Source organism: Melospiza georgiana, chromosome 1 (genome assembly GCF_028018845.1).
Source record: "Melospiza georgiana isolate bMelGeo1 chromosome 1, bMelGeo1.pri, whole genome shotgun sequence".
NCBI lineage: Eukaryota > Metazoa > Chordata > Aves > Passeriformes > Passerellidae > Melospiza > Melospiza georgiana.
Genome location: NC_080430.1, coordinates 69,323,206 through 69,611,563, shown reverse-complemented (window position 1 = coordinate 69,611,563; position 288,358 = coordinate 69,323,206). Strand labels below are relative to the sequence as shown.

At 44.2% G+C, this 288,358-nt stretch overlaps 3 protein-coding genes across 4 annotated transcripts; 2 read left to right on the top strand and 1 right to left on the bottom strand.

Moving 5' to 3' along the window:
- The first annotated feature begins 95,060 nt into the window (after positions 1-95,060).
- RREB1 (ras responsive element binding protein 1) lies at positions 95,061-214,639 on the top strand. Its single transcript, XM_058029857.1, has 11 exons — positions 95,061-95,133; positions 151,397-151,516; positions 152,826-153,028; positions 157,449-157,538; positions 158,889-159,052; positions 177,594-177,738; positions 178,891-179,030; positions 192,664-192,853; positions 194,470-197,209; positions 210,534-211,277; positions 213,398-214,639. Exons 1-11 carry the CDS (start codon positions 95,094-95,096, stop codon positions 213,901-213,903), a joined length of 5,082 nt encoding a protein of 1,693 aa, XP_057885840.1. The 5' UTR covers positions 95,061-95,093; the 3' UTR covers positions 213,904-214,639.
- Positions 214,640-227,482: 12,843 nt separating this feature from the next.
- Positions 227,483-239,844, bottom strand: SSR1 (signal sequence receptor subunit 1). Of its 2 annotated transcripts, XM_058044556.1 has the most exons (9): positions 239,606-239,844; positions 237,523-237,635; positions 235,866-235,953; positions 235,436-235,698; positions 234,972-235,048; positions 233,208-233,286; positions 232,349-232,442; positions 231,788-231,802; positions 227,483-230,050 (listed from the first exon to the last, which is right to left on the bottom strand). In XM_058044556.1, the coding sequence occupies exons 1-9, from the start codon at positions 239,688-239,690 to the stop codon at positions 229,983-229,985; spliced, it is 882 nt and encodes a 293-aa protein (XP_057900539.1). In that variant the 5' UTR covers positions 239,691-239,844; the 3' UTR covers positions 227,483-229,982. The 2 variants fall into 2 exon arrangements, with proteins under 2 accessions (XP_057900539.1, XP_057900608.1); XM_058044625.1 differs by lacking the exon at positions 231,788-231,802.
- Positions 239,845-251,475: 11,631 nt separating this feature from the next.
- On the top strand, positions 251,476-267,520 carry RIOK1 (RIO kinase 1). Its single transcript, XM_058037990.1, has 17 exons — positions 251,476-251,622; positions 252,469-252,673; positions 253,836-253,926; positions 254,895-254,964; positions 255,655-255,697; positions 256,379-256,471; positions 257,192-257,304; positions 257,433-257,513; positions 258,044-258,130; positions 258,805-258,942; positions 259,589-259,692; positions 261,357-261,463; positions 262,470-262,535; positions 264,143-264,262; positions 264,548-264,601; positions 265,693-265,836; positions 267,320-267,520. The coding sequence occupies exons 1-17, from the start codon at positions 251,552-251,554 to the stop codon at positions 267,428-267,430; spliced, it is 1,698 nt and encodes a 565-aa protein (XP_057893973.1). The 5' UTR covers positions 251,476-251,551; the 3' UTR covers positions 267,431-267,520.
- Positions 267,521-288,358: the final 20,838 nt, after the last annotated feature.

Here is a 288,358-nt window from a genome sequence, read left to right as displayed (position 1 = left end):
CTCAGGACTCGGCACTGATGCATCCCCAGAGAAATCTGAAAAAATGACTGATTCCATAAAAGTAGCCTATCAGTGTTAACTTCTCAAAGGCTTTTTCCTCCAGTTTCCTCCATTTGCTGACAAATATGAAGATTTTTTCCCCCTCAGCTGTTGCGACGGTCTTGTGCAGTCAGGACCCTCGGCTGCTGAGGCAGAGGTGTGGATTTATAGCACTGGCTTTTGCATAGTATAACACTGAGCCTCAGGGATCAAGGGTTATGACATTTTTATGGCTTCTCTTCTCCTCCCTCATATGAATATGAAGCAACTGTAAGGAAAAACATCTGGTTTCACTTTTCTTTTCTCCACCACTGTTCCCATCTGACAAAATCTTAAAAACTTGCCAGTGTTCTAGCAAGCTGTGTGTGCCAGCAGCCTGCAAGGAGCCAAGGATTTTTTGGTGTCATCACAAGCGAGAGTACACTGGTCTGGAAGTACTGGCTCCATGGTTGCTAGAGGCAAGACTGCCCAGATCTTGTCCCACTGACAGATGCACTGGCAGCCCTCCTCCTTTGCTAGAGCAGGCTGAAGGGTTGCTAAAAGACTGTCCTTCCATCTTGATCTCATTACAGGCAGCATCTCCAGGGGGAAATGTGGGCCACTGTGGAGAACACTGTGAGACGAGCCAACCCCTGCTGAGGGGAGGGAAAACGAGATGCAAGAAGAAGTTCTGCCTCACCTCAGAGTCTTCAGAGGGATTCTTCCAGGGCAGAAAAACAGTCCTGCTCTATTTCTGAACAGTGGTGAGCTGAGAAAGGCTTGTGTCTGACTCTATGCTCAGGGCCAGTGTGCACCAGAAAAGAAAGATGAGCCCAAATATCCTAGAAGCTCCTTGGTCCAGGTGGGACCCACACTGTCGGTCAGGAGGAGAAGAACAAAATACTACAAACTCCAAGGCAGTCTGGCAAAGGTGGCCAATAGCTGGCCAATAGCCTGTTTCCACAGCTGGACGCTAAGAAATATAATCAGTTCTCTCATGTTATCTTATTTACCCAAGGAAAGATAAAATTAAACTATTTCCAGGAATCTGCAAGCATTTCTCCTTTATCTATAGGAAAGGAAGGCATCTCTGCAACATTCAGTGTTGCGGCTCTGGAGAACCTCCAGAAATAATCTCTTCTCAGGATTCCCCATCTTCAAATCCCCAAAGAAAACCAAGTGGACTGTTTGGATACATCTTACAAAAGAGGGACAACTGCTGAGTGCTGGCCCCAGGGACATGCTGCTGAGTACTACTGCCATGGGGACCGTGAGGTGTGAAGGTGCTTCACAGGGATGAAGTCGCAGGACTCCGTGGCAAACAGGGTCATATGTTAGGCATCCTAAGGGCAAAGCACCCAAATAAACAACACTGGCCTCCAAGAAAGGTCTCTGAGGGACAGGAACCAAAAGTGGTCGTGGCAAAGGATATTGAACATGAAGGCACACAAATAAAATGTTCTCTGCTCTGGGCTGCAAGAGAAGACCCATGGTATTGTTTTCCAGTTTTTCTCTCTTTTTGACTGTCCTTCTTGACTATGCCAATAAAAAAAAAAAAAAACACCACTCCCTCGTCTTATTCTTTTTCTTTGTTTACTTAACTTCTTTTCCTCGTAGCAACTGCATAAAGCTGAAGCCATCTGATATTTCCAAGTAACCAAGACCATTATTCACTGAAGGCACTGGCCTGGATCCTAATTGCTGCTGGTTTCATACTCAACACAAGCCTTGCAAACAGCTGTAAATATCCCTATACAGTACTCCTCTCATGTCAAGCTGACCCTAATTCTTACAAGTCCCCTGGGATGCAAATAAAAGTGCTGCCAGAGAAAATAGGTGTGCTAGGTACACTTTGGAAGGACAAACAGGAGCAAAAGAGAGACAGTGTAGGAACGCCGTTTTACACCCTTTTCCAAGGCATGCAAAGGGGAAGCAGGTGAAAGGAGCTGGTGGTGACCGGCATTTGCAGGCCATGTGACGGGATGAAGAGGCCTTTGCATCTGTGTGAAACTAGGACAATGAGGACTTTCTGGATCACGTCCCAGCACCCAGAGGATGTTTGAGAAGGAAGCTGGAGCATCCTCTTCCCAGTTACTCTTCCAAGCCTTTGTTCCAGGCATGCTATTATTCTGGCATTACTCAATTTCTTCATTTTCTTTCCCTCTGTTCACACAAAAGGCCTGTGTTTCACATGAACCTTTGTTTAAGGTTAAAGAGCATCATAACTTCCAGGTAGCAACATTGCATTACAAGGGTGACAAGGTCAGGGTAAAACCCCTGCTAAGGAGGAGGAGGAGCAGCAGTCTGTGCTTTGCACCTCTCCTTGCCATAGTCACAGAAAGGAGAAAAGGACAGGAAAGCAAAGCATGTGCCAAAGTGTAAAATATGGTACTTTTGGTTTGGTTTTAGTCTGCTTCACTCCTATAACCAGAAGAATGCCAGAAGAAGAAAAAAAAGTTTTAGTGCAACAACCTATTTCACTACCAAAAAAAGAAAAAGTCACTTAGATATCTTTTGGGTTTCTTTTCATTTCAAAATACAGTTCAACTCAGAGATGAGGGTGGGAGGGACATCCAGTCTTTTACAAACTCCCCAAGAGTCAGGCACTCATAACAGTCCCTCACCTTTTATTGCCCCTATTCCTCAAATCCTGCCCATCCCCTGTGTGATTTTATGCTGCCCTTCTGCTCTCCTTCCCATCTATCACACGGTATCTCCCTTCTCCACTCATTTCCTCCTCTTCTCTGAGCCACTCATGCATTCCAGCTTCCCTCACTCGTCCCAAAGTTCATTGGACACCGACAGTCCTCCGATGCCTTCAGCCCCTCATCCCACATGGCTGGCTGCACCCTGCCGAGGGGCTGCCCCCCTGACAGCAGGGCTGCAGGGGGCTAAATCCTCTGCTTCTCAAGGAAGTTCCACCACAAAGAGCAGAAGCTGTGGGGAGAAAACTGGGGGAGGCAAAGAAGGCACAGTGTGAAAGTCCACAGCTACATACCAGGAGATGGAAATCAGTACAGCTGGTACTGTGTGTTCAGCTCGCAGCCAAAGTCCTTTCTCTCAAGGTTGTGCTGACAGACTACAAAAACAACGGCTGAAAGCACAGCATGAAAGCAAGCGATGGGGAACTTGCCCCAGTAGAAAGAATCTGTGAAGAGGAAGGTTTAACATGTTTGTTTAGATGTCAAGGCCTTGACAGGCGCTTGTCGGGAGAGGCAAGGAAAGGTGTCCATCCAATGCACACCAATGCTTCTTGATGCACGTGTATTTCTCCCACCCTTTCCACCTAAGTGCTCTCCTTAAGACTCAGCCCTTTCAGAGTGACATTTAAGAAGGACATGCAGACCACCCCCTATCTGCTCCAAGACATGAGATATGCTGCAAATGAAGACGTGGCAAGCAATTTTTTACCAGGAACAAATATTTGCCATCATTCTGTGTGGCTGCTATGCCACACTACATTCTTCCTGGCATACTAGAGTGGACAAATATTCTCGGAAAATTAAGTAGATTTCTGCCATCAGAAAGGGCTGACAAACACTTCAGGCCACTGCACCTTGGGTCTTCATTTCTTGCCAAGTTGGGGGCCTATGCACACAGCTGGTTTCTCTTGTGTGCTGGCAAGATGAAAGAGCCAGAGGGTCAGGTAAATACTAATTGTTAGAAAGATGTGCACACCCAGCACAGTGAAAACTGCACTAAGGGTAGCAGATACATGCTCCATGTGAACCAGCCACCTCTTAAGATCTCTCAAGATTTCTACTGCCATTTCATTTATTCTCTTGCTCAAGTGCCACGTCTACCTGGCAAACGAATTCCCTCTATTCCCTTATGCCAAGTTTCACTCCAGCATGTCAAAACCACTGCCCTACACTGCAGCATTCCTTTCCAAGTGAACTATTTCCCCCCTCCCTCCCACAGGTCCTGCTGATGGCAACTCGAGGTTGTATAACTGCACGCTCCCTCCTTGATAATAGCAAGAACCAGGATTTCCTGGTATGCCAGAAATGATTTTGCCACTCCTGCCTGTGTGAAAGGGGTGGGACAGGAGGCAAAGCAGCCATCGTGTGTTACAGCTCTGGGTCGTGTCTGTGCACCTTGACATCCCGCCAGGCAATAATAAGAGAGACCTGCAGGGAGCAACATATGTCAAAGTTGGTAATTTTCCTTCCTGCCTTCACTCCTCGAAACCGCCTCAACTGGATCAACGCCCGCCCAGTTCCTTCTTTGGACAGCCAACGAAGCATGCACACTGCAGGAGCAGCTGCCAGCTCTGCTGGAAAATGTACAGACCAAAAGATCACCTGTGAGCACGCAGTCTTGGCGTGAGCTGTTCTGCACGTCTGCAGCTCGACAATGCTGCTGCGGCTTTGGGAGGCAACAGCAGCCGACCGCAGCGCCCGGCCGGCCACTCGCAATCCACAGCCAGAGGCGCCTCTGAAAACATGCTCCCTGCAGCAGGGAGACCTTGCAGAAGCCTCACAAACGTCCCCTCATTTTTAAGCTGAACCACGTTAATAATCCTCTCCCTCCCCCAGCAATTTTTCGCTTCCCTGGACAGCCATGGTGTCAGTCCACATCTGGAAAGGGCATCGCTGGGCCATTTGCAGCTGGATTGGAGCCAGATGCAGGAAAGATTTGAAAGGTTCCTTCCTTCAGATTTGCTTAGTGCTGCAGTAACACCAAGACTGCTGGTGACTTCAAGTGATGCCTACTTGTGCTCCCTGCCATGCCAGGCACATTTGGCTGAGATGGAGCCCTGGCGCTGGGCAGCCATTCTTGGAGAACCAAGTAGTCTTTGGGGCCCAAAAAGCTGGCCTCCCTCCCAAAAAGAATCATCAAAATTTGCACCAAAAAACCTCAGTTTGCAGAGGTTTTGATAACTTGTATAGCAGCCAGGTTTTTAACTGCTTCTGTGGACATAATTCAGATGCTGCATTGTTTGAGGCTCTCCCATCCCTCATCAGGGCCAATCTGGCTTAAGATTCTTTCTGGAGAAATATATAAATTCAGCTGACCAGCCACCTTTGAGCTCCCAGAATTGCCAAAGTAGTTCTGTTTTGCCTTTCTTCCTTCCTCCTGCCTCCCTTCCCCTCAGCTACTTCATAGATGCATGTGGCCCACTTCACAATTTCTAAACCCCTATCTGAATATGGGATTTGCAGGCTGTTTATTTTTTGTGACATTCATTTCAGGGAAAATGGGAGTATCAGTGTCATCACATTACCAAGCTCACTGCATTTTCTGCATTGAATTCAGGCAGGCTGGCAGCACCACTCGACACTGGGGCACTCCTTTGACAGGAGCAGGAAAGACCATGTACTAACACCAACTAATTCAGCTGATTTATTTTTAAATGCTGTAATAAAGCAGTCATGGAGTGAATGAAAAAGTGCAAACCACCGAGATCTAGAAGGCTCTCAGAGCTGTGTGTTGCTTTATGCCTCTGCCTGCTTCTCAGTTGTCTCTGTGAGTGATTCAGAAAACCCTGTTTAATCAGATTCAGCTCCTGCCATCTGTTAAGTGAGACACTATAGGGACTGAGTATTGTAACAAAATGCATATCAGAATTGCCCTTGATTTAGCAACTCTGTGCAACATGTCCCATTGCCCTCATTCACAACAGTCAGAGAGAGGCTTTAAGGCTTCTCTTCTCTTTGGGGTCTGATGACTCACTGCAGTGGGTGAGCAGACCACACCGACCCTCTGCATCCCCCCAGCTCTGAGTCACAGGCTGGGATTAGAGGGGCACTTTAGGATTACAGACAAGCACTCTCCCAGAAATCTCCTTCTCTTCCGCCTTTGCCTTGCTTAACAGAGGCTGTGTATGCTCTCTGATGTGGCAGAAAGGATGGAAATTCAGGGAATTCCCGGACAGCTTGTGATTGTATAGCCAGGTGTCTGATCAAAGGTAAATATCGATCAGCTTGGTCAGTGACATCCAGCACTCATAAAGATGGGATCAGTAAATCCATCCATCCTTGTGCCAGGAAGTCTCGGAACAGTGAAACAAAAGAGTTTATTGGCAGTTGGCAGAGATGGGTGTTTTGCAGGACGCCTGCCACTACTGAATGGCTCCTCCAGACAACATTGGAGCAGGGGCTTTATTTTACACAGCTTTGAGATGATGTGCTTTGTGCTTTTTCAAGCAGTCACAGGTCTGCTATGGTGGAACAACAACCTTATTTCTTGAAGGCAATCCAGCAAGATGCATCACAATGCCATGGGAGCAGAGCTGATTATCTCCTCCTAGTAGGGTAGTTTAGCTTGCCTCTCACAAAATCCCTGGCCAGGCAGTACCTGCCATTTTGGAAGAACATCTGCAGTGGCTGGAGGGGACACATATCCTGCTGTGCTTGAGAAACACCTTCCCACATGCTTCAGTGTGTCACTCAGGCTACTGCTGCTGAAATACCTGACCTGGTTTTACAGGGATGGATACAGACGTGAGCATCAGTGTTTGGAGAGTGACTCAGGGAGTCAGGAACTTTAATGAAATGCATTTTAAAAACGAAGAAGAAGAAGAAGAAGAAGAAGAAGAAGAAGAAGAAGAAGAAGAAGAAGAAGAAGAAGAAGAAGAAGAAGAAGAAGAAGAAGGAAGAAAATGAAAGAGGGAGAGCTGACATCAAAGTGAGCAACCGAGGACACAGAAATTGATGGATTTCACACTCGGTCGATTGTTGCAATTAATTACATAAAAGGACCTGTGACAGTGTGTACCAAACTGCTCCCCCCACACAGCTGGAAACTCCACAGTTAGTGAGGCCAAGGGAATCAGATGTTGCAGAGGATCCAGTTGCACCATATATTTCCACATCTTGCTTAAGCTCCCCAGGTAAGTGTCTGGATTTGGTTTCTGCGCTACCACACCGTGTGCCCAAATTTGTCAGGACGGGCGTGTTTATGCCTGCTACCAGCCTGCTGGGTTTGCCTCCCCGCGGGGGAAGCAGGGAGGAAGCACAGAAATTGTCGGGTTTGCATTTCACAACCGCCTGCATAATCCAGGTTGCTGTGCACATCCCGTGGCTCAGCCTTTCAGGCCCAGTGTGATGGGAAGCGGGAGGGAGTGTTTACACAGCCTGCTGGCCGCTCTGCAGTCGCTATAGCAACCCCAAGGGTCAGTTTATAGTAGGAGAGGAAGTTCACTTTTGGGGAGCTCAGCTTTCCAACACCAGCATCAAGCATGGCTGAAAAACAAAAGGCCAGGCAGTGGGAGGAAACACATTTAAAGGAGCTTCCTATGTGCAAAACCACCCGAGCTTTCTCAGTCACAGGGAGATGCTGCATTCCTTTCCTCTTGGTCAAAGGCACGCTGCCATCCGGCTGATGCCTGGGCCAGAGGGGTACCTCCCCTCTCCCACAGATGCCTGTGTGTTTGAGAGCAGGGCAGCAGAGGAGGGGTGCAGCGTGGTGCCCCACTTTCAGAAACAGCCCTGTGCTGGCAGCCCAAGCTGACAGCCACAGGACTGATAGTCCAAGTGTACTTGTTGCCAGCTCTGGCTCTGCAGAGGCTGCTCATAGACCTTCACAATGTCTCCCATGGCAGGAAGAAATAACAGGCACTGTCCTTTCTGGCCTGGATGTAAACCAGCAAATGTCTGTGCCTGCAGACTTGGGGATCTTTGACCTTATCATGCTGAGACTTAGTCTGTGTCAATGTGGTACTGTGATTAAATCTGAAAAAAAATGGCAGTTATCTCTGAGGTGATGCCTAGGGAAACACCTTCTTTCCAAACAGTGCCATCTACCCCAGAAAGTTTTCTTGACCTGTACAGCTCCTTTCTCTGTTCTATTTCATTACCAAAATGGCCTGAGTACTGACCAAGAGCTAAAAGAGCGTCTGTCAGCCATTGTTAAAACAGTGGGACAATGTCAAAGCACAGTCACCCTGGGGAATTGTGTTTTCTCAAGGAAAGAGGTAATAAACACAGCATCCTCTCAGCCACAAGAGAAAACATCCTGCAGCCTGAGTCCTTGTCTCTACCAGCAGTTCCCATTGCTGGATCTGAAGCAGCAGAAGAGAAAGAGTCCATTGCAGCATGGAGGGCAGGGGGCTACTTCAAAGAAAGGTCCACCCCTAGCTGAACACTAGATGGGAGAACAGGCCACAGACTTTCTGAGCTCCCAGCTGATCTCTCCACTGTGCATCACATTCCAAGGTTTCAGAGCTGGGTTTTAGTTTACCTGAATGCTACCCCTCTGTGGTGGATAAAAGGTCATAAAAGGACCCCTGCACTCAGCAGCTGCTGGAGAAAGAGCCCTGAGTAGTCTTGTGCTCAGTCCTCAACAACTGAGGACGTGCAATGGTTCCCCAACAATTGAGGATGTGCAACGGGTACTCCTGTGCCTTGTCTAGGCTGCAGTGTGGAACTCAGAGAGAAGAAAACCTGGTGAATCCCAGGGAGGTGAACTGACTGCAGAGTGTCAGAGCGAGCATTTCAAGGCCTGTTTTCCCTTCTAACATGACAATTTACATCAGTGAAGTATCATTCCAATAAAGCTCCTTCTGTCCATGAAGATCTGTCCACTAGTACTTGGCTGCTGAGATAAGCAAGGTAATGGCAAGGGAGGTAAACAAGGTAATGGCAATGTTAATGGCTGTGCGAGAGCCTGCTGTGCAGGCAACGTTTGGGGCAGCTCACACAGGTGTTTCCCAAAGAACAGAGCTCAGCAAAGAGGCAGCAAGCCATTGCCCAGGGGAAGAGAGGGGCAAAGAGAGCATATGGGAAGGGGAGACTGCACAAGTCTATGTGTAGGAAGATTGGGAATTGTGATACATCATGCCAGAGAAAATATGCAGAAAGATACAGCATCATGGAGAAACACAGGTTCCAAGGAGATGAGAGTTATACCATGAGGCACTGTACAGGAGAAGGAAGGACCACATGGATGGGAAGGAATGACCCATAGCTGAGGCCTTCAAAACCTAAGTGATAAAAAGAGAGGAAAGATGATGAAAATGAATGTGGATGCTTCAGGGGTGGAATGGCAGTGAAGGCTACATAGATAAGAAAGTTGGCTGAGTGGGGGAAAGAATTCATCCAAGATGTCAGATCCACTTGAGAAACAGATGTATTGAAGATGAAACTCAAAGCAGATGTCAAATACATCATACATCTACTTCTCTCTGGAATGGGGGAGCTACAGTAATGATTCCAGAAGAAGACACCTACCCCAAGCAGGTCATATTTTAATGAAAGAAACCTTCATGCCTAATAATCATCTGCTCTTGGGTGGCAAGCAGAAGGGCAGAGCTTAGGGATGAGGGCTGAATGTCTGTGTGTGTGTGTGTTTGAGGGTGATCTCCTGGGAGATTTCCCCAGGGCTGGGTGTTACCCAAGGAAAGATGAGTAGGTTTCAGTGCTGCCTCACTCCTGAATTCCTCAGCAGAAAGGACTTTCCCAAGGAACTCCAGAGGTGGGTTTCACTTTTACTGGCAACACCCACCTTGCATGTGTTTAACCCCCAAGCTTTGAGTGGGGGATGCACATAGGGCCAGCAAGCAACAATATGTCCAGGAGCAATAAGCCAGCCTGCAGGACAAACTGCAAGAGATGGTGGAACAGCTTGTGCACTGGCATGGCCCCTCGCCCTGCCAGTGGCTATGGCACAGCAAGGACACCCACAGGATCAGGCTTCTGTGTGCCCACAGCAAGCAGACTTTGGCATCTTTCAGACAGGCTGCAGTTCAGGCCCTAGCCTGGGAAGCCCTTTCTCCACTGCCCTCTCCTTCCTGCCCAGCATGTGGATGAGTCAAAGCCACTCCTGGTGTCTCAGGGTCACCCAAGTCCCACACAGCCTGCCGCTAGCCCTGGTTACAGGACAGACCTGCCTGATCTCCTTACAGTAATTAACAACAGCCCTTCAGATGGTTTAATGTCACAAGGAGTCTTCCTACAAGCTCAGCTCACATCCTTGAACAGTGCTTCCCACTCTTTTTTCCATGTCAGTGAGCAAAGAGTGCTCACTCTGCCCTGGGTTCCATCCTGCAGCACTCCCAGCTCCCTGCATCTGCCTCACTGTACCGCCCACGCACAGTGCCCAGGGATGCTGCAATATCAGCTGAGCTGGGACACAGAGCATGGAAAAAGCAGGAGGGCACCCAGGTGACTGAGGCACCAGCAGCATGCACAATAGTGGCTCAAAACCTTGGCATGGCTCTTTGGAAATATTACTTGTGGGCAGGGGGGCCAGGGAGGTGGAGGAAGTGTTGTCAGCATTCTTTTATTCATACTGTATGAAGAAAAATACCCTGAAACAATGCAGTTGGGATTGGCAGCAGCTGTGAGTCACTTGCCATAGAGGCAGAGGTCTGTGAAGCCCCAAGCAGGGTAGGAATTTAATCCAGCTCCCCAGATGCTGCACAAAGGTGTAAAAATGTGAGTTTTGGTATTGGCTCACCATCTGCTTCAAGGTACATGTAACAACACAGTAAATACCATTTGCATGTATTTGCAGATTTACTGGTTAGATAAGTGGTAAGGATGGTATGAAAAGGCCTGCTTAGAAACAAGTAAGGTTAAAAAGAGGCGTCTTCATCTTTGTTGCTACCACTACTTTGTATGGAAATAATGCTTACAATCATTAAACTGTAAGTGGTCATCACAGAGGGTAAAAATAATTAGGGAGGAAATAACAGGAAGGATGTTATTTAACATAGCAAATATTTCTATATCCTCACCTGTGCCTGGATACTGCCACTGCACACACCTCAAAGGGAGTTTGTTCAAAGAGAAAGAAAAAATGAGTGAGAGAGAAAACAAAAATTGTATTGAAAGATTGAAAGTCAAGTGGAAAAATTCTGTACCCCATAAAATCCTCTGGCTTGTTAGAAAATGTTTATCCCTCTTAAGTCTAAAGGAAATTAAAACTTCCAGCTCCACAAAAAAAACTGGAAAAATATTTCTATTTGCTGACTCATCACTTCTGCCCCAGGGACAACCTCACCATTTTAAACTGATTTTCTAACCCTGCAATGGTAACCTCCCCCAAAGCACACACATCTTGCAATCCGCTTTGAATCACAGCGGGACAAAAACCCCAGTTCACTTCTCCCACATCGCTGTCCCCCTCACTCTCCACTGAAGACAAAAGCCTGGGGGGGTTATTTCTGTTTTCTCTGAGATGCTGATCCTGGGGGGACAATGAAGCCAACTTTCCTCAAATATCTCAAGGCTAAGACAGCTTTTAGAAAGGGGATCAGGCATCCACAACACACCTGAAAGAGGGACCTGACCTTCTGAAAGGCTGGCAGGCAGGTCACCAGCATCCCAGTGGGACATGACATAGGTGAATCTTTGTGAAAGTGTGGCATCCTCAGCTCCTTCAGTTTACTCTAAAAGGCAGAGCTTTGAAATGAGTCATGCTCGAGACTCCAAGTGGGAGATGGGACAGTCACGTTTTAATGTCTTTGATGCAGGAGCCCAGACAGCACTTACTTGTGATGATGAGGACTGGTACTTGACTTTTTTCTTAACACACAGTCAAGAGAAATGGTGTCATATACCAGGAGAGAGAGGTTTATCTGCACTAATTCCTGCTCATTTTGTCTTCTTTTGGAAAAATGCCCTGCATACAGAAAGGCTTCCTTGCACTATATGTCTGATAGATCCTACAATTTCAAAAATGCACTTTTCTGCATCTAGCCAAATCCTCAGAGAAGACATTTTGTTTTCATCTTTTATATCACACTGGGGGCTCTAACTGCTGACTGGCTCCTCCTGCCCCTTGAAGCAGTCACATTTCCACCAAGAAGAATAGCAGAGTGGTCCATCCCATGCATATCTCTTATGGCTGAAGTGCTCTAGAGCGGAGGAGATGCTTTAACTTTTGCTTCTTTTTGCAGCTTTCTTATGACAGTTCTCTTTATGCTTGGCTTAGCCTGTTTCCCAGATAGGCAGGACTACTTCCATTCCTGTTTGGGAACAGTGCCCCTTTCTCATCTGCTGGCATGCTGTAGGTGTACTGATGTGTCCAACTTTCCCCAGGAAAGACGTTCAACAATCATAAGATGCCCCTGTGGAAAATGCACCACTTTTCAGGCATGTCAATATTCACACAAGGCAGGAAAACCCTTACTAAAAGAGAAAAAATCACTACATTTTTGTTCATTCTTCTTGAGGGTGTCCCTTCAACAGCACTCAACAGCTGTTAAATGGGATAATCGCCTGCTAGCCTCATGTCACTAATTCAAATGCTAATGGCTCTCAGTGCATGAGAGGTTATTCAGCCATGCGGCACCCCAGGTACACTTTGCATGAGGAGGATGATGAAGGGATTAAGATCCCTTCTAGGATTCTAAAGACATTGGAAAGCAATGCTTTCAGATTAATTTGGAGAGGAGATGATGTCCAAGACAGTATATTTGGTTTGTATGGCAAGGTTTTTCAGTGGGGTGCTCTAAGGGTGGCCTCTGTGAGAAGCTGCCAGAAGTTTCCCCCATGTCCAATGGAGCCATTGCTCGCCAGACCTAAATGGACCCGAATCTGGCCAATGCTGAGCCCATCACTGATGGTGGTAGCACCTTTGAGATAATGTATTTAAGGAGAAAAAGTTGTCACATGAGAGCAACTGCAGCTGGAGAGAAGAGTGAGAACATGTCAGAGAAACAGCCCAGCAGACACCAAGGTCAGTGAAGGAGGAGGGGGAGGAGATGCTCCAGGTGCCAGAGCAGAGATTCCCCTGCAGCCCATGGCACAGCCCATATGAGGGCAGGCTGTGCCTCTGGAGCCCATGGAGTGGAGCAGACACTCACTGTGGAGGATCCCACGCTAGAGCAGGTGGATGCCCAAAGGAGGCTGTGACCCCATGGAAGCACATGCTTCAGCAGGCTCCTGGCAGGAACTGCGGCCCCGTGGAGAGAGGAGCCCACCCTGGAGCAGGTTTGCTGGCAGGGCTTGTGACCTCGTGGAGACCCACACTGGTGCAGGCTGTTCCTGAAGGACTGCACCCTGTGGAAGGGACCCACAGTGGGGAAGTTCATAAAGAACTGCAGGCTGTGGGAAGGACTCACCTTGCAGAAATTCATGGAGGACTGTCTTCAATGGGAGGGGCTCCTGGCTAGAGCAGGAAAAGAATGTGAGGAGTCCCCTCCCTGAGGAGGAAGGAGCAGCAGAGACAATGTGTGATGAACTGACCACAGGCCCAGTTCCCGGTTCCCTCTGCACTGTAGCCCCAGTTCTCCATCCCCCTGCCCCGTGGGGAGCAGGTAGAGAATCTGGGAGTGAAGTTGAGTCCAGGAAGAATGGAGAAGTGGGGGATAAGTGTTTTCAAGATTTAGTTTTATTTCTCATTATCATACTCTGATTTGATTGGTAATAAATTAAACTAATTCCCCTGAGTCTGTTTTGCCCATGACTGTAATTGTTGAGTGATCTCTACCTGACCTTATCTCAACTGAGGAGCCTTTTCTCTCACCTGTCCAGCTGAGGAGGGTGAGTGATAGAGCAGGGGAGGTTTGGTTTGGTGGGGACCTCACATTCAGACAGGGTCAAAGACAGGGAAACCAGGCAAGGAGGAGACCAGCAGGAAGGATTTTCATGTTTTGATGCGTCAGAGGGACTCCAACCCAATGCTGAAAGATCCTGCACCCAGCCCAGCCTTGGTGCCAGCAGACTGAGCCAGGGCTCTGATCTCAGAAATGTACTGCTTGTGCTCAGCAAGCACAGCTCATCATTCTGTTGTCATGGCTAAACCACTGTCCCAGCAGTGCAATACTGGCTACCTGCACAGAAACAGAGGTACCTCTTCCTAGGGCTCGGGGTCACTGCCACAACTCCGCTCCTGGCCAGGTAATGCCGGGCTCTGTGACCCTCCAGACATGCAGTGCAAAGTGCCAAGCTGTCAGTGCCCCATGGGGCAAACCCTCTGGTGCTCCTTGCCTCTGTGACAGGAAAAAGGCTGCAAAAGGCAGCAGCAAAACCTTCAAAATCAACACCACTTTTATGGAGCAAACCTTGCAATTTGATCCATGCTTTTGTGTGTGTGCACGTGTGTGTGTACAAAAGGCTCTTCAATGCATTAATTTATATTTCACACATGCAATTCCCCAAAACTGTCCTGGTCTCCACAAAAGTATGTATTTTCATTTACATGGAAATAATCAGAGATTGTATAGTCACACTGTTCAACAGGTCACACCATTACCTGTCAGTGGTAGCTACGCAGAAGCAGAGCTGGATTTAAGCCTAAAACTACTCTGTTATGAAACTGCTGATAATACACGACCCACGGGAGGTGGGCCATCACTGTCTGTCCTTCTACACAGCATTATGGTGATGACAAAGGAAAGGACCCATGGTGACTTTGGCTTCCACTGCAGGACTTTTTGATGTGCCTTACCTGTCCCTTCTGTTCTTCAAGAAGGGTACCCTGATCCCTGGTGTCTTCTGTCTCAAAAGTGGCAAGTAGGAAGAGAAAAGGAGAATTAACAGATCAATATGGTACCCTCGAGCAGGATATACAGAAGGTGATGAGGGTAAATGGCTGGAAAAAAGAATAGATCTTCCACAATTCTCAGCAATGTTCCCCTGAAACACTTGTGACCACATTCTCCAAAGGCATCAATAATCAATGAACATGTGCTTCTATCTGTTGGAAAAACTATTTTGACGTGAAACCAATGATGTGTTTCATAAGTGGTCTTAAGTCCGTGGAGGACACTATTATTTAAGGAATTTTACTGGCCAAAGCACTTTCTCAGCCTCAACATTCATCCTTGACTTCCTTCTTAATTTTGAAATTATCCTATATTCAGTTCTACTGGCTTGATATCTCCAGTCTCCTCAGTAGGTTATTCCTAATTCTAGTTCCTCAGCATCTCCTCCTCTGAAGAGTTACTTATGCACCAGAAAAGTTGCTCTCATTTCACGTTCCAAAAAAAATATGCATGTATCTGTTGCCATGGCAGTGGTGTGGGTTCCAACCAACCATTTTAGCCATAGCAACTTTAAAATGGTAACCAAGTTTGAAACTCTTTGGTTTCCTCCCAGAAAACACAGAACCAGTGCAGTCAGCCCAACAATGAGTGCTGGAACACATCTGCCCTTGCGGGCTTGCAGGTGACCACCAGGCAGCCATGACTGGTCCCCTCCACGGGCTGACCCAGTTTCTCCTTGGAGCTGTCATGGCAACTTCCACAGTCGTGTTTGTTGCTTTGCATGGAGAAACCTTCATTTTCTGGCTACGGCAAAGCAAGAACTCAATGCCAGTGGCATTGCAAAGTGGGAGAGCAGCTCAGCCCTCCAGCCCAGGTCCTGATCCTGAACAAAACCCGTGTCATGTGGTAGCAAAGAAGCTGGAAACAGAAGGAAAGGCAACCTGTCTCTTACTCCTTTCCATTCTGGTGCTGCTCTGCTCCTCATCAGGCAGCACATTCAGGCTGGCTTGATAAAGAAATGAGGCACATGGAGCCATTTCATGCGTGCACACCATGAGGCACAGCCTGCCCCGCTTAATTTCCAGTCCTCCCTGAACTCAAGGTCATTGCCCACACAAACCTAACTCAGCAGAGGTTTAATATCCTCAGATGCACAAAATCCACAAAGGGAAGAGTCCAAAAAGGGGAGAGTTATCATGACTCCACACAGAGGAGGGCAACAGCAGGAGCTCAGTCTGCACTGGAGAGATTGCATGAGCACAGCACAGGTTGAGGGGCACCTGCCTGGGCTGCTCCCAGGACCTCTGGTTGTGCATTTACCCATTCCCAGCCATTCATTACTCTGAGAGGGAGCTGCCCATGGCAACAAAGAAATGTCAGCACTTTATACTAAAATCCTTGCCAGTAAAAGTGGAGAGAAAAATGTTCTGAACCGTGGGGCAGACACCCAAAAATCCCTCCTGTGTGGTGCAAAAAAGGGAAAAGGAGAAATATAAAAAAAATTTTTAAAGAAAAAAGAACTAGAAAAAAAGAGAGGAAAATGCCTGGGAGGTTTGATTTATAAAGGGAAATGAGCTGTAAGATAATGTGCTTGGACTGGCCAAGCTGAGGCGGGTGCGAGAAAAGTGGGTGACAGCCAGCATGCACCGGAAAGAGCCCAGGCAGTGGAGAGGGAAAAGCACAGCCTGCTCAGAGGGAGTGAGACACACAGAAAGTGCATGCTTAGTAGGAGTGCCAGGATGACATTTGAAAAGGGGGAAATTTCGGCTGAGTGTCAGGAAAAGCTTCCTGACAGTGAGATGCATGCACTGGAGCCATCCCGCGGGAGAAGCCCTGGAAGCCTCATCATTTGGCTTGCAAGGGCTGAGCTGGAGGAAAGCTGCAAGTCCTGGAAAGGCCTTGCAGAAATCCAGAGCTTGCAGAAAGTCAAAAGCAAGGCTTGCTTTAATTATGGGAGGCCTGGCTCAGAGGTGAACTCCACAAGCAGAAAGATTGTCCAGGAAGAGGGGAACTCCCAGTAGGTGACTGGGAGGCAGCAGGTCCCAGGCACAAGCATCACTCTCCTCATGGAAGCCTAGAAACAAATGAGTGAGCAAGATAGCAAATCAGATAGGGAAATTAAAAGAATCCCTTCTCCTTTAAGGCAACATTATATCTCAGCAAAGAGTTGCTCTGCTCTGGCCAAGGCACAGTCAGTCAGGGCTCAGGCTTCTGTTAGTCTGGGCCCCTGGGAAGGCCAGCTGCCAAAAAAAGAGGGAAATTTTGCTTTAGTCAGGGGGTAGGGCATGGGTGTATTGGGAGGGAAATGAGGGAGAAAGTGAGGGAACTTGCACAGGAGAGAGAGGGGGTGTATGTATTCACTGTGTCTCTGGATGTGTAGCAAGGCAGGAAGCCCAGCAGGATGGTTTGGGAGCGGGGAAAGGAGGTAATGGCTGCAGGCAGGCAGAGAAACTCCAGGAATGATGCTGTTTCTCTCCTATCAAGAGCAAGCCTTGTCTGAAGAAATCTGTGTTAAAAACAGCCAGGGCATGGACTCTGTCCCCAGAGTTCCCTGAGCCACCAACCTTCCCCATCACAGGAGGAAGAGGAGGAGGTGATTTCCCCTGTGAGGAGGCAAACAAAGTAACTTTTCCTGCAGGGCATTGTCCCTGTGCCCCATCCCCCAGCCGTGCCCAGCCTGGCCGGGGGCAGCCTCTCCATCGTGGCACATGAAGACCTACAGCAGCAGCTCCAGAGGTGTCAGCCAAGCTCACAAGCTTGGCTGTGAGCTGAACATCATCCCACCAATTCCAGCGGCCTTAATGGGAGCTGAGATCATAATGTCACTTCCTCAGCATGAAACCAAATTTGAAACTTTGACCCCTTATGAGCTCCTCCTACCCCCAAGGACAGCATCTCTGTGCCAAAGGTAGCCACACACTCATGCAGGAGATTGTCAGGCATGGGCAGTTAAAGCAATAACTGAGCTGTGGCACAGCTGCCCTGGGAGTGCCATCCCTCTCCCATCCCAGCTTTTACTGCTGTGTTCCTTTATTCGGATACACCGCCCTCTCCATTTAAACAGCAAACCCAGCAGGGCAGGAAATGACAGCCCATGCTCTTGCCGAGCCAACAGAAATGGAGCTAAAGTGGAAAGCCTATTTTAAGAGTAAAGTACAATAAAAAGAGATTGCATTTATTTCCAGACCAGACATCACAAACCCAGGGAATTCAGAGTTAAAGTTATGCTTAAAATAAATTCAAACTTGTTGAAGTGTGGCAGTGTGCTACCAAGGAATACAAATAGCCTTAATTCTGCCCTGAAGTGACACACAGCCGTATGACTGTGATTAAAATGTTTTAGTACTTGTGCTCCTAAACTAGATTACCCTGATAAATACAATTTTTTTCCATATTCCCTTGCTTTTCTCCTCCCCCAACAGCCCTGTGCCCCAGATATAGCCACTAGCACAGATTTCACTGCCTACCAGGGAAAAAAATAAGATATATATCACAGGTCCTTCACATCTGTAATGAGAGCCCCGGGCTAAGGGTTGTCTTGGAAATACCCTCCCTCCCTCCCTCCCTCCCTCCCACCTCAGTCAGATCCGCAGCCACCCCTGCCCAAGGCTCTGGAGAGCACAACTGAAGTGAGCACCAAGTGATGATTTAGCCCTGCTGAGGAGAAGGGAAGGGCTTCCCTCACACCTTTGATACCACTGGAATCTACACTCATGTATTTATTTCACAAGCCCATTAAAACCTTGGGCTTAAAGTGTAGAGAAAATAAAAGAAAAAGAAAGAAATATCATCTGGATAAACAATTATGGCTTTTTGTCAAGGATTCAGGAGCTAATCGAGTCCAGATCTGTTCCACATTTACATTTACATGTGAAATTGTACTTACTGAGCTAGAAAAAGTCAGATTAGCATCAAGAGTCAGCCCTGCCCCTCAGCTACATAGCGCAAACCCTGGAGTGAATGAGGGCTCCTGGGGTGTAAGAGAAGGCAAAGTTTGGCCCCAAATACCTAAGGGCCATTTGGCTGAGGTGCACGTGAAAGTGGCTGTTCTGCACTTGAAATGATTCTCCAGGAGTTGTATTTACTTATGAGAGTGGGTGGCCTGAATTGTCACGATGTGTTCAAATATTTGGCACTAAATCACAGCTGTCCACTTATTTGCACTTTTGCTGCTGGGCAGCAGGAACACCCCTGGAATTAGTCAGTATCAGACACATTAATGAGCTAACAGATATATTATGGTTTACAGTTTGGGCTGCTTTTGTCCACATAAATACACACCTCCTCTCCGCTTGTTTCCCAGAACAGCATAACTTCTTGAACATGTTGACTTTCCAAGCTTTATGTTATCTGGCCTTTATCAATGAGCTTGCAGAATTTTCTGTTAGGCACAGAAAAGCACCTTGCCCCTAGCAGCCTTTCTGAGCGGTACAGGCAATCTTGGAGAGACTCAGGAGTGTGAGGGGAAACATTCCAGCCTCGGAGAAGTTCCTCCCCACAAGCCAAAAGCCATCCTCTGCATGCAAAGATCCCAAGTAAATATGGAACCAATAACAACCATGAGCAAAGACCTTTACCTAAGGAAAATATTTACAAAGTCGTGTTACAAGTCATATGGTCTGGAGGAAAATGCTTGCACCTTTGCTCTGCAGAAAGCAAGGAATTTGTTGCACCAAAGGAAAGAAAATCTTGTTATCTGGGTTAACACTCCCATGATTGATTCATCCCACTTCTCCACTGCCAGAAACCATTTATAAATCACTGATATAGCATAGGTCATGATTTAATCACTTGCCAAGAAAATTTATCCTGTGCAAGAGGACTTCAGGACCGGTGTCAATTCTTTGCAACTTGTGTGCCTAATGGGTGCTAATTGTAAACTGTAGTCATTTTTATTAAACAAATCAACAGATTTTTTACCAGGGTAATGCTCCAGCATGGAATCAGTGGGAGCCAGGTTTTTTTGTGTGTGAATAAAACAGTTTTCCAGAAAAAAAAATGCTTATTTGCTGACACTGAAGTTTCTTGTGGGAATACATCACTTTTATAATTAAATTTTCATCTGGAAGGTTTTTCAGGTCAAAAATGGAATTTTTGGTCAGAATCATAGCAGGGAGGAACACACAGGAAGCCAGGCTCTCAACTGAGCACAGCCAAGCCTCTTACATCCAGAGCACTTGGCTTAATTACGGAGCCAGCAGCTCATCTGCCACATGGCTGCTCCTTACCTGGTCTTGACCATTTTTGGCCATACTTTTCCAGCACCATTTCCTGGTTCTCCTTCCAGCCCCTCCCAGGAGCAGGAGGTGCAAAGCCTCCTGGACAGAAAGCAGTTGCTCACTGTACCATTGTATTTTCCAGGAAGCATCCCCAAATGGGTGCCTGCCTCCAGCCGGAGGAGCACTAAGGAGCAGCCCCACTGCCAGCAGCCGCTCTCACCCACGCAACAGGATCTGGGAGAGGATGTCTGGCCATATCTGCCTTCCCCTCCATGTGCAGGAACACACCATATCAACAGAAAACACCTCTGGTAAGGGCACAAATGCACCTCCCTCGCTGGGAGGGCGTTATCTGCAGCACTGGAAGGAAGCAGGAGAGCCCAGCTGCTGGCAAGCCTTCCTGCCCTCACAGCCTGATTCACCAGAACAGCCCGGCTGCTCTCTGCCACCACAGTGACCACACACCAGAGCTGCAAGTCTGGTTTCACTGGCCAGTTTGGGACACTCCTGTGCCCCCACAGAGTGCTAGTGAATAGCTGGAAGGGGCTGGTGAGCCCTCCACAAGCTCCTCTGCATTGCATACCTCAGCCAGGCTGCTGCAGCAGAGGATGTCACCGAGTTGTCACCCGCCCCACCACACAGCCTTGTCCTCTGTTCACCTTCAGGAGGGCAAGTCAGAAGTGGCTCAGCTCAGCCAGCACAGTCAAATGAGCCCGAAACACTGTTAGGAGGGATTAAAATCACATGTGAGTGTGTGTGTTTGTGTGGTTTCACAACACCTCCCTCTCCCCACCGCCAGCCACACCAGCTTCCTCAAAGAAGGGCAGAACAGTAGAGCACAGACCCAAAGTTATGCCGTGATGCATTAAAGCCTTGTTTTCCCACTGCCTAAAGAACTGACCCAGCCCCCTCAAATGTTCCCAGCATACTTGAATTGTGAGTCAGAGACCACAATGGAGATACTTGCCTGGCTTGACAAAGTTTAAGTATCTCCTGCCAAACAGCAATCACTGATTTTTTGCTCTGTCACTCATGAGTCCTGTTCCTGCTGTTCTAACCTCACAAAACACACTGCCTCATTGTGGAAGCCAGGATTACTGTTTGGATGCTTACCTGTAGCATCTCCAACTTTTCATAATCCCCTTAATGAGGAGTGCTGCTAACAAACCAGATGGAAATTTGCAGGTATTGAAAGCTCATGTCTCTGTACCAACTGTGGAAGCAATAGAGGATGGAAATAATAGCAATACTGAAAAGCAAGGCCAGGAAACACTTCATCTTTGCAGGCACAGTCTAACATTTGAAAGGAATAATAATTCAAGAACAAGATTTCCACAGACTGGTCTGGCACCTCACTTAGCAAAACACCCTAAGGCTTAGGAGTTAATATCTGATGGACCCTTCCTTGGGCTTCATTTGCCATAGCTAAAGCGATTGCCTGCCATGAGTTAGCATCCAGAGTGGCAAAATAAGTTTTTACTCCTTCAGTTACAGTGGCAAAAGCCCTGAGCAGCACTGAGCAGGGCTCCATTTTCTTCCACACCCCTGCTCCACCACGTGTCATCCAAACAGCTCATGCAGCCCTGCTCAGGGCAAAAAGATTATTACTTTACTCACTGTAGGTCATACTCATTTCCTATCTGTTAATTTTCCTACACAACCCTGAGTGCAGTGCTAGAAACACATTTTCTTAATTAGCTTCCCCCCCACCCCTTTTTCTTCCGTCAAAAGGCACAATTCTCACACAATCCAAGCACTTCTGGCAGAGAGGCACAAGGGCTGCAAGGAAAACCCCCAGTAACAGAGTGCAAGGCTTGATCTGCAGGGGGGAGAGCTGGCAGCCCTGAACTGCACCTCAGCACACCAGCTGTTGCTCCAGTGGTGGAGCCACACTGGGAGGAGTTCAAGGACCAGCAGCTGAGAAAAAAAAAGTGAGACAGAACCAAACCCTCCAACGTTACATGAGGTCGAGGCTGTGTGTGTGCAAAGGTGTGCATTTGCTTTATTTTTCTTTTTTTCCCCACCACTACTAGACTTAGTATTTCTTCAGAGGATTCATGCTTGTACTTGTACCAAGAAATCATTCCCATTATCTCCTGCATCGCCTGGGCTGCAGCGCAGAGAGCAGCCTGCTGTTATCCATCCCTGCTGCCTGGGCTTTGGGACAGCTGGGCTGCAAGGCTGCAGAGATGGGGGAGTTTCCGGGCTCTGGGGTGGGTGCACAAGGACGGGAGAGATCACTGTGTGTGCTGCTAATCTCTCTCTGCAGGAGCGCTGGTTTTCGCCTCTGCAGCACCTGCCATGGGACGCCTGGGGGCGGGACACAGGAGCAGGAAGAAAAATAACTTCAAGCAAGATTTACTCCCTTCCTTATTAGTTAATGCTTGCCAAAAAAATGTTATGCAGAGGCAGGGGGTTGAATAGGTCTGAGTGGACTTCACATAACTGATGCCAACATTACACTTTGACATCTCTCTCCTTTCAGGAAGGGGGAATCTTTGACTGAAGCTGTGTCCAAAGCCCTAGACAGAAACCCAGGAGCTCTAGGATGTTCTTTTCCCAGTTTCCCCTCAGGCTTGACATTTCAGGACCATGGTGTTTTGCTGACAAACCTGAGCCATGCTAAACTGAAGATAAAATACCAGTGAGGGTTTCAAACCTCCCATTCCCCACCCTCTTCCCCGAGCACAGCACGCATTGCTCCGAGCTGTGCACATGTACTGGCCTCTCCCAGCTTGGTCCTGGCGACAGGGTGATGCACAGCACAGACCTGCACTCCCTGAACTCCCCACAGGCTCTCATCTAGCACAGAGACAGGCACTGGAGGTGTGTAACAGGGAACAAGGAAGAAAAAGAAGCTGTTTCACTGCGCAAGTAACACCGATCTTAATATGAATCTCTTCTGAGCTGGAAGAAAAACCCTGTTGTACGGCCACAGTAGGTCGGACCAGCTAGAGCAGGGGGAAGCAGAGCATATTTAGAGCACACTATTCTGGACAATAAGCTTGGAAACTGTTTCTGGAGGTTAGGCCAACCTCACAGGACTGGCCCAAAAACATTTAATGCATGCTTGTCTCAAAAAAAGCATCTGGATTGCAATCTGAATGCAAGCAGCTTCTTCAGCTCTCCATCCTCAGAGACAGTGCAGGCACATCAGGCAATTCAAGAGGCTCAAGCTGGCCCTGGTAAAGTCTCAGCACTTAGCTTGCTCCTTAAGGCAAAAATAAAGAATACATTGGCAAAACCATTGCATAGTCACCTGGTAAGTTTCTAATGCTGTTTGTCCGAGCAGTGGCAGCCACCAGTGCACACCACAGCCCTCTCCCTGGTTTCGTGCCACCACCAAGCCATCAGCTGGGCTGTGAGTGTCAGCTGCTGCTTGCATTACAAAATCTGGAAGGGATGGACCCTGAAACCAGAGAGGCAGCAAACAAGGACTGCAGCAGAGAAGGACAGGCTGCTTACCAGAAGTACCTCCAGCACTTAGGAGATGACAGATTTTCTGGGCACTCAGAAAACCTACATAAGCACATGCATTTGCACAATGTGCAATGAACCACTGATTCTGTTCTTTTGACAAGGGCATGTCGTGATGGGACAAGAGGTAGTGCCTTTAAACTGAAAGTAGATTTAGATTAGATACTAGGAAGAAGTTCTTTACTGTGAGCGTGGTGAGACACTGGAACAGGTTGTTCAGACAAGTTGTAGGTGTTCCACTCCCGTAAGTGTCCAAGGCCAGGCTGGACAGGGCTTTGAGTAACCTGGTCTAGTGGAAGGCGTGCCTGCCCATGGCAGAGGGGCTTGGAACTGGGTGATCTTTAAGGTCCCTTCCAACCCAAGCCACTCTGTAACTCTATTACTGCACATGAGACTATAAGAGCACCATCTCCTCATATCTGACATTCAGACCTGAGGACTGCAGAGACCTAAAACAGGGGGTGCCCCTCTCCCTTGCCCCTGCTAACTCACAGCAGTTGCAAGGGAGGCAGCAGCACATGTCCTCACTCCAACCCACTGCTGGAATCACCAGCAATCCACCAGGCTGTTACACCCTTACAAAAGGGCTTGGCAGAGCAGCTTCCCCAGCCAAGGCAAGGTTTGTATCAGGGGCTAAAGATCAAACTGTATCTATCTCTGAACACACCTTTGTTAGTTTTGGCTGCACCCTTTCAGGTATCACCTGCCTCCCCGGGCAAACACGTTCCAATCCCGGGCGCCACAGGCCTGCTGCACTCCTCCGAGGGCTGCGTCCCTGCCAGGAACCTGTGTATCTACTGCATCCACAGCAGCAGCCAGGGAGGGAGAGCCCCAGCACTCCCCACTAACGTGGCTGCAGCAAGGATGTTGCAGGGAGCAGAGGAAGGAGCTGGAAGCAGATTCACGGTCAGGCTGCTGCTTGGTTTTGCTGGAAACTGGAGTGGAAAACTGGCACCAGCATCCATCCACCCCAACAAACATTGCATTCATATGCAGAGCTACAGAGCAAACGATCTGTCAGTTGTTCATCTGGAGAACAGGTTTCACCAGCCTGGATTAAATGATTATGTTGCCACAGCATGTGCTTCTGGCTGCTCTTGGAGATAAAGGAAGTGAAGCACAAGAAGCCTTACAGGAGAGAGGCCTGACCCTGCAACCCAGCTCCCGACACCTAAATGCTTGAAGAAGGGTCAGTGCAGCACAGAGCATGGGAGATGGGGAGCAAGTGTGTTCAAAAGGATGAATTTTGGTGCTGATGCGCTGAAATTACTAATGCAAGAAAACACCTCATTCAGTCGAGAACAGAAGGTGCACACTTTACCTCCAATTACTGCCTCCAGATGTGCACCAGACTGGCTGTATTTCTGAGCCTGCTGTTCCTTGTTCCCACAAAGCTGAAGGCAGAGGGAGTGCAGTTGGAGGTCTAACAGCACATGTGCAGCTCCACCAGAGCCTGCGTCCTGCCTCCACAAAACCCCCGTTGAGTGACTCCCTCAGGATGTAATTGCAGTCGACTTCATTCTAGGCCATGAGCATATGTCTGGCTACGGACATTACTGCAAGCACACAAGTTAAAAAAAAAAGAAACATAAAGCAGAAAGTGCAAAAAACCACTGGTAATCCAAGCCCAGTTAGGATAATGGGTGTTTTCCTCCGTAGAAAAAGGTTACTTTGCTACCTTTGGCAGTCTGGCCAGCTTCCCTGCATTAGTCTCTTGCAAGGCACATGAGAAAGGCTGGCACCAGTTTTGCAGACTCAAAACAAAAATATTGCACCAAACCCATGGGCCCCATAAACAACCCCTGAATCCCTCTGGAGCCTACAAGGGTAAAAAGCAGAAGCTCAGAGAGCTAAAACAGCAATTTTAGGACTCACAGACTTCAGAGAGCATTGAATCCTTGTACCAGGGAGCATCTTTTTCCACTCTGTGGCCTTTGATAGGTTCACTCCCACCAAAGTTCACCCCATGCCTCATCTCTCAGGGGATGATGTGTCTGTGGTGGGTGCAGTAGGAGGTGCAGGGGTGCAGTCACAGCACAGTGTGGACAGCAGGAGCTGGAGCCACCACCCTCTGCCCCCATCATGTTTCACAAGATGAGCAGTAGCAGCACCACTGTTGCTTTGATATTTGCCTTTTTTTCACCCTCAGAGAGTGGAAACCCATGCTCTGAGCATTGGGAGCAGTTACAAACACTGCTCTGGGGAGAAGTCCCTACAAACAGCCTGCAGCAAGCACCCAGCACCCAACGCTCCCAGCTCAAGCACCTGCAGGCTGGCAAACCCCTGAGCCATCCAAAGTAAGGTCTTATCAATGGGAAGTGCCAGCCAGGCCTAAGCAACACTGAGCTGCTCTCTCCACCTCGAGTGGCCATGAAAACACGCAGGATTTGTCCAGCTGGGATGGCTCCCGCTCAGGCATTTATGTTTATGGCTCATGGACAGGTTTTTAAAAATACATCCCAGTGCATGCACGGATGTGCTCCAAGATACACTTATATCCACAAGCACATGACCTAGGAGGTGGGTTAGAGCTGAAGTGACTCAGCCTCCCGGTTACAGGAACAAAATTAGCAACCACTCATAGACGTCTTATGTCTCAGATGGGGCTAGATGGCACTGTAAGTTAGTTAATGTCCCTTTGCCTCAGGAGATTTCACTTTGGCATTAAGATCAGTGGAAAACCAGGAAAGCTGGTGCTCACTAGGGTATATTTTCCAGAGCTGGGCTAGGAATTCACACCAACAGCTGATTCAACACATTTTCAAGGTACCTAGTTAGGAGCTGTGTCCAATAATTTAGTCATTCTCTGGAATTTACTTCTTTCTTTTTTTTTTTTTTTTTCAGAAATAATTCTTGGCTTGACAGCATTTAAACATATGTTTTCTCCAAATACTTGGCCTACATCTTCCCTTCTTTAATTTATCCCATTTCTCCTCATTAACCCCTGCCCCCTCACCCCCGTTGTTCCCATGCTGGATCCCTCTACCTCTCCCGGGAGAACAGTGATGAAATGACATTCGCCTCCCAGGCCTCCTGGCACATCACCGTTTCTCCTCGGGATCAGCCCAGCGGGGCAAAGAGCCCTTTGGCCCGGAGCCCCTGAATCACTTAAGGATGCACAGCTGAAACGGAGCAGAGCAAAGAGGTGCAGGGGGGCGAGGACCAGCCTTGGAGGGACAGTGCCTGGCTGTATTCAGGTCACAGCATTCCGGTCCCACGGCCTCCTCGGGTGTCTGCCTGAGCTGGTTGGGAGACGAACGAGTAAGGATCTGCCCTATCTCACACCCAGACCTTCCAGAGGCTCTGCACTCTGGGAGCTGTGGCTGATGGCACCATGCCACCGCCATCCACGTGGCTGGGGAGGAAGGGGGACGTGCAGGCCTGGCACAGCACATCTGCCCCTGGGGCTGGGAAGAGGGTGGCCACCTCTTTAACAGAGACCCTATCCGTCCATCTAGCACTCTGATGGGTATCTCTCTCCCATCAGTTAACAGAGGGAGCAACCCTTTAGGGAAAAGGAAAAAAAAAAAGCACACCAAACCCCCAAAATCCCCAAAACACACTCCCAGCACAGGATCCCATCAGCTCCCTGACCGCCTAGGTCATTCATGCCTGTGAATCGTTTCCTCAAGTAACAGATTAGTCACGTACATTTGCAAGGGCAGGGATTCTGCCAAATAGCTGAGGAGCAGGGCAGGAGAACAGCAGCCTGACAAAAACAGGCCGAGGAGGGGAGAGCAGAAACCAAACCTTTCTTCCTTTTCTCCCATGGCCCTTTGGTTTTCAACAGCGTTTGCATACACAAGCTGTGGAACAGCTGCATCACGTGGCGGTGAAATCCAGGCATTATCTGGCCAGAGACTTGGACAACCCTGTCTTTCCTTTTTCACCCCCGGGCTGGCAGAAGCATTGCCCACCAGCCAGAGCACTGACAGCTTCTATAAGGTTGGGACCAAAAGCCTCCCATAGTAGAACAACGTTTGGCAGCTGGGAAAAGCTCTCAGTTGAGCTCCCATCTTGGGAGTGACTGACAAATGCCAGACCCCAGCAGGGCTGACATAGGCTCGGGCTGCAAAGTGTCCTGCTCAGAGGCAAGTCACTGGGAGAGGAAAACAAACAGGAAAAGGTCCCCAAAAGCTCCTGATTAGAGTTACTCAGGCTTACTGCAAACAGTTCCTTTCTTCTTCCAACAGCAGGCATGAAAAATCACCGCTGTCACTGGAGCAGCAGCGCGTGGAGCTGTGAGCAGGTCAGACTGCTCCTCTGTGCTCCTCTGTCAAACTGCCCCTGTCCCAACAGCCTGCCGGCCACGAATGGCCTGGGAGGAAACAAAGAGGGAGATTCAAAGCAAGAACACCTGAGTGATCCAGTAACAGGGGGGGAAATAATGCAGGCTGTTTCGGGTCATATGAATTGTGTGTACATTCCCAGACACTCAGTCTGTCCCTTGTAGTTCAGGGAAATGCTAAATGGGCAGCATGGCCTGGAGAAACTGTAAGGAGGGGAAAAGCAGACAAGTGCCTGGAGGAAAGCTGATGAGCTGGTTTTCAAGACAAGCGTTACTACTGCAATAAGAGATAGGGACACATGTAGGCGTTCCCTGTCCTGGTAATAAATAACAGCTACAAAACTCTTATTAACCTCTGTAAAACATGTTGATTCTGCCAGCCCATCCATCATGAACCTATCTGTTACTGTGGTACTCACTTCAGCTGTCCCAGAGAAAGACAGAAAACACAGCAGGCTGGCCACAGCATCCCACATTCCAAAGGGAGTCACAATTGCAAAGGATGCATCCTTGTTGTCATAAAAATGATACTCCCCTCTTGTATCCTCTACCTTAGGGGGCAGCACTGAAAAAGGAGATTAAATACAAGCATCACTTTTGAGACAGGAACTTCACCATAACACAAAATAAAGGAACAAAAAAAAGACTACCTCAGGAATCTTCTACCTTTCCTTCCTAGGAACAAGCAGCCCTGGGGCCTGGCCTGAGCATCTGGCCCAGTGAATTCACTTGCAGTCCAAAGAAAGCCTGGCCCCATTCATCAGCAGGGATGGGAAGTGCCAAGTCTCCTCTCACCATCCCACTTCCTGGAGGGGAATTCAAGGAAAAAGTGGCCTGCTAGTGCTGAGAGGAGTTCTGTCCCATGTGCTGCCAGGCTTCCCACACTGCCCCATCTCAGAAGTAGCATGGGGAGGAGGGGGAAATGCATAAATCAGAGCTCTGATACTTGGCACTACACCAGGACATAGATTAGACTACTCAATCATTTTAATTGCTATCCAACAATAATAATCTATTTAGGTGATTTACTCTAAAACATGCATAGCACTTTGGTACGTTTATAATGCTAATTGGGAAGGTCCTGAACCAAATAGCCACCCCGGGTAGCAAAGATGTGTATTTGGGGAGATTTATTTGTTTAGCTGTTTTCAGAACTTCACTAGAATACTGTTTTTCTTAGCTTTTTTTGCTTCAACATATATATTTTTGTCTACTTACTTGTCAATCTCATGTATTTGGCAGACATAAAAAAATGCAGAGCAGTAACCAAAATTACACACACTTCCCATGCAACACAGGGTTATTCTTCCATGACTTGTTTCTGCCCTGCATATTTAATTTTGTACTCCTGTGAGGACTTGGGTGCTCAGGAAGAATGCCACTTTTAGAATTACCAGACCTAAGTAGCTGCAGCTACATAAATGAGGAATATGTCAAGACGTGAGGAGAGCCAATGGTTTTACTAGGTCATCAGTTAACCCACATGGCCAGGAGTGCAGGTGTGAAAGTGATAATCCACCTCCAAGACAGATCCCAGCATGCTTCCATGGGAGTTTTGTGCTTCACAGAGGCATCTTGCCCTGTGAAAGATGGTACATCAGAAAAAGTTCCTCCTGCTTTACCTGCACTGTTAGCACCTGTGTTATTGCAGGCAGGCACTGGGAAGGATGTGTTGGGTATGCAGAAGCTGTTACCTACCATATACTGAGCAAAATCATGGGGGAAAAGATGGTGCAGCCTCTATCTGGCTGTGTTTATCCTACATGTCAATAAACAATAAAAGCAGGGCACTGAAAAATAAACCTCACTGCTTCAAAAAGCCCCCAGGAGAGTTTCTTCATTGGTATCATATTTTTTGTTTCTTTCTGATTTTTTTTTTTTTGACTGTTGAAGTTGACATCTCTTTTCCTTTTGCTGAACCAGCATTTCCTGACAGCAAACCACGGTCAGAAATTTTCCATCAAGCCCTGAAGTGTGTTTCAACATTTGGTGCTTGTGCATGCTTATGAAAAGAGGTTAATGTCGATCTCAGAAAATGATGTTCAGAAGGGTACCAACAGTGAGGAGTAGCACCTGCATTTGGGGAAGTCCAGACACTCTCTCGCTTCTTTGCCTCAGAGATGGGGTCAGCTCTTATCTGCTCTCTTACATTTGTAATGGTGATCCTCCTTTGCGTGTTTACTGCCCAACCGACCTGTCACTTGGAAAAAATCCTTCCATGGGGAGCACTCTTTCGTGACACAGCACATCCCCTTCCAAACACCCTGGGGACATTCTGATGGTTTTAAAACCAAACATCTTGGAAAAGAGCAGTGCTCTCCTAATAAACAGCAGTGCAGTCAGGCCTCAGAAGGCAAACAAGCAAGGCAGGAGCTTGTGGGAGGAGATGGTAATAAATACAATACTCAGCTTCTTAATCACTATCCCCAGTGTCTGATAACCATTACCTTGTTTCAGCTGCCCTCTGCATAACAGTGACAGGACAGCCTTCCACATTTGGAGGACTTTACCCAGCAAAATCTTCTCAGGGATGAACAAGCACTGATGTGTAAACACACCCAAGAACTTTTAAAGGTTGGAAAAGGAAAATCTCTCGTGGTGTGTGAGCCATCAGACTTGAGGCAGCCTGGGTACAGCAGTCTCCAGTCTGCAGCAGTTGCACTCAGCAGCTCCATCAGTCAGGAGGCTTTTTTGGGAGCAGGGGTGGACACAGCGAAAACCAGCCAGTCCTTACTCAGAACTCCTGCCTGCAGGGCACTCAAGCCAAAGCTGTCTTGATGTGCTTTTACAAAAAGGCAAATGACAAGCAAGGCATCATTTCCTTCAAAGCCCAGCACTTCTCCTCCACTGAGACATCCAGAACTGCTATCATCAGCTGAAGGGGCAATAACTTCACCAGGAGGCGAAGCTGGATTGAGGGGGAGGAGGAAGAGTTAAACCAAACTCATCAACCCACCCAGTGCCATCAGGCAGCAGCTTTGAGCTCTGAGACACGACATTGCAGCAGCACGCCCAAGAGAGGATGTGTCCTAAAGGACACAGCTGATTCATCATCCCGCTCAGGAATCTCGGGCAGTTTCAGCTGCAGAGGCCTGACCTGCTTGGCAGCCAGCCGGCCGGCATCAGCTGCCTCCTGGAAAAGGGAAAGAAAAAATAAAAAGCTTTGAAACGACAGAGTGGGCAGAGGAATGGGGAGGAGGGGAAAGGAGGGAGTGTGGGGGGAGAGGTGGCCTTGCAGGCTCTGGTTGAGTAAGAAGCTAATTCCCCCCCCACTCCCTGACCGCGACTCCATCTAATTACCCTGTTTCCTCTGAGCTGATTGGAAAGTGGCCTTGTGTCTGGAAAAGGCAGTAAGCATCTTACATGCATCTGTTCCACCTAATCCCTAATAACTAGTGCCTGTGTGTTCCGGGAGAGGAGGAGGAGGAGGAGGTGGGGGAGCACAGGCAGGGAAGGGCCAGGAAGGGTTTCCCATGTAGGCTGCCATGTGGCAGAGGGCAGGGTGGCCTTGTGGCCTGGGCTGGGGGCTTTCAGGGAACTAACATTGTTCCTCTTCCGCCTGTTTCACAATCTGGAGGCCCTTTCCTCCTTCCCTTTGCAATAATAACAAATTTTATTAAAAAAAAAAAAAAAAAAAAAGAGAGAGGCCTGTGGCTGGGAATAAGGACACATTTTGCTGAGCCTTGCTGCAGTTGGGATCTGTTTAAGCCACTCGTTTTCCCCTTGCCCTAATCCTGCATTATCCTTTAGGCATGACGTTCAATTCCTGAAGGGGGGTGGGAAGTGATCTCCAGGGCCCTGCCTGGTTTGCCCAGGAATTTGGATTGCACTTTTTATGTGCAGCTCCGGGAAGGGGCAGAGGGACAATTACGCAGCCCTTTAGTAGCCAGGCAGGCACATTTTCAGTGAGCTCTTCCTAGTGGGAGCTAATTCAACTCGAGGAGAGCACAAGGATAAACATCTCCATTTGCCAGTAAAAGGATTGTCACATCTGGAATTTACACAAGTTACGAGGAGCCAGGAGCCACTATTTCGTTTCACTTGCGTGGCGTCATAAAGCATGTTAGCACTTTAAAAGTGTTGCGGGGCAGATGGATGCAGGACAAGGATAACAACTCCCACAGCCCTGCCATGCCCCCGCCCTCCCCTGCTGCCATCAGGGGACACCAGGCTCAGCCCTGCATCTTGCTCAACGCCCTCAACTTTGCTCCAGCCCCTGGGAAGGGAGGCTTTTGTCCTCCAACACTGCCAGCTGGCTTCTCTTCTCCATGTTATAGTCCCAGGAGGCTGGGAGAGGGACCCGCTGTGCCCCCTGCACACCTCATAGGGAGTGCCAGCCTTGCCCTCAGGCTCAGCCCACATGGAGGAGGACTCATCGAATGATCGCTTTAAACCAGTTTCAAAAAGGTTGGCTGTGCCTCTGTGGGCTGTTTGTTTCCAAGAGCTTTCCACATTTATCCAGCCAGTTTTCCACTGTTTTGCTTTTGGATTTTTGCAGTTGCAAACTTTGAGCGCTCCTCCTTGCAAGAGCCTCCTCGCTCATCTCTCAGCACACTAATGGTGCCAGAGGTGGGAACAGGCCCTGTGGGCTGAATTCCCATAAGAAGCCCCTGTCCTGATCCCAACAAAAACACTGGGAAGCATCCTGAAAAGAGAAATAGGTACAGGCATCCACAGACTGGACCCATCCCATCCAGTAACAGTGGACATAAAAATTAAGGGGAAGAAGATTAAGTCAATGGCCTTTTGACCTTTGGTACTTCTCATCTGCACACAGGCCTTAAGGATGAGCAAGGCAAAACCCAACAGCCCATATTTCCCAGTTTGTTTTTTCTGTCACTTTGTCGCGCGGAGCAGTGGTTACCCAAGAAATATGCTCCCTGCTGATTTTCATTAGGGACCAAGCTACACTGGGAGGGAAAACCAGAACAAGCACAAATCTCTTGGCCTGCCATGCTGTTTGTGAAATACCATGCAGAGGTAAAGGCCTTCAGGTTACCGTGTGGAAACCCAGCTGTGATTTACACCTCCTCCTCATCCTCACTCCAAGGAATGAAGATCTGCCTTGGGGAGGCTCACTTTACCCTGCAGAGGACTGGCAGCATCACTGCTCACTTTGCTGCTTGCTGGCAGGGCACAGTCCCAGCTTTTGTGAGTCATCCACCCAGCCCATGCAGTATGGGATCCACAGCCTGGAGTCCCACCAGCGCTCACAGGACCCTGTTGGAGAGCAAACCTCATTCCAGGGACGGCTGCCCTGCAGTGGAATACACAGCAGTAGCTGTGCAAGGGTGATGGGAGATGGGGAGAGTTGGCTGCCTCCTACTTGAGCTCTCGTGACTGACCAGAAAAGTGAAGTGAAAGAGCACAGTGGGAAGCTGCAAGGTCACACTTTGCTTCTAGTGTTATCCAGATCCTTCTGCAGAGCCTTCCTACCCTCCACATGCATAATTCATCCCATGTCGCTCTAACTAAACTTAAAGCCCCTTGAGGTAAGTTGGTGCAACTTTCCCATGAGTGCAGGCTCCTGACACTGTAAGATTAGCAGCTGAAAGAAAAAAAACCCAACACTTTAAAGTGTCTTCAAAACCTCCATCTTTAGGTAACAGATAAGTGGCATAAACACTCAAAGTAATGTGCCCACAACCACAGGCAGTTTTCTGTTAATTCGGGCTGAAGTACTTCGAAAAGGGAGGTCACCTTCCTCCCAAGCTGCAAAGATGACTTCAGGGAGGAGCTGTGACCACAGGTGTCCCTGTAGCACACACTTGCCTGAATGTGTGAGGGTTGGCATGGAATATAAACAGTAGCAAGCAGATGGTGTTTTAGGAGGAGAAAATATCAAATTTATGGCCAGAGGTTGTGCTTACAGTTACAACTGCAGCCTCATTACCTCCTCCTCAATATTCCTAGCTGCTATGCCACAATGGCTCCAGGCCTCTGAACAGCACCTTTTCCACAGCCTGGTCATTGCACCCTCATGAAAAAAATATCCAAACATGCCAACCTGCTCTTCAGAAGACACAATGGCATGAACTCTGTTCCCCAGCTACATCTCCAAATGACAGGGGCTGCAGAGGGGGAAGAAGTAAGAAAATGTGGCTCAAACAGATTTCCTCTATTAAAGAGTCAGCACGGGAGGAGATTTACTTGCACCAGAGTGCAAAAGACTGCCAAAACTTACCTAGCATTTATTTGCAGAGCTGGGAGGAGAGCAGGGAGGTATGACCACCTAGGCTGCCCTCAGTTAGTGCAGAGCAAGTTGAGGAGCTGTGTCTCACAGTCCTGTGCTGTACATAGAGAATGTCAATCAGTCCCTCAATATCTTGTATTATTTGAGATCCCTTTCAAAGCCTATTTAAGGGTATCTGAAACAACATAGGTGTTTGCATGACAAATTCCACAAGCTGCATACACACACATGGTGTTTTTCAATAGTGCTAAAGAAATAAATTCGCTGTATCCTGCTTCACGCTCTGCATATGGCACCATGCTCCCAGCCTAGAAGGAAATAAAACAATCACTATATTGTATGATATGGGTTAGAATGAAGTGGCTATTAGTGGCTATTTTCTACTGTGCTTTCACCAAGGTCCTGTCTTTCCAGGATGAAACCTTCATATTTGGGAATACTGAGCAGATTTATTCTGACACCTGTTCTCTGGGAAAAGTCTGCAGCTTCTCAAAAATAGGCTGTGAATACAGCATCTTCATGGTCACAGCCCACTGAAGTGCACTCATTATCACCCATCCCAGCTGAGCTAATTAATCCTCAATAGTAATGGCTTATTTTAATTGTCTGAACTCTGTTAAGGCAGGACCAAGTGTCCTTAACTCCTCTAATTCTAGGAGCTGGATTTTCAGCTCACTTCATGGCTTGGTTTTTCTTTCACTCTTGCACTGTCTTTGCACTTTATCACATACCACAGAGCACACCTTGTGAAAACCCATATCTTCAGGCCCCTGTCCTGGCCCAGGAAAAAGCTGATTTTATATGGAAGATGACCCTACTTCGAAGGTGTCCCTTTCACCCAAAATGTCTCTGAGATAAAGATATTATACTACTTGAGTGGGGATAAGCAGAGTCGAAGCTGCGTGAAGCTGGGCTGACCCAGAGCATGGCCAGGGCACTCGGCTCCCCTGGGAGGAGATGTCTGGCTGGGGACCAATGCCTGTCCAGAGGTGGTCCCCTTGGGGGCTGCTGATACTCAGCAATGAGTATAAAATAATGTCACATGAATGCATGAATGGGCCTGGGGGCTGAGTGACCACTCCTGAAAATCTGAGCCAGAAGCACTCACCCAGGGCTAAGAAGTGAGGGAACTGGCAGAAGCACAAGCCTTCATTCTCCTTCTTGCTGTATCTCTCCTTTAGCCACAGCCTCCATGGTAAAAACTTAGCTGCTGCAACTTTATTTAACAATTATGTCGCCATTAGAGTTCAGAAAGCACCTGCAGAATCCAGTTAACTTACCACACCAAAAAAATAAGAAAAAACAAGGTACTTCAGATGAAAAGATAAAATGATGACATTGTTTTCAAGAGTGAAGCCTTTACAGTTTATAATTAAATATAACCCTCTATTTGTGCTACTAATCAAACTTTATTGGAAATCCTTGAGAACTTTACTTCATACACTTTAATGATAAAATGTAAATAAGGAATTTTCAGAGCAGGTAACAAACTTCTTTTGCAAACAACAGAAGGTATTTTGCCCACACCACCAATGTTACAGGTGATCCAACTGAGGGGCTGAGTGAACACAAACTGTACAGTTTTCCCTTTTTATATGAACTTGTGTAAATCAGGAACAATTCAACTGGTCATTGAGCATAAGAGAAACACAGGGGTATGCTGTGGCTATAGCCTATTCAGCTATGGGTTTGTATTTAAATATTTTTACAGTATCTTTTACATTGGTGCTTGGGGAGTCCCAGTAGTCAGAGATGCAATTAGATAAAAGAGCCTATTTGACTTTTCATCCTTATTCCTTCCTGCCTTGCTTTTGTGGGTTTACAGCACAATCTTTCGACTAATTAAACACATTTGAATATTCTGTGGCGTGTGCAATGAATGTATAATTAGACTCAAGAGAAGGATTATGTGCTTTCGAGCTGACACTAACACTTCAGCATAAAGGTACCCCAGGCACCACTAAATGTAACCCATGAGCTCCTGTTAATAGCACGCTGCCTCTGATCTCCAGAGGATTATCTTACTCTGGAGCTCTTCTAGGAGCTGTACACTGAAAGGGGCCTGAAACAGATACCCTGTAATTTACATCCCTGCTTAGTCTCTCGGTGAGGAAAGGCAGCCTTTGCTCCAAATTGTAAGTGTTTCTTTCCTTCTCTGCTTTTCAGGTCTGAAGTTAAGGCACATGATCTTCAGGGTGCAGAATGCTGTAAGAAATCCCTGGGTGGTTTCAGGGAAGAAAGTGTATTTTTTTTGCCTTTTTTTTAATTCATATTCAGTACTACTTTTTTCCCTATAAACACAGAGTAACCTCTTAAATAAATTATACTTGACAAAACCCCATCTCTCTGCTCCAAAATTAAAGATATCTGCTGCTTCATCCTCACCAAGCACTACATCCTAGTGCTATTATTTACTATACCTCATAAATATCAGTCCTTTTCCTTTCCTCTACTTGGCACTTTTCCCATAAATTTTACACTGCTGTGCTTTGTTTTTGTTGTTGTTTTTTAACAGAGGTTAACCCTCCCAGCCACCACATGATAGTGATTTTTTTTTCCCCATTTTGTGGTTGGACCAGCTCAGACAACTAGATAAATATTGTGGGGAGCTGACCCTTAAATATCAGGTTTGCCTGTATTTTTTCAGAGAGATCTTTATTTCCTTAAGTTGTAGGTGGTCTCCTTAAGACAGCAGGGAGACAAACCTGGTGTAGTGAAAGGAGGGGAAAAAGAAGAAGCAGGAAAATCCCCTTAGGATGTTTCCTGTGGTAAAACAGGGTAAAGAATATTTTCAGAAACAGTAAGAAATATTTTAGGGCAGCTCCAGAAAAATTCAAATCCAAATCTTCTGTGGGGTTCAGTGAACTCTGCACATTGTGCCTTTCCTCCAAAACCTGAAGCCAGGCAACTTGAACCTGATTTTGGAGTGAGTAATGGGGACCCTGGCATTTCTGTACCCCTTGGCAGTTATGAAGAGGGTTGTGTGGGTTTTTAAAAGATTTTTCTTCAGAGTAAAGGTTAGTTAAACAAACAGTGGGCTAGCTACTGAAAATCAGCCCCTATCAACTATTGTCAGCCACAGATGCAGATGAGGGGCAAAGCTCCTTTACCAGCAGTATGGCTTTAGAGTAAGCAGTCTGCAAATTTCCTCTTATCTGAAAAAGAAAATGATACCTGGACAGGCCAGGAGATAACAGCAGGCGTGCAGCCTCGATGTCAGCAATACCTGTGGCATTGCTGGCATTACCCTCGGGTTAACATGGCAAATCACACCGTGCCACTGCAGTTCTGTCACTTTTCCGTAGGGCCAGCCCCCTTAAAAATCTTCCTTCAGCAGGAGGCTGGCTTACATTTGTTGTTGTTGTTTACACTGCCAACAGGACGTGTCCTCTGCCGGCACTGAGGAGAACTGTACCGGAGAAGATGTAGGACCTGTGTCAGGGTACTTGATCCCTGGATTTCATCACATATAACTTCACTGCAACTGCTTTGCTTTGCCCCTTGCTCAACAGCAAAGAGGCACCCCGACTTCAGAGCTTTGTATCTGTGCCCAGACATCAAGGCTGACATACCTCAACATTGAGAATAAAGTGAAAATCTCCTTTACTGTTCCAAGAGCATGCAGTTTGGAAAGATCAGGGATGAAGCAGGTGCTCAGCTAGGGAGCATTGTGTGCTGGTCCCAGCTTATGGTGGCCAACTCCAAACAAAGCTGCTCCTCTCCCTGGGTAGTCAGGTTGGCCCCACTGATACCCTTCTGCAGCCCACCACCAGCCATGGTGGAGCTGCTCCGTGCCACCCACTGTGAGGGTGAGGCTTTCAGGGTTGCAGGTTTCCTGACACAGGGCATCTCCTGGGACCCTTCTTCACTTCTCCCAAAGCCCTTTTCTGTTGGGAAGGAAACCCCAAAGTGTCTGCCTATTCACATGGAAACATACCATGTATCTCAGCTGGAGCTGCTGAGGCAGATTGCTAAATTTAATTACCAGTTCCAAGGGCTGAGACAGTGAATGACAGGTCAATTCATGCAGTGAGCTAGCAAAGATTGCTGATAAGTGCTTTCTAATTGAAAGGATGATAAAACAACTATTAGTCACTGAGGAGCTTGAAGAATGAGTTGGTCCTGGGGTTTTTACACTATGAAGAGCAAGAAGTGCTAATCTCATCAGCACTCTGTTGTCATTTCCTACCAGCCTAGTCACTCAAAAGATTCAGGAGGGATCATGAGTGACATTGCAGAGGGGTGACCAGTCACTGCTCCCTCAGTCCTATTAAGGAGATTGAATAGAAATAATCATTAGCAACGTGGATAAAGTCTGTGGGACTCTGGAGAGCACCAGACATTTCTGTGAAGGGAAAAACCAAAGAACAAAAATAACCTCTTGCCCACAGCTCCCTAGGGAAACCAGTTGCATGAACAGCACAATGTAGCCTTCACAGAGCGCCTTTCTGCTGCATTAAGTGACACAACACTGGGTGCTGAGAAGGCAGGAAAACAGCAACCACCCATTAGCAGGAACCTCTGCTGCCTTGTTTCCATGCTGTGCAACCCTGGATAATTTTTTTCTGCTACTTCTCTTTCCTTTCCTCCTCTTTTGCCAGTCTTTCTAGACCAGGAGATGTTCAGAGTGAGACTGTCAGTGTACTTGCTCTGTGCCTAACATGAAGGGCTACAGCCCTGGCTTAAGGCTCTGGGTACTGCTGTCACATGGATAATCACCCAGGACACTTGCACACACCACATTGCTGAAATGGTAACCATGTTAGAGGTGAGCTTGGGACATGGCCAGGCGACACAGGCCACAGGACACGTATAAAGTGAGGTTTTGCCAAAGGCAAATGGTCAAGGCATTTTTGCACCCTTAAGAAGCAGACCTCATTTTCTGCATTAGGATGTGCCTTACTTTTTCCTTTTTGACCCACCAACATCCACACAGAGTTCTCACTACATGGTACTTGGTATTTGCAGTGGGAAGCAAAACATTTACCAGGAGGTTGCAGCACTCCCAAAATGATGTTTTCCATGTTTAACTAGTGACAGATTTTCTGTCTCTCCATCAAAAATTGTGTAAATTCTTTCTACAAGGAAGACCATTACGCATGGAAAAGAGTGTGCCTGGCTGGTGCATCTGACTAGATATTGACATGAGGGGAGAGAGACCATATTTACACTAACCAGTGTGTGAAAGTAATCCAGTGATGGCATGATAAATGTGCGTGTATTTATGGATTCAATGAGTTTCTAAATAATTCCAGATCCCTAAACTCTTGGAAGTGCAGATGAGTCTTGATCAGCTCATTCTTGTACTCAGTATGCTTTGCCTCAAGTCAAAAGCCCCTGGCTATGGACAGACACCTTCTTCACAGTCAGATATGCAGGAAGGTATTTTGACAGAACTGCATGAGACAAGTCAGATCAGCTCTGCCAGTAAAATCTTAGAGATGTAACTTGCAAAGGAGGGACAGGGCAAAACATTCTTCCAGCAACTGTGTCCAAAAGGTATATCAGCCAGGAGTATAGTGACTACAATATTATATTAACATTTAAACCAATGAAGGTCACCTTGGGCCACTCACACCACATCTCAGACTTGACCTCCATACACTCTCCATGTTATAATTATGTATCAAATATAGTTTTGCATATATAAGTATGCATCAAATATATATTGGTTTAGTTTATGTAGTCTCTAAGAGTGCTATCCCTGTTGCACAGGCACCTATGTTGATACAAAACTTTACTGACTAAGTAAAATATATTCCTATAATACATTTATTTATGGATTTTTAAAAAAATTTATTTGTTTGTACTTACATAAATATTTCTAACTTAGGGATAAGCTGTGCCACTCTAAATCCATACAAACTACTATGTGTCCACTCTCACTGCAAGCTTTCATACTGGTGTTTGGAAAAATGCACCTGCTGAGTATAACCACCACAGTCCATGGCTGTGGTGGTTATAAAGCTTCAATATTCCTCCCAATAAAGGCTCCCCCGCCATTTTCACACATACTGTGGAATAAAAGAAACATATCTCAATGCCACAGAAGCTTTTCTCCATCACTCCATGTTTTCATCATCAGTGAATATCCTTTGGATCAAAGATTGTTGTTTGATCCCAAGGAAAAGGTTAACAATGTCAGCAGTGCTTAGGCAGTTGTACCACAAATCAGATCAGGCAACTGATCCCCCTTGTTTTTCTAAATAAAAACATATTTAATTTTTCAGGGTCTCTTGGTTTTTTTTTCTTGAAACATTTTTTAAAGCCAGCTGCAGCTGCATCCTCCATCTCCTCAAGCTACTGCCTGAATTAGCATCCATTTAAATTAATAAGACAGATATCCCAAGTTTTATGTTTCATGCTTACAGCCAAGCTGAGCAGATGTGATGCATGTTTACAAATGCAGAGACATTTTGGGAGTTGCCCTGTTTGATGTCTGGACTTGTTTAGCACACACTCCTCATATTGCTGAGTTCTTGGAGGAGGATCCTTCCATGGTGACTTTACTAAATGAAATAAAATGAAGCCTCCTTCTGTTTAAGTCAAAGACAACTTGGCTTAAAGCTTTTTTTCTTCCTTTTTTTTTTTCCAGTTGCAAGATATCTCTTTAGCCTATATCTAACTGTGTCATCAGTAATTAGGCATGTAAAGGAAATCAATCTCAACAGGGATGTAAGATTCAAAACCTGCCAGTAAGCAGTAGATAACAACTCTTTTTAAGCACAAGCTCTTCAAAATTATGCTTATTAGTGGAACACAGTCTCTGAGTCAAACTCCTAGATAACCTAACAATAATTAATTTTGTTGGAAAGAATAAGCCTGAACTGTTGTGCTGACCATAGGAATACAAACCACTAAGATAAAGCCTGGACAGAGTTCCTCTAGGCTGGGAAGTATGAGCAGCAGTGTGACAATTGTGAGGAGGGACAGCAAGGTAAAAAACAAAAATACCAACAAAACCCAAAAAACCCTCCTAACAGAAATTTAGGCCTTACTGTCAGCCAGTAAGGAACTCTGTTCCCATTAGCCTGGAGATTCACAGTGTCCTGACCAGGTGCAAATCACAAGGACCACTTTGGGGGAATTTGTTTTCTCAAGCGATTGTTTGCATCAAAAAGTTTTCTCTGATAGTTACTGGAGCTAAGATTTCTCACCCAAGCAGACAGGAAAACAAGGCAAAGCATGGATATTTTGTGATCATGCATGTACTTCCATATCTCTGTACACACACAATCACATGCAAATGCTGAGAAGGTCAAATGTGGAGCTGAAAAGAGGCAGTGTCCCTTCTCCGGTTAAATGTCTGCACACATAAGATCAGGTTCAAACACTGAGGTGATGTAAATTGGAAATGCTTTGTATAAGTCAGTAGGGTTAGGCCATTTGATGTTCATCCAAAATATCTTCTCTAAGTATATAGGCAGGCCATGCCCTAAATCTGAGCAGATCCCCTGGGTCAGAGGTAATTTACAAATAATCAATTTTACTCTTTTTTTCCTTCCACCTGGAGCTTATTAATCCATAAAATCTGGGAAACAATGAAAACCCACTGCAGTGTATTATTAGATTTTGAAAAGTCCTGCATTCAACAGTTGGAGTTGGAGTTGCTTCCAGGAGTTAGATTAACTAAGTTGCTCTAGCAACACAGTTCTTGAGATGCAGTCAGCAAACCAAGACTACAAAAACAAAGAACCCACAAATCAAGCCCACAAGGACAGGCAGCCAGTTCCATTGCTTCTGACAGCAAGGTAGTTTAAGCCCTGCTTTCATTTGGCCATGTGTGTCCTTAGTGATTTTGAAACTGGGAAGGACCTATTAGATATGTTGAATTGGGGTACTGCCAGTAGCTATTGCTTTCAAGACCTTTACACAGTGAGATGGGAAGAATGTGTCCATGAAATAGATACTGGAGCCTGTGTGTTTGTGCATGTGTGCGTCAACTTCAGAAGGAAAAAGGCCTGAATGAGTTAGATCTGTAAACTTATCTCCCTTTGGGAAAACTTCTCCTCCAGAAACCTTCTACTTTTTCAGAAAACACACATTCTTATTATTCCAGCTCTCACATATATTTTATAATTCTGACATGCAGTAAGATCAGTGTCTACATTGGCATGAAGGACTCCTACAATTATGGCACAGATGAGGAATAAAATATCAAGACTGCTGCACAGATACACAAACTGATGTATAGGAAGGTTTAACATTCTGTTTAACATTCACAAATAAGAGTGCAGGTATACCCAGATACATCTCTATTTACTTTTATAGTTTTCACTTAATGACTTTATTTAGTCAAAATTCTTCTATGTCACAGAAAGAGGCACTTGGAAGACACTTGGAAGTTGAAAGGACATGACAACACTTTGCCCATCTGTTTCCATCTTGCATCCATACCCTGTGATTTCAATTCCACCTCCACATTGGGCTGAAGTGGAAGATAAACCAGCTGCCACTCCAGAGCATCACTCTGATAGGGAGGCAAAGACATTTGTGGATGGAGAGCAGCTCAGAGGACACAAAGCTGACCACTGGTCACACTGCATTGCTTGCTGCACCCCTTGACTCCGTGCCACTTCCAGATGTGCCTTGTAGCAGGTTCCATGAGCCCTTTTATCAGCCCTGACCCCCAGGAATTGCCTGTCTTCAGATTTTAGAGCTCCCTGCTCACTCCACAGCTGGTAATGGAAGCAGCCAGGCATCTGGAACAATTGACAAGTCCCTATTGCCCTCCCACTGAGTGGGGTGTGCCTTCCCATCCATTTGCTCTCTGGACCAGGAGTGTGGGAGGGGACAGGGGTCCTTCCCCACACTGCAGCCGTGGCAGCCGAGCTCAGCTGGGAGGCGCCTGCAGCTCCCAGGTTCAACCCCTCCACGTCCAGCAACTGGAATTTCTCAGATGAATGCTCCTGCCCTGGAACTCACTCCCCTTGGCAGCTGCTCAGACCTTGAGTCTAATAACCTTCAGGGCACCATACAAACTTCATTCATTTTGTTTAACCTTTGATTAACTGAGTTTCTTTTACAATTTTCCCTGGGATTGAGGCCTCCATGGCAAACAGGAGTGAGAAACAAACTTCTTAAGTTTTTCTGCCAAAGCCAGCAGGGCAACAAAGTACCCCCAGCTATCTAAACCAAAAAACAGTACTGAAATGTGTACAAGAAAACAACCTTAACATTGATAAACCTAAAAACATTGTCTGTAAAGACCTGACTACTTCTGCTTGTCTCTTTGGCGAAGAAAACATTTCAGACACAGACCAGGGATATTGCAAGGGGCCAATATAAAATGCAGAATTAATCTCGTTTTCCTTTAATTTCTAAAAACACCTGCTATGCTAAGAATGCAAGAGAAGTGATTCTTTCTTCTCTGAGCAATTGCTAGAGATGCTGCAGAGCCATTTTGCAATTGTGAATACAAAAACAGGTGGTTTATCTGGCAGTCAAGCTGTGGGTATGATCAAAGTCTGAAGACTCTGCTGCTGGCACATGCATGATCCCCTGTGCTGCAGCTCACCCAGTCTCTCTTTCTGTTCCATGTCATGATTTTGTCATGAAGATTCTGAACCCCTTGCCCATGGTTTCAGATCATCTCCTATCCCAAGTGAAGGGACAGCCTCAGGGAAAGACAGCCTAGCTAAAGGCTCATGGCCTAGTTGCCATGATGAAGCAGGGCAGGGGAGAGGTTTAAGACATTTTAAAGTGTTCCCTGTAATTTGACAGTTATTAATCATGTTCCAGCTCTCTTAGTGCCTCCAGCTCCTTCATAAGTTGGTATGTACCTGCAGAACTCCAAGGGTGTCTAGGGAGCTGCATAAGGTGAAAAGAAAAAACCCTGAGCTGTTCCCAAAGCACTTCAAAAATAATTGGTGTGATTGTGGTGTTGAGGTTTCTTGAGCTTTTTCAAAAATCCTGACAATTTCTGTGGCCCAAAGCAGGGTAGAGCTGACTTTCAGAGTCAGCATGGTTGGAGCATGTTGCATTTCCTCAAAGATAAGAGAGAGAATCATTTCACACTTTGCCCGGATTTGCAGTAACACTGGAGGTACGTGAATCACGGCGATAAATGTTGCAATGCACAGCGGACTCCTGATTCAAAGTCTTCCCTTTATGAAGCTTTCCTATCTCTAAGAGAGGATGATGTAGCTCTTGGGTAGATCCCAGATGTGGGATCCCACTTCAGCACAAACCACACTGAGACCTTTGTGGCAGACATGAGTCCTCTCTTCCTGGCCAGACATGCAAACACAGCTCAAACCCGCTCCTCTCCTTTGGGTCGGACTCGGTGAGACCTGGAAAAAGGAAAAAATGAGCACTACAACTTTTCCTGCTTCAGTCACAGAAAAGGACAATCTGTGCATGGCTAACACCTGTTAACCCAACCATTAATGGTCCATGCACTGGGCTTTCAGCTCTGCATATTTTCAGTTTGATCCCCAGTAAAGCAAGGTAGCGTCCACCACAGATATGGCCTCAGTGTTTTGGGGGAACCAGGCGAAACCCTGCGATTTCAGAATCTAGATCTGCATCCATATTTTGTAGCTACTGCCCAGGCCTGCTTTGCATTAATAATTTTGGAAAACACCATCACAAGAAGAAGGGAAAAACAAAAGTTTCCTACTCTGTGTGATGAAGATCCCACTTGGGAAATCACCTACCTCACTACTCCTGCAAACAAGATGCCAGGCATAAATATTTCACCCAGCTGAAAGTAAATACAGATCCTTCTGCTAAACCTGCAGCTCCAGACAAACAGAAAAAGGCTTAAATGAAGGTGTGAGACCAAAAATGAACTTCAGCAGCATGAGTAGGCGCAGTGCTGGGGAGCACAGGGAAGCCGAGGTGAAATCATTTAGCAAGAGTACATGGTGGGAATTTGAGTGACTCACAGGAGCAGCAGCTTTCATTATTTCAAACCACTGAAAAACACCCTTGGTCCCCACACCAGGGTGTGGCTGCACATTTTGAAGTTGTCTCAGGTTTCAAGTGGTGGAGGCATCAGTGGGGCATTTGGGTGCCCCTGGGACTCCTCCCTGGCCCTTGATTCCCAGGCAGGGTGGCAGGATCTGCACATGCTCTGGAGGGCTGCCCGCATTCCCGATGTTTCAGGCTAGCCATGTGGCAGGGGAAGGCAGCCCCCTGCCCGGGGTGCACCCCTGCAGGGATGTACTGGCAAGGGGATCAGCCTGTGTGCTGCTGTGAGGACAAAACTTTGATCTTTCATCTTCTGAAAAAAGTAAAGTGCTGGGAAGGATAGAGAGGGGAGAGGAGGTCACAGAGCATGTAACCACCCAGAGATATTGCCCACCACCTGGGAATCCCCCGAGCATGGGAGAGGGCTTCCTTTGCCAGAAAGCTCAGCCAGCTGTTTTCCTAAAGGGCTTGTTGGGGTTACAAGTATCTACACATAACAAGGAGCATCTTTTAGCCTGCTCTGCTTTATATTAAGGACTTAGTAAGCACTTTCTGAATTCATTTAGTGACATCTTTCCTTCATTTCCCAAAGCTAGTCACCCACTGAAATTACTGACCTTAGTAAACACCAAAAAAAGAGTACCATTCTTTTCACAGAAAAGCTTGGCATTAGTTCCCACTAACAACTGCAGAATCCTTATGGAAGAAGCCAGTTAAGCAATAAAGCACAATAAAGTACGGCCTATTACACTAACATAATAATTCACACCTACAGTATTGCTACTAGAATCACACCTGCAGTGTTGCATAAAGCCAAAAGCCAGGAACTGTTAAAACAAGCTAGCCAGTTTATTATTACAATATAATTTCTGCCTGGGGATACACTGGAGAAAAGATAAAATATTGGTATGTGCTCTTATTAGAGTGTGAACAAAAATCTGGGGTTTAAAAGGGAAATGAACAGTGGTTTAATAGTAAAGTCCGATGGAGCTTGATTAATTTAAAACTATACAAAGCCAAATGCTGAAAATGAGCTAGTGGGGTGGGAATCTGCAGCAGAACAGGAAAGGAGTGGATGAGGTGACACCATGGCATCTTGCATCTGGTCTGTGGCCTGCTATCATGGGGCAGGTATTTAGCTGACCTTAACTGAAGGACCTCATTGAAGCCAACACAGCTATTATGTACATAGAGCTAGCTGCTGGGCTGGAAGTAATTTGATAGAAAAAAAATTAAGTGCTTAGTCTAAGTATCTAGCATGCTTTCCCTTTGAAACATCCCCCAGTGATAACTATCATAATTATACTTCCTTGCTTAGGTTGGTTGCAGAGGAATTAGGCAGCCATCACCCATTCTTGCTCTGTGAAGGGTTTCAGCTGTGTTAGAGGGATGGGACATGGCACTACTCAACTGTAGTCATTTCATTTCTAAAGCATTTCATCCTAAAGCATTCCTAAACAGGGAAGAACTAAAAACTCAAAAGATCCAGATAGTAGAGACCCCTGTCTTATGGCACTCCCCAGATAGTTCAGAAAACAAAAGAAAGGTGTTTTCTTACAGCATGAATGGGGCTGGATGTTCCTATTTCCCCTGGTTATGACCCTAATTGGACCTGTTCCAGGATATAAATGAGGGAGTGGTACTCTGGTACTTGGGAAGTACCTTTTCTATTTAGAATTGTGACGGCCAGAGAGCAGATGTAGCCTGCTCCTGCTCCAACACCTGGCAGGTTCTGGGGGCTCCTGGGGAGCTGAATGCTGGCACTCAGCGCACCTGTAACAGTGCCTGAAGCTGCCCCTGGCATTACAGGCAAAATAAAGGCACTGCCCATTCTCACACACTGGCTAAGAAACCTGCTCCTTACTGTGGGCTCCCTTGGTAGGCTGGGGCCCTGTGGGCTCCTTTGGCAAGATGGGGCCCTGTGGGGTCCCTTGGCAGGCTGGAGCCCTGTGTGCTCCTTTGGCAGGCTGGAGCCCTGTGTCCTTTGGCAAAATGGGGCCCTGTGGGCTCCTTTGGCAGGCTGGGGCCCTGACTAACAAGCCCTGCAGCTTTTGCATCTCTTCATGGCCCTGACAGCCCAAGGCCTGTCACCTCAGCCCTGCTGTCACATCCTTCTCCTGCCTGGCCTCCCTGGCCCTGCTTTCCTGGCTGCCTGACGAGCTGCCACAGAAACAACCTTCCCTTCCCTTCCCAGTGCTCGGACCTTGTCCCCAGGTGGCCCTGGGCGGCGATGGTCACACCAGATCTGCTGTGTGGAGGCTGCAGCCGCCATCCCTGGTAACACTTTAACTCCAAGCAGCCAGGCAGGCAGGTGAAAGGTCGGGGTGGTCCCTGCATTGCCCCTGCTGACAGAGTCCATTTCCCTGGTGGGGCACACCAAGGTCCCAGGTGCAGCCAGCCTCCTCAGGCCGGGTGTCCATCCTGCCCACGTCCTGGCCTGCATTCTGGATCCCAAGAGTACCTTTGGGACAACAGCCAGGCATGACGCTTGCCCACCACCAGATGCAGAGCTCTGGAGGGCACTTGACCTCAAGCCATGTCCCTGCGCCCTAGCTGGCCCCTCAGATCTCCAAACCATGCCAGTCTCCAGGAGTCCATGTGTGACAAAACCCAGGGATCCAGGCACTCCCTGAGGAGCTGAACATAGAATCTGGTGGAAACCCCATAAATTACACTCCACAGAGTTATGCAGGATTACCACTAATTAGTTAAACAAACCTTACCCTCTGTGATTTCCATGGAGACTCGGTGGCCCCAGCCTCCACTGTTTCTCTTTGGAGCTGAGAAGTTATCAAGGGCACTTCCCTCAAAACTGGGTTGAATTGCAACATTTTTCTGTGGCAGTGTTTGCTTTGGTCTGAGGAGGATTTCTGTGTGCAAAACAAACAACAACAACAAAAAAAACCAAACCTAAAACACAACAAACAAGTAGATAATTTCTAGGAACAAATTAATGTGTTTAGGGACCAAGTTGGAAGAAGAGGGTGAGGGGAAAAAAAAAATAAAACAGTGAGGGACTTTAGAAATGCCTGGAACATGCCCAGAGCTTGTCCTAAAGTGAAACAGGGTGAAAAAGGGTCGGATCTTTTTCTTTCAAATTTGTATTCTACCTGTTTAAGTGGCTCCTTGAAAACTTGTAACAGTCAAAAGTGTGTTTCACTGCTCTGAAGTAAAAGTAATCTGGTCTTCCTATGCTTTTTTTATGAAACATCCCTTTACAAAGGCATATGCTGTGCTCTGTTCAGCTCCCAAGCTCCACTACTGAGCTACCACACATACATACAATTATTTCTAAAACCTAGGAATACAGAGGAAGGGGAGTGACACTCTGTACACGCTTTTTTTTTTTTTCTTTAAAAAAGCCATTTCTAAAGATGTGGCAAGGGGTGGGGGGAAGCGCAGAAAGACACATTTTTTATTAAAACCAGATGTAGAAAGGGGGGAAAAAAATTAAGTTTGTGCCAACCGGCATCAAGGAGAATTTTTGTGTTTCAGCTACGGAGTTGAATCTGCAGCACGCCGCGCCACATGCTGATATCCATCAGTGTAATGACTACAGCATCTCAGCAGCAAAGCACTCCTGCCAGCAGAGAGAAGGGAGTTGGTAAACTAAAATCAGCGTCCTCTCTCTGTCTATTACAGTATAACCTTTTGGACAGTTAGTGAGAACTGGTTCAAACTGTGCTGCCGTCCAAACTTCAGACCCATTGAAAAGCCTGCCTTGGCCCCAGGCCAAAGTCCAGTGTTTTATTACCAGTCTCATGTCTTTCTCTCCGTTGCCTTCCATTACCCACTTATTTTCTTTAGCTTTTTATTTAAACTAAAAAAAAAAGAAAATAAGTATCCTTATAGTACAAGTATCTTAACAAATTCTGGTACATGTCACAGACCTCGTTAATTGATTCCACATCCAAAAGAGAAGACTTGGGCTATTTTTGTTGTTCAAAGCTGTACATTGGCCAACATCCTCTGCATATAATTAACCCCCTATTTCCATGGAATCTCTGCATTAACTTATTACAGACTCGGCTGGTAATGAACTCCCGGGAGAAGTCCACACACAAACATTGGCCATTGGCTTCGCTGCCCACGTGGATTAAACAAAAATTAATCTCATCTATTTGGTTATTCATTTGGTGTCTTTAAATTGGAGGCATTTTTCTGCTTCGTTTGATACACACAAAGAAAGAGGGATCTGGCTACTGAACTTTATCCAGAAACATCCATGTGTGGAGCAGATTAATGGGAACTTTTCATACCCATAATAGCTTTACAGCAGCGAAGTAGAACACGCAGTTCTCCCTGGGTGACTATAATGCTCTGGGAGACAGGGAAAACAAATGTGGCTAGAAGATAGTAATGTTTTGCTCATCAAGTGCTGGATAGTTTAGACATCATTAAAGTGACGTGTTTAGAACTGAACCTGGGAGGAAACTCACATTTTGTTAATGTGGGGTTTTTTGTTTTGGTTTGGTTTGGCTTTTTGTGGTGCACTCAAACTTTTGCACACTGAAATAAAAAGAAGGATGTGACAGATAGAGATGTCCCGAAACAGCTGCTGGTATCAAGTGACCACATGTAAAATAGTAAAACAGAATTGACAGGCAGACTGGTAAGGAAAAGAAGTGGAAGCAGCAGGGATTACTGACTCTACCCGCTTCTCGCTGGAAATGGTGTTTTCTAAATAAAGAGAACAGAACAGATATTTTTATATGATTTATAACTTAACTGGTAGCAACCACCTAGCTGAAATCCCAGAGAGCGCAATCCCTCCTTCTCCAGGCTTTGCACTGACCACAGCTCAGCCACCTTACTGCTGTGCTTTTCCCCACGGGATAAGGCAGGGTAAGAATAGCAGTGTCCTCTGGAAAATGCTCTGAGAGCAACTAGAGAGGAAGACCTTAAGTGGATAATTATAAATAAACTAACTCTACCTCTCAAACTCTATCTCAACAAGAGGGTGGTTCCTGGGTTTTGGTTGCAGTCTTCAACAGCAATCATCACTATACCATGTGGGGATCTCTCTGCTCCCTTGGGCTCACATGGAGGTGTCCTGAAGAGGTGTCATTGGGACCAATGGTCTCTTTTCCTTGCCATGGACACAAAAACTGCTTCTTGGCATTAACTGGCTTTGTCAGCTCAAAAGCATCAAGGTCATTCCATCTGTGCTAAGGAACTTCCTCAACCAGACCCTTAAAATTCATGCTCTAACTTTTGTGGACAGTACTAATCCCATTTCTTGCATGAGATCCAAATGTAGCAAACCTGCCTTTCCCGTAAATGCCCCTCCCTGCCTCTCATGTGATTTTGATTCTATTTAGAAAATACTCATTACTTGGAAAGGTATTTATGCAAATTTTCAGTTGAGGGTGTGCCACGTGCTGTGAAAACTCTCAGTACTGCCTAAGTCACCTCCTTGTACAACATGTCTGCTGTTGTAGGACATTGTGGAAGACGAGCAGACCTGGCCACATGCTTCAGAGCCCTCAGGATTTCCCCTAACAAGGACCCAGACAAATGCTCCTCTTCCTGCAAGCCAGGGATGGACTCCCTCCAAGACCAGCCCCTCAGAAGTGGCCTGAGCAGACTGAAGGAGCACATGCAGCGCAGCCCATTCCTCACAAGGGAGCTGCTAGCCAGGATCAATCCTGGACAGAACCTCTGCCTTTCTCTGCAATGCCATCATTTTCAGACTGAGCTTTTCAGGCTCACCTTGCACTTGCTCAGGTGATTAAAGCTTGAGGTGGCAATTCCCTGCCTAACAGCACCCTAGCCAGCTGGATTAAACTTCACTGGCACTTGTCTACGTGCATCAAAGCCTTGCAGATGAGCAAGGGCAGATGGGTTTGGAGGAGGGTGAGCATGGTGGCCCAGCTCCTTCTTGGAAGCATCTCTTCCCTCTTCCCCCCTGACCTTTCCAGCCAGCATCCCCCCAGGCAGCAGGGCTGAGGCAGCAGCCAGCTGTTTCCCCCCACATCCCCAGCAGCTGCTGTCCCTCCCCCTGCCACCTCGACATCCCACAGGCACGGTGAGCTACATCAGTGGGAGAGCAGCCAGGGATTGCTGGTGTACAGCAAGAAGCAAAAATGGTCAATGCGCCATCAAAAATGGTCAATGTGCCATCTCTGCAAACAGGCTGGAGCCCCACAGTGCAGGAAGCACACATGGGTGAAGCCCCTCAGGGAGGGGGGAATACCTGCCCTGCACCTCAGCCTTGCAGAGGGAGCGGCAGGAGTTGTGTACCTTGTAATACCTGTTTCAGATGCACCTGAACAGAAAGCATTCTAAATTGCTGAAGGGCCTGGGAAAAGAGAGAGCATTCACAGCCATGGCCTTAAGTGCTCTTCACCTGAAAACCACCTGCTGAGATGTTGCCATGACTCTCCTGGCAGTGCCTCCAGGGTGGTGTGTCCTGGGGTGACATTGCTATTCATCTCCTGCAGTTTGAAAGATGAGCAACAGGACTGTGACTGGGTGCCCCATGCCTTCTGTGTTGTTGTCAGGCTGGACAGGGAGTGGATAGGCTTTGTTCATCCAACAAAGGTCTCCAGTCACTTCTGACAGGCTGCCACAACCTACTGGCTGACATCTCCTGCCGAAAAAGAAGGAGAGCAGAAAGCAAAGGGTGTACAGAAAATGGAAATCAGGCTTGAGGACAAATACCAAAGCCAGTGAGGATGTGGCTGAGACCCACCCACTTCTGCAAAGCAGCTTTGCAAGTTCTTTTGCCACCAGTATTTAACCAGTCAACCAGTTCATCTAGTCAGCTACGTCAGCAAGCACCTCTGCTCCAACCACAGCACTCTGGTCCTCCAAGCAATTGCTGCTCAGCCCTGCTCAGGCACACCACTGCCAGCTGGAAACATACTGGCTCAGGTACTGAAGCTGTGCAAAAGAGCAGCAAGGCACAGGGGATCAGCAAGCTGCTGGAGGATGACACAAGTTCTCCAACACAGCTGCCCAGCTCGCCTTTTTCCGGGCACAGGGTGTCTTTTCCCAGGAACAGGGTGTCTCTGGCTAGATTACAGAAGGCACAGCACAGCTAAGAAGAGGAAGCAAAGCAGAAGTGTCACGTATGCTCACTGCATCAAACCCAGCATCTGAAGGACACTGCTGTCATTGACTGTACATAGATAATTTCTGCAGGCAAACACATCAGTTGGACGTGTCCAGGCCCATGTTCATTACCAGCTTGGAGATGAAGTTGGTGGGACTCCTGCAGTGCAGAATTACTTGGCTCATTGCTAGCACACATTCTCACATACGAGTTTTTGCACCGGAGTGCAAAAAACATTGTGTTAGAGTTGTGACTTTAAGATCAGGATTGCGCCTAATCTAGCAGTCTTTATTTCACAGTTCCCATGAAAACAACAGTGCGATTGCCCTTTATTCAACATTTACTAATGCTTCTAAAATACTGGGAAGAATTTTGCTAATCATCCATTTCCTTACACTTCACAAAGGAGCTGAAATAAACCCTTAAAAATTAAAAGACGTGCAACAGCCAGTGGAGGCCTGTAAGCTGCACCAGTTAAGTAACCAGCCAACAGATTACAGCACAAAAACCTTTTCAAAGGGAATTCGATAGCAGAGCATCAACTCCATGAATTGAAGATTGCTGAGCTGCCTCTGAGGGGTGGTTTTGCTGAAAGTCAGTGAGACCCTAGGGGAGAGATTTAGGGAATTCACTTCTCATTCAGCCTAAAGTATTCTCAAAGCAACTTGGACATCCACACCAATATCCAAAGCCTCCTGCTCAAGCACCCAAAATTCAGACCACCCACAGCTTTCACACACATTCAGGCCCCCAAGGAGAAGCGAGACTTGTCTAGTGGATCCAGAGTTTCCCACTTCTCTGCTTCTCATATTTCCTGACTCCATGGAAACTACCCTCAGCACAGGAGGGAGCTGCCTGTATTAGCAGGGAATGTAGCCTGGAGAGGAAGACAAGGAGAAAAGCAACTCCTACTGCTCTTCAGCCAGCCCCAGCCATCCTGCAAGCTTTGCAAGGCTCTGCAAGGAAGACCATGAACCTCAGGGAACCTGTGGTGCATGTGATTGCCAGGTGCCATCTTCCCAGGAATCTGGTGAAGGGCCAGCTGATGGAAACAGTGACCAGGCAGCACACTGGAAACTCTGGGATTTCAAAGGCTTCCTTGAAGTTTGAAACTTGATGGCCTCCATCACACGCTCCCCAGTCAGACTTCTCAAGATCACCATTTTATTTTTTTTCTTTACTCTTTATGATGCTCTGGATGAAAGATACCAATCCATCTGTAATCACAGAAAAATACTATTATAAAAAGTCCCAATAAGCTGTTGGGACCCAGTAATTCCTATGAATTACATTAGGTACAGGAAAGAAAAAACAGGAAATTGATCTACAGTAAAAGCAGACAATGCTGTGTCAGAAAAGAGTAGAACTTCCCTATTTATCAAGCTGGGAAATGTCAGCTGCGGTTTTAAAACCCAACCTTTATGTGTCAAAAAAATGTAAAACTCACAGAAGAGCCAGGCTTCCAAAAGTTTATCTACATAGTTGCAAACCTTGTATAGACATGAGGAAGTTCTAGCAGCTCAACAAATACCACGATTTTTACAGTGAGTTATTCACACCAGCTCTGTGAATGTGTATTTAATTTTCAGTTTATTTTGGTTTAGATTAAAATTGACTTCAAAATCAATTATTCTGGTTTCAAACCAAGTTGTCCACTTTGTAACAATTTTAAACTTTGCTCTCAGTTGTGGAAAATGACTTCCCCACAGAGCAGAGGACAGGACAAGTTTTATTTCACACCTTTGTTTGTTTGTGAATGCCTGTGTGGAGCTAGTCTTATTTTAGAATAAAAGCACTCATGCAGGGACTCAAGTAACAGGAGAGTTAGAGCTCATACAATTATTTCTGAACATTTTGTGTGCACACCAGCTTTGTATCACAACACCCACGCTGTATGCCAGCTCTGACGTCATGACATAACTCGTTGTAATAGATTATTTGGGGATTAAACCCAAAACAAACAGGTATTATAAGGAAAAAATATTGCCACATGAGCCACATGAGGGCATGCTTCATCTCTCTCAAAAGCTTGCCTTTTCAACTCAAATCTAAGTCAAGTTATATTTTAAGACCTAGTTTTAGAAAAAGGAAAATTCAGGTTTTATTTATGATTTGCTAGGTTTGTAACATACCAATTAAGGGCAAAATTAGCACAAACTCTGAAAAGAAGCATTCTTTGCTTCCATCCGTGGTCACACTATTTTCCTGTGGTGACAGCAGCATGCACTTTGGGCTTAGGGCAGAGGAGATGAACTATCTGAATGCATAATACTCGTGTTCTGTACCACGTTGTACAAAATGAGCACAGCACAAAATCCAAACACAAAGTTATGAAAGACATAAATTTCACCTTTCGCCCAATGGGAACAGCTTCCCAGCCGACCAGGCACGTCAAGGCAGAGGGAGGCACCTCGTACTGTTCTCTTGCAAAAGAAGGGCAGGGTTGCAGGGTTCCCCAGGGTTTCCCAGCTCCAACACACCACTGGATCAAACTCCTCCCAGAAAAGTCTGAGTCTGCAGCCCCTTGGCCGTGAGATTGCTGCCAAACCTGCAGTAGACCTTCCTGGGGATTCCTCAAGTCACATGGTCACCCCAACAAAGTGTTCCCTGCTAAGTCCCTCTTTTAGGCAAAACTACCATCATCAAGCTTTCAGAGCCTACCAGGTCATTTCTGCTACCAGCCCGGGAATTAATTAGGTCTGCAGACCATACTGCAGACAGGCAGCAAGAGGTTAATATGTCCACCTAGACAGCTGCAGCAGAGCAGGAATCCTCAAGGCCACAAACATTCTCTGGTCCTGAAAGGAGGATTTTGGACCCATGGTGGAGCACAGTGATTAATTAGGAATCCACAGCATCCAAGTGTTTGAGTCACTACAAGTAATTTTTCTTCTAGTGAGTCAGAGTATCTGCATATTCGTGCTTCCTGGAGACTTGAGTACTTAAACATGCAGCATCCCACTCTGGTATCACATCTGTGTCACGGAAATGATTTCACAAAACATTAGGATTCTCCCAGCTAATTCTGTTCTCTAGTCTATATCTACTGATGCTCAACATGCTACAGGATCTGGCTTGAGGTGATTTGTTGAAATCAAATGGGAGGGTGTTTTCCCACATTCCAGAGGAGCAGGGTCACACACAGAGTTTCAGAGCCTGCCACTCACCTGGCCTGGGCTCAGCCATTCCTGCCAGAGGAGCACCAGCTCCTGGAGCCTTTATCCTTGGCTGATGCAGGGAAGCAGGAAGCTGCAGAGATTCTCACAGCACAGGGCTGCACAATTTTAGAAGTCTGAGCTTGTGCTGACTAAGATGTTCGCACTGACGATAAAAGCCAGCTCAGAGGGGAAATCTTTCTTCGGTTTCTCCTTTTATCCAAGAGATGTAAATTCATTGTGTGTGTCTTTCACCACCGCACCCATGCTCCAAGATTACTTCATCTGGCCACAAAAAGACAGACGAAACACGAATGCTCCCATGTTTGTGAAGACAGGTGCAGTAAAAGCCTTAGGTGGAACAGTGAGTGAGTTGAGAGATGGGCTTTTAATCCGATGATGTGGAAAATACTGAATTCCCACTTATTTTTGTTGTTGTAAACATCTTTCAATCATAAAACTGAAAGATGCCAGCTTTATGTTCTCACTGTAAAATATCACAGGAAAATGCACTCTGGTATTAGATGGGAGCTTCACAGGTATTCTGTGCTAATGGTGACTACAGTTTTACTCTTTCTTCTGTGATTGTACCAAAAGTAGTTTTGAATTTATACCAGAGCACATAAATACCTGGACATTTACATTTGCACTATGCCCCTGGAGGGGCAGACCTGAAGGAACAAGAACCTTGATTGTTTAGGCAGGGATCAAGTTTCTCCTTATCTCCTTTGCCAGGCCATGAACTGCTTTTTCATGCACCTCCTGGCTTCTCCACCAGCTTTTGCACCGCAGCCTGAACCCACCCATCCTCCCAGGCTACCCCGGCTCCAGAGTCCTGCAGCTCCTGGTGGAGCTGTAGCCAGACCCCCTGCCAGCTGGCTTTGGCTGCTGCCCCTTCCTCAAGGACTTTGCGCAGCCAGGAGGTCACCAGGACCCAGCAGGGCTGCACTGCCATTTGCTAACTGTTGGAAAGAGAAACTGGATCCCCCAGAAATAAAAGCAAGGGCAGGGATATGATCAGGGTGTCCTGCTGAGTGCTAAGGGAGAAGAGAGGCTTCCTGCTCCCTTGCCCAGCCCCTGGTACACACAGCAGCAATGTTATCTGCACCTCTGAGCATCCCAGGCTTGCCTGGCATTGGGAGATAAAGGAATTCTATCATCTCTTTCAAGAGGGGCAGGCTGTGTGAGAGGTGGCCTCTCAGAACTGGCAGGAAAAGGCCAGCGAGCGTGTGGGAGCAGGAGTGAGGGACACCTGAGTCACACATGGTAAGAGCAGCCTGGCACAGGCACTCACCCAGCTGGGGCAGCAGGATGGCCCTCCCACAGCTTCCTCTGCTGAGCAGGGCTCTGCACACAGGAATGAACTCTGGCACCCCAGGAACCACCTTCCCACCAGGCAGAGAGGGAGGTGCAGAGAGCAGGGTGAAAGGGACTGTCAGCCTGAAGAGCACACCGGGGAGACAAGTAAAAATGATGGAGCTGAACCTAGTAAATAACAAAAAAAAAAAAAAGAACAAAGTGAAAATAAATACAGCGAAGTAAAAAAATAAATCCAGAAAAAATAAAGGGGAAGGAGAAGTAGCCACTTTTCTTACTGACTCCTGCCTCAGCAGCACAGTCCTCTCCTAGCTCATGAAAGGACAAGATGGGTCTCATAGGGCTTTTTCCCTGGAGGAACATCACCCAGTGGACAGATCCCACAGCAGCAGGAGCCTTTTGTGGGCAACAGAGGAGCTGACCTCCACCCATAGTGGCCAAGGAGGCTGCCCCACAACCAGGTGGGTGACAAAGGGGCCTCCACTCTCCCTGGATTCCTTGGACCCATCCCAGCCTGACCCATACCACCATTTCAGAGGTGGCTCTGGCTGGGAGTCAACAGGAAATCAGCATCCCTGTCAAAGGCTGGAGCAGCTCAGAGGCCACAGCAAGATCCCTGGCAGAGCTAGTGCCACTACTACTCCCAGGAAAACACTTCTATTTTCAGTTCATGCCCTCCTGAATTAGGCAGGACAAGGACATTTGACATCACCTGACCATCCAGGTGGCCTGTGCACATCCCTGTGCGGGGACTACCACCCAGTATAAAATCTTCAGGGAACATAAGAGGGCACTGGAGATGTCCTTTTTCCTATGTCCATGGCATTGGCTGGCTCACCAGCTTCCCCAAAACACACTAGTAGGACACATGTAGCAGGGGAAGGATGCAAAATCTCCAAGTCCTTGATTTCTTCTGAGCCTTGCTGTTATTTCTGACCAGCCACCACTTCAGCAGCTGGCATTCTAGCCTGTGTGCCAGCATGTGCACTTGGAGGTGTCTCTGCCAAAACCTGCCCTTTCTTCACATCACTGCAAGCATGGCCTGCCTGGGGGGGGGGGGGGGGGGGGGGGGCGTTCCCTGAGGCCTGAAAAGGAAGGGAAACAGCAACATTATGCTTAAAAAGCAAAACACAGCAGGATTCAGGCACTGAACTTCCTTTTGTGCCACTGAAAATCCCATCCAAAGTCCCAGCAAAGGCAGGTTATACAAGTCAAACCTGCCCACACACAGGCACTGCTGTCCCAGGGACTTTTGCCCCACTCACAACAATAAATCTGTTTGCAAAGCACCAGCTTCCTGCTCCAGCTTCACCACTTGTTGCAGCATCAACAAGCCCCCACCAGCTGCAATGCTGCCCCTTGCCACTCATCCCCTCTCCTGACTGGATCCAGCAGGACAACATCCTGTCCATCCAAAGCATCCCCACTGCTTGACCGACCATTCTCCCGCAGCAGTGGTGGCACCGGTGGCCCTTGGGAAGCTGCCAGGTTCCACGTGGCCACGGCCGAGGTGTGTGAGCACATTTTGCTTGCAAAAACCTGCAGCAGAGAGGCAGCCAACAGCTGGGCTGAGAAAGCTGCTGCTGCTCGCCAAGTCTACATGGTCGCCATAAAAAAAAATATTGCCAGGCTTTTCATGGAGTAAGAGCTAAGCACGAGCTCCCACTTCAGCCCAGAGACAGCCGCGCCTGCTTCTCTCGCTGGGGAGGAGAGCTCCTCTTGGACTGCACTACAGGCATAAGGGAAGGAGCACACGGCAGCAATCATGGGAGAGTGGCAAGCAGCCATCCCAACTGCTGGTCACAAAGCTGTCCAGCAGCTGCAGTGAGAGAGGAGGGGGGAAATGAGCCAGAGGGGGATGGAGTGGAGGAGGAGGGGAAGAAGCTTTAAAGATAGGCAGATTAAGGGCAGCCCCTCAAATGAGTCAAAACTCACTGAGACGTGGTTACAACTCCCTGTTGAGCAGGAGGCATCCACAAATTGATAAAAAGGAATAAAACCTGGACAGCTAGGAAGTCGTAGTCAATCAGATTCATACATATTTAACAGGGACATTCATGTGAATAGAGGCCTGCCTGTATCATGCTAGAAACAAGTCACACTGCCTGGGAGGCTCACACAGAAAGCTTTGCTCCAGGCCAGCATGGGACAGAAAGGCAGGGGATTGTTTGCTGTGCTCAGGGAAAAAGCAGCCCTGATGTGAACAGAGAAGATGCACACGCTGGTGAGGTGCAGGGGAAAGCTTATCTCCCGTGCTGGTGAGGTGCAGGGAAAGGGTATGCTCTCTGGACCCTGACCCAGGAAGGGCAGGACAGACCATGCTCTGTTTCACAGCTGAAACCCGCCTCCTGGCACACACTGCGGGGACAAGCAGGGCTGCTGCCTGTGGAGCCAGGGCAGCTGAGCTGCAGGGCAGGAGACAGCACAGCTGCTCAGAGGCAGCCCCAGGAAAAAGCTTTAGCTCTTGTTTTCTGGTCCAGAGCTCTCGCTGTCAGTGCAGGAGCACGGATTTGACAAGAAGCCCCAGAAAACTTCTTGAAACGTGCTGGGATCATCACCGACGTTAGGAGGGTGAGGGATGGAGGGATCACATCTCCTTTAGTCTCTCTAGCAATGGTCTGGATCTAGGCATGGACTTGGGCTATTAAATCTATTGACACACATCCTGGTGGGTCCTTTGTGAATTCAAGCCTAAGAGAACCACGCTGCATCAAACCACATAACTTCTGCTGCACCTCTGCCTGGGCACTGGCTGAACCAATGCACTTGCACAGGGGTCTACAATGGCATGTCCTGTATCAGAGTTGTTCCATGGGCAGCTCTCAGCAACCTTGGCATTTGATGAGAATCCATTAGTATAAAAATGGTAAATCCAAACTGGGTACCACTGGCTTGGGAAGTGTCATCAAACAGTTCCTCCTGCCTGCTGTCCTCCATTTTGCAACCATTTGGAACACAAAACTAATTGTTACTAAGGTGAGGTCCCTCTCTGTCTGGCACAGCCTGTCGCAGGAGTTCTGCAACCCAGGCTGTGTCCTTGCTGACACCTGCTCAACCTCAGAAACCCTCCAGGGGTTTGCACAAGCACAACTGGCTGAACTTTCCAGTGAGACATGGGAACACAGACACTCTCATCCCACAGGAATTGCTGCAGCCCTGCTGACATGGAGGCTTGTAGGTGGTGTTTCCAGAGCAGATTTCCCTCCCTCCTCCTCAATGTGGAGGCTCTCCCTTGGGGCAGGGGCAATGGCTTCGGTCCACCCTGTCATCTGTGGCAAAAAGGCATCAGCCAGACAAGGAGAGGCTCTTATCGAACAGATGGGAGGCAGGACATAGCTGAAGGAAAAGCGGGGTGCACACCTACAGCACATGACAGTAGTACGTGATATGTTCCAGAGATACAGGGAAATGACGGTTATGAAAGAGACAGGAGGGGAAGGGAATGAAAAAAAAGCCTTTTGGCCCAAGTCCAGGGGGGAAGGCTCATTTCTGTCATCAGACTTAATGGTTCAGCCTGGGGAGAAATGCAAAAGGCACCAGGTCCTCCCTTCCCAGAGAGGGAGAGCAGGGTCAAACGCAGCAGCACCTTTCCTCTCCCTGTGCACACCACCTGCCTCAGCCTGACCTGAGGCAGGAGCTGTCCTGAGCTGCCAGCGGAGCTGGGTTTACAGAGAACAGCAGTGGCCTGGTGAGCCCTGCATCATGTAGGGAATCAGAAGTACTTTTGCCTCAGGCCATACAGTAAGCACAGTAGGAACCAGTCTTCATGCATCAGATATATTACATGGATGCCACATATCCCATTTGGCAACTCCCTCACAGATTGCAAGCTTCTGGACAAAGGGACTCCAAACTCTCTGGATCTGGCACAGCACTCACTGGGCTTGAATCTAGACATACATTCTTGGCCAGCAGCCCCGAGCTCTAGGAAGAAGCATCCTTTTTCCCCCTCTCCTCCCTCCTTCCCACTCCTGCCCCCGGACGGAAGGCACATTGGATCACTCCTCTTTGTGAGTAAGGGAGTGCTCTTCTTCTGAAATAACACCCTCTGCATGGGCAGCTCTGCTGGTCCTGCTCGTCTCAACCCACCAGGAAAAGAAATCTCTGCTGCAATACTGTTGTGCTGGAATCAAAACGCATCACAAAATCCAGCTGATTTGGTCAGGATTTTCCTTAAGGAGCAAATCAGGAAAACAAGGAGTTCCTGGTAGAGTGCATTGAAACATTACACAGCATGTTTAAATGCAGCATACCTGCTTTATTGTTCCTATTTCAAAGCTACTCTAATTGTAATTTTTTCTCCTTGTATTGCATTAGGTAAGCTGCAAAACTCAAACTAAAGCTTCCGGTTATTGAAAAAAAAAAGTTGGAAGTGAGAAAACTGAAGATTTTCAAATTTGCCCAATCAAATTCTGAACAGTAAAAATCTTTAATAAAACCAAACCCAAATATCAGTCTTCACCCTTGTATAAATATTAACCATTATTTGAATGCAGTTCTCAGCCTGTGAAATCCCCTAGTGTAGATAAGCCCTTAGTACTAGGTAGGATGATGAAACTGCTGTACAGTGTAAGAAGCTGCTATTAAATTATTGTAACTCCAGTAGGGGATTCTACAGCAAGTACAACATTTAAATTTTTGAAAACATAAACATATTCTACCACCAATAAAAGTAGGCAGCTAGGAGAGAAGCTGCTATCTATACATCATTATTTAAGGTTTAGGAGTTATATAATCTTAAGTGACATTTCTCAGCATTCATCCTCCACACAATGTTTCAAAACAGGCAAACAACTTCAGCATCCTGTTAAGTATATTCTCATGTGCATGTCTTCAGTCCCATTGGTCTCACAGGTGTGAATTAGGGCAGGATTTGGCCCATGATATCCATATCCCAAAAGAGTGACTGCAAATCCTTAAAGGAACAAGGGGGAAAAAAAGAGACAACAGCCCTAAAACAATTAGTGAGATTAGAGACAAAAGAAAAAAAAATATGTTGACTAAAGCCATGCTATATATTAGCTTGACCCTAAATAAAACCTTAAATACTGGCTGGTAAGTTCTCTGTTGAAATCACTGAACTGAACACTAAAATAAAAGCCAGTTTGGAGGGGGCAGCAGCTTCAAACCTACGGAAAGCAGCTTTACATACCAACCACAGGCAGCAAGTAAAGATCACTGTGTTTAAGCAGAAATTGCAGGAAGTGTGTGGGTGGCAATAGCCATCCTCCACACTAGAGTTTAGTGGAGGACACTGTGACCATTCCTGTGGCTGGTCCAGGAAAATATCCATGCCGTGGTGAGATACACTGCCAAGATGCATCCCTGCTTTCCAAGGGCTCAGCAGCTGGACTTGGGATGAGCCTCTCAGATTTGCCAGGGCCTGAAACAAAATTAGACAAGCCAGAAATGAAAGGTGAGATCTTGGACCAAGTACAATAGATCTTGGATCCTGTACAAAAGTCACAGAGATCAGATGTCACCCAGTGATTAGGGGAAGTTGGGATAATATCAAAGATAAGGTAGGCCAGCTATGTCAAGAGGAAGAAAACTCCTTCAATTATAGCCCAGATTTACAAGTCAGAAGATGCAGTTTATGCTCTTGACAAAGCTGAAAATTTCCTGTGACATCTTAAGCAAACTAGTTTGCTCCTCAGTCCAACAGGATAATAATTTACACAGTCCAGAGCTTTCCAGTAACTGAAGTGCACAGACTGCTTGCAACTCCCAAGGAGAAAAGTGCTCTTACCTTATAAAACACAGCAACACAACCCTCCCAACATCCATCTGCTGAGCACAGTGGGAATGCCCTTGGTGGGGTACCACACACAGCCAGCTCACACGGATGTAAACCATATTTTAGTCCTTGCTCCTTAGTCCCAGCTTCCTATCCCTTATAACCATCTCTATCCCACCACATCCCTCGTGAATGGAAACTATTCCTATCACTATACTAGAAATAGCCAAGTAAACAGGAAAAATCCCAGAAGATTTGCCAGCAGGTGCTGTGGGAGGGGAGAAGGTGCTGGTGACCAGCAGCTTTGGCAGCCATGTAAATGGTACCAAGCACATCAATTTAGCCACCTCTCTGTCAAGAAAGTCAGAACCACAGGGATTCCTATTTAGAGAAGGCTTTCCAACACACTGTTGTCTCTTATCTCAACCCAGCATTGTTCATGCTATTCATCACAGGCCACGACAGAAATTATATCAGCATCAGCAGCAACCAGGGTAGCAGAATATTCTGCAAGGAAAAAAACAACCAAGAAAACCACCAGTGTTTACCATGAATTATGTCAGTTGTTCTACAGTTCCAACTTCCAGTTAGGGTTATTTGGCTCTGAGCTAATGAAAGAACTTCAGGAATATTGGCTGGAAGGAGGGCAGCATCCAGATGTATTTGACAGGAGTAAAAACCTATGTAAGCCCTACATTTCTTGTCTAAAAGTCACCACCCCAGAATAGCTTGTGATCTAGTTATTTTTATTCATAGAAGAGCCTGTGCCTTGAGTTTGGATCAGAGTCCAAATTCCGCTAGAGTTTCAGGCTGTTGTTAAGGTAGGATGCTCCAATCTGGCCCAGTTGGAAACAGGATGACCAGTAAATTAGGGATCTCATTTGGAGTCAGGCTCAGATATTAAAGGTGGTCCATTTTTAGAGGTTTGTGTCATACAATAAATGAACGATTGTACATTAAAAGTAGGGTTTTTTCCTCAAGAAAGGAGGAATTTAGGAACTGTGTTCCTGTCTTCACATTTCAGAAAGGTTGTAGGTTGTTTCATGGCTGCTGGGATGACTCCTGAGTCTCACCAGTCCTCAGAGGTTACCATTTGATAAAGGAGAGTGCATTTCCCTAACTGAAAATCATAGTGGTGAGTACTGGCAGGTGTCTCTGTGTTAAAGCACTGTCAGCACACAGACACACTTACCATTAGGCCACACACAACATTATAGCTTGCTCTGTTTAGTCTGTGTATGCACCAAGGATTCTTTGAAAGTTTTCTGTATTTTGGGATGTGGAAAGCCTGTAGGAACTACAGGATCTCTTAAAAACTATCTGCCCATTTTCTCCCTCCTTCCCCCCATTTATCAATGATCCCTTGAGTACAGGAGCTTTCTTCATTGCCCCAACTGGATATTCTTGAAGATTTTATTATAACTCACTGGTTCAGCTTTAACCACAGCAGTAGTAATGTAAAAATTAATATCGTTTTCTTGTAAATGCTTTGTTAGTAAATCTGAAAAGTAATTATCTCTTAGTTACCTGGGTTTCTACCCCACTGTGTACCATCCTAGAGCCTTTGCTTACACAGGAGGCCGAGACAGGTCCAAATACACAATTTTAGTTGCTCATGTAAGAAATAAATACATCACACATATTTTACACACATGCTTGGCACAAAATGTAGAAGTGCACATGCACATGAAACAGGAGTAATAATACACTCTATTCCAGCAGATGCATCCAGTCCCATACACGTCTCCAGACCTGTAGGAGGCAATGCAGGAACTGTTTGTGTTCTGTGGGAAAGAATTGAGCCACCTTCTCTCCTCTTCCTCTTTTCTAAAACTCAGGGTAAAGCAGTGTTAGTAAAAGTGTTCTCTCTTAAACATAAGGAATGTCAGCTGGCTTAACAAGCACCACATTGCCTGCACTTAGAACTATCTGAAAGGCTTCACCTGAGAGATAGGAAGACCTTGGACAACCTTTTCTAAGAACAGAGCAAGGGATAAAGATGCCATCAGCAGAGGATTGGTAGCAAGCACCTGGAATGGCTGTAAAATTTCCAACCAGCTCAGCTGTTTGAAAATAAATGCCATCCACAGCCTTATGGAACTGAGCTGGTACGTCTTCAGACATCCCTTACATAAATCTCTTGTACACTCAGAGATTTATGATAAACACTTGCTCTTTCCTTAACCTCCAAAACCTTTTCCACCTGCTGAATAACTCAAGAGTCTTTCCTCTCACCCAGCCTGTTCAATATCTATATAAAGCCTCTGGAGAAGATTCGGTGGCACCATAGACTGACTTGTCAGCAGTACACATATGACACCCATCTCCACATTATCTTCTTTACCTCCCATGCAAATAACACCATTACTCAACTCTTCAAGGGCTTGACTAAGATCAGCAAGTGAATGAAGCTGGCAGAAGCTGAATTGTTGCAAGAGCCTGGGCTGACGATGATATAGGAAAGTATTTTACACTTTGATAATGTCCATTGCTGGCATTAGGACTAACTGAAGATTTAATCTGGATTCCATCATCCTGAAAACCCCATAAGTGTTGCTGCAAAAGCTCCAATCCTTCAGCACAATTTCCAATCAGATAACTGAAAAGATTGGACTTTGTCCTTATGCTTGATTTCTACAACGTAATGGACTTGAACAACCCATGCAAGAGTGCTTCTGGCCATTAGTCAGCAGCACAAGACTACCGAACAAGCTTAAGCTCTGCTCTTTGCTCTGCTGACTGCTCAGTCCCAGCTTAAACTCAAGGCTCTCATTTTCAAAGCCTTCATGACTTTAGCAAAAATTGCTTTAAGGGCATCCACACCCCTGGAACATGACACCGTTGAAACCTGACAGTAACAATGCTCTGTCACAAAATAAATGCCCACTTTGGAGGGTGTGTGCACCAGGGACAGAGGTTCCCTGCTGCCTAGGACACAACCTGCAAGAGACATCCATAAATCTCAGAAGTGCAAGAACAAGAGAGAAACTCCAGGTCATTTTTTTCCTTTCTCTGTTCCAACTGTACCAAAACCATCAGCATGAGCAAGGAGCCCATGACTGAGAGACTGGAGGAAGCCTGACTTCCAGGGGCCTCCACTGGGAGTTCCCTGGTGTCTGATGAGAAGGTGAGCTGGGCTGGCAGCATGTTGATGCTTCAGCACAAACAGGCTCTTTCTTGTACACATCTGCCCCTCTCTTTCAAACTCACAGGAACTTCACTTTCAGATCTGTATTCTTCTGTCAACAGGCTCAAAGTTTTGTGGAGGTGAGAAGGGAAGGCACATGGAATCACATATACAGACAGACACACATAGCATGAATTCAGATGCTTTGTTTTACCAGGAAAGGGTTATTGGCATAAGCACCATATGTAAAAAATAGGAGAGGAAATGAGAAAGAGGGATGTCAAAGATGTCTTGTGTTCATTCTCATGACCTCATAAAATGATTGCAGGCAGATAGATAAAGGTATACAGGAACATCTGAGGAGTCATTGCTTTCCAACACACCAGTAACAGCCAGCAACTCAGAACCTGGAGAGAATCCTGCAAACATTTCCAAATGACAAATGAGTCATGATAATGATAATTAGATCTGACACAAATTTATTTCCTCCTAGAACAAATCCAAAGATTGCTTTTCAATTATATGAGATGCAAAACAAGACAAAAAGTTGAGATACCACCAAAATACACCTGAATTTATGTCCATAACTCACTGCTGCACAGGGAGAGGATGTTGTTTTAAAGTTGCATTTCCATGTTACTTTTTCATTTCCTGACCACTGCTCAGTTGCAATGCATCTAGCTATGTTTAAATTCCCTGCCAAGGAAAGTAAAGCAGTGGTGCCCCAGTAGGGGAACCAATCCCACACATATCTATACACTGTGCAGAATAAATGCCCTGACAGTGCAGAATTATCATGATGCATCTAGCATTCCATGAATCCTCCAGCTGGTCTTGCCTGGGAGGAAAAATGTGCATGTATGAGCAGGGATACTGTTCAGAGACACCAAAACAGGTTCATAATAAGTCATCCTGTTTTCTTCAGCACAAAAATAAACCCATATCAGGCTTTCTTTTTTTTTTTTTTTTTCTGACAACAGCTGGCAGTAACTTTGTGCATTTCAAATGCAAAGTAGACAACTTTTCAAATGGTTAAAAGGTGTGTGAAGGTTGAAAAGCTTGGAAGTCTTGCCAAAGTTGCTAAAACTTTGCTGAAATGTTGAACAAAAGTTTCCATTAAATTTTCACTGCAACAACCATTCAACTTGAAATCTGCCTAAATTTGTTCAGACCTTTGGGCTCATCTGATAAGAAGTAAGTGGCCAAACAAACCATCACAACTGAAACTTGGAATCACCAAAGAGGCCCATGCCAAGTCTCTGCCTTGGTGGGGTTATATCTTGTCAGGCTCTTCCAGTGCTTGATTCCAGCAGCAACATTTGGGCTGGCACATCATGCCAGAGAGACAGTATTTTTGTGTTACAACTGAGAAAAACAAGCCAAAAAATAAAAACAAAAATTATGTCAGTTTCGTCATTTGGTAAGGCAGCTAGCATCGTCATGGAAGTGTCCAAATTTTAGTGCAAACCATCCTCCTCCCCATTCTCTCCCAGGACTCTTATTTTCTTTTCTTAAACCAACAATTCAGAAACCAGCCAGAGGGCTGCTTCTTTTTCCCTTGTATCCTCTGCCACGCTTGCACATGTGCTTATCCAGTAACAGGCATCACTAGTGAAATGGGATTACGCTGCCCTGGTTAAGCGCATGAGCACAGCCCTGGGTGGGGCTGCTGGAGGATCAGCTCTTAATAAGGTGTCCAATTTATAATCTAGCAGGGTGAAGAGTAACTGGCTCTCAGAATGAATAGCTCTTCTGTCTCACCATCTCCTGAAGCTGGCTGCTGGGCCGGCCCGCCTCATCTTTTTTTTTTTTTTTTTCCTCTCTGTGTTTCTCTGATGCTGTTATTCTTTTCACTAAGTTTTTGCTGGAAATATAAAGAGGAAGGAAGACAACGAGTACCCACCCGTATCTGGTCACACACTGCAAACTGCAGCAGGATGAGCAAACGCTCTGCTAGCATAACAGGCTACAAACCTTTGCTATTTACTTATTCCAAGAAAGTTTCGTTTCAGCCTAGGATCCTGCTCTGGGAGACCGCCTTTGTGCCCAGCGATGTCTTTAAAAGGGATGCTGCGCGCAGGACGGGACAGCGGGCACGCCCAGGGCGCGCAGCCGAGGGCCGGGCGGGATGCGGAGCCGGGGCTATGCTGTCCCCGCCGCTGTCCCCGCCGCCGCCGTCCCCTTTCCCCGCCGCTCGCTGTCCCCTGTCCCCGCCGCCGCCGTCCCCTTTCCCCGCCGCTCGCTGTCCCCTGTCCCCGCCGCCGCTCGCTGCCCGCGGCCCGGGCGCGGCCCCGCCGGCACGGAGGCGCGCACGGCGCAGCGCCCTCTGGCGGCGCGCGGGGGCGGCGCGGGCAGCACCTGCCGAGAGCGCCCGGCCCGGCCCGGCCCGGCCGCCGATCCCTGCCCCGCTGCCGGGACAATCCCGCACTCACCGGGCGGCCGGCGGGACACCGCCCCCGCTGCAGAAACACCCCGCGGGAAGGCCTGGCGCAACGCGTCTGCAAAGGCTGGCGGTGGCACACCCGAGCATCTCTGTTCTCCAAAGCGGTTCTCTGGCCAAAGATTCCCCCTGTCCCGGAAGGCTTGTCGCAGAGCCTCCCATACCTCCAGGAGCCACGTTTAATAGATTTCCTTTCCATGGCGATGAACTTTTCCAGCCTCTGACAAAGCAAGCATCTGCAGCGTGCTGCAGTAAGGAAGGGCTGCTCCGCAGGAGTGACTGCTCCTTGCTACCCACCGTCCTCCTCCCTTTCTGTCTCTGTGCTTGCACTGTGTGGTGTAGAATGACCTGATTTCCTGTTTGCAGCACTTAAACAAAGCACAACAACAACAACAACAACCCTTAAATACTTTCTGAAAGTACCACCTGAAAACTTTCCATCATCCTGTGCCAAAGCAAAGTGAAAGGTGATACCACCAGCCGCTTGATCAATCTCTGTCAGGGTAGGGGGCATCTGGCTCCCGTAAGATATTTTTATAGTAGAAGCCTGTTTCTAGGACCACTGGCTCTTCTGCAGCAGGATGCTGTTTTCCAGATCTGATTTAAGCTGAGCTCCAGAAGACCACAGAGAAAGAAGAAGCGGGGAGTGTGCACCCAACTTCCTGGAAAAGACACCCGAGCTGTTCCTGTAGCCTCCTGCAAGCACACCCCATCCTCCCCAGCCCGGCAGCTGGTCCCAGCAAATGCCGGCCCTGCGCTCTGCAGGCACGGGAAGTGGCCCGCAGCTGGCCTGGGGAGCCTGCCTGGTTTCAGCAGTGTTTTCAATTACTAGCCTGCTCGGCAGCCACATCGTGTTCTGTGACAAATGCTGAGTGTCACTAGCAGTCTCTCAGTCCAAAATGTTTGGGAGAGCCACTGTTCTGTCCCCAACCTCACAGGGACTTTGCATCTGGGAGGAATGCCTGGGATGGAGAACACAAAAGGACAAGCTGGACTGGAGCACCCATTATGCCATTGAAAAAAATGAAAATAAGATGTCAACAACTTCTATGGGCCTAATTGTTTCTTCTCAAACATTGTTAGCTTATGTGAATCAGGGTAGCTCTACTGAGTAAACCAAAGAATGGAAGGGGGGAGGGGGATAGCCTTGGGATCAGAAAGGCACAATATGGGTCTTTATCCCATTGCTTGCTGGCTACTGAGTAACATTAACTTCTTGCCACCCCACCCACACACCCCCAAGAGATAGTGGCAAGAGAGATGCAGACACAGAGGGCAGTAAGACTGCCTCAGTTCCTGCAAACACCGCCACACAAGGACACCTGAAGGACTGGGGCTTGACTCCCTCTCTCTCTCTGCACCTGCCTTTGCTGCTCAGCTCTACCATCAAACCGAACCACACAAAACTAAACTGACTGAAAAACAGAAACTGTCATTTTCTGGGCCAGATTTCTCCCCTGAACAGGTCTGCTTACAGCCACATGCACTTTGGACCAGGTGTAAAGATAATACAACTACTTTTTTCAGTATTTGAAGAGTACATCAGACTGCAGCCTGGTGAAACACTGGGAAATCCCACAGTGAGCCACAGACTAGGAAGCTGTACTTTAATTTCAGCAAAACAAAGATCAGGCGGAGAGTGAGTGATGCAAAAGCACCTAGTCAGATTTCTCCACTGGACCTTCAAGAGAAAAGAGGTAAAACATCAAGCACAAAGGGCAGCCTGACTTCTCCAAACACAAAATCAGGACAAGCCAAATCCTGCCCAATTGCACAACATTAAAGAGTGATTCTGTGTTCTCTTACCTTATGCTAAGGGAACAGCAGTGTTCTGACCTGCAGTGATTTATGTGTAGCAAATTCGTGCCATAAACAAGTGAGAGAAACCAAAATCTCATGCCCTAATCCCTGAAAGCAAAACAAAATTCTTTATGGTCAGTAAGCCTGCTGATGAAGGAGGTTATGCTTATTCTTATTTGAATCCAATAGAAATATCCAAACAAGAGATACAATGCTCCAAGAGCTTTTCTCTGTTACATTTGCAAATAATGTTTAAAAAATAATTAATCATTCCACATGCTTTATAAAAATTAATTTATCTTGATGTCTCCCCAGCTGGACAGGTGTTACTTACAACCTCCAGTGAACGTAGGAGCAAGCTGAGTAAGACAGACCTGGCCCTGTTTTTTGAAGTAACATCTAATTTTCAGTGCACTTCTATATACAGGCAGCTTCTGTTCATTTTGGCTAGAGCTGTAAGTGATTAATACACATGTAAGACAGATTCTGGATATCTCAAGCTACAGGGCTAAAATTAAAGCCCATGCTCAAAAATGTGATCCTCAATGACTTGCCCTTGGCTGGGCAAGGCAGGGAATCTGTTGCAGGATCAGGAAAATAAGCCAAGTCTTTGGATTCCTTGGGGCTCGTCTCCACAAGAAAAGTAGGGAAGCATCACAAAGTTGCAGCACGCCAGGAACATTCCCCCCAGGTGGACCCTTCGGTGTTCACTGCTTTCAAAAAGCAAATTTTAACCCCTCCAAAAATTCATCCCTTCCCCCATGAGCACAGGGAGACCCACTTCTCAGTGCTTGGCAGCATCACTTGCTGTCACTTCCTAAACGATGAGGTGCTCGTGGCAAGAGAAGGATGTGGTGGCTCCAGAGGCGGCAATAAGAAAGCTAAGGGTAAGTTTCACTTTGGTTTCAGCAGAAAGCTTCCCCATGAAGAAGATGTTTTGCTTGGCAACCAGCACTGAAGCAGCTTACCTGTGTTTCAAAGATGGGTGAGCTACCTCCCACTCAGCACACTCAAGGTCCTGTGTACCCATTTTAAACAGACATATGGAGGATCTGAATAGCTGCCCACACTAGCTGGAGGACAATGCCAGCCCAAAGGAGGAGCTGAGTGGTTTCATGCTAGTACCAAACATTTGTCTCTGCAATACACCCTCTAAAGATAATTTAACAATGTCTGCACAGGGGACTGGGCTACAGATGCACATCCTCCCAAGCTGAGGTGCTGCTGGAGAAGTCCATCAACCCAGCCTGTGACTACCATCCCTTCAGGCCTGCTCTGCTCAACTGGGCTTGAATGCTTTTCACAATTTTTCAGGCTGAATGAGGTAGGTTAGAGGGGGCCCAGTATTTCAACATCACAAGCTGCCACCAAATGACAGGAAGTGGTCAACCCACAGCTTACTCCCTGGATCTGAAGCAGCAGGAACCTCTGGCACCAGGGGAGAGCCGGAGACAGAAACTTCTGTCACAGTCTATGTGAATGTCTGTGGCCTAAGTGCAGAGTAACAGTGTCCAGAAGTTCATCCTCTGGCTTGTCACATGCCAGCTTTCACATGGAGATGAGCCTGGTGCTAATGCATTAAGTCCTGGCTAACATTTAAAATGGTGTGGGCATAGCACTGCCATTATTTAAATTTTGGAATCGGTGTGATGTAGCTTAACTGGCAAAGATCAGAGCAGACTAGGTCTGCCAAAAGTGGTGGGTGCAAAGGAAGTGCCGCAGTACCCCGTGGTGAGCATGGCAGCCAGCCAGAGTGGCCACCCAGTGGGTGCATGCACCACACAGGCAAGCCTGGGGTCACTTCATGGTCTTGGTGGACTTGAGAAGAAGAGGAACACTTCAGGTTACAGACACACAACTGTTTGGACTGTAGCAGAGCCCTTTGGTGTAGCTCCCCCTCATTCCTCACAAACCCACAGAGAGACTTACACCTGCTGTCCCATGCCATCAAGTCAACTGTTTGTGCAGCTGAGCTCCAAAGACTTTTTTTAAGGACTTTTGGGTTAAAAAAAAAACCCCACCAGGCATTCTCCCTGAAATGCATGTCTTTTCTTTGCAATGGATCATTTCACAGGACTGGCTTAAAGGACAGCTAGACAAACAGCTGCATCAGCACGGCCGCTGAAGCACTAACCTGGGGCAGCGGAGAAGGAGCCGGCCAGAGCAGCCACCTCCCTCAGCTGTGAGCTAAAGCCAGACACCTGTCTGTGACCCAGCTCCACCTATACCTTCCAAAGTGCCTGTTTTGGTTTGGATTGCTTTTCTGGTGGATATTTTTCCCCTTGCATTTCCTAGATAAATTAGACTTATGTAATTGTTCTTTCTGTCAGTTTTCCTGTAATCTGTTTCAAGTCTGTTGTCCCATTCTCAGTCAAATCTGTGAGAGTTTCAAACATAGCATGACCCTCTAAATCTGTCAGTGTTTGGGTAGAGGCCCAAACTTGTGTCCTCTGCAAGGGGAAAAGCAGGCAAAACTCACCTGTTACCCAGTGCTGCTCTTTAGCTGACACACTGCCCTGGCCTGTGGCTTCAGAGGGACAGGGAGGGAGCAGAAGTGGTGAATTTGATGCCCATCATACAAGGCTAGGCTTTGTCACTGTAATTGCTCATGCACAGCCTGCCTTTATCCAGAGTTTGTACCTTATGGCATGTAGACTTCACTGTATACTTGCTTCAAAAGAAAGCATCCTGTCAGAAGTTCCTTGTCTGAGTCATTAAAATGTAGTTAGTAGTTTTAAATCCATTCAGTGACTTCTGCATTGGGCTCTTGTAAGATAACAACAAAAGTACTACAAATATCCTTAGTGAAAAAGGGTGATATTTACTTCTGTGCAGTGGCTTATGTGTACCATTTGTAAGTTTGATGACTGATGCTGTATTTATACTGCTAAAATGCATTTTCTGGAGGGGGCTCAACACAGAGATGAATTTCATCTAACATGAGAGGAAAAAGGTAACTTGTCAGCCAGATTGGTTATTCTCTGATCTATAAATCAGAGAGAATAACAATGCATACTGTATTCCCGCTTGTTCCCACACACTCCTGCTTGTCATCACAAGAGCTCTTTAGTGCCCTGAAATACAGCTTGACAATAAAAATTAATTGAAAGTGCACTACAATCATTAACTTTTGGAGCTTCACAGTTTGCCCATCCTTAAATAATGCTGGTTATAAAATCCTGTTTGCACTACAATTCCTTGGCTGTGTGCCATATAGCATGTAGAGAAATCAGCAATATGTGCAGCAGGGACTTCGCTGGCTATAATATGAATGCACAGAATAGACTTTCTTCTTTAGCTCAGCAGCAGAACACTGACTCAGATCTAGAGACCAGTTATAGTCCCAGTGGTGTTTACTCCGTGTAATTAGCAGTATCAAGTGTGTTGTCTTTTGGGTAGCCTGATTGTTTCCATATGCATGAGCACCTTCTGTGAACGAAGACAGGGCAGGAGGCAGACAGCACTCCACAGCGTTCCGGGAAGCACATATGTTTTAAATACCTTATCTCTACAATTAAGAAGAGTTTAGAAATTGGTCATATAAATCTTGGGAAATGGGGCCAGCAGAGAGAGGAAAAGACCTTCTTTGCAAGCAAGAGCTTTGCCTGGGTAGCTACTCAAACCCAGGTGCTGGAGACGGTGCAGACATCTCCCTGCTTGCTGATGGGAGAGCAGCATGAATCAGAGGCTCATGCATTGCTCCAGGAGGGAGAAGGCTGTTGATGCTGTGCTGGGGCCCGGAGGAAGACAGGGCTGGCATTCGAGGTGGGGCGTGCCTGGGAATGCTGCACAACATTCATCTTAGGGGCAAGTACTTGCTGAAATTCCAATTACTGAGAGAGATGGCTGAGGCAGAGGGAGGCCTTGCTTTGCCTTGCAAGGCGATGCATTTTTTTTTTACCTCGAGCTAGTGTTTCTGGCCTGTCCCAAGGTAAAAAACTTCAGCCTCACTGCAAGGCAAACCAGGCAAGGTCAAGTGGGGGCTGCTGCTGGACTCGCCTACATCAGCAGCAGTTACAGCAGGGTTTAAAAAAAAAAAATCCTTGAGCACAGGAAAGACTGGCCCTAAGGTCTGTTTTGAAAAAAAGAGTATGAAAAAGAGGTTGTTTGGGCTTATTTATCCCTTATTCTCCCTCTCCCTTCCACGCCCCCAACATTGCCACATGTGTCAGGCTCTCTCACCCCGACCCTCAGGCCTTTGCCCCGTGGCTGGCAGCATGGCTGGAAGCTGCAGGGAGGCGGAGAGGGACAAGGAGAGCTGTTTCCATTGCAGCCTGGCTCCTCCTGCTCCGTGCTGTCCTCAGGATCCTCCACACGCCTCTCGTTACAGCCGGGCCCCTCTGCACCCCACCCTTAATGACGCTGTGCCTCGAGGCATGCCTTGCTGATTGGGAAAGGCTCTCCCAAGATATTCCCTCGCACACCTCTTTTTATGGCTGCAGTAGATGCCTGAATAAAAGCCACCTTAAGTAACTGTCTTGGGCTGTGTGCTCCCATGTGCCATGCCAGCATCCCAGGACAGCCTCCCCTGCATGCTCTTCTGTGCCTCCCAAAGCCTCCTACGTGTGTGCGCCCTTAAGCCCTTTGCCAGCAGGATTTCAGTATCCAGTCTGTAGCAAACCACTCAAACCAACCTGGACTCGCCACAAGAGAATGTGTGGCCTGGACATTATGACTAGTTGGGTGTCATTTGTGTTGCAGCAGATTTAAACCTCAAAACTTTTAAAGATTTAACCTCAAAACTCGCCTGGCAGCACAGAAAATACATCCTTGCAGAGCACCTTTAAATTTGAGCAAGTGCAGCTAGGCTTACTGGCTGTACCAACTTGCATCACCTGATTTCACCTGCCCTTCTCTGCTACCTCCAGGAACTATCAAAAAAGCTCCCCAAGCAAGCTCTTTAATTATTAAATCTTCACTATAAAATACTACAAAGCAATATTATATGCAACAAATCCAGAAAAAAACATTCTTCTCTACATGTCTTCTTGAAAATATCTTGTAGTTTGTGATTTGGATAGAATTCTGGAAGCCTAGTAAGAGTAAAAATCTTTTATTGAAAAAGGTGTGTGCTGTTCATGGTCGATCATTCATTAAACAGCCTAGTAGTTTGTTCCAATCATGTCTTCTGACATTAGGAATGAGGATGCTACTATTTTAATAATAACCTATCAAACTGTTTTGCAAATAGTCACTGCATTTTAATTTCTTGAAAAGCTCTGAAAAGGTGAAAAATGCATTTGCAGCACAGCTGCTGCTGCTTATTCAGAAGGGTATATTATTTCAACCTCAAGATTTGTTCATCTCAGTGAAAAATACTGCACTAAAAATTAGTTTAGTAGTTTTTTTATCTATCACTGTTGACATTCTGCATTTATTATTTTCTCAGTGGTTCCTGCCAGGTTTTTTTTCTATTTTTTCTTTTCTCATTTCCAGTTAAACATCTGCCACTGACAAAAGCACTTCACAGCACATAGTCACTGCCATTCGTGGTCACAACAGATGCAGGGAAGCCCAGTGTAATCACTCAAACTAAAAAACATTTTCAAGCAGAGAAATAATCTGTGTGCAATCTTGTGCCCTTACAAACCTCCCTGCAGGTGTGTGTAACTCTTTCTTAGTGCAGAGGAAAGTTGCTTGAGCTACTGCTACCAGCTTCGTACTCACAGCACACAGGACAGTGCACACTATTTTAAAGCTTATGTAAATAATAAATATGTGTTGTGGCCCTTTTGTGTGTAAAATGTTAGTTGAGAAGTTCGTTCAAATTTAGTAAGTAAAAACACAAATGTACTTCATACTGAGTACCTAGACCTCTGCTACAAGCACATTTACATAGAGAGAAAGAGAGAATATCTGGAAAACCACTGTTTCTGCTGTGATGGAAATAATATACTGTTTATGTGTCATGTTATTTTGAGTCATTATTAATCTATTACTGAGCCAGGTTTGTAAATGTGGTACAGCACTAAACATTTAGGGTGACATTGAAGATTCCGGCCCTGGACTCTGCAGATGTAAGCATATGTGTAACATGTGCTGAAGTGCTTACAGGAATGGAGCAGAAATATGTATCAAGCCCAAACTTGAAAACAGGTGGGTTTAAGTTATACAAGGACAAAGAACAGTGAACCAATTTTTAAGCAGACACTTCTAGCATTCAGAAATTAAATGGCTCTTTTTATTCCGATCTCCACCACCCAAAAAAAGAGCCCCAAAAAAGGGTTGAGAAAGAAACACATGAAATCTAAGCCATAATTTTAAAACTGAGGCTCCTTTTCACCATGAAAGAGGTGGGATTTTTTTTTTTTTTTTCACCAAGGGCTGGCTGTCCGGCATGAGCCCAGGTCCCCAGACCGGCAGGTGTCTAAAACTATGGGACAGGAGCAATTCCTTGTCACAAACTAGGGCACTCCTGCAGGCTGGGCTCTGCAGCAGGGAGCTGGTCATAGCTGGTATTTTGCAACAACAGAACTGAAAAAGAGAGGAGAGGAGAGGAGAGGAGAGGAGAGGAGAGGAGAGGAGAGGAGAGGAGAGGAGAGGAGAGGAGAGGAGAGGAGAGGAGAGGAGAGGAGAGGAGAGGAGAGGAGAGGAGAGGAGAGGAGAGGAGAGGAGAGGAGAGGAGAGGAGAGGAGAGGAGAGGAGAGGAGAGGAGTTCCATTAGCACGTCTCATGGCCACCGCGGTGGGCTGGTGCGTGTCCACGCAGCTGGGCTCCCCTGATCCCTGGCACTGTTCCCGCCGCCGTGCCCTCAGGCCCGGCACATCTGCATCCTCGGGGAGCTGCCCCTTCCAGGTCCCGCTGTGTAGGGAGCTCGCACACCCAGCACCTGCTCAGGGACCCGGCCGTACCGGGGCCCACCCTCCTCTTTCCTTGCCTCGGGCCCGGCTCTGTTCCCCGAAGGGAGCGAGGAAAGGCGGAGCCGGGCTGGCAGCCCCCATCCCGGCCCTCGTGAGCCCCAGCCCCATTCCAAACACCGGCACCCTGAGGGTGGCACCTGCCCCCGGCTTGTCCACACCCCCTTCCCAAACATCAGGGCCCTCCCACGGCCTGGAGAGGCCTCGGCTACCCAGAGCACAAGGCCGCGGATAAGCGGGCTGGGGGAGGCGGGTGCGATGTGAGGCGAAATCCCTCTCAGCTGCCCTCAGGGAAAGGGAGTGTCCGTCCCAGGGAGCTGACGGAGCGCCCTCCTCTTACTCACCTGCCCGCCCGCCACTCGGGGAGGCGGGGGGAGGTGTTGCAATTATCTGGGGAAAGGGACCGGCGCCAGGAGCCCGAGAGAGGGACAGGAATGGCGGGGTTACATAAAGGAGGTGGTGGGCGAGAAGGGGAGCGGGGCAGTCAGGTGTGCGCATCCAGACTGATCCGGGGGCCAGGGGATGGCGGAAGGGGCGCTGGCAGAGAAAGCTCAACACCCGTCCAGGAGTGGGTGGGAAAGCAGAGGGAAGGGGCACAGCCTCACGCTGCAGCTGGTGAGGATGCAGGCATGGATGCGCGTGGAAAGGGCCGGACAAAGGGCAGGAGCAGCACCGCTGCACAGACAGGCTGGGAGAGGGAATTCCCTCCTCTCCCGGAGGTCCGCAGTCCCCCCTCCCGCTCCCCGCCTGCTGCTGCTGGGGAAACCTGCGCTGCCGCTGCCTGCCAGGAGACAGCTCGGGGGCTGCGGGTGTGCGAGGCGTGCTAAATGGAGCCTCGGCTGCCCTGCTGGTTGCTGCTGTGCTCGGGGAGGGAGGAGGAGAGGGAGAGGGAGGAGGAGGAGGAGGGAGGGATGTGAAAGTGGGTCAGGAATGTAACTAGACTCTGCCCCCCTCGTTGCAGGCGCAGGCGGCGCTGCCTTAGCGATGGAAAGCAGGCATTTCAGTGTTGATGTTCCCCAGCCCTGGCGGCTGACGGTTACTAGGGGATCCTGAAGGATGTGTTTCCCTGTGACCCTTCGAGAAGAAAAACTTAGTTGCCGCAGTAACCAAGTTTGGCTTGGATGCAATGATGCAGTAAATAGCATAGGTGAGCCTTGCTAAATGGAGGAGGAGGAGGAAGCTGGAACAGTACAGGCTGGACAGCTCTTGCTGTCGGGTCAGGAAATGTTTAAAAAAATATCCCAACGAACTGTATTAGTTAGGTACACGACTTTTATATTTTCTCATGCAGTAAAACTCTCAGAATTTATCACCTATTTGTTGTAAACTACTAAGAAAACAGAGATAAAAGTAAACTGCCTTAGTGATGTAGCATCAGGTACAGACCTCATCCACAACTTCAGTAGCCCTGACAGCCCTTTACAATGCAAAAAATTTTTGTTTGATGGTCTGAATTTTTGAAAGTAAAGTGGTGTGAAAGAAGGTGAAGGCTGGCTCAACACCTTAAGTTTTCATCCATCTTCTTTTAAACATTCTTACTTTAGACTAACAATTTCCAATTTTGTTACTTAGATTAAAAGAGAACCCATCAACCCTGCTTCTAAAGGAAATCCACAAACTACTTTCAAAGCGGAAAGCACACTAAAATAACAAGCAAATAACTTGAGGGCCTATTATGCCTAATTTCTCCCTATTCCCTCCAGTTGTTATCATCTGATTTCTGTCTTCCTCTAATAAGAAACACTTTCATTCTCAAGAGTGGGAAATCATTTCTCAGAGCTGGAATGAAGAACTGAAAGGAATCACAGAACACATATACTGTGATATATCAATTTCTTCTTTAGTTTTCTTCCAGAGTTGTGTCTTTTCTAAAAAACTGGTATTCTAAAGTAAGAATGGATTGCTGTGCCATGACTCATTCTGCTCCCAGCCTGAGGACCCACAGAGAACTGAGCTGTCAAGCTTACAGATGCATCAGGAGCGAGGGGACACACGGACTGTCAGTGCAGGCCACACAGCAGATAGGGGTGCATCCAGTCGATGGATGAGGGTATTTGTGTACATTTCATTAAGGGAACAAAAGTCACTGGAGCAAACTGTGCAGCTATTCCTTTTACTCCCTTGAATATTTGTCAAGGCAGTATTGCTGTGGATAAACATCCCTCTAGCTTATTCCACCTCTGAAAGCTACCCAGTGTTTAAAAGCAGACATGCCCTTTAATTCAAGGACATTCAGGGATGCATAATGAATGTTACTCTTTCTACTTTTTCCATGAGATAATTTTTCCAGTTGATTTCTCCTATAATTTTCTACTAAAAGATGAGTTTAATAAAAAAAATACATTAATATAAGCAAATTGTGCTGAAATATAACTAATATTTTGTACCATCACTCCTGTTATATTAAAAAGAAGTAGAAACTAATAATGGTTTAAGTGCTATGGGCCACAAAGCTTTTCTTAAACAGAACTCAGTGGAGGCCTGGGTGATACCTTATAGATGAATGTAGCCTATTGACTCCATAAAGGAAAATATTTAGACAGTCTCCATCCACAGTTTTAAGATCTATAACAGCTTAGGTATGTCATGCTTATTTCTTTGGTGGAACAATGTTACTTGGTTTTGTCATTTTTCCTGGCAATGCTGAGCGGTCAGAGGACACTCTTTCTTGCACCTGACTGCCAGGGCCTCTGTCCTTGAGCTGCCTTGCAGACTGGGGCAGGGGGATCCCACAGGTCTCTGTCATTGTCAGTGAAAATGCCAGGTGAGAAACCTTCTCTTTGTGGACTCCCACAGAAAGTTTTGATAGTCCCACCTGTTGCCAGCATATTTTCCTTGTGTTTTGAGGCAATCCAGTGAGCTGGGAAAATTAAACATTATAGAGTAAGCACTTGTGCTACCAACCGTTCGTTCCCTCACTGGCAGGGAGGATCTGGTTTTGTTGTTAGTCTGGGGCCCAGTTTATGCCCCTCTGGCCAAGCAAAGGGCAAGCTAAGCCTTATGGAAATGCAAACTCCTCCTGTGCTCTGTGCAGGATCATGGTGTTTCCTATCTATTCCCCCCGCCCCTTTCTGTAGGGATGATGTGAGGAAGGAGGTGGGGCCAGAAAGTTGTTGCTTTCTAGTTTTTCTTGGCTCTGGCAAAGGCCTTTTTATTCAAGGGTAAATGACAGGGACCTTGACACCACTCTAAATCTGCAGGGATGTCTTAGAGGTCCCCAGAAGGACCAGATAATGTGGCAAAGCATGAAGCACAGCTTAGGTGTAACAGAGAATTTGACCTTAACCTGTGGCTGCTTTAAACAGCATCTCAGCCTCGACCTCTATTGCCAAGATTTGGGCATGGGCCTGGTCTGCAGTGAGAGGCTGGTGGTTAATGCACAAGTGTGGAAAAAGAAGCATGGGAAAGTTCCAGGTTTGATAGCTACATCCATCTGCCAAAGTATTTTTCCTTTGTTTTTGCTTTAACTTGCTTTGTACACTGGAAAATCAGGAGGGGGGCAAACCCCACTATTTAAATAGGGCTTTTTCTAGCTGTTTTCAGCTGAGTCCCAAGGTTATTAGAGAGAAAAAAAAAAGTATTAATTTTTACCAAATCATGTCATAGAAAGCTAGTCTGCATACTTTCGTAAAATACTTATTTTTTGAGTAATTTTAGCATGTCCTGGCTTTTAAAAGCATCATTTCCAAAGTAGATAATAATAATATTAAATAATATATTAGCTCATTTTGCTTCTACCTAGCAGAGGAACCATTTTACATCCTACTGAAGTGCCTGTGTGGCTTCAAGGGGAGGATAGACAGGGCCTTATTAAGACAGACTCAAAGATTTGGCCACATGCTATTTTTGAGCTTTAGTTCCTTGGTTAGCATCTTGCTTTTACCAGACTGAATTGCAGAAACTTCTGTGTGAACAGGATGAAACAATAGCAGCAAAGGTAGGATGCCATACCAAGCTGAATAAGGACCTCAAAGCCCATTACCATTTTAATGATGGCATTGTTAAGCAAAGTAGCTTCAAGATTAAATCGTTTACTTAATTAAGAAAAACTAGCTACTTATGGAGTGTTTTACCTCTAGCAACCAAAATACAGCAGTGTTTTCTTTTGGAACTCAGCTCGTGTAGTTTCAAAGATGTTTGCAGCTGAAGACAGTCAGTCACTGGCTGCACTTACGAAACAGGTTTAAAAGCAGACACGGGTAACAGGATGTGACACAGGCACTCCTCAGCACAGCATCTGACACATCCCTGTGCTTTTCTAATAACTTTGAAAAAGGCTGCTTAAGTCTGGAATGCAACAGGTCTCCCTAAAGTTTGAATCCAATAAGAGAGCCTTAAGAAAGGTGTATCCCCACATGTATCTTATTGGGAATTATTTCAGTGAACTTTTGCTTATCAGTATTGAAAAGATGTGTTAAAACCAGTCTGACAACTTTTTTTTCGTAACACCATGTGCTGGAGGGCCTTGAGAAAACAGTTTTGAAACAATATCAGAGCTGAGCCACCGAAATGCTTTGAACAAGAAGAATGTTCATTAAACATATTTCCCTGGTTTTTGTACTGTCCCAAACAACAAAAGTAAAATATTTTACAATTTATAGCCCCTTTTCCAGTGAGATGCTACTGCAAGAGCTCAGAAGATTTGCATCTTGCAAGTAAGAACACGATGGACTTAAAATGCTTAACCTACTCTGCTTTTTTTCAAAATTTTAGCTGTGAATTTACTGGATCCTGTTTCAAAACATGCATGTAAAAGCCTTAAATACCCACCCAGCTCCCCTTATCTTAATTCACTGTAAGTCAGCCAACACCCACGGGAGAGGCTCTGCAGTGACTGGACCATGAGAGATGCAGACATTTCGTACTTCACTGGAAACAGTCACTGTGTATAATCCTGCTTTCTCCGAGTTCCTATTAACCAGCGCTCCTTGAAGTGAAATGAGGTTTCATTGCCCAAGGCTGTACTCTTTTCTCTCCCGCAGAAGGGCTGTGCTTCAGGTCACAGGTCTGAGCATGGGTCCTCCCACCCAAGCCCAGGGCACAGTGAGAGCTCCTGCCTGCCTGACAGAGAGATCAGCTCCTCTGCAGCCGCCTGGCAGTGCCTGTTCTGCACCGAGGCTCTGAGGAGGGAAGACATGGATTCAGAATTTGCAAAGCACACCAACTTCCTGACTCCCCATTCTCCAGCCACAGAGTTCTCGGTACTTCTCAGCACCCCGTTTTCGGATGTGTAACAAAGTGTTTCAGGTTAGAATGGGTTATTCAGCACCTCTGATCGGAAAAATCGGAGCTGAGTGCCACAAAACAAACAAACAAACAAAAAAAAGATTTAGAGGAAATTGTAGATGTCATTTTGCAGGAGACATTTCTGACACAAAAGCTGATGCAAACAAATAGTAGCATCCTGCTAGAGTGAGAGGGACTGGGTTTGAAGCGTACCAGCTAAGACTAAACATGAAACTCACCTAAAGGGTAAGAGCCTTCCTGTACAGCTGGTCAGCAGCCGAACAACTTAAGAAAAATCAGGATTTTGAGAGAAATGTATTACAAAAATGTAGGGCCCAATTCTAGAAATGTTCACTAGAGATGCTGCCCAGCAGGGAATGATAAAGGAAGAGTCACCTTTACATCTAGGGCTGTTTTGAAGAGCTGCTGTTGATGGAGGTTCCTTGTAGGCATTCCTGAGAGCTTTGTCTGTGTCTGCTTTAGTAACTAGGAAATAGATGGTGGATCCTGCTATTGGCAGGACGTTTTACACATCCATCTTGGTATTTTCTTTGAAGTCTTGGGTAATGGCAAACAAGAGTCTCTGTAGAGATGATTTCTGCAACACAGGAAACACCTGTACACTCTCCTCAAATTATTCCTCTGTGTGACAAACGCACACCAGCTCTGCTGTGTCACAAGGTCTTTTCACCCTAAAAGTTAAGGTCAGGAGTGAACCACACAAAAAAAGCACTGGATAAGGCAAAATCCTTCCCCTAAACCTTTCTTCCTTTTGCCTCTTACTCTGTCTTCCCTGGTTTTTCCCCCTGTATTATTCAACCCACAGCTTGCCTTCCCAGAAGCATCAATCCATCATTCCCTATATTTATTTTTGTGTCTGTTCCTGAGTTATCAAGGACCAGCAGATTCTTTTTTTTCTACCAATGTGTGTAGAGCAGAGATCCAGCCACAGGCTGGTTTGCATTCAGAAGCTGTAAAAGTAGGAGTGTACCAGTCAGTGATGTGATTTCTGCAATTTCTAAACATTTTTCTTTAAACATGGTTATACAGCTCACACCTCTCCTCCTTGATTAATTGGAGCCTACTCTGTTTCATGCACTGAAATGCACATTTTGGATACAAGCAGGCCCAGAGCTAGGAGAGGGGGCTCCTGTTCCTGGCCTTTCTACATCTTGCTGATTAGCTGCCCTCTCACTGCCTCAGTTCCTTCAGCTGTGCAATGTTGCTCCCAGAACTGTCTGTTATATTATAAAGTGAGTTAGGATTCTTGATGAAGACTATGGGATTAAATTAGACAGCCAAAGCTGTTGCAGAAGTGTTACATATGAGTATCACTGCATGGAGAGTTCTCCAACACCTTATTAGTACACACAAAGCAGCAGGAGTTTATTCAAGGTTAACATCTTCTACTCTTAAGCTTGGCTATGGTAGAATAGCATCTTAGATAAGAAAATACCTGTGCAGCGTGATATCATTAGTGTGGTCTGCTTCAGATCTTGTCAAGATCCTGGCAGAAATATTTGCAATGAGGAAAAAAAAAAGCTATTTCTCTTTTAACCAGTTATTAACCTCAAGACAGTCTGTACTTACAAGGAGGTAATAAATGTTGTACAAACAGCATCTCTTCCTTTGTTCTCTGAAATCAGGATGGTTTCTAGTCATTTAAGTGTTCCTATTTTATTACTAAGTGCTACTCTATATCTCTTAATATTGTACAGAAAACTGATAGTAGGTGAATTACACAGTTTTGGAATTCCTTACAGTTATTTCTGTAACTTTATCTTTTCTTGGAGCAGGCCTCAGAAATTAGTCTTGTAGGATGTAGCAAATGTTGGATAATTCAGGAACAGTTTTATAAGCACTTAGACCTGTTAGTTACACTGCCTTATTTTCTTGCTGTTGAATATGCCCAGCAAGACATTGAAGGGTTTTTTATGAGAAACATAAAGTAACTTGGAATTAAAATCCCCCCAATTAAAAAAAATAGTAATTCATTGCACTGAATCATGTAAACAACTTTGACACCCGAGACACTCCTCCTTAATCTGATATCTGAATTTATTAATGGATATTTTCAGTTTCGTTTTTAAAAGCAACTGAAACGCAGATGCAGATTTAGGGTTCTGGATAGGGGAGGAAAGTAATTACATTGCATCTGCACTCTTCTCCAACTCATGCCCTAAAATATAATTTTCTACCAAAGCAGCAGTGTAAGATGCGCCATAGTTGTATGTGTTGTACATTTTACTAATCCAAAGCTGAGCCTTTTCATCCTTACACCATTTTACCCCTAGGTTCTGTCTGGGTCACACACATGTTTTCCAAAGAATGTCCCAGAAAGCACAGTGCAGGTGATATTATAATTCTGTATATTCCTACAATGGACCAGTGTGCCTGCATCATGGGATAGAGAATTTTGCTTTGGAGAGTTAATGGTAATGCCAAATGATAAATAAAATGCTGAACTGAAAAGGAGGCCCTGAAGCCCGGAAAACACTGTAATAAATCAATATATTTCTAACTGCAGGTGCTGTGAGGTCTGCAGGAAGGGTGTATGGAGCCTTCAGTCCATACTGCACACAGCCAGCAGGCAGCATGCAGCATCACCACTTGGAGCAGATTCACCAGAGCCCTGCAAAGTCACCAAGCACACGGTATTCAATGCTTATGTTAGTAACTCATGGAGCCTTCTGATACTCAGAAGCATTTGGCAAACAACTAGTATTACTGAACTGTTTAAAGGTGTTTGCAGGTCACATTTACAAGGGGATGTCTGTTACACAATATTATTAACAGCTCTCTTTGCTGTTATCTGCACATTAACCCCTTCCCACTGTACCAGGAAAATATTTTGTTGTTAGATATCTGACTCCATCCTCTAATTTTTCATGCAGACAGGCTATAGCAGAATATCTCTTTAGGAGATAATTTTGTCATTGTGTGTACAAATAATTATTGCTGTTTGATAATCAAAGAAAACCTTACTGAACATATAATTTTTCAAATTATCTATATAAACACCTCTTTACTTATGTCACTCTTATTTAAAGTTCAATGTATTTCTTCATTATATTATTTGTATTCCTGAAAGCCATTTCTTTTGTGTTCACAGCAGTCTTCCTATCTCCCCTTAATCACAGTGGTCTCCACCACTTTTCCCAACTATTTAGAATTCATTGAGAAGACCCTAACTTGTTTCCTTAGTAATGGTTTTCCAAGTGCTTCAACGTGCTGCAGCATATTTTACAAACTGTAGAGGCTTCTAAATGAATATTTCTCATCAAGTTTCACTTTTAAGCTAATCCCAAGATGCAGGAAAATATTTCCATTCATTTTCATCCTATTTTCATCAGAGATCACACAACTGGTTGTATTAATCATGCTATTAATTTTTAAAATGGGATGACTGTAGTTTGGCATCTAATTTGTACTCACATGCATGAAGTTTCAGAGTTGCTCAGCAGCCATAGAAGCGATGAATGTGCTCAACACCTCTGAAAATCAGGCTATGTAGATGACTAGAAAATACAGCATCAAATATTTGACTAGGGCATCCTAATTAGAAGAAAAAAAATAACCTTTAAAAAATTTATTTGATATGGGTGAAGTATTGGTTCCTAGCAGAAACAGAGCATATGACTTAATGGATCTCATGCTCATTCAGAAGTGGCAGTCTGATAAGCATATTTATAATGTTTGGCAAATATATTGATTTTTCTATTAAAAAACTAAGATGTAATTACTAATCCGACAGTCTGATTTTACGTGTTTGTTTCACTTTTTAAATTCTAAAAATTGTAGTATTATGTTCTGTAAAGTATGGGGAGAAACAGCTGGCATTGGGAAATGTGACATGATGTATTCTACTGATCCTGAAAGCTTAGTTTAGGCCCTCCTAATTACATGAAGTTCCCTCTTCTCACATAGCCCTGGGATAATTGGATGGCATGGCATTCCAAAGCCTTTGGGATGCTAAAATAATCATGCATTAACCCTACAAACATACTTGTGCTTTGATGTTCTCACCACTGAGCTGCTAGCTGAATAATTACAATTCACTTGTGATCAACTTTCATATGATAAGAGTGATAGCAATGATAAAGAGGGTGAAAAAGTTGCAAGACACTTGACACGTTTTTAGTTCATGTGAAGAGAGGACATCAATTTATAGGAATTGATATGGAGCACACCATGCAATGAAAGCTTTTGGTCCCCATTTCATGGCTGGAGGGAAGTGGAGTTTGTGCTCGGTGGTGGGGAGCAGCCACAGGAACTGGTTGTGGCTCTCTGGCTGAGATAAGTTTATGCTGTTCCCTTTGGCAAATCATTGTCTTATAAATTCCTCAATGCTTTGTTCAAAGTACAGCTGTGTTTCAATAATAACTTATTTCTGTATAATTCCAGTTTAGTGGTTTTTATTACATATGCTGCTAACATTTTCACACGAGTATCCCAGCTGTACAGCAGCCCTCTTGCAGTCAGCACTAGCCCAAAATCATGCCAGGAACTGTCTGTATTAATTTCCATGCTACCAAACTTTTGTATACTGAACTATGATACACCACTCCCATCTTACTTTCTCTTCATTCCATTGCTGTCCTAGCTGTCCAAACCTCACCACTTTTATGCCAATTTAACCTCAATTTACTACCACAAGATTTTGCCGTTGTTCCTATTTACATGCAACATACATGTTGTTTCTATTTTATCCATGTACCAAGTTTTGCAACTGCTCTCAGTTTCCAGATAGGAAATCTGAGCCTGTTCATTCTTTTCCAGTGTGGTTGGGCAATGTGGTGTTCATCATAGGACAGGACGAATGATACCAGCTCTACTGAATCACCACACTCAAGCTAGTGCAGGGAATATTTCCTCTCTTTTGCAGTGTTAGTAAACTGGAGTCTAGACCAGGAACATCATCAGTGGATCTGTCTTTGACATTATCCCAAAAAAACTGTATGGACTGTGGTGAATTCTGTCCATTGGCTAGTGGACCAGGGAGCAATGGAAAAACATCAGGCTGGAGTTTTCTGATTAAGTCTGCACCTAGAGAACAACAGACCAGCTACCAGATCTTCTGAGGTGAATCACTCCCATTTACAGCAGAAACCACAGCTCTGAATCTCAAGTCACATAGGAGAATATCAACGACACAGTTCTTTATTGCATATAACTATAGCAGAACTCTCTAAATACCAGATAAAAATAAACAGGAAACAAAAGCAATTGTACTTTTCAGTCAGAAGACCCATGCAGCTTCCTATCCTTATTTAGTATGTGTGTGTAGGGGGACAAGCAACTGTGGAGAGAATTAGTGTCCTTCCACAGAAGGTCCTCATTTTTACATGAAGACCACTGCTCTGAAGGCTCTAAGATGAATTCATCACAGTCATTTTAATGTGTTTTTAAATCAGACTTTTCACCCAAATCTCAAGAGGTAAGAATACAGTGCTCCATCCACTGTGCCACTGGTCACCTTATCAGTGTTCTCCTCAGCCTCCTCTTGGATTATCTGCTGTATAACTCTTATTCTAGTGACATTAGGCTCTACCCCAGGACTTTTCTTGGGGGTTTTGTGTTTTTTTAATTAGTTTCTTTGCATTTAATAGTTTTAAAAATCATTTTGCTGAATTATTCAGGCTGCTCATTTGTACTCTAAGAATTACCTTCAACCACTTCTGAAAGGGAAAGGACATGGAGGAAAACAGCATAATGAAACACGTTCAGAAGGTGTGTATGAAATGAGTACATAAGATTGTTCAGGAAATTATTAGAGAAAATCTTATTTGCAGTTGCCATTTCATCCAAATTTATAGCTCAGAAGATTATTTCTCTGCTGAGTTTAGAGAGCCACAGCAGTCTATTACCAGTTCACAAAAGGCTGCAGGAAAAATTTTGCATGAGTGTTAGGATTTCAGGATATTTTCATAGACATTAATCCCAAGAGTTTTAATCCTTTGCTGTAAAAATTGATTGCAAGCTGAAAAGTGGGAGTTTAAATGTCCTCTGCCCTTTCTAGTTACTTGGAGTTCTTTTGAGGAAGAGGCTGAAGTCTATGACCTGTTCTTAGAAATCATTTATTTCAAGAGTTGAGATTTCCATACAGTGAATCATTTCAGGTAACAGCTCTCTTGCACTCATTCTGATAATAGGGGTTTTTTCCTTTTCAAGTTTCAGTTCAGTTAGAGCAAAGTAATTTTTTTTTTAAAAACAAAAACAAAAATAAAAACCAAAACAAAGCAAAAGTTTGTCTATCTACCAAACCTTTCCTGCCTGTATGCTCATTAAGAGAAGTTTCACCTTCTTTGTATTGCACAGAAGGAAAGAAGATTATGGAGCATATTATCTGTTATTCAAGTTGAAGACAGGAATGCAGAAAAATATATTGAGAATTCTTTCTTGTCAAGAATCCTATATTTAAAAACAAGTGAATGTTGAATGATAAATAAAGGTAAAAGGATTTGAATGCTCTTATCCACATTGCCTTAAATTCATACACTTGGCAATTACTGAGTTTTGTAGAAGCAAATACTTTCCTGTATGAAAGCTTCAGAAGTTATCTAAAATATGTCTGTATCTTACACCCCTCTGGTCTAAACAGCTATCTTCCTCTGCCAGGAAAAACCTTGTGCTGACAGTTTTTGCTGTGGTTGTGGAAGTCATGTCAGTAGAAGAATTCCTTTTACCTCTCAATCATGTGTCCATTATGGACAATCTGTTAGCAGAGCATGGCTGTTTTGACAAGCAGAGAGCTCTCCTGGTGTAGTTACAGCCCTGTACACTGCAGCAGAGGTATAACTACCCCCAGTAACATTTACAACAGCAAGACTCTGCTTTTGCCAGCATGGCTCATCTTGTCATTGTCTGAATGACAATGACAATGACAAGCTGTGCTGGTGAAGGTATGGTTCTGACTGCCTAACTCTGCACATTTGCTGCCTTTGGTAGCACAGCTGGGTTCTAAGCTCAGTTGCAAACCATATCCCTTTGCACATCTGCCTGCAGAACTTTATGGCATAGACCTGACCCAGTGCAATTTTGCTTCTGATTTAAGGAGATGCAGAGCACAATTTAATAGGTACAAAACCATAATGACTCTTTTCATATTCATTTACCTGAGCCTCACCATTTTCTTCTGCTTCCTCCTTGATTCTTTGCCTACTGCATCCATTGGCCATTTTTTCCTGGTAATTTGGTTCCTCTCTTCCCCAAATCCTGTCATTGCAGCTTCCCCCAAGTTATACTAATCTCTGCCCTTTAAAGTTGTCCTGCTTTTTCCTACCCTGCAGGGTAACTGCTTCCTTGCCTACTTTCTTCATGACTGCTGCCTCACTTCCTATTTCTTCACGTCTCTGCTGCTTGCTGGCCCTCTCTGCTGCTTTGTGGGTGCATCTCAAAGCACTGCCTACCATCTTCTCCCTGCAACGGGGGTTTCCTTCTTCCCCATCCCCTTTTCTATTTGCACTCTGTAAGCTATAATTAGCTGTGGCCCAAAGTTAAGAAAATAAAAATGCAGGCTAGAAAAATCAATAGAAACATCCAAATAGAAAAATCAGCAAGGGTACAGCCCAAGATCCCAACAGAAACTGTTGAATCCTCCGTAACTGAGAATACTTAAAGCCAAACCAAGACAGTACTGAAAAGTGTACTGTGCAGAGAATTACTGTGGCAGCCTCACAGAATGGAGAGTAGGTGCTTCCCACCTCTAGTCTATGATAACAAAAGATAATAAGTGATGCTTCAATTGGATATTGCCACCTTCCTTTAGCTGCCACTGTCTCCTCCATTTGAACAACTGAACATGATGTGGCTGTTAACAGAAGCATTTATTTTGTTTAAGCATAAATGCTTAAACCTGCATTTATTTTGATTGTGAGAGGCTTCAGAATCCACTCTCCCTAGCAAATGAGACACAAGGAAACACACAGCTGACTTACTACTTGCCTTTGGGAGGGAAAACAATCACATTTAAGCTAACAATCAATTAGGTGTGAGAGGCTGGGTGGTCAGTAAGAATGAAACATGTTAGTACCAAATCACAGGCTGGGCATTGAACACTGACTTCTTTTTGCACACCTGTGTTTTTTTTGCATTGCCAGGCAACAAAAGTTTCTGGGCAACAATACAGAGTTTTAAAACAAGTGAAAGTATTGCAGTGGATGGTTTTGCTTATTGTTCTTTTACCTCCCCCGTCTCTACACTGACACACTTGCACATGGATTATACAACCTGTTTCTGAGGCTCTACATTAGTGATCACAGAATTGCTTGAGAATGTAAATGTCAAACATCTACCCACTAGTTTTTTCATGCTATGTTTTCAAACAGTCTGTTGAGGAAGAAGTAGGCTGTGCTGCTTCAAAATTTGCTAAATAATTCAATATGCAGGAGGGAATCTTACTTAGTTTCATTCATTTAAAACGTGCTATTTTTAAAACTCTTCTTTAAAGAATTTTTGTTACTAAAACTGTAATAACACTCTTGTGCCTCTGTTGTTTGTTTTGGTTATAAGGCTGAAAGATATGTCAGCTGATTACCCTTTTAGCCATTCTCTGTAGTTATGACTGTATATCCTGAAAAATAGGTTTAGGCTGGTGAATTTCCCCTGAAAGGGTTTAGAAACACTGGTTATTGTTACAATAGTTTAGGTCAATAGTTTATGCTACTTTTTACCTCCTGAAAATTAGAGCTGGGGAAAGGGACTAGTTCATCAAGCTGGTCCAGTCCCAGCAGTAGGGCTGCTCTGCATTGCATCCATCTGCAGGAGACTCCCACAGTGAAAAGAGAGAAGGAGATGGGACCAGCAATTATTGCAGCCAGAAACTCCAAGCAGTCCTGCACTATGTCCTACAGGCTGTGATCTATGGGGGGGAAAGAAGTGGTGTGAGTTTCAGAAACACTATCTTCATATTTCCATATGAATCCTTAGCCAAGAGGTAGTCTTGGCTGGCTAGGTGAGCCAGCACAAGGACTGCTTTGCGCTGTTGAAATGTCTCAGAGCAAACAGGGAGCAAACACTTACACATGATCTTTTGCTGTTTGTTATCACTAACACACTGCCTGCTGAGAAGAGACACCCAGCAGAGTGGATGGCTTCGTGCCTGGAGAACTACACTGGGATTTTGGGGGAAATACTGGTTTTAATTCCAGGCCTGCCACTGCCAGCCTGTTGGGATGTGAAGGAAAGTGCTTAAGCATGCTGGGATACATCAGCTTTTCTTTCTCTCTGTAAAGGCTAATGTTAAAATAAGTTTGGACTAAAGCTTTGGCCTAGCTGCCCTTGAATATAGTGAGTAGGGTTGTTACAGGAGCAAGTTCCACCACTCCCTTGTTCCCCAGTTGCCCAGTTTCCAGAGGCCAGGGTAGCTGAGCATGGTGGTGCATCACATTTCCCTGCATGGGGAAAATGGCAATGCTGTAAGATAGTCTGTATCTTCGGACAAATGCTTTGAGAGGGTTTGCAGCTCATGGATTATGCTCTTCTGTGTGGTTTTCTAGTGCACAAATTCATTAACTTTTCCAAGCAATTTATAGGATATATATTTGATTGAACTTTTCCCATTTTATTTGTATAATTACCCTGCCTCTATGGTGGTCATATTTGTCAGTTCTGCATTAGTTCTTAAGGGGTTTTTCACTCAAGAAACCTGTGTCTTGGAGAAAAAAAACCCTCTAAGCAAAAAAAAAAAACCCTCAACCCATGAGAAGACTCAGCAATGGCATGTTTGTTCATTTAAAGAAATAACTGGTTGAAACATAAAGGAAATTCAAACATTTCTTTTGGTCTCAGGTTTTATAAAGACTTATTTCTCAAAGCCCTCAGGGCTGTGTTCTCTGATCCTCCAAGTAGGCCTTTCCCTGTGTTAGTATGTCAGCTGAGTTCTCCCTCTTGGCATGAGCGAGGACATCAGGAAAAGGATGGCAGCAAGAGGACTTTGGATGCTGAGCAGCACAAGCTCAGGCAGGGCACGGGGCTTCAAATGCCTCTGACATCCTCTGAGGCTGGACAGCCACATCAGGGCGAGGGAGCTGGGGCTTGGCAGCTGCCCTCACCCAGCAGTCGTGAGGTGTTGTAAAGTCAGGGCCCAGTCCTGCCTCTCAGCATATAAAATGTGTCTGGTTAGCCAGAGAAATGCCTTACTCTGAACTGCTTTGGCTGAAAGTGATGTGTAAATTTGCAAGAAATTACAGTAACTTCTAAAGATCAAGATCTAAACCACAGAATGTTGATAATGTCTCATAAGATGGGGGAAAATTTTTTTCCAACTAAACTTTAACTTCTCTCTTAACGCTAACGTTAGCTTTAGTCTCTGTGCTTTAAGACATCCTCAGGTTGTGGCCTTCATATAAGCTATACATCCTGTTTTTCTTCTCTCCTTGAATACCTTTAATCAGCATCTCTGATATTTAAATTGAGGGCGGAGGTGGAGTTGTCCTTTTCTTGGGACCACAGCAGGTGGCTATTGTCACCAATATTGCTGTGTCACCCAGTGGTGTCAATGAATATGGTAACACACTAAACATCTTCACAAAACTATTGGTTTTATTTCTACTATTGTTCATTGTATTTATCCTTATTGTGAAGAATTGGAAAGGTGTGTGAGGGTTACTCAGAAGCTAAGAAAGTCTTCTTGCCCCTGAGTGTGTTTACAGTCAGTATCCAGAAAGTCTAGAAAATATGAATCGTCCTAGGAAAAAAAACCCCCAACTTTTTACTTATCTTGTCATAGAGTGGTCAAAGGAGATGGGATAAACCACAGTAATGTAAATAGTGAAATGTGCAGAATGAAGAGGATAGCTGTATCAGTAGTACCATTTTGGGAGAGTCATTCATAAAAGTGGGGTTTATTAGACAGAAATTACCTCTACCTTCTCTTTCTCTAAAATAAGTAATAGAAAAAAGGAACCATTTGCTCAAAACTTCACATTCAGTACTAGACCACAGTGGTGTTTTACCTCTCTGATGCATTATAAAATTTCAAATGACAGAAGGCTGAAAGAAATATTTAATTTCTCTTGCCCACCAATAACCCAGAATTATCATTAATTCCTTAACTGCTAAAAGACATATAACTTTTTATTATTTTATAAACCCTAGTAGTTAATGGGGGTTTAAAGTTATTACATAACTTTGTTTCATCACTGGGTTGTTTGTTGGTTTTTAATTTTCAGTATTAATGTAACACAGTATGTACTGGTTCATGCTTCATTCCATCTTACAAAAAGAATAGGGGTGCTATAAAAAACTACCTGCATGTTTTCTCCAAAGACTAAAATCATGATTTTTTTTCCAATGTGAGTTTTACATGTCCACCTTTTCAGAGCAGATTTCAGATGCTGAATTGAGAAACACTTCTTTTTCTATTCCATCTATTCCATATACCTGCTTGCTAAACTTCCCACATCGAAGGGCTCTTAAGCACCTCCAAGGTTAAAAGATACATAGAGGATGGGAATCTTCATGTTGAGGTAGTCCAAAATGCCTCCAAGACTATTCTAGAAATATTAGGCAGAGGTCAATGAGACATGCATTGCTAACCTCCAAATAGGATTACCCATACAGGAATTTTCACCAGTTTCAGCTGCAGCCATTTGTGCAAATAAATGGCTGTGCAAACCAGGCCCAGTCTCTGTGAGTTTGTATGTGTGTGCCATGAAGGCTTAAATCACAGCAGTCTTCCAATGTAAACAGAATGTTTCAAGGGCTGAGCCTGAGATGGATAAACTGCTCAGGTTTTTGATTAATTGGATGCCTGACAGCACATGATACTGAAGATGCAAGCTGGCTGTAAAGCTGCTGAACTTACCAGCAGTTCTGCCAGTGCAGGTTGACAGGTTCAATGGGGACAGAGATGAAAAGGTTAAAGACACTTTGCTATCAGTTTATTTTTAACGGCTTTCCTCTCTTTTTTTTTGGTAAAATAAGAACCTTAGAACAATGAGAATGTGCTTTCTCTCATGTTTGTTGCTAATATTGTGGGATAAACAATGATATTGCTCCTCTGTCAGTCAGCAACTCCACTTGGGAAGTACTGCAGAGAACTCAGTATAGAGCACAAGTGGCAAAAATTGAGCCCGCAGAAACCACCACATCACACACATGTCAAAGCTGCAGTTTCACGTTCTGAATATACGTGTGCTACCTTTCGGTTTTGCACTTGTGGCATCTCTAACTCCCAGTTCACCAGACCTGCACGTGTTTTACTTGTGAGTCCAGAAGGGATGAGGTTTATTACTGATATGAATCACAGCTCATGGCTTTGAGACAGGACCTGTGCATTCCTGACTTGTATGCCTTTATCCAGTATTTGAAAAAATGGTGCAAATGAAGTTAATCATGACATCTTACATGCAATAGTCTGTGAAAATAGTCAGTTGAGGGCTCACTGCCACATACCTGGAATTTCGCCTTGTTTTCCAGGTGAATCCCTTTTCAATCAGGAGATAGGATACCACGTAAGCTGGCACAAGCCTTTTGCCTAGAGGCCATTACTTGATTTCTTTAAAAAACAGGCAGAGACTGCAGGTTCCACCTCACCAGTAACAGCTTTAAAAGGCCTAGTTTTAGTAGCTCTAGATGTAGTGTAAATAACCATTTCCTTAAAGGTAAGCTGGTTCCTCCTATACTCATTAGGCACTCCTTGGAAGCAGTGTTGGTTTTCTTTTCTTTTTTTCCCATCGAGCTTTCAGGATGGAGTATTGCCAGGTATTTTGTTTTTATGTAGTGTTATTATTTGCCACACAACTCTAAACCGGTACCGGCTTTACAGTGAAATCCTCACCACTCTGAACACTTCTCCATCACTTGTTAAGTCTCCTGCACCTTTGAACTTCCACTGCAGGGAAAGTGACGGGAAGGATGGTGCGTGCGGAGCCGCGCAGTGTAACTACCTGTACGTGCGAGCGGCCGCATCTTGCCTTCGATTAGGCACAGCATTTGCACCTCTGTTCCTGCGCTGATGTTCGCGGTGCTGTTACATTTAACGTGTCCTTTAGGTCTGGATGCATGACTGACCCCTGCGGGGACCCAAATCGCGCAAGGACGAAAAGTTTCCGAGGAACCAAACACACCCAGAAGGTGACTCCTGCCCGGGGAGCACGGGCTGTGCTGCCTGCGGCCGCTGTACCTGGTGAGGCACCGGGCTGGGAGGCGCAGGAGGATGCACAGACATTTCCACGGCAGCGGAGAGCCCTGGTGAATTCCTCGGAGCCGGCGGCGCGGCACCGCCACCGGCGGCTCCGGATGCGCTCCGGCCCCGATCCGGGCGAGCGGCCGGGCGCCGGGGGACACGCGCGGCGGGCCGGGAGCGCGGCGGGCCGGGCCCGCCCGGGAGAGCCCCGCGGGCGCGGCCGGCGGAGCAGCGGGAGGGCGCGGGGCGCCGCGTGGCACCTGGCCGCCCCCCCGCTCCCCCGCGCCTGCCCCGGGCATCCCGCTGCCGCTGCGCTGCCGGGCGGAGAAGGGAGGGACGGAGGAAGGGTGGGGGGGGAAAGTTGTGCTCACTCCTCTCCTTGGAGGCGCCCCTCCCTCCCCGCGACGAGGGCGAGTTAGAGATGCTATTTGCAACAGGCTGCTGCTGCCGCGGTAGCGCGTCCCCGGGAGAGGAGCCGGAGCGACACGTGATGTGTCTCCTTATCAGGGTGCGCGGGGCAGCGCGGGGGCGGGCAGGGGGCGGGGGCGCCCGCGGAGCGCGGCGCGGCGGGGTCCCTAACCGTGCCCATCTCTCCCCTCCAGGGAGGCACGGAGGACGGGAAGTTAGCGCGGAGTTGATGAACTTTGCACATCCACAGAAACGCCATTTTGATTCCTTTTTCCGGAACAAGTTTGCGGCTCCCTCCCGTGCGCGCTCCCCCCGGCGCGCCCCCGCGCCCCCCCGGCGGCCCATCCTCCCGGCATGTCGCGGCGCAAGCAGCCCAGCCCCAGCAAAGTCCGGCGTAAGTACCGCGGGGCTGCCCGGCCGCGGAGCTCCCTCACAAAGGGCAGGAGCGTGCCTTAACTCTGGAGGGATATCTATTTCTTTTTTTTTTTCTTTTCCTTCTTCTTTTCTTTTTCTTAAGGGAGGGCAGGGAGAAAGATGAGGAAAAATAAACTTCTGGGAGGGGGCAGGCGCGGCCGTGAGGACGTTGCAGTGTGTCGGCTGGTCGTGCGACTTATTTAAAAAAATGAAATTCTTCTTAGAGGGGGGAAAAAAGTTTCCTTTAAAAAAAAAAAAGGAGGAAAAAAGTTTGGCTGGCAGCGGTGGAGATGATGATGAGTTCGTGCAGCCTCCCTCTTCCCTTCCCCCGCTCCTCCCTCTCCTCTCCTCCCTCCGCGGCTCCTGTTTTTTTTTTTTTTTTTTTTTTTTTTTTTTTTTTTTTTTTTTTTTTTTTTCCCTTCCCTGTTGCAGACTTTCTACCAACCAGCGGCACCAGCCGCGGCGTTTTGCCTTCAGGACCTGATGCTCATCCATATTAAACCGTCTGAGCTCAGGAATCCGGCCAGATCATCCCCCCCCTCCTGCTGCAAAGTTTATTTTTAACCAGCCACCGCCACAATTTGGATGGGGCTGCGAGGAAGCAACATCTTCTAGCCCGGCTCGCCCCCGTCTCCCGAGCTTGCCTTTTAACTTTTCCTTCAGGGTTATTTTCCTGCCGGCGGTGGCGGCGGGTCCCGCGGCGGCCCCTGCCCGCAGTTCCCGGCTGGGAGGGCCGCGCCGGAGCTGGGAAGTTGGGATGAAGGCGCCCCTTCTCCGCAGGTAGAGCCGGCTTGCGCCGCGCATCTCTCCGCTCACTTTCCGCTCCCCCGGCAGGGCCGGACGGCCGCGCCTGCCTTTCCTCGGCACCCGGGTACCTCTCTCCTCTCTCTTGTGCCCCTCTTCCTTACTTTATTTGATTTTTTTCGCCTTTCCTCCACTTTCTCCACCCGCCGCCCCCCCCCCCCCCCCGTCTTCCTCCCCCCCGTCCCGGTAGGGACGTGCGTGTCCTTTCCCCTCCCGGCCTGCGCGGCGGGGGCGCGGGGGAGCCGTGCCCGGGGAGGGCGGGGGGCGCTGCCCCCCGTGGGTCCCCCCCGTCCCGCTGCCTTTGTGCGGTGCCAGGAACACATCCCCGCGCGGCGGGGCCAGGGACGCCTGGGCGGCGTCGCCACTACAGGAAGGAGCCGGGCAGCATCCGAAGCTGAGCAGGGGTGTCCGGGCCCTCGCCCCCTTCAGCCCCATCTGGCGGGGGGGGGAGCGGCGAGGCAGAGGTGACCCCCCTGCCGCCGTGGCGGTGTTTGAGGTGAAAACAAAAGTTTGGGGCGGCGCGGCTGGCGCCCCCCCGGCGCGGTGCCCGGTGCGGATGGGAGCCGGCCGAGCCCCGTCTCTGGGCGACTGCGCTCCCTCCCCATCGCCGTTGCTACGGGCCGGACACCCCCGGCGGCGCCGCGGGGGCCGCGCTGAGGATGCGAGGCAGCTCCTCCTGCCCAGCTCGTAGCACACGGGCTCGGCATCCCCCCCGCCCCATCCGCCCGGGGTGAGCGGGCGCGGGGGTCGCGGGCCGGGCCGGGAGCGGGGCGCGCCGAGATGCTGCAACTTTTTTTTTTCTTCAGCAGAGGAGGGAGGGCGGTGGATTGAACTTTGTCATGTCGCAGATAAGTTTCCTTTGGCTTCTTCTCCCTGCACTTCTCCCCCGCCTCCCTCCGCACGCACGCTTGAGTTTTTTATTTTTTTATTCTTTCGTTTTTTAATAATTTTCCCCGTTTCACTTCTCGGCTGTGATATCTTCCCCTCCTCGGCATCCTCGCGGGGTTGCGCAGAAGGAGGAGAGCGCTTCTCCTGGCTCAGCACATTTCCCTGCCCGGGCCGCTGTGCTCGGCTGCGCACCCCGCGGAGGCCCGGGCGCCTCCGTGCCCGCCGCCCTCCCACGGCCGCGCCGCGGGCTCCGGCCCGCAGCTGATGCTCTGGTCCTGCTCGCCGAGGAGCCAGCATCCTGCCCGGGAGCCACCGGGCTCATAGCTGCAGGGAAGGCGGGGGGCACACCAACCATTCAGTTTTCATCCCAGCTCCCTCTTTCGCCTGTTTTCTCTTGGAGATAAGATCAAGTGTATTTACTTATTTGAGAAAGTAAACACCTAGTTCAGTGTGATTTGGGGGCAGTGGTCTAAGAGAGACAGCCAATGCAGTGGATGTTTCCTACCATTCCAACATCCAGCCCCATGGCTTGGAAAAGAAATCGCTCATTAACAACAGGAGCAGTTGCTAAATAACGCCGTGTTGTCACCCCTACAGCGCACAGTAGACAGCTGTTATGATGGCTGAAGTTTTTCGTTGAGGTCGGTCGTTTTGACACCAGCACTGAGTTTTGTTACCGCAGTTCCTGTTTTCCACAGGGTCAGCGTGTGTGAAAGGGATGCAGTGACTCAGGGTCAGGCCAGCCATATTTGTTTTAGGTTTTAATTTTCTCTTTGAAGACTTAAGGGTATATAGTCTTTTCTTGGTGGGCCTGCATAATGCCGATTAGCCTTAACCGGAGTTGGGTACATCCAGGAAAGAATAGGCCCTTTTGTTTGTTAGAATCCCAGGAACAGCATGAATCCATCATCCAATCAATCAGAGTACCCAGGCTCTGCCTCACCTGCCGGCAGGGACGCATCCCAGCCTCTCATGCTGCAGGGCAGCTGTTCCCGAACCGAGGGTGGCCTCCTTTGCTCCCTCACCTTCCTCCTCCTGGCATCCGTATTTGGAACTGAATTCGTATCGTGTACTTGGGAAAATATCATCCTTTAAGTGCAGTCAAGTAAACTTTTATTCTCCTTTCATTTCACAGACAGCTTCTAGTTGTCAAATTTTTATTTGCTCATCAGAATTGACTATTTATGTAGCCACTCTTACACATTTCTTTTGAGAACTAACAATGGTAAAGAAGATATATATATATATATATATTTGGCTTGTATGGCAGAGTTTTTCTGGGGTTTGGGGGTTTTTTTCTTGGTTTTTTTTTTTTTTTCCCATCTGGACCTGGGTGTTTGAAGCTTCACTTGAAGATTTCAGTGTAATGAAGCATCTTATTCTGACTTAGCTCACCCAGGTTGTGATGCCACTCTTAACTCTTTACAGTATTCAGTGACCCTCTGACAAAATGGCTTTTTATTTTGATTGAGGATTGGGAAGTAACTTCAGCTTTCAAAACTGGGAAAGCTGAATCTCTTCATTACCTGCCAGTAGCATGTGTGATCTCTTTTGGTACCAAAGATAAGTGCAGTGTTTCCCAAAGTATACAAACACTGACCTGTGTAGTGCTTTTCTCACTCCTTAAGGATATTATCACTTTGCCTGTGTTGAAGTAACACTACAGTCATAACAGTAGCTTGACTTTAGTCTGTGAAACTTTCTTCTTAAACAGAAATAGTTTGAATTGCTCTCAGTTGGGTTGGATTTCTCATTTAAATAAAAACTGGTGATGCACTTACACTGTATAGATTAAAAACATATAGATAAATCCCTTTGGTTATATTCATTATCCCTTGTAAAAGTAGGTGGTGCTTAGAAGGTCATAGGATAAGTGTTGCTAAGCAGCTAAACAGAAGGATGCTAAAATTAACCTGAGTGTTTTTGAAAAGGATTCACTTTTTAAGTTGCAATAATTTTTTAATTTACTTAAAATACACCTTTTCCTAGTAAGACATTAAAAAAAAAATATATATATATGTAGATGCAGAAGTAAAGCTTTCCAGGGGACTGTGTCAAATGTTCAAATTACCTACGTACAGGAGTAATTCTACCCTCCCCCAGTACACTGAAATTTTACTAACATCAGGCCCTTGATCTGTGCCCTTTGCAAATGTCCCTCCAGAGTTATCTGTTGCTGCAGGAGCATCTGATGTATGTTGGATAGCAGCCTGCAGGGACAGTCTTGGGAAAAAAGAAACTGCAGAAGTTCCCCAGGAACAGGCAGAAAACAAGTAAATCCTGTTAGTCTGAAATCTATGCATGTGTGGAAAAAAGCCCCTTTTAACTTTTTGATGAATGATGCCTAAGTTTGGAAATCTCTGTTTTAGGTGTACACTCTTAAAACATGTGAAATCATGTCTTCTTCTTTCAGCACGATAAAGGCTGTTTTGAAATTAGTGTATTATTGGACTGTGTTACTAGACCAGTTTGCCACTGCTGCCTTGTTGATGTGGTAGCTTCTTGCTTGGGAGATAATTGTCTGTAGAGGAGGATGGTAGTGCTGCTTTCCCTTCTCCTGAAGGTAGTGAGAATACTTCTTGCTCTCTGTCTTCTGCCTCCTTTCTGAGTTCAAGCAAGATGGACAGTGATAGGGTTACAGCTTTAAAATATGCCTTTTCAACAGCATTCTACAACTTGGAAAGGGGCCAGAAACTGCTTCGTGTTCTTTTGAGAGCAGCTTTATCATGGATGGAGTGCTCAGGTACCCTGCAGCTTTGCTGGAAAGTCTTTTATGGAGCAGATGTAAACTTTGAGGGTGAGAAGGAGTTGCCTTCTGAGACAATGCAACAGCTTTTTTTTCTTGCTTTGGGGTGGGAGATTTGACTTGACTAGATGTTGCTCAGCAGTTAAAGCAGGTTTTCTTTGGGGAGGCATATGAGGAATCCTTTCTCTGTGTGCATTGTTTTATTTTGTTTGCTTGTTTGTTGCTTTTCTTTTTAATGTCCTACATAAACCAGCACCTGTGGGAGCTGTGGTTTCCCCCTCTCCCCCACGCACATTTAGAAGAATCTTTACAGGCAGTGATTTCAAAGGCAGGACTTGGGTACTTCTGGGAATGTCACTCTCTGGTGATACACTGAAAAGTCAAGGTATTTGTGTGGAGCCAGAATGGGCTTGAAACTGGCAGAGCTTTGCCAGGCCGGGTTTGGTTATCAGCGTTTGGTTACAAATGAGCAGAGGTGAGGTTGGCTGAGGTGGGAAGTGCTGGCTGTGTTCTGGGGTACTTCTGAACAGGAATTTCAGGAGCATTGACTTTGTTCTTCTTTGGTGCAAGAAATCTGATGATGGCTTATCTTTGATGTCTGCCAGTGATGTTTTTCCCACCCGAAGGTGTTCCCTCCACCTCACCCTGTACCACTCTGTTTTGAATAGCCAGTGACTTAAAAGAGTACAAACTTCTGAGCCAGCAGTACCGCAGCATCTCACACTCCTTCCTGCAGCATTTTACTTGGAGCAGGGTGACAGGACTTATTTGGAGCTTGTGCTAATGCTTTATTATGAAATGTTGAAAGTAGAAATAATTGCCAGCTGGGGCATATGCTCTGGGCTCCTGTTGCGCGGCTCGTTCATGTTGTGGTGGAAAAGGGTCAGAACAAGGAAAAGGGCCTGGACCAAAGGGAGAAGAGTCAGTGGGATACTTGGCTTGTGGCTGTGCTGGTATGAAACCTGTTAGAGCAGCCTCCTGCAGGCAGAGAGGAATCGTCCTGATGTCGCTGAGCAACGCCTGGACCTGTGCTTCCTTTAGAAACAACACAGGCCTTCAAGTGTATCCTGCTCTTTTTTTTTTTTTTTTCCTTAATAATAACATTTCAGCCTTCAGGTTGGCCAGCATAGCAATCAATAAAGGTGGTTGCCTTTGACTAGGTGCTTTACAAAAATACATAGTTGATGGGTGGTGACTGTTTATTCAGAATGATTCAACTAAGTAAGGCTAAGGGAATCTGAATACCTCTTTAAAGATGTAGAGAGAGGCAGCTGTTTCAACAGCAGGATTCATCTGTGGAGTCCCAGCCATCCACAGAGGTGTTACAGCAAGGGAAAAGAAAAACTGTCAAAATCCCCCAGGGCATTGTTAGGCTTCTGAGCTAAAACAGGTATTCCAAGGACCATTAGAGAGCCAGGCCTTTCAGGCCTTGATGACCTCTCCTGTCTCCTTTGCAGTTTTCCTGTAGAAGCATGTGGAATGCAACTTTCAAATTCATTTTCCTGCATCTAACCTTCCTGAGTAAAAATGTTTTTTGTTTTATCTTATGTACTTATATAATCTCAGGATTTTCAGAGATCCTTTTCCTTTTGGAGAAGGCATCCCTACATCCTGCTGTCTGAAATTTCTTTGAAGATCCATTTGCACAAGGGATGTTATTTGTGTAATGCTCTGAAAAAGTGTGGGAAAGGTGCTTGCATGCAATGGCCAAGCGACTTCCCAGTGTCAGCTTTGAAAAATGAAATTTATACTTTCAAGTCACTCTGGATAAAAAATGTATTAATCTTCTTGGAAATTTTCTGTGCTGATGTGCCTAAGTGACTTGTTAATTTGGTTCTAAAAGAGAAAGATATTTTGTGATTAATAGTGGAATTTCCAGCCTCTCATACATGTAGAACTTCTCCACTTAGCATCTCCTGGTAGATACTTTAACAGGTGTTAGCATGTGCTTTCCTGAAACAGCACAAATGTACCCGTAGGTGTTTTAGGAACGGGGGCTTGCATCATCTGTCTTTGAAAATGGAGGATGGTCAGCAGTTGACAAACTTTTTTTAGTTAAGTTAGGTATGTGCTTCCTATCTGAGGATGAGAGAAACAAAACGTTCATGCTGAAGTGTAGCTTTCCTTTTATTGTGTGTGATTAGCTGGCTTTAACTGGAGCCCTTGTTAGTCCTGTTTCATACAGCAGGTGATGTCAGTGTTCAGGTGTATCAGTAGCTGGGAGTGCTTTGTTCAGAGCTCTTGCATCACAGCAATAAATTCCACTGCTGTGTTCAGGCTGGACTCCTTCACACTGGTAACATCAGGGCTTGAACAAGAGAGAGCTGCTTTGGATTTTGCACCAATATGCAGCACTACTTCCTTGTTAATTTGGACCCCTCAGTTTTGGGTAGGGGAAGGACCCTAGTTTAAGTTCCTCTTTTTGTTGCACAAACTGTATTTTCTTTATTAAATTAAGTTCATCACATCTTGTTGCTCTTTGTGTTTTGAGAACATGAGAAGCAACCAGGTCATGAATACCTGTGTGCTGTTCCTCACCCAAGTGTGCATTTTTTTTCTGATGTTGATGCAGTTGCCATTGTATTGCGGAAACACGCAAGGTGTCTGTGGTGTCTTGTGCATGTGCTTACCTGCTTCATCCCCTCCTTCCCAAAAGCATTAAGGTGTCCTGAAATGGTCTCCAGCTGGATAACTTGCAGCACAGCTGACATACTTAGCTGTGTGTACATCCTTATGCTTTTGGGTGGGAGGGAGGAGGGCTGCAGAAGGAGGTTTGCTTTCTAAGCAAGACACTGAGGGTTCAGGAAGTGGAAGCACGCACCAGAGAAGCCACCTGTAGAAGAGCTGTAGCTGGATTACTGAGGGATTCCATTTGTGAGGTTTGACTGTATTTTCCAGGGGAAGAACTGTGAGTGCAGTGACAAGTGCTTCTCTACAGAGATGTAACTTCCATCTTGTATTTAGCTGTTGTATATTTCTTTTGGTTTGCACTTCCAACCACTGCATCATTTGTTTTTCTACCTTATCAGATGCCCCAGCCAGGTGTTGCTAAGTACATCCTACTGTATTTCCAAGTAAGTTTCAAGACTGTAGGCATTGGCAACTTCTGGAAGAAGTCTTGGAGCAACGTCTCAGCCTTTACAGTAGATAGGTGTCTTTTCTGCCTGGTAAGATCTCCTGTCATTCTCTGGACTGTCAGGAGCCTGACTGTCCATGCTGTAAAGAGAGCTGTATCACAGTGCCCTTGTTTCCCTGGTGCAAACTTGCTTTATTGTTGGAAACTGGTTTTGTTCAAAAAGTGAGGATTTTTTTCATATCAGTGTTGCCTGCAGTTTGTGGGAGAAGTATTCTCCATCCTCTGTCTCCATTCCTCCTTTTTGCAAAATGGCAGTGTTTTTTTGCTGAGTGCAGTGAATCCTGTGTGCAGCCAAAGCAGGGGGTGAATTTCTAGGGGTGAGGGAAACGATCTGCACCTCAGAGTGGATGCTGGTTACCTTGAGAGGAAGCCATGCAGATTATAAACTCTGCAGGAAGGATCTGATGGATTCTGTAAACTCTGTGGCCTCAGTAACTGCAGTTTCAAGCAGTTCCCAATCTCTACTTGCAAAGCTTTTGGAACTTGTAAGCTCTTTAAATCTAGTGACTGAGGATTTTCCATGCTTCCCTTTTCCCTTGAGGGGAAAAAAAAGTTAGAAATAAATAGTAAGGTTAGTAATTTTAAATGCTCAAAGGACAGCAAATGAAAGTTGAGGTGTTCACAAAAAGTAAGTAGATAAGGTGAACACTGATCATGGCCCGTTACAGTTGCTGTTCCATGTTTAAAAAAATCAATAGATACGTAAATAGCAGATAGAAGTGGAAAACGTGTCTTCAGTTGAATCAACAGAAAAATTCTTTCAGGCTTCTCTGGACTAAGATTTTATGTGGGGTATGAACAGCTGAAAGCTCTTGAGAATTCATAGCATGAAAGATGCCAGGAAACTTTAAAAAACTGAAATACTAATAGTGTCTTTGTATTTTTTTGGTGTTTGAAATTCCTACAGGTGTAGTTACAAAGTCAATGCATCTGTTTTAGGAGCTTGCTTGATAAACAGCAAATGGAATTTGCAGTATAATAGTCTATTTTGACTAAATTCTTCCATCCAGGTTTTGGGCATCATTGCAGCTCTGGCCACTGCTGTGTCCTTTTTTTAAATCCTAGAGGTTGTGCTTTTACTTTCTTGAGCGTATTCAGTCTGGTGAGTAGGACTTGTCCTTCCCAGGCCTGTGCTTCCCTGCAGGAAAAGGGGAATGCAGAGAATTCTCCCTGAGGATGGATTTGGGACAGAGATGGCCCCTGTGTGTTTGGGGCCAGAGTTTTTATTTGCACCATTGCGTAACTGAGTCTCCATAGAAAGAGATGTGGGTTAGTGGCATTGCAACGCCGCATAGGCCACAGGCTTGCACGTGGCCGTGGTCTGCCCCAGCCGACGTGTGCTAGCACTGCCTTGTGGATGTGCTGATGCCTCCCTGGGCTTGTCCTGGACATTCAGGACAGAAGGATCTGCTGTTGCCTGACTTTGGACCTCGTGCATTGGCAGCCTCTCCTGCGCTTGCACGGCCTGAATCGACTGACTTGCAGTAAATGTTTCCGTTTGTGTGCTCGCTGTCTTTTCAAAATGATTGCTAAAAAGCATTTGGGCCAAAAATAATCTACACTGGACAAGAAGATGCCAGCAGCATGTGCAAATTGCATGCTGGAGTTACTGTCCCAGCTACTAATTCAAACAGAGCTGCACAGATGTGGATTAGGAAGGTCCAGACTGCTGATTTTAAAATTTCCAGTATTTCTGGTAATGGATGTTTATGTGAGCTGCCTAGTCCAAAGACCCAGGAAATGAACTGGTGGTGGTCTTTGTTTAATTCCTGGTATACAGATGCCAAGTGTTATGCTTTGATTTCCTGCTCTGTAAACTCTTCGGGGCAGGGATCAGCATTCAATTACTGAGTTTTGAAAAGCCACCTAACACACTGTGGAACCGACCTGCACAGCACTACCTCAGTATAAATGTTTAATTATAACTATCTTCTTACTCCATAGTGGAGCCTTTCCAGATACCAAGGTAGAGGCATGCTGGGAACCTGCACTGCTCCTGCTGAGGTGTCTCCTTATAAATAGACAGCTTTGGTTGCAAAGCAGCATTTGGGCAGCTCTCATAAATGCCTGCTTTGCACGTGAGGGACAGATTATTTATTGATTTCTTTTCTAGGCGGTATAGGTGCAAGTATATACACATGTTCAGGAGTCTGCCTCTGGTTGTTTGGTTCAGAAGCAAATGCATTCCTAGCTTTAATACGTGTTCTAAACCACCAGTCAAATCACATCCTTCTCTCTCCTTTTTGCTTTAGGTCTGTACATAAAAGGGACAAATATCAGGGTTCTGAAATTAGGAAATTAGAAGGAGAAACTGGGAATAGAAAGATGTCACCCCCTCTCCAAGACTGAAATGAAGAGCAGTTGCTGGCTCTTACCATTCACAAAGTAACTTAATTTTGTTGCCTTGAATGACTTCTGTTGTAGTTTTAAACTGAATTCTTAAATCATCCCAAAAGTGATGTATGTATCATTCATTATGTTTATACAGCATAAGAGCATATGGAGTAATGGAAACATCTATAAATTAGACCTCCAGAGAAGACTCCCATTTTAATCAGGTTACTTACTTGGATTAATCCAACCCAAATTTAAAACACATGGGCTCATGCACTAAACTAGTTGCACTTTCAGCACTCCAGGGGTCTGTCTGGGAGTTTATCGGTGCGTTGCTGTAGTCTGTTCCAGCCAGCTTTGCAGAAGCAGTTTGGTGTTACTAAGGTTGGAATAAGCTGATGTCAGATTTTTGTCCGCAGTGCATAGCAAGTAGAGGTCAAACACTTGTACAGCCGGTGATACTATGACTTGTTAAGAATGTACGCAGCAGGTCGCTTTTCAAAACATCTTTTGAGAAGCAGCCTGTGAGAGCAGTGCCATGTAGGAGAGACATGCATCTTCCTCTGGCATCAGCAAATGGATGCATCCTATCACATTGGACTGCTGAGCGTGTTTAGTCATGTTACTGTAATAAGCTCTGGGAACAGGAATGGGTTCTGCCCTGTTGTGCTTCGGGAAGATTTGAATGAATTTGACTGGTTTGTTCCAGGGAAACTTGTGTTTCTATGTGCTGCTTTTGTGCTCAGTACAGAGAAGTAAGGAATTGAGTTTGTTTTTGTGGCTGAAGGAGTGTTTCTTTGCATTATAGGATTGCTAACATTACAGTACTTAAATTCTTATTCTTTAGAAGTGATAAAACTAAAAGCATGACTCCCAGAATTATCAGTGTTTCTGGTGCTGGTAGTGTACAAACCTGTTTGCTTTTGGGACTCCCCTTTGCCCAGATAAACTTGAGTATTAGGGACCTTTCTTGTGCTTCCAGCCATAGCCCTCAGACATCTCTATTTTTCCTGCCCTGGTGAATCATCCTCCAACATACACACATGTAAATTTTAAACATGCCTTGGTGGGGGTTACCATCTTCATCCTTTTTTTTTTTTTTGTCTTATCCTGATAGCTCTCAAGGTATTTTCTGAATTTGCTGTGGGGGTTGTGTTTGTGTGTGTGTATGTGCATATGTCAGCAGCAAGTCTAGATTGAGCCAAGCAGTGATCCTGCAGACACTTTAACACAGATACAATTCCAATTAAGCAGGTTGTTCCTTTAAGGTCAAAATACTGGCATGGGCAAAAGTTAGGGGAAGTGTTTTGGGATTGGAGCCTGCCTTAAACTTTAAGAAAAAGTATTGGTGACACAAGCCAGAATCTTTAACCCGTGTGAGCCACATGTCCAAACTCACCTCACCAATTTCTTCAGGAAGCATTGCTCAGCCCAAGGAATTTCCACAGCTCTTGCAGCCTGAAAAGAGCCAATTTTGAAGAGAAGTGGCCAAAAACGTGGCCGTGAACCCAAACTTCTTCAATACACGGTGTGTGCAAGAGTTAAATGAAAGTACTCCAGCAGCTCATGTGCTCTCTGTGTGCGCATACTTTCCTAATCTTGACATGGGGTCTGAGCTGCAGGCTCTGAGGGTGTATGAGAAGTTGGCTTGGCTGTCACCTTTTCACTCCCCGGATCTGGCTGTGGCTCAGCACAGGGACGCTCCCTGCCGCTGGGATTACTGGCTGCAGAGAGCCTGCTACCCAGAATTCCCTGCATGGGACAGGCTGGGCTGAGAGGGGCCCTGGCACACCTCTCCTGCCCTCACACTGGGAGCAGTAGAGGGAAGAAAAAGCGCTCCTCTGGCCCCCCTTTTCTGCACCTGGAAGATTTCTTGCGCCCGTCTTGTGCACTTGGGTCGACCTGGATGAGCTTTCTGCTCCTCAGCTATCATCATTTGGCTGGAGAATTGCTGCCTCCATGGATGGGTCTGCTTTAAAAGGGGAACAGCTGTAAAGAGTGGTTTCCATGATGTTGGGCTGCCCCTGCACGTGGGGAGAGGAAAGGCAGAGCACGTGTTTTTCTCCTCTAGATGACAAAGTCCTAAGGGCAGCTTGGTCTTTGGCTGTCCGGGAAGAGAAGCTGCAATTCTTTGAATCCACAGCACGCTGTCAAAAATCACTGAGCATTTCTGACCATAGGCTGGAAGGGAAAGCTGCCAGTCTTTTTTTCCACTTGAGTTTCTTCGCAGAGGCTGCCAGTGGCCACCTTGCCCCACCCTGCAGACGTGTGGGCGGGAGTGGGGGTAGCCCTTCACCAAAAAGGCAGAGTGATTTGGCTCCTGGCCACACACAGGAGCAGGAACAGCTGCCTAGATGGCCCCCGGAGCCTCACTGATGTCAGCATAACCAGCGCTCCTTAAAACGCAGCACCGTGTGTGGGGGGTGACGGGGAGCAGGGCTGGGAGCAGCTTGAGGGGGTTAAGCAGTATTAAGCAGTACATAAAACCACTTCCACAGTTCTTTTTTTCACTCCCCCTCTTCTAAACAGACCTCTACTTTCTATAGGAATGGGACGTGTTTGGGTGAGTGAGAGTTACGAGAAATTCATAAAACCAAAACAAGTTACCTAAAGCAAAGAGCAGAAGGAATATCCATTGTAAAACTTGCATGTGGCTGCAGTGTGTCTGTTTGCTTGGGTTTTTTCCTTTTAAGAGAAGTGTGGCTAGGAACAGTTTGTCGCTGTTGGATAAATCTGTCAGTGCTGTTCCCTCCTTTGTCCCCTATGTTGTCTCTGGGAACCTCTCACACTGTGACAGATCATACTGTCAAAGATCATACTGTGTTTGAAAAGTATCTGGCTTGCCTTGGCATGCTGTATGAAATACGGCAGGATGTGGCATCCTGCAGGGAGCATGTCATGTGCGCTTGCTTGGCCTCCTGCGTGTGCTTGAGCAGAGGAAGGGAATGCACATCAGAAGAGCACAGTTGTTCACAGCTTCCTTCCACTCCCCTTGCTTGTTCCAGAGAGGCAGCACTCCATGAGTGGAGTCAGAGAGGTGTCACCCATGAGGTTTACCAAAGCTGCCTTTCCTGGTGTGCTGATAACCAGGTTCCCTGATGGAGATGCCTCTGCATTGTTAAGGGTGGGAGGGGACTCTCTCATGACTTCCATGATGTGGGATGCACAGTGCAAAATTACCCCTGTCATAGGTACTGAACTGGATGAATGTGAGTTCCTTGCAGGCCAAAGATGCTTTTTCCAGTTTAGTAGCTAGCATAGCAGTTTCCAGAAGTCACAAGAGAATCTGACGTGTAGCTGGAAGTGCTGAGGGAAGAGGATACCAGCTTTTCCAGAACTGTGCAGCTCAGTCACAGAACGAGGTTGGACTGGACACGAAACTGGATTCCAGGGTGACGTGGTGATTGCAGCCTCTGCCGGCTTTGCTTCTTCCCACACCTGGGGAGTTGATTCTCCCAGTCGGCCTGTGCCAGCATAGTCCTGTGCTGGCCTTGTGGTGTTATCCCAACACAGAAGTCGTGCTTTGAATGGCTTGCAGAGTGGTAAGCAGCACATAAATCTAGGCGACAGAGGTGAGCCAGCCTACCCAGGCTTCTTGCAAAGCTGAATTTGCAAAATGCTGTCTCCATCAAGGGCGATGTAATAATAAGTTGCAGAGATTCCGTCTCGAAAAACAAACAGTGAAACACAGGCAATGAGGGAGGAGGGTGTTGTGTTCTTTTATAAGGCTCTTGCTTTTTGTTAAATCAGGTTAACTTTATCAGCTGGATTAACTTTTCAGTATCGTTCCAGAATTATTGTAGTAATTATGAAAAATGACATGGGGTCATGGCCTCATACATGGCCAAGTAAGCATCTAGTCACATTCTTTTCAACTGGGACAGTGGCATGAAGAATTTCTTTACTGAAGGTCACACAGGGAGACAGTAAGAGATGCAGAAAAAGAGCCCAAATGCTGTTAATCCTGTCCTGTGTCTCCACCATTAGATCATGCTTCCTGTCTAGGCAGATGAACCCACATAAAAACCTCGGTTCACAAACAGATGACATTCAAGTACTACCAGCATTGTAAAATATGGGTAGGACTAATATATTTGCTCTGACTTTCATCTTGAGTGCCTAGTGGAACACCTGTAAGTATTTACATTTTAACATGAGCTTTTGTGCTTGTGAAAGCAGACAGTTTGACAGCAATGACCTCTCACACAAAAGACTGAATAAGTGATGAACTTCCAACAAATCCATGACCTGAACTCTGCTGGATGCATATTGAAGGCGACAAGTTAATATGGCCTGTGGCAGTACCAACAAGAGGCCTGGCTCTGTGCTGGGCTCTTCTGGTGGAGGTGGTCCACAAATGAGCTGCTAACGACTGTCCCTATCCAAAGGCCTGGAACTAAGCATGCCCGTGTTCACTGCCTGGGTGAGAACCTCAGGCAGATGTTTGATGCAGAAAAAATTTAATTTTTTTCCAAAGGTTCCTTGTCCTGTTGGTCTGACCCTGGATGAAGGACTTGCGTTTATGTTGCAGAGGAGGCACAAGGGTGGATGTGTCTCCTCCCAAGCGGAGTACTTCAGAGTTTGCTGTGTTTGAATTGAATTGAGCAGTAGGTAGTTTCAATTATGGGCATCTCTGGAGTTGTACGTGTCTCTGCTGCAAGCACAGTAACCACTGGCCGTCAGACAGGGATGACAGCCCTGGTACAGTAACCTCTGAAATCACCCTGACCTGAATCACGTTGAGGCTGTGGCTCTGGTGACATTTCCTCAGGACTGCCCTGTCCTGGAATGAGCAGTTCCTGGTACCTCCTTCTCCAGTGAAGCTTGGATTCAAACAGAGCAGAGAATGCTTCCTCAAGCTGACAGAAATGCCTCTGGATCTGTTGCAGGAGGTGCTTTAGTTCTGTGCTAAATTCTGTGGAGTAGGTCATGCTGTGTTTTTTGGTTTTTTGCCTGCAAAACTGAAAACCAGTGGGAATCCTGATTGTGTCTTAGTACCAAGTCAGACCCAAAGCTTACCATGCCCAAGATGCTGGTCAATGTGCATTTATCAAAAGAGAGTATGGCAAGAGGGCAGCTATTAGTGATGCTTTCCTAATGTAGCCTACCAGCAACATGTTTCTGGAACCCTTGAGCCAAGGGGTATTTGTGTAGTTAGAGTATTTAGTTTCAAGGATCCTTTTTTTGTGAGCTTGTCCAGTGGCTTTTTGACCCTGTACTGACTCTTGGTATGTTGTGATGGTGAGTTTTGCAGTTTAACTGCATGCTCTGTTGGTGAGGAGCTGAAAATTTGATTTTCTGAATCTCTCATTTTATGCTTTCACTTAATACCATTTAAGACTTGTACTAAGGGAAGTAGCAGGTATTCATTTGCTACCAACTGTCTCCATACCTTTCAGGATTTTCTGGACTTCTGCTGTATCACCTCTGTGGCTTTCCTCCCAGATTGGAGTCCTAATCTGAGTATCCATTATTATGCAGAAATTGTTTCATACTTCTGATTACAACATTCATCGATGCTTTTAAAATCTTTGGTTTGCCTTGTTAACATCTATCACAGGCACATGCCAAAAATACTTTATTTGCCTAGATATTTATTGCTGTAAGACATATTTGGACAGACTTTAAAGATTTCCAGGTGCTGCCACGATTCTGCAGCAGCTTTTTTGTGAAACTCTCCATGTTGGCAAATCACAGTCAGAAGATGATGATTGGTGAGGTTGTTTGTAGGTCTGGCTCAGTTACTTCCATCCTGATTGCTTGAGAACTGCCTGTTTAAATGGTGCTTTTCTTGCTGTTTTCCTTCCCAGATATACTGCTGGTTTCCATGAGCAATGTCCCTGTATCCCCCCACTTAATATGCCCCCCTGCTTCCTCCCTACAAATGGCAGCCTGAAGCATGCCCTGTGTATTTAAAACCTTGGTGAATACAACTTACCGGAGACAAGGGACATTTGTCCTTGCTCGCTCTGGGTGTTTCTTTAGGTTCCACTTAAATGGAGAGATATTACCCACATTAAAGTTTGTCCATTTCCTATGCTTGCCTGCTGATTTGGGATGATGACTAGGACTCATCCATCAGTTTATTCTTGGCCAGTATCAGAGGAATTGTTTTGAGCTGACTGAAGTAAAATTAGCAATTCTGAAGTAATATTCCGCAATTCTACTGTTTCTGCATCCCCTTTTTTATATTTGCTAGTTGTGAACCCACTTGTCCACCTGTAGGACTGACTGGTCCATGTTGGTGGACTTGGAGATTTTATTTTTTGCAAAGGAAACAATTTTGCTTCAGTGCTAGGCATAGTGCTAGTATTTACTTAGTTAGATTGCTTTACAAATCAGTGCTTACAAGGCTGCCGAAATGCAGCCGTTTGTGGAGAGTGAGGAAGGAGAGGTTTGGATCAGGTCATGCTAACCCCTTTCTTCCTCTGTGTGCTGCACATTCTTCACTGCTGACATGGCCTAAAAAGGAACCTTGCCTTTTAAAGCTCTACCTTAACCTGCCCACCAAATGATGTGTACTGCTTGATTTGTGTTTGGATGTTGAAAACTTTATTCCAAGGTGCTTGAATTGGGAATTTAGTTGCAAGGGTGATGCTAGTGATTTGAAACCTTCTGGAAGGGAAAGCCTTCCACAGTGGGAACTCAGTTTTATCTGGGTTACTTACTCCATGTACAAAGCCTGATGAAATGTAGTGGTCTTAGGAGAAACAAGCCCTGTTCATCAAGTAGTTCTGATTTATGATGAAAATCTTTGAAGGTTGCTGTGTGTAAAACCATTCTAAATAAGATGTTCAACACTTAATACTGAGCTCTGTAGGCTTTGTGAATTATATAGTATTTGAAAGTAGCAAGCTTATGTGTTTGGAGAAAGGGGGCAGGGGCTATTCTTTTAAACTATTCAAGTTGTGGTTGTAGGTCTGATTGTTGAATTCAAAGCTCCTCTTGTATTGTTCTGCTGCTGCTCTATGCATTTAGTGGCTTAAATTTAAATTTCATATCATAAAGGTCACTTGAGGAGCAAGGAATGAAGCCCTAGCATGGTACATGCTTTGCAGGTGTCTCTCTGCTCTTGGGTGTTAGATCAGGAAAACCTAAAAATAAACATAAAATAAAGTCATTGTGTATGTGTAAGCAGGAGGGCATGTTTATGTTCCTTTAATTAGAAGTGTTTTCTTGACTGCTTGTTTTCTTGGGGTATGTATTCAAAATAATGAATATTTTAAATACCTTAAAGGTATGCCCTAAAGTGCTAGGCCAGAAAGCTGATAGGAACTTTTTGTATTTGTCCCTCTGTCTTTTCAAAGTTCAATTTTGGCTCAGTCAGTTCTCTTAGCAGACTTACTGTGCAGGTGATGTAGTTGTGCTGGAAGAAGGAGGTGGGAGAAGAACAGAGGATGACAGGACTTCTGATTGCAGTGCAGGTAGAACAGATTTTAAAAACCCAGCAACCATTATTAAAAAGACCATTGCTCAAACCATCAGAACCATCATGTCTTCCTTGTGAAGCAAGGGCCAGGATGAAGAGCGGAAGAATCAAGCAGAATGCCTTTTTGCCAGTTTATCTTTGCAAGGTCCTTGAATCAAACGTGGATGCAACAAGATGCATTGCCTGGTAGGATGGATGCTTGATCCTGGAATCAGTGCTGCTAGGTTAATGAATTCCTGCAGACAGAGCCTAATTCAAGTTTGCTCCATGGGTGGGGGGTGATGAGCAATGTCTGTTGTATCTGTCCTTGTCTATAGGAACTGCATCTGCTGTGTATGTTTGGCTTAGCATCTTTGCTGTCTCGGAGTTGTGGTGTTGAAAAACCAGCACAACCATTTTGCACTTTTTAAAAGATGCTTCATTTTTAACATGTAGGTTAACATGTTCTTAGCTGCCCTCAGCCTACTTGAAGGTGAGAATGAGCATCCCCTCCATGGCTGCTGTCAGTTCATGGGTGTCTCTGCTGTGATTCCAGTGACTGTAAGAGTGGCAGGCTTATGTTAATAGAACCACTTTCCCCCTCCCCTTTTCCTTTTCCCACTTGCCTCTGTCTTTCAGGTACATTGTGGTGTTTGCCTTTAAAGGTTGTGTTTAACACCACTTGTATTCAAGCATCTTCCCTCCACCACTTCAAGGCAAGTATTCTTCCAGGTATGTGACTGCAAACAATGCAAAGGGAAACATCTCAATGGAGATCTGTTCTTGATGTTTTTTATCTCTTTGAAGATGCATTTTTTAAGAGTCTTTTGATATTTAGGTATTTCCTCACAGCTTTCCCTTTTCTGGTGTCTTTGCCTTGGTAATTAAAAAAATTCATAATGACATTGAATTAGTGACTTCAGAATGGATTCCCTGGCAACTTAAATGGGCATTTGGCATCATAGGATGAAGAAGTGGTAAAACCAGCTTGAAGAGGTTTGGTTGTTTGGGTTTTTTTTGTAATTTGTTTACCCCCTCACCTCTAGCAGTTCACTCCTGCTGTTGTAATCTTCTGAGATGCTGATACAAGTGTTTGTGGGGTTTCACTGAAAGCCTTATCTCTAAAACGTTCTGAGTAGCCAATTCTCTTTAATTTTTTGTGTCTTTGAACAATCCTGCCTCGCCAACTTTTGTTTTGATCAATAGAGGGGAGGCAATCATAGGCTTTCCCTGGTATGGAAATGAGCAGCTGAAGGAAGGGAAGAGCTTCTGGAGAGATGTTGACCCTCAGTGCAAGCAGCACAAAACTATGTGTTGTTTTTATCAAGAGGCTTGAGAGTTTTGGCTGCAGAGATAGCCTCATCTTCCCACCTTATCACACATTCCTTGTTTTTTCTCTTGATGCAAATCTTGTTGCTGCGTAAAAAATTCTGTAAATCAGGTCTCTTTTAGCTGTTCTTTCTGTTTCCAAATTAATTTCTATCTTGAGAGAGTATCTTTCTTAATCATGCTTGATATTGTGTAAGGAAATCATGTTTCATCATGTAAGATTGTGGTCCAGGTTTTGTTCTGACTGGACTGGTACAAATCTGGTGCAGCTTTGCCAGTGTTGGTGTCTCTTTTGTGAAAGAAGTCAGTTTGAGTAGCCGGGGGCAGAGTATCAATCACAGCCCAGAAATACGAAATACCAGCTTAAGGAAAATAAGAGTGAAGACCGATGTAGGTTTTGTTGGAATGCCCAGGCTTCTATTATAAGATGTGAAACTAAACATATGCTAAAAGCCAAGTAAGTACAAAGACTGTGACACCACATTTCCAAGAAAATTGTCTTGTTGCAGAGGAACATGGACTGTGAAAGGGCGTTATGGCATCTGCACATTTAATACAGGCTCTATCAGTAGCTATCTTCAGTTACAATAGTCCCACTTGCTGTTAGATTTCTGCAGGTTTTATTTTTTTTTTTGGTAACTGTTTGGGGGAGTAGCATATAAAACAGGGCAGCATGTAGAAATCTAAAACTCCAGCCAAAAGACACCTCCTTTTTGTGTCTATGTGTTGCAGCTGCCTATCTCTTGGCAGCAGGCAGCCTGTGTAGAATGTGAGGTTTTAGCACTGAAACGTGGAAGAGAGAATTAAGGGGTTCTGAACTTCAGTCATTCTGTTCTAGTGAATTTCAGCCCTCACCATTGCTTAGTTATTTGGAGACTGTAGGGTTGGTTTTTTTTTCTTTTCGGTAACTCCTTATGTTCACAGTAACGGGAGTGTCTCATATAAACTGAGACAGGTTGCTAACTCTTCACTTTCCTCAGTTCTGCAGTTTAGTAATCAAATTAATTGGAGCCAGTTGCATGGATACCCAGCTGGGAGGAAAGGCAAAAAAGAATGCATGCATGTATTTTGTTATGGGTAGGAGAGGAGTAAAGGAGAGACTTTGCTTTTTCTGCCATGAAACACTTTTGTATAAGCCAAATAAATGCTTTGTTACAGGGATGTCAGTATGGGACATTTTGTTTCTGCATAAATTATGGATTACATCATAACACCTAGGGCATAGTTACACCTTTTAATCTCCCCTTGTTCCACCTGGAAAAGCAGAGGATTTTGTGAGATGAGCCAGTGTAGGAGCTTCCCTCAACACTGAGTTTTTGCATTTTGGAGGAAGCAGATGCATGCACACCATGCAAGCAAACTGAAAAGGGAAAAGTATAATAAAACACTGTGAGACTTTCAATTTAAACCTATTTTTTTAAAATTACTTTGTGCCTTCAGTTTTGCAGATGTTGTCAGAATAGGGAATGGAAACTGTGTATTCAGTGCTCTGAGAAACAGGGTTTGGGTGCTGATCTCCATCTTCCTTGTAGACTAAATCCATGCCTTTTGCCCAGGGTTTTCATTATTCCAGCCTGGCCTGAGATGCGGTTTTCCTTTTAGCCGAGACATTTGTATTGCTGTGGTTGTTACATGTGCCCTGGGCGAGCAGAGAAGGCCGGCACAGGCAGTTCCATGCACTGGTGGCACTGCTGCCTCGCTGGCACGGGCTGGGCTGCTGCTCTGACTGAGAAAAGTACGGGCAAAGTTGTTCAGCTTTTTAGTGCACGGATGAAAACGGACTTTTCTCTTCATCAACAGCGTTCGACCTTTCTGAATCGTGTAAGTTCTGGTGTGCAAAGGCCGTGTGGTGGTGCTTGAGCAAGTTTCAGCTTTGTTTTTTGTTGTTGTTGTTGCTGCTGTTGTTCATAACTTTAACACGCAGCTTTAAAGGCCTTGCTCTTGGGGAGGCTGGTATTGAAAGGAGTGGAAATCATCCCGGGGAGAGGAAAAGGACAGGCTAACCTTGGCACCTGGGGCCTGGCTATTATGTTGCACTTCCTCTGCGGGGCGGCGCGGGGCGCGGGGCCGCCGGAGTGATGTTCTCACAGCAAATGGAGGAAGTTCCTCCAGCAGCAGCAGCAGCACGGAGCTTCTGGATCTGCTCTCGCCTGGGGGATGGGGCAGGGTGGTGAAAGAGGGCTATACAAAGCACCGAGGGGAGGGGTGGGAAAAAAAAAAGAAGCCAAACAACAACCCGGATCCTTCAGCTTACGTGCAAAGCTCGACAAACTTTTCGGAAATGTGAATACTTCGCGTATTCACCGTTTTGGGGAGGGCTTGGGGAGCACGAGAATGTTTCTTTCCCCGGCGCTGCTGGCGGCGGGGAAGGTACCACGGGAAGGAGCCGGGAAGGATGGAGGGGGGCGGCCGCTCCTCTCTGCCTGGTTGCTGACTAAACAGTTCTGTCAGCTGGCAGTCGGCGCGGCCTGGGGATTTGCGATAGAGCTCCTGGAGGGTGGGGGCGGCTGCGCGGGGGAAGGGAGGGAAGGGCCGGCCCTGCTGCAGCCGCGGCTGCTCCCTCGCCCTCGTGGCGGGGAGGCCTGGCTCCCCTGGGCATGGCCACGGGGAGTTTTGGCGGTGATGCCAAGGGGATGTGCCTGCATCTCTGTTTGTCTGGAAGGCTGTCCTGTGCAGGAGCGTGTTCCTGCCCCGCTGGTACCCGCACCTCCCTCGCCAGCTGCGCCAGAGCCCTCTGGAGCTTGTGCCTCTGCCAAAATTGCCAGAGCCGGCTGCTGGGGTGCGGAGAACATGCTCCCATCCCAGCTCGGAGCAGGTTGTGGATGCGGGGGCAGAGGGCAGCCCTGCGGGGCAGAGCTGTGTTTGCCCCTTGGCCGGGTCTGGCTGGCACTTGCAGGGACAGTGCCAAGTGCAGAGCAGGAGCAAGGCTCGGGCAGTGCCCTCCCTGTGCTCTGCCAACAGGTAGAGACTGCCCCATCTAAGCGTGTTAGGAAGCACACAGTGAATTCTGGCTGCTGTTCAAGTTTAATGTTTCCTTTCTCGGCCTTGAAGGCAGATGGAGCCCAGGGTAGCCCTTGCACAGAGCAGGAGGTATTTACAATGATTCTTTTAGGTCAGTAATGTTCAAATCCTATTTTTCTGCTCCTCTTGTTTTGTTTTCCATAAATCCTGTGCTGTAAAGTTGGAACAGCCTTGGAACAGCTGCGGCTTTTCACCCATATGCTTCCCTCCCCTCCACCCCCTATTAGGAGTAAGTGAAGGATGGGTTGTATGTGAATCACCTCCATACATATTTCACTTCTCCTGTCCCAGCAGTGCAAGACAGAGAAGGACCCTGTCCTGACAGGCAAAAAGGGTGTGTGTCTCAATTGTTTGAGGTCAACTGAGTTAGCCGAACACAATTAAAAAAAGAAAAAAAAAAGGCAGCTCTCTTGATGCTCCTTAAGGTACAGCCTACCATGTCCAAAGCTGTGTTTGTGGCTGTGCAAGACCAGTTAATGTGCTAACCTGCATCTTAATGAACATTAAGGTAGGTTTTTAGTAATGTTAGTCTGACTCAACGGAGCTACCATGGTTGTAGTCGTGAGTGAACCTGTCCAGCCCAGATGGACAAGCTTGCTGGAGGCTTTAGTTTGCAGGACAGCACCAGTCACTGTTTCTGAAGGTCTAAAGGTGATCTGCCTTTTTTTTTTTTTTTTTTTTTTTCTTTTTATTTTGCCAAAGCTGAGCATGCTGTGAAAGACGAGTGGAAGGCTACAGAAAAGTGTTTATATTGTGATGTGGAAATCTACAGATCTCGCCCAAGAGCTGCTTTGTTGTACCTTTGTACAGCTCTCATCACCTCAGTGCAGTTCTCAGCAGGGTGTGTTGTGCCTGGCACTCCTTCACAGCACACCTGGATGCCCTTTTATGCACGAGTCAAGCAGCAGCGTGGTTTTGTAGGGCCTTGCAGTCCTTTGCCAAGTGGCCATACGGACGAGCTGGGCAGCTGGACTGCTGTCAGTTTGCTCTCAGCACTGTAGGTGTCTGCAAGCCGGTGTGGGAAGGTTGTAAAGCACTAAAGTATCTGAGTGACACCTCAGTCTCCATTCTGCTTTAAACACTCAGCTTGCAACAGGCCACAAGAGCAGAGCCCTTTGTGAGAGTGTGCTGAAATTGATTAAACTTGAATCCTTAAATATTTAGCTTTCCACTGTGGTTATTGTAGGTAAAAAACGCTTCTTTGGTGCTGAGGATTTTTTTTTTGAGCAGAGAAAAAAGTCTCCAGGAGACAGGAAGACACTGAGAGGTTAGTGTAGAGCCAGATGTACATCATCTGTATTCTAAAGCAGGCAGACTGTCTTCTGAAAATGGAATTATTTTGAGAAGAGAGGGGCATATAACAGTTGGAGTGCTTAGGCATACGGTCTGAAATGCTGAATAACCGCAATCCTCGCTAACTTCACAAGGAACGCTTCTGGAAACGGCTCTTGATGCATTGGGTACAAAGCACTACAAGTGCGGGTAAACAGTTCTTTAAAATATTTTGGCACACTGAGAAAACTTCAGAGAGTGCTACTTGGAAGCCGAACACTTGACTTTTCGTGGATAAGATCAGTTTAAATAGGTGTGTTTTTCTTCCTTCTGTGTATATGAGAGAGGGGAACAGGAGGGCAAGTAAAAAAATCAGAGGAAAAGACCTCATTGCTGACTGGGGAGACTTGTTTGACCTTCTGAGCCCTGTGCACTTGTCTGTGGTTTGCAGCCAAAGGCTCTCACTGTGAGAGCGCCTTGCTCCTCGTGCTGAACTATTTTTTGACGCAGTGAATGAATGCAATGTGTTAACACTCCTGTAAGTCCCAGAATTGCTTGGCTGCCCCTTGCCCTGCCTGCCTTGTGCTGCCTGAAAAGGTACCATTGTTTGTTCTGCAAACAGTGGGTGATGGTTGTTTCCAAGGTGACTGCAGCACTGTTGCTGCCCTCTAGTACAAAAAAAAAAAAAATTGTCATCAAACACCTGAGAGCATCCCACTGTCACCAGACAATGGGAGGGAAGCAGGAGCTGTCTGTAAGAGCTCTCTGGGCTGGGTGTTACAATACAGACGGATAAAATACCAGTAAGCTAAGAAGGGGCGATGCACACATTTAGTCTATGCTACAAAATATTGTTCCTAAATAGTGCACAGATACAGCTGTTGAAACGGCTGATTGTTTCTAAGTCTGTCTCTGCTGGGAAGAAATGATGATAAATTTAAAGTCTCTGAATAATACTGATCAACTGGTAGTTGTAGTTTGAGTTTACAGTAGTAATATTCTGCTTTTTCACTTAATTGATAGGATGTTTTGAAGACTGCTCAAGCCAAGGGTGTGTGGAGTTCTAGAGGGAAAGCTAAAAGAAAACACTCAACAGTTCTGCTAGACTTGTAGGTTTTCAGACTGTTTTGAAAAGCAATTATTTGGGGGTAAAGTATCCATCCCCCAGAAAGAGAACCCCAGTAGTTATTTCATTCCTTTTGTATATCTTTGAAAGGCCTGTGGTCCTCAGAGCAGGGACTTATTTTGAAGTGTCTAGGTGGATGGATTTGAAGAATTTTTTCAGTCTTCTCCCTGAGCTGCATGCCCATCTACTCATGCAGCTGTTTAGTGGGAGGGGGATGAGTTTAAAAAGAAAAACAAGCTAAGGCTTCTTTTTAATTGGTCATGGATGCTGCTAGCAGAACTTTGCCTCCCCCTGCATCAGGTTTAGTACAGTTCATACGCAGGTTTCAGTAAACATTAACCACTTTTATCAGGGCTCGCAGCATGCTGAATGGTTAGCAAAGAGCATGTACTGAGAGAAACAGAGAAAATGAACAAGTCCAAGGTCAAAAGGATGGTAGATTTTCTTTTATTAAAATTAGGGGTGGAGAAGGTTGACAACACTTTGTGGAAAAAATAGGTGTATGAGAAAACATGATTCTTGTCCTCAAGCTTTCATCTGGGTGAGAGTATGTGGGGGTACTGCAAGGGCGATGTGCATCTTGAATTTTTCTTCTGCTCCAGTGAGATGACCAGAACAATCAGCCCTCCTTGCACTCTTGCTGACTGACAGCTTAGCTCCTCGTGACTCAGATCAATCCAGAGCAGAGTATAAGCTTTGCTATTGCTTGTTGCATATTTGTAGGCGCCTGTTCCTACCCAGCATCCACAAAGATCCCACTGACTTCTGCAGTGCACAGCCAAACAGAGATCGCAGTTCCCCCCCTTCTGTGCCTGCAACAATACAAAGCCATCCTGGTTAGGAAGGGTGGTTAAGGAACTGTGGTTTAGCATTTTGCCTCACCTTTCTTTCTCTTGGGCAACTTGGATGTTTCTTTATTGCATTTGAGGGCTACAGTGCTACTAACTTTCCTGCAGAATGAATCGCTGTAGTGATTAAAAAATAGTTGATCAGCTTAGCAATGAAAATGAGGTAATTGTGGCTAAATTAATGAAATGATTTTACGTTGCGGTCTGGAAAAAAGGCATTTTGAAAAGAGCATGTAATCTGCCCTAATGAAATTTGTTGAAGCATCTGATGCCACAGTTCAAATTCTAAGTTATTTTTAATTGTGCAAATCAGCATATCCTGTCCCTCCCAGCTCCATTCAAATAATACTTTGCAACAGAAGCAGCAGCATTCACCTACTTATTTCCTAGAAAACAGCATCACTGAGAGGTTGTACCTCATTGGAAAAACACAGATTAAATGATACCTCAAACACAGAAGAAATCCAAACCGTGTGTGGCTAGTCTGACAGTAGTTTGAGAAACACCCTCCACTGCATGCCCCTCAAATCAGAAACGTGTGCGCACAGTTAAAAATCTCATCTTTGTGGTGACACAGATGATTCAGTGCAGGAAACGAGAGGAATTTCTTTCAGCAGTTAAGCATTTGTGGGGCGGGGGTGTGAGGAGGTCATGGTGTTCAACACACCCAGATAGAAACCTTCAGGCTCCTTTCCCTGCTGCGTTTTATTGATTCAAATCAGGGCTGATACTGGAAGCATCAGCACGAGAGGCAAATTCCATCCTGTTTGTCCCACCTGGGTCAGATGGGAAGTAAAAGAAAGAAAGGAAGAGACTTTTTTGTTTGTTTTAAATGTTGCCTATAGACACTGGCCATTCTCCTATCATGGGAGGTGCAAGGACTCACTCTCGCATCCTGCTGGAGCTGAGCTGTGGGGTGGCTGGGCCAGCACATGGAGGAGGGTCACCAGCAGGGCTGCAGTGGTGGCCCATGTCCTTCCTTCTGCAATGGCTGCATGGTCCCAGGGCAGGCCCAGAGAGAGCTTTACATGCAGGCTTGCCATTACAGCTTCTTGAAAGATGCCATAGTTCATCTAAATATAAAATACGGACTGTGGTTTCGGTCTGAAATATTTGTGGGATTTTACAAAACCACTACAAACAAACAAAGTAAACAGTAGCAAAAAAGTGACACATTTCAGGCAGGATTTTTTTTCCTTTTTCTTTTGCAAGGTGATGCGGAGACTTGTATTCTGTGATTCAAGTGTTCAAAGGAAGGACATTTCCCAAATGGAGTACATCTTTGTTCATCCCTTATTCAGAGACTTCCTAAAGAGCTTTATATTAAAGTTTTTCAGGAGGCTGGGATGTAATTTTCTTTTCAGCTCTGTTGATGTTCTCCCACAGTTTCCCAGGTGTTTGTGTTGCTTTCTCCAAATTTAAAACTAACAAACAACTTCCCAGTAAGTTGATCATGTGTTGTATTAGAAGCTTTTGTAAAGCCTATGGAGGAAAATCAAATCATGTGTGCCACTTGAATTCTAGAATGCCGAGGGCAGCTTTCATGGGAGCATGTACAAAACATTACATGTATGTGTAGACTTCTGTCTTGCCTGGAAACTGACCAACGAGTAAAGTCAGACAGTTTTTAGATTGCTTTGCTGCATCTGTAAAAACTTTTGCAGTTTTGTATTTGCTGTAGGTCTCCAGCTGATAACTGGCATTAATGAAGTGGCTTTTTATACAGTTTTATTGAAATTATTTATGCAACTACAGTGCAAACTTTCTTGCAAAAGCAGTCATTTGCAGTGCACAGCTGGTAAGCAGAAACATTACTGTTCATTCTCCAGAACCTCAATAGCTATGGCTCAGTTCTCACCACTGTAGCTTGCTGTGCATGCTCCCAGTGTTTATTCCTCAACTCCAGTGGACCTGCAGGTTTTGGCTGCTTTGGCACAGAGGTGCAGGAATGGCTGTCTCTGTCTTGAAGAACCACTCATCCTGTTTTGCATTTTTTTGGTTGGTTGCTTGCTTTCTTGCTTGGGTTTTTTTAAACCTCAGTGGAAAAATACTTTTACTGTCAGTCTGTGGGACCACAGTCCTGTTCATTTCTGAAATGGTTTCATAATAGGCTCTCAGAAGACCATTAGGTGCACTGGGGATAGGAAGAGTTACGTGCATCCCCTTTTTAGATACCCTTGCAAAGGCTTCAGTGCCAGAGGACTCTATTAATAATGTCTTAACACACACTCTCTTGATGATACAATGGAGGGAGTCATTCTGTCAGCCACAAAATTTCTGTCATCTCTCCTTCAGCTGGGCTTGCCTTGGCTGTGGAAGTGTCAGTTCTCCCAAACTGTTGAGATAATTTTTTAGGAGATAACTTCTATTGGGCGAGATGTAAGACCTCTATGCTGCATGGGTGCCATGAGGAAGTAAGGTGCCCAGCCTCAGGGCAGCTAGGAGTGGTTGGGGAGAGTTGTTTCTTATTTCCTGTCAGTGTGCAGGTGGGACTTAATTCTTTCGGTGTCTTAAAGGAATTGCCACTGACTCTCCCACTGAACTTCAGTTATGGTGTATGATGTGGGGTTTTTTGCTTTATTGCTTAGCTCAGTAGAACGGAGCAGGTGACAGGTATTCATTAATAAGCCATGCTGCTTAGCTGCTTATCTCCAAAGGGAGCACTTTTGCATAGACTTGCATGGGTCTCTCGTGCATCTTAGGGACAGGTCAGGTTTGCTTTCAGAGATGTCAGGTGTGTTTGGGGCTGATTGCAGTGTCTGGCATTTCAGCTTCAGGAGCCAGAGCTCCCTCAGCCAAGGGCAGACTGGACAGTATGTTCTCATTCTGCAGCAAGACCTGGACATCCATAGATCTGTTTGGGCTTCCCAGCACAGGGTGCTGACTGGCTGAACTGTCCAGATGGGCTACACATGGGTCAGAAGCTGTGAATTGAACATCCCCAAAGTGAGGTGGCATGGGGCCTGGAGAAGGGGCTTAGTGCACACCAAAGTCACTGCTCTGGGCAGCTTAAAAGCCAGGATTTTTTCCAGTCTTGAAGCACTTGCATAGGGTCTTACATTCAAAGCACTAATGATTTCCTTGTTGGGATTCAGACTCTTTAAATTTTTATTAAAGGGATTGTCTGTGGTGACATTTAGCTAGCACCAGATGTTGGCTTTTAGTTACCAGTGTGGAGGTGGCATAGCTAATAAAGGCAAGGGTAAGAAACTTGTGAGAAACTGCCTGTCACATGCAGCTTTGTGTAATGCAGCCTGTAATGGCTGTCGCTTCTTCATGGGCCAGCGTTCTACAAGAAAGCTTTCTCTTTTCTTCTTTTTCTTCTATACTCTTGACTGGCCAAGTGTTTTCTAACCACATGTCTTTTCAGGTGGCCTTGCTCTTTTGTTAGAGACTAGCTAATGGAGGGAGACTGCAAAGGGAGCTCAGTGGTAGATTTGGGTTTTCTTCCCTTGCATTTTGGTATTTCATCTGAACATAACTTTCCTGTAGATCATACTTCTCCCCCTCAACCTCTTTTGGCCATATCCTCCCTCAGAAATGTCAGCAAGCGATTGTTTCCTTTGCAGAGCTGCGATCCCCTAGACAGAGGCTTTTCCAGTTTTATGAATGCACCATTTGTTGCTGAGGGCACAACTGTTCGATATAACTGGCTGCATCCCACTCTGCTTGGGCCCAGCGTGCACTACAGCCAGGCTATGCATAAACCAGATTTTTGTATTAAATGGCACCATTTTGTCCACAGCAGCAGTCTGTCTGTCTTTTGTGTGTGCGAGTGTGAGACTTGCAGTTTTCAGATGCAAAATACATAAAGAACAGGAGTTTTGCAGAAATACATGTTACTCAGCGAGCGTATCATGCTATTTTAAGTCTTATTTTTCTTAGGGAGCTCTTGATGAGTGATATTTCTTCATTATTTTGTGTAGACAGGCCAAGGCAAAAGCATATTTTTAAATATTTTATGAAATGGATGCATGATAAAATATAAAAAATGTAGTTGTTTTGTTGGGGACATACTCAATTATAACTAAGCAGAAATTACATGTAGCACTTTGAAAGAGGATGTGCTCATTTATGTTGTATTGTTTGTCATCAACCCGCTGTTCATCTCCCCCACCACCACCTTTTCTTGTTCAGTGTCACAGGGCTGGTGACTGTATAGCTGGAACCACTTAAAGATGCGCCGTGCTTTATATTTTTAATTATGTCTAGGAAATGTCATCTTATGCCAAACCTGATGCACTTTCTCACCACCTGCCCTGCTTACCCCCCTTCTGAGGTCAGCAGGATTTACTGTTTTCAGCTGAAATGCTGTGCAGGAGGGGCTGCTGTGCAGGGCCAGGATGTGTCGGGGGAGGCCGGAGGGGCTGCACATCTGCCAGGCACTGCTTCCATCCCATCCGGGGTTTCTGAGCTCAGTTTCTACAGCGTGCACACACCTGTGATGTTTGGTTCACAGCTAAAATAGTGCCACAGCAGCCCTCTGGCAGTCTGAGACGTGCATGAGTTGGGGGTTTGTTGGGTACTGTGCTGATTGAATGCTCTTTCTCTGTCGTTTCCCTCTTGGTCCTGGAAAGCAGCTTTTGGAAAGTGCCATCTCCATTCTGAGTTATGTGAGTGCAAGCTGTAAGGCAGGGAGGTTCCATGAGACTCTGGTCCCAACAGCTGAATCACAGCTTAGGGTTTTAGTCAACACTGCCTGCCTCATTTGTCTCAATGCCAAGAGTTTCTCCTTAGAAGCACAGTGCTCTCTTTTTCCCATCTCTCTTCTCTCATACCTGTTGAATCCCCTCCAACAAATAAGAACACCTCAAAAACAAGCCCACCAGTTTAGAAATTACTCATTTGTGCTTTAGTAAAAATATTTTCCATGCTCCATCATCATGGTGTTTAAGAAAGGGGAAAATTGGAAACACCTATGATTTTCCCTCTTGAATGAAGGCAGCACAGAGTAGAGATTAGGATTCCCCACTTCACTCTCCTTTGGGTACCCAAATGTGTCTGGGCATCAGTCAGGCTTGCCTGTAATGTCCATAATACGTCCACCAAAAATGTACAGCTACGAAGCCTCCTTTCTGTGGAGGCTTCTACACATACCCCCCAGCCTCACCATGTTCCTTCATATATTTGCTGCCCACATAATGTTACCCGTGGGATGAGGGTGGGAGGGGGAAGCTTGTTCTCTTTCATGTGACTGCAGCACAGTTAATAATTGTACCAGACTTCAGGCGCTCGCGTGACCAAAGGGGTTGATCGGGCTCATAGTCGAACAGTTTTTTCAGGCCCATCTTCATGCCTCAGCATCCCAGTAGACTCAGAGAAGGAGCCAGATCTGCTTACTCTGTGATTGTTCATTTGTTATGAGCTGGCTGGCATATAGCACAGAGACAAAAGCCACCCTGGCCTGAAAAGCCCCCAAAGAAAAGCAGGATAGTAAATACATCTGTAAAACGGTGTTCCGGTTACAGACTGCATGTGTCTCACACGCTCTTGCTCGCTTGCTCTATCTCCCTGCCCCCCACCTTGCTGTCTTAAAAAAGGGATGGCAAAATGTTTTGATAAATGCATCAACTGCTAAATGGTTGGTGTGTTTTTTTTTAAAAAAAGAGGAATCTTTGCTCGAGCATATGTTTCCAACACTTTAATCTTTTATGGACTGCATACTTGCTGTGGGAGTGGAAGGGGATGTTTCAGGCTTGCTTTCAGTGTACTTGGGAATCTTTCCCACAGCATGCAAACTCCCCAGAAAACATGTGAAACAAGGGCCTGGAAACCAGGAAGTTTCTGATGCCTAGCACTCATTGCTCTGAGGGATTTGCTGTGCTCTGGAGGTCATGGAATAATCTTTCTTCTTTGCTGGCTTCTCTAAGTTTATTTTGCACGTGACAGAGGGGTATGTGTGTGCTGCTGAGCTTTTAGGGGTCCTTCTTTTTGAAGCATGCTTTTGCTCCTGGTTCTTTTGTTACTGCATTCCCATGATTAATATATCTGCTGCTTAAAATGGCTACTGAACCACCACCAAGTTCTTGTCACTGGTTACTGACCCTGTCAGAAACCACCCAGCACTGCTTGGACTTGATGCTTTTGTTGATTAGCAGTTTTATTTCTGATCTTTGGGCTGCTCATTAACCCTGTGAATACTGCACACAGTGAAGGCATCAATCTGCTGTGGTGGTGATGGTATGTCCTGGTGCTGTGATCACTGCTGCTGCTCCTGCGCTGTGCTCTGGTTAGATTTGTGTGGCATGCAATCTTCCAGGTGTGTGTTTTGAGGTTTGGGACTTTTTTTCCCTTTGTTTTTCCACCCCCTTACCACTTTGTGTAGTTTAAAGTTTTTTGATGAGTTGCTAATGTCAAAAAGCAGTGATGAAGGTGAGAAGTCTGGCACCTGAGGGCTGATGGTCCTGGTGAGTTTACAAGGAAGATCCCGTTCCCTCCAGTAAAGAAACTCTGCATCCAGTTTCAGTCTGTGATGAACTCAGCATTTTGTTTTCTGGCGTCTCCGTTCCGTGTGCCCATGTTTGTACTGGAGTGTGATGGAGCGTGAAAGGAGTCAGAGGAGAGAGGGGGCTGCAGCTTGGCTTTGATGCCAGAAGAAAAACAATGAACAACCTCGACCAAAAGGAGAGTTAACCGGAACATGCCACAAAACAGGTTAGGCAGGACGCAGAAGCCAGATACGAACCTTCTCCTGCGCTTTAAGGCATCTTCAGTACGCTCTCCTCCCTCTACCCTTTCAGGATTTTCCCCCCTCCTCCCCGTTATGAAATAGTCCTGGGCCAGCTGGGTTTGGACATGGGGCAGGCAGATGGATGGATGGTTGCAGTGCTCACTCGCCTGCTGCCAGCTGTTTCTTAAGAAAGAGAGGGTGCACTTGTCCGTGCCCGTCATCCTGTGGCAGAGGCAGCGCTCCGTGCGGCATGTGCCTGTGAGTGCCTTCATCCCCTCCACCGGCTCGCCCTGCAAACAGTCCCAGCCAAAAAGTAGCGGGGGAGGAAGAGCAGCAAGGAGACAGGGAATGCTGGCGGGTGGAGCTTAGAGGGCTGATCCTCCACATAGTTAATCATTACTTGCCACATAACCTGTTCCTGTTTTCTAGAGGTTTCACCGGCATCCTCAGCCAGGAGCAGATGAGGAATATGTGAGACTGCTTTTTGAGCAGGATGGTTTCCCTTGCAGCAGGAAGCCCAGCATCTAATACAAGACGTCATTTCTTCTGTAACATGTTTATGCCTAATCATTCAGTAAACATACCATATATAGTCTGTTTTGTGCTTGCTCTAACACCCTGCTGCAAGGCGAATTTGCTGGTACCACACAGATTCCTTAGCTCCTGGTAACAGCCTGACAAATAGGATGTTGCCATATGTAACATAAATATTCCACACAACTCGTTTTTTTTACTTTCCTGCTCATGGCATGCTTTTCTGACTGGCAGTCTTAAGTCTGGCACTTAAAAACGGAGAGGATTACACAAAACAAGGTAATTTATCAAAGGATGGACCACATCCCACATGCACATTTTTTTGCAGAATAAAGGTTCCACACTTCCCCTAAACACCAGATGTTTACAAATCTGTGTTTTGGGGACATGTTTTTTTTTTTCCTTTTTTTTCCTCTCTCAACTTTAAATGCCTGTTTCATCCTAGGTTATGGATCCCAAGTTAAAGCTTTGGTTGACTGAGAACTCGCTCTTTTCATTCTAGCATCTTTTGTAGAATTTCTCCTCTTAACTCTTTCTCTTGGCCTTCTTTCTCTTTACCCTGTGCTAGCAGGGTGCTAAGCATGGCAGAGGGCACAAAGAGCAGCACTGTAGCTGGATTCACAGCTAATCAGGTCTTACATACAGTTTGCCTTCATGTTTTTTTGTTTGTTTGTTTTTAACGTTGTGAAATTACTTAAATAACATCTGGTTATTTCTGTGCTAGGCAGAAGTAGCTCAGGAAAATGGTATGAAGCCTTCCTACCTACACCAGGGTGGGGTTTTTCCTTTTTGTGCCTTCTACATCTTGTCCTGTTTGTCGATGTGTGAGAAGACAGCGCAGTGGTGTGGACCCCAGATAACCTTGCACAGAGCATTCTGGCTGTCTGCTTGGTGATGCCTGTTAGTGCCTGAGTTCAGCAGTGTGGTGGCTAGCAAAGCCTCCTGTACCACTGAGATGATTGCTTAATCAGGTGGGTATGGATGCTCATACAGGTGGATTTTCTTATAGAGGCTTGCTCCTTATTTAGGCAGTGCTTCCAGAAGGGAAGCCTTTGCAGGGGGGAATGTTTGGGTGTTACATAAATGAACAGGACATGCATTTCTGGGACTCGTCTCTCATTGGCCTGGTCAGAGTGAATTATGTCTGACTGCTTGGCAGTTAATTGGACCATCCTTCCCATTTCCTAAGCTGATAAGCCCCTCACTGTCTGCCTCAATCAGGCTTCTTTGTTTGAGAAGTTACTAATGCTGCAGAAGAACAGAATAACTACTTTCCTGTAACCAAGTGAGGGGCTGTGATAGATAAATCGATGAAGATTCACCCTATTTCTTCAGCAAAATCCTTTCACGAAGCTTACTTGTACACCAGTAGCAGTTGGCAGGTACTGAAAAGTAGGTATAGCCGATGTATTTCATACGTACCTTGTCCCTTTTTGAAAGATTGGTATTTGTGATGAAGTGCTCCTTTCAGCACCTTTATTCTGGCAGATCCAGTAGCTGTGCTGAGTACCACGGGGGTCTGTAGAAATCTCTGCATCAGCATCGGGTCTCAGAAATGGCTTTCTTTTACCACAAAGCCTTCAGACTGGGACTGTCTGTCTTAATGTGTCTGGATGGTGCCTGGCTTAGAGTGGGTGTTGCCAGAAGGTGAGTAATAAATGGTGATTAATCGTCTCTGAGCTGTGGATGTTTGTATGAAAAAGCACTTGGCTAAAGGCTGTGCTTCAACAAGCTCATCAAAATTAGCCACACTGAAGGCAGTAGTATAGCATCCCAAAGGCCTGATTCTTCTGTCTCTTGACTTGTTTTGTTTTTACTTTTGTGGATTTATTAAATCTGATTGAGGGAGAAACATGGGTCGCTTTGTCTTCAAATATCAGTAAATATCAGTTGAGCGATATCACTGTTACAGATTGCAAATGAGTGATACAGAATCAGGGTGCACTAAAAGTAAACACCCTTTTGTTAGACTGCTCAGTAATCTTTTTAATGCAGAGGTGTGGTTATGAACCTTACAGGTAGGCATCCTTGTGTTTGTGCCATTGAGTCTATGATACAAATGCATAGGAAAGATGTAAAGGTACCAGTTCCTGTGTTAATTATATATTGAAGTTGAAAAGTAATTTTCTATTACAGGAGACCATTTGTCTTTTGCGGTCAAAACAGTAAATAAATATAAAACCTGAAGCCATAGTGATTTTTAAAATAGTTCCCGTTCTGAGTTTACATCCTTATTTGAGGAATGCATTGCATCTATGTGATTGTACAGTTATTTCTAAAACTTCCTCTAAAGAGGATTCATCACAAAAATCTTCCTTCTTCTTCCATCATTCAGCTGTTTCTGGCAGCTTTCAGGGCCTGAAACACACAAGGCAGGTATTGCAGGGTTTGTTCCTTGGACAAAAATTAGGACTGTGACTTTTTGTTCTTAAAAACCTTTCCAAAATGGCATTTGTTTTGACGTAGTCAGAGAGGATATACTTCCAAGTTGGTGGTGTTGAGCCCTGGGATGTCTATGGCATCGTGGCAGGGGGGTAAGAGGACATGGTCGCTGTTGAGTTGGGGTGGCTCTTACTGGTGTTCTGCCATTACTGTTTGTTATGCCTGAGAAATGTAGGAGCCCAGGAGAGCTGACCACAGGGCCTGCCTGTAGGGCAGGATCTGCTGGAGGATCTGAAGGATGCAACCACCAGTGGTGGCTGGATCTCATCCTTTCCTCTCAAGGACTTAGCGGCAGTCATCAGACCCCAGCCAGAGACTTCTCCTACTGTGACTTCTTTTATTGGCATTTTTACTGCCTGACAGCATTCAAGGTGATGAGTGGAGCATTTGCATTTTGGATTTTAAAGTTTCTGGAAGAGAGTTTGTGATGTGTGCCCTGTTTGAACATTACCTAGGCTGGTTCCAGCAGGCACCGATTCAAAGGCCTTGCCATCTACCGTGGGATCAGTGAGCCTCTGGCTTTCTGAGCAGAGGTGATGAGGAAATGAGGGTGAGGAGTTATCTTTGTCCTAAAAAAAAAAAGAGTTGAAAAGGAAAAACTGGAAAGCAGGCAGTTTGTGACTGAATTTCTCGGGAAGAAGGGATCTGTGTACACAGCGGTCACCGTGATGGCCCCTGTGCGCGGGGACACAGCAGCGTGGTCAGGGCACAGCAGCACGGGTAGGCCGCAGTCCTGCCCTGCCAGCTGGGAATGCAGAGGAAGCAGGAGGCAGCCTGCCTTCCCTCAGACAGCCATCAGGGATGCACAAGGGTTAGGAAGTATTCAGCCTCAAAATTAGGGTGACTTGAAGGTGATTTAACTGCTGGGCCTGTAAATGAGCTGTGTGTTCATGTGTGTATAGGACCTTAAGCACAGAAAGGTTTGGGGTGAGTCTGGAAAGGGTCCATGTTTGAGGAATGTAGTTATTCTGGCTTCTGAGGTACTTTTTTTGTGTAGACAGCATGGAAAATGATTACAAAAACAAGTATTGCAAGACACTTACTGAGATGGGAAACTGGTGGTGTTTAGGTTGTGGCTCTTGGGCTTATGTGACTGTGAGAGAATTTCAGCTTTTTTCTGCTTCCTTTCTCCAAACATTTTCTGAGTTGTGAACAATCTCAAGTGGAGTTTATCCTGTGGGCTTAAAGTCAGCAAGCCCAAAAATACATTGAAAATCTCTCTTGACTTTTAGAATGAGGGTCCATGACAGCAACTGAACTCAAGGAAAGAAGGTACCTTTAGTGTTTGCTGCTGATTCCACCAGTTTAGTCTCAGGCCTCATCTGCTGAGATATCACACTGTCTGCTTTCACCGTTTTGGAGCAGGGGTGACTGTGGCTAACCAGACCAGTTTTCAGGGAGCTTAGTCAGCTTTCAAATTTCCAGGTGTAGTGAGAGAGTCATCAGGGAGAGGAATGGAGAGAGAATGTCAGTAAGTTGCTCTGCATGGAAGAATCTGGGCTGCCAGAAGGATTTCTAATTGGAGATCACCAGGCAGCTTTATTACTGCCCCTGTTTTCTCTTGCATGTGGCTCTACAGAGCTTTAACCATTTGTGCTTAAACACTGCATGTCAGGTGTTTAGCTTCAGGCCACATTTGCTTTTGAAAGAAAAGTAAGTAGTAAAAAAAAATTCTTCAGCCATTTCTGAGAACGAAGATGAGCGAAAAGTGACTTCAGGCTTTGAATTACTTTCATGTTCCCCTTTTTAATAGAAAATAGAAAAAAAAAACAATGACAAACTTTGAATCCCTAACAAAGGGGAAAAACATTGACTTGTTCTTCAAGTTCTCAAAGGTATAATGCTGGGGCATTGAGATTTGAGAAAGACAAAGTGAGTAGGAGATTGGAATTGTAGCCATCAATTGAATAAGTTTTTTGTTATCATTGCTGATAACAGCAATGGTGATTTCTCCAGTGTGGTCTGGTCCTGATGTCTTTTGTAATTCGGAAGTAAAAGGGGCTGTGCATGATCCAGCGGAAACCAAGCATCCCCATGTCTGTCTTGCTTGCAGAGTAGGTAATTTCAGCTCTGTAAAGACTGAACTTGGTAACCTAGTCCCACATCTTGAGTAAGCACTTTAGTGATGTTGTGCATATATCTCTGTATTTGTCCACTCTTTCAGGTGCAAAACATACGTGGGGAATGCATGATTGTTTCTCTTGCACTGTGATGTACAGGTACAGGTATAGAATTCCTGGTAGAGGGATTAGTGTAAGATGAAAACACTGTTCTTGTGAAAGTGCTTTACTCAGTAGGCACTTCTGCTCCATGTGGAGTAAGGGTAGCTTGAAAGTTGTTGGACAAGATTTGAACTCCTTGCCAAACACCACTGGTCTCCTAAATAAAAACAAGGACCCAGAAGATTGTAAATACTTGTGCATGTGATGTAAACAAATTTCCTGATTCAGGGACCACTACTGAAGCTAGTAGTTCTCCTCCATAGAATGAGCCTATTAGTATCAGTTCATTAGCAGGACTGAGGCCTTGATTTGTAATGAGCCCTTAAGTGTAATTTGCAGTAGCCTGTTGACTGTATCTTACTAAGCTGCTGTGGGTGCAAGAGGGAAACAGATTGAGGCTGGAGTAATACTTACCTTTGCTTCCAGTCAGAAGTATTTAGAGCAAAAAATAAGTGTGCCACACCTCTAGGATCTCCAGTCAGCTTTCCTGCAAACCTTGGCCACAGAGAATTAAGTACCCCTGGTGCCTAATACATAGGGCAAAGGCTGCTGCTATATTTAAAAATACGTGTATGAAAATGGAACTGGAAGTTACTGCAAAGCTGCATTTGCAGGTATCATAGCAAGGAAATTTTTAGAAACCAGACCTTAAAGAATTTGCAACAGAGAGTTTCTCAGGATACTCCCTGTCATTTCTCATTTGCTTTGCTAAAGTGTTAAAAGAACCCCCAGTTTCTGTAGTTATGGGTAGCAATAAATTACTTTATGGGTTTGTTTTGATTATATACCAGGTATATGTAAAACATATATTTTTTTGCTTGATTATGGAAGGGGGGACTGTGGAAAGAGAATTTTAACTTCTTTAGCGAGACACTTGATTGAAATTATTTATTCATGTTAAGCACCCCAGAGCAATATTGAATAGTTCTGTCCTCTTCTGTTTTAAAGAACTCCTTAAAATGAAAGAAAATCTCTTTTTTGTTTGTTTTCAAAGAGGGAAAAACTGAATTGAAAAATGGTTTAAACAGTTTAGTGATTCTTATTCCATTTGTTGCAAACTTCTCCCTTGCCCCTGAGCCTGACCTCTCTGCCCCTCTCCACTAGCCCACAGAATTATCATGCAACTAATTTTAGAGGTGGGTTTACACGTTTGTTTAAAAAATGCTGCCATCTCCCATCTCTGGTAATCCACCAGGTGGAAGCAGATGTGTAGAATATCTGTGCATGTATTTGTAAATCTGGGTTTGAGCAGATTTGGCGTTTGTGAGAGGGCAGTGTGTGTGCAAAGACAAGGGAACCCTTGGCAGTGTAATACCATCAGTAAAGCAAAAATTTGCAGTAAACCACTAGCAGGGTTCATTGATGGTTTTTGTTCATGCTGGGTGACAATGTGTTAGCCAGTTCTTCTGGTGCATGGTTAGACATCACTTGCCTTGCTGTTCTGAGTTACAGTAGTGAGAAGGGTATCAGGGAGGGAATGGGGAGAGTAAGAGAAAGTGGTTTCTTAGAGATTGGTGCTCTTCTTGTGCTAACAGAGCTTTTGGTCTCTTAACCTCGAGTGGCCTTTTCTGACCTACAGACTTGTTCATCATTTACTGATGTCTTCCTTGTGTACATCTCCCCATTAACCAGCTGGCATCCCAATACCTCTCTGCTCTTGCAAAAAATAGTGCCTTAGAAGTTTGGGCAATATCCCTGTAGTATTTGGCCCTCACAGTGATTTTGCTTTGAGTGCATCTTGGTTGGGAAATACACTAATAATGCTAAGATTTTTATTTTATTTGGTTGAGGGATAGGTGGGAGGGCAGGGTGAGTCCACATGGTGTCAAACAGGAAGTTTGATGTAGCTGAAAGTGGCCTCCTTGAAAGCATCCCTCCAGTCGGCAAATCATCTAAAGGCAGTCGCTTGGAAAGGGCTGTGCTACCCAGATTTGCAGTGTCTGCTGTGTTTTGTGTAACAGAAATGCTGCATTGTGTACTGCTGTAGGCTTTTGTTGTCCTCCTACAGGTTTGTTGATGGCTTCTCCATTGACCTGTTGCACTAAACTTCATGTCACTGCCTGACAAAACTGAGCTCTTAATGATTTAAAGTTTACTTACAGAGCAAAGTCTGGACAGTACAATGTACCGAATGCATGTTGGATAAAATAATTTCCTTACTGACCTGTACTCTTTGAGCTTTGCTTAATTGTGAGCATGTTATAGAAACAATCAGATTTCCTAAAAGCGAAGATATTTGCATTTAAAGTCTAGAGTTGCAAAACTGAGTCCTGTGCATGTTGGGACAAAAATAAAATGGAGGAGAATCTGAAAGAAGCTTTTTGCATCACTTGAGGCCCAGTGGGAGCTGAGGGTCAGGATCACTCTGAGAATTAATCAGTTCACTAGAGAATATGATAATACAAGGAAATGATGGTATTGCAATAATTTTTTTATTAGTAACAGAAACTTTAAAAATAAAAAGAGAGTGAGAGAAAGCCTGGGAGCAGGAGTAGCCTGAAGGGGAAATGACCAAGACCAGCTGAGAAATGCAGAGAACCGTGATTCAGGAGTTGCTGCTTCACTGCATCTGTGAGAAACTCCTGGCTGTCTCATGAAGGGGGGTGAGGGAGATCACAGTTCTGTACAATCTCACGTCTTAATGCAGTTTTGAATAACATGAAACAGTTCTGGGCCTTCTACTTCTCTTGCAGACCGAGGATTTTAAACAGGGAATGCCAGTCCTGTAGAAAAGTGACTGTAATCACAAATCTGAAAGCAGCATGTGACCTTTCTTGTCATTTCTAACAAGCCAGAACTTTGCAGAAATCTGCCCAGGCAAACTTTTGGTCCTACTGTGCCCCAGTGCAATAATTATAATGCAGAAACAGCTGATGGGTCACGTCTCCAGGCCTGCACAGCGTTATGACTTGCTACCTACATTCCATGTTTAGCTTTGAGAGATCAGATGGTGCCAGCAATGTGAGCTAGCAGTGCCTGAGGACATGCTCAGGGCAACACGTCCTGTCCCTCTGCAGCTTTGGTTTCTTTTCTCCACTTCTGTCCCATCCTATCCCCTTAAGGTGATGCATTTTGCAATAAACACCAATCTCTCTAGGAGGTGAGCTGCCCCTGTGGAAGCATGTGTACCATTCCCACTGTGTTGTATGTTAAATCCAAAGGCCCAAGGTTTGTAAATATTGTTTCAAAAATATCTGGGGACTCCAGGTGAGTTGCTTGCCCTACTTGCTGGTGGCTCTGGAGCTGTGGTTGGTACATGTGGCACACGGTGGCAGGCTGTTTCAGCATTGTTATTGATGTGATTTAATGAAGCATGAGTGGTATTAGAGGGGGTAATTTTTGTCTTTGTACATGGGGAAAGGGTCATTGACAAAAGTTTACAAACAAACAAACGTGTTTAAAATTAGGCTTAGTTCAGCCATGTGCGGGAAGGGAGGTGGATATTTTCGAGTTGTGTTTGTTTTGTGCTTAGCACTGTGCAAAAGTTACACCCAATTCTTGATGTAGGAAAAATTGGATAGGTAAGCAGAAAAGTACTAGCTCATTGCCTAAGACTGCTCTTGCTTTCTTACTCTTCTCATCCAGGGATGCCATGGGAGAAGTGTGGTGGAGACATTTTAATTGTGGTAGTTTATTTTATTGTGAACTTATTTTCACTGGCATTAATCAGAAAACTGGACTTAGGTATATTTTTAGATGTTTTATGGCAGAGATGCTGCAAGTGAGCTCTGAGTTGGAGACCAGGGAGCGAGGGGGCAGCGGGAGGAGGGAGTCTGGAGATAGAGCTGGTTGTGGGTTCATTCCACTACATCTTTTCATCTTCCCCTGGTACTGCAGCACCGCAGGAGTAGAGTTACCGACAACATTCTTGCTCAGGTCTCTCATCTCTCACTCAAATAGAGGGTGTAATTTGACTATGTCTCAGCTCCCATGTGTGAAGGCTGTTGATGAAACTGTATGTATGTGCATTTTTAAGTACAAACAAAAACCAAACACAAACAAACACAAATCTCAATTCAGATCTGTTCCGTGATCCTGGATGTGGTTGTTCAAACTCTAGAACTGGCATGAGGCCGGAGGGAGAACACGTGGCCAGAGCTGTGGGGTAAAGTGAGGACTGGCAGTCTGTCCTTCTGAATGACAGCTGTGGCTTACATCAGGTTAAATCAGGCTGTACACTGCAGGCTGAGGCAAAGCAGAACGGACTAAAAGCAGGTTTTCACTTCTAGCTTTGAGTTTCCTGCAATCCTGCATCAGCTTGTGGGAGTACATGTATTTCTGCATCCCAGCTGCCATGGAAAGTGAAAGACATCTTCTTACAGAACAGTTCTCACAGTCAGTATTTACTGAAGTTTTCCTGATTTGAATGGCTGTGTCCACAGCTCTCATGGATAGATTGTGAATCTAGATTTTTACCTCCTGCTTCACCATTCCAATCAGCTGTTTCTGGCTGCTCACAGGTTAACAGTGAGGCCTGCTGGGCTGCTTAATGGGTGGCCTGGTGCTGCCTTTGGGCTGATGCAAATAATTTCTATTGGCCAAGGTTATCTCCTCCTGACCTTGTAGCCAGACTTCAGCCTCCCGTTGGCACGGTAACTGTGCAAAGGAGGGCTTCTGAAAGAATTCCTGTAGGCTGGAATATCCTTTCTGGTTTTGTGAAAACCGTGGGGTTTTTTCATCACTGCTCTGGATGGAAAAGGAAAGTGCCTTAATGTTAAGTTTGCAAATTCAGAGAAGGTTGTGTTTAAAGATTCTTTTTTTCTAAAATCCACAGTGGAGACTATAAATTTAGTATGGCAGGAGGCTGCTGTACTCAATCCACTTTTGCTGCTGTACTTTCTTGGTTGCTTGCTCGCTGCACACTGGTAGCTTGCTGTACAGGATACATGGCATCTGATTTCTTCCTAGCTGCAGCCTTTTGTACCAAAATGTCTTTTACCTTGGTTGCTGTTGGTTCAGTTTACAGGACTGAATGTGTTTGCATGCTTTCGGGATGTGCATGGACTTCTGTTACCTGCGTAATGGAATGAGGCAGAGGGATTAGTGGGGAAAATGGGGAGAGAGGGAGGAGTTGAATGGGGCTTCTTTTCTTTTCTGGAGTCAGGAGACTCCTCCCGTAGCAGAGAGGGAGCATAGTACATGGAACCTGAAGACCTTTAAAGTACATGCTGAAATGGATGCTGGGAAGATACAGTACAGTGCTTGGGCACAACTCCAAGGCTCCCAAGGCAAGTAATATTTAAACAAGCTGAACAGCCCCTTTCGGCAAGCAGCAGGAAATCCAGCACTGAGCTTTGTGTTGTTGCATGGTCAGCAGAAGATAAAAGCTCAGGCTATGCAGCTGGGGTTCCCTCCTATCACTGGATGGCAAACTGTTAAAAAAAGATAAAAGAACAGAAAAGGACAGGGGGTCGCCTAATTGAAAAGCATTCCTTCATATTTTAAGCCATCGAAGTACTTTGAAATACATTGAGCCTGATGTAAGTCAGGAACAGCCCTATTGGGATGTGTTGGAGCTTTTACATCAGTTGGCAAAAGATGAATTTGTCCCTCTGCTTCATCAGAGATAAAGATTTAACATGGGTAGGACTGTGATATGCGTAGGTGCCTCACCACAAGCCCCACAGCAGGCAGGAGCTTCCCAGACATTTTTTTAGGAGCAAGGCATGTAATGGTGGGTCTGCTGCTGACTTGGGGTCTCATTCTAAATTTCAATCAGCATTCAGCCATGTATAGCCTTTCCAGGACCCACTTTCTGCAGCTCATCCTTGGTTAGGAACTATTTTAACAATGAGGAAGAGAATTTAATTGAATGAGATTGCTAGTTCAAATCTTCTAATCAGTATTTACTGTATTCCTCCCCTCCATCCCTCCTCCTTTTTTCCTGCATCACAGCACTAGTGTCTTGGGAAAGAAAATGCTTCAGAGCATTTGTTACCAATTTAGCATCAAGTACGTGCTCAAATTTGGGATTTCTGAGATCTGTGTGTGCCATATGTAGGCAAAATGTAGTACTTGCAAGTTCCAGTAGAAGGGAATAAACACAAATTTGCTGTTCTGCAGATAGTGTTTCTTTAATCTAATGAGACTTACATTTGTGCAGCCTTTTTGTTTTGGTAAGACGGTTAACCGTCCTCCCTGGGGTGCCTAATTGCTTATCATGAACTAATCAGTCCCCTGGGTATATGAAGGGATGAAACACTGCCAAGATAGAGCCTGTGACTTCCCCAGAGGTGTGATAACCCTCCCAATTACCCCACCCTTCAGGGAGCTTGCTTACTGCTGTTTTAAAGACCTTGTTACATCAGAAATTGTCCATGTTTGGAGATTTTAGGAAGTTTAAAGGGTGTATTTACTGAGACTCCTTTGAACCTGTAAGCTCTCATATTTTTTTATGTCAAATTTATATTGAATATTGTTTCAAGTTTGGTGTGAGAACGCTGTACATGTTTCTGCTTATGAAAGTGCCTACCTTTATAGCCCCCATGGCATGCCAGACCCTAAGAGATAAGGAAAGGGCCGGTTTCTGCCTTCAGCTCTTACTAGATAGGGATGGCAAAATCTTCTAGCTTCAGAAACCCCATTTGAAGTTCACATGAAGAAATGAATGAAACAAATCTGGTGGTAACTCTCTTCTAATTTTTGGTAGAATGATAGTTGCATATTACTGTGTGTGAAATGAGTGGGTAGATTAGGAAAAGTTTTTACCTTACTGTAAAAAATAATTCATTTAACTAGTGGTTTTGCTTGCATTCTCCTTTCAGTTTCCTGTTTTAACTCATTCATAATACATGCTTGTCTGCTGTACAGGTTGAGGTAGCTACTGATTGCCTGAATTCTTCTCTTGTATCTTTTTGTATTGAATGGTTGAGTTCCATGAGACATGGAAAACTTACTACAAAACAATAGTGTTTGAACTGGAAGTGGAAAACAGCTCCTGCTATTTAGCATCTGAATGAAAATATGAGTTCTCATGTTGAGGTTTCTTTGTCATTTACTTTTGCCCTGAATGAACACAATTTTTGTGTGAAATTTGGAGGATTGAATCTGTCAGTTGGGTAGAAATAACAGTTTGTTCCTTGAAAGAGTTATAACGTAATCAATTAATAATATCAGGATTTCTTAAAATTTTGTGGTTCTTTTAAAATACTTCAAGGTTTTCTTCACTTCTGGTTGTATATTCTAAGTGGCCTTAGCAAGATCGATGTAAATAAAAATATTGTTGTAGTGTATACTGACTTAAAACTTTAAAGGAAGGCAATTTCATGCTGAGAATTAAAAGAAGGTGGCTGTGTGGGGGTGTATGTTTATATGCCTGAGAAAATGTAAATGTGGAAGCATCACTCCTCAAAAGAAGTGTGACTTTCAGTATCATAGGTCTGATGATGATACTTCAGTGTTGCTTTGCTATATGTGCATATTTGAAAGTGATTAGTCAAGTTTCCACTGGCAGACTCTTGCTGTCCTCCTGCAGAAATTGGGGTGGGTGCAGAGGCCACTTGATCACTTTTATTGCTGTTTGTTCATTTTTCTCTGTGTGCAACTACCACTTTATCCAGAATTGAATTGAACCTATATGTAGTTCATACGAGCTTGTTTCAGGCTAATGCTTTTGTTAAATATTTATCAATGGAGTCAGAAAAAGGAAATTAATTTCCCTTTTCATATGTGAATTGTTTCAAGAATTGTCTGTATCATCTGTTTCATGGAAGAGTGTGAAGCACTAGCAGTAGAATTGGATTTTTGGAAGGAGAGGGTGGTTTTGGACTAGCAGCAGACGTTTTTGGCTGGAGGAATAGCAACTTGAAACTTCACTTACTGAAGAAACCTGTTCACAATTTTGTCTGTTCTTTTTTTTTTCCCCAGCGTTCCTGAAATAAACTTCCTGCAATTCTTTGCAGTGTGCAGGTGTCCAGACTCCCCTTTACTCATGGTCGCCTGTGAAACCCGTCAGGCAACTGAAGGCTGTACCTAAAATTCTGCTGGCAGTGCAGCACACTGCAGGGGCCTTGATATAGTTACGGTGGACACCTTGCGCCGCAGCCACAGCTGTAGCATCCCCTCGTAGTCCGAACAACTGAGTATTGCTGTCCAGGAGTCTGCACGTGTGGAGGACTGCCTGGAGTAGAAAGAGGAAAGCTGCAGAGATTGTGAGCTGCTGCTTGATCCGTGTGGCTCTTGTGCCGAGGAACATCAAAACTTTGCTGGATGGATCCGACAGCTCGTTGCAAAGTAGAGGGTCAGTCCTGCTGCTTATTTGCAGTTATTAACCTTAGTGGATTTTAATTTTTTTTTTATTTCCTTTGGTTTTATGTTTTTCTCTGTATGCCTAAGAGGATTGCGGCCTTGCAACCAGAATGCTCATGTTCAGGAAACTTAAAGCTGTTCCTACTGAAGGGCTTTGAAGATCAGCAGGCATTTCCTCCAGAGTTTACAGCATTGTTGGAGGAAACATTCCTTGCAGAAGTCTTCAGGCCTATCCGCCTGACTTTGGTCATTTCTTACCTCACCAGCACGTGGATTATGCTGTTTGCAGACTGTCTAAGCTGCACGATGACCTTCATGGATTCCTCATGAGCTTTTACAAGGCCAGGCCAGTGTACTTTGTGAAATCCTTTAGAAATGCCTGCTAGGCTTTTAAAGTCCCAGAGCATTGACCATAGTACAAGGAACTCGGAAGGTCAGCAGCTGGATGTGGTTGTGGATGAAGGGGGATTTGCATGTGTGTGTGTGTGTGTGCAGTTCTTGTTTTGAAAAGACATATTTTTTCAGATCAGATAGGGATATATTGTTCCTGAGAAGGCTTCTTGTACTCTCTGATAAAGCTGAGTGACTTCTGAATTCCATAAGAAATTGATGAACAAGATCCCTATGCCCTTTTTTTCATGTGTGTTGCACATTGATTTTGATGAACAGATGCTGTTTCATTTTGTCAGTGTGCTGGAAGCACCTCCCACAGGTTATTTGCACTGCATCTACTTCAAAATAGAAAGAAAACTCATACTGAAGAGTACCACTGGCAAGTAGCTCTGCTGTTTAAAATTTGTTAAGTGGCTTTCCTGTGGGAATCTCAACTTGGAGAGTCTTGCCAGCACTATCTATTGCTGTAATTAATTTACCTAACTAAACCAAGAAAGAAACCTTGTGTTTCAGAATTTAGAGCTCTGTAAACAAGCCCAGAGGCTACTGGCCAGCGGGTGTAAACCCGTGGGTGTGCTCACAAAACTTGTGGCACCTTGTTCATAGGTGGTGGGAGAGAGCTATTTTTCTGAAGGCTGGATTTCTCTCTCACCTGGACAGAGCAATAAACCTCAGTCTGAGTTATCTTTGGTGCTTTAGCATCTGTGGCAAATACATATCTAGAGTAACCCCCTGTAAAATTAAAACCTCTAGTTTGTATCTTTTAATTCTGGCTCTTGGTATCAGGACAATGTCAACTGATGGTTGTCTGTGCTTAATATCACATGGAGATTATGTAGCTGGTTTCTATCTGTTCCTGGTCCTTAGCACACTGTAGGAGTTGGTTGGCTTGAGATCTGCTTGTGCCTCTTATGGTGGGGGGCAGATGTTGGCTTTGGCTTGTGGTCTTGCAGAGTCTGCTTGGTGTGGAGATACAATCTCAGAAGGAGTGCTACCAGTTATCTTGCTCATGAAAAGCTGGGTAGGCCCTTGGGATATTTCAGCTGGAGGCTGACATTACAAGTGCCTCCTAGCATGGGTGGGAGAGGGAGGGCTGTGCAGAATGCTTCTCTTTGCTCCAGCATCTCTCTCTCTCTCTCCTCCCTGTGGGCTGTGCTTTCCCCTCTGAAAAGCTCAAGCTAAAACTCCCTAATTTAAAAATGTATTTCAGGGGAAGGGGGTAGGGATAGGATTTGTGTTTCTGAACTTTTAAAATTACCTTGGTTATAGGTTGTTGTTGTTGCTGTTGTTACTTGGAGGATGTGATAGGAGGAATAGTTTCTGTGCTGACCAGAAACAGAATACAGGAAGATATGATGTTAACAAGGTGGGGGAGAAAAGGAGGTGTTTGTTTAGAAAAAGCCTAGTCACTAAAGCCTGTGGGGCAGAGGAACCCTGCTGATAACACAGATGAAACGGTCTGCCTCTTTCCTAACTTAAGAGGAGTGGAGCTTTGTAATAAATGCTGCCATGTGGCAGCTGTCTCCCAGCTTCGTGAGCCTGGCAGTAGTTAATCCTGTCAGCAAGTCATGCTCCCTGGAAAAGAGCAGTGAGAAGAGCTTCAAACTCTTGAATCATTCTATCTTCAAAATATTTGCATGTTGAGTCTGCTTAAAACAAGTTTGGTAATTTGATGTAGGTTTCCATCTTTAAGTAACATTAAAGTGCAGCTGTGTTGGCTTTTAAATAAAATGTTAGAAACATGCTGAGATATTGCAATTTTTTCTCTCTTTTAAAGGGTCATTTTAGTTTTAGAAGGTATATTTTCCAGAGTACAAAATGTACTGGGTAGAGAGGGGACACTGTGTTGCTATCCCTGTATGTTAAAAAATTACAGGTTGAGCATTTGAGATCATGGTTTTCTGAAAAGCTTGAGGCTTTAAAATTAATCTGTTCACTTCAGTTTGCTTTTTGTATTTTGCTGAGCATGTAATGTGTTTATCCTTTTTCCAAAAATCAAAAAACTAGAATTTTTACTTTAAAAATTTGAGATTTTGTGCAGTAATGTAGCACCATCAGATTTACAGGCTCATGATAAAATCTTGGTGGTTCACAACACTACCACCAGGAAATGGGTTTAAATCTCTGTAATTTCTACTTTTTCTTTTCTCATTTTGCTGTGTTATCTTGTGAAGCACAAAATGTTTTGGCAAGCTACCTGGTACAGTGCTCCAAGCAGAGAGTGTGCTGGCATCTCCTGCAAAGACAGTGTGGCTGAGCTGCAAAGGATGAGTTGGGAGCTCTGCAATAAGCAAACTGATGCTTTTCCCCTTGGGCTTGCCTGTGTTTGCTAGCATATGGATGCAGTTAGAGTGGTGAAACACCATGTGGGACATAGCTACTCCAAGAGGAGTTTTTTCCTGGTCTCTAGCTTATCCTATTTTCAGAATGATTTTTGTAAAATTGCCTCTGCATTCAGTTCCTCTGTGAAACTCTTCAAATACTTATCTTGGAGGAAGAGAATTGCAACCAGAGCAGCGCACAAGAAGCAGGCCACTAGCACAGGAGATTTGCTATGTCTTCCTCAGTGTGATTCATTCTGCCTCTGTAATCCCTGCTGAACCCGTCCTGCACACACACGTGGCTCTGGCTATATGTGAAGAGCAAGTGTGAGGGGGTGAAATGTTTGCTTGTTTCTCCCTCCCGAGATTTGCTTTAAACCTTCACTTGGAGTGCTGGCTCTGAAGCTGCCCTTGGCTGAGCTGCTGGCCATCAGGGTGAGGGACAGAGATGAGGACAGGGACAGGCTCTCCCTCCCTCTCTCCCTCCCTCCCTCTCTCCCGGCCTCCCTCCCCAACAGCTGCAGGCACCAATTGCCAGGGAGCAGCCCGGCCGCATGGTTTTGTGGCTTTCTTCCTCTCCTTACTAATGTGCCTGCTTGTTTCTGTGATGCTGAGCAGAGGAACAACCAGACGGATTGTCTCCTCTCGGGGTGGGTGCCCAGGCATCTGCACAGCCAGTTGGTGTGGCACAGGAGCCCCTGTTTTTTCAGTGACACCAGGGGCTATTGATGGCAGGCTGGGGCTGTGCTGCTGCTGCTGCACAGATGCTTGCTCTTGGCCCACCTTAAAAGGACAAGATATCCTGTGGTTTAGGCTGGCCATATATTGTCGGGGATGTCAGCATCTCCGTCACAGCTACCCAGCTGAGCTCAGTCCTGCTTCGCCCGCCCTGCGTGCCTGCAGCCTCTCCTCAGGCAGAGAGAGGGGTGCTGTAACTCGGAGTATTTGAAGGGGGGGGGAGGGTCTCTTCTCTGTTACTCAGAAGTGCTTTCCGTCTGACTCTCCCTAGTGCAGTGCATCTAGCTCACCCATTGGGCTCTCGGACAAGTATCTCATTTCCTCAGCACAGTACTTGCTTAGGCACACAGGTGATGGGACATTAACCTATAGCTCCCTCCATGTGCCTTCCAGGATTTTAGATCAAGTGGGTTTGTCAGGGTAGCATGAAAAGGAAGAAATCCCCCAAGCAACAAACTCACAAAGCTACATTTTGATTGTTTCCTCATTTTGCCATCCCCTCTTGCTTGTCTGAGATGGCAGCAGCAGCAGGCAATGAGGTTTTGTCTCCCAGGGCTGTGCTTCCCTAGGATTGCTCCCCTCAGACAGGTGCATCTCCCTTTCCTCGACCTTTTGGGCATGGGCACAGGCCACGGTGGGGTTGCCCACTTGTCCTTGCTTCAACTTCCCCCTGCCCTTCTGCTCTCTTGCCTCGCCCTGGGCTCCTTCAGGGTGTGTGGGCAGTGGTTTTGGCAGGCAGTGTGATGCCACTTGCCTGACCTGTCCTGCCTTTGCAAGACACTTCCATCCCGCCTTCAGGGCCCACTCCCTCCAGTCCCTGGCTCTGCTTTGGAGTCCCACCCTCTCCCACACCATCTTCCAAGGCTGTCCCCTTGCCTAGTGGGATGTAAGCCAGCCCTGGCCCAAGTGAAAGATGCAGCAGCCGGACTAGGGAAGATTGGTAGTGTGGGGAGGGACCCCAGGCCATGTCCCAAGGAGTGTTGCCCTGCTACAGCCAGTGCCAGCTCAGGGGAGACTCGAAGGGACTTTCTCGTGTCGCCACTTCAGCTAAGGCAAATAAACTGGAGTTAAAGCCAAGACACACATTGACTTCCTGGAACTCTGCGAGCCGTCCGCACAGCTGTCCCCACTCCCTGAACACATGCAAAGCAGAGCTTATAAGGACAGACAGTATTGCTTTTGTGTCCTTCCTCAGCCAGTGGGGAGGGCGCAGGGGAGGGGATGTGCTGGGTGAAGCCCAAGGCCTGTCTTGTTCCATGTTCCCCCTACATTGCCATGATTCCCAGTGCCTGGGGGAAGCCAGACTCCCTTCCCACTGGCCTCCTCACAGCTGTGCAGGCAGGCAAGGATGAGGATGGAGGAGTGTTTGCAGTTGTCAACATGGGAAGGGAAGGGAAGGAATGGATGGATGTCTGCTTAGAGCCACTTCTTTTGCTCTCCTGTGGCCCTGACTTTTTTTTGTTGCCTAAATGTGGGGTTCATGGTCCCAGGCTTATTAAGCTGTCTTTAAATCTCAGTATCCTTTTTGCTTGAGCAAACTCTTGAAGCTAGATGCAGTTTTGTGACAAAGGCTTCCTGGAGGGCCAGGTACTCACCAATACACTGATACAAACAGCAGAAATGAGGAGCAGCTCACAGATCTGTCTTTGGTCAGGGGAAAGAGTGCTAAGATATTAGAAAAGTCTCAAAATTCATCAGCTGCTGATCCTAAGTGCAGCCATAGGCTATTGCAGTTCTTGCAGTGCTGTGTGTTCTGTGTGGCACTGTTGTCCCCAAAGAGAGCAGTGCTGGTCAGGAACTCGGTGCAGGTTCAGATCAAACTGTGAGGTGATTACCAAGTGTGCTGGGCTTTCCTGTTGGGAGCCAGGGGGCCGTCAGGTTTCGCTTTCGCTTCGCTCTTGGTGCAGGAGCAGCGCTTGCCTGAGTTCTCTTTTCTGGCCTAGCACGACCACAGGCTCCTGTGTGAGGGCTGTTCTCACAGCACGCAGCACTTGCAAAAGGTGCAGACATGGCTTCAAGTTAGCAAATGGAGCACAGGGCCAAAAGAATGGGCATTAATTCATTTTGTATTAAGGCTGCCTGGTAGCTGTATGCATTGCTGCAAACCAGTTGGACCATAAAGGTGAATTTTACCCAGGAAACCCCTGCTTTGCCAGTATGGTGTCTCATTGTTATATTAGTACAAGTTCCTTGTTTCCAGTGTATTGCACCAATGTAATGCCAGAGTATCGTGGTGATTCAGTGTTGTTCACTAGAGGCATTAGCTAAGTTCAAAATCTGCTATACTTTTTGGAGAGAAGCTTCTGGTCATCTGAGCCAAAGTCCTGAGGAGCATTACTAGTCCATAAGTCACCAAAAAGGGATTTTCAAAAGCTACATAAGAACTACATATATCCCATCATGCTTGCAAGGAAATAAAGCAGGAGGAGTAAATATGTTTGAATATTTAAAATTTAGCCTAACTGTTAGGTGTTATAGCAACAGCATGCAAAATAGTCTGGAAATAGTCTGGGATCATCTTGTTCTTGTTTAGCACTTCTTCCCCTGTCCCGCTCCCACCAGAAGATCATCCAGAACTCAGTTTTAAGGCATGTCCATGAGCATGTGGTTCACTTGTTTATTCCATGTCTGGGTGTATCTGTCTGTGTACAAGTTAGACGTATGGATGTTGTAGACTCACATGGTTATTTCAAGAGGCAAAGTATTGTACCTGCACTAACACAGGTAAAATGATTGTTTCACTAACAGCTCAGAGTTTATAGAAAGACTCTGTCTTCTTTGATGCTCAGAGAGTACACTTCAATAGATGTTACTCCTTTTGGTTGTTGGTTTTGGGTTTTTTTGTAGAGGAAAATGTTACTTACAGGAGCAAGTTCAAAAGCTTTGGGGTAACACTCTTAGTTTTTACTGTTAAGTGAAAGAGCAGCCCCCAGATATTCTGGTGCCACTCTCTTCCTTTCTATGCTTGTCTTCCTTTTCCCATGGGCTGCCCTGTAGTGGTGCTCCAGCAGTGGTGACGGTGAGGTGATGCTCCCAGTGTAATTTTCTACTGCTGGGGGTGCAGAGTCAGCACCAGCACTTTAGTAGCAAGGGCAGAGTTGGTATTAAAAAAGGTCAGTTGGGAAAACTTTGTTCATTTGGTTTTCCTTTGCCTTGAGGCAGTGCTTTGAATAGTGTTAGCTCTTTTTTCTTCCCACACGATGCCTTTTCACCCTTTTTCCTTCCTGCCAGCTTTGACAGAAAGTTATGTTCAAAAGGTAGAGCGGGTGATAGCGCGCATCACTTTTGGGGTGGGAGTGACCATTTGTGCTTGGCAGCGTTTGTGCTCTGGGAGTGAAATCCTCTCCTCTGGTGGAAGCTTAGTAGGAGACCAGTGCATCAGAAGCAGTTTGGAGTGCAGTGTTGCGATTCTTAGGTATTATAATCTCAAGGGTAAACAGTAAACTTTGTTTATTCAAATGCGATATATCTCTCTTTGAAGTTCTGTTCTTGTCTAAATTTGTATACTAGCAGGTCTGGCCTTCATTTAAATGATCCTTGGGGTTTTTTCATGCCACTTAGAACAAAAAACAGTGGGAAAGCCTTGACTAAGCTAATAGTGTTGCTAAGATGGAAATGATGAAGAAGGCTCAGGATTCCTGTTTGGACCTCATGGGAAAAAGTGGTTTGAAATGCATGGCGGGGGGGGGCTGCACATTGCTAAACCTGTCATTTCTTTTCCCTGTTTCTTCTCCCCCACTGTGTTCTTTACTAAATACTACATTAATGAAACCAATAAAGCTATTTGGCCAAGAGTGTTAATTTTTCCCTGGCCCAATTAGTGCATGGCTTCTACTTTTAACATTAATGTGGATTTTTTTCGGAAGGCAGAACAATAAGCAGCTTTGTGCTGTGTGTACCAGGTTTTCCCCCTTCTTGCCTGCATTGTGCGTTTCTTCCTATCTATTCCAAAGGGAGAGCTCATGTGCACAGACAGTGGAGCAATCTGGAACAGAGACTTGTACCAGCTCCCAGGGGCCAGGACGTGCTGCTCTGTGCTTGTGTAGCTGCCTCTCAGTTGCAAGTCAAGTGACTGTGACTCTGAAGACTCATCATTTTTTCTCCTTTCTTCTTCCTTCTCCTGTGGCCTGTGTTCTCCTTTTTGCTTCATGCGTGATGCTCTTCGCCAGAAGGCGAGACAGCTGTAGCTGTTTAGAGTTGTCTTAAAACAAACAAACAAAAAACCCCAAATAAATACACATAAGCAAAGCGGGGGGAGTAACTGTTGATCGGTTCAGCTTTAACCTACAGTGGAGTCACACTTTATCCCAGAGGAGGAAATAGGTCTAGCAAGTGTCTTCCTGTACAGACTGAATGGGAAGCAACAAGGTGGTGGATTTTTTTTTTTTTTGTAAGCTCTGCTTTTGCAGTTTCTCTGCCATTAGCTGGCTGTGTGGGGCATCAGGGGCCAACCACTGTCAGAAGCAGGAGCTGTAGGCCCTTCAGGGCTCTCTGTGGGATGGAAGTTGCCCCAGTTTCAAGTTGTCAGCAACCTCATCAAGTGGAAGGAACACGTTCCAGCAGAAAAGACAGGTCTCTTGGTGTGGCTGTGCAGAGAGGGCTGCATTGTCTTGTTTGGTCCTGTCCCCCCTACCATTTGTCAGTACTCTTGCTTAGTCACTTGCTCTCTGCTTTTCCTCCTTTTCACACAGGATGAATGTGACACTGGGGGGTTTCTTCAAAGTAGAAGATGACTTGAATGCTTGTGACCACTTCCCTGTTTCCTAGAGGCTTTGGTCCGATGTTGAATGTAACCTGAGGCTGCACTGTTTCTCAGCTTATTTCCTGTTTATCCTTTTTCCTGGAGGTCTTTGTTTTCTTTTGGGGAGAGGGAGGAAGGAGGCTCTGTCAGCACAACCTCCACGCCGGGGCATTTGGTGTGAGCTGGGAGAGTTTACAGTCCTGAAGGCAGTATGGCATAGGGCATGTGTGCTGGTTGCTGCCTGTCCCATTCCCTGAGTTTCATAGGTGCTGTAGAAGAAAATTCCAACACTTCCCCATCCTCAGTGATGCGTTTTTTTAAAGGGGAAAAAAAACCCAAAAAAACAAAAAACCAACCAGCCCAAAGCAAAAAAAAAAAAAAAAAAAACAAAACAACACAACCAAAAAACAACCAAAAACAAGGCTGCAAGAGAAATCTCTCAGTGTGTTCCTGCCTGAAGGCACTCTGCCACGGGTTTTCCCACAGGAAGGAGTGATTTGGCCCAGCATTCTTATTGTTTCTATATCCTATTGCAAATAGAAAGTTATGCTTCTGAAATTGGTGTGTGCTGCTCATGCAGTTGTCTTTGTTTCTGTGGTGCATTTTTGTTTCATGCAGGAGAGTGGAAAATACATAGGTAGATTAAAGCATGCAGAGCAGTTCAGTTGCAATCTCTAGACTCCTTTAGAAATTGGAAATTTTTAATATGCAGAAAATGGTTTTAAGGGCAAGATCTCTGACTACATATATTTGCTTGCCTTTGGAGGAAAATATTTGGGTTCAGAAAAGAAAAATAACTGTTGGCTCAGAAACCATGAAAGGCTGTAATAGTATAATACGTAGTTTTCCTTGTGAAAAAAACAGAGAGCAAGGTAGCAGGTTTGTATGAAACAGTAGGTAGGGTTTTTTAATGTACATATATGCCTGCCTGTTCTGCAGGTTCTTTCTGGAAAGTGCATTTCCCATTTTTGATGTTGCTAAAAGCAACACTAGAAATTCTGACTGTAGTTCTCTGGGAAGCAACTAAGCTGTCTTTAAGTTACCTTGGCAAACACAGGAGTCTTCACAGTTACACAGTAGATTTTCTTCCAGGATGTATCAGTGGTGACATTAATGTGCTAGGTATTGACTGAAGGAGGAATGAATATGTGTATTTTGGAAGGAATTGTGTATTTTGTTTGTTTAGGGTTTTTTTAAGGACTAAAACACTTTTTTAACAGAAATACTTCAAAATAGTTCAAACTGGTCCTTATTTTTGGTAGTGCTAAGCTGGTGGAGCAAGCAGTTTTAGATTTAGGCCAGTCCTGAAAATAATTCTGTTGCTTATTCTATTCAAAAGTAACTCAGCTACCATCTAAGTGATTGAAATAAGATGGGGGCAGGGGGGAAAGAAATAATTATGTTGCTCTTGAATGAGATGGACCTTTTTTAAAAACAAACAAAATAACAGTAAAGCTACAGCAGTTACAACAGTTAAAACAAAGCCAGACAAATAAGTGGCTCCCATAATTACTGAGGAAACACAGAAGGATGGGAGCTTGGCCTCACCTTGGAGCAAGAAATCCCTATGTCACAGGGATCACTACTATTTTCTTAACAGAAAAGTACAAAAATAATTAGGGAGAAGTTATTTTGAGTTGTTCAGGTTAGTCTGTTTTTCTGGTTTTGAAGGTGCAGATGGAGGGCAGTGTTTGTTATGAGGTTGATGTTTTCTTGAGCCTTACACTACCTGGGCTTAGTCAGGTCCCAGGTTTTGTCTCTAGACTGCATCTGTCTGCACTCCTTAGAAGGTTGGCAGCTAAAGATAGGAGGGTTGAATCCACTGCTGTGTCTGGCATGGTGTGAAATGAGGAACCACTTGGCACAAGGTGGGCCCTTTCTTTTTGCCTGCCTGTACTTGGGCACTCCAAATTGTTGGCAGTTGGGGTAACACAGTCATTGATTGTTTTCAATGACTGATGATGTTCAAACAGCATTTGAAAATGTGTTGCATGACTAATTTGCATGTTATCCTTGAGAATATAATTTTTTTAAAGGAAGAAACCCTCTTAACTGTGGTTTGAAGGCAATTGTCTCTGTTCTCTTGATAAAAGGAAAACCTGTATTGGGCTTACTGGTTGTGATTTGTAAATCTGAGATTATGAAATGTCCATGGTGTGTTTGTTTTCATAATGAAATAACATTTTGCTTTTAAGGTTATAAAGGTTTATTTCTCTGTTAAAAACCTATCAGCAGTTTTCTATTTTACAAATAACTTTTTCCAGAGGCTATAGCCATGAGTGCTGTGGGCAGACAACTGTTTCTCATGTGTTGATCATTCTCCATCACTTCTAAAAATGATGTTTAACTGCCCTGTCATTCTCCAGAGAGAACAGGCACCCTTCCTTAAACCCCAATGATAGCATTATAAGTTTGTGGTTTCAGAAAGGGGTGTGGAAGAATTCTCTTGGTACATACAGTGGTTACTTACGTCTTCAGCTTGTGTGGGAACCTTGGGCAGTGGATGGGAGGAGTGTGCCAAATGGTCCCAGAAACCTCTGTAGTAATTTTACCACTGCTAGAAGGAAGAAGGTGGCCACCATGAATTCATGTATTGGAGTAAATGTTAGTCTTCCAAGGAGAGAGAAGGGAGCAGTGTATGTATGAAATCGAATCACCTAAATTCTCTAGGTGCAGAATATTCTTCCAACTTCTCAATCAAATGTCACTACTGTCAGTGATAGGCTAGCTTGCTCTCTCTTCCTCCATTTTTTGCTGCCTTAATGCTGCAGACCAGGCTGGTGGGGGTTTCTTTATTTGCTCAGGTTTTGCCACTGGTGGAAGCAGCAGCATCTCCCAGCTCAGTGCCTGGGCACTCATGAGAGTGGCTGCTTGGCTGCACTGGCACTGCTGGAGTGCTTCTGTCATCAGACCTATCTGGTAGTCAGGGGAGCCCTCAAAATAAAGGGCAGTAGTCTTACTTTCCTAAAATGGCTTCCATAAAAGCTCACTCCCTTTCTCTTTTTGCCTTCTCGCTCATGTAGTGCTAGAGGGTGCTGCTGAAGAAGAGGCTGAAGAGCCAGACGCAACTGTGCATGCTACACTAAGTGAGGAGACCAGCAACCCTGAAGAGAGCCACAGTCAATCAGGGGAGAAAGATGAAGGTAATTGGTTCAACTAGCTCTGTGACTCTATAAATTAGGGCATTGATTATGAATGTAGAAACATTTCTCACCCATCCATACACCTTGTTGTGTGAAGAGTGTAAAATACATCGAGCAGAAGCACTGGTGCATACATTTCTTTTCCCATCCCTAACTTTTATCTGTCTGAAAAGTATAAAATAGGTTGAACAGAAGCACGGGCACACAAATTCTCAGCTACCACTGCAGGCTTCCAAACAAAGATTTTCTTGGCTCACAGTAACTTGGCACCACATAACTTAGCCTCAAAAAACCACCTGTTTATAATCCTCAAACTTATGTTCCAAAGACAGTATTATGCAGAGATCAAATGTTCACAGACAAACGTGTTCCTCCTTGTTCACCCTCACATACTCTTCTATTGCAGTGACTTTCTCACAACACATTAAGATTCTGTGCTTTTCCACCAGAGGTGACAGAGCAGTAGACTTGCAGGGTCTTCCTGTTTCTTAGGGAAACTTCTTGTGAGGGAATGGAGTGTTTAATTTGAAAGCCTCTTCCTTTTCAAACCTGTAAAGAAGAAAATAGAAGGCCTTTCCTGTGTGTTTGACATGTCTGTATGTTAAGAAACCAGAGATGAGATTTTAGGTGTATTAGGCTGCTTACAGCATGTGATGGAGAAGTTTGAACCTCGACAGCTTTAGGTGTGACATTAGTCATGTATGTAACACATATTCTCCATGGACTAGTACGGCTTGGCATACCAAAATCACATATGTGCCATCTGTGGCAGTAAAGAGGCAATATGGGGGATGCAGGGTTTTGTTTTCATTGGATTCTTGCTACTTTAGCTTATTCTGTGTACAAAGCTGGCTTAAACCATGCTTAAAAGGGAACCCAGTACCCTACACTGTGTAACTAATGCCTTAATTGTGCAGTCCTGTTTAAAACACATACCTGCTTGAATGTTCTTGCCAGAGTGCAGTTCATCAGTACTGCTCTGCTAGTTCATGGTGATCACAAGATACCACAAATTTCACAGCAAGAGAGTATAAAGTAAATCACTCTATAAGCTCCATATTGAAGTAAGGTTGAAAGGAAGAAAATGGGAATGTCCTATGAGAAAAATGTTCACTTTGTCTTATGCATTCCATTATGAGAATATTGTCCTGTTACAAGAACTCCACTTATTATGGCCTGTTGCCTGTGCTCCATGATGATCCAGCAGAGTGTGATGTGAGCTACAGGGAGCTGAAAATACTGTGGGTTGTTTGGGTTTTTTTTAAGATAGCCTAGGAACTCCTATGTGTGTTTTTGTTTTTAATTCCAGAGAAGCAGCTGGAAAGCTTAAACAGCTATAAGGTATCATCAAGTTCCCCAAACAGTTTGGACGGAGCGGACTTGTCCTCCATTGACGCCATGATGTCAGCAGTGATGAATGTGGGGAAGATTGCTGAAAACGGCGGGAATTCTCAAAATGTCAAATCCCCCTCAAAGTCTCCTGCACCAAATCGGATTGGCAGGAGGAACCAGGTACATAAACCCAAATGCAGGGAGGGCAAAGGGCAGACAAGCAGCTGCCTGGAAAGTGATAAGTTATAATTTATGTTTCTTTGACTGTTTGCCTTTTTTCCCCTCAGTGTTTTTTTCTTGCCCCTGCCATTGTTTCTCTCTGTATGTTTTCTGGCATCTCTCCAGACCATGACTTAGAAAACTGGGAATGGGAAGGGTCCACATGCTTGGACTGACAAATAAAAAATATTTGAGCATGAGCTCCAGTGCCATGCAATGTTGAGCTGGTCTAGCAGATGCCCCTGGCAGCAACAAAGTCACCTAAGAATTGCCATTTTGTCCTGCTGCATCTTTTCTCCAGGCTCTTGCATTCACATAATCTCATGAGGCGTGCAGCTGCCCCGTGGAAGGTTCAAGTAATTTATGGTTAAAGATGGTTCTGGAACAAAATATTCATCAGGATGCTCAGTTCATATGTGTAGTGTAAGGTCGCCTTAACTTCCTTGTTAATAAAAGCCTGAAGAGCTAGTGCAGAATGCCTTGTATGAATTTTACAGAGTAAATATATGTAGCTTTTATCAGTTTTTTTCCATTTACCCGTTGATGGCACCAGGTGGTAGCAATATTGATCTAAACAAGTGAAAGGAGGGAGTCGTATCAGTTAAGCTGTAGTTATTTATATCCATGTTTTTCTCCTGCTGAGCCAAGCTCCACCAAAGAAGGTGCTGTAGAATATCAAAAAAAACCCCAAATCCCTGTGGTCATTTGACTTTAGAGCTTGAGGTGAAGCACACAGACTTTGTAAATGAATCAAGATGTAACAGGGACCAGAAAGGTTGAGAGGCGTGACTCATGTGATGTTCCTATAGTAGTTTATTAATAGCTTGCTGAGTTGCTGCCCAGTTGACAGACTTATGACTTGTCTTGGATTTTTTAGCATGAAAGGAGTTAAAAGCCATTAGCTGTAAATGCACATCCGTAAATGAGGAATGGGCAGTATACAGACAGCTGTGTTTGTGGGATTCTATTGATTAGCACCTGGCTCTGAGGTGTATTTACAATGTTCTCACTTAGGGACTGCTCTGGTTCCTTGATTTCATCATGTGAAGTGAGGCACCGGAGTCCAGACCAGTCTCAGGGCAGTGCTGATACACAGCTGTCCACCGGTACGCCATGTGGTCTGGCTTCAGGGAAGTTTATTAGTGTTGGTGACCTTTATTCCACCTGGTATTTCGGTGGGCATCGAATCAAAGGAAGCTCTAGAGTAAATGTGACAGGATTAAGAGGGATTCTTACAGCGTAAAAATAAACAAATACATTGAAAACATAGTAAATTGCCTATTTGTCTTTAGGCTGAAAGATTGTTAAAGCCAGAGGGGCAAATGGCTACATTACTGAGAAAATAGAAGTGAGATGTGAAATACTAAGTGGGTATCAATCTTGTTAGCAGGCTCTAATACAGCAAATTTCCACTTTCAGCTAGCAGAATGAAAGCACTGAATTGTTTTAGTGTGTAGCAATGCAGGGACCTCAGATTCTGGTCAGAATATGCCCCTTATTATAATTTCAAGGATAATAACAGCTGGTTTTCTGGATCTGACCGCTGTTTCCCACGAGTTGGCAGTGAAACATTTTGCCCTGAACCTTTGTCCCAAAGTCTATGGTTCTCTTTATAATGCTGACTTTATCTTGGCTGCCGTCTACCCATAGTCTAAAAAGCATGTTCTCACATCAACCTGCATATATTTTAACTTCTCATTTGCTTTGCTCTTGACGAAAATAAAAAATGTGACAGAGGTGTTTTTTGGGCTGGAGAAAAACAGACAGACTTAAAGCACAGCTCCAAAAGCATTTGCCATCAGTCGAATGCAGAGCAGTTGTGCCAGATTGACTTACTAAAGGGAGAGTAGCTGATAAATGAGCTGCTAATTTTATCTTTCAGTTCAAGAACTGTGTTTTCACCAACTTGGCTCTGGTGGGGTAGCTGAATGCTGTGTTTTAAATTGGTGAATGGGGGTACTCTTACAGTAGGGATGCTAATGTTTTTTGGTCTGGATTGGGTTAGTCAACGGATTTGCTTGAGCTGTGTTACGGTATGCAGCTTGTAGCCTGTCTGACCACCGGAGAAAGTTTGGGTTCTAGTTAATAATAAACCCCAGATTCAATACTAATCAGCTCTGGCTGAGCTATAGTGTGTTTCTGATCTTTGCTTCAAGGTGAACTAGTAATTACTCTATCTTCTGTTAATTTGCTGCTTTGAAGAGAAGGCAGCCTGGAAAGCGGGCTTTGAAATCATCAAGTGCATCATGTAGAACTACAGCACTCGTTTAAAGAGGAGGGGGACAAAAAAACAGTAGTGGGTTGATAATTTTTCAGAAATAGCCTGGGGATTAAACATCATCTAAACTGTCAGCACGTATGCAGGGATTTTCCTCACGGCACAGTGTGTTTGTGCCCTGTCTTGAGCCAGCTTTTAACAGGGTGCAGTATAATTGGAGCTGAACATTACTCCACAGTCGGGTTGCATGTAGTAAAATTAAAGTTGTATTAGTAGGATGGAATGAATGTTTGTGAATGACACGTTTGTATATAAAAAATTGGGGGAGGGGCACTGAGATAATGCATTTTAATTTTGAGTGTTCAGACTTCATAATGGCAGCCTTTCTTGCTTTCTTTCTAATGTTTTGCAAGCGCTAGTACATTAGACCTTGGCCTGTATGTGTGGCCTACAGTGATTACCTTTGGGATGTAGAGGCTGAAATGTAGCTGGAAAAACATGTACAAGCAAAAGAATGGGGAGGAGTGGGAGAACCTAATCCTTTCATTTTAGAAACAAAGTCTCAAGACTTGTTTTCTTCAGAACAAATGGTCACAGCTCTTCATCCATGTCCACAGGTCACAGAAGTTATTGCAAAATTATTATGGCCCTGTTTTTGAAAACAAAACATAATACGGGTACTCTCTAGAATGGTTCCCCAAATCGTGCAGAAGGGAATATTGCTTTTAATGAGACATCAAAAAGAACTTTCTCTAACTCTGTGTCAGCATCTCACCATCCTAATGTGCCAGTGCATTTGTCACAGAGACTTGGGTTAGTCATTCACAATGTTCTTTGTGAGTGCTTGTGTCTGACAGCCTGGAAATAGTTGCTTCTGAGTTGATGACTTTGGAATATCACTGGGGAAAGAGAATTGTGTGGAGAGAGGAAATGCATAGACACACTCATATCCATCAGCTTGCAGCTAAAGAAGGGCTGAGAATGGGTTCTGCTTTTTGCTTGTTTTCAAGCTTTTACTAATGATACTTAAGACAACCGCAAAGAACTTGAGTAGAAAATGTCACTTGGCATAAAAATTATGCTTTCCCACTGGTCATGCAGAGATGGTTTTTGTACTGTCTTGTCACTAGAGGTGTGCATCATTCTAATTGAAAACTGAGGTTTAATTTTGAGTGCCAAATCATCTTCCTTTTAATATACAGGCGTTGGTGCATAAGCCATGCTTGGCTTCTGGTGAGGTTGTGGAAATGCTCTTTACATCATCCAGCAGCCATCCTTGAGGACAAATTGAGGCAAACAGCTTTGGTTCCTGCAAGAGTGTCATTTCATCCTTGGCTGGAAGAGTGGTGGCTTTGCTCTGTGTCTCAAGGGCTTACTTAAATCAGGTTTAGCTCTCCGGGTCAGCTTCATTGTTTGTACTGTGGTTTGACCATCAACTCCTGATTCTCACCTGGGCAGAGAATGATGGGGTTCATAATGGGTTTTTTTGGAGTCACGTACACTCCTGCATTGTCACCTCTTTCTTGCTATGATCTCATCAGATCTTGCGAGCTTCAGAAGGGTGGGGCCTGGCTGGTGTGCCTGGATGGGATGCTTCCAGCAGAAACACAGGATGCTGAAGGAAATGGTGCTGATGATTCAGTAAATGCCACTCTTCCTTCTGAGTCAGCCATGGAGAGAGCATGCAGCCCCTACAAAAGGGCACCAAGATAGTGCTTTGCCATCAAGATGAGGTGGAAAATCTGAAGTTCTGACAACTTGTGCTATTAAAAATCTTCGGGAAAAATAATGATGTTTGCCCATGTATTCTGATGATGTTCCAGGAATTATTTTCTGGTCAGCTAAATTCCTCCTGGCAGTTCGAGCTCATTGCAATTGCCTTCACTTCCTGTCCTAAATTACTACTGCTGAGTATCTGTGTGCTGTTAAAACAGCTGCTGTACTTCTGTGATAGTTGAAATGGCCCCTGTTTATAAATTCAGAAGTTTCTGAAACTTGCTTGAGGGATCTGTCACTTGATAAGTGTATAAATGCCAGTTATTCTTTTAGCAGTGGCCTTTTGTACTTGGGATGGATTATGTTTTTCCATCCTCATCACTGACAGGTTTCTAGTCCTTTTACATTTATATTCCTTCTGATTGTTTTGTTCTCTTTTGTCCACAGGAAACAAAAGAAGAGAAGTCTTCCTATACCTGTCCCCTGTGTGAAAAGATTTGCACTACACAGCACCAGCTAACTATGCACATTCGTCAGGTATGCAGAGTACCAGCTCTTGGTTTCTTACTTTTATTAAGAGTGTTTCCTTTGCCAGGTTGCATTTTGCAGTGATGTAAAACAGTTCCATGTGCAAGTCAATGAAATGCTTCCATTGTTTCACTTTTATTTTAGCCTTCTCTTGCATTTTCTTCAAAAAGCACACCTCACAAACCTAACCGTGAGATGGATAATATTCCTCCCTTCCTTGCCTGGCATTCCACCCCCCCTTCCCCCAGTGGCTCAAACAAGGATGTGTGTCCTGTTGTGCATTGCTTAAGGTATCCTAAGGATCCGGAAAACCACTTTCATCATGAGGCCTAAGTCCTGTTTTATTATCCTGTTTGAGTACAGATCTTTTTACTGGTCATGCAAATTAAGAAGCAGGAAGACATAATTTTTAAATCAACTCAGTGTAGAAGAGACTCTCAGTCTTTCACAGGATACAGCAGTTTTGAGAGGCTTTTTTTTTTCTTTTTTTTTTTTTTTTTTTTTTTTGCTGGATAGTGCACTTTTTTGTCATCTACAGGCCTGTTCTTGCTCCTCCTGAAATATATGCATACTTAATAAGGAGGTTTGCCCTTTTCTCTAGCAGAAGGTTCTGCTTTGGATGCTAAGGTGTGGTTGATGACTGGCTTCACTAGATACTTATTACTTCAGTTTTTCCTCCTGTACTGCAGCTGTTACTTAATTATTTTTTTCTTACTCTCCTGGTGTTTTTTGGGGATTTTTTTTGTATGTGAAGAAATCTTCAAGTCTCTGAATGCAAGTGAGAAAGAGTGGTACATACAGCACTGTAGCTATGGCCATTACTTGACCTTGTAATGCATTCTCATGGCCATAGAAGTCTGCATGTACACTCAGAAGCAGTTTAGTTTTGTTGTCTTGCTATGCAGTAAGTTAAAAATTAATATCTTTAAAGACAATTTGTTTTTAAGTGTCTATCTTCTGCTGTGAAGTCCATAATTCCATCCTCTTTCCTTACCACTCATACAGCCCCAAACCACTGCACAGCTTAAAGTATCCCAAGGTTCCATTTGTCTGATGGGTTGTTGCTGAGTCCCTCTGTATCTTCTTTTGCTGCAGACCCAGCAGAAATGCTGCATTGCAGGCTGTATGAAAGAGCTACTTGTGCTGGTGCATTGAGGGGTTAAAGATGAGGGGGGAGGAGGGGGGGCTGTAGTTGAGGGAGGAGGGCTGGGGAGGAGAGGTATCTACAGGGCACACCCTCGTTTAAGGTGCTGTGCCAAGTAGCTCTTTAGAGCTGCTTAATTTAAGATGTTCTTGCTGATATTTTACTGGCACTTCAGAAGGGGCATTCAATGAAAAAAAAATCATTGCTTTCTCCAGCATAACACTGACACTGGAGGGACAGACCATTCCTGCAGCATCTGTGGAAAGTCTCTGAGCTCAGCGAGCTCCCTTGATCGCCACATGCTGGTGCACTCAGGTGAAAGGCCTTATAAATGTTCAGTATGTGGACAGTCCTTCACCACCAATGGAAACATGCACAGGTGAGTGCTGACCGCGTCCCAGGAGTTTGGAAAGGATTACAGCATAGGGGGCTCTTTTGTTTCCTTGCAAAGCAAAGCAAAGACACTTGGGCAAAGTGTCCTTAGCAAAGACCAAAGACACTTGGGCAGGAAATGTGGAGTATCTGTGACCTGCAAATGTGGTATAACACACACTACAGCTACTAGGATGCTTAAGTAGTGGGAGGAAATCAGAATTGAGTAGTGGGAGGAAATCAGACTTGATAAAGATGTTCTAGCTTTCTTTAAGTATTATCAAGAGTTGTTATAGCTTTTTTTTTTTTTTTTTTAGTAATAGTAGTAATATGACAAATGGATAGTATGACAAATGGATTTTTCTCAGGGGATAAAAATATATAGCCAAGCTATATAGTAATTTCTAATTCCATAGCCTCAGAGTCATGGATTCAAGTGGTTGCATTGGAACATCTGGGATTTTGTTGGTGTTATGTACCTAAGTATCCAAGTGCCACCAGGAAGATGCCTCTTTGGTGTTTTTATCTTGTTTCTAAATACATACATCAATATTTGTTTGCACTACATACAACTTATTGCACTATAGATCTGGCAAATTCTCTGCAGTCCAAATTTCCAAATGTAGTTTCCTTTGTAGGGATGTAGCAATATGTACAGTTGTCAACTGGGGAAACAAAATATTAAAGCACAGGGATTTTCCTTCCCCTCCCTCATCCCATGATTCAGTATTCATTTATTTGCATGGGTGGAACATCTCAGAACTGATTAGGACTTCATGGATTCCCACATGGCTTTAGTCCCCATTTCAAAGAGTTTACAACCTACAAAGAAACAGTAAGGCAAGCAGGGGAAAAGAATATTGCTTACAAGCAAAAGGGCAGGAGTGATGGTTACAGACTGTTTCTGTGTGGAAAGGAAGTCTTGTTTTCCTGGTTATTACTAATTATTTTCCAAGCAGTGTGTTATAGGTAGAATGAAAAGGTGATTTTGATGACAATAGGAAAGATAACATAGTCCTGCACAATGGGAGCAATACCTACTTGCAGCATTACCTTTTCTGTATAGTTTTACTCCTGTTAACACTTGGGTGAAAAGAGAGGGAATGAAGTTTTGTGATTCCATATTTATTTAACTTAGAGTTGATTGGAACTGGGAGAGTTAGCAAGATAGATAAAAAATGAGAAGGGGAGAACACAAAGAGATACTGGCCTTGGGCACTGAATAAATCACACATCTGACTCATCTGACCAGAGGTGTTGTGAGCCATGTTTGCCAGGTCGGGTCATTACTCTGCATGACGTGGGGAAGGCAGGGCCATGCGGAGTTGCAAATGATGCCACTGTCAGTATCCAAGGGTGACTTCCAGTGGTGGAACTCTGGGATGGTCAGTCATTTGTGTCTGGGTGGCTTGCTGAAGGACTACTTGTGTGGTTTATTTGAGTTTTTGCTCACTAGGCATCTCTTATGCTCTTCTAGAAGCAGGAAAGGGAGGCTTCACCTGAAAATTGACTCCAGGCCTATAACAGATTGATGTAGTCACTTTTCCTTGTACAGATTTCCCCATATAGAAATTCTTAGCATGCTTTTGTAGCAAATTTATAGCCAGAATTACCAGACTCAGTGACTTGCCCAAAAGTAGTAAAAATCAGTACCTCCTGATGAGAAAATAGTTTGGTTTTAATTTTTTCTCTTAACAAGATGATGCCTGAAGTTACCAGCATGGCATGTTGTATTTACTGACCCCACTTAGAAGGGCCTAAGTTCATGAAAGGAAAATCTTGATATGAAAAGTCTTTTTGTCTGATGGGTGCCTGTTGGTTCTGTTAGGCTCCTTCTTGTGCAGGGCTGCCCTGCAGCAGCAGAAGGCTGTTCCCGAGCTTGGTATCTCTGCAATGAGTGACCCTAGACTCATGACAAGCAAAATCCTGAGCAACTGAAACATGCTGGTTCTGCTACAGGAGAGTTGTGGTTGGCAGACTGTGCCTTCTGGTCTTTTTCAGTGAATAACCTTTTCTTGTTGCTATAACTGACTAATACTGGATCTTGTTGCTGAAGGAAGGCATGAATGTGCAAGTAGGCTGATGAGGATAAATGCAAAGTGAAATCAAATTTTTTATCTGATGCTATGATATACTGACAAGGAAGACGTTCATTTTGCCCACCAGTACCTCCTTCTGAAACGGGTATTTCTGGTCCAAGATGGTGTGAAGTAAATTTCTTTTTCAGACATCTCAAACTTAGCTGTAGCATCATGTCCAGTGGACTGTCAGTGCTGTGGCTGAATCTGTCTCACATCTCATTCAAAACTGCTTCTGCCTCAGGATTCCAGAGCAAGGACTTGTTTGCCAGGTCCTGCCTCATGTGTAACTCCTGCAGGCCACCTCTGTGGTGATGCCATGTCTGTTCTTCTGTACCAGCTAGATGATACTACAAGTCCATCTTTCTCCTCTTTTATTGTTCTCTATTTTTGTGCTACAGCATCTAAGTAATGACAGATGTATATGTCCAAACCAGCAAAAAAAAACAAGAAAAAAATTTCTCATGTGCCCCTGGTAGCCAGCAGGGTGGTATCCCTGGATCGTTGCACTGCATGGGGTGAGAGAGGAGTTACAGGTCCAGCAGAAACTTGTGATGTGCTGGTAAAGAATTAGTGTAACTTGTGAAGATCTTGCAGGAGTTTCCCAGGATTTACTGCACTTACACCACATATGCTTGGTTCATAGGAGATGAGCAAGGGAGAAGTTGGTCCGTTGGTATCTGAATGGTGGGAAAAATGTGTAGGCTTATGCCATGTCCGTCCTCTTTTCTTTTTCCCCCTGCCATGTGCTGGCTCTTATTTAGTTGCCCATACTATTTTAAAATCCAGAGTTTTAAAGGGCCTTTTAGGGGAAAAAGTTCAATTGAATGGTTTTGTCCAGGGAAATACTGTGCCATGGGAGTACTTACTGCTGTTCCATCACAGAATGAAATTTCTGATCTTTCAGCCTCAAAGCAGCCACATCATTAGGCATTCAGACACATGACTAGAGGAGGGAAGGAGACAAGTTTTGGTTGCTTTTTTGGGTTAGAAAATTATTACCTATGCTGTTATACTCTCAAGTGTTGACCATCTCCATCAAAAGTATTTTTTCACCACCTTCACTTTACCAAGGGAGAAAAAAAACTCCAGAGCTCTTACTTGATGCTCTTTTGCATTACAGTAAAACTACTGTGCAACAGGTGAACTTTTTGTAGTGTGAGTGAGAATGCTGTTTCCTGCACATCTCTTCCTTGAGTTACTCTAGCTGTGCTGGGGTGTTGCATGTACTCTTCACTTGTGAAATCGATGCTGGCCTTCCTGACTCCCACAATACGTGCAACACTTCATTTGTAAATGAGTCATAGCCTCTCATATGAAGTCCAATTTCTTTTTGTTGTGCTCTTTGGCTCTTCGTCAACAAGTTAAGTTGAATGGGCACAGCAGACTGGGGTGGAGTGGGAAGGTTCTCTTGTGCAATACTAATAAGAAAGAGAGGTTAAAACCTGCTTCCCTTTCTGACCAGTGTGACTCTTGGCCAGGATTTTCAACAGGGAACCTTGAGCCCAGGATATCTCAGAAAACACTCTTACTGGCTGCCAGGCTGTTCAGGAGTGTCCTGAGCCTTCTATGGGGACAGTCACATTTGGAGAGAGCAAAGGTCTCTGAAGAATGCTCAATGTCCCGAACAAAAAACTGCAAGTGGTGTCAGACTGTCTGCTGCCATATCAGTGCTGCTCCTACCGTTTGTGGAGGGTTGGTGCCATCTGATACAACAGCTGGAAGATTGTTAGTGCCTGGTATCAGCATCAGGAATTGCTCTGGAGAAGAAGATTTGGAGATGATGCTGAGTTTTTTAGAGTTTTGTTTTTGACCAGTATTGAAAAGAGCAAGTCTTCTTGGAAATAGCAAGCCTCGTAGAATCAGGAGCTGATTAGAGATTTGGGAGCATTATTTTCTTGGGGCTTTTTTAAGAATCTGGAGGAAAGAGTTAGATCATGGTAGTTTTGAGTTCATCATTCCTGTAACTGGCACTGTAATGATCAGTACATAAGAAAATCTGCAATTTAGGATATGTCTTATCCTCATCCTTCTTTGCTAGAGATACAGACTCTGTGGCTTTCTCTCAGTCACAGTGAGTTAAAGTTGAATACTTGTATCTCCATCAGGAACATAGACTATATGGAGGGGAAGGGGGTGTATAAAGAGTTTCTGTAGTTGTAGAAGAGCTGGGGATTTCCAGTGTACTGTCTCCACTCAAAAGATTGCAACTACTAAAGAGTTTCCAAAGGTTTTCCATCTGTACTGTCATAGTAACTCCCTAGGGAATTACCTGTGAATAATGCCAACTCCGAGGAGCCCTTTTGGGTCTAGACTCCCTCTCTACCACTGCTTCTCCCCAAAATGCACAGAGGAGTTAGGCTGCTGCTGTGGTTGTAGTGGTGGTTTGTGAGCATAAGGAAAGGACCTTGAAGTAGGGAAAAAAATTTTCCTTGACTTACTGTGTTGCTTTCAAATAGAATGTGCATCAGCCTTCAGTGGGAAGGGCGATGCCTCCACTTTGCTCCAAAAGTGTTTCCTTTGGGGGTAGGATCCTTTGCCAGCAGTTCCTTTTCCATTTCTGTGACTAAGGATAGTCTGTGCCTATCACTTTAAAGTCACATTTTCCTCCCTGCCAAAGACATGCTCTCCATGCAAGTAGAAAATGTTAATGGGGTATAAATGCCAAAAGGGAGGCGAGAAATGACCTTCCTGCCAGTTTCCAGTGGGAAGCTATTAAAGGCTCTGTGGCAAGTCTGACAAGAGTAAAGGGATAACACATGTGTTTCAGCCACAGCTTCCCCAGTTTGGTAAATGAAGGAGCATTGTCCATGGCTGGTTTTCTCCAGACTGTCCATATAAGTCCAGTAATGCAAACTAACTGAAGTGTTTCATTTGAAACTGAAATGTAGAAAGTATCTACCTTCTTTCTCTTCTTCCATTCCTTGCCCATATGTGACAAAAATATTTAATATGGCTTTTTATTTACATCCTGCTTGGGTACTTGTGGACTGTTTATCTACCATCTCTCAGGAACAGGTCTCAAAGTTTGGGGATTTTTTTTTTTTTTTGGCACATGTGAAACACCACATGCAACAACCACATGCAGAAGTCTTTGAAACTCAGATTGGAAGATCTGGATCGCAGAAGCTATGCTTTGAAGCATTCTTACAAAGGGTCCTATCAAAGAAGGTATTTCTTCTTTTAATTAAGAAGGCACTTTCATTTCTCAGTCTTACTTTCAGTACTAGATAGTTTTTCCAAACTTCTGATTTTAATACGCTGTAGAGAGATAAACAGCTGTCTTTTTAATCAAGGTATGGTAATGTTCTGATGTTCAAGTCTTTCTGAAACAACACTTTGTATGTGCACCTGTGTGTTGCTGACTGAGTTTCTTGAGAAAGACAGAAAATGCACACGCTGGAGGGTAATCTGTGAATTTTGACATTTTAACCAGCCATTTTTGCTGGCACATGACGAGCGTGCAAGTCTGGAAGATTGTAATGCACTGCTCAGAAAATGAGTGTTGGATCCTGATGAAGGCATAGGGATTGGGATGCATGCACTTCAAAGGTTTCCCTGCTGCCTTTAACAAGAGTCTGTGTGTCATGGGCAGGCATGCACACAGGCCATCTGTGACTCTGCAAATGTCCAATAGTCAGAGTGTCCTCAAGATCTGGCTGAATCCATCCTCTCTCTGCATTCCACCTGTGAATCGCTCCCATGTTATTTATGGCATTGGCCTGCTTCCAGTACCTTGTGTGTGCTTTGTGGGGTGCAGCACAGTAACAATGCCCAGCCTCCAAGTACAAATAGGATCTCTGTAGTCCAGCACGTGCAGGCTGGCATTTGCTTAGGATGGAAGTTTTGGAGGCAGAACGTAGCCAAATGTGATGAAGACCTTTTTTTCTTTCCCAGAAGAGGAGAGGAACTGCCTTATTACAACATGGTTGGCTTTCTGGTGGTTTGCAAGTGGAAATTTGGTGTAGCTTTGAAAAACTGAACCTACAAGATATTGAAGCTAAAAACAAATAGCCAAGGAGCTCGCCACACAGAAAATGATTGACACTTCACACAAATGAAAAGGCTGTCTCTCATTGTCTTGCACAATAGAAATGTCTCTTTGGTCATCTCCTAAGGAGCTTTTATTTCAATGTAGCAATTGGTGAGCAGTGCTCTTAAATATTAAGAACAAGGCTGTACTACAAATATTAAGAACAAGGCTTTTAAATCCATTCCTTATATGTGGGGGGATGATTTATCTTTCACTGTCAGCATGCTAGTGAAAGATAAGCTTCAGCAAATGCAAGTGCCCTAATTCTTCATCAGGGATAATGAACACAAAGGACTAACGTCTGCTTCTATAACTGATGACTGTAGTTGTGGGATGCAGGTGAGATGGAATAGCTGTTTTGGCTTTTTTGCAGTTAAGAATGTTTGTTACATTTTTTTGCTAGTATGTTTTGTAAATAAGGATGGAGAAACAGGTGGAAGGAAGCTTTTTGGCCTCTCCTGTCAGCAGATAATACCCAGAATATGTGTTTGGTACTCTGCTGGGACCCCCATGTTTTGAAGACGGTTGAATTAGAAAGAGAGAAAGAAAGCCTTTTCAACAACAATACAGCACTAAGAGAAGAGTCTGTTTCTCTGTGTCTTTGATTTGAATTACAAGTCTACAATATTTTTAATTGTTCCAGGAAGAAACTTTTGTCTGTCTCACTCTTGTGGAGTAGATTTACTTCTGGAAAGACTATATATAAATTTCTATTTGATGAACATGGCTCATAAACAGGGTGCTCAAAAAAACCCCTCCACCAGTATCTTCAGCAGTAAAAGACTCTGGATGACCTCCTGTGCCACAGAATCTCTGTGAGCCCTCAGAGCTGAAAGGAGATGCCACAATTTCAGATGTGTTACATGCTGCTTGTAGGCTTGGACAGTATCCCCCTTCAGTTATCATTAAAGAACAGCAAAGGAAGTTAACACAAAAACACAAATGCTGAGATCTGATTAGAATCAAGCGAAGCAAGGAAGTGCAGAGTTAAGATTTATATGCAGACCTTAATTAGCTCCATTGTTCTTGAGAACCTAAGTGTACACAATGAGGAACATTATTCTTGCATTTCCAGAGCTCCTCAGTACCCAAACATGAGACTTCAGTGTGTTTTTCTGTCCTAGATTTTCTCTGTGTGTTGTCTTTCTCTGTGTATGCCTCTGCACAAGTCTAATCTTGTGCACTGTAAGGCTGTGGGTTCTTATGTTTTTGGTTTTCTGCAAGGCATAAAAAGGGGACAGTCTTAATGAGTTTATGTTTCTGGTGTGATTTGTGTTGAGGAGAAGGTGGCCTGACATGGCAGGGTGATGCCGCCCTGCTCAGGGGCAGTAACGTGAATCTCCTGTAGAACAGAGCGTATTGAGCGTGGCTTAGTGCTGCTTTGTTACCCGTGTCACAGTTCAAATAAGCACAAGCCACTTGACAGATTAGACTCTAGTCTCAGAGCACATGGCAGTGCAAGACCTTGATCTTTCCACATAAGTACCCCTTCAGGAATATCACCTCCTCTGAAGGTCTAGTATTCTCAGGGATGTTTCCTCTCCTTCTCACCTTGAAGAGCTACAAAATAAATACAAACCTTAACTTAGCAAGCACTAGAAAATCCAGGTGATCTTTGTCAGGAGTTGAGGTGCTTTTAGTCCTCTGCCATAAACCTGACTTGTGATTCTTGTGGACATGTTAGCTCTCAAGGTTAACAAATAACGTGTTGTTTTGTTCATTTTTCGGTTGGTGATTTGTCTTGTAGCTTGTACTTCGGTTGGCTGATTCTCTGTAGAAAATGCTGATGGTGAGAAAATTTGCTGAGAGAGTTTGTATGTTAAGGTAATCTTTGTTCAGCCTGTTGTGCATGCATATCAGAAATACTTGCATCACTTCTCTTATGAACATGTATTCCCTGTCCTCCTATCCCCTGAAAAGATTCCGGGGCAAAGTACCCACGAGAATGAGGAAAAAGTCTATCACAAACTGCATTTGTGGTTGCTGTCATTCCACCTTTAATGTATGTCTTCCAGCTTTACGTTTTTTCCCCCCAGTATCTAACCTGCTCAACCTGTTCTGGTTCAGCATGCTGGAACCAGCAAACAGCAGAACATACCCCCTCGCAGGGTCAGCAAGTTTTTTCCCTTTTCTTTCCTCCCCTCTTTTAAAAATAGGCCATTCCATAACAGTACATTGACAGCATTGGGGGAAGCTTCTGTAGCTGTTAAAAAAAATAAATTAAAAAAGCAAGGGGAATCTGTCTTGTCATTTGGACTTAGCCAGCTCTTTTCACTCGGGTTGTTGAGCCTTGATGCTCAAATGCATGATGTACACAGCTTAGGCAAAGACACAGTCTTTAAAGTAGTAGTGCCATTATACAACTGCTAAATAGCACACAATATGCAAATACTGTTTTCTGTTTCTTGAGAGTATCTATAGATATGCCAAGTTCTTCAGACTGGTCTCTTAGTTGAAGTTTGCTAAACACTCGAAGTGATTTTTTTTGTAAATCCTCTGAGTCAGCTTTCCAGTGCTGACTCATGTGGAAAGATATCTTGAAATAGAGAAGGTGCCCAACTTCTGTGTGGCTCATTTTTTACACCAAGACACTTCAGTGTTATCTTTTTTGACAGTTTCAGACAGAGAGGAGAGTAAGGTGACAGTTGTTCATGGACTGTATGAATTCCACTTGAGGGCTAAAGTTCTCAAACTCCTGTAGCGCAGTCATGTGGGGACTTTTATTTCCAGTTTGACTAAACAGACACGTAACAAGATGTGAAACTTCTTCCTTGTGCTTCTCTCCTCAGCAAGGGAACACTCTAAGGAAGGAGGACCACATGTTCAGGAACAAGAGAGGAAATGGGCTGAGCACGTGAAACCGCTTTTGCTAGGATGCCATCCTCAGCGCTGGGAATTTGCAGTTTGTGTGTGTGCAGTGATAACCTTTTACTTCCTTGCCCCTTGAGATACTTGGTGACTGCTGATAGCGGGGTAATGTGGAGAACCTGCTTTTAAGGAAGATGTGCTTCCCTTATCTCGTGCAGCTTCCTTGCGTGCGTGTATCTGTTGTGTGTGCGTTCGTGTGTGTGTGTCGGGGAGAGATACCCTGCTCCATCTGCACAGCATCCCCAGCAGTGCCGGGGCCCTCTATGTTTTCCTCCTTGAGCTGTGTGACGCAGCAAGTTGCTCTGTGCTGTGCCATCAGGATTGCTCAACAGTGGAGTGTGAGAGGGAACCAACAGCAAGAGGGCTTGCCTGGTTCTGGGAAGTAGCTGAGGCTTATGTTTGCTTGGTTAAGAAAAGGGTGTGGTTCTTGACGGGAGGCAGGACATACCTAGGACTTTTTTGACTGTATTTGCTCTTTAGGATAAATCTTTTCCCTGTTGTGATGTGCTTTCTCTGATTTTCTCTTTCCCTCTCTCTCCTTCTTCCCCCTGTTACTAAAATTTAAAATGGCCTTAATTATCCTTACCTCCTAATAACACTTGTTTTCTTTAAACATAAAGTTTCCTGAAAAATCAGCAGTGGAGTAACCGAATAAGGTTATATAGTCTGGTAACTAAAGGACATGCCTGAAAACCACAGATTGCCAAAAAGACTGAAGGAAACAGTCAGAATGGCCCAGGCCAGATTTTTTGTACATTTAAAAAATATTACTTCTGCTTGATTTTACTGTTGTTAATACACTTTTTTCTCCAAGCTTAAGGAAGTATGGTGGCCTGAGAAGGGTCTTTTTTAATAAAGGAGGATCTTGGCCCATATAAAAGTTTCTTACAGCTTGGAAGTCTCCTTGCAGTGTTTGGCACTGTTAATTTAGATCTGCTCTGAACATAATGCAAACTGTGTGTGACAGCTTGGTGAAGAGGTACTGAGAAGCTCACACTGCATTTCCTCCTCTTTTGCCCTCCCTTATGCCAGGGTTGATGCAAACTGCTTTCTTCTGCAGTCCTTTGGGAAGCTTTGCTTTGGAGGCATGGTTTGAATCACTTCCCTGTCATAGCATCATCAGGCAAATATTTGTCTCCCTTTTTTTCCTTTGAGGTGTTCTGACAACATCACTGTTAGGGAATAGGAGTAACTTTGAGCCAAGCTGGGAATGCAGTTGTATCAATTTCAGCCTGTTTGAACTTGCTGAGTCTGTGTAGCGAGTAGTTGCTTAAATGTGAATACAGAATAATTATTCAAAAGTGGTACCCCCCCCCTCAGTGGATGTGTAGATCATTATCTTTCCTCTCATGCTTACAACTTGCCTTTATTCACAGCAAAGCAAATTTTTTCTCTAGGATAAAAATATAGAATGCTCTGTGTGCGTGTGTGTATCATATATCCTTAGGTATCATGTATGGCACTGGCTAACTTTGCAGACTGTCCCAGCAGCACTGAAAAAGAGATTCGAAATCTGTCATTCGAACTCAATCACCGGTGGCTTTTTCAGCACACCCAGCCAGCCTTGGTGGGTCTGAATGGCAGCACTTCTGTCATCCCAGTGATGCGTTTTGCCAGGAGAACCTCACTGCACCGGGAGCCAGGCGGTGCAGCGGCCACTGTGGGCTGGGGAGGATGCTGAGGCCACGTCCGTGTGGCACCTGGGGGATGCTGAGGGGGTGGCTGCACCCACGTGCCACCACACGCTGCTGTGTGGAGAGGCTCCCAGGGCCACCTTAGCCTTGGTGCGCAGCGCGACAAGAGCTGGAGACTCCATGAGGATGATGAGGTGTGCTGCCATGCCGGCAGGATGGCACTGCCTGGCTGCCGTGGGGCGTGCCAGCAGGGATATCTGCTGCTGGGCCTGCTTGCACACATGTGGCTGAAATGAGTCAGGACATCCCAATCTGATCCTTCCTGGGACCTGTTTGCCCCACCCTACCCTTTCCCTGCAGGCTCTGCAATGACTTTCCTACCAGTGTAGCCATAGAGGCCTCCACTGCTCAGCTTCCTTTGGTTTGTCCCATGGTAGGGTTCAGCACTAGCATGGGACATTTGGGGCTGTAAGGATTTGCAGAGTCTTAGCTGCTGGCAGCTTTAGTTTTAGAGAAATCTGGCAAAGTTTGGAAATTTCTCATTTAGCACCACACGGTCTGCCAGTGCGAGTAGCCACAAGCGGAGGCCATTTCCATAGGAAAAAGAAGTCATTTCCCCAGGGTCTGGGTATAAGATTAAAGGTGGCATTTGGGGCTCTAAGGTAACCTCTAGAGTATGTGGGCGTGCTCGGAGTTTGTTTTGAAATTGCTCTGCAGTTGTAAGAGGGAGTTTCCCATGTGATTGGGATTTTGGTATTTGTCTCGTGACTCGCTGTGAAGTATGTGTGTGTGTCTGAGGGCTTTTTGGGCCATTTTTGGATTTTTTTGAGGATACAAATACTAAGTCAAAAAGAGAAGACAAACAGAAACTTGTCCTAGTACAGATCATGTCTGATTTGCAAAATTGCCTGCATCTTTTTGGTTCCTGTAATCACAACTGGCAAGGGCTGAGTAGATTGCTCTCTTAAGTGGGTGATGTTGGTAATTAACACTGGAAATACATTGTCAATACAGATTCTCTACATGTTTTAACAAACAAACAACTGATTAAACTCTTTAACCCAAGGGCATAATGTTACTGCACTTTTGACTTAGATTTCAGTCATATTCACGAGACTCTTAAGGAGGGACTTAGCAGCAGGGTATTAAATGCTTGTTCCTAAAAATACTGCTGCTTCACTTTCGCTTTGTTTAGGATTTGCTTCCTGTATGCATCAAATGGCAGGAGATTTGAAGAGAAGTTCCCTGTGTTTTCCTACATTTCCAGACAACTTGGGCTAAAGTATCATTTTTTTAAGAAGAATGAAACAAAAACAGTGACAAAGATACTGTGACAAAGATAACGTGACTGAAAGGAGTGTAATTCTAAAGGCTGTCTTCTCTTTCTTTGAGACATTTTCCATTTCATGGAGCATGAAGTGCCCCATGGTCCATCGTGGTCCAAATTTCAACCTGTCTTGGATGCATCCTGCATGGTTCGTTCTGATACCATGGCACTATGTCAAAGCTTTAACAAAGCAGACTATTTTTTTCTAAACAGATGTTTGGTCATGTTCTGAAAGATAGACTTTTTTTTAATTTAATATTGAAAAAGGGTTTTATGATTCTTTACAGTTTGTTTACTGTTACTTGGGAGGAGCAGCGTAAGTGAAAGATCTTGAGACACAAAACAGTGAAAGATATAAAGCAATTGAATCAGCTGAATTGTACTGACCAGCACAGTCCTTCCCAGACCAGCTTGAGAACTTGAGTAATTCTTTTTGTTGTAAGGGGAAAAACAAATTGTATTGTAAATAAGGTGGAGAATGGAAAGCACTGATTTTTATTCTTTGCCTTTGATTTGAATGATTGGATGTGTGGCTACCTTGTCTTCAGATAAGCATCAGATGTATCAGTGGATTTTCCACTTGGTTTTGGTACTAAACTGCCTAGAAATCACGAGGGAGATGAGGAATAATCATGTGCAATACAGTAGAGTATAGGGTACATCTAGTGGTAAAGTGGTGAAACTTTTAATAATATGTGGGATATGAAGCCAGAACCCGAACTTGATACTGTCAGATGATCTCTCTGGACTGATAATGCCCGGATTCATTGGCCTCCCCACCGCGTTTCCACAGACGTGAGGGAGGAGGAGGGTGTTTATACATACACTGGATTCTGTGCTCAAGAATTAATCTTGATTTAGATGCTGGGACTTTCCCAACCAGGCCTCAGTGAAATTGCTTGCTGCTCCCCCTCTGGACATGCTGCTCCTTCTAATCAGACCTACCTGGCATAAAGCTCTCTTGACTGAAAGCCAGCAGTGCTTGTGCTGCCACAGTTCTAAGGGAGAGGCTTAACCCTGAGCCCTGCACCCATTTGTTCCATACCTTCCTTTAGGCTGGGCCTTCAAGCCAGACAGGCCTTTTTACTTTGGGACCTAAAGCACATCAGGAGGCATGGAAACTCAAGGTGCAGCTAGAGTGTACTTTTTTTCTCCCCAGAATTAAGAGGTGAGGGATTCCCACGCATGCTGAGGGATGATTTCTATCCAAGAGCCTAAGTGATGCTGATCAGGTTATCTGCATGCAAAGCAGAAACTCCTGGTTTTGTTCATAATTCAGTGGGACCCAGAGCCAGGAGCAGCTGCATCTTGCATTTGCCTCCTTCAGGATGCTTTGGCTGCTCATTCTAGCCTTGAGCCAGCCAGTCAAAACCTGCCCACGTTCTGGTTTTGGCATTGAAACTGTAGGCTGCCCTGTTTTGAGACCTCCAGAAAGCTTACACTATCAATATGCAAATCCCCTTGGCATTATGAAAATATATCAGCCCTTTTTTGAGATCTGGTAAAAACTGGGATGTGACCAGCAGGAGCTGCATGTCCCTTCAGGAGACCACATGCTCCTCTGCCGTCCCCATGAGTCACCTCCCACAGACACAGTTCCAACACCATCACAAGAGAAAAAGGAAAAAGGCACTTGTGTCCTGCATTTGCCTATTACTACAGAAGTCTCTTCTTCAATGTAAAGTAGCAAAATGTTCACTTGCTGCCGTACTAGTAGAATAGTTACTCTTCTGAAATCATGCTCTGCATTACAGTGTGGAGCTAGAAACTTTTTCTGTCCATTTGTCTTAATTAAAAAAAAAAAGGAAAAAAAGCCAGGGGAATTCTTGTGCACTATCATCTTAGTCATCCTGCTCATGTGACACGGAGAGGGGAGAGAACTGTGGCAGAAGAGGGGAAGCAGAAGGTGATCCTCGGTGGGAGGATGGAATGAAAGGCAGTCAAGAACTTGAAAAAATGTGATTTTGTTGGGAGGGGTGACTGACACACAGTCCTAGCACAGTTGGATCCTCTTGGCTCACCTGTGGAATTCTTTATGTGAGGGGGAGGGAAGAGATTATGAGGAGAGCTTTTTCTCATACAGCTGTGCTGCATAAAGCGTATCATATAGCAAGGTATTTCACACTTTTTGCATAGCAGTTCTTAAACATTAAGAGTTTAGTTCAGAGGTGGATCAGACCATGTTTAGAAAAGACTTAGTTTCCTCTTTTCATTTTGTATTTATTTTTTGCAAATTTTTTTGGTTCTTTCTCTGGTCTAACTTCAAATAGAGTTCCACCACTTTCTTTGAGAGGTTAATCAAGGCTAGCTAGCACTTAGTGCAAATGAGTCCTCCCTAATATTAAGCTCAAGTGTTTATCTCCTTCCTGTCATCCTATGTATCATGGCTGGATTTTAGTGTTCTACCCTCAGCACTGTCCCAAGTGCATGTGTACTTGCATGCATGCTGGGGAGACTGTGCGGTGCAGATTTCAGGGCTCTGTACCTTCCTGAACTTGTCTGCTGTTCTTTGGTTGCTCTGTAGAATGGCTCAGAGCCACAATCCATTGATTTAAGTTAGGAAAAGAAATCCAAGTTTCATCTGCTGTGATTCTGGATGTCTTCTAAGCTGCAGTAGTGGTCACTTTAAAGCTGCTGGCACTTGTATCTGCAACTGAATATAAGCATTTCTGTACATGTCCTTACTTTGCCCTTCTTTTTTTCTGAACTACATTCTCACTTAAAGTGTTGAGTGTTTATCTTTATTTTTTGGAATTGATGAATGTCATATCATTTTTCTCTATCACTGTAAGATGCTGAAAGCCAGCCTGACTTATGAGCCTGTCTTTTACATTCTAAGTATGCCAGTGTTGTCAGGCCAAAATATGTTGTTATAGTCACAAAGGGAAAATAACTTCTAAACACAGCTTTGTTCCTGTTCATCTTGTATCTTGGCAGGCTAAACAGTGAGGTTGAATATTTTCAGTGTTACATGGAAGATCTAATCAAGGCAAACTCCTCTAAAGGAGTAAGGCAACACAAATACTTACCCCCCCCCCTTTAATTATGGTTAGGAAATTTTTTAACTAGAAGAAGCCTCAGTGAAGGGAGTGTTTGAAAGAAAGGTTGTGGATGTGGATGTGGATGTGACTTGGCATCTGCTGAAGTTCAGCCCATGTTGGGTGATAAATGTTGTCTGGAGGCAGAATGACATCCATGTTGCAAAGTAAAAGAGAGAGATGAAGATTGTGTCTATCCTTTGTACTTCTTGGCTTTATCTTCCCGCTTATCTAGGGCTGTAGCTCTAGTAATCTTTTTCCTCTCCACCCTTAACTTGATGCAGTGAAACTTGCTTAACCTGCCAAAGGAACAACCTGCTGGCTGTAACATGGGCAGGTTGTGAGTCTCCTTGAGAACTCTGGAACCTGCTGCTTTGGTTTCAGAATTTTCCTTTTCTTCCTTAATGATCACATGCATAGAGCTATCACAGCAGCTGTGATGTTTGACCTACACAGTAAAAGTCAAAGGTGCAGTCAGGGTGTCTTCCTGTTTATAGCTCAATAGCTTGGGCTGCTTCCTTTCAAATGTGCAAAACTAAAACATGAAGGGGGTCACCACATTCCTTGCTGTGGTATGGATTTCTGCTGTGGCTTTTAGGACATGGCAAAAGCACACACGTTGCAGGAATGAGAACTGCAAGCAGCTGGGGCAGCCAGTGGCTGACACCAGACATAGCAAAGCCCCCATGCTGTGGTGCTGTACCCATGTTAGCAAGCCCTCTCTTATTGGCAAACTTCACACTTCAAGCATGGCTAAACTGCTTTTGGGACTTGCAGGAGCCAGTGTGTTTGCATGCAGTAGGTCATGCCAGGCAGAGGTGCTAGGCTGGGCTGGCACTAACCTGGAGGACCCAAGGTTTTTTCCTGTTGGTGCACTGTGGATGTGCCATTGCATCCCTCTCAAGTAGGAGCCAGCTCCTTCAAAACACGCAGAGTTCAACAGGTGGACAAACAGCAGGAGAAAGAACTTAGCCCTAAGGAAGCTGTTTTGCATAGGTAGCTGCTAAACAGGAGTTGTGCATACTTGCTAATGGTTGGAAAGAGACTTTAAAATAAAATGAGAAGAAAAAGTCCCACGCTCAATGCATGGCAGTTTTCTTGTTGTTTGTTTTCAGGATGAATGTGATTTATCTTGACTGATTTTGCTCTCTAGCTATCTGAAAAGTAACTGGCCAAGTAGAGTTAGCTGTGCTTCAGCTGAGCTGCCAGAGGGTTAAGCAGTCAGGCTGTGTGTGAGTGCCTGGGGTGCAGGCACAGACAGACACAGCAAAAACCTCTGTCCTTACTATTAAGTAAGGACCTAGGAAACTGGAAAGCAGTTTTTACCATAAAGAAGTAATAAAAACATAGGCAAACAATCCAAACTTCCAGGTTTTGCTTTGCTGTGCAGTTGAATATTTTGACTTTTTGTTGCAAGATGCTTTCTGAATTTTATCTTCTATCATTGTGGACAGGAACCCCTTGAACAAATAACTGTTTTCTTCTCCTTTATTCTTGTGTGAATACAGACACCTGCAGCTCGGGCTGCTGTTTTATCACCCATGAAAGAAGCTCTAACTAGCATGAGAAGTTAGATCAGTGTCACAGGAAAAAAAAAAACAAGATTGAAGAAAACAAAGCAGTAGAGTATCTGTAGATGCCTTCCTGCAGATTTTGTGAGACAAGGTAGCACTGTGTGGATGAATCAGTTGCTTTGGTGCCTGTGGTGCCTGCCAGAGCTACCAGAGGGCCAAGGCAGGGGAGTGTGCAGCACTCTGTATGCTGTGTCAGCACTCTGGGTTTTCTCTGGCTTCTGTCAAACCTGGAGAGAGCCAAATGCTCAAACCTTCAGCATTCCTTCTCCTCTCAAATGGGTGATTGGCAGGGAAAGAGGTCAGACAATTTCAGCATCACTTCTAGGATTCCATGTCTAATCTGCTGGGCACATCTGCACATAGATGTGACTGACAGGTGTCACCAGTGTCTGCCCACCAGTTGTGCAACCAGTGTGAGTTACTGGGGATCTGGGGAAACAACAGGTTTTTTCCTCATGGACCTGATCCTCCAAGCAGCCCCAGCCTTGATGGATGCTGAAAGCAGGCAGTAGCTGAACAGGCATTTTCATCTTGCATTGTTTCTGGTACCTGTGGTGCTTTTGGCTTGAGGCTGTTCCTGCACAACACCCTGAGTTTGAGACAGGCTATACTTTGAGACAGTGATTTAGAAGCCTTATTTTTTTTTAAGCTTCTGAGCTTAAAAAAAGCATTGTGTGATGAGACAGTCTTCCCAGCAGCTCCAGTGGGGTCTGCTGTGGGTCAGTTTGGTCCAGTGTGTTATCTCAAAGCATCATGCCCTTGGCATCCAAAACTAAAACAGATTTTATATCATAACACCAAAGCAGTTATGAGGACATGGAAGGCTTGTCTGGGTTACAACATTCTCTCATGTTACAACATGATATTGTGCAGTCATGTTTAATGGCACTATCCTGAGCTGAGTTGTGGATGTGACTTCTGAAAGATTTGCCCAAGTGCCATTAACATTGTCTCCATTGTGTTTCTTTGAAGTCAGTCAGGGACAAATGGCAGCTCCCTCCTGCACTCATATATCTAGCTGTTAGGAGCAAAAAATTTCCATTGTATGTGGAGCATACATTTGATTTTTTTTTCCCAATAGCAATATAAATTTGAGGTGAGGTTAAAGGTCATATCTCAAAAAAAAAAAAAAAAAGAAAATTGAAATTTGAGCTTTGAGTTGTCAGAAAAAAAAGCATGGCAGCAATACCTTCCATCTAACTGAAGGGAACTAGACAACAGTGGCTTCCTCAGGTTGCAAATACAGAAAACCAAGAGGCAAGTGGGTCAGGTAAAGAGATATTAATGATATTGCTTTCTGAGTAATTCTGTTACTTTGCCTTTTCCTGTGTCTTTGTGACAAGAAATAGTTATTTTCCTGGGAAAGCAGGTTTGTGAGCATGCCTTGGCAGTACAGAGTTTTGCAAGCCATACCTAGTGCACTGTAACAGTGGGACCAGATAATCCTGACTTCAAAGCTACACTTGAAATTTGATACTGGGGTCCAACACTGTGTTAAGGATGAGAAGGAAACAAATATATTTAAGAAATGTTGCTCTGGTGTTGGCATATGCAGATCTATTTGAGGTACAGTCTCAAACTCTAGACAGAGAGCCGGTTGAAGCTGAGGTGCTTTTTTTGCACTGAGAGAAGTGAATGCTAAGCTGTAGGCTTTTGCTTCCTAGACTGCCACAAGACAGGGAGGCTGGGTATGTGGATTGCTGAGCAGGTTTAGGCAGAACCAGGACCTCATGGATGGTGGAGAATAGGCACGGTGCTCATGGAAATAGATGTTAGCAGGGCAAGTGTCGTGCTGGGAGTTGGGACATGGGGGAAAGCTTGTGGGCTCCCTGCTGCAGCCCCTCACAGGCCCAGGCACTGCAAAGGGCAGTTTATGGGATAGCTGATGGTGTCCTTTAAAGGCAAACTTTAGAAGTGGTGTTGGCATTAAAATTTACATTGGACTTCCTGCCCCAGATTTGCCTGCTGATGGTGTCTTCTTCCCCCTCCTGCTCAGGCACATGAAGATTCATGAGAAGGATCCAAACAGCACAGCGAGCACCACTCCCCCCTCACCACTGAAGCGCAGGCGATTGTCTTCGAAACGGAAGTTCAGTCACGATGCTGAGCTGGACAGAGAGGAGAGGACACCTGCAAAAAAGGTTCTTTATGGGGCATGAAGCAAAAGATGTTCCTGGTTACCTCCTAAATTGTCAGCTGTTTGGTTTGTGCAGTTAGCACAGACTTGTTGCAGCTCTGTATATGAGTTGCCTTGCTTATCCTGTGTAGCCAACATAGTTGTCTGGGATTGAACATTATTTTCTAATTTCAAAGATTGAAATAGTTCAATTTTTAAAATTCTTTATTGCCTAAATTTTTGAATTTGCTTCTGATTTATAAGTATTTATTGTTGGATGACAAGAGGATGTACTATTCCTTTGCTGTTGCAGCTTTTCCCCTAGCTTTATTTCCCCTCCCATATATTTTGTAGTATTCGTAGAGGATGGTGATTTAAACTTAAGAAAAAAAAACAAACAATTTTTACTTCAAAAGCAGTAGCAGATTAAGTCTGTTTTTGTCTAGATCTGGAGGGAAAAAAAATCTGCAGTACATTTCCCTTTCACAGTAGCATAATCCTACCTTACTGGAGTTACAAGAGCGACCAGAAAATATTTATTTGAGGGCCAGACGTTTCCGTTACGGTTCTGTTTATAAAATATTTTAACACATCTCAGTCATTTGTACAAAATGTATGTTGTCTGCCAAACTTAACTCTCCACTTGCTATCTCTAAATGGCAAGCTAGTAGCAGTTCCATTTAGCACAGTATCCCTCACTCTGTGCATGCTTTTCTCCCTCTAATCAGAAGAGAAGTATAGAAAACATGCAGAAGTTCATTGCTTCTCCCTGAACCACTTGACTTAGCAGTTGGCAGTATCTCAGTGGCATAAATAATTTAGGCTGACAGCTCTCCTGGCTTTCTGAAGGGAGAGGAATGCTAGTTCAGTGGTATATGAACACATGGGTTTATAAGTTCTTCAAATCACAGTTCCTCATTAGAACTGATATATCTGTGACTCAGCTGCGCACTTTATCTCCTACTGAGCCTCCTTTTCTATCATGCGTGTTCTTACACATGTGCCAAGGCTCTGGCACTTACCATCTCTCTTAAGAAGTGCTTTTGTATTTGCTTGCAGCAAGGTTACACATGAAGCCTGCAACTTTTTGTGAGAGAAGGACTTTGAATGGATTGCAAGTTTGGTTTGTTGCTTATGAGTTGGTCTAGTGAGGTTTTTCTTTTCCCTTTTTCTGAAGGTTCTCGAGGATGGCCATTCCGGTGAAGGGGATAAGAGGGCTGACGATGAAGTTTATCATTGTCCAGTGTGTTTCAAAGACTTTTTTTGCAAGTATGGACTGGAGTCCCACATGGAAACACATCCAGATAATTCATTGAGGTAAGAGATAGTGGCCAGAGTGTCTCTGGTCACCAGACAGCTTAAAGAAGCCCGCTGTGGAGGGGCAGGAGCCCCTCAGCCCCCTGCGCTCTTAGCTGCCCTCCTTTGTGGTTTTGACCAGGTTTTTGAATAGTTTGCCTCATCTTGTGTCACCAGGGTGCTGTAGGGCTTAATTTAATTATTTTTTGGAAATACAGGAAATCTTGCCAGTTAATAGCTGGAAATGTTTTTAGAAAAAATTAAAGCCCTTCTTCATCCCATTGAAACACATCACTGTTACATAAAACTGTAAAATGCCAACACTGCAAAATTTTAACAAGATAAACTGAAGATGCTTAAAACTTGATAAAAAAACTTGATAAAAGTATTGAGGTGTCATCCTATGAGATGATTCTGTGTGGAAAAGGCAGCAGCTGGATAGGAAGGGTTTTTCAGTCACTGGAGTGAGTGAAGGTAGATGAGTTTCTGGTTTCAGACTTTCAACAAAATGTTTTATGCTTTTCTGCCTTTTGAGGTTAGGGAATGATGTGGACTTTGGCTTAAATGAGCTTTTCCTACCAAGGAAAACTTATTTATTAATTGTTAGGGAAGGTGCTTGAATGTTGTGTTTTGATTCAAGTAATTGCCTCTGGGACTCCTGAAACTGTTTTATTTCCTTTTTTTACCACAGAAAAATGTAGAGCCAGATACATGAAGATCTAAAAGAAATTTTTCATGTCTAGTTGAAACATGTAGAAAGGAGATTGACAAGCTTCTGAAAACAGACAATATTTTAAACTTATTTTGGGACATTTGACTCTAATGATCTTTTGGAATGGGTGAAGAATTCAGCATCTTGAAATATCAACATTCACTTCTGGATACAGGTTCTTAATAGAATGACATGGAGCAGAGGCATCCCATTCTATTAATTTGGATTAATTCTATTAAATTTTCCCTTTCCTAAATTTTTGTTTAGAAAACCTTTGTAAATACATGTAAAATACTTTTTAAAGGCATTGTTAATGTTGCAGTTAGTGGGGAAAAGAGTTGAAAGCTTGATCCATTCAACAGTAGTTAATTAAACATACTTTGCTGTTTCTGAAGTAAATGAAGTAAATTTTCATTATAGATCAAAGCTGGAACGGTTGTTTTCCAGTAAGAGCTCTGTAACCCCTACAAAATGGAGTCTTGAACAATTTTGCCTTACACTTCATGCCTTAGAGAAAGCAGCTGACATATTAGCTCATTACCCTCATTTTGAAGCTTCTCTGAAGATAGAACCTCTTTGCAAAGTTATACTCCATATACTCCATGAGTGGAGAGGTGCATTTTCCTGCTTTGATAAGATAATAGAATATCCTTCTAGCTTGGCAGCTTTGCAGTCTGCTGTGGCAAGGCAGAAAGACACAGTGGCTGTGCAGACATGCTGTTCCTCCTTATGCAGCTCGTGCTCTGGCATTAGACTTGCTTTGGGATAATATTCTCCTGAAATGGATTTTGCTACCCTTGATTCTGCTGAGCAGCAAAGACTGGAACGTGTCCCTAAATCAAAGTCACGGTTGTCAAGCTCCATGGGTATGGTTTAAGAGTAGTGCTGGGATGCTTATCTTTATAGAATTGTCTAGGTGACAGTATGGGGGTTTTGTCAGGTATTTGCCTCAGCCATTTAAGACTGTCAGTGAAGACAGAACAAGGAAGATGTGGTCCTTTCTGGGCAGCTAATACATTAAGGTGCAACTTAGCCTGCCCATCTGGTTTAAACCACACCTTTTGTCCTAGTCTAGACAAGTCAAATGACACTGTCTGCCTGGCCCAGCCTGACAGAAAATCCTCTAGTAAGCAGAGCAGTTTGGACTGCTGTTAAGGTGACTCTTTCATCCCAAACGAAATGGGTTAAAATCCGAAATGGGTTAAAATCCGTGGCCAGCAGGGGCTGTAATCCCCTGGGTTCCCAGGGTTCTGCAATACTGTTTATAGGATTCAACAAGACACAGAGAAAGTAGCATGCCTTTCTCAGTCCTGAGTACAAGTGATTGAGGTCCATTTGGTGAGGCTTAAGGGTGTTTTTTTGAGTGAGAGAGCCGAAGAAATGAGATTATTTTGCTAGAGTAGTAGAGCAGGAGACTTGCGTGTACGGGGGTACTTGTGACAGGGAAGCAAACTGCAAAATGTTAGAAGGCTTCCATCAAATCCTGTTGTTGCCTTATTGTAGAAGACAAGGGGAAGTAACTCTTGTTAAAAGTTCAAACTAGCAAAAAAGCACAGTAACTGTGTTGTGAGCAAAGGGCAGGGAGTGTAACACCCCCAGTCTCCTTTTATTGCCCATATTGTAAAAGCAGAGTCACTTGATGAGGACCTGTGAGGAAGGTTGTGTATCCCAGAGCCAGATACTCAGGATTTGTGATTAATTTGGAACTACTGCAGTAGGCAGTAGCCCAGGAGAGACTGTTTTGTCATGATCAAAAATAAGTGATGCTCAATCTGCCTAGCCAGTGCCTTTCGTTGTAAAGGTACAGGTCAAACATCCAATTCCCTTTTGCTCCCCCAGCTCCTATATAAAGGATTGCAAACTGGCTCTGAAGCAGTGCACCAGTTTGTGCACTGTCTTGATGGTGGCACCAGCCTCCCTGCAGAGATGCATCAGTGGCTGAGGCAAGGTGCCAGGGTGGGCAGGACCTTCTGCCTGGCTTCTCTGTGGTTCTTTAATCCCACCATTTCAGTGCTGCTGTGCAAATACAGCCTCTTGGCCCCAGAGCTGTCTGAGTCTGTCTGTCCCCACCACCCTCTGCTAAGTAGCAGAAAAGGTAAAGCTGTCTAGCAGCCCTGGGATTAGTATGTGAGCAGCTAATTTACAGGGTGGGCCATCACCCTTCCAGATACTGTCAAATGAACAACTTTAAATCACAGGGTTAGCTGTTCAAAGTCAGATGAAAAGACACTCCCCATTGTCTTGCCCAGAAATGCTTTTTCATGTAAAACCCAGAGCAGTGAGCACCTCATTGTTTACTTGCAGCAGAATAAACAATTCTTAATCCACTGATTGTGTGAGAGGGGCTCCTACTTGGGAGAGCATCTCTTGATTATGTAAAATCCTAAATCGTGCATCTTTGTCTCCTAATTACGGTAGGAACTGCCCTGGTCTTGAGAGTAATAATAGGGCCCTTTGTCCCATTGACAATGGGCTGTGGCACTGCATCTCCTTCATGGCATTACACCCCCTGGTCAGTCGCTGTCCCTTTGAAGCCCTGTGCCCTGCACCCTAATTAAAGACATGAGCTGCCCCCCCCGGCAAGGTTGTCTGCAATGCCCATTAGCAGTGGGGGGTGGCCCAGGAGCGCTTTCTGACCCCCTTGGCCTCTCTACCTGGATTATTTAAAGAAGTGTGCTTCCCTGCGGCTGGGGCCTCAGGACACTGTCTATTTTGGTGAGTTTGTATCTGAGTGTTGGTATAATTAGCAGAGAGCTGAAACGCTGCACAGCCAATCGGGAAAATGAGAAACCTCACAGAGCAGGAGAGTTTCTCTGGAAAGTTTAGTGGCTCAGAGTTGCTGTCAGACGTGAAACTGTGCTTGTAAAGGTCACCTGACAGCTCTGAGCAACGTCAGCAGTGTAAGCAGAGGAGATGTGAGGATTTCCCGGGGAGAAACCTCTCCAGATGCTATGCTGGGTTTCTCCTCTTTCTTTTGGCAAATACAATGGAACAAGCTTAAAGTAAAATGTGTGGCTTTTTAAAAAAAGTATATGAACTATAAAATTCCTCTCTTGGATTTCACTGTAGCCAGAGCATACCCTTTTTATTTCCTCTCCTTCTCCTCCAGGAGGTTTAGTGCAGTATGCTGTACCAAGAGCTAAAGTATTTTTAATTTTTCCTTCCTCGCAGCAGCAAAGAGACAATTATGCTGCCTCTCATGCCTAGGTATCTTCCTGAGGAGAGGAGGAGGGAGCTGGTTGTGGTGTTAGACTCATTCCAATATCATTTCTCAGCCAGGATAGTTGTGCAGTTTGAATGTGGTAAAAGGTTGCTTCTTAATGAATATCATGAGGCTTTCTCATCACAGCTGGTTCAGTATGGCATTGCCTCCAGTTACAAGATTTGGTTTTGCTATATTTTTGTAAGATATAAGAAATAAGACATTGCAGTGTGAAAGTTACTCTCTGCCTATGTCACACAGCTGACCTGGTGACCAGAACCAGTTGCCATTAATAGATTCAGGGGAGATTAAGTTTTTGACCTTCTACAGAGCCTGTCCAAACAGTGATTTAATATATTAAGCTTTGTAACTTGAAAATCCTGGCCATATTTTCACAAGGACAACAAAAGCAGTTCTCTTCCCCCAGGGTTATGTGCTTCTGTAAAACCTCCAAACAAAGGACACCAAAAGCTGTCTACAGCCTACCTTGTTCTTCAAAACAGCCTGCCCAGGTTTTGCTGAAATTGTGTAGAGGTTGAACACTGCCATGGAAAGCTATTGTTTTGAACCCAGGTTAGTAACAGGCTCAGCAACAGAAGAACTCAGGCCTTGGAAAGAAAGGTGTTAGGAATCTGACCATTAGGATCTGTGATCATCTGCCTCTAGTTTTGCCAGGGTAACCACTGTGAGGTCTTGTTTTTGAAAACACTTATGGGTGAAAAATGCTGTTGTTGTTTCTTGGTGTTACCTGGCTTCACCAAAATGGAGTAGACAACTTAAATGCCATAGGAATGGTCTGCTGGACTCTGTGGGTAAATTGAAGATATCTGTCATGTGCAGCTTGCAGTTGGTCACCAGGTTGGTCACCAGGTTGCCCCTTTTGCCAGCACATCCACATTCTTCAGTGTGTGGTGGGATGCTGCCAGGCACCTGGACCTATGTCCCAGTCTTTAATCATTTTAGACAATGTGCATGAGCAACTCCATTTAAGTCAAGACAAGAGGAAGTGGGCTTTGGGTGAAAAAGATATCAGCTACTTAGAATATGGTGTGTTTATTGTCCAGTTACTGTTCTTCAAGGCAGTTCTGCACCCTGGCTTTAGGGAGATAAAATAGGAAAGAAAATAAATGAATGGAGATTTAAAGTATGGAGATTATTTCAGCCATTATCACCAGTAGAAAAGACTAGTACAATATTAGATTTTTGAAGCAGTAGTCTGACCATGTAAAAGTACATTGAACTGAATGTTAAAAGGAAAAAAAAAGAAAACAACCAGAAAAATATCCCAGTGCCATTCCTGTTTTTGCAAATGCCTATCTAAGCAAGTTTAGGAATTCACTTTCTATCTGTTCTCTCCTTATATAGTAGGGATAATCCTTCTGGCTTCCTTATTCTGAAGCACACTGCTCTCTACATGTGGCAAGCCTTTTGTGGGAAGAGAGTGTTAGTGATGCTACAAATGTGCAGGAGTGAAGGTGTTTGAAAACTAGATGTTGTTTGCAATTAATTTTACTGTGAGACAAGACTATGGGTTCATGGTGGGAAGAGGAAGCTTCTTCCAGCTAGTTGACACTGCTATTATTGGAAGCAACTTGAAGGATCAATGACAAGTCATCTTCATTCAGCATTGTGAGGTTATATACTACTTTTCTCTCTGTCACAACTGTTGATGTGCACATGGCCTCATTCCTTGTTAGCATTTCAAAATAAGAAACAGTATGCTGTTTTAATGAAGATGGATAATTCTGAGGTTGTTGTATCCTACACAGTTGTTGAGAGGGATGGAGAGCACTCCAGCATACACATGTTCATGGACCTCCTTGAGCTCTGCTTTTGGCATACTGTATTTTGGGCCTAGTACTTCCTTTTTTAGTCACTGAGATTGTACCAGCAAGGACAGTTTAGGTAGAAATTGCTCTGGAGTTACTGAGTACTAACACAGTTAATGCTACAAAACTTGTTACAGCCAAAGATGGAGGTGGCAAGGGGCAGAGGTGTGACAGTGCCAATTCAGCTCTCAAGCTGTTTGTTCAATGTCTTTCTGATAGAAACTAGGAACCAACTCCTAATCACTTGCTGGCAGCATTTTCAGTGCAGAAGCAATGCCATGAGACAGCTGATGATGATGAAGTCCAGCTCTGGTGAATTCTGTGACCAGAAATATGCTGCAGTACAACACAATTCTTGGTGAGGCAGAGGAGAGGGTATGCAAGCAAACTGGTGAATGCATCCTTTTACTGAGCAAATGGAGAAGTAGAATCAGTGGGTTGTCTTGCAAAAGCAGAACAGAACTGCATGTTACATGCCTTCTGAAGTTCCTGTTCAGAAAAGAGAGCTGGGAAACATCTGAAGAGCAGTGCGAGGCCAACACTGGCCTAGAAGTGGTCAGCTCACATCAGGGAGTTCATTGTGTGAGGAAACTGGGAATCCAGAGCAGCCGGATAAAAATATTGGCTTGTGAATGGACACGGGGAGTGATGCTCTCATGTGAAACTGTGTGCTGTGTCACATGCTGTTAAATATCTTAGCTTGGCTGCCAGAATAGAAAGTGGGTAAATGCAAAGCTGACTGTAGAGGAAAGCTGCTTGTAAAAGGGCATGCAGGAGGGAAAAGGGGCTGAGCCAAAAGAGGTTATTAGCACGCCTGCCTGATCCTAAGGAGCAGGATTTGTTTATTTGCAGGCTCTCTCAGAGTGCTGGGTGCTGCTCAGTGTGTTGGCAGTCATGTCTGCATGCTGAGCATATCTTAACCTGCAAATGTAGATAAGGGCAAGGGGCTGCAATCCAGATCCAGCTGCACCTATTTGTGAGCCCTGTTCTGATCAGTGGATGCTTACAGGATAGGGAAACCCCTGGAGATGTATTTCCTTATGTTACTTATGAAAAGCAGTGGCCTTTTTTTAACATGGTAGACACATAGATTTCTTTTTTAACTCTTGCTATTAATTTAAAAATTACAGAATTACTTGCTTTCATATTTGAAAGATGTGTTAGAAGATGGGAAGAGCTTTTCATTTTCTTACCTTGAAAGAATACCAGAAGGTGCACATGAGTTGGAGTGCACAAATAACTGTTACTCTGCATGTTGTGCAGCTTCTAATTTTGGTAGCTGTAGAGGACTATTCTGGTCAAGTTTTTTTGCCCCTCAGATATGTTTGCCCTCACTATTAAACCCTTAGTTGTTTAAGTTGATCTTCATCTCTTTCTCTGTGATTCTGTCCAGCCAAAGTGTTGATACTTATGTTTTTTAAAACTTTGACCTTTATTAAGTAAAAAAAGTCATTATGAGAAAATGACTACTTTGTATGAGTGTCTGCAGGCCATCTCTCATTATTTTGTCTTAGTTGCATGTTAATTGTGTTGAAGTAAATGGTAGAGTAAGCTACTGTTTCACGAGGGCAGAGGTGTTTAAATCTGGCGTTGTTGAAGTATTGCTGGTAAGTGCAATTCATTACAGCGTTAGGAAGAAGTTTTTACTTGTTTTTCTTTGCTCACACACAAAGGAAGTTTAAACATGAAACAGCATGGCTTGTGCCTTTTTATTAAACCTTACAGCAGTTAATTTCACTGGAGTTACTCTGACGGGGGAGTCGCTGGTGCTGACACTGGCTCTGCTGCATGCTGACAAATTTCTAAAGCACAACATCACCCTGGTTTATATCAGGTCTCTCCTGGCTCCTGCACGATACTTTTCTTGCCTGGACCACAGTGCAGCTGTAGGAATGTACATAATGCTGTGCATCCCTCTATTAATAGAAGGGTTGGTACAGGGGGTTCAGCCTTGGCTGCACCCAAGGGTGGCTTGGCTTCTTTGAGGGAGAAGATTAAAGAAAGCGACTGAACATCGGTAACAAAATCAGACGGCCAGGGGGGCGGTGGAAGGGGGGAAGAGTTAAAAGAAAAGTGCCTCTTTTGTCCGGGCTGTGAAGCAGCATGCACTGAACATCTAGCGGGCTGTGTCCGTCCCCTTAGGCACCGAGGGAAGGGGAGGGCAGCCTCTGCAGCTGGCAGGGAGTTGGCTCCTGGTGCTGCCTGCGGCTCCAGCACAGCCCCACAGCGGCGGGCGAGGTCGAGATGGCAGAGCAGCCGGTCCTCCGGGGTCAGACACGCTGGGGAGCTGCGGGGCAGGAGGCAGGAGCGGGCATTGCAGGACAGCAGGAGGACCCGGAGAGGGGCAGGAGCAGGCATTGCAGGACAGCAGGAGGACCCGGAGAGGGGCAAGAATGGGCATTGCAGGACAGCAAGAGGATCCGGAGAGGGGCAGGAGCAGGCATTGCAGGACAGCAGGAGGACCCGGAGGGAGGCAGGAGTGGGCATTGCAGGACAGCAGGAGGACCCGGAGAGGGGCAGGAGTGGGCATTGCAGGATAGCAAGAGGACCCGGAGGGAGGCAGGAATGGGGCTCGCAGCACTGCTGCTTTTCCATCACTCATCTGCAGCAAATGGGAGAGATTAGTGCGGCTGTTGGATGTTATTTCCCAAGGCCCTGGGTGTGGAGGCCTGGAAAGGTTGTTTTTTGGTTTTTTTATCCAAAGGGAGATGAGTATCTGGACCTGGGTGGGGTTGCACAGGAGCAGAAACCAGTTGGCTCTTTCTCATCTCTCTCACTTTGCCTTGTCCCTGAAGAAGTGAAAGAGAAGCAGAGGAATCATTTCCTGAAGGGGAATATGTCTGTAACCTGCTAGCTTTTCTTTCACAGATGGTGAAAGCCCTTGTGTTTAAAACCATCCTTTCTCCATGTCCCCCTCCTTGCCAGGCTCCCCTACAGCGGGACATTGCCAGTGTGGAGGCTGGGAGCCTGCTCCCACCGCCGGTGTGGACATGAGTCATCAGCAGGGAATCACCCATCTTTCTCTGCTACCCAGTTGTGTTATTTTTAGGTCAGCATAGGAATTTCTTTGCTCATGAGAGCCACATTAATTCTGCAAATAACTTTAAGAGAGAAAGGAGAATAATAACAACAGAGAGAGAAAAATACACGGTACTGACTGGGAATTTCAGTGGGAGGAGTTAGACAACTTCATAATTTAATTGTGTATTGATGACTTCTGTCTCAGGATATGTTTCATTCTTTTTGTTTGTTTTCCTTGCTTCTGTTTGTGGAAGTTGCTAAAGAGCACGGACAGGAAAGGAACAAAGTTGGTACCAAGCTCTTTTATTTTTGATAAGGCCTAGGAATTTAAGACTGTTTTTATTTGTTAACATACACAATATGGGCAACTTTGTATTAGTGAGCTGCATGGGTGAAAACTTCAGGTTTTAGTCTGTGTGGTTTCAGAAGTACAAACAGAACAATGGTAAATGTCACTTGCTCACCAGCAGTCTCGGGTAATGCAGAGCATAGTGTTTTGTTTAATTTCTTGGTAACATAACGGTAAATACAAATATTTGGCATTTTCATCTTGACTACTGAAATATAAAATCTAGAAGGATTTAGTGGTTGTCTGCCTTACTCAATCAAAAATCAAGACTGATTAATTTTGCTAAAAATTTGGCTCTGCATTTCCTTTCTAAAATGTCTTTCCATTTCTTAAAGAAGGACAGCTATTTCCTCTGCAGACAAATTGGAGTTGTCTCAGAGGAGAGTGTAATGCAAGGTAACAGGCACTGCTTATGTAAACTTTCCTTGCAGAGGTGCCACTTATGAAGTGCAGCAAATCCTGCCTTGCCCCCTTGAACAAACAAGCTTTGCAAAGCACTGACTATTTCTTAAAGCCTGTTAAAATGATTTTATATCCTAATTAGCATTACACATTTCAAGAATACTAACTTATTTTAGAAGAAAGCTTTTTAATGGTGTGTTTTTACACAAAGATGCATACACTTGTCTGCATTAAGAAAATTTTAAAAAGAAAGAAAAGGTGCACTGGTGTAGTAATAATTAATCAGACCTGCCTGGTTTGATACATGACCCAAACACCAAGGACAGCCTGGTTGTTGCATTGTTACATTTTGGTTCTGCTTTTGTGTTTTAGGAGTTCTGTTTCCTTACCTGCTTGTTTTTTATACCTCTCAGAGCCGTAATATTATATTTGTATTGTTACAGATATGAGCAAGTCCAAAACATAAAGGCAATTGAGAATTAAAGTAATTTTAAAGGGGCCTTAGCTGCTAAAAACAGTTTTTTCCTTTCTACTTAAAATTTAATCTCTATACTTGGAACTGAACAGCTTTTTTCTCCTTACTCTGTAATCATATTTATAGAAAAATTGAAGACTGTGGCCAGGACTAGCAATCACATGATAATACAGCAGCTTTTATTAGATACATCTGGAAACTTACCTTGCAGATAGAGTGCTTTTATTTCTGCACAGGTGTTGAGCCACTGCTTGGCCTGTGGTGCTGACAACCTCAGAACCTGTTGCCATCACTGTTCTCTGCAGCCATGTCATCCACGTTTGACTTGGAACTAACTGCACATGAGCAGATTTGAGAAATTTTAAGGAGAGGGAGGCCTCTCTGTTGGGTTTTTTTTTGGTTTTTTGGGGTTTTTTTGTATGTTTGGGGTTTTTGTTGTTGTTGTTGGGTTTGTTTGTTTTGTTGGGGTTTTTTTGAACATTCATCTTGAGCAAACTATTACCATATGTTTCAGATGCTTTATTTGATATACTGGACTTTTCAGACTTTCCACAGTTACTTTTTTTCTTTTTAAAGTAGTTTAAACAAGATGAAAAAATGTTCATATCACCTAGGATTCCTTTCTCTTTTCCTTCTTAAACTGTGGGTCTAGGTTTAAAAGTACTATAGGCAGTGACACTACTGAAAGATAGAAAATAGTACTGATGACAAAACAGAGAAATTAATAGTTAGACTCCCTTAAAAAAAAACTAATACTTCCAGTTAATGCACTGTTAGGCATGGCAGCTTACTCCATTTTAAATTAACACAAGACTTAGTCAGTGCAGTGATGCTTGCCTTAGTTAGGTTTTGACACTTAGTAGCTGTAAGTTTTTCTTGGAGGTGCTAGGAGTCCATACCTGGATCACAGGGGAAGGCAGGGCATCCACAGCTCCTTCCCATGTTGTTGTGTAAGCTGTGCCACCAGGGCAAGGTGCAGTGCATTTTTATGCCCTGAAGAGCCTGCAGCTTGAGGTGACAGGCAGGATTTATCAGGATGTTTCTTTTTGTCAGCCAGGTGCTTCTTTCTGACCTAATGAAAAAAGAGCTTAATCTTCGTCCCACATTCTCCTTTTTGTTTGCTGCTTCTTCACTCAGAGCAGGGAAAATAAAAGATAAGGAAGAAAGAGAAAAATAAATATGCTTAATAAAAGAGAAAGCTTATATTCCTTTTATAAGATACATTACTTTTGTTCGGGGGACAAAAGGTGGTGCCCTTTGCATGGAAAACACCATTTTTAACTTGCAAGATTTTACTGTCTTGAGGCTAGCAGTTGATACAGGTGTACTGTGAAGGACTTTCACATGGGTATTTGCTCTGAAAGATTAACTCTCAAGTGCAGCTTTTGATGGGAGACCCAAATAAAGTAGCGCTGAAAATCAGCGTGTTGCAAGAAGGAGGCAAGGAGGAGTGCAGCATGAACAAGGCACACCTCCCTGCTGAGTGGGATGTGTGGCTGCTTGGCAAGGAGCACTGGCTCCTGCTCAGCCCAGATCCTGGGGGTACAGAGGCAGGTGTCAGTGCTCCCAGTGGCTCTGTGGAGCCATCACTGGTGGCTGTGCCTGCCCTGTCACACACAAGGGGATACAGCTGCTGCACTGGCTTCCTGTGCCCAGGACAGGCCAGGCACACTGGGACCCCAGAGATGCTTCAGGATGCCCTGAGGTCAGGGTCTGTGTCCCTGCAATGCTTCCAGAGGTGCAGGAGAATTGTTTCCAAACCCTCCTTGTTTGTATATTGACATACCAGGAGGAACATGTCAGAAGCACTGCTTGTTTTCGTGCAAGGTATTTTCATCACCTCTAAAAGCAATTAATTTCAGTAGCCTGCAAGTTCTTTAGGTGACTACTCATAATTTTTTAATGCTCTTTGGCCCCCAGTGGTTTTGGTGGTTGTGTTTTTGTCTTCAGTGAAGATGAAAGCTTTGCATCACAGAATAGGTGCTGCCAAGTGAGCTGGAGGAGAGCCGTAGATCCTGATGCTGAAGAAGCACTATGTGTTGGCCATCCCACCCCACCCCCCTGAGATTGTTGTCACACTTGGCATACCTCTTTAAGTAAACATTAGCTTTGTAAATGGCATTGGTTAGTATTTAATGGAATGCAGGAACTATGTCAGCAGTAATTATACAGGTAGGATGCAAGTGAATTGACAGGAGAGTTAAAACAAATTAAACCTTCAGTGCATATTTATGTCCAAGCTTTCTGGGTACTGTGATAACAATGGCCGTGTTATATACACTTCACACTTGCTTCTTTCACCACTCAGGGACTATGAGGCCAGTTGCTTTGTGGGTGACTTGGTTATCTTTTCGTTTTCAGAGAATAAAAAAATGGCTGTGGGAGTTTATGTAGTGATAAAATGCACAACAATGGGAGTTTGTTAAGGATAGGGCAGGGAGGGGGTGGTTTAAGGATTTTGTCAGAAGTCATTTCTAATTGCAGGATGTTTTTTTAATGACTAGACACATGTCCTTTTCCTTGATGTAGAGAGCAAAGGCAGTATGGGGAAAACCAAGGCCACAGGCAGATGTGAAAAACTCCTAGTACATATAACATTCTCAGTGACAAAATCTGACTGCCTCATACCCACTGGTGTTTTGCTTCTGGGAAACCCACGTTTTGGCTGGGAGCTGGACCTATAACCACAAGGAACTTGAGGTTGAGTGAAACTGTGTGTCACTTATTGAATGCAGACTGGACATGACCTGTCATACTGCAGAGCTCACATACCAAATATTTAAAAGGCAATAGGCCTTGTTGACGTGTTGACCAAGTGTTGCTGCATAGCCCTTCCTGCCTGCAGCATAGCTTTGATTGTTTAATGCAGTGTTTTATGTGAGAAGCCCTTGTTTAGCTGAATTTGGGATTTGAGAACTTAAGAAAAACAAGAAATCGCAGCAATAGTGTGGGTAGGAAAAAACAGTGCTTCTGCATTTTTCTTCAGGGCAAACTGGCTGTGAAGGGGGTCTAAAAGTGTCAGAAGTGTTGATCTTGTTTTAGGTCTTCCTCCTCTGAACCTTTCTCCTATTCAAGGAGCACTAGTTTTCCTTTTCAAACAGTCTATTTCTCATAACAGCTTTAAAAAATACCAGTGAAAGTTTATGGAAAAGCCATGTGATGAAGATTGACACACAGATATTAGAGTGGATGCAGCAGTAAGTTTTAAGTAGTGGATATGAAAGGTGCTGCTTTTACATTTGCTTTCTATTTAGGTCAGATTTAGCCTCTCCTTGTCACTGATTCTTTTAAAATGTTGTTTATTTTAACAGGACTTTTCAGTAAAAATAAAATGGTGTAAGGCCACTGAAATATTTTTTGTTGGACAATGAAAATATTTTCTGAATGCTGTTATCTCAGCTGCCATTCTCCTGTCTGTCCATGTGAGATCGTCAGTTCTCACATTCTTTAAACTTCCAGTGGACTCACTAGCCAGAAACTGGTAGAAAGTGACTGTGACCAAAATGGCCTTTTGTGGTGATACACTGTGGCTTTATTTTGCATTTAACAAGCTCTTGGTATCATGGGGTGAGAGGAAAGAGGATGTCCCGGTGCAAGAAGAATGCTAGTTCTTGAGCTTGCAGCAGTCAGTAAGAAATTTCTGTTTCATTCCTCTCCTTTCCAGGTGTGACATCTGTTGTATCACCTTTCGTACTCATCGGGGCCTACTGCGCCACAATGCAGTTATCCACAAGCAGCTTCCCAGAGATCCCATGGGAAAGCCCTTCATTCAGAACAACCCTTCAATTCCAGCAGGCTTCCACGACTTGGGATTCACGGACTTCTCGTGTAGGAAGTTCCCCCGCATTTCTCAGGTACTCTCTGTTCTTGGTAGCTTTAGGTGCCAGCTGCTACAGTGCTTATCTGATGAGGTCGTTCAAAGACTCATCCTGCATGCAGAATATTTTGTGGAAGGTACTTCACCACTGTTCGTGTAGGCTTTAAGCACTTCATGCCTCTCCCTTTTCTTTTTTCATCTAAAGAATATTGGCACTGGGTAATGTGCCAATAACATTACAGTTATCCACTGTAATGGCTTTTTCACCATTACAGTGGATAGCTACCAATGTAAAGATGTATAAAAAATTTTCAAGGAAAACTTTGATCATATTAGTTCCTTGCCCCTTTGAGCATACCAGAAAATCATACATCTGAAATCAACAGAGAGTACACATGGTAAGGAAGACATTATTTATTTTAGTTTACTCTAACAAGGATGTAGTTGGGGTATGAAAGATTTTAACACAAAAAACTTTGAGCAGTCACCTTACTAACTAAACAGTGACATCTTCAGTGATTTTCTGACAAAACACTCCACAGTGTTCCTCATGTAAGGTTTGAGGGACGGTGGATGGGGAAAGTCAGGGAGGTAGTCTGTAAATATTTTTCTGAGAGCCATAAACATTTCTGTTGGGTGATGTGATTCCTCCCGCTGTCAAATCTTGCCTATCCTAGTTTTGGTCTGGATGAAGCTGCATTATCTATTAGAAAATCTACAGCAAATCCACCTGGACCATGCTTAGTTTCTGCACTTTTCTTACTCTTCTGGGGTTAAAACATTGATTTCTAACTCTTCTGACTGCAAAGTGGTAGACTTGAAATTTGCTGCTGGGCTAGGGGTGCATGTCAGTCTTTCTGTCAGTCTGTTACAGTTTTTGTATAAAACTTAAAATATCAAAAGAAAGAACTTTTTAAACAAACTTTATTTCTTTTGTAATTAATGACAGACATTTAAAGTTATTAAGGGATTTGAATGTTGGTATTTTCCTTTTGTAATAATTTTGCTTGCACTGTGAGAGAAGATTTATAAAGTATTTAAAGTCTGTAAAGATCTTGCCAGCCCTTTACTAGTATTTTTCTTGGGAGAATAAATGTAATCAGACTTCCCTAACCAAAAACCACTCTACTTTAAGCTCTGAGTTTCATTGATTTGCTTTTGGGGGATTTTATTTTGGTTGGTTTACATTGGTTCATTGGTTTAGCTTCTTGGATGCCTTTTTTTTTATTTTTCTTTTTTTTTTTTTTCTTTTCTTTGCTCCTGGTTTCTTTGTAGTAGAGCTAAATGAGATGGTCTACTGCCTGGCTTCCTTGCTGTGTAGTACGCTGAGGCTCCTGTCCTGTCAATGACACAAGAGAAGTTTCTAATAGGGAAATTTAGGATGGAAAAGAATTTGAGAGCCTGAATAACCTTCTGAAGGAGTTTACTTTTGTAGAAGGGAACCTGGGGAGAATCAGCTCCTAATTCAGTTACACCCCTTAAGAGACTAAAAGCTGTGAAGTGGGAATATCTTCAGGCCGGGTAGGGGAGGGCTGCTGTAGACCTCATAACTTAGTCAGTGGAAGAGAGAGTGAACTGTTTGTGTTTTGCAGCAGCTTGTGATGCCTTTCCAGGTTGAGATTCCTACTCTAAATATTTTTGCATGTCTTGCAGGTCTGGTGTGAAACAAATTTGCGAAGGTGCATCAGTGACTTCCATCGATTTATTTGCGAGATGTGTAACAAGGCATTCCCCATGCTTTCGGCACTCAAACTGCACACAGAAACTCACGTGGTGGATCAGGGAAAAGACAAGCACAAGCCACAGTCCACAACCCCACCCGGTGAGAGCCCAGACCAGAAAGTCTTCATGGCATCCTTGGGCCTACAGTACACCAAAGACATCAAGCCTGTCAAGCAGGAGGACAATACACAAGACGAGGTCCAAGAAATGCGGCTCAGAGCTCTGAAGAGTAACCTACCTCAGGAACCTGGCAGCACCAGTCTGCTCAGCCTCTCTCCTCTGGAAGCTGCCTCCATGGGAGGGTCATTTTCAGTCCTTCCCCCTACAAAAGAAAACATAAAGCTTCTCTCATTGCAGCCTTTCCAGAAGGGTTTTATTATCCAGCCTGACAGCAGTATTGTGGTGAAACCCATCTCCAATGAGTCTGCCATTGAGCTGGCAGACATTCAGCAGATCTTGAAGATGGCTTCTTCTGCTCCTCCTCAAATCAGTCTTCCTCCACTTTCTAAGGCACCTTCTGTCCCCGTGCAGTCTATTTTCAAGCATATGCCACCACTGAAGCCAAAGCCTTTGGTAACGCCCCGAACAGTTGTCGCAACCTCTACGCCTCCTCCTCTTATCAGTGCCCAGCAAGCCTCCCCTGGCTGCATCAGCCCAAGCCTCCCACCTCCCCCTCTGAGGCTGATCAAGAACTCGGTGGAATCTGCCTCCAGTTCTCATCTCCCCCAGCCAGGAGCCAAATCAAGTCCTTCCTCGCAGCTGCTCCTCCAACCCAAAGTAGAGCCGTTAACTCAGCACGAGATGAAGACACAGCTGGAGCAGGACAGCATCATTGAAGCTCTCCTGCCTCTAAGTATGGAAGCCAAGATCAAGCAAGAAGTCACAGAAGGAGAACTCAAAGCCATCATCGCAGGGGCAGCGAACAAGAAGACCCCTACCATGAGGAAAGTTTTGTACCCCTGCCGTTTCTGTGACCAGGTGTTTGCCTTCTCTGGTGTCCTGAGAGCTCACATCCGTTCTCACTTAGGTATTTCCCCGTATCAGTGCAACATCTGTGACTACATTGCAGCTGACAAGGCAGCGCTGATCCGGCACCTGCGGACGCACAGCGGGGAGCGGCCTTACATCTGTAAAATCTGCCACTACCCCTTCACGGTGAAAGCCAATTGTGAGAGGCACCTGCGAAAGAAGCACCTCAAAACCACCAGGAAGGATATCGAGAAGAACATTGAATATGTCACCAGCAATGCTGCAGAGATGGTGGATGCCTTCTGCTCACCAGACACGGTGTGCAAGCTGTGTGGAGAGGACCTGAAGCACTACCGGGCCCTCCGCATTCACATGAGGACGCACAGCGGCTGCCAGAAGAAGAAGCCGTTCGAGTGCAAGGAGTGTGGCACGGCCTTTTCAGCCAAGAGGAATTGCATTCACCACATCCTCAAGCAGCACTTGCATGTGCAGGAAAAGGAGATTGAGAATTACATCTTAATGGTGGACTGCAGTGCCCAGGAAAGCCAGACAGACCCTTCTTTATTGGATGACAGCACTTATATGGACCACAAGCCCATGACGCCTTTCCTGGAGCCACAGAACGGCTTCTTGCTGGGAACATCATCTCACGTTTCCATCAAACGTGAGCCTGTGGGCAACTTCCCCATGGATTTTGATGAGCCTTTGGATTTCTCTCAGAAAAGCAAAAGCCTGAGTGCTGTGCAGGTGAAGCAGGAGAACCTGTTCGGTTCATCTCTGTCCCTTTATGACTGTTCCATGGAGCCTATTGACCTGTCCATCCCCAAAATCCTGAAGAAGGATAAAGATGATGTCCCCTGTGAAGCCAGGAATCAAGAGCTGGCTGCTTCTGGGAACAGTGATATGGCCTACAACTGTCTGCAGTGTCCTTTGGTTTTTAGTGCCAGTGGGAACTCAGAAACAAACAGGGGTGTCAGACATCCCCAGCCACTAAAAGGTTCGTTGCATTTGACTGTCCCGATCATTTCCCCGGCTCTCCCTGGCAATGCTGCCTTGCTGAGACCCCTGAGGCCTAAACCACCACCACCACCTCTCTTGCCAAAGCCTTCAGTAACTAAAGAGCTGCCACCATTGGCTTCCATTGCACAGATCATTTCATCTGTATCTTCTGCTCCCACTTTGCTGAAAACGGAGGCTGCAGACGCCAGTCCCAAGGCAGTGAGCAGCTCTGCTGGGTGTGACAAATCAGGGAATGCCAAAGCTAAAGTGACAATCGTGAGCACCATTCAGAGAGACTCCGGCCTGCCCAGTGACCTGTCTCAGGCTTGTGATCCAGAGCAGTCTCCTGTTGCTGATGCTGGGTTGACTAAGAAAAGAGGTAGAAAGAAAGGAACGAAAAACAAGCCCAAACTTAACAGTAGTGTGGATCTGGAGTCAAGTGGGGAATTTGCTAGCATAGAGAAGATGCTGGCTACCACAGACACTAACAAATTTAGCCCATTTCTGCAGTCCACTGACAATTTCAAGGAAGAAAGTGGCAGAAATGGAACAAGTGAGGATGAGAAGGAAACTGCCAAGGATAAGCTGCTGAGAGGGAAGAGGAACGCTTACTCAGACTGCCTGCAAAATATTCCCTGTCCTTACTGTCCTCAAGTCTTTCCATGGGCAAGTGCCCTGCAGCGGCACATGCTCAGTCACACAGGTAAGAGTGCTCATGGCTCACAGTAGGTTGTAGCTCCTGAGGTTTTTCCCCATGGAAGGGCCTCTCCATGGAGGAATCTTCCTTTCTCTGATGTCTGAGTTGTATTTTCCTTTATTATTTTGCTAATCCCTAGCTGTTGCTGTTGCACAGTGGTGCACTGTGATTTTTCAGAAATGGAATAATCTCTGTGTCTGAGTATCAGAGGGTAAATAAAACCGTTAATAAGCATTTGATTTCAGTGGCATAATTTAGTGTAGCTGGAAAGAGGCTCAGGTTTCAGTTGTTTCGTTATTATTTTCTTGTCTTGAAGGGGAACATGTTGAATATTTAATTGTGCCTTATGTGGTTTATTTGTCTGCTTCTCATGGCTGTTTGTTGGCATCAGTAATGATAGAAAAGATCTCTAAAAATGAGAGACGATAAGTGTAGAACTGTGGCAGGAAAATAAAATAATATAGTGCTTAGCATTTTTTTTTCTTGTGGTGGCTTTTATTTAACAGATCAAAGGAGGATATGAGAAACTGCTCATCCTGAGCATTACGTAATAGCTTGCCTCTAGGAAAAGTTTCTCCCCAGAGCTAGACAACTGAAGGTGGGCACATGCCCTAAGGTGTGGAGATGTGTATGGAATCTCTAGCCTTGTGCTGCTGTGTAAGTAACCTCAGACCTGATGTAAACAAAAGGAGGAATTGGGTAGGGAGATTTATTCTAGGTCTGGGGTTATTTTTTGTTCTTCACTATAAAGGAAATACTGCATTGAATGCTGTGCTGATTTGAAGTTCCCTCATTCTTCCACCCACACTGTAATAAAGTAATTAGTAGATTCTCATCCTGCTCTGGAGGGAGAGGGCAAAGCTCTACTTGCTGTTGTGCCCTTCAAAGTCAGTCACAGTTGTTGATATTATTTACTTCATTATGCATCTCAGCTCCTGGCATAAATAATAAAAATTAGGGATGTTTATAAGAAACATAGGGGATTTGAGTATGGCCTTATAAAAGTTAGCACTTTTTTTGCTGCTTTTTTTTTTTTTTTAAGGAAATGAGGTTTCCTGAAATGACTGTGCTAAAGAGGGAAACCTGAAAAGGTAAAAGAGGTTAGCTAAGGGGTTTAAAGGGAATCTGAGCTGTGGAGTAGTCCCTATTACAGTTTGCTTTGGGTGACACGAGGACATAACTTGAAAGGTATCAGTGCAACAGTGAGGCTATTGTTTTCTGGTCCTCAGAGACCAAATTATTTCATCTTATTAAGCATACAGTTTACTTTGTGGTGAAGGAGAGCGCTTTACTCATATCTCAATTGTTTTCCAACACCCTGGTCTCCAAAAAAAATACATAGTTACTGAAGAACTGTTCATGAGACAGAAGACAATAGAGAGGCTTTTCCCAGACTAAGAGGTTTGACCTGCTTATTGATGGCAGACTCCCAAGGCAGCAGCACTGGTGTAAACCCTTAATGAAGACAGGAAAATTCACTCAGCCATGAATTATACTGGTAAAACTTACGACCACCAGGCTTGGAAGGAGGCACTGTCCTTTTAGAAAGCCTGTGCTGGAATCCCCATGAGGAGAGCAAGCAATTGTGGCCATAAGAGGACTAAATCCTCACCACAGATACAGGATTTTTGGTGATACTAGAGCAGTGGCAGTAATCACATTCCAGTTGGTGTGCTCTGGCACTGATAATACTGAGCTCTTTTGTAATCATCATCTCGATGTTGAGAGAGACTTCTTGCTGGAGAACCACCCCACACCAAGTCTGGTCTAGCCTTGGGGCATCTGCCTTCAGATGGCATGAGTGTTTTCTTTCTAAACTGGTAGTTTCCAGCAGCTCCCCTGTGGCAGAAGTGTCCATGGGGCCTGCTGGAGGGGAAGGGGAAAGCTAAGCTAGGAAGGTGGAGGAAATTTTGGCCAGGGAGGTGGTGCCAAAGCAAGCCTGAGGATTGCATTCAGGTGGAGCAAGCCCTGTGTTTTTGTGGTGGGTGTCAGGTGCTGGTGGCATGCAGGGAGTTTGGCAGCTCTGTGGTAGATGCAGCAGTTTGTTGGCTTTATCTTCTGGATGGACAAACTGGTTTTCTTGTGGAGAAATCAACAGTGTTGTAGTACGGCACAGTGTCCCTATCCCCACCTATTGCACAGGCAGATAACTTGTGACTTGTCAGATAGTTCTGTTTTTTAAAATTAGTTAAGAAACAAATCTATTTGCTAATCTTTGTAAAGAGAAAAAGAGAACTTTATTATTGTCTGTGTTTGATGGCCGCTCCCTGACCTGGGCAGAGAAAGGATGAACAAGCTAACATGAATGGGATAGATGAGATTCCTAGTGATCTGCTTCCAAACTGCATATGTTGGGTATGTGATCCATAGGCAATCACAGCAGGCAAGCTGACCATTTAACACTGCTACAAAAAAAACTCCAAAAAAACTCAAAGCAGTTGTTTGAGCTAAAAAGCAGCACCTAGCTCCTCTGTATCTGTTTATAAGAAAGTTGTTATTGAGGTAATTCATGTAAGTGGTCTAAGTTAAGATGAGGAAAAGGTACATAATTCTGAGCATATAAGTGCTGTCTGTATATTATGAGTTTTGAACTGCTGTATCCATACAGATGTAAGAAGGTTTTTGCAAGTCTGTCATTCATGTTCAATAAAATTTCAACACAGAGGCCACCTTCCATGTGGTGTCAAGATGCTATTTCTCTTTTGTGAAAGTGCAAAAATGCACATGCTACCAGTGGCCCACATCCCTCATGCAACCAGAAGTGTCTCTCAGGGAAGTTTTTGCCCTGCTGAACCTTGCCTCAATACCACTGTGTGTTTGGTTTTTTTAAACTCATAAACATTTCCATGAAGAAGCATACACCTTCCTCAGTGTTTTTTTTTATTTTAATAGTGAGCTCACAAGTGGAACACTGGGAATTTGGCATAGCTTGGTTTTATACAGTGCCTAATGCAGTAACCGTGTTTTGTTTGAACATGCTCGAACACTTGCTTTTAATACTTTCCTTCTTTTGATGTCTTTAATGTATAATTTACTTTCCTATGTTCAACATGGTTTGCTGCCTTTTTTTTTTTTTTTTTTTAATTCTCAGAATTGTGACTAAGATGTGCCCTGCAGGTGATGCAGCTGGTTTTGCTCCTTTTTATAGGATGCAGATCAGACTAGGTACAGTATAAAATTACAGTAATGGTTGTTTTTAACCACCAGTTTGTTATAGATACCCTAATCTGTTTGCAGAGAATGACTTGAGAATATTTTCAGAGGGTTACTGGCAGATCGTACTTGGCCCAAGATTAAATTTTGGAAAAAGCAAAATTTAATGGCAGAGGAGGTTTTTTGATTTTGCTTTGTTTTGCTGCTACAACAGGAACAAACCATCCAATGAAATATCTCTAAAGAAAATAAAGGAATAAATAAATAGAAAATTCCTACATCTAGCCCATGAACTTGAATGTTTCCCATTGATTGGAGGTCTCAAGTCACCAAAAAAAAGGACATTGAGGCAGTTTTATTCTTTGCTTTTATGATTTAAATCAAAGTAAAATTGTAAACATCTTTATTTTGCAACATTTGTAATTACCATGGTGAATAACATGTTTCTGCTAGCAGTGGCAGGAGATACCTTGAGGACTGATCTTACATGCTTTGATTATTCAGGTGACCCTTAATACTGAAAAAGACATTCTTCCAACAGTTGGCTACTATGAAATGTAGCCAGACTAGGCTAGTCCTGCCATGCTGCTAAACAAAATTTACAGTCAGTCCCAAGTCAGTATTTAGGCACAGATGTATTTTAATACAACCCATGACTATTCATATGGAAAAATTTAATTAAAAAATCAAATCACATTGACTTGTTAGGTTACCTTCCAGTGAGTAAATGTATTTTATCAGAAGGGCTGTTGCCTTTAAGGGACAAATGAAGAAAGAAGGCAGAGAAAGCTGCTTTTTTGGAAAATTCTGGGTTTGTGCCTTTAAAGGTGACATTTTTGGAAAGCACTGCAGCTTCGGGTGGGAGGATTGGAGTTTGCACAGTAAGTGGAATTTTTGTTTGGGTTTTGAGACCCCCAGCTAGGACATCTGTGTGGAAAGAAGTATATTTTATCTGTTGCAAATATTGGTTTGTATGACAAATATTTGATTGATACAAAGATTTTAAATGCTGAAAATATGAGAAAATTGTGACGTGAGATGCAGGTTGAGTTTCAAGTAATTAATCCTTAGCTAATCCTGTCATTGCATGCTTGAAAAGAAATGTGGAAAGGAATTGGGCTACCTTGAAGCAAAAGGATTTCTCCTCGACTTTGTAGTTTTGTATTTGCATTGTGAATGAAGCCAGATAGAAGTGCAAAAAATAGTGATATTTATAGCCATAAATTTATGGGTGAATTAGCAGGCGTCTAAAAGGAAAGAGTGACTTGAAAGCCTACAAAAAAGCAGTACTATGATGCATCTAAAAAGTTGTGTTGACACTGGAAGAAAATGAAGAGAAAGAAACAGCTCCTGAGATGTCTGTGAGATGCAGGGAGTCCCTGGTACGGGTTGAGATGTTAACTAGAACAGAGCCAACTTTCAGAAGATGAAAGTGAGAGAGATACCCACAATGTTGTATCAAAGAGGCTGCTGGCTGTGGCAGGGGGTGGGTGGTGTGCCTGCATTTTCAGGGGTTTTGGGTGTGAGGTGGAAGGTGTGACAGGAGCTGGTCTCCTTTTACAAGTAACTATCCTCTCAAGCTCTTTCTTCATCACAAAGATGTCTTGCAGGATTGCTGTCCTCATTGCACTGTATGATCCTGGCTTTTCTTTCAACTTTTCCTGTGCTTAGTCCCTCCCCTGTTCTAGTCATTTAAATGAATTATAGACATGAAAAACTTTCTCCTAAGGGAAAATAATTTGTTGCTTATTCAACATACGGGCCTTGATTCCACTGAAGTCAGTGGAGAGATGCCCTGTGGCTTTGATGGAAATTGTGTCCAATTCACATAGGTGATAGGCATTTCCAGAGAGAGCCTGCTGTTGAGGAGCTTGCAGTCAGGATATTGTGATTGGTCACCAAGCAATAACAGAGGCAAAGGAAGAAAACCAAGGAAGTTTCTTATTACAGAGCAGGATAAATTCATACATTTTATCTTGCGTCAGGCCAGAAGCCCTTCCCCTGTCAGAAAGGTGGTGTCATTTCTACCAAATCTAGCAGAATTTCCACAAACCTGGAGTTGCCAGCTGCTACCTGTGGAGAAATGTGCTTATCCCCCAGCCTAAGGAAGAGGATGTTGGATCTTACAGTGGTACACACACTTTTTCCCAGCTGTTCAGAACACCAAGGCAAAGTTGTACTTGGATGGGCTGAACGCTGCAGACAAGCAAAGCATAAGAATGTGAGAAGTGCCCTTCCACATTGGAGCAGTGGTACTCTGGTCTCCACTGGTAGCAGGAGGATGTGCTCTTTAGTGTGAGCATGTGGACACAGCCACTTCCTCTGGCCTGTTGCTCGTAAAGCTCTATCAGCATCCACAACTGCTTCCTTAGGGTTGCATGTTTGAAGATGCATCCCTGCCCACTCCCTTTGCAACCTGTCTATGGAGCTGCTGTCTGCAGCTCCTTCCAGTTGTTTTATGAACCTGCTGATGCAGTCTGGTTTTAATTTGGCTGCTGCTGCAGGCCATGTCAGTGATCCTGGAGAGACATCAGCGATGGCTTTGAGTCCTGCTGCCTGGATGTACCTGCAGTACTGTGCTCAGCATCACAAAGGTACACTTTAGATTGCATTACCTTGTGTTCATCTGCACTGAAGCTCACCTGCCGTCATACCTCCCTCTGTCTTGTCAGTAGTGAAAGAGGTTGGCTGTCAGATCATGCTGGGCTTTATTGTAGACAGGTGAGTGGCGTTCAGCCAGAGAGGAGGAGCTGACACAAAACCAAGGGTGAGCACAGTCACTCTGTGCTGACCAAATGGGACGGGTGCAAGAAGGAAGCTCAGCAGATGGTGGTACATGCCCCTTGTCTGAAAACTGCTTGCACAAGGGAGCTGTTGCTCTAAGTTATTCACACCTCCAGTACAGACAGCGTCACTTTGTGTCACTTTGAGTTGGTTTCATGGGAAAATTGTTGGAAGTAACAAACTTGAAAGCAACAAGAAGTTGGCTCTGCACGTCAGGGTAGTAATAAATGAGTTATTGCTCTCAACCTTAGGGTAGCTGCTGATCAGATTGCACAGAGTGTGCACAGGATTTTTCTCTTACATCCCCATGCACCAGTTTGTTTGGGAAAGTCTGCTGTCTTGCCAGCCTCTCTCATCCTTTCTGCTTCTTTTAATACAGCAGGTTGCCTTGCAGTGATTCAAATGTGGTAATACAGGTCTCAGTAGTAGTCTGGCTTTGCAATCTGCCGTGCTGGGGACCTGTTACGACATGGTTTGATCTTGCCTATCATGAAGAGACTAAGTTTCCTTGTTACCATGCTAACAGCCTGTAACTTCAGAGGGCTGTAGCACGGTGTCTGCAGTGTCATGTGGGCCCATCCTGCCTATGCCGACAGCAAATGGCTACAGCCTGAGAGAGGAAGACTCGTGTTATCACATGATCCCCTCCAAGAACAAAAGTCTGCAGGAAAGGCTCTGAAAGTGCTCACCTCTGACAATTTTCCTGGCAGAATAAAACTGAAATGTCCTACTTGAGTCGACTGAAGACTTTCTTTATAGTCAGAGGGGTCCTAAAGCAGCTCAGCTGTTTGGTGGTGTGAGGAAGCAAGCATTTCTAAAGCTGCTGGACGAGCACTGGTGCAGCACGTAGGTGGGTAGGACTTGGGTGCAAGGTAGATGTTCTGAGCAGCTGGCGCCGGGCTGGTCAGAGTGGTTCGACCTGCCCCCGGCAGACAGAGCCCTGGGCCATGGTTGGATAACACAAAGCACTTATTGGCAGTACTGGCTCGACCTGTTCCCAACTGTTCATCCCTGCAGCTGTAGCTGACCCAGCTGCCCAAAAAAATTAAAAGGGCAAGGGGAGGGACTGGTAGTCATGAGATCAGTTCCTGGATCTGGCTGGCAGTACAGCCCTAAAGGAGCACATGGATGCAGCTGAGGTGTGGAGCTGGCATCATCTCCTGGGAGGCACTGGGGGATAGATGCTGTTGAAATTGGCTTTGTTGTCAGTGCGTTGTGTCTTGAAATAGCAGCTTTAGGCATTGAGGAGGGAGCTCAGATCCGATAGTGCCCACAGTTATAGTTACCACATGCACTTTATAGCACAGCTTAGCGTTTGTAACTGGCTTCACCAAGCGGTGGTTAATCTCAGTTCAGAATCATTCAACAGCTTTGGACTTGTGGTCTCCCTCCATTGTCCAAGAAAAAGGAGTTTCCAAATCCTTTGGAAGTGGAAGTAAACTAAGAATTTGAAACCGTGCTAAGTTTAAAATGAGGTGGTTTCTTTTGGTGGGTAAGCAGCATGCTCAGGGCTCACGTGCAGAGTACTTGTGAGGGCTGTCCTTGGAAGTGAGTGGTCATCTGGATTTCACTGTATGCCCAAAGGAAAGGGAATGAAAGGAGATGCTTGGATGGTGTTTGGTCAGCCGTAAATGAAGCAAAGCTTTAGGATGAGGTGTAAGACAGGAAGTGCAATTCAATAGAGTGTCACTGGGAAGAAGTTTATAGGGGGTTTCTTTTGGTCCTGTTTTAAACCAAAACAAAAACAGGATGGTGTTTTAGAACAGGATTCAGAGATGAGGAGACTGTGTAAGTGATAGGGCTTGCTCATATCTATGCTACATGGGGAGGAAGGGAATGGTCTGAAATGCCTGAAGCAAACTGAGGGCATTTCCCCCAGCTCACAGCATTCAGGCCAGCAGACAGCTGTCCTGGCAGAGAGGCATACAAGGAAAATGTGCAATGTGGAGCAGCTTAATTAATTGCCCACTTTCGTCATGTTAAAGCAGCCCTGCCTTTGTCTCCTTAGGGCTGTCTTAATGCTCCCCTCTTGCAATAAAATACAGTTGACAGAGATGTAGGATAGGAATGGGGTAAGGGATTATCTCTTACATAATGGAGAAAGAGAACTTAATAAGGAAAGATCCCTTTCGTAAAGAGACTTGCCCCTAATGTGAGAGGGTCGAACACAACTGCTCTGTGTTAGCTAGACAAATATTTACAAAGTATACTCAACAGTGAATTTTCTGATTAGCATTTAGCAGAACTCATCTTTGCTCTAGATATCTGCACACTGTGATCCCTCCAGAAATCATGTGAGCCCTGGGTATAGTGGGGGACTTTTTCCAAACTGTTCTAGCTGTCTGTACCTCTGAACTACATTTGTGGGTATTTCTTAGAGGACAAAGGGCTTGAAATCGTGTTTTCAGTGTCAGGCAAAGTTTAACAGCTGCTCTAGAGCCAGAGCTCAGGGTAAAGCAGGAGTCATTTGCTGCTGGGGTTGGCCTGGGTGCTAGAGCTGTTGTATGAAGGTACTGAGGAGATGGTGTATAGCCTGCTGGCTGTATTGGCAGCTCTACATCAGACTGCCTTTCTGCTGAATGGTGCAATCCATCATAAGCTCATAGTGTGGGCTTTGCCCCTGCTACCTTAAATGCAGATTTCCCCATGGTAGGTGCAGTCAGAGCTAATCCTGAAAACTTTTCATCATGACTTCAGCTGCTCTGTTGAAGATACTGGGGAATCATAGTGTGTGTTAAAGACAGAAAGTGTTTTTTCCCAGAATTGTTTTTCTTTTTCCCCAGACATTTTCAGTTCCATTTACTGTAAATAGTCCTTTTCTAGCTTGAATATTTTCATTTGACAAGGCATGAAGACACAGTTGAAGCTCTCTCAACCGTGTGAGGGATGATTAAATATTTAACTTGAGTGTTTGCAGGTGATGTAATGAAGGTGGCTGAATTTTTGTTATTTAGAATATTTACAATAAAAATGGATGAAGATAACGCCCAAAATTTTTCAAGTGGATTCTCTGGGTTTAAAAGATGTTCTCCAGTTCATGAGTGGAAGTAGAAGCAGCATTGTGTGTGTGAGTCCAAAAAATCCCAAATTTACTATAACTGCTACCACCTAGTGGTGGCTGCCTCTATTGTAAAATACAAAACAAGCTGGGGTTATTTCAGTTAATGTAGGGAAGATAGTAAATCATCAGCTCATCTGACTGATAATGCCAACTGCTTGTACCATATCCATTTCCCGTGGTCTGTTTACTCCAATTTTGAGGATTATTTATGTGATGGGTTTTCTAACTCTTCTCTTGGGATGTTAGGAATATTTGTCAATAAACACTTGCTTTAGCACCAAAATGTTTTTCATTACCTCCTGTTTTGTCTACTAACTTTGTAGCGTCTCAAGCTCTAGTCTCTATTCCACCATAGTTCCAGGAAAAAATAAAACCATGTATAAAAAGAATCGTGCCAGCAAGCTCCCCACCTTGATCTGTATCTCCTCTTTCATCTGAAATTGTTCACATTTGGTGTCCCTCTTCATAATTTGGTTTGCATATGTAGGGAAGCAATTCCCTCCTCTTTCTTGCCACCAATAAAAGATGAAGTGGATTCTTCTGACTGGGCCGACAAAAGACTGCTACTTGATTTGTAAATAGACTTCAGCAAAACAGTCTTGTCTTTCCACATGATTTTGGCTACATCTATATAGTGGTTTCTTTCATGCAAGCGGAAAAGTTTTTGGATTCTCAGATGGAGTCCTTGAGGTTTAGCTTATGAGTACATCTCATGAGAAGTTGTTTTTTTTCCCAGGAGCTGACGAGGCAGCAGCTGAGTTACCAGTGGTTTTTTGTCACCTCCTTCCGTATGTCCTTACTTCCCTGCTCTTCTCCTCTTTCTCCCTTATCCTGCACATCTTTTTTGACTCTGGTGTCAGAATTGAGATCTTCAGATAGTGTCACCTTCTTCTCTTCATTTTGGGGGAGTGACACACTGGTTGCACACGACAAGGTAACGTGTGCTGCTCCTGTGGTTGCTGAAGAAGTAGCAGTGGGTGGGAGCCTTGAGAAGCGGATTTCTCTGCTCTTGTCCTCTTGATTCACCAAGTGTAAATTCTGTGGGGTAACAAGTGGACTGGAGAGCATTTTACAGCCTCAGTAAGTGAAAAATGGGAAAGGGGCAAAAGAAACAGCAGGCCTTTCCTGTGCATCCTGTTTCTTTCACTGCCTGGAATCGAGTGACTGCTCTGCAACATAAATCAGCCAAATTCTGGAGATGGGAATTATCCATGTGAGAGGAGCTCTGTCTTGTTGGAGGGATGTTTGTCAGGATTTGAAGGCTCAGTCAAAATCCTCCTCCTTGTGTAAGATAGAAGCCTGCTGGAGCTGTGTGGCCAGCAGGGTTTCTGTTGCTACAGTGGGCATGTAAGAAGGCAGAAAACAGTAGTGTAGGCCAGGCCTAAGCTCTGCTGGAGTGGATGAAGCAGCTGCCAGTGCAAGACTACCCTAGCAGCCATTTCTTGCACTGCAAGAGAAGTCTCACACTGGACCTGGCCATTTGTCTTCACAACCATTGTGTTTACCACACACCTTTACAGCTTCCCTGCTGCTATTCCAGTTCATCGGAAGCAGAACTGGGCTGATTCTCACCCATACCCAATAAGGGGTTGCAGGATTTGTGCAAAGCAGCTCACTTTTTCACCAGCTGCAGAACCAACTGCACAGGTTGGAGACAACCACAGAGCAGCTCAGCTAGTCAGGAACTGCTGCTTTACCTGAGTTACATGTATGAAGTTTCCTAAGGGGCCTGTGAAACTCCTTCTTGACAAGGAAAAGGGCAGGTGTGGTTTGTGCAGGGGAGGAGGAAGAGCGCTCCCCCAAGCACGTGCATGTGTCAGCATATCCCTGGCTGTGTCACCACCTGAGCTTTGAATGTTCCTTCAGGGCTGCCGAGCCCAGAGGAGCTTCAGAAGAGAAAGCCTCTGTACATTTGTGTTCCTAGGATCTGGAGTGGGCTTTGCCCTTTGTGAAGGCACATTGTTTAAACTTAAGGGTTTGTTTTTCTTGATGTTGACCTCATCTGTTTGCCTGTGCCAGTACATCACTTACCTGTGGACCACCTATCCCTTGAAGTGTTTTTCTCTTGTACACCAGGAAATGTAGTTGTAGGCCACACATGCAAGAACAGAAAAACAGCTTGGAAGAGGCCCGGGGCACAGAGGAGAGGAAAGAAGGAGATAGAATTCAAGTACAATTCACTGAAGAATGAGTATACTGAGAATATACTGAAGAACGAGTGAGAAAAATAATATATTTTTCCAAATACTAGAAGCAGAAGAAGAAAAAGTTGTGGAAAAATTGGAAAATCATGAATGATATATGTCATTGAATGTTGAAGTTGGGACTTCTGTATTGAGAGATATAATGGTTTTGGCTTGCTCTTACCTTTAGTGCCACCCATGCATATTCTCCTCACTCACCTTGCTTTTGATGTTTCATGTTGAAAAACAGGAAAAAAATCTCCCTCTGCATGCACTGTTTTCTGTTTGGTCGATAAAGAGTTACAGAACATCTCTCTGGGTACGATTAAGAGGAGCTTTTTCCCATCTTGGTTTCCTTGTGCTCTTCACTTATCTCCATCCTAACAGAGCTCACATGGTTTCCTGCCCCTCTCCCCAATGAACCCCCTCTGTGCTGTGCTGTGCTGGCAGCCTTTCTTCAGCCCAACACACATCCATCCCATCAGGGGAGCATTTCCTGACCTCACGGGATGAGACAGGGCAGCCCATGTCTGCTTTCAGACGTCCCCATCCTCACATTCTGTGGCCTTACACACAGATTAGGGCTTGCTTGCGTGTTCTAACGGGCAGATAATTAGATGAGCAATGAACTTTGTGTAATCCACTGTCTCTGTAAACAGATCTGTTCTGATTAAAAGGTGAGATTACTTTTTGTGATAGGTCACTTCTCCCCCTTAAACTCCCCCAAGAAAAAGTGTACCAAGAATTGCACACTATTAAGTGATCACTTGCTATCCCCAGAAACACTGCTTCACTTAGACATTTGTTTAATGGCCATTTATTATCACTATTGAGAGGAGATGGGCCCAGTGCAAATCATGTTGCAAGACTACATTCAAACTAACAAGTGCCTGAGAACCATCTTCTTATCTTCTGTTTTTACTCCTTGCTTAGGGAAGAAGCCTGTAATAGAAAATCTGGGCAGTTTGGAGACATGTTGTACTGTGCCAAACAGAGAACTTGCACTGCTCTCCTAGTTTCTAAATCTCTGGAGTTACTCAGCAGCTATCGTTCTTGCAGATGAATGTTGAAATGCCGGCTGGGTTGTGGGCTCCCTTTGCTGCTTGCTGTCAATAAGCAGGAGGTGGGATGCAGGACTGAAAGGAAAGTTTCAGCTTTCAGAAAGCACCACTCGCGAACTTCGTGTCCTGGAACAATTCCTGGGAAGTGGCACTGGGGATGCAGTTACATCAGCAGCAGCTTTGGCCTCCAGAGCCTGACCAGATTATTTCCTATTTACTAATGCACTATTTGTGTGGAGCTTGGAAGGAGTACAGCTCCAGCCCTCTGTTCTCCTTAAGCACCTTACCTGTGTCAGTTTTTTGGACATATGTTACATCTTCAGCAACATTAATGCTGCAGACAGGTAAATAAACAGAGGACACCATTAAGGACCACATCTTAGGTAATTTTTGTCTTCTTGTGAGGTAACTGTGAAACAGCAAAGCCTGTTACTCTCCCTTGGCTTTATGCTTTGATTCCAAGTGACATATCAGAGACTCAGATGTGGACAAACTTACACATCTTCCACTTTCATGATGCATACCCAATTTTTTAAGCCAACTTTTGTGCTACTAAGTATTGTCTGCACTAAGTATTCACATTTAGTTGTACCAGGTGGTAGCATGAGGCCTTTACATTTCCTTGGAAAAAGGAAATTTCTTGCTACACAAAAATTAGTTTGATAAATATGCGGGTTGCATATTATTTCAATCTGTGTTCATGTTTCTCATACGCAAGTTTATTAGTAATACATCCATGTGTCTCTGGAATGGTCTGTTTCTGATAATGACCTCAGCCCTTCTTCAGTGTGTCAGCATAATGTGTTCTCTGGTTAAAAGTGATTATATTAAAAATTATTGCAGGAAGCTGCTGAGTTTGTGAGTCTGTTTTGGAAAAGAAAGCATTTTGTGAAAGAGTTTGTATCATCTCGTTGATTGGGTTCTGTGGTATTTTAATCTCTTTTCAGCTGTAAGTTGCTGGCCTAGGTCACAGACAAGAGAAACAGATACTGGGATGCTTGATCAGAAGCAGTGCTCCTGGGTCCATGTGCAGGCTCACTGCTGGCACTTGGGAATCCCACTGAAAGTTTCTCTGTGTTTCCTTGCAGAGAGCCAGGCGGATGCAGAGGCACTAGCTACAGGAAACAAAGCCTTGAACCTGAGCTATGGGGAGAAGGAGCAGTCAGAGGAAATGACAGAGCTGCCAGAGAGTGAGCGCGGCCCCAAGGAGGAGCAGAAGGCCGATTCCCTTCTGGCAGAAGAGGATGCTGAAGAAAAAGTGGATGGATATGAAGAGGGCCCTGAGGAAGATTCTGTAAGTAACAAAAGTCTTGACCTCAATTTTGCCAGCAAATTAATGGACTTCAAGCTGGCAGAGAGTGACCAGAGTGCAGGCAGCAGTTCTCAGACTGAAAGGAAACATGCCTGTGAGATTTGTGGCAAAACCTTCAAGTTTGCTGGCACTCTTAGCCGTCACAAAAAGGCCCACATTCGTGAGGACAGAAAGGATGAAAGGAGCAGTGAGGATGAAAGCAAAAGCATTCAGGATGATGCAGGAGCTCCCTCGATGCATGACTCTGGTCTTGAGCAGGAAGAGTCTCCGCTGGACTTGAAGGTAGTGGAGTCTCCTGTGGACTTTGAGGCAACAGGAAAGGAGAATGAAGAGAGTGAAAGCATCTCTGAGGGGGAAGGCACAGAGAGAAAGTCCACTGAGAAGAGCAGTGATGACAAACCAAAGACTGATGGGGCTAAGAGTACTGCAAAAGCAGACAAAAGAAAGAAAGTCTGTACTGTGTGCAACAAGCGTTTCTGGTCTCTGCAAGATCTGACGCGACATATGCGGTCTCATACAGGTAAGAGGAGGCTTGAGGGCAGAACAGACCATGAGGTGTCCCACCAGACTAAGGTGTCTGCTCTGGAGGTGCACAGTTGCTGCTGGCACTTGAGGTTGGAGACACTGCTTTTAGTCCTAAAGGTATCTATCTGCAAGGTGTCTTCTCTGCCCCAGTCCCCCATGCTGCATAAAAAGCCTAGGGAGGGAGCAAGAATTGCAGCCACTGCCTTATTTTCAGCTGCCAAACTATTTTCCCCATGATTGCTTGCAGAGTTCAGAGGTGAGGGCAAGTGTGGAGATCCCTGGGCAGCTTCTGACTCCCTTCTTGCCATGTGTGTGGGGCTTTACTTCTACCCAGTATTTTGAGAAGCAGTGGAGAAACTGTATCATGAGACTTCACCTCTGAGTCAAAGTTTAGAGAGAGAGAGAGAGAAAGAGTCTGGTTTTGTCTGATGATCTGAGCCTAATATGGCTAACATGCTGGTGATGTGTGTGACCTGCTGCTTGGGTGGAAGGCAGAGATCCAGTGGTCACTTGGGTAGGGAAGGTGGAATACAGGTAGTGAAACACTTGCCCAGTGACTTGACTGTGCAGTGGGATTGCTTTATGTGATAGGCAGATTGCAGCAGTGCCTTGCAAATGGCACTTATCCACTCATCCTTATTAAATATGTATTTTACGTGCCAGCAAGCTGCTCTGACGTGGGAAAACTGGTCCATTTGACATTTTGTGTCTTTTGAAGGTTCTCTCTGCTGAAGACAAGATCTTTGCCATTGACAAAATATTTGTGTTGTAATTGACAGTGATTTTTAGAAAACTACTCCAAAGACTAATGCCTGAATAGCTTCAACCCTTCTAAAACATAAATATTCACCTATTGAGTGCAAAACTGACCTGTTTTCTTCTGTCACTGAGCCACATCACTGAGCCACAAGTGAAACACGACAGGTCCCTTTCTAGAGCTTATTTTCATACAAGTGCAGAAGCTTCAGGGAAATGCTGATATCCAAAGTACTGAGCTTTACCCCCAAACCATGTGTGCCCATGGACATTTCCACACTCTCTGTTTTAATTGTTTTCATTGGCTGCTGGGTTATTGTGGGCTTTGTCAGTATGTTTTTTTCCTGTTTGTTTCTCTTTCTTATTTGACACTTGAAGGATGTTTTAACATAGAATAGGTGTGGAACAGGAACCTGGCACAGTGCTTTCTTCAAATTCATAAATGTAACTATGACCTACCCCCACTATCAGATCAACGTTTTTTCAGCTGAGCATTTTGCACCAATGCTGTGGGTTGACTCTTCTCCTTGTCTCCTTCCCACTTGTTCAACTATATTGCCAAAATACTGTCAGGTTGCACATTCCTTATATTTCAGTTTTAATGTGTGAGGTTTATTAAAGATACCTGTAGGGTTTTGGGATTTGTTTACTCAGAAGAGGAACATTTGGGACACACTGAAGTGTGCAAGAAACCTCTGCCTGCCTACCGCGTGTCTCAGTCTGATGCTCATTGGCACAAGATGGTGTCTTGATGGAACTGAAGCGCTGAAAAGTCTCTAAGAGGCACACTTGGAAAGGGAGGACAGGTTGGGGTGGGACCTTTGTTTCTTCAGGGCAGAGAGCACCTTGGGGCAGTGTGCGTGGTTTGTATTTTGGGAGAATTCTGTCTGTGGGGCTGTGGTTGCTTTGTTTTCCAATGAGTTCTTGCTGAGGAAAGTATTCTCTCTCTCCACATGTGTCTCGGGCTGACCTGCATCAGGGAGCCCATGTGGTGGGCTGATTTCATAAAGGCTTTTGAGTTCCAGAGATCAACTGTAAACTTTTTCCGGAAAAGTTGCTGACTAAATTAGGCAGGATGCTGGTGAGAACCTGGTGCTTACGGCCTTCCTCCCTCCTCAGTGCAGGGCCTCGCCAAGCTCGTAGACACTTAGTTCAATGCTCCATTTGTGCCGTGGGCATCTACCTGTATTCCTGCTTGCACTCCATCAGCTAGTTTGCTAGTACAGAAGCAAATAATCTGCATAAACATGATGTTCAATTTGTGAATTTCCGAAGTGCAAAGTGTTTCATGCTGCTTGAAACAAGAGGGAGGCGCATGTGTGACCTCACGGCTGACTTTGTGTTGTCATTCTCTTCCAGGTGAGCGACCTTACAAGTGTCAAACCTGCGAACGGACCTTCACTCTGAAGCACAGCCTGGTCCGTCACCAGCGCATCCACCAGAAAGTGAAAAATGCCCGAAACCACGGGAAGGAGAGCGACAAGGAGGAGACGCAGTCGCGGTGTGGAGAAGACAGCGAGAACGAGTCCAGCCACAGCGGCGCCAACCCCATCTCCGAAAGCGAGTGCGACTCCGCGGGGGGCGTCGGCAGCCACTCATCCCTGGCGGGGAGCCGGAGCGAGCCCCTGGCCGGCACGGTCACGGACTCCCCCTGCGGAGAGGAGAGCGGCGGCGCCTGCCTCGCCGAGCCCGCCAAGAGCGCGCAGAAACACGCGGCAAAGGACCAGGAACCGCGGGGCAGCTCCGAGCACGAGGGGCCCTCGGGTTTCATCCAGGACTTGCTGGAGATGCACAACGCTCCGTCTCCCATGAATCACATCCTGGCCTCTGCCGACAGCGCGCCTCAGCTCTTGGGGGTGGAATGACTTGCCTGGAGGTTGGACCCGTCTCAGCAGGCAAACTGAAGCCAGCAGAGCAAGGTTTCTGGAGGCTGTTTTTGGAAGAGCGACCTTACAGCTACGGGGAAGAGTATGGCAGACTGGACGTGGTGCCATATGCCTTTCAGTATAATAATGCAAGAGACTACAGTATATACTGATTTGAGTGCCTTACTACTTTATTAGATCTTTTGGTATTATAGATTTTTTTCAAAAATGATTTTAATATTTTAAAGAATTATTTGGAGAGGACCCTTTTTCATTTAAGCATTAATGTTACCTTTTGTATTGGTGTGCGTGAGCTTGTTCTTGTATATCTGTGATAGTCGCTGTGTTTGTTCTCTGAGCTGGAAATGGGGCAGTGGGGTGGGAGGCCCTTGGATACCATAGCCAATAACTGGAAGAAAAATGATGTGAATTTCATATGAAATAGTCCGAGGAGATGCAGAGGAGACGTTGATTTATTGTTTTTTTTCTCAGTAGATGTTCTTGCATTTGCCACATGGTGGAGCATTAAGCCTGTTCCAGGCACGAACAACATGGCAGTTGAAGGTGTTCAAAGTGGTTCAAGCCAAAAGCAGGAAACACAAATTAATTTCAACCTCATGCTTGTTTCCACTTTTCAGCATTAGAAGTGGTCTTCTAAATCCTAGGGGTTTTTTCTGGCCGTCACGGACTGAGCGTGTATACAGAGAAGAGTTACATAGCAACGTAACCTATGGAAAATATGCACCCGCTGTTACATATGTTTGATTTGCTTCAGTATATTATTATTATTATTATTTTATTATTATTTTATAAATCCATCAGTTCGCTTGTCTCTGCAGTCAGCAGAAGCCAATGGGCAATATTTGCCCACGGAGATGCGTAGCGCAGCTTGGATCCTGTCTCGGAGTGTTCTTGACTCATCAGATTTCACCAGCTCCTCCTCCTCCTCCTCTTCCTCCTGTTGTTGTTGCAGCTCTTCTACTGTACTTTACATGAACCCCTTCCTCCAAGCGGAGCGTCCCGTGGAGGCCAGCGAGGTACCGTGCCCGTGCGAGCACATCTCCCTCCTTCCCTCCCACCCTCTCTCCCTCCCTCCCTCGCGCTGGGCACGGGCGGCAGCGGAGCCCCGGCTGCGGGAGAGGGGCACCGCCAGTGCCGCAGTGACCTCGCTGCCCTCCCCTCGGTGACGGTCACTCACTCACAGAGCAAAGTTATCCCGTCTTCCAGTGGAAAGCAAGAGAGAAATGCGAGCCTTACCCTCGTCTTGCTTCTGTCGTGTTCTAAGAGCAAGAAAATACTACTGGTGATGAAACTACAGATATACGACATGTTAAAAATAAATAAAATTAATTTAAAAGGAAAAAAAAAAGAAATAAATTCTTCCTGAGATTTTGGGGTTGATGCTTGAAGACTTGAGGTGTGTGTCTAAATTTCATATCAGTAATTTAACCCCTTTAATGCTGGCAGCTGGAATTTCTCCGTATGGCTCCTGTTGCCGGCAACAGGTGACAGACACTCCAGCCTCCAATATTGAAGGGGTTAAACGAAATGTATCCTACTGTAGCTGCGCATTTTTAGGAGTGCCCAGCATTTTTGTTGTTCTTGTCATTGTTGTCGTTATTGTTGTTTGTTAAATGTCCTTCAGTCATGACCTCTGGGACAGACAGAGCCATAATAGCATTGCCGGAGCCTCACTGTGCTATTCCACCACTGCAGCCCCCCAGCCCAGCCCGCACTGTGACCCTCCCTCCTTCCCACCACAGAATTGCTTTTCCTGCTCTCACCAGACATGGAGGAAGTGGGCCTCGGACCCAGTCTATATTATATAATATATATATATCTATATATATCTATATATTAAAAATTCTCTGAAAATTTTCTGGAGACTGAAATCTCACTGTCCAGAATTCAAAGGAAGAGAAATGTTCTTGAGTAATATTCTTGCAAATAGAATAAGAAAAAATGGTTGAGGTATATGTGATTTCTATTTTTTTTTGTGGTTTTTTTTTTTTTTTTTTTTTTTTTAATTTTTAAATAGGGATGTTTGAACCAGTTCAGAAACAAAGCTAATGCCAGATATAGATAAATCAGTCACAACCAATGATTCATTTGAAACTCTACCCAGGTGCATTCTACTTAATTAAAACCAGTTCACGCATCCCTTAAATTGTTATTGCTATTATAATTATAATAATAATAATAATTATTATTATTTTGGGTATTTTTTTGTTTTTGTAATTTTTTGTTTGTTTATTTTGGGGTTGTTGTTTTGTTGTTTTGTTTTGGGTTTTTTTTTTTTTGCAACTCTCCACACTAAACTGCGCAATACTGTGGGGGAGAAGCCATTACTAAACTATATGCTGCAGAACAATGTAGCAAGTAATTAATTCCCAGCAGCCTGCCGGGACATCTGCTAGCAATAATCACTATTGATTTAAAGCTTTATTTAGCCTTTATCTATATCCTAGTAGAGTATAAGGTCTTGCCACATTTTATTGACATTTTTATTAGTTGAGTTTGACTGAAAACTGTTGCTGTTGTTGGGGTTTTTTTTGTTTCCCTTCCTCCCCCAATATTAAACTGTGAAATTTATAATGTGTTTAAACTATGGGTGAATCTTAGGCTTTAGTTTGCATGTTCAGCTAATTTGTCTCTATACGATTTTCGTTTGAATCTTTTTATTTTTTTTCCTCTCTCAGGGCTTTTACAAAAAACAAAAAAACTAAAACAAAACAAAAAGAAAACAAAAAAAAATCTTCTAAAATTCTTTTGCCTGAGTTGCAATGGACTTAACATGGAGATAATTCAATCACTACATTAAGCACTTGACTGTGAAAGCGCAAAAAAAATAAAGGAAAAAGAAAAAAAAAGAGAGAACCTTGTTTGAGGCTGTTGTGAAATAACTTTAGGGGGCTATGTGACAGTCTGATTCCATTTTCAGAATGATTCATCTTCTCTTTCCTCTCTGTGTGTCTCCTTTCTCTCTCTTCTCTCTCCACGAAGGAAGTTTAATCCTAGTGATTTCATCCCATGCAGGAAACAGTGATAAATGTGTAGAATTCATATTTTTCTAAAGGGAACTTAAACTGCTGCTACGAATTGTGTACAAGACTGGTTTATGCCACATGAACAGAGAATCACACATAGTTTTGGTACTTTTATTCCTCTTTTTTTCAGTTGTACAGTACTTCCAAATTCAAAATAAAAAGTAAAACTTGTTCTGTATCAAACCATCTAAGCAATAAAATGTTATATTTAAAAATTATAGGTTATTAAATGGGCGTGGCTCTTCTTGTGGGTTTGTGGTGATGTTCTCTGCCTTAGCTCTGCTGGAGGACGACGTGCAAGCCGGAGTTTGTCTGTGCCAGTGGATCACTGTTTCTCTTCCTTTGGTTGATCTGAATTTGGGCTGGAGATGATTGCAGCACTCTGAAAACTCGTGATCATTTTGACCACTGTTTTCTGGTAGCCAGGCCCCTTTGAAATGCTGCTTGTCTCCCGGTGCAGTTCCTCAACGCAGCGACTGAAGACAGCAGAAAATGCTGATTTTCCTGCATAGGCAGGGTCAGGATTCTTTTTCAATTAATGGTAGCCCCATGGTCACATAGGTGAGCATCCTCTCAGCATGTAGTGTACCAGTCACTATTTTATAAATTAGGTAGGTTTCTGCTACCACAGTTTCCTTCTTGCATAAATGTTTATGGCCACAAATTCTTCAGGATGCATTCAAAAGCCATGTGCATGTGTCATAAACAGAGACAAATCCTTTGGTTTAGCTTGTCAGAGCTGCCTTAGCTGCATTTTATGTGCTTTCCTATAAATAGACCCCGTTTCACAGGACAGTGAGCCAAAGAATCATCTGAGTTGTGCATCCAGCTCTCGAGGCCAGGGAATTGCAGTGAAGCAAAGCATCCACATCTTCCTAAGTCCTGCTGCGGTGGTGCTTTCTGGCAGAGAAGTGAACCAGGTTCAGAATGAGAGACAGACTGGGGGGCTGAACTGTTGCTGCTTTCCTCCCTCAAGCCTCCTGCACCTTCCCCATGGAGGTCAAAATGCCCCACAGCACTTGGTCTGCTGAGGACCTTGGTCCCTCACCCCCAGGGAGGGACAGGTTAAAACAGAAGCATTCAGCCAGCTCAGCCCCAAACCAAGGATATCTGATGAAGTGGAGCTCTGAAAGCTCTCTGGGTGAGCTCATTGGGTAGAAACATCATTTCTGAGGGAGGAAAGCTCCCCTCAGAATAATAATTTTCCCTCTCCCACCCACTGACCTGAATCGCTTCTCCTCTCGTGAGACTGATGGGAAGCTCGTGTCCAAGTGGCCCGGGGACCTGTCAGGAGGTGTAAAATCAAATGGGATGAGTTTATGTGGCTAGGAAGTGATGGTGACTAATAACTTACAAACAGATTACTTAGAAAGCACTAGGTTCTTGGTTCTTGGCCATGGAAGAGTGTAATTGCAGCCCTTTTCTCTTTCTACCTCAGTTTGACAGTGACTGTTGCTGAGTTGGGAATTCCCCTGCTCTTCCTGCCTTGGATAGGGTAACACCCTGCAGACCAGCTGAACTGTGCTCCTTGCTGGCATTTCCCTTTCCCTCTTCCTGCCTCCGCTCCTTCCCACACCAGCACCCATGGCAGTGATAGCTGGAGCTGGCCTGAAACACCAGGTCAGCAGAGGTGGCGAGGTGTCTCCATGTGCCTCCTCCAACTTGCTGCTTCCTCACCTCGTTCCCTAAAGCTTTTTTCCCCACCTTGGCAAGGGCGAAGCTGGACTTAATTCCTGACATGGACAGGGAGAGTGGCACAGCCCCTCTTTGAGGCACTGCTGTGCTTCAGGCGTGGAGGCCACATGCTGGCCCAGAGCATTAAAGTTTGGGGATGACCCAAGTCCTCTGCCACCACAGGGATGCCTTGGCAGCAAGGGGCACCAGGAAGGTGGTTTTTTTCCTGCAGTGTGGAGTGTGAAGCTGTGGGGATGGGCAGGAGATAGCAGAATTGGATGAAAACTGCCCCAAAACAGAATGTGGAGCCTGGTTGGAGCATCTTTTCTCTTTTTTTTGTTTTCTGCTACTGAAATGCAAACAAGAGAAAGGAATAAAGTTACTTGCTTTTCATTATGCAGCTGTCTCAAAGTAGCCAGCATTTGTGAGATGGGAGGGCTGTACACCTACACCAAGATCTTCAGAAAGTGAGTGCAATGAGAAGTGATTTGCTGTTGACATTTAACAGTGTTTTGGCCTGTTCTGTTGGAAAAACCCTTTCTCAAACAAAATGAGTCACAATTCAACTAGCAAAGGCAGCAAGGGGCAAAAGTTAATTTGAAATCTTTCCTTCTTCACAAATCTCCAGTTTGGGGAATCATACATGCCATTTTCTTTCAGCATTTCTGTAGTTATAATGGGATTGAAAATGTCACTTTTGGAAACCCTGAAGTTCAGGATTACATCAAAGGGAGACTCAAGACTCCAGTACAGAATAACCAGCACTTTCTGTACATCAAAGAGGCACCATTTTTCATTACCCACTCTGGCAAAGCAAAAAAAGAAAAGGGTGGAGAAATGGGATTGTTCAATTGGAACATCTCTTAACTGCTGGACTGTGGGAGAAGGGGCCATGCCAGGACTTCCCAAAACCTGAGTACTGGAGTAGCCAGCATCAGGAAGGGAAGTGAGTTAAATCTGTACAAGGCACCAGCATCTTTGGGTGTTGTGGGTCAGCTGAGCCCTGCAGCAGAGCAGGAGCAGCACTAAAGTACTTTCCCCCTTTCATCCCCTTCCTTGGCAGTAATTAATGTGCAGGGGAGAGGCTGCATCTACTCTGCAACAGCCAAAGGAGCCATGAGGGAGATAGTGGGATTTGGGCTCCAATCTGCTTGGAAATAAAGGAATTTACTTAGATTTTGAAAACCTCCTCCATGTCAGGGAAGAGCTGAATGTTCCATGAGAAATGGTGTGAGGTTGGGAAGGGGGAAGAGTGTGTATGAGGAAAGGTCTAACCTGCTAGTGGGATGGCTTGATCTGCATACACATCTGCACCCTAGCTTGGCTGGTGTCTGAGCTGGGGACGTGATGGGTCACCTGGCTGTGTGTGCTCTCGCCAGTCACTACAGTGATACCTGGAGTCCTGGCTGTGCTCTGGAGTTCTTGGCTTTGGCCACCAGCCCCACACTGGAGCTGCCCTCCTTGCCCGTGTCCTCATGTGCACACTCAGGGAATGGGGGAAACCAACATCCAGGAGCAAACTGTTGTCCCTGTCTGGAAACTGGTGCCAGTACCTGCAGATTTGCTGGCGGATCAGAGGATTTCTCTAGTCTTGGGCAATTAGTGCCCTGCTGGATCACAGGATTAGGAAAACTGGAAACAACCCTAAAGTGACAGGAGGTAGAGCACAGCTGGGGTTCCTGAGATAACAGCTCTGCTGAGAGTATGTATGGTCAGTCTCTTCCTCTGGTTTTGAAGTAAAAACATTAACAGGAATAGTGGCTTGTTCATGGAGCCCCTGCCAGAGCCTAAAGCATCTCCTGAAGGTGCAGGGTCTTGCACTCAGCAAATTCAGACCTCTTGGCCTTTCTCAACACTGCCTCCATGGTGTCCTTCCTTGTCCCCTCAGCTGAGGGTTGTGTTTTTGCAATGCAGTTTCAGGGAATGCACTTTTAGGTGATTTAAACTTTTCTCACCAGTCCTGAAAGGATGATTTATGCCAAGTAAGCCCAAGGTGTTTCTCCCACAGGATGAGTAGGTGTCTAACACAGATGGTGTGTGTCCTTGGCCCTGTGACAAGTTAGGGACTCACTTGTCCAGTGGTGTGCACGTATTTCTCAGGAAATATCAGAGGACAGGAGGGGAAGGGAAGGGGCAGGGGGGGAATAGCACAGGGAGGAGTGCTCTGGCACAGAATTATTTGGTGTTTTTAGGATTTGTCACCAGCTGCACCACTATAAAAGGTGCAGAAGCTGCAAGAGCACCATCCCTGTGGGCTGCCAGGCCTCATCAGTGGCTTCACCTGGGCAGGGAGGCCTATTTAAAACAAGGGGAGGGATGAGAGTTGGGCTGTGGGCAAGGGGACAGTTGTTTGTGAGCAACATCAAGTTCTGTATTGTAAAAAGATGTTTATGAGGCCGTTTATCCAGAAGTATCTTTTTTAAAAAAAGGAGTCAATTAGTACCTGGGAGAAAAAGGGTGGGGAGGCAGCTGGCCTGCTCAAAGGCAGCAGTGAAGACACAGACTGCTGCCTTCTGTGCTGTCACTGCACAGAATGGATCCCAAAAGACACAGGAGCATCTACCTTGCTGTTGTGTGCAAGTGTCACCTCAGGTAAGTGACGTGTAACCTGCACACATGTGCCCGTGTTAATGGGCTTGACTGAGCTCTCTGGGGAGATGTAAACCTCCAGAGTCTGGCCAGGTAAGGGGCTCTGATGCCTTCATTTCAAGATGCGTCTGAAATCACCCTGAAGAAGTGAAACTAAATGGAGTTGAGAAGCATTCTTGAGGTTTTTCAAAAATTCTAGTATTGCCTACTTTCATTTCTCAAGACCCCTCTCAGAATACTAAGAAAAAATCCTCACAAAAAGGAAGCAGGAGTTCTTCATATATTAAACAGTAGTAAAATGGGAAGACTTCTCTGGCTCACCCAACCTCACTGCGTAATGCAGTAGAAAATGTAGCAATCCTCCCAACTAGTAGGAACTGAAAATAGCTTTCTTCTTTGCTGTGCTTGTTTATTTCTCCTGTGCCAGATCTGTCTCTTGTTTGGCAGGGAAAACTGCCAGGAGTGTATGAGGAAACTCTGGGTGATGGTGTTTGGAATACGCTGTTGTGAAAGCACTTGAACTTCTCTAGAGCCTTTCAGCAGAGGGTTGTGAAGCAGTTTACGAACATCAGTTAATGGGAGGCTGTAAATAAGAGAAATCTGCTGGAGAAAAGGCTTTTCATCACCAAAGGGCTGATCTGTTTTCACAATCTCGGAGGCAGAGGTTACTGCGGTGGAGGCCAGCGCCGCTGCGGGCTGACTTTCCGTCAGGCATTTTTAGCTGTAACCACACACGGAGCACGGCCCTGCTGCTCGTGAAAATGTGCCAAGGTTGGGACAGAATGTCAGCCAGAGGGGTCGGTGGCTCCAGGACAGGGCCTGCCCCGAGCACTGGGGTAGGAGGAATGGCAGAAATAAACACTCCTGTGAACGTGTGCACACAGATCCATGGGCCCCTGCCCTCAGACATGGAGCTGTACTTGGGTAACAAAAGCAATTGGTGTATTGGCCTTTCCTCCCATCTCCTGTTACCTGATCCTGCAGAGATCTAGGTTTGTTGTTTGCAATGAGCAACATCTGACTTCCAAGGAATCTGCACCCAAAATAAGTATTTCTACTTTATTTGGGGTGATGGCAGTACTAGCTGAGATGCAGGCTTGCTTTGACCAATATTCCTCCCAAGTTTTTGCAACTCAAGCTTTACTGCATGACCTGTGCTTGGGAAGGGCAAAACCTGGCTGTAAACAGAGACTGTAACCTTTGTCATTGCTGTTTAGTTCTACCAAAGCCCAGCCCTGCTCGATGCACGGGGCTCCTGGGCAGCAGCTGGGGAGGGGCAGCACATGTACCTCCCATGTCCTGCTGCATGCACTGCTGCCGAATGGGATCCAGCACTCCCAGATTTGCACACTTTGCCAGAAAAGTCCCTTTTTGGTGGCAGGATATTTGACACCATTTAATCTGCTGCCTTCAAGATGCCTGTATCACTGAAGCTTTACAGGCTCCAAGGTTACATGCACCAGGTCCACAATATTCCACAGTCAGAGAAAAATCAAAGTATGAACCTGTCTGCATACACACAGCAGTCAGCGTAAGTCTGCACCACAACACAGTGAGCCTGACCTTTGATCTTGTCTCTATATCACTCTGTCAGCATCTTGGAGTTTAAACCACAGAGGCTGCCTAGCACAGCTACTCAAGACCCAGAACTCACCAGAAAATGAGCTGGGCTGAAGTTGATAGAGAGGCAGGGATCTGGACAAGTGAGCAACCTGGGCACCCTGTGGTAATCCATTTTGGAACAGGATGCAGAGCCACATGCTGCCTTTAATACATTTGGTTGTTACTTTTTATGAATGCACCTCTTTGACAGTTAACTTTTTCTGAACCTTAAGATTCTCTTTAGCAGCTGCAAAACACCTGCTTAAAAATTAAGGTACTTAATTTGAAAAATACTTAATTGAAAGTGATAGCAGCTTCTCCACCAGTTCCTTCAGGCAGTGTTTTACTGAACTGCAGCTGAGGGATGCTTTGCACTATATCAGCAGGTCCTTGGTGGCCTGTGCTTATTTCCACTGCACTGCATCAGTAACATCTGGCTCCATTCAATTCCATAAATTCGGCAGAATGGGAATGACAGAGTGATGGTCCCTGGGGACTGCCAGTGACAGGAAAGGAGTAACCACAAGGGGTGCTGCAGCTTGCTGAAGGAACAGTAAATGACACCCAGCGAGATGGGAGCAGGAGTTCAGCCTCAGGAGGACCTTGAGGGAATGTCTTGCCCTGCATGAGCACAGAGAAAAGCACAAAGTGATTGTTCTGGCTGCATGACTGGGACTGATGCCTTGCACTTCACCCTTGGTGTACCTTTAGCTGGGGTGGTGGTAATGGAATGCTGCAGAACTGCAATCTGCCACGCCAATACGATGGTGGCAAGGAGATGGTCCCTGAGTAGTGTATTTCTAAAATATTTCTTCAGTTTTTTTCTTTGCTGTGGTGCCTAACAGCAAGATGTGCTTCCTGTTTTCCAATTTGCTTTATAGCAGCAACAAGTTAGGATTAGTTGGGCAAAATGTCATTTCCAGCTGTGAGAAGTAATTCCATGCTCTATGAATGAACCACTATTACAAACAATCAAGCATTAACTGAGCCTTAAATACAGGCTCTGAGGAAAATATGACACACTTCCAAATCAAATGTTTTAGGGTATTTGAACTTGCTTCTAAATATAACCTGTTATTTTGGTAGCAATGTTTGCCATACTGTGCTCAACAGTCATCAGATGCTATTTAAATTCCAGCTTTTCCTTTCCAACAGAAACCTGCAACAGGGCATTTTAACTGCCCTCCTTGCTCTGTAGGCTCCTCTCAAAGAAAACAGGGTGTTCATTCTTTCTTTTACTCCTGAAAACTTATGGGTGGAAAACTTGCCAGCTGATACTGGATCAAATCCCCTCTCAGGGCAAGGTCCTGTCCCCTGCTTGCTTCTGCAGGGCTGTGGATCCAGGCTCTGCCAAGGGAGCTCCTTCAGTGTTCTGAACAGTCTGGCTCTTTGATTCAGCCTGCATGGAAAAGCTGAATGGGAACCTCTCTGTGTCTGCATGTGGTCAAGGCACACATGGGGCTAAGAGTTCCAATTTCACGTAACTTCTAAGGAAAACTGGCTGTGGGGCCAAACACCAGGTGGCAGAGGCCGTGTGTCACTATAAGCTCCACCTCTGCAATACCTTCGGCTGACCCTGTAGGCGGCCACAGCCCTGAATTTTTTTGGAAGTAAATACCAGACACCAGCATTTGCGGCTTATCTGAGTTCAAGCTTCACATTTGTCTGTTATTTTCTGAACAGCACAGAAAAGTGCAGTGCCCAGAGTTACTTCAGTGGCCAAGATAAAGCATGGAATGATTTAGAAAGGCCAGACACAGTTGCTGTGACTCCTCCCTTTAGATCCTGCTCTTTCAGAAGGGGCTAAAGCTCTCTTTGTGCTGCTATGAGCAGCAGCTGTCACAGGCTTGGGAGATCCCTCAGCTGGCAGATCTGGGAATTGCTGGCTGTAATAATTTCCAACTAGTCAACCTAGTACTGTATTTTACCTCCAGGGTTAATGCTCCACCACTGCAGGCTCATCTCTACAGAAAATACACAGTGTAGCTCCATCCAGGCCCAGCAGGGCAGGACTCAGCCTCCTTTACTAGAACATAGACTGTGGGGTCCTCTTGAAAATCTGCTCAGACCATTGTGAGACCAAGTGCATCAACTCCAAGTGTTCTCTTTGCTGTGTGATAGAGAGCTCTCAAGTGACAGATTCATTGTGTGAATTTAGGTGGCACAGGGAAAACAGTTGTGATTTCCATGCAGGCTGAACAGATTGATAATGATGAGGAAAGGCAGGTTAAATTTCAGCTTTGCCTTACAAGCTAAGGGACTGCAATGTTGTAATGCTGAAATTTTACTGTATCATGGTTAATATAAATTTATAGCCAAGATTATTTACACGAGGGGACAGAAAAGACAGCCAGACAGATTTTTAAGACCTCATCTTGGTCTTGGTATCTGTTCTTTCTGAGCCAGCTATTGCAATCTATCTATCTTGATCTTTTCAGTGAAAGATGAGGCAGGCTTCAAATTCTAGTCATTTTTATGTGTTCCAGGACCTAAAAATACATCAACACATCTGCTTCTAGTTTCCCCCTCTTTTACCCACAGCTATAGCTCACAAATACAGGGGTCCCAGCATTCTTTATTCTTAAACGTTGCCTTGTTTTTTGTTGGCTTTTTTCCCCAACAAGCCTTACCTTCTTCTGTTTGGATGCAGAACACCTGCTGGAACTGCTATTTTCAGAGTAACTGTGTGGAATGTGAGCATTTGCTTGGTCACACAACAGCATGCACATAAAAACAGGAAGGATTTGGCCTTGTGCTTCAGCAACCTTTAAGCATCTTAACAGATCCTTTCTGTGCTGCCTATGGTTTAACATGAGGTTATTCCTTCTAGAAATGTAGGGCACTGTGGCTCACTTTTAACCCATCAGAATTCAGGAATTTACTGGACATTTCCCTAGGGCCCTCCCTTAAAAGAATAATCTTAGTTATTAGTCCATTGTCCAAAACATCACAGAAACTTGCTCAATATTATTTCCATTCCAATTACACAGGTAGAAAGGCAGATTTTTTAGAATGGCATGTTTTTACACTTTGCATATTTCCTACTACCGATTGCTTATCAAGGAAAAGGCCTTTTTTGGTGCCATACTCATGCTTTATTAAAAAAAAAAAGCTACACAATGCTAAGAAAAAAAAAATCAAGTATACTTTACAAAAAACCTGCAGCTGTTTTTAAGAGATCTGATCTCACTTAGAAATGCAAGTCAGCAGGTAAGAAATTAAATGATAATTTAACACTTCAGTTGCAGTACATCACCTGAACTTAATCATCCAAAACAATCAGTCATTCTTAAGTTGACTGTTGATTGTAGCTACATAAACAATCATCTGTATCAACTGATTAGAAAAAATCCCTGGGAAAATTTAGAGAGAAATGGAAAAATATCAGAATGTTACTTAGCCCACCTATAAATTTTTGCACAAACTAAGAAATCTTTCTGGCTTTGCTCTCCTCTGTATGTTAACTGCAACTCCTCTGTGTATTTTAGAAATGGTCAAAGTGTAAAGCTGCTGAATTCTGGTCAGTGAGGGGATTAAATTAGTACAGTATGGATCTATGTGTACAGCTGCCAACCATTTACACTAGTGCTGTGTCTTACTATCTCCATGGAAGTGTATTGTGCAAGTGCCAAATAACTTCAAAACACTCTTGAAACAGCCCTTATGTCACTCCTATGAGGTAGGTACTGTCTGTCCTTCCTTTGGAGAAGAAAGAGAACAGACTCTCTACTGCTCAGTACATCAAGCACACTGAGAAACAGCACAACCAGCCCACTTCAGCATTTGAATGGATTCAGAGCTCTCACCTGCAACATTTTGTTTAGCACCATGCATTCTAGGAATAACCAGTAAATGATACTTTTGATTACACCTTATCCAAGCTAAGGAAGACGTTCAGCATAAAAGTTTTAGCACAAGCAGAAGCACTGCCACCTCTGCTCTGTTCCATCCAGCTCCACAGCCTACACCTTAATAATTTTGTACATGGAGAATGAACTTCAATCCTTGAGTCTGAGAGCAGCCACTCTTCTTTCTCTGACTGAAGGATACTGGGGAAAAAATGAACTGCTGCCAGAAAGCAGACAGCAAACAGAGGGCTACAGGTGTCACATGCAGTTCAAGGGTAGCCTGAATTAATGCTTTGCTGCCTCTGTAGATGTGAACTCTAAAGCTGTTTTTCCTATCCCAGGTGTAGAATTGTTAGGTCCTCACAATTTTTTGAGTAAGTTGAGGAGCTGTGAGAAAGAAATTCACAGAGGTCCTTCACTCTAAGCCCATAGTTCATTTGCTCTCTAAAAACCAATTTAGGATCTTTTACTAATAAACTCTAGCCCACAGCTTCTTTCACAGTTGTCACTCGTCTCAGCATCCCCCAGGAGCAGTTGTGTGGCAGTGCAGCAAGCTGGCTGAGAACTGGTAACAATGCTGGATTATACAGACGCTTGTGCTGCCAAATGGAAATGGGTGGCATAGAAAGGCAGAATTGCTGCTGTCTCATCTTTAAGTAGCAAAACTACACCCTACTCAGCTGAGAATAATAATTATGTCCAGCAACATACCTGTGACACTAAGCTATCCCTGTTTAAAATAGAGTATAAAATTTAAGTACCAAAATAAAAGTTTATAACCAATAGGATAAAGCAACAACTCTATGTCCCCAGTTTAAGAAAACTGAGTTTAATAGACTGGCTTTTTCACTAGAAATAATACTAGAGATGTCAAAGTTCAGTTGCCACACTGCATGCTGGAATGTTACTGCTAAATTTCAACTACAACAAATTAATGAGAAACAAGTAATTAAAAAATGTTATGACATTCATCATGAGCAACAGTGGTCTACTGGGCCCTGCTCTTATGAACTGCTTCCGGCTAAGAAAGTCACTATGAACCATCTACAGTGAATGCCAAGTTGTATCATCAGATAAACAGCCTTGGTACACCTGGACTTTCCCACTGCTGGTTCCAGTGCAAGCTGCCTTCTCTCTTCCTTCATGCTTAAGCATTTGGAAGTCAGCCACTGATTGCAGAAACAAGAGCTCTGCCTTCAAATACTTCTTATCTGTAGAAATAAAACTAGGATATCACAAATTAATATCCTCTGTTCTGATCCTTTGTCTTTTTTCCTGTCATACCACTGTATCATCACCACCCCCTCAAAGAGTACCTTTACATCTCAGGAGAGATTAAGAATATACAGTTCAAGATGACCTATTACAAGAAGGTGAAAAAAGCCCCTCTTGATGCCAGGTCAGAGACAATCCAACAGAGGGAACCTCCAAGTTCAGGGCATCAGGTGCTGCAATCACTATGGGGCTTTAGCACAGGAAGTATTTAATCTATAAACACTGTTGAATCAATGCAAGCTGGAATACAAGCCTGCAAATCTACCACAGAACCAGTCAGATTATATCAATAAAGTCAAATAAAGCTGTTCCACACAATTTGAGTGGAGATACTCCTTATGAGGGCAGCATTCAACTGTTTCCTAAATGATCTGAATGACAATTAAAGCAACCTTAACTGCAAAGAATATTCTGCCTGGACTAGCTGTATTTTCAGGAAGTTGAACAAAGCACCTTCTCCATAGCAGTATGAGTCAATAACACAGTTCATTCTGGCAAGGTGTGTAACAAAATAGTACCAGCACGGGTAGATTCAGAGCCTAGCTGCTTCAAACACACAGGGGATTTGGAAGGATCACTCAGCATTCACTGGCTCAGGAGTTCAGTCCCTGAAGACTAAGTGTGGAACTAAAAGGACATTTTCACAGGTGGGGATGAGAAAAGGGAGGAAAAGAAGACAGAGGCCTCAAATCTATGCCTCTTCCTGAACTCAACAAGCCTTCAGATAACATTCAGACATAGGAAGAGAGGCAGCTGAGATGCAAACAGTCCAAGCCTTGCCCAAGCAAACTGATGTTCTGCAAACTGGCTCTTTTCCCTATCAGTCAATTCCTGGACACAGTGGATGTGGATCAATACCTCAGTACCTGGTAATCATGTAAGCCGCAAAAGGAAATCTTGCTTTGATTTTGTACACAGCTTTTCTGCTTGACTACTGAACCAACAGGCAGCTAGTGATGAAAACACATCTGTGATACTAGTTAAGAAACAGTAGCTGAAAAAACCTCAGACCAATGTACTGACCAGTGTAAAGATGTCTCAGATTTAAAAACTGTAAATGGTGAATTAAATAGCTTGCCAATAAAAAGAATTATTTGAATCCAACTGTTTTTCAAATTCAGTTTCAAGTGTGTACAGCAAATCCTTGTAAAGCTTTAAAAAAAATGGTCTTTTGATACATATGACATTCTAGTTCTTAAGAGAGAGAACCAAGAACTCACTGAAAAGTTGTTCTGGCTTATTCAACAGTTTCTTGAGTAAACATTGCAGAACTATCACTATAATCTGAATACCTAAGATGCTGGCACAATTCAATAACTAACCATTTAACAAATTGGGTATAAAAAAGAAATTTATGTAGTAATACCAATTCAGCACACAAATTCCATGCTTCACAAGTTCTGCTGCTGTGCAAGAGTCTTCCTAACATCTATGCAGCTAAATTCAGATTTTTAGGTCACTGCATGCCCAGATCAAAACAGCAGCAAAATATCTACCACTACAAGCAGCTATACCCAATTGTGCCTTTAGAATGAAGACTAATGCAGAAGTTGAGATGATCAGTGCCTGGTCACTGAGACAGGACACACGAACTTCAGTGTGCGCACCTTGTAAAGAATAGCTGAGTAAGAACAATTGCATTCAGGTTCTGATACAGATATGATACAATCAAGACAGATTAAAGTCACCAGACAATCAGATTAGGGAGAGGAGAGAAATCCTTCGATGACAATGTACAGATGGCAAGCCAGCATTACAAAGAACTCTAAAGGCACATTTCAGGTAACACGTTTCTGTTAAGACCAACCGCTTACACACGCAGGCACAACTCTTAATGGCTACCTCCCCCAACCCCCAACAATTTAAAAAACAAAATTAAAAGAGAAGTGCATTTTCAGTAATATTAACACCATTCAGTTAATCTGTTCAGTCCAAATGTTTAGCAGTATTTTCCTTATGGTGGTATGGGTTCTCTGCACTACTCCAATCCAAAAAAACCAAACAGGCAGAATTAGTAAAGGTTCAACTGTTGCACTATTTAACATTACTCATCAGAGCCCACTGGTCTCTTCTGTGCCCTCTTGTAGGGCAACCTCCTTGGTGAAGCTTTATCTAGATTTAAAAAAAAAAAGAAAAAAAGAGATAGTTGCATCAACTGTAATTGTTACATGAGCATGTATTTTTCTCCTCCCAAACACAAGACAAGCTGCCCTTCAAGTGCAATGCATCACCACAGAGAAGCCAGTTCCAACAACTTGTTACGGCTTTTTAACTACCAGCACCATAAATAGAAGGTAACAAAAAAATACTGTAACATGCAACAACAGGGTAAGGTTTGTCTTATTTGTCAATTACTAAAATGCAAAAAAACCCAAACCAAAAAAAAACCTTGTCATCCCTATGTGAAACTCCAGGCTTTGCTGCTTAGAAAATTTTCATGTTCAGTAATTGCACTTTTAGAAAGTTAAATGAATTATTTTGATGGCCACTGCCTTGAGTTTACATGGTTGAAGAATGTAAGATTGACTCTTCTTCAGACAGCTGTGTCTTGCATGTACTATTTCCACATTCAGACAACTAACAGCAGAAGAAAACTGTTGTGGAAAACTGCACTTTTCCAGGAAGCATCTACATTTGACTGGATGACCTTTAAGGCCCCTTCCCAACCAAATCATTCTATGGTTCTATGATTATTGCAGAGAATACTTTCAATAACCTTCAATACTCTCCATGAAATGCTGAAGTGATTGCTAAGTGGTGACTAATTTTCTCAAACAGAACAATCCCCAATAGCCTCCCTGGTCAGAGTTTGTGCAAACACAAGGAGCAGCCATCATGCCCTTACAGGCCAATCAGTACAGTATGAAGTGTCAATAATAAAAAAAGTCAAGAATATCTGAGATCTTGAAGGTCATTATTTTAAAGAATTCTAGTGTAGAGTTCTAACTGAAATTAACCTGGAGCTGAGAAAACCACAATTAAGAACAACTTAACCATTCATTTTTTCCTAAACTTCAAGCGTTCGGATATGAATATTTATTTGGCTTAAGAAAAGGATGGTGGTGGGGCCCAAACATGACCAGAATTTAAACCTTTCTAAGTCAGCTTGCTCTTCAGTAAAAAATAGTATTTAGACCTTCAGTTTTTCTTGCTAGAGGGAGGCTTTTCAAATTCCTGTGTCTGGGTTTTATACTATTCTAGTGTCTAACAGAAGAAAGTGTACAAGAAAGCTTTCATCTTCACAATTAAAGCACTAGTCTTTAAACCTATGTGGTGCAAGTACTCTTAAAAAGGGTAAAGGAATTTAAAAAGCCCAAAGTCATTAACTCCTGGCACAACTTCATACCACAGCTAAGGCCTCTAGCCCTTCTGCACCAAATGAAGCTCAGAATATGCTTATTTGATCAAAACAGCAGTCCCTGCCTAGTAAGGGTAGCTCCTGCAAAGGATTTTTGAACTCTGCATCTCATGTAGGATGTGCTTCACTGAGGCTTTCCCACCTCACAGCAGTGACTGCTACTGATGGCAGGAGTTTATCAGCCTGATACACCAAGGAGATAAACATCTGCCTTTTAGAAAAAGGATTCTGGGAACTGTGAGAGAAGACAATACTTCATCAATATTCTACTGAAACTATGTTCCTACAATATAACCAGAAATATCTCCATAAAATACATGAAAACATAAATTTAGAAGTATATAAAATGTATCCCATTGCGTGCATCTGTTCTGCATCTTTCACTGCTCATGCTACCTCACCAGTCACAGCATGCAGGAAGTTGTACTTCTATCCATGCCTAAGTATTACATGGACAACACACTTTTCAGCTCACAAAGAGTCTGCCTCACCTCTTCTACTTTGCACTGAAGCCATGGGAAAGCAAAAGAGAAGAAAGAGTAAGAGAAGTTAGAAATATCCACAGTCCAGAGAAATAAGATATTGGGTTTAGTGCTGGTATTTCAGGTGTCAAGTAGAACTTTTGGATTTGTGAAGGACATCAATAACAAGTAGTTATGTAGCTTTAGTTAAAACACACTTCTAATGCTTATATAAGACTTTGGTCTATAGGAAAACTTCCAAACAACTTACAGAAACTCTGAGAGGACATCTACTTTCTCCTATTTAAACCATCTTTGCAATCCAGGTTTTGGGTAGAGATCTTACACTGTTGAAAAATACTCTACAGAACAAATCATAAGAGTCACCAGTAGTCATTATCTTATCAACCAATAAAGTTTGTTCTACAAGGAATGGGCTGCTAAAGCAATAATCTCATCCTTAAGACAATTTGCTATTCCCTAGAAAATACATGCTGTTCTAAGAAATTGGTACCAGCTACTTACTCACTTACAATTTAATATTAACGTTAGGTTTGTTATGGTCTAGTCTGTGAAAGGCAGACTACTTACTTATTTGATTTAAAGTTTCTTGAGGAATCCAGCTCATATCAACATCGTTCTGATTTGATGTTCCCATCTCTACTTTCTGTACCGGTCTTTTCCTCTGAAAATTCAAGAAATAAGAAAGATTTTTCTTTTAAGTAAGACTTGGATAGCACAAGTATTAGAAATTACTAAAAAAGCAATATTTAGTGAATTACAATTATTTCACTAAGGTACAAACTTAAGGCTAGTCAATACACAGAGCTGTCTTTCCCATTAGCAATTTATTCCCCTAAGCTTTGTATTACCACTTCTAACACCTTACAACATTTATTCCACATAAAAGCACCAAGATTTCATGCACACCTGGGCAAATCCATTACACCTTTTGCTGATGATCAGTCAAACTTTGTGATGACAAGTTTTATTTTGCTTTCTCAGATTAGCACAATATTGTCACATGTGATCTGACCTTGCAAAATAATCAACATTATGGCAAAGCTTTGCTAAGAACTAAATAAAGGACTGACAGCTGATTTCCCCTGAAGTCTGACCTGGATTAGACTAATAGGCAGAAATAGAGAGCATGGGGAAAGTAAGTACTGAATCAGTAGACACAGACACCCAGTGATTACAAGGTATTCCAATTCAACCCCTTCAGTGTGGAGCCAAAGGGCAGATCCAAAGGGCACCAGGCTCAGCAACCAAAGTATCTTTCATTAGGAGCATTTTTTAAGAACACTCTAGTTTCCCCAATAATCTCGAAGGTTCTAAAAATAAATCTTGCACCTTTACCATCATATGCCAGAAGCAGTCACTGAACTGTTTTCTTTTCACATCAGAAAGGTTTTGTATTAACACGTACACAGACAAACATGCTACCCACCTTCCTAGACTCTAGCAACTGATGTAGGCCAACAATGACCAGCAGACCAAGGCCAGCAAGGAACATGTACATGAAGATCCTTTAAAAAAGTTTAAGAAACAATGCATTAACTAAAAATGTCAAGTTTTGAAGACAGCTTATGAAGAGGCATAGAAATTAAGCCTAATTTTGGCTGCACATCCACCAAAACTTTCTCAAGAACTTCTGTAGGGGGATAAGAGGGGAAAATACCCAAGGAATCTGAAACTAACATTCTAACAACTATAATGCAATTATTCTGACTTGGATTTTAGAAACACTAATTGTAAGTATAATTCTGAACAACAGAATGTTTGAAAAACGCTGTATAAATTAGGAAAATGTTATAATAAATACCAAAATTTACTAACTTCAAGAATTCTTTCGCACTATCACGAAGTTTGAAGATATTGAGTCACAGGCACTATTTCGGTCTGTGACAGTTTTAATCACTTCTAAAACCCTTAGAAGTGTCTTGTATGCTTTTAGCATGCTATTGCAAAGCAAGTGCTACTAGGACACTATTAATTTGCAACAGAGCTTTGAAAGACTTTGCTTATCTTGCTCTCTTAACTGTTCCACAGTTAAAATTCTACCTACAAAATCAATTTTCTTAATCTGTGCATTCTGGTTTGTTTAGAAGAATTTTATCTGAAGTATCTGTTGATACTCAGCAAGAGGTAAACCTAAGTTATAGCTAAAACTGGTTTGAGGATTAAGGAATTTACAGGTAAAGAACTTATTCCAAGCTGGACATGTGAACTCTCCTTTATGATAAAGGAAATTATGGAGTTAAATTGAAGAAGATACTTAATTTAAATACCTATCATAGGGCAATTTATCTGTTCACAGGACATTCACACAAACTGATTCTAGTATCTGAATTGTTTTGAGAGCTCCTTTTTCAGAGCATCACACATTTTCATGTGACCAACTGTTCTTTCACTTATACCCTTGTACTTGAGAAATACAAATTAATGCAACAGCGATTTATTTTGGATGACCTTTTCTAAAAGGAAGCCTGCTCAACAGGCAATTTCTATCTGTGGCAGCAAAGTTCACATATTCAGCATTGTCCACAAGTATTTCTGAAGATGAACTTTTCTAACTCACAGCTTCACTTAAAATTCCATTCCAGCGCTACAATATTTAATAGCATTTTAGCACAGCATAGCCTTGGAAGATATTTGGTGTGTCAGATCTACCCAAGTCTGAAAAAAATCACTCCTGGAAGATACCTACTACAGACAGGGTTTAGAGAACTCAATCATCCTTTGCTGTGCTATCTGGTACTCCAAATACAGTTTTTAGTTTATGTAAACTTAGACTACACTGCAATGTTCCAGAAGAAAGTTATTCCAGTCCTGACAGCAGGACTCACAGTCTGATACTAGGGACTCTCTGCATCTTTTAACTCTTAGGAAAAAGCACAGTAGCATAACAGAAGCTTAACAGCTTCGAATTGCTATGTAGCTGAAAAACACCAGGCTTAAGCCCTCTGAGCTAAAGCACATCTGTCAACTTCTCACTGACACAGTACCAGCCCTGAAGATTCCCACTAATAATAGAGATCTCAATTTTGGGACAAGTTTGCATTTTCAGTCTGTCAAATGCTGCTACATCATACACAAAACATAGCAGACCTAACACTCAATAAAATGACAATATAAGAACTATTTTCAATGGCACCATCAATAACCTGTTCTACCAGTGCACCAACTAAACCAGGATCTCCAGTCTCCTTACGTTTCTCCATCCAGCCCATCTTCTTTTTCAATAATGGTAACAGTTTGATTGAAGACAGCATCTTGAAAAACATTGCCCTAGAACAAAGTTTGCACATGACATTTTAAATTGATTTCTTTAACACATACACAAATGTTTACCTTTTTTCATGTTCTCAGAGAAATTCTGGAAAGCAGCAACTCCTGCACAAGACTTTCTTAAGGTTGCAAGTTATGCCAGTTTCACTCAACACATAAAAGCACAAATGTTCTGTTGTCCTCTACAGTTTTAAGACACCCCAGCTTCCACTGCTGATACAACTTAAGGTGCAGGTAGGCAATCACTTGCTGTGCTTATGTACCCACTGATTTGCTTAAATACTACAGAGGCATTCACTCTCTGGAGAGGTACTTGACTAAGCAGCTCCTTCCTGACACCTCCAGATGAACTGGAAAGACTCAAATGAATTGGAGCATTGGGCTTACACTGGCATCTCTGTAGTTGAGATTGATAACCAGACCGAAAGGACGACCACCCATAGGCTCAGCAGGGATGAAGGAGTACTCAAACGTGGCTTGTCTCTGCGGTGGAACTACTGTGTTCAGAGAGAGAGCTGTGAAGTTCTGGATGTAAAACTGGTAGTCTTGAGGGTACCGGAAAGAAGCATCGAGAGACTCGACAATGAAATCCTCTGTACCCTTATTGGTGAAGCCCACCAGAAATTTTACAATGTTGTTCGCTGGAAAGTCTGAAACACACCAAAAAAAATTCAACCATGAGAAATCTCATGCACCACACACAGACAATTCTAAACAGAGAGTATCTAGAACAGACTCTGTGGTTTCACTGTTTCAGGAAACACGATGTAGTCTAAGTAACAGTAAAGAGAATGGTGGATTAGCAGGGGACTCTTACCTTCGCCTTTCACAAATAAGATGGTTGTATCAGCACTGGGTGAGGCTTTAGGTTCTCCTGACAAGTCTTCTTCCTCTTTTTCTTCTGTCTAAGACAAGAGACTTTTTTGAAAAATCCTATAATGAACAGCGAAGCAAAAACCATGCTTGGTTCATGACAATCCCATGTGTCAAAGCAAGCAACAGCGGCAAGTACTTGTACCAAATCCTGCTCTTGCAGGATTAGCACCATAGTCTGTTCTCCCTCTAGATTTGCTGAGCATTCCTTTCAGCATTTATCTTTCTACTTGTTATATTTGACACAGTGACTAATCTGAACACATTTAGCTCTATTGAAGGGTTTGGAATCAAAAATCATCAGTAATGCTTCTGTTTGGGGGTGGAAGGAAAAGAATAGAATCTAAACATTAAGTGTTCACATCTAAGCTATTTCCAGTTAGAAAACAAGCATTTCAAAATAAAGACAGCCATAAAACAAACGCGTTATTTTCACTACAGGGAGTGTTTATGGCAGCTTTCTATTCAGCTTTAATTAGTTAAGTGTTATGTATGCCTGGAAATGGTTAGGCTATTAGAACTATGTAAGTCCACGGACTCATTCAAGCTCACCTTGTGATGAATCACTTTTTGACAAATGCAAGCATTAAGAGCTTATTTTCCATTTGGGGATCATCAGCATCCCCACCAAACAAAAACAAGGCTGACCCAGTATTGAACAGTCTCAGCTAAGTGCTGAGAACTCAGTTGGATCATTTGATTTCAGTGCTTAAACAACCTCCTGAAGCAGTGGAAATCCTACTGGATCAGTCATACACATACTATGAACTAGGGAACCAGAGCTGAGCATGTTGCATCTTGATTCCAAGAAATGAAATGAAATAATGAAAAACCCTTTTATTCGAGTGACAAATAAAAGAAATTGCCAAAAAAGCACCATGTTTTGTACCTGGGCCAAAAATAATGAAAAGGAAATTACATCCAAAAGTTTATTTAATAATATTCTGTCAATGCTGACATAGTATACCTTCTACAACTTAGCAAAGCTGGTCAACCATAAGCTCACCAACTTAATAACAGCAGTAAAATCTCAGAGAATCAAGTAACACTTTACAAAATCTTCATTTTTGTTATGCATGTTTTCTCCTACTAATGTCCATCAGAGATTTGAAAAAAATTTGCACCACTTTAAGCACACTGCCTAGCAAGCCTAACATGCCACTGCTATAAGCAGATCACAAAACTGTGTAAAACTGTTCACTTTTCTGTTTTTGATTTTCTGGGTAATTTTTTGAGCTTGTGTTGTAAACTAAGCTGTATTTTTTTAACAAGGGTTTTAGAATTTAGAATTCTTCTCACTTTACCGAGGTGCAGCTTCAGTGGGCTCCTATGAGAAGTTTTTTTTGTTTTGTTTTTTTTTTTTTGTGGCCTACAGTTTTGATAGTCAGAAATCAGGTTGTCCCCATGTGGCGTTTCAACTGGTAATTCAGAAAAAAAAGGTAAATCCTTCTGACACTTCAAACTGAACACAAGCTTAATCAGATACATGGAAATAGCCGCCTGAAAAAAGCAATGTAAGTAAATCCAATCATTTAATTTATCCAGTTTCAAGCATTTCTGGTCTAATTCATACTTTTGAAGTAACATTCATGTACAATTACCAAGTCTGTTGGCTCATCTTCTTCCACTTCAGCTTCATCATCCTCATCTTCAACTATAGTATCTTCCACAGCTTCCTCATCTTCTGTAGCATCTTGAGCTGCAACCAATAAACCTGCCAAAACAAAATGCAAATATAATAAAGTCTTTTAAAGGTCTAGTTAATCAACAAAAACCTGACATTTAAGTACAGCTCTCAAACTAATGTTTGAGGAACTTCTTTAAAACCTGCACAATACAGTTTTGAAGCCTCAGTTGCAAAATACTCCTATTCCAAATTATCCCTGTGTTGATCTTTCAGCCTTATTCCTTTGCTAAAAACTTTCTCATTTACTAATTTATCCACCACTAAGTTCAAAACCAAAAATTTACAGCTGGATGACACAAAGTTCAGCATTGGCTCAGCAATGCCTAAATTTGCAGAAGGCAACCAAGTTACATTAAATATGTGAAAATAATTCAATGTTGCAACTACAAAAAGGAAAATAAGGCATTCCTATTGACAGGAGCTTAATTTGTAACTACTATTTCTTCTAAGACTGGCAAGTTAACAAGTTATTAGCACACTGGTAACAGAACCCTTTGAAAGGTACCTAGAAAGTTACTTTGTTGGGTTTTTTTGGGTACTTATTTTCATCCAAGTTTTGCAACCTAAAGAATGTCTTTTTTACTACGATCTCCTCAACATCATCTATGCAACAGAACCCGAGCACCAGTCAGAAAAGAAACGTGACCTAGAGCAGGGCTCCGAGAGAAGTGCAATCTGATAGTCCACTGCCTCTTTGCTTTTGGGGAGCCAAGCCTCATATATTCAAACACTGGGCAAATATGATTAATAAAAATACTGGCCACAGGACAAAGTTCTGTCTGTTTGCAGTTCAGAGCACAAGCAAGCAAGTCTGACATCTAAAACACATGCACAAAACGGCGGGTTTGGGTTTTGTTTAAACAAAGGTAGTGTTTTCTGAATATGAAAGAGTAGAAATGAATGGATGACTGATTTACATAGGTCTGAAAAAAGACCTAGCTACTATAAATACAAAATTTAAAAGAAATACTTTAAAATTTTCACGGGAAATAGGAATCCTTGAGCAGGACAAGTATATCCAAGGACTTAAGAATTGCCAGTCAGTGCTAGAGAGAGCAAACCCAACCTCTCCTCTCAAGTGTCTTTAGAAGGCACACTCAAAGACTTTTGCTCGACCACGTGCAACACTTAACCTAAGCCTTAACTACAGTGATTTTATTTGATGTTTTAAACTTGTGTGGAAAAAATTCAATTTCTACAAAAATTCTTACAAAAAAAGGCGGAGGATTTTAAATTAAAAATGAACAGCACACAGATAGGCTGTAGGCACCCTTTGCCATCTGCTGCCCAGCACACCCTCAGACCCCTCACGGTAGATGTCAGAGGGGCTGATGATGTGGCAATAGCGGGAGGGCTCTGGGAAAGGACTCGCACAGGGCGTGAGCTGCAGCCCACTGCAGGAGCTGGGCGAAAAGCCTTCCCAAACTTAGTAGTAGGGAGGCAATTTCCAGATCGTGAATCAGATAACGCCACAGCGTAAACAGAGATTAGCGCTCCTCGGTGTCGCCAAGGACACTCGGGGGGTGGCGGCAGACGAGGTGGGAAGGCAGGGTGGCAGCCAGCGCATCTGCTGGGGAAAGTGGAACCAGCCCCGCGGGCGAGCGGGGAGAAGGACAAACCCGCCGCCGCCGCCTCCGGAGGGGCTCTCCGGCTCTCCCGGGCCGCTGTCACGGCCGGGCCCGAGGCCGGTGCCCGCGGGGCCCTGCCCGACCCCGCGGGTGGCTGCGCCGGAGGGGCCGGAGCGCGGCCTTAGCCTTGCCCCCGCCCGGCGCCTCGGACGGGCCCGGGCCCCGCGGGCACCGCAGCCCCGGCAGCCGCCACGTGCGCGGGCGGCCGGGGCGATGAATGAGCGCAGCCGCCGCCGCCTCTCGGCGGAGCTTCCGCAGGCCCGGCCGGAGCGGCTCCCTCTCCCCGCGGCGCCGCGGAGATCCCCCACACACCCGCACACACCCACCGGCCCCGCTCCCCGGCAGTGACGGCCGCCCAACCGCCCTCACCTGGGCCGCCGCGGGCGCTCCCGAGCAGCAGCGCGGCGGGGAAGACGAGCAGGGCGAGCAGCAGCAGCTGCGACAGGCGGCTCATGGCGACGATGAGGACGGCGGCGACCCAAGCCCTCCCGCGCACCCTGCCCCGGCGCTGGCTGCCGCGGCGGGATGTCTAAATGGCGGCGGCGGCGGGCGCTGGGGCTGGAGCGGCAGCTGGAGCCGCCTCCCCCCGCCGCTCCATCCGGGGCCGCGCCCGCCCCGCTCCGCCTCCGCGGACGTGGCTCGGCCGGGCAGGAGGCGCGGCGGCCACGTGAGCGCCCGGCGGGGGCGGCGCTTCCTGCGCTCCCGGGGAGGGCCGGCGGCGCCCGGGAGCCTTCGGTCAGCGCTCTGTGAAATACAAAGCTGTGTTTCGTGTCGGGTACATACAGGCAATGCGTGTATTTGTGATTGCGGTATGTGTGGAAACCGACCATGGGGCAGTTATAAAGACGAATTCTAATAATAACTGGGGAAAGTAAAGCATGGAAGAAGGCCTTTGAACCTATCGTTTGTTCACAGTTAACCTTTATAAGTCTTAAGTTGATTTAGGAACATTTGAATTAAAGCGTTAAGGATGTTGCTGTTTGACAGGACCTTTCTGCTTGCAGTAAGTCTTAAAGAGTTTTGCAATAATAACCTTTTGAAATATAATTTTAGAATATTGCTTGTATTCTTGAAACTACACCTTTAAAAAATATAAAAAGGAAACATGCTTATCTCACACCTTAACAAAACAGTGAAAAGCAGCTTGAGAAAGGAAGATGAACATCAACTCAAGGATTAATAGTTTCGACCAAGGGAAGCTGGACATCACTGTTATGAGATTTATAGTCCTTGCAATTAAAAGGTGGAGCCACATCCGGAGAGCTGGACTTCACCAGATGGGATGCTTCTTCCTTCTTTCAGGAACTGGACCACCTGGGGACCATCTGGGGAGACTCCTTTCTGGGATACATCCTGAGAAAAACTAAATCACAATAGTGTATAGAATTGTGACGTAAAAATTGGGAATAGAAACTGCTGGTGAGTAAAAATTGGGAATAGAAACTGCTGAGAAAGCTGATGAGTACCCCTATAAATACCTGTAAGCCTCAACCATCGGTGTGCAGTTGGAAGGAAAACTTCCCACTGTACCCAGCACTGTATTGCTTATACTTCACCATATGAATTAATAAATTGATTGCTGCTTGAATATTGGCCTTGTCAAGCTTCTCATTTATAACAGCTCCCAGCGCGGCGTCCCGCTCCCGGGAAAGGCCAGCGGCACCGAGCCTTTGACAGCGCTCCCCATGCATCGGGTGGTCCGTGGTCCGTCCTGCACAGAGCCAGGGATTGGACTTTGACAGTCCTCATGGCATTGGAAAAGGTGGGATTTGAGGATGTCAGCTGTCAAACAGCAGCCAGCAAACAAGCTCTGTGTGATGTCCGGGTGTTAGAAAGACAAATTACTTGCTGGTAGAAGTGCCTTGTTGAGGTTTAGGCCTTGACGTGCTACAATGTTCTCAGACCTGGGCAGAGCCTGGGAAGAAGGATGTAGCAATAAGAGTGGGCACAAAGAATGCAGAATTTACAGGCCACAGGGACATTTGGCAGAACTCTAAAGATAAGGATGAAACTTAATAAATTGTGCTGAATTACCTCTGTGTGGATAAAAGGCAATTCTGGCACACGGAGACCACCGACCCGAGAAACCCCCTGACTCCTAAGCAAAGAAAGACTGAGCATGTGGATTAATTAGCGTGAGAAGTGAGACACTCATTAACCAATAAATGATAGAATACGACTTAATAAGAGAACTATGTAACTTGTAGATAACGAACGTTATTGCCTTTGTTTGCTAAAATGTATAAATAGTGAAAGGTTTTGATAGGTGATGTGCTTGACTTGTGGAATACCACTGAGCAGCCAGGCTGGTGCAACTCTGGAAAAAGTTATCAATGTCTCTCTGGAGTGTGAAATTATTGGCTTATTGCACACCAGGTAACAAGTCTAGTTTTTTCTGGACAACAGTGGATCCCTTCCAACTCAGAATATTCTGTGATTCTCTGGGAAGTAGGCCAACATACCTCTGGAAAGACCAAGGATAAAGCATAATACTGAAACAAAGGTGCTATGGAAATCTCAAAATTCCATGTTACTCTAGAATAGCTGGTTTTGAGTCATATATTTGCTGGTTTAATTGAAAGTTTCCCAAAGCATGATAGGCAATGAATATGATACTGATACATTGCCTTTATCTCAGTAGACTTTTTGTTAAATACAATGCAAGGGATGTTAAAAGGGAGAGCTTTCCCAAACCCTACAATCAAAACATTCACTGAAAATAAAAATGCCAAGGCCCAAACCAGACTCCCTCTATCCTTTCTCTTTTCTCCCACAGTTTATTCAGTAATTTGCATAAAAGGTAAAATGAACAAGAGCAGTGTTAAGATACATTCTATATTTGAGGTAACTTTAATTTGTCATTTGGGCATATGCAGCTTGCTGTCATGACAATGGTAAATGTAGTCTTGAGGCTTTCATTTTTCAATTTCACTCATTTGATTTTGAACAAAATTACACTAAAAAATATCAGAAGTAACCATTCTAGCTCAACTTAATCTTATTTTAACATGCTTACAATGTTATTGAAATGCTGTTAAGTGTTGACTAAAAGTGGCATGTAAATATGAACACTGGAAAACATTCATTGCTACTGGTAAAAGTATTTCTAGTCAGATAATATCCACTCAATGGTGTAATATTACCTTTTCTGTAACGATCTTTCACCAGGTGGTGGTGTCTTTATCCTAGTTGTGATTTGGTTGTTTTGGAGGAGTTTTTTGGGGTTTTTTTTTTTTTTGTTTGTTTTTTTGTTTTTTTTTGTTTGTTTGTTTTTTTGAGGGAAAGCAGCTAGTTATTTTTTCTTCAGGAAAGTGAAAGAATACTGGCATGCTGTAGGAGGTTTCCTATATAGCACTTTGTGTCTTCTACACAGTGACTATGTACTTTAAGTGCTGCTTTTCCATCTGAGTTAACTGTTCTTGGTGTTACTAATTAATTAACCTGCATGGTGCTGCTCTTACTGGGTTTGTATGTGCCTGTGGAGGCACACAAAGGTGTTAATTAAAATTGTACCTGAAAACAATTGCGGTGCCTTGACCAGCTTCAGCAACAAACCGAGCCAAGACTGACTCCGATGTTACAGCTGCACCTGGAAGCCAATTATGCTGCATTCTCTTGTGCTAAGTATTCTACCCACATTAAACAAGTTATAATTTGAAAGAAAAGTCTCTACGAAAACCTGAAACCAGCTGCAGAGATTTTTTTTTTCTCTGTGCATGGACTGCTCCATGTGTTTATTCCCAGGAAGTAAAGTGTTGTTATTCCCAGTAAAGTAAGTGTTAACAATATTTGCCACTATTGTGGCATTGAGCTTTGACATCTGTTATGTTGGATGCTAATTCTAAGACTGGTGTTCACTCAGAGTTCATGTTGCCCCTGGGAATATGATTGCAGTCATGTACAAGAATTGTATCCTGCATTTAAAAGAGGGTTTTCCCTTAAAAATTACATGTAAAACTGTTAGGAGGAAATGTGCCTTCAATTTCATAACGAGTGTTACAAAAAGGGTGAGCATTCCTAGATTCCTAGATCTATAAATAATATTTACCTTACATTTCCATTTTGAACTTCTTAAATGAATCTCCCAGATGTGTTTCCCCTTTGAAGATAACAGCAAAATGCAAATAACTTTATGTAGAGACTTATTATTTTTGCTTATCAAGAATTGCTTTTGGCATGGCCAAGGGTTCAATAATCAGCTGGACTACCTCTTCATTATTTACTCAGTACCTTCTATGAGAGATGAATTCAGCAAAGCACTTTTAGGAGCAGTGTCACATGTACAGTCCTAACCTGTTTTCTGCTTCCTGTTTCTCACTTTTGGATGGCACTTCTTGTGTCAGGAAAAAGCTGGCTGCAATATAATCTGACTAGGATAGAGAGTTTGCTTGTATTGTAGAAGGAAATTTTTTTGGGAAAATCAGGAGGATCACTTGCTCCCTGAGTTTTCCTGGAATTTTACATGTTAGCAAAATGTTTAGAGACCTTAATTTTTTCTCAGCTGTTTTTTTGTGGACATTGCTGTAGGTGTTAATGCCTTGCAGTTGCTATCACATGCCAAGGACTGCGTCCTTCTTAGTTCTCTTCAGGTTCAGATTGATGCAATAGTTTTGATAAGTAACCCACTATTTCAGTGCACCCCAAAAAGGTAACTTGTTATTTTTGCTTGCTGTTTTCTTCTGAAACTTTTCTGGGGCTAGCAGATAAGGTCAATTTTTTTGCTTTCAGAAACTGTCAAAAGGTCTAAAATCTTCTTTTAATAGTTGGTGATTTTGTACCCTTCCATATTTTGTGATGCCTGCTGAAATCAGAAGAGATAACATTACTTTTTTAAAAAAAATTGTACTAAGATTTATCTCTTCATTACTTTGTATAGTTCAGAGAAATAATTATATGAATATTAAATTCTCAGGGTTTTTCCTCCTTAATTTCTATAGTACTTTTCAAAATTACAAAAAGTTATTGTATGTGGTAGTTATTAAAAATTCAAGTGAGAATCTCCCACTTAGACCTGTCAAGCTGACATTATTCTTTCTCACCACTGATTATAACTGTGGGGAATCAACATGTCTGAAATCTATGCAGGCAGAAAGAGGTCATACAGCAACCCCCATCCCTGGAATTCCTGTCAGCTGCTTCTACTGGGTGATAGCACAGGAGACAAACCGGTGTTCACAGGAGCTCTTAATGAGATCTGCTCAATTTTTGCCTGAATTGTGGTGGTTCTTTGAAGGCTGATGCTTTCTCAAGTTTTTTGCTGGAAGGAACTTTAGCAACCCTATTGCAGAAAGTTGTCTCAACCACACACAGATTCTGTATTTTATCTAAGAAAAAAAAGATAAAAGGAGAGGGATACCTCTCTGGAGATATCTCTCAGATAAATACATGGGAAATTGTGTTCCACAAACTTGACTGAATAACTAGATTTTTTTTTTTTTTGAGAATTGGAAAAAATCAAATTAAAACTGTAATAGTGTAGATAAATTTGTAATTGTTAACTATGATTGCTTAATCAGATTTATGGATTCCATATGCTCCATATGATGGTAACAGGAAAGGAACTTCAGAGCTCCCTTTGGCCTTGAGATTCTGTGCAACACTTGGGTTGGGGTGATGGTTTTGCAATATATACAGCTTAAAGCATACGGAGTATTTTTAGTCACCAGATTTTTTATCTCCCCTCTGCATGAAAAACAGAAACAAAGTTGTTGACATGAAAAGATAAAAAGCTATTTTTATTCTACACTGCAAGTTAATTATTGCTACTAATTCAGTGATAGGTTGGCTATTTGGTGAATTTCACAAGTCCAGTCTTTCTCACTTAGGGAGTGCACTACATATACTGCAGCAGTATTTGTTAGCAGCACTGAGTATATCCAAACAACCTCCAATCTCTTGGTTTTATCATTGTGAGTATTGTCACATATGGTGAAAGCAAAAATCTATTTTAAGCCTAAAGTACAATAGGGAAATAAAATATAGCCAGAAAGAGAACGTGTACATGTAATTGCATATGGAGTAATCAGTAAGTAAGAAAGCCACCCATGGCTAAGATAGAGTTGCCAATGTTAAAGGGGAAAAAAAAAGGAAAATTGAAGATTTATTTCTAGATGTTACACTTCATGCCATGGAAAATTAACAAAGCAGATCTGTTTTCTTTGTGAGTGACTTCTACATCTCTAATCATTATTGGATTGCATCTAGAATATTGTGTCCAGTTTTGAATGTTTCCCAACCCATGCAAGACAAGCTTCTGCAAAGTTGAAGAAAGAGAGAAGGTAACATACTATGCAACATTTACATTCTGATCCTTTCTTTCCTTTTCCCCTTGAAGTAGTAAAAAAAGGTTCATTATCTTTTTATTCCCTCATTTACTTGAAATAATAAATTGCAAAGTATTTCATCAGTGCTTGAAATTAGATTATTGCATAAATATCTGTGTAATACAGAATTCCACACTTGGACTCAAATCCAGTAAAGGACTTCAGGAGCACTATCTTACCTTTAAAGTTCTTAAAGTAGTAGCTTTTTTTTAACAGAACCCTCAGCTGGAACCTGTGGAAGTTTGTCCCTAGAAGGGAAGGGGAACTGCTGCACCTGGCAACTGGGAACTGCTGCACATGGCAGCTAGGATTGTGCATTATAGACACTTTCAGTGCTTACAGTATCAGACTGAATCATGCTGTAGCTGTCTGGGGTTCTCTGACTATATCATATCTCTTTCCATTGGTTTTGAGCTGCAGGATGTGGTTTTTCCTTGAAGGTCTTTCACCTTCTGTTGCTTCAGCTTTTGGTTCTCCCTTCTGAACTCACAAATCTGTTGTTGTGTTTTCTTCATCTCAGCTTGCTCATTTTCAAGTTCTGCTTGCAGGATTTTAAGCCAAGGAGTCAGCTTGTTATATTTAGATAGTGGCTGTTGACTTTCTGCCAGCTTGTCATCCCTTTCTCCCTGGAATTTTGTTTGCAAGGACAGGAGCCATTTCTGTGTGTATCCTCCTTTTCCTCCCTCAGCGCTGCAGGATGCTGGCCAAGGAGCCAGGCTAGGGCTAAGGTTTTCTATCTATGGATACACTGTGTGCATTCCCTGTTATCTCTGCAGATGGAGATTGTGTGGCTGACACTGAGAAAGGCTGACTTGGCCAAAGGAGGAGGCCTCCAAAGGTGGAGATGGGAAGGTCCTGCTTCAGCTCTGAGGAGTGAAACAAAGTGATATCACTGAAACTTCGAAGGACACAATGGTCAAAAAGTAACTTTTGTTGATTTAAGGGTGGTTTCAAGATTAAAGCTCATCCCTGCATGTGCTAACAAGCTCAATGAAGAGCATCCTACTATATATATGACTCTCACTCCACCCAAATCATGCTGTACATAAAGAGGGAGAAGGACAACAAGATTGGGCTGTGTACAAGGAGCTGCAAGTAGCTCCCTGTTCTGTCAGTGGAGAAAATCCCTTCAGTGGGATCATCTTTATCCCTTCATTTTATCTCCCTGTTTTCATTCTTCCTTGGCAGCAAGTATTGTCCCAAAATGCTGGAGAAAAAAGTCCTCACCAACTTTCAACATTTCCTAGGGGAACAACACTTTCTATCATCAACTAATTAGAAGAAGGAGGGGTCACATGGTTTGACAGCATTCTATTCAGAGAAAGTGGAAAAGCAAATGAGGAAAAATGTGAGTAAACTTCACCAATAGTGTTACTGTAGTTGTGGAGATGTGTCATTCTGCTATTGCAAAAGAAGAGGTGACACCATTCAGTTTATGCAAACTCATTTTTTACCAACTTCAGTGGAAATTTTCCATCTGTGAAGATAAGTCAGTGAGGGCAAAATTATAAAATCATGAAAATTAAGAAGCTCACCCTTATACAGTGTCTACAATCCTTGCACCTGCATCAAGTTCCAGTGGGGTGACAAGTCTAAAGAGTGTAATTTTCAGATTTTGGCCTAACGTACAGTAATCTCAGATTTTAAAGCAAGAAGTTTTAAAAAGGAAACAAAACCCACTAAAAAATCAAAATCCAGCTGTTGGCTAACCCCTTTGATTGTAGAAAATCAAGAAAATAAATGTTAACATTAAAGAAAGAGGAAATAAAAAAGTCTTCCATGCTCTATGAATTGTTCTGTTTACTGAATTTTGAGAAGGTCAGTTAAAGAGAGATTTTACTCACTGAAGACAAAGAAAGAAGGCAAAACCCATGTTTGAAATGCCACTGAGTTAGTCTGTTGGAAGAAGGCTATACATTTTTTCACTGTATTTCCTAGATATATAATAAATTTAGCAATGAACAGGAGTTGCATTTGATCCACCATGTTTAAATTATTTTGTTTACTTTTTGTCTTACACCACCTGTAACTGAAGGAAAAAAAATGTAAAAAAGAAGAAGCATTTTACATTCTGGTGGAAACCCTCTGAGAGTATTTCCCCTTTTGTCGTTGTATGTTACACTGTTCTTTATACCTATTTTCATTTCTCTGTTTGACTGTATCAGGTCTGGTATGTGCACTGTGTTCTCATGGAAAGAATCCGATTATATACTCATGTTATTCTCTCTCCAGTTATTTGGAGGCTATATTTGTTGTGCAGTGGCTGCCTACCAAAAGCATGTAATTTGTAACTTCTTCAATTTTAAATTTTAATTTGATGTTTTAAATTTGTAATAACTGTAATTAAACATTATTTAATTTAAATATTAATCAAAATTTTAAATAATTTGTAATCAGAATGGGAACTGAAATGCAAATGCATTACTCCCTACATTCATTACTCAGTTAATTCAAGGCACAACTCCAGCACCTGCATTTGGTATTCTTAGCACTTCTTTTTTATGTTACACATCTGTGAGGCCTGGCACTTACTTATAAAATTTTGCAATATTAATGCAAAAATACACTACTACTAATTTTATCAGAGAAGGGTGTTTTCATCATTCATGCCTCCGTGGAATCTTACCATGGCTTCTTGCTAGCTGATTCAAATCAGTTCAAATTATCTTCTCCAGGGAACTGTTTCTCAGTATAAAAACCTGAGTATGTCTTGAATAGAGAGACAGAGGGTTGAAGGAGAAAATAAGCCATGTCTGTTATGGAGGATACTTTAATAATGCAATCCAGCAGTGACTCCATATTTCTGCAAATGGCTCTTCATGAGATCCTACAATGGGCTTTACTGATGATTATTCTGACAATGAAACATCTCCCAGGCTCTTGCATTCTTTTTTAGTATTGTCTTCTTTTGTCAGCCCAACACCCTCCTTTGATGTGGTTGTTCTTCCTTGCCTAGGGATTCCTTCTCTGGGAAAAATGTATCCACACCCAAAGACTGCTTCCACTTGACTATGCAGAAAGGTATGTTGGTTCTACAGCAAGTGTTTCTATGGCTTAGGGAATCTGTTGTTTGCTGAGAGGTATCCCAAAATTTATATGGAAGAAGAATTAAGAATTTATATGGAAGAAGAATTAAGAATTAATTCTTCAAAAGAAGAATTAAGTTTTTTTGAGTGTTTTCAGAGGATATTCATGGAGATAATACAGCTGAGGAAAACAGGTATTTTGTTTCAAACTTAATGAATGTATCACTTGGCCTCCTCAGTGTGTATCCTTCTTCATCAGGAGTCCTCTAACAAAAATATGATGGAACTACATGAACATTCACAGCAGTATTCAAGTAAGATATTAGCTAATTTCTCTTTCATATATATGTGTGCCAATTCCATTTAAACCAATGTCTTGTATAAAGTGGAAATATAGCCTAGAATATTGGAATATCAATTGTACTGCATGAGATAGAGAAGATACTGATCACTTGCTGTGTTGCTGTAATAATTGCTCAGGATATAGATGCCATTTTCCATTTTCAGATAGGTTTTCATGTCAATCATCTCACAGTCCCTTGACCATGCTTTGTTCCCCCCTTTCATGTCTCCCCATGCTCTGTACAGTCTGTATTGTTCATGTGCTTCACTCATGCCATGGCAGTAAGAGCTGACCTCAAAATCTAACAAAGTCTGTTGATTTCAACAGGTTTTACACCAACTAAAGATCTGGTAGACAGCGCTGTGAGCTACCAAGTACTGCCTGGCATACATTGGCAGGGGAGGGGAGTGTGACAGATATATGTCATTATAACTTGCTCATCCTAGCACATGGTACTTGAAATCCCTCTCATGTTTAGCCTCACCAACAAGAACATACTGCATGTCAGATTTTCCAAGATGGGCTCAGAAGCACGGGTTGCTTCACAGAGCTGGCAGGCAGCATCTTTTCTTGCCACTGACTTGTACATTTCATCCTGCAAATATGAAAAGGAAGCTCCTGGTGGTTCTCTCAGGTCAGTCTTCTTCCAGGAAGGAGCAGCACTGCAGTGCTCCCAGGGAGTCTGAGTATGGTCTCTGTTCCCAGCTTCCCAGCTTCTGTGTGAACCAGAATATATACCTGTACTACATAATATGTCATGTTAAGTACAGAATTATTGCATCTTGCAGTGTTAACAAACATTTTTACTCTTAATCTTCAGGAAATATAATAATGTAGCCATAGGAAGAGTAAGGGAGGTAGTATTTCCTGAGGAGTCTCATGGGACAGGGAACATGGAGCTACAGTGGTCCAAGCTAAATACGTACTCTCATAGATAGTCTTTCCTGCCATGGATTAGGGGTGATAACTGGTAGGTCTCTGACACCTTTTTTCCCATTCTCCTTCTGAAAGTATCACCATTGCCTAGTGGATTAACCCTGTTGCAGATTAATTGCTTGTAGAACAGTTTTTGCCTGCTTCCAAAGGAGCTCTTAAAGCCTGGGATAACAAAAGTGTGCTGCATCCAAGGCTGTCAAAAAAGTTACACAGAAGCCTGAAGCATAGAAGGAATAAAAGTGAATGTGGAAATCCTCTGGCAGGGTTATGTTTCAAACAGTCCCTTGTCATTACAATAAATGGGAATGTTTACTTAAGAGCACTGAATTATTTATTAGAGAGTGAAATAATCCTGTAGAACAGTGCCTTCTCTACACACATGGATTAACCCATGGGGATTAGGAGTCCTCCAACACCTGGTTCTAGGAAAAAGATCAGTAAACAGATGATGTTAATCTGATTTCTGCTGACGTGGCTGTGCATTGGGGAAAACGGGCACAGAGACTCTCAAAGAGCTGACTTCATGGAAGTGTTGCAGATGCAAATAACACCTATTGTATCAAATCTATTTTAAAGGTATCTCTGCACAAGCATCTATGTTTTCTGCACAATCACATGTTTTTCATAGCCTTTATACATACCACTTGGATTATGCAGAAACATCTACAAAAAAAGAGACTGCATTTTAAAATTTTGCCCTTATGTACCAGATAGCAAAAGCCCAGCACTCACTTTTATTTTCTTAATCCTACATTATATTCGTATATAAACAGCATATAATAATATTATAATTTGTTTATAGATTAAGCTAAGATTCTTCTAGCCAGGCTTGCAAATTTGGAATTCCTTTGGCTTCAACTAGAGCTTTATTTTAATAAAGATTGGAATTTAATATTTTAGAGTACACCAAATAAAACTTCTCAGTATCTGCTACAGAGGACACAGATCATCATCTGTGTTTCAGGGAAAACAACCATGAATTTGCAGCAGGAACGGTCATTTCCAGTCAAGAACTGAGGGCTTGAAAATGCCTATTTCTAAGGCTAAATTGTTTAATATTATACAGATGTGCCACAGTTCAGTATTGATGTATCGGCAGCTGCTGGGGATTCGATGAATCACAGAATGGTTTGGGTCGGAAGGGACATTAAAGATCACTTAGTTGGGATGGAACTAAATGATCTTTAATGTCCCTTCCGACCCAAACCACCCTGTGATTCTGGGCAGGGACACCTTCCACTACACCAGGTTGCTCCAAGCCCCGTCCAGCCTGGCCTGGAACACTTCCAGGGATGGGGCATCCACAGCTTCTCTGGGAAACCTGTTCCAGTGCCTCACCACCCTCAGTAAAAGGGGTAAAGAATTTCTTACTACTTTCTAATGTAACCCTACTCTCGTTCAGCGCAAAGCCATTCCCCGCTACAAGCCCTTGTAAGAAGCGCCTCCATGTGCCGGCTCCACGCCCTCCCGGTGCAGGAGCCTGGGAAGCGGGCGGGGACGGGAGCGGGGCCGGAGCTGAGGCAGCGGGCCCGTCCCAGCCGCGCTCGCCCGCGCCGCTTTTGGTCCCTCTGGCGGCGCCGTAGCGGCCGGGCCGGGCCGGCGCCTGCGTGGCGCGGGCATCCCGGCTGCCGGGGATTCCTGCTCCCGGTGATTCCTGCTCCCGGTTCCTGCTTCCTGCCCCGCCGCCATGGATTACCGGGCGCTGGTGATGAGCCAGGTCGTGCCCGGGCAGTTCGACGATGCGGACTGCTCGGACAGGTGAGGGCGCGCCGCGGGCCGGGGCTGAGGGCGCTGGGGAGCCGGGCCGGGCGGACACGCGGAGCGGGAGTGGGAGCGGGAGCAGCCCTGGGACTTGCCCGGCAGCGGGGAAGGGAGAGCGGGGGGTGCTGCCCCGCCACGGGAGGAGGTGAGAGGAAAGGCTGCCTGTGTCTCTCGGCTTCCCTTTTCCATGGTGTGTGCTGCTTTGGGACGTACTTGTCGTGGCAGAAAGCCGTGACACGTTATTGACATTACAGAATGGTAGCATCGGTTAGGTTGGAAAAGACCTCTGGGATCATCGAGACCAAGCTGTGACACAACACCACCGTCCCAACTAGACACTGAGTAACAACTCCAGTCTTCCCTTAAACACCTCCAGGAACGGTGACTCCACCACCTCCCTGAGCAATCCATCCCAATGTCTAACCACCCTTGCTGTGAAGAAATTCTTCCAAATTTTCCTGGTGCAACTTTGCAACTTTAGGCCGTGTCCTCTTTTCCTGTCGCCTGTTGTCTGGGGGAAGAGGCCAACCCCCACGTGGCTGGAGCCTCCTCTCAGGGAATTGTAGAGAATGGTAAGGTCCCCCCTGAGCTTTCTTTCCTCCAGGCTAAACATCCCCAGCTCCCTCAGCTGCTCCTCACAGGACTTGTGCTCCAGACCCTTCACCAACTTCATTTCCCTTTTCTAGACCTGATCCAGCACCTGAATAGGTGGCCTCAGAACTGGACTCAGTGAATTAAAACACGGGTGAAAATGTAAAGTCATTTATGAGGGATAAGTGTATTGAATTTTTGGTTACTGTAACAATCATTTTTAGTTATAGAGACATCTGTGTTTCTTTTCAGTGAATCTGTGGAAGACACAGAAGCGTGTAAAGAGGGCGAGGTCCCTGAGAGCTGCCAGCTATGCACGTGTGAAGAAGTTAACGCTGAGGAAGGAGATGGTGATGATGACAACGATGCTGAAGAGGAAGATGAAGACTGGGACTGGGATGATGAGGTGGGAAGACTCACAAAGCGCCACAATGCTGCTGGTGGATGCAATCCACAGGTATGTTGAAGGTTATTCTGTGGGCTTTGAGGGTGCCTGAGAGCGAATGGGGCCAGCCTGGAGGCTTTGTTGTTGTTAGTGTTATATTGGGGGCAAATGCAAGCAGAAATTTTTTCTTCAGAGAATCCCCTTCCTTTGCATCTGTTCCTCTTACTTGCCTTGTGTGTATGTACACTATAGCCCGAGCTGCCTTTGATTTTCTTGTCTCAAACCCTGTTGCTGGATTCTCTGTGTCACTGCAGTTTCCTTCTCTTCCTTACCTTACTCAACTTTTCTTTGCTTACCCTTAAGATGTTCCTTACTTTTTGGTATTTGTCGTCTGTGTTTCTGAGCATCTTCCCCCGCCTTTCTGTTTATTTTTAGACTATCTGTTAGCCATATCCAGGGTGAAACCAGTTCTGTTTTTGACTTAATAGTGAAGAAGGCAAACAAAAATACAAGCATGGGAAATGGAGGGGGGTGCTTGAAGTGAATTAATTTAGCGTATATGGTGTTGGCATAGAAACTCTGGTGTGCAGAATGGAGAGCACTCGTGAAGGTAAGAAGGGTGCTAGTTCTTACATCAGCTGGGGCACTAGAGGTTCAAAACCTCATTTTTCTTACTGCTACCAACTTAGCAGAACAGTTGAGGTAAATCAGAGTTTGATGATCATAGCATAGCATAGCATGTCTGGCAGCACTTGTCCTGGTGATGTATTCTTGCCTTTATCTAGAGGTTTATGCTGTTCAGTGATGGTGAAATCATGTTCAGGTATTAGTTGTGTCTGGGGAGGACTACATGTAAGAAAAGATAGAATCTTGGGAAGTTTTCTCTGTTCATTGCCTCTGCATTTTTTCCCTCTTGATTTATGCCTTGTTTCTGTCTTCTGTTCCTTTTACAGACAGGAAAAAGTGCTGTGTGAGAGACTTGTAGCTTCCTAGACTAAAAAATAACTCTGGTTTGGAGCACTTTTAGAATTTTAACTGGTGTATTACCTGTATTTTCTTTTCTTGATTTAAGTAAAATCTGGTGTTAATCCATGTCTTTTTCCTTATATCCCATGTGGTTTTTATCTTACAGCTTTAGGCATAGGCATTTGAGATTACTTTTCCAATGAAATGGTTTGAATTTCAAAGGGCTGTGTACAGAATGTGACTTATGTTAACAAATCCTTTATTTCAGGCAAATAGACAGACCCCTAATTGCTCTTCAGCAAAACTGTCAACCCCTGCAGGCAAGGTTTTAAGAAAATTTGAACACAAAATCAATTTAGGTGAGTATAATTGCACTGCTGTCTGTTATTTTAAACAGTTACCACTCTGTGGCATTCTCAGACTAATTGTGCTTATGTTAAACCAGAACTCACTGGGAATGGGTGAGTTAACCTTTGCTAGAGAGTTTAAAAATGGCTTTTGAGTACTTGAAGTTGCCTTTAGTCTCCAAGAACTGGCTGTCATACCCCCCTCTCTCTCCACCTTCAGCACCACATGGTTGTTTTGTTGGGGTTTTTTCTTACCCCTTGACTTCTCCAGGCAACCTGAAGTCTTTCTTCCCTAGATTCCTTTTAGGAAAACGCTGTTTGGAGGGAGGATATCGGCTCTCTGTTGTGATGTTGGTGATTCCCACAGCTGCGCTTTCTAGACAAATGCAGTAGTCCCCTGTAGTATTGGGGGGGTACATTATGCAGCAATTCTCTCCCAGGGGCAGAGCTCCTGTGCTAAGTGAAGAGGCTGCTGTCCCAGCTGGAGTGGTTTGATTTTTACCCTGAGATGGAGATGACTGCTCAGCACAGCCTGTCAGGACCAGGGTAGCTGTGATTGGCACCTTCTGACAGGGTAGAGATCAGAGGTTGGGTTTTCCTTTATAACAAAGTGGTGCTAGGGTGAAGGCTGCTGGTGTTTGTGGCCAAATACAGCAGCTTTTATACATTTAGCATTTAATCAAACACCATTTAAATGCAATGTTGAAGACAATCTGGTAGGCTGTTGTTTATTGTGTTAAGAAAAGTGGCATTTGATTGTTTTAAGAGAAGAACAGACAAATTTATTGGTGAGATGTTATCCAGAAGGCATTACTGGTATAACATTTCCAAGTCTCTGGAATTGTCTCACTCATCTGTTTTGTTACCTTATAGTCCTGCCCTGAAATGTAAACAAAGTGCTGGGTTAACCCTGGTGTGTAGGAAACTTCTTTGGGTTTTGGGGTTTTGTTTTTTTTCATTGCTTCTTATGTGTTTTTCAGATAAGCTAAATTTTGATGACTCTGTTATAAACAGAGTCACAGAAAAGTCTAGGCAGAAGGAAGCAGACATGTGAGTATTACTTATGCTTCTGTTTTCACTTAAATACTTTAAACCCAGAAGTATAGTGCTTATTTCCTTGTTTAAATATGTTTGTTAAGAAAAATGAAGTTCAGAAGTGGTCTACATGCAGTTTGCCCTTTGGTCTTCCATTTTTTGTTTTCCAAATCAGTTTTTAGAATCATCCCAAAGTTTTGATTCTTTTGTCACTGGTAGCACATCTGATTGTGTTGATGTAGTATAGTAAGGCAGAAGTGATGGGTGTCATTCCCCTAGAAAAGACCCTTTTTTTCTAAACATAAATCCTTAAACCACTGAGCTAAAAAGGTGTTGAAGGAAAGTTCCTCCTGATGATTTGGTGGTGGAAAAGTATTTCTTCTTAAGAATTTTATTTTGCCTGCAGCTTATAGCCCTAAGTTGTAAAGAGAGATATGGTTTTCTTCTGAATGAGCATGATTCAGAAAAAGCAGGAAGGTCATCTATAAAAGTGAAGGTCTCTGATGTTAATGCTGGTGGTAGTTTGTTGATTTTATTTCCTTTCCATCCCTCTGTCTGCAGGAGAAACCTTTGGTTTTGTATGAGCTGAAAGCCTTACTTCTTAAGGCTGTCATCTTAACCTTTGGCACAGGATGGCACAGTTTGCTCTGTCAAAGTACCCAGCCCATATGTGGGATTGTAACATTTTATTTTCACTTCTGCTAGGTACCGAGTCAAAGACAAGTCAGACAGAGCAACAGTAGAACAGGTAAGGCCTTTGTTCATCAAAATTCCCTTTTGACCAGAGCAAATAGTGTAGAATTTTGGAATCAATGAAAAAGCAGTTAAAAGCAAGAACAGAGTTTTGGAATTCTCTCTCTTGTTATGCTGAAGAGACCTGTTGTTTCTTTCTTTCTTTGTTTCGCATATGAAAGTTAACTTTGGTTCCATAAACATTTTAGAGCTCATTTTTGTGTTTAACATTGTGATTTGTTTATATGTGTAATGCAGAATTCCATCTTAAGCTTTTATTGAATTCCAAAGAGCAAGAAAAAATGATGAGTTTGCATTTTTTCTTCTTTAGCAAAACTGAATTATTACTGGGCTGAGCCCACATGGCTGTCCTATCTCAGTTATGTTATCTGTATCCCAAGAAATATCTTACTTTAAAACGTTTAATGCAGCTATGGGTGGGACATTATTTGTTTGTCTCTTCTAGAGTTAGGTTGAAGACATATGCTTAATTTAAAAAGAGAAAAAAAATTGAAGAAAAAGTGAAATATCATTCTAGATTCATGGTAAAATTCTGAGTTGTTATTATTATTATTATATATTCAGATTATTATTTGATCCTTGAGAACAGTCTGATGCCCAGGGGCCTTTCATATGATAGTAGGAATGGGCATTATTTTTTTTTTTTCTGTGCTGACTTTTCTGTATTAAATTTGAGGTGTTGGACCCAAGGACCCGAATCATTCTGTTCAAGATGCTCTCTAGAGGTATTATATCAGAAATCAATGGCTGCATCAGCACAGGGAAAGAAGTAAGTTTTATTGCAAATAATGTAGTAGGCTTTTTTTTTTTAGCCAGCTGGGTGAAAGTTTATGATGCTCAGAAAATGTAGTGAAATACTTGGGCTTAGTTCTACATATTTTGTGCTTCTTGATTGGTAAGAAGTCATCTTAAGAAAAAAATATTTATGGTAAAGGAAACCAATTTTCCCAAGTATGAAAGATTTCTGAGAATGCCTTAATATTATCATAAATTTGTGGATATTGTTAATTGCATCTTTCAACAAAAATTTTAGCAAAGTTATGTATACCCATAGTATTAAATAGTGCCTAAAGAACCATACAAACCCAGATAATTCCAATTAAAGACATACTTCTGTCCTGTGTAGAGGTGAAAACATGAGACATTTGGGTGATGCTTTAGGCCTGAACAGTGCACAGGCTCAAGTTAACCCTTCACACAAGGGCTTGTTTCAGTCGCCCAAGTGTTCATGAGGCAGAGTTTTCTTGTGCAATGTTGATTTAATTTTGAGGGCATTGTTGCACCACTGCCCCATCTTATGTACTTCCTGTAAGTTGCCCTTCATGGAAAAAGGATTGCCCTGGTGTGCAGTCTCCTTCAGCTGGGTGCCACACAGGGGCTGGGGTGGGATCAGCCCTTTTCCAGGTGTCAGAATGAGAAGAAGAGAGAAGACTATGTTGTTTTAAAGAGCTTTTCTTTAATGTTATTTCTTCCCTTTTTAATCTAATAGGCCAATGTATATCATGCCAGTACTGCGAATGGGGAGAACAGAGCAATAAAGATTTACAAAACCTCTATTCTGATGTTTAAAGATCGGGATAAGTATGTGAGTGGTGAATTCAGGTGAGTTTGACTTCTGCAGCGTTTTGCTTGGGAAGAGGGATTGTTTTGACAGGTGTTAAAATAACTAGTACTCATGCTGTGTTGATAGACTAAGAGTCCCTGTTGTCTTTTATTTTTTTTATTTAAAGATTTCGTCATGGATACTGCAAAGGCAACCCAAGAAAAATGGTGAAGACATGGGCCGAAAAAGAAATGAGGAATTTAATAAGGTGATTCTTCCAGTTTTTATTTCATCATGCAGAGGTTACAAAAACTTTTAAGTTTAGAGGAGATGCTCTCTCTGTGGCTACCACTGCCCTATCAGGTCTCTGGAGTGTTCAGGAAAGTGTCTTAAGCTTCATTATAGGAGAGAAACAAAAGGGGAGGGAAGAATAAAGATCTTCTTTTGTTTTCCTGCTAACACTCAAAGCTCTTCAGTGTCTGAACTCTGTCTGACATGACTGAACAACAAGGAGAAGCTAGAAATAGCTGCTGCTGAGCAGCAACACACTGTGTGATATGGGTTAATCTAGGATTAACCTGAACTGTCTAAAGATTCTTTGACACGGGAATGCTTAGAAAAAAGGGTCAGAATGGTTGTGGCTTTTTGTGTGCATTTCCTAGTTCTTCACAAGGGAAAGTTTCCTGAGCTCTCACTGTGTTATGTTCTAAGCTGCAGAGCTCCTTTATGCACTGGTGCAAAGCAAATAGAGTTTGGTTTTATTTTTTTTTTTTTTTTGGCTTTGTTCCTGTGTTTCAGGTTGAATACAGCCCAGATACCTTGCCCAGAGCCAATTATGCTAAGGAGTCATGTGCTTGTCATGGGCTTTATTGGTAAAGGTGATAGGTAAGTATTCTTAGAAAATATTTTTTTAATTTGGTTTTTTTTTTTTGTTTTTTGTTTTTTTTTTGTTTGTTTGTTTGTTTGTTTGTTTTTTTTTTGTTTTTTGTTTGTTTTTTTTTTTTTTTTAATTTAGTAATAGCTTTTCCCAAAGGTTTATGAAAACCAGCCAAACCAACCATCTGAATTTACCTACAGTTACTTTAGGGCTGTAAAGTTAACATGTGCATGTGATCTGTGGAATGGTCCCAGACATTTGTCAGCTACTACTGCAAGCAATCAGTGTGATTCTGAAGCCTCAGTTGTGTGCAAAACGAATTCATAAAGTGGCTTAACCAGAGATTAATGCTGGAAAGGGGCTTGCTAATCATACATGAAGATAGTTTATTGTTTTGTAGTTGCTGACATTAATGTAGCATGGTCCAAATTAGCTCCTGTTGAAAATAGAGCTTCAGAATCTCAGGCAAGCATGTAGCAAGGTTTTGCTCCCCTTCCTGCTGGCTCCTTGCTCTTGGTTGCTCATCCTGATTTGCTTGACATACTCGTGGAGTGAAAGATTCAGGCACAGCAATTAAAGCATTTGCAGCTGGTGTGAAAAAGGAAAAAGTATTTAGTTTCTATTTAGTTTTAGCTATATTTTTAGTTTCTGGGGTTTTTTTTTGTTTTTTTTTAATTTCAAGGCCTGCTCCTCTGCTGAAGAATGCTCAGTTGTCTGACTCCAAAGTCCGGGAGCTGTACCTGCAGATCATCCAGTACATGAGAAGAATGTACCAAGATGCCAGACTTGTTCACGCAGATCTCAGTGAATTTAATATGCTGTATGTTTTTAATCCTTGCTCTGAATTGTGACATCTAAGATGTATGCATTGGCAGCCTCTGTGTGAGAGTACTGATGTACCTTTCAGCGAGGGCGTGGTCCCTGTTGTTACTGGGTTTTGTAACTTTCCTAATTAATTATGTTGCTTTTAGCCCAGATCTGAGCTTTCTCAGTTAAAAAACGCCAACAGGCAAACAAACAAAAGAAACCATAAAATAAGAAAGAAAGAAAAGTTAAAAGACACAACAAAATCACCTCACAAAACCCCCTCACAACTAGAAAAAAACCCATCAACTCTGGCAAAAACTAGTAAGGTATCATTTTTATGTCAGGTATTTTATATTAGTTAGGTATCATTTCACTGCCATATTTTTATAACTTGTTTCTTGTTTTATTTCTTTTTCATGCACCTCTCTGCTTTTTTTTTGTTCATGAGCAGACTGTTTATAAAAAAGGTTTAATTATACAGCTTGTATAGAGAGGGAGAGGATTGACTAAAAAAAGCCACCCTGGCCCTCACAGGCAAGGCATATGCTGGAGAAAGAAGATTTTTTTTTTTACTGGTTCTTAAGTTTGAGGCATGCTCTGTTCCCTGCCCCTCAGTATCTGGTGGAGTTGGTGCAGCCCTGTGTGGGGTTTCCTTGCAGGTACCATGGAGGGGACGTGTACATCATTGACGTGTCTCAGTCCGTGGAGCACGACCACCCGCACGCGCTGGAGTTCCTGCGCAAGGATTGTGCCAACGTTAACGGTGAGGGGGCTGCACTCCAGCCCTTGTTCTGACACCTGGTTTTTTTAGCAGGGGGGACTCAGTTCACCACATGTTTTTTCAGGTGTAACTGACTGTAGAAAATGTCAAAATTGCATTAAAATACTTCCTCTCCTATGTTCTTGTGACTTCCTCAGGGAGCAGTGTGCTGTGCTGAGTTCAGAGTAGTGCAGCTTATTTTGCTAGAAATCATCTCTCTTAAATGAGTGCCATGACTGAATCTCTGAGTTAGGACGGATTTAAGATCACTCCCAGTCTGCAGCAGTGCCCACTCTAATCTTCGCTTCCCTTACTTAAAAAAAATACTGTGCAGACATACTGATGTGTTGCCTTCTGTGAGCTGAATCCACATCTGGGATTCCTCAGCTGGCAAGATGTTTCTGTGTGTTATAAAGTTCCCTGCACTAAGGGCAGCTGAGAGGATTGAGGCATAGAGTAATTAATTAGAGATGTTATCACTTGTCATAGCATTTTGATAAGTTTAATGGTGTTTTTCTCTTGAGAATTTGGTCTCCATGTGTGAATTTATATGTTGTGTAACAGATACACACCTCCTGGTAGGGTGTGTCCCTGAGGACGAAAAAAATCTCTTTATAGGCTGCTTTTGTCTCCCCTTTCTTTTCACATTGACTTTTTTCTTATTTTACACAGGCTCTTGAAAGTCTGGCACATAATTAGGAAAGAACTGTGTGCATGCTGTATGTTTGTTGATATCCAGTTTGCTACTTTTTCCTTATTCCTTTTCAGTTCATGCATTTCTAGTAACTCCCTTCCGTCTCAGCTAGTCATACCCTTGCTCTTTATTCGTGTCTTATGTGCTCCTCTCCCTAGATATTCTAGTGTCTCAGTGAGTTGCAGTGGTTTTGGTGTTGTTTTGTTTTCTGTCACTGTAGCTTTCTCTGTCTAAATCTACAGAGACTCTAAGAAACACCTGGTTCTGCTCTAGGTGTGATCTCTGCCGAGATTTGTGGTTCAGTGAGCACGGAGAGGTGCCTCCAAACTAAGTGCTTCTCTAATCCTTCTATGATTAATTTCTCACAGTGAGAGATCTTCTGGGAATTTTAGTAGGAAATACTTGTTGAACAGTCCTCAGTGTCACTTGCTGCTGTTTTTCAGAACAGAAGTGCAGCCTATGAATTTGGTCATAACTGATTTAAGAAAGCAATTCTGAGTGTAGTAGTGAGGAAGATTCTAGGACATCAATGTGTCTTCCCTTTTGGGTGGATCATAATGTACTGTATTTCAGTGGCCACTTGTTTCTCTCTGGCAAAAGTTTGAGGTCTCCATTCCTTATTTGAAATACTTTTTTTTTTTATGTTAGTCATTGCAAATACTACACACGTCTTGAATTCTTTACTTCTTAACCCATATTCCATTAAGTCAGCATCTTGCTGAAATTGATTTGGCTTTTATATTTATGCAGTTTTTCTCCTTTTAGTGTTTGTTGCATCTGGGAGATGAACAGTTTTATTTCAGATGACCAAGAATCATCTGGTAACTAAACTCCATATGATGTAGAATGTGCTGCTGAGACTTCCCCAAGTCATCAGAGTTGCTGGCTTGCTGGAACTGTCACTTTAACATCCAAGCTGTGTACGTTAGATGGAATTACTAATGGGTTTTGTCTCTCCCATGTTTCCTGGCAGACTTTTTCCAGAAGCACAATGTTGCAGTGATGACAGTGAGGGAGCTGTTTGAATTTATTACGGATCCTTCTATCACAAGTGAAAACATTGATGACTACCTGTCTAAGGTAAGACCTCATGGCCTTGTTACTGAGTAAGAGGACAGTAAAATCAGATCTAGTTCAAGCTCCAACATCTCATTTATTCTACATCCTAAGGAAGCAAGCACATGACGTTGTGCTAGTGCTTCAAAAATGCATAGAGGTCTTTTCCATTTATACCATTGTAGGGTGACACTGCTTTCCTTGCATGTTGTCACAGAAAGTGTCTTGGACATATTTTATGAAAAATCCTTTTGCTAGGATCTTTTCTCCTGAGAAGCTGAGAGGCCTCAGAAATGAAATGTAAACAATAATTATCTGCTGCTGTGGAATGCAACAGGTGCATCTTTGATTGGTCTCATGTGGTTGTTTTTAATTAATGGCCAATCACAGTCCAGCTGTCTCAGACTGTCTGGTCAGTCACAAGATTTTATTATTCCATTCCATTTCTTTCCTTGCTAGCCTTTTGATGAAATCCTCTCTTCTATTTTTTTAGTATAGTTTTAATATATAATTTTCTTTTAATATAATATAAATAATAAAATAATAAATCAGCCTTCTGAAACATGGAGTCAAGACTCTCATCTCTTCCCTCGTCCTGGGACCCCTGTGAACACCACTACAAGAAAGTCTGTCCAATCATGAAGACTCAAATGTCTGTTTGAAGTGCTGTAAGAACCAGGATGCTTTAAGCTAGCTCTTTCTTTCTGGCAAGGAGGAGCTCTGCAGAAATATAACCGTGCTTATGTGTAGGGTGGTGTTGTATGTCCTGTAGCCGTGCTGGCCTGCCGCGGTTTGGTCTGGGGGGAGGAGCTGCACGAGTGTTTTTCCTGCTGGTACGGCCCTGATCTGCAGCTGTCCGTGTGCTTCGCAGCTGGGCTGGTCACCATTAGGTGTCGCTGAAGGCATTCCCACAGGGACTGCTGGAGTGCCTGTGAGTGACGGTGGAGCACAGGGAGAAACACAGATGGGAATAGTTGGATGTGATTCTAAAGAATGATAACTTTTTTTGTAATGTTTTGTATTTCTTTAGGCGATGGAAATAGCATCGAAAAGAACAGAAGAGGAAAGATCCAGTCAAGATAAAGTGGATGAGGAAGTGAGGATTTCTGTTCCTGCTGTGAAATTAATGTTAACCTTACCTCTTCTAAACACTGAAAAATGTTGTGTTTTCTTTGGAAAAATGTACAGTTGATGATAAACAAAACATTGTTTCTGATGCTGAGATATCTTGACCTAGTTGAGATGTGAAGTATTAAGGGGTGCCATGTGTAAAGGCTGACAGCAATAAGCTGTTAGAAGGCAAATATTCTATTTCCAAAACCAGTTTGTTTGCTGACATGTGTGTCTCTTGATGTATCTTCCAGTTCAGGTTTAGTTAACAAAAAACCTGAGTAGAGATCTGATTGTGCCAGTGGTTTTGGACCAGTGATACAGAAGCAGGCTATTTGGTTAAGTGCATTGACCAAATTGCCTATCTAGCTCCCCTCCCAGTTTACTTTAGTTCTTCCACTGCTTTTACTTTAAGTGAAGCCATCTCAAGTCCATAACAGAAAGCTGTTCATGTTCTGGAAATGTTTGATGTAAAGATACAACCATTTCTATCTTAGTCTTAACTATCTGTTCCAGAAGAGTGTAAAAACAAAACCAACAACCAACAAAAGCCTCTTATCTTGTGGGTCAGTACAACTTGATTTATTCAAGACTTTTTTGTCTTGGAGCTCAGCAGGTTTCTCTAACTGCTTCAGGCTTTGCCAAGGAAAGATGTATTTTGTTTCCCAGTATAGCCTCAGCATAAACCTATTGAGGTGTAGAGTCAGATTCTAGTGTTTGGTTGTACATCTTGTACATCAAAGTACATCTTTTGCAAGCAAGTTACTCCTTTGTTTATATGAGGTACTGATCTGTAAGAGAGGTGGTTTCATAAAATTTAAGTTCAGTTCATTTGTCCTAGACTTTCCATGTGACCATGGCTAATTTGTGCCACTTTCCTTGCAAAAGAGTAGAGCTGAGTAAGGGCAGCTGTGTGGAAGTGGGGAACTGTGCTTTGTGCACAGCTCTCAGATGAGCAGTGATGATCATGAAGGGTACTGAATCTGTACTGGGATTGAACTGATACCATGAAACACAGAAGCAAAACATTTCTCTGATCTGGTGGGGTTGTAAGCTTGCTGAAAGACTGTTTCAGATGTGACAAACTCTAAGTAGGTTATTGATACTGCAGTTAGTTTTTATTGTACTGTACTGCTGCAAGGACCTTTTTTGAGTTGTACTGTAGGTTGAAGTGGGTGTTGTTACATGAAAAGATTTAGGTTGTAGCAGTGCATTTCAATGGAGTTGATTCCTGAAGGCATTATAAACATTACAATAAAAGCATTAGAAAAATTCTTAGGACACAAAACCTTAGGATTTAAATAGGCTAAGAGGTGGTTGGAGAATTTTATAAGTGGGCTGGTGTGAGTCAGGCTGAGGAAGGAGCCTTCTTAGTTGTGATCTACCAATAATGTCTAGGTTGCACATTAAGCCTGCCCCTGCAAAAAATAACCAAACAAAAAACAACTCTGTAGTTTAAATGGTAGGGGATGATTGCTATGTTCATTTGCTTTTTCTCTGTGATTATTCTCCTAAGGATGCATAATTAGGAGAGAAGAACATCATGACACTGTATGTAAATTAGTAAGTCTGTGTTTCCCTTCACTGTGCTAGGTATTTAAGAAGGCCTACATACCTCGAACTCTGACTGAAGTTAAAAACTATGAGAGGGATGTGGACATAATGATGAAATTGAAAGAAGAGGATATGGCATTGAATGTTCAGCAAGATAATGTGAGTAGACATGCTGAGGCCCTGCAAAAGAGAGAGAGGGAATATGAATTCTTCTTACTGGACACTGTTAGCAACAAATAAAAACAGAAGCGTTGCTACCAAGGTGTGAAATACTAAATCTATACCATACTTTAAAATTGTCTGGTTAGTGCTTAATGCTAACATTGTGGATTTTACCCTGGTCTTTATTTCTTTAAATTTATTTTTAGATAGTAATTCTCTCTGGGCATAAAGAATTAAGATATAATTTGATAATGTAATTTCTTCCTCTCTCCCTTGGAGCAGATTCTCTACCAGACTGTGACAGGACTGAAGAAGGATTTGTCTGGTGTTCAGAAGGTGAGAGGGTCTTTTTGAAATCCTTAATTTTAGCCATTTTCAGAAAAGTGCTTACAGGTGGTTCAGAGAATGCCTGGTCCTGCAGCTGACACCATGAAAGAAGCCTTTGTGTGCAGAGTGACCATTTGTGTCAGGGTGTGTCTGCAAAACACAGAATTTGCTTCCGTGCACTGTGGCTGATGATGGGTTGCTTGAGAATGAAACTAATTAAAATCCTTGCTGTGGCCATGATCTCTAAAGTTAAGGTGTCAATGAGGGAAAGTGTTTTCTGATTATGGAAAATGTAATTGATTTAAACTGTTGCATGACTGCAAGTTTTGATATGTTTCTGATATCAGATTTAATATCAGATATGTTGATATGATAGGGTATCTGTTGTAATATTGCATAAAGAACAGTCCTCCAGTATAAGCCATAAAATATTATGTCTTACTGTGTTTGAAGTACTTGACAGTGACACTTCTGTAAAGTAGATTGGATGAGAAGTTGGATACAGATCACTTGGAGCCATGTCATTCAAGGCAGAAGCCCTGTGTGGATTCCCCCTCCTTACTTTGTGAATATTCTCTAACAGTGGTGTAGACTCTTGATTTAAAATGGAAATATAAATATGGATGGGATTGGGCTGTAGCACAGTCTCCAGGCTTGTTTAAGAATAAGTGAGTATTCAGTGCAGATATTTGTGTTTGCAATATAGAATACATAGAGTGCCCCCAAGGTAGATCTGGGTATGATCCAAGGATAATTAAAAATAGGCTTCCACATATGTTAGCAAATTGCTGTTTAACTTAGGGAAATTGGTTTGGGAGTGCAAATAACAGCTGTGCTTTGAGCCCTGACCTAAAAGAATCTGTGGTGTACATTCTAGATTCCTTTTTCTTAGTTTGACTTAACCTACTTTTCATTCTTTATCTTGAAACTCAGTGAGGGCTGTGGTAAGGGAGATAGCATCAGATTGCTCAAGGGCTTCTTTGCAACAGATTCTGTTTTCTTTTTTGTGAGTATATATATACATTGTGCATGTGTATGTGCGTGTGCTGCCATTAGGTTTCTTGGTTTTGATTTGATGTAATTCTTGATATATCTTGCAGATTCCTGCACTCCTTGAAGAGGCTGACAATTCAGAAACAGACTCTGATGATGATGGTGGTGGCAGCTCAGAGGATTCTGATTTGGGCTGTAAAGAATCTGTACATCCCAAAGATAAACCTGCTGAAGTTAGCATGGACAAAAAGGTCAGCTGGCCAGGAACTGTTTATTCTTTCCCACCTTTGCTTATATGACACAAAAATATTCAAACTTAGTGACTCTTGCTTCTTCCTGTCTCAAACAAGCTGTGGACCTTTCCTGTTGTGGAGAACAAGAGCAGAGGCAGTTAATTTCATTGGGGATGCTTTATTAAAGGTGCTTTTATGTAGAGCAGTGTGCAACACAGCTCTCTGTAGCTTAGGCAAAGCTGGAAGAGAGAGCTCTACAGGGAATTACACAAAGGGCTACACAAAGTAGAATTCAGTGAAGCCTGGGCAGCTTTTCAGTCCCTCTGGCTACTCTTCCAGGCTTTGGTGCTCAGGTTTGTGGCTGTGGTCCCTGATAAACCTCCTTATGCCCAGACAGCTGAGACCACTTGATCTGTAGAGCTGGAGATTTGGTGACAGTGTTTGTACCACAGTGCTTTTGCAGTACCATTAGTACAGGCTGCCTAGCTTTCCTGTGGGCAAGAGATGTAATGCAGTCCAGCAGAGGGATTATGGTTAGGGTCTGGGGTTTGGGTTTTCTTTGAGGTTTCATTTTCTAAACTGTGGAACAATATGCTTAGTTTTGGTGAGGCTCTCCTGCAGAGTATCACTCATGAGTGAGAGCCTTTTGGCAGCCTTTAGGTGCTGTGGAAAAAAAAATAATTAAAAAACAGGGTGAAACTTGCAGGCTTAAGGGGTTCAAGGTTTGGGACATGGCATTTTAGGTTTTTCTTCCTAGAAAAGGTAAGATTATATATTTCATATCTGTCAAATAAAAATGCAGCACTCCACTACACACTGCCAGTCTAGAGCTGCTGCCTTTTAGATGTGAAAGAGGGAAGTCTTGGCCACTTCTCATCTGATAGCTTTTCATGGACTTCTTTTTGTGTGAGGTGATGGTTTTTTGTAACTTGTGTTTAGCTGTAACTGATTAGCAGCAATTACTTCTACCTACTCCTTCCACTTTGCTGACTTTTTGTTTTCTGGTTGAGTCTTGTCCCTTCTGTCTGGCACAGACTTGGTGTGTTGCAGTAGCATGGCGTTCTTTCCTGCCAGTCCTGCTGGTGATCAGCTTGCTCTCTCAGCACTTACTGGATCAATATTTTGATACATGACACATACAAACAGATACTATAGTAGCTCTGTGGGTAGCAGAAAATGTAGACCAGACAACCTGTTGTAATCTTAGGTGTAAATAGTGTGAGTTAAGAGTGCCTCTTGTTCACTTTCTTCAAAGGTTGCATGAAACTCAGGTTCTAACTAGTTTGTCATTACCAATGTGCAGGTCTGGGCTTCACCCCCAACCTCTATCTCCTTTTTCCTATCCCCTCATAATTTCTATTGATTTTAAAAACTTCTTTATCTTGATAAACCTTATTTTTATGTCATGTGTTAATTAACTTGTTATGTAACAATTGATTGACTCGTTTAAAATTCTTCATTCCCTTCTGGCTTTAAATGAATGGTGTTTGATTCCTTATAGGAAAGGAAAAAGATGGTCAAAGAAGCCCAAAGAGAAAAGAGAAAAACCAAAATCCCAAAGCATGTGAAGAAGAGGAAAGAAAAAACTGCAAAAATGAAGAAAGGCAAATAAAACCTTCTTTGGCTCAGAGAAAGGGATGATGTGTTGTGGATTAGTCAGCCACCATCTTTTTTTCTTTAATAAAAAATTAAAAATCCTTTATTTATGTACATACAGTGTAAACTGTGAGGGTGTTTTTTGTTAATAACATGGTGTAGTTGTTTGAACAGAGTGTATGACACAGGTTTCTTGATGGGAAAGACTGAATCTAATATTTGTGCCTGCTAAAATTCTTTATCTATGCAGGTTTGACTTTTTTGCTAAACTCACACTTATTTGTTCCTGTGTTCTAACTCTCCATGCCTTCTTCACAGTATGGGAGCAAACTGAGCTCTGCAGGCTCTCACAGTCCCCTGGGATAACCCTGCAGGCATTGTGCCTTTGCTGCCTCCCTGTGCTTGCACCTCCATTGATGGCCAAGTGCCCACGTGGCTGCAATCCCCAGTTTGACCTTCACAGCCTCTCTGGTGCCTTTGGCTAGAAATCTCGTAAGAGGAACCCATCAGGGCTTCCAGATCTCTCTCTCTCTCCCTCTGCTCCCTTTCTCCATCCACACAGGGGTTGATAGCACTCTCACATACAGTGCTCATGTACATGTAGACACTATTACTGGAGCAAGCAGGACTGGTATTTTCTTAGCAAATGGGGATGTTTATTGGGGCACTGAGATGAAATATATGCATTTTGGAAACTGGTATTACATTAGGTGCAAGAGAGGACCCAGCCTCCAACTTGGAAGTGAAGGAAGGAGGACTTGCACGATCCGTATCCAGAGGTGAGGGAGTACTGGTGATTCTCATGACACCAAGGGCTTAGATGCTGCCAAGAAGCATGGACACCTTATTTCCTGCCTGTGTACAGATGTATGCAGGGTGAGGTGGCCTCGGTGATGGCTGCCCTGATCCTGGCTGGTTGTGTTCATCAGTGCAGTGCTGAAGGTGACTGAAGCAGTAACAGCTTTGTACACTTTGTCCTTGAAGTCCCATTGGATTGGGGATTCTCCCTGCTGACCAACAGGGCTGTGGTGTGCCCATCTGCCTTGATTCATGAAGATAGAGCACTAGGAAGTGGGTGTAGGGCCTGAGAGTTGTGGATGGAGTGGGGAATTGTGTCTGAGTTGTTGCCTTTCCCCAGGAACAAGTTGTGCCGTGGGCAGACCCCGGTGTTTTTAGTGAAGTGGGCATAAGTGACTGTGAAGCTGTGTGTGCTTTATTTTGTGCAACTCAGCAGCGGATGACTCCACCAGGAAACTGGTCCGTGGCTGATCAGTGTGAGTGGGGGTTGTCAGACGCAAGAGACAGCCACCTTCTCTTTGAGTCTGGCTGCTCTGAAGGCAGGGATGGGTGCTGGTTCCTGGCAAAGAGCCTGGAAGCCCCAGAGACAGAGCATGTCCCACGGGGTGGTGTTTACCTCCTTTACCTGAGGAGACACTTCAGAGAAAGGAGGTTGCTCTCATCTGTGCTTGAGGGAAGAGGAAATGTTCCAGCCCACATAACCGTGTCTTCCCTCCAGGCCATGCACCACAGCCTTATCAAGTTTGCCTGGCTCTAGCTGTCCTGTAGCAGGATCCTGGCTCTGTCATTTTGGACTGGAACCTTGCTCACAGTGATGTGCAGCAGGACTGTCTGTGCAGGATGTTCAAAGCATGAGCTGCCTGCCTCAGGTGTTTGCTGGAGGACAGGTGTACCCAGTTGGGTGTTGGCAGGGGACCTGAGGTGAAGCACAGCCAGAAAAGCCCATGTGCAGTGCAAATGGCCTGGGGGGGCTGCTGCAGTGGATGTGTGCTTGTCACAGGTGGGCTGTGAGTGCAGTTCATGTGTCCTGGCCACTGCAGGCCTGACAGGTACTAACTAAAGTGAGGCAGTCCACAGGGATGGGTTGGTGGGGAGCTTTTTGGGCCAGAGCAATGAGATGAAGCATCTTCCTGGAGATCTCTGAAGCGTTCTGCAACCGTTCTCTTGCTACACATAACTACCAAAAGGCAGCAGTCTCGTTGGGTGTGGGGAGGATGAGGATGGGATGGCATGACTTTGTATCCTGTGCTAAAGAAAAAGCTCCAGAGTATCACAGAGGCTCAGTTAACCCCATTTTCTCCCCAGAGATGAGGATCCTAGAAGGCCCAATCTCTTTATCATGGCAGCATATTTTTGCTGGGCCCTGCTGCTGGCACCTGTGCAGACAGAGTATTACCATATATTTCCATGTATAAAAGCAAGGGGGACAAAACCAGCTCTAAGCTAATGCTTCCCCTTTATTTTCCATAATTTTCCTCCTACTCCCTCTTCCTCCACACCCCAAGATTGTACTTGCTGGTAGGGCTCTTGGGTCTCTTGTGGGCCATTGCAAGAATCTCCATGGTGGAGCTCACCTCATGTCACAGCACCAGCAGACAGAGCCTGGAGAGGGGGCTGTGGAGTCCTGGTGGGCTGTGGAGCCAGGAGATGACCCTGAGATGTCCCAGCACCAGTGAGACTGAACTGTGCAGGTGTGATACCTGCCCCTAAGACTGAGAATTCCCTTCTGCTGACTGCAAACATGTTCCTCCTCTGCTCACTGGGTGTTCCAATGTCAAAGTGGAGCACTCAGATTCCTATTTTTCCCCTTTTGAATGAGAACATCTTTACCGAGGCCGTGCCATAAACTCTCTTGCTTTGTCACTGAGGCTTTGGGAATGTTTCTGCAAGCAGGGCTTTTGATAACTGTCTGGTGTGTTTTTCAAAGCACAACTGTTTTGTTTTCTGTCTTCTCTGAAAATGGATTGGAGTCCAGTTCTGTCAGGCAATCAAAAGGAATTTTTACAGCTGCAAAAGCAGAACTTTCAACTACTTTGATACTCCTTTCTGGCATAAAGTAGTGGAGGAGGATTAGCTTTAAAAAGGCTTTATGCAGAGGGCAGGCTGTGGGTGGGTTTTGGCAGAATGCTGCCTGTGGGGTTTACACCAGTGTGGGTGAGAATGAGCTTGAAATTAGCTGTCTAATCTGAGATGCTGTTATTTTTTACTAGTACTAGTCTAGTACTAGTACTAGTACTAGTACTACTACTACTATTATTATTATTATTATTATTATTATTATTATTATTATTATTATTATTACTAAAATACTTCTTTAGAACAGGCTGAGCATGTGAAAGACATCAAATTCTCAAGCACAGGTCAGATGCTTGGAAAAATGCATTTCTGGGAATTTGAGGCCAGAAGATTTAGTGACATTAGAAAGCTTAAGTATGTAGAGTGGGAATACTTACAACTCTTTTATCAGAGATAAAAATGTCCAAAAGCAATTTATCTCATCTTCCAGGGCCTTTCCAAGTAGTCCTGTCTTTGTAGTCATTCACTGGGATTCAGGGGGAGAGGACTGGAAGGAGATACTGCTAAATAATATATGTTAAATTCCAAAGAGGTTCATTAGTGAGGTGGTGGAGTTTTTTTGGTGGGAATTAGCTCCCCACTCCCCTGAAGTTCTGCAGTGCTGTAAGGCTGGTTTGCACTCTGAGCAGTTGGTACCAGGCCTCCTCTCAGGGCTGGTATTAATTTGTTGCTTTTTCCACATTATATATTTTATTATATGTAGCAGTAGAAGTATTGGAAGGTGGAGTTTTGTAGATTTGGTTTCCCCGTGACGAAGCCTGTAAAACCAGCTTTGTAAGGATACGTCTGCTCAGAGGGATTCGATTTCCATGCTGAAATATTTTGATTAAACAATGCAACAGCGCTGTTTGCTGCATGCTTGCTTTTGGCCTGTGTGCTCAGGCAAGGCTCTCACCTGGGGTGCTTTGAGACACAAAAGAAGCAAGGCTGACATTTTCTGGGGATCAATGCATCCTACAGATTTTGGTCACAGGTAGAGGTGGAGCTGATGATGAAGAGCTGTGAGGGCTGGATTTCAGGATACCAGGTTAACTCAGAAAGCTAACTCAGAATTTATTTCGAGCTTTCTAGGGCATCGCTGGAAAAATAAACACATAACTTAATGACTCGTTGTTTTTACAGTTGTAATTTTTGTCCTTCTGAACTGCTAGTAAACTTTCAAAGCAAAAATGCCGACCCTTAGCCTCAGCATCTCGTTACTTTTCTGGTCTTGACATAACCTCATGTTCCTTGTGCTAATCTCCGTGTCCTCTAGAGGGAGAAGTAAGTTCGTGCTCAGACTGTTGGAAAGTGCCAAGGCTCCTTTATTATGTTTCAATCATCTACATACTTTAAATTTTGATGGAGTTGTACTTGCACCTTGATGGAGTTGTACTTGCACCTAGATGTTATTTGGGGGTTTTTTCCTCCTGAATTTGTAGTTCTCGGACAAAGTTTTATATCTTGAGGACATAGGAGCATAATTTATTCTGGGCCAGGCCAGGCCTGTAACAATGGTATTGATGCTGGGTTTAGGAAGAGGTTCTAGATGGCAAACACCAAGGAGAATTCCTTCCCCCTGTACAAATGATGAAGGCTCGTGGTAAGAATCTAAAAAATATCAGGGATATAATTCTTCAGCTGCCCAAATTTACAGGCATAAACATCCATCTTTTGTGTATGCAATAGGTAGCAATCATTTTGCCACAATCACTTGCCCTAAACACAGTTTGAGTTATTGACAGATGCTGGTTTGGTTTTTTTTCCCTTCCCCACCTCCCCTCCATAGCTGTTTATTTTCTAAGGACTGACATAAGAACAAACTTGGCCTTTCTTCCGGACATGCAACAACCTGCCTCCACCTCTGCAGCCAGCCTGGAACTGCAGGCTCTCCTAAGCAGAGTGTGAATGTGAGACCTAGCCTGCAGCAGTAGGTTTAAGGCTATCTGATCTAGCCCAGAGATCCACGTCTGCAGCACGGGCCACAAGGCTGGGCCTTGTAGCTGGCAGGGATTGCTCGGGGGTTTGGGGTGTTTTTTCCTTTTTTCCTCTCTTTTCTTGCCCCCTCAAGCCAGCAGGTTGCAGCAGGCTGCTGCAGAACAGGGTGAAGGATGGCCAGTGACCCTTCTCCTGCATTAGGGCTGGGTTAAGGGCTGGCATGAAGGCTGGTGATGGGGGCATGAGGACAGGAAGCCTAATAAATAGTTATCTACTTGAGATTCAGAGCAGTTACGTGGCATTCCTGCTCTTGAGAATTCTTTTAATCCCTTTGCCTAATCTGAGCCTCAACCCCTGAAGCTGAACATGAGCCCTGTGCTCTGTGCTGTCACTTCCCTCCCAGACTCAGCCAGGGGGCTGATTCTCTGTAGCTGACTGCAGACCCCTACCCCTACCCATCTGGTTTTTTAGTGCCTCCAGCCCTGAGTGTTAACCCCAGTTCCAGGTGCAGCCTTGCCCTGAAACTGGAAAGTCCAGTGTTCCCCAGACATCATTCTGGGAGGTATGATCAGCACCAGCTGGCACCTAAACAAGAAAGGCACAAAGCTGGTTCTGCAGCCCCTTCACCCCATAATCTACACCCATGATCAGATGGAGCCAGCAGCTTGCCAAGCTGGAAATGTCTGGAATCAGCCTAGTTTGGTGGTACTTCCAGGATCCATTGTTTATTCCTCTCTGTCTTTAGTCCTGGTGGTGGATTGCCTGAAAGATGGATAAGACTCAGGATGGGCAGCTCTGAAGTCTGAATGGATGTTTGGTGCTGAATTCTGAGCAGGGAGATATTGCAGGTTTGCCACCAGTGCTTTGGTTAGGGATGTGGACAGCAAGTCTGAAAAGGTGTAGTATCTTTCTGCATTCTTCACTGTGCAGACTGGTGTTTTTATGGTACATAAATTAAGGTTGTCATATTCATAAGATTGCTGTTGACCTATAAAGAGTCAAAGCAGGCTGGAGTCAAGGTTTGGACAGGGAGGGCTGGGTAAGCAGAACTCTCACTAGATCTAGTAAGGATTGAGTGCTCAGGTGAGGCTTGAGGTGTAGAGTTGTTTGGGGTAAGGTTTGCTCTGAGGTGGTAAGAGGACCAGTTTTGGTCTGCATGCCAGGGTTTGCTTTTGGGATGCACAGAGAGCTGCAAGTTGGCAGGATGAGATGAAGGCTGATACTGACTAGAACTAGAGAGCAGAGGGTTTGCTGATTGTTGCTGTTTCAAAGAAAAAGTCTAATTTATGTGCTTTACATAAGATGTCGCTTCTAATGCTTTTGCTTCTGGATAGAAAAGAAACTTAAGGAATTGTTTGTTCTCTCTCCTTGCCAGGTTTCTCATTCTGTGCTTTTCAGTCAGGCATGAGCTCGTGGAGTGTGAAGTGGACACGTGTTGCAGAGCACTGTGTCTCTCTGGGCTATGAAGAGGCCTTTACGTGGACTTGAGAGCTACCACTGTGCACTGTGGACCTCAGGTGTGACAGACACCTGCACCCTGGAGGAAATGTAAGGATGTGTTACCATACTGTGTGAAAACACACAGTTTGTACAGCTTGCTGTGCTCTAACAGTGGTGAGTATGGGGAACACTCATTCTTTCTGTGGTAGCTCAAATGATGGAGCAGTGGTCTGGAGAGACAAAAGTAGAGGGGAAAGAGCAACTGAAGAAGAGAGAAGGGGTTGTCCCTTTGTGGTTCTTCAGCCTCTTTTGCACCACTGCTTGCTCTGGATGCTGTGACCAATTGGTACTTTCCAGTCCCTCTGCTTTAATGATCCAGCCTGGTCTCAGCTCCTCATACTCACTACAGGCTACATGCCAGCTACAGATGGGGAAGAACAAAGGAACAGCAGGGAGAGTTGGAGACTCTTCTCAGGGCAGTTTTGACTAGTTTGAAAAGCCCCTCCCTGTGGGAGTACGTGGCTGAGGTGCCAGATTTGCAGTGACTTGACTCCCTGACATCAGGTGCATCGGCGCAGCGCAGGGCGCGAGTCATTACTGGGGATGGGAAGGGACCAGACCAAGGGCTCAGTCGTGCTGAAGGCTCAAATCCAGGTTCAAATGAAGGAAATGGAACTTTGAGCCTGACTTAAAATGGGGCTGAAGAGCGTGCAGCTGAAAAAGGGGTTTCTTGATCCTGTCACATTTTTGGTGTTCTGGCGCATTAGTGTTGGTGGTGGAATAGAAGAAACTGAATGGTTCCTTCAAAGTTGTTTTAAAAGCATTTAGAAGAAGAGTTCAGAAGAATCCATTGTGTGGGGTTTTTTTCCTTTCCCTGAGCTTCTAAGAATTACTGCTTATAGCCCTGAAAAATTAGAAAATACCCTATTTGTGAAGATCTCTTTTCAGCCATCCAAAGTGATTGCATTAAGATGTCATTTAACATTATACACATGCTGGAGAGAAAAGCCAGTCCTGGTCTTTCCTCAAAGTTGAACAAGCTCCAGCCTGTAATGAAACTGTTTATTTATTTGAGAGTGAAGAAAAGACAGACAAAATTTGTTATTGTGTAAAGGAATCAAAAACCAATTTCAACTTGCCTTCAGTGCTGGCTTTCCAAGTATTTAAATATAAATTTTTCCCAAGATCCTGGCAAATCCCTGTCAGACTTATTTTGTGGACTATTTTCTTTCCCACAGGTGAACCAGGAACACTCTCATCACTTTTTTCATGTGGGGAAATGAGTAGCAATGCCCACAGATGCTGCTACAAAGTGATTTCAACTTCAATAAATAGAAATGAGATGTTGGCTTTCTGTGACCAGCCAGGCCCTTTTATAGGAAGCCCATCAATTACACTAAGTGCCCTGCGGCTGCCTATGGGTTGTGCTGTGCAGAATTAAAGGATTACAATTTGTATGGGATTAGCAACCTGAGATTATTTCAGTTGGTCAGACCAAGGTTTTGGGATCAATCCCTGTATGGACATTTCACTTCAGAGTTTGACCCAATGATCCTTGTGGGTCCCTTCCAACTCAGAATATTCTGTGAGCTGGAAATAAATAAACTATTTCAACAATGTTGGTGCTGTTGCCATTGCTCTGTGTATTGCTCTGGGAGATGTTTAATGAGTACAGTTTTTTGACAATATGTGAGGCTGGGTGATGTGATGTTCTCCTGCTTTGTACTGGCTGGGATGGTGAAGTGTTAGAGATGCGAGCAGAGAGAAATTAAATCAGTTTGGTGGCAAGGCTTAAGTGAAAGTGAAGTGCATTTTTATCAAATTCTGAAGGTAGTTGGTACAGGGAGAGTTGCCAGGAAAATCCATGGGTTTCTACCAAGAGGAAAGGGACAAGCGAGGGAGAAAAATAAGATAACACAACTGAAATCCTTAAATGTGAAGGTGCAGAGTGCATGGAGTCATTGATCAGTGTGTGCTGTGCTCTCAGCCATGCCTGCCTTCAGGGTGCCAGTGCACCATAACAGCACCTTCAGACTTGGGCCACTCTTTGCTGATGCTTTTTGCCACCCCACAGTTATGTTAGATAGGGCCATGAAGAGATGTAAGCTCAGACTAACACAGCAGCTCCTACAAAAGCCTCCAGCGGGTGACTCCTTCTGGGAATTTGCTTTGGATTTGATGGATGGTTCAGGCAGAAGCCACAGATTCATGTGGGAAGGCAGCTAGGAGCAGGCATGTCAAAACTGCAGCTTGTTAGGAGTGGTTTTACTCCCAGGGCAGCCATATCCTCACATCACCCAGTGGCTCACAGGGTACTGGATCTGGCAGGGTTCATCAGGCTGCAGCAGAGAGGGAGACTGAACTGCTTGTGCTTGGATGAGGCTGTGATGCCCACTGCCTTGTGGTTGTACATTTTGGGGCAGTTTGACCATGGCACCTTGTCTGAGAGAAAAAGCTGCAGAACTTTTCCAGCCTTTGTCAGTGGCAAGACCCACAAGCTGAATGAAGGGAATCGCTCCATGGGCATGGTTGTAGGAGCAGCTTCACAGTGCAGGGCCAGCAAGGAATTTTGGTACAGACTATTTACAGGCTGCTTTGGTGCCTGTCAGCATTTGTTGGAGAGGTGAGTGTGAAGGAGTGGTTTAAAAGAGGATGGATGTATGGAGTGACATCTGGAATTCCTCTCATTTGTAAGAGGAGGATGAGCAACTCTTGTGGGCAGGAGATGGACAGAAGGGGATGTAGTGTTTCCATTTCAAAAGGAGGATTCCTCCCCATCCCTCTTGCAAGTTACAATGAAACCCTTCCCAACGCTACGGGCCAAATTTTATTCTCAGTTACACCCATGCAACCTTACTAAGTCAGCAATTGTCTGTTTTGCAACCCTGGCCTGATGCAATAACTCGAGGGTTACGTATCTTAGGGGTTCAAGCTGTGCCTGCATTCCCAGCACGGTGACAGTGAGCAGCGCTGGACACGTAGTTGCTGCTGCCCAAGTAATTGCTAAAGAATAACTGAGGTCAGGAGCATTGCATGGATGTAACTGGCTGCATGGGGCTGGGAATACTCATGCAGCATCTGGGAGTTCGCTAGGACCTAGGAGAGACCAGCTCATCTCTCCTTCCAGCTGGAATGCCACTTTCCCACATCAGACACTCCCTTCAGTAATTATACCCTTTTTAGACTCACCCTTTAGCAATTACTCGTCTAAGCCCTGCCTCGAACTGACATCATTGGAAAGTCCAATAAAAACATGACAAGCTTTTAAACCATCCCAGGAAAGCAGAATGCTGTATTATTAGCAGCATTTCAATGCAGCTGTTTGATGATGATTTTCTTAGCCTTATCTCTTAAGAGGAAGAGTTTGAGTTCCCTCCCAGCCAAGAGCCTGGAGGGTCAGCAGAGGCCCTGCCTCATCCTCAGTGACGTGGTGCCTGAAAGGGCTCCCTGGCAGTTCCTTTCTTTTTCTTCTTTTTAACTCCTCTCTGCAGTACTGAACACATGCTTATTGAAGACCCAATCTTAAGCTTCTCAGACTGCAAAATATTGCCCATCACTAAGTCAGTAGCTGTCTCAATTCTTCTTTTTCAAAATACTTCTATGTTCTTTCTTTCAATTTTTAAAAGTTTTATTTTAAAACTGACCACTTTGAAAACATAAAGGCATATTCAGAACTTGCACTTGCTCTGGGAGAGAGGAAACAACAATAACTTACTTCATTTTTTTGATGACATTTTTTTGGAGGGGCAGGGTGATAAAACTTCAAATTATTCCATTAATTGGACCCTCTGTAAGGACAGAGGAAGTTATCACTGTTTTTGTTACAGCTGAAGCTGACGAGTTGAACGTGAATCAGAGCAAAGGGTTGAGAGTTTTGGGGTTTTTTCTATTATGATCCTGTCTGAACTGGCATACGGCTCATCCTAATGACATCAGGGTTTTTTGGGATTTGTATTTTAATTCTTGGTTTGCATGGGAACAGTAGTCTAGAAAAGAATTTTCCAAACAATAAGAAAGGAAACTGCACGATTAAAAAAGTCAAGGAAGCTAATTGGAAAATTTAGCAGGAAACGATTCCTGCTCTGTAACACCTGATGATGGAAGCATGAGGCTTTGCAATTGTAAACAGATTTTCTTTCCACCCTGCTTGGCAATCATCTTCATTTTTTGGGTGTAACCCTTTCATGTACACAGCTGCGCTCCCCATTCCCACAGCGAGGCATGCCGGGTAAACCCTTTGATCTCTCCTTCCAGCCTTTGCTTGCTTGCATTGTGTTTATTACAACTTTTTCAACTCCTCCAGAGCAGGGCGTGATGGATGATCCTTGAGGATCTGCCCTCTAGATCTCCGTGATTGTACTGAGTGCATGGTTTCTCCCTGACAGGTGCAGGCATGTTGATTTAAAACCAAAACAAAACAAAAATCTTTTCAGTAAAGCGAAACCCACATGGTGTTAACTCCTTCCTCTGCTGTTGTGCTCAGGGCGGGAGAGCAGAGGCTTTGCTGGGCTTCCATTTCTGCCTCTGGCACCATCACCCAAATGCCTCACCCACTCCTGGCTCTTGTCATTTGGTACCAGCTGGGGCTGCTCCTCCACAAGTGGGATGCACCAGCCCCTGTTCCAGCTCTCTATCTCTTGGCAATGTGGTTTTGCTTTTACTTTGCTCTCTGCAGGTTGTTTTGCCTCGTGATTGCTGTGGCACTGACCCACGGGCCCTGCGGTCAAGGGGCTTCTCCTGAAGCTCGCAGCAGGCTCGAGGGAGGGCTTGGATCCAGCCCTGAGATCATGGCACACACACACAAATCTCCTCACTGTGCCCTGACAGATGCCTCAGACTGTTCAAAAAGGTACTGCTTGTCTTTCCAGCAGCTCCCCTGCCCCTGAACTGAATACCACTGAATACATTGGTATTTGCAATTGTTCATCATGTTTGCAAAAGACCAGAAGTTAAAACAATTGTCCATTTCTTTTTTTTCCCCTCTGATTTATATACTTTAAAAACTAGTTGCAGACCTCAGGCTCTTTGCAAATCATTTGTGTTTCTTCTTGATGGTTTGGAGGTTGTAGCATGGCTGTGCTCAGCCAGAGCAGGAGTTTCTGAAAGATGTGAAATATCTCTGTTCCCTATTTTTGATATTAAAGATTTTTTTTTTATATTTCTGAGGTGCTACACATGTACTCTTTTCATGTCCAGGGAAATTCAAGATGTACACAGGATATTTTGATACCAGGGAAACCCAAGCACCTTTCCCATTAGCTCCGTGCAGGTGTATTGGCAGAACTGTAGCTGTCTGTTGTAAGAGAACATGGAGCGATTTTCTGCATATGCAATTTGTGATGCAATATCAAAAAGCACATTTAAAAAAAAATAAATGTTATCCTGAATGTTTATGCAATTTGGAGTGAGGTGCTTTTGGGTGGTCATGCATCAATTCAAGCTGATCCTTTCAAAAACCATATTGTGGATTTTTCTTATATAATGCAGGAAAAAATAAGTCACATCCCCAGTTCACCATTTGATGCCTGAGGAGTTTGGATTGAATTGTACATTGAAGGAAGATGATATACGAAGAACATGCGTCAGCTCAGCTACTTTTTAATCTGTTCCATGATTTGTCCACACTCAGCAGCTTTTTTTTTTTGGCTGCAACAGAAAGCCAGGGCAGTGCTTCAGGCAAAGGCGTCTCCCAAGCTACCTTAGTTGATGAAACTAAAGTTGCTTCCTGAGCATTACTGTCCTGTACATTGCTGGATGAGTTGGCTTTGCATCTGAGGCCAATTTGGATATCTGCAAGTGATTTACTGTGCTCTGAAATGCAGCTGCTTCATGTACAGCATCTGATCTGGGACCACCACTGGGAGTCGTCCTTGCTGAAAGTCAGGGAGAGATTAAAGCCAGCTGAAGAAAAAAGAGATTATTTTTATGGTCGTTCTGGATAGGGTTTTTCCATTAATTCTTTTCATAAAAGATGGAAAACTCTAATCCTCTGAAACATCTGAGCTCCATTTTTTTCCTGGTGGTTTCCTTTTGGTAGTGAATTATTGGGAGATGGCAGGAAGACATGCAGAGGGCTGCCTCTTCTGAGGCCTGTGCAAGAGATTTCAAAATAGGAATAAAAAACCCCAACATTTTTGTGAGTACTCAGGCCTGAATTAGCAGGGCAAATTCATTTGGGTGCATTTGATCTTGATGATTTGAAGGCAACAATCCTTCAAGGCCTTGCAAATGGGGAAATCCCAGAGGGACAGGCTGAGGAACGGCAGGAATCCCATCTCCCTTTCCTCTTATTTTCTCATAGTTATCTGAGATACACTGACTATCCCTCAGAAAGGTTCAGTTATCATGTTTGTTGGCAGCAGAGTGTGTGTCATGTATGTACATGTGAAAGCACCTGGCATGAATATTACCAATATTCCCTGAAGTGTTACTTAACTAATACTTGGATAGCAATACTAGATACAGTCTACAACCAGTGTCACAAAAAAAGTATGGCCTGTCAAGTGTGAGTGTGACATTAATGCAGGGATTAATACAAATTTTTGTTACGCAGAGAGGTGCTGACCTTGTCTACGCTGATTTGAAATTAAGTATAAAACGACGATGATCAAAGAGGTTCATCAGAAAAAGTCAATAAGAACAAGGTCAGAAAATATCATGTTTCTTAATTTTAATGAAAACAGATGGTATTTTCCCAACTTTTTAGTCTCTGTAAGAAAAAACCCCAACAACTATTTTTCATCTCTTTCAGTGAAAATTGTTCTGTGTAAAAATGTGCCATAAATGTCCTTCTTCCAACCACAATTCATTAATGTAAACCTCATGAGTCTAGTGTGTAGAACATATCCAGCTTTGACTATTTAGATGATTAAGAAAAAAATCCCTTCAGATATTTTTTCTGGCTGAGAAGTGAAGATAATACAAATAATGTTAACATGTTTACAAAACCCAGCAGTGCTGGCACAAATATGGAAATGTCCTAAAAGAGAAGAAGACATGCAAATGTGTAGCACTTAGCGTGAGAGTGTTAACATTTTGGAAAGAAAGTAACAGACTTATTTCTTAGTTATTTCCACTCTAAATTAGAGCACAGGGTGCTGTCCCACAATGATATTTCTGGCCTGATTATGACTCTTTGTGGGCATGCACTTAACACTCAGATGTGTGTTTGCAAACTCTAAGTAGCAGACAGGGGATTCATGAAATAGATTAATGTCTCCTGCATATTTTTTGGGTATGAATGTATATCTGACCTTTGCTATATCTGATTTTGTCAGAAGAGCCTGTATTCCACACACGGGCACTGTGCAGCCACTGAGGAAATGAGCATTCCTCAAGCAAGTGTGGAAGCAGATGTCACCTGCACTTGTGTATCTGATAGAAAAGTCAGGTTTCTTCTGGAAGAGGCTGTGCTGCAGGATGCCTGGTGCCCCTCTGCTTGGCTGGCTGGTTGTTCACTCTCTGGGGAAGGGATGGGGTGGGCAAATCAGTTAATAATGATGATGATGATGATTGATTGGACTGGACTTCATTTCAGTCACAGGGAAGCAATGCTCTCCAGCATCCAATGCAACACCAGCAAATGTGTCAGGCATTCCGACCACTGCTCTGCTGGGAAAATGGAGCCTCCAGGAGCAACATGAGGATGACTGTGGAAAGCCTCACTGAAGTGGGAGGTGCTGTACATATGTGCTTACTGAAATCAGCGTTTGGGTGGAGTACAAATCCTGATTTTTATAGGTACTCTGGTGGATCTGTTGTTCTGTGTGTCCATTACACCCATAAATACCCGCACAGTGGAATTACTGGAAGTGCAAAGTCAGTTACTGGATGATTACTGCCATGGTAATTAAAGAGTTATAGAAAAACAAGGAGCTTTCACCATTTACTAGGGGAGATGTCACCCCTGGGGGAAGGCAAAGTGAATGCAGAAGCATGGCCACAGAGGGATGTCATCAGTGGGGTGAGAAAATCTGCAGGTTAATCTGATGAATGGATGAATGGACAGATGGACGGACGGACAGACGGGCAGACAGATGGATGATAGATGGCTGTTAGAGGTTTCCACCAACACCTGTGACATAAAGAGGAGAGGGAGGCACCGTAGCTCACCCGGGCCTGTGCTCTTTCATGAGGCCCAGTGCAGCCACAGCAGCCCTTCTAAGCTCCGTATCAATGGCAAGAGAAAAGCAGATAGGAAAAGCAAGGCATTGCAGGACTTGCTCCTCCTCCACTCACAAATCTTATAGTACTATTTCCTGCATTGTAGAAAGGTTTAAGCAATTTTGGGGCACCCTTTGTGCTGTAGGAACCTCTTTCCAGAAGAGGACAGAAGCTTAGTAGGTGTGTGATAAGCAAAACTTGGTAGGGGGAAGAAACACCATCACTATCCCATGTTGCTGTGTGAGATCTCACTGTGGTCCATCTGGGTGGGAGCTGGACACACAGAGTCCAGCTCAGCATCTTCCCCAGCCAGATAAAAAGGTTTTCAAATAAGGAAATGGATGAAATAAATCACCAAATCCAGCAGGCACAAGTATATGCTGGAAAATGTCCCTTGCCTTTTTGTTCCATTTGGGAAAAAAGGGGTAAGAGTAGGATGGGGCTCATAGAAGCAACATCCTGGAGGATTGGTTTTACACACAGCAGTGGGGGTGAGTCACAATCTGAGGCGCTGTAGCAAAAAGGACTGGACTCTCCTGACATCACCTGGAAACACTATTCTTCCCCATCCATTCCCAAAATGGAAGACACTGCTGCTTTTATTTGGGCCAGCCAAGAGTGTAGCAGGTCAGGACTAGTTGTAAAGAATGTGTTCATCCATACCAAAATGTAACATACTAGTGAAAATATTCTTGTAGCAGAAGCTTACCTGGCCAGCTTAACTAGGAAAATCTTACTGGGCATTGCAGTGATGATGTGGATTTTCCCTCCTTCCCTCTTTTATCTGTTGTGTCACTTGAAGTCCTTGCAGGCAAGGAACAATGTCTAGCTTGGCTGAGATCCCTCTGTGGTATAAAAGATATTATTCAGTGCTCATTATTGGTATTGTTTGCTTGGATTATATTGTCTTTTCAGATTGAATACACAGTACATTAAAAAGCACACAGTAATAAAAAGTAACAAATAGTGGAACTGTAAATATATGTTGGCCCACTCTTCAGCTGCTGTAAATTATTCTGTATGCACTGAAACCTCCTGATAAAGTGCTGCCTTTTTACATGGCATAGTAAAATATATGCTTAAGGAGGTTTAAGAAGAGACATTAATAAAACTAAAACCATGTGACAGGCAGTTCGATAAAGTGGCTTCAAATAAAAAGCTTTTGACAGAGGTATTCAGCAGGATGGGTTTATGAGCTCTCTTTCTGTGCTGATTATTGCATATGCTTTTTGAGTCAGAAGGAAGGCAGGATTAAAACCAGAACTTGCCTGAAAACCATGTTGAAGGATGACATTTGGTATGGGCAGGAGGCAGCAACATTAAATGTGATTAAATGCTACACACCAACGGTGTTGCTTCACCTAGAACTCCTTGGCATGGGTTACAAGGCACAAATTGGGCACTGAGTCCTTCCCTGAGCTTCTTACCTTTTTTTCCTTGGCCTGGTATGCTAATGAAAGCCCTGGCCCTGCTCTTTCATCTTGTCCCATATTTTCCTTTGTTGATGTGGAAAAGGAGCGAGGGAGGGGGCCTGGACTGGAGAAGGAGAGATAAAGCAAGTTTGTTTTTGGCTGAGTCAGAGGACAGTCAGATGAAGAGTTTTCTTTGTATCTGACTAGCTGCATTAATCACTGGGACTGCAGCTACTCCCACTGATTTCCAGAGAAGGGCTTCAATTTCTCACAGCTTCGCTAATACCAAATTTGCAGAGTTCTCTGCAAAAGCACTCTCCTAGCAGGTACTATTAGAGTGCTTTAATAGGCATGCAGGGCATGTGGAAAGATTTTTAATTGTATTAAATACAGCACAACCTCACAGTAGGACTCATCTCTCTATGTCATTTCAAATTAAGTGAAATTACTTTGTATAGTAGTGATGTAATAAGAGCATCCCTGGGCAACTGGCTAAGAGTGGCTATTTTTTTAAAGGAAATAAGGTCTGGATTTGGCATTTGCTCATGGTTGCACTTCATGATCTAAGAAGTCTTTTACAACCTAAATGAGTCTGTCATTCTATGATAGTGATAATACTTTATCACACTGCATGCGCTGACAAGGGGCTTAGTGAGAAGCAATCAGTTTGGTTTGGACTGGGTGAAATCATGGGTTGAACTTGCAGAAGTTTTTGACTGTGTTTAAACACACTTATGTCAGGATAATGTGAATTTCTCCCCTTGTTTTCCTTTATGAAGAAAAGAAGGGAGAGGTAAGATTTCTTTGGTGAACAGTTTATCCCAGTGGAAGGAAGTTCAGCACTTTAACCCACTGGGCTTTGGTAAATGCCTGTCTGCAGATTTCTGGGCTCTTAGCTTCCATCTGGATCCATATCCCTGCTTTCCAAGCAAAGATCTTTTAAAATAGCCGCCTGAGTAACTATAAAACCTAGAGAAAACAAATGGGACTCACTAATGCCTCACTAAGGCATCTCTGAAAAATTTCCTTTTAAACATAGGAACACTTTCGTGGAAGAGCAAAAATGACAGATTTTTCATTTTTCTGAATGAAAATAGCACAAGGACGAGGGGAGGTGGAGTAAAAGATCACAACCCCTGAATTCCCCTGAAGTCCTACTCTTGACAATGCTGCCAACATTAGATCCCCAAGTGCTGAATTCCAGTTTCTTTTTGTTTGGATGTGCTCAGCCTCTGCTGTGGGCAGGGAAAAGTTCAGAGCCTCCAGAACCAGCTCCTTTACTTTCTCCCTGTTGGATCTCCTGTCAAGTGCTTGTAAGGGGGCCAGGTTGCAGCAGCAGAGTCTTCCCAGGCTGATCCCCCCTCACCTCTTTGTCTGGAGCTCACCCTCTTCCCCCTGGCACTGCTGACAGCTCCCACCTAAAAAGCCCCAAAGGCTTTCCTTTCTGTCTGCCCCGTGTTGGGTGGAGCCGATGCAATGTCTGAATGTGCACAGCACACGGGCTCCAGTTTCTATTTCCCTGATTGCCCAGAGCATGTGGGGTTTTATATCACCCTGTAAAGGCTGCATCTTCTCAATCTCCATAAGTCCCACAGATGAATGCAGGGAATCCCACCCACTCCCAGCACCATAGTCTGGCACTGCAGGCATTGCCCCAATCCAGCCCCAGTGCTGCAGGGTCTGTTTTATACCACCACAGGCTTTTTGGGGTTTTCCACCCCTCTCTCCCTCCTTTTTGTTGTTGACTGCTAACCTGGGCAGTGATTTTCAGTCTGGAAGGCAAGTGAATGTCAGGGAGGAGCTGGAGGGTGTGCAAACAGAGAGTGGCATACGTTCCTGGCTCGCTGGTACAACACTGTGGCAGAACAGACCTGTAGCTGCCAAGGGAAGTGGGCATTTCCTTGAGTTTGGAAAATTGACAGCTGACTGGATCCACACTGCAAAGCACTCCCTGTCCCCTGGTGTTTGTCCATGTGGGTTTATTTTCAACCTTTATTGCAGTTCCTTCTATAATCACAGCTTGCCAGACCTGTAAAAACAGCTCCTAGTTCTCTCTGCAGGGCTGACTGATAATTACTTGCAGCCACCAGTGGCAAAACCAAGGCAGGCAGGCAGCCAGGGGGCATGTTCCCACCTGCAGCTCACCCAGGGGCATGTTCCCACCTGCAGCTCATCTGGGGGCATGTTCCCACCTGCAGCTCAGCATGAAGGATGGTTTATTGATAGTGAGGGGATGGGAGTGGAAGCTACCTGCCTCCCACACCCATTGCTCCATGCTAGGGAAGCTCCATGGCAGCTGTGCTAGGGATGCATGGGAGATGCAAATTCTCCCCTCCTGGCCCAGGAAAAGGGCCTGGCCTTTGAAAAGGTCAGATGCAGTGTGACTTTGGAAAGAGTCAGTAGGAAATAGTGGAAAATAACTCCTGGGGGAGTCTGTCTGGCATGTTGATGTGTTTTTTTCTAAAGGAGGCTACACTCTGAGACAAAACTCTTGGCTGGTGAGTTGAAAGTCCTTCACAACTAAATGTGTGATGGAAATACCTGTGGACAGCCTGTGCTTTAAGGTAAAAGCTTGGAATACATGAAAACTTGTATGTGCAAGTGCACAATACATATGTGCTTTTCTATTCTTTGCAAGTTTATTGTGTAGGTTCTCAAATATCACCTATCAGAGGATCTGCAGGATTCTTTTCAAAAGATGGATTTCTAGACCATTGATGGCTTCAAATCACTTCTCTTTAATACAGGGGAGAAAAGGAAAGTCATCCCTTCTGTTCTCTCAAAAACCAGATTATTCTTAGCACTGTAACAATGATATTCATCAGAGCATTGTCCAAACTTATTTTTCATGATGTTGTTTCTTTCTGAAGACCACTGCTGGAGGGAGTGTGCTGGAGCTAGATGAACAGAAAGTCTGGGCAAAATTTGAAGCCTCTATGCTCCTTTCCCCATGGAATGTGCTCACCCAAGGTTTCTAGTTTCCACACTGCTGTACTTTCCTAGCCTTGCTATTCCTCATGGGGATGATGCTCAATAGCATTGCTCCAATCACATGAAGAAGGGAGGTGGGCCAAGGCCAGCAGGGCCAGGACAATATAGACACAAGGAGATAAACCCATGCAATATTTGAAAACAGCAATTTCTGATATCCGTGTTTAGCTGCAGAGCAGCAAACCCATCCCTTGTGCACAGCTGCCAATATCAATGGATTTAAATGCAAGATATATTTGGTTCAGTAGGTGGAATCAAATCATGTTTCTCTAATCTGATGATTTTCAGATTAGCATCTAGGATCACAACTTGCAGAGAGAGACCACTGTCCTCCTTGGAGCTCCCAAGCAAGTTGCAGAAGCCTGGGGAGAAGGGCAGGGGCCTCAGCTCTCCCAGATAAAAAGACCCAGATCCTTGCCCTCTTCTCATGTCTTTTAATTATCTGGAACTCAAACAAGCTTATTGACAACTGGGATAATTTCATCTCATATACTGGGGGGTAGAGGCCTGCCTGTATTTCCCAGTTCTTCAGGACATGTGTGAAGACAACAGATATAACAGAAGGGACCATGAATGGAACATGCTGTGAAAAGAAGGTAATTGTCTTGATGAGATTGCAGTTTATAAATATAGCAACTCTATAATAAAAAAAGGAGTTTCTGTGCCAAATCCTTCTATGTTAGAAATAAACCTATTTCATCATAAATCTAATATTTCTGCAGGCAGCATGCTTATACAAACTGAGTTTATTTGCCAGACACTAAAATTAGTCTGCAGTTCTATTGCACCTCAGGAGACCTTGGTTCTACTGTGCATAAGTGGAAGAACTAAAAATTCTGCCTGCAATGTGGATGGACGCTTACCTTTCTTAGTCTAAGTCAAGAGATTTAGATATAAGAATACCTAGCTGGTGTCAGGCAACACCTGATCTTCTGCTAAGTTCTGCAAGTTTCCATAAGCATGGAGTGCCACTTCACAGGATGAAATTAATTTCCTTTTCTTGTACCCGTACTGCTTGTTTTAGTCAGAGCTCCTGGAGGCAAAGGGATCGCGAGGTAAGAGGACCAATGTGAGGGCTTCTTGGTTTTGGCCATGCCACTCTTACCCCTGCTCTTTTCAGGAGGTAAGTTTGGCAGGAGCCATTTTTCCATTGTGCCAGGCTTCCCTCAGGATATGCTGCCTGGCAGAGCTGTGAGGGGAGGGGAAAGGCACAGCAGCTCTCTGTTGAGGCAGTACCACTTGAATGAGGCATGCCTGAAAAATTCCTAACCACAGACCTGCTGTCAGCTGCAGCAAGATAAAAGGCATATTTTATGAAAGTAACACATTCCAGTGTTGCACGTGTGAGTCAGGAGATGAACAGCAAGCACATGAGTGCTTGCTCTGAGTCCATCATTTTGCATCTATAGGATCAAATGTTTGTTAATTTCTGCTTAATAACAGATCTTGAGACCATCCCACTTGCTGTGAGCCACACAATAGGGGTGTAATGTGCTTTGTTATTTTACTGTGGTTTTCTCTTTTATTGAAAGACATTTTTTTGAGTATGCTGTTTTCTGAGGTCAAATGCAAGGTGCAAGATATGGTAGCTGGGACAATTTAAAGGTAAAAGAGAAAAAAGGTTGGTTTGTTTGTTTGACTAAAAATCTTTTGTCAGACCAAGTAATATGGTTGGTAAGATAGACAAGATTTCCACCTCAGTATCCCTTTGTCATGTTTCTTTTTTTCCCACCTAAACTTTCCTAGCTTGTTCCACACAAGCCAATTCTCCCATAACAGGGCAGGATTCAAGTGCTCTTGTACTATTTCCTAATCCAGGGATAAGGGGAAGTGAAACTGCCAGCTTCATAGACCTGTGATCCAAAACGATCCTTTGAAGACAATTTTTCCCTCTGGAAGCCCTTAACCACCAAACATCCAGTCATCCGAAGTAAAAGTGGAATTGCCTATCTTTCCAAAAGTTATGCTTTAACTCAGCCACAAAATGTAGGTTATGATAAAAGATTAGATTTACAAGGTGAGATAGCATAGTTTGCCCTCTGCCAGGGACCAATTATATTATCAAACCAATTCCTTCTGGTTTAAAAATTTAATCTCTCTGAAAGGTAGCCCACTGTTTTAAGCTACGGGTGCATGCAGGATAGAAC

Coding starts and splice junctions, on each gene's coding strand:
- RREB1 (XM_058029857.1), top strand. CDS start 95,094: ATGTCGCGGCGCAAGCAGCCCAGCCCCAGCAAAGTCCGGC. Junction 197,210..210,533: donor GCACATGCTCAGTCACACAG/GTAAGAGTGCTC, acceptor GTTTCCTTGCAG/AGAGCCAGGCGGATGCAGAG. Junction 211,278..213,397: donor ACATATGCGGTCTCATACAG/GTAAGAGGAGGC, acceptor ATTCTCTTCCAG/GTGAGCGACCTTACAAGTGT.
- SSR1 (XM_058044556.1), bottom strand. CDS start 239,690: ATGAGCCGCCTGTCGCAGCTGCTGCTGCTCGCCCTGCTCGTCTTCCCC. Junction 235,699..235,865: donor CTTATTTGTGAAAGGCGAAG/GTAAGAGTCCCC, acceptor GGTGTGTTTCAG/ACTTTCCAGCGAACAACATT. Junction 235,049..235,435: donor TCAACTACAGAGATGCCAGT/GTAAGCCCAATG, acceptor ACTTTGTTCTAG/GGCAATGTTTTTCAAGATGC.
- RIOK1 (XM_058037990.1), top strand. CDS start 251,552: ATGGATTACCGGGCGCTGGTGATGAGCCAGGTCGTGCCCGGGCAGTTC. Junction 257,305..257,432: donor TATGTGAGTGGTGAATTCAG/GTGAGTTTGACT, acceptor TTTTATTTAAAG/ATTTCGTCATGGATACTGCA. Junction 257,514..258,043: donor GAAATGAGGAATTTAATAAG/GTGATTCTTCCA, acceptor CCTGTGTTTCAG/GTTGAATACAGCCCAGATAC.